This window comes from Piliocolobus tephrosceles, chromosome 3, assembly GCF_002776525.5.
Source record: "Piliocolobus tephrosceles isolate RC106 chromosome 3, ASM277652v3, whole genome shotgun sequence".
NCBI classification, from domain to species: Eukaryota; Metazoa; Chordata; class Mammalia; order Primates; family Cercopithecidae; genus Piliocolobus; species Piliocolobus tephrosceles.
Genome location: NC_045436.1, coordinates 159058488 through 159346845, shown reverse-complemented (window position 1 = coordinate 159346845; position 288358 = coordinate 159058488). Strand labels below are relative to the sequence as shown.

General features: G+C 38.7%; 2 protein-coding genes, 1 non-coding gene and 2 pseudogenes across 5 annotated transcripts; 3 read left to right on the top strand and 2 right to left on the bottom strand.

The window, feature by feature from the left end:
* Nucleotides 1–12929: 12929 nt before the first annotated feature.
* Nucleotides 12930–21790, bottom strand: CCKAR (cholecystokinin A receptor). The gene is made up of 5 exons (XM_023223066.1): nucleotides 21679–21790; nucleotides 20753–21004; nucleotides 17163–17424; nucleotides 14688–14815; nucleotides 12930–13700 (listed from the first exon to the last, which is right to left on the bottom strand). Exons 1-5 carry the CDS (start codon nucleotides 21788–21790, stop codon nucleotides 13168–13170), a joined length of 1287 nt encoding a protein of 428 aa, XP_023078834.1. The 3' UTR covers nucleotides 12930–13167.
* Nucleotides 21791–27088: 5298 nt separating this feature from the next.
* LOC111549864 lies at nucleotides 27089–27499 on the top strand (annotated as a pseudogene). The gene has a single exon (XR_002733854.2). The product of XR_002733854.2 is annotated as a 40S ribosomal protein S15a pseudogene (transcript).
* An 84867-nt stretch (nucleotides 27500–112366) lies between these two features.
* Nucleotides 112367–276740, top strand: TBC1D19 (TBC1 domain family member 19). Its single transcript, XM_023223043.2, has 21 exons — nucleotides 112367–112581; nucleotides 141846–141918; nucleotides 143091–143136; nucleotides 149231–149306; nucleotides 169765–169839; nucleotides 171328–171391; nucleotides 172707–172753; nucleotides 185322–185432; nucleotides 191980–192052; nucleotides 197713–197751; nucleotides 199355–199467; nucleotides 215800–215874; nucleotides 220718–220780; nucleotides 244585–244669; nucleotides 246739–246783; nucleotides 257696–257728; nucleotides 261529–261638; nucleotides 263841–263932; nucleotides 270086–270201; nucleotides 275483–275553; nucleotides 276533–276740. The coding sequence occupies exons 1-21, from the start codon at nucleotides 112483–112485 to the stop codon at nucleotides 276605–276607; spliced, it is 1581 nt and encodes a 526-aa protein (XP_023078811.1). The 5' UTR covers nucleotides 112367–112482; the 3' UTR covers nucleotides 276608–276740.
* LOC111549847 lies at nucleotides 157794–160902 on the bottom strand (annotated as a pseudogene). Its single transcript, XR_002733849.3, has one exon. The product of XR_002733849.3 is annotated as a non-lysosomal glucosylceramidase pseudogene (transcript).
* On the top strand, nucleotides 228831–228910 carry LOC111549878. Its single transcript, XR_002733860.1, has one exon. It is a non-coding gene; the product is annotated as a small nucleolar RNA SNORD74 (small nucleolar RNA).
* Nucleotides 276741–288358: the final 11618 nt, after the last annotated feature.

Genomic DNA, 288358 nt, shown 5'->3' with positions numbered 1-288358 from the left:
GTTATGTGTGATCTTGATCCTGCCATTATGATATTAACTGGTTATTTTGCTCATTAGTTGATGCAGTTTCTTCCTAGGCTCGATGGTCTTTACATTTTGGCATGTTTTTGCAGTGGCTGGTACCGGTTGTTCCTTTCCATGTTTAGGGCTTCCTTCAGGGTCTCTTGTAAGGCAGGCCTGGTGGTGACAAAATCTCTAAGCATTTGCTTATCTGTAAAGAATTTTATTTCTCCTTCACTGATGAAACTTAGTTTGGCTGGATATGAAATTCTGGGTTTAAAATTCTTTTCTTTAAGAACGTTGAATATTGGCCCCCACTCTCTTCTGGCTTGTAGAGTTTCTGCCGAGAGATCTGCTGTCAGTCTGATGGGCTTCCCTTTGTGGGTAACCCGACCTTTCTCTCTGGCTGCCCTTAAGATTTTTTCCTTCATTTCAACTTTGGTGAATCTGGCAATTATGTGTCTTGGAGTTGCTCTTCTGGAGGAGTATTTTTGTGGCGTTCTCTGTATTTCCTGAATTTGAATGTTGGCCTGCCCTGCTAGGTTGGGGAAGTTCTCCTGGATGATATCCTGTAGAGTGTTTTCCAATTTGGTTCCATTTTCCCCCTCACTTTCAGGCACCCCAATCAGACGTAGATTTGGTCTTTTGACATAATCCCATACTTCTTGCAGGCTTTGTTCATTTCTTTTTCTTCTTTTTTCTTTTGGTTTCTCTTCTCGCTTCATTTCATTCATTTGATCCTCAATCGCTGATACTCTTTCTTCCAGTTGATCGAGTCGGTTACTGAAGCTTGTGCATTTGTCACGTATTTCTCGTGACATGGTTTTCATCTCTGTCATTTCGTTTATGACCTTCTCTGCATTAATTAGTCTAGCTGTCAATTCTTCCACTTTTTTTTCAAGATTTTTAGTTTCTTTGCGCTGGGTACGTAATTCCTCCTTTAGCTCTGAGAGGTTTGATGGACTGAAGCCTTCTTCTCTCATCTCATCAAAATCATTCTCTGACCAGCTTTGATCCGTTGCTGGCGATGGGCTGTGCTCCTTTGCAGGAGGAGATGCGCTCTTATTTTTTGAATTTCCAGCTTTTCTGCCCTGCTTTTTCCCCATCTTTGTGGTTTTATCTGTCACTGGTCTTTGATGATGGTGACGTACTGATGGGGTTTTGATTTAGGTGTCCTTCCTGTTTGATAGGTTTCCTTCTGACTGTCAGGACCCTCAGCTATAGGTCTGTTGGAGATTGCTTGAGGTCCACTCCAGACCCTGTTTGCCTGGGTATCAGCAGCAGAGGTTGCAGAAGATAGAATATTGCTGAACAGCGAGTGCACCTGTCTGATTCTTGCTTTGGAAGCTTCCTCTCAGGGGTGTACTCCACCCTGTGAGGTGTGGGGTGTCAGACTGCCCCTAGTGGGGGATGTCTCCCAGTTAGGCTACTCAGGGGTCAGCGACTCACTTGAGCAGGCAGACTGCCCCTTCTCAGATCTCAACCTCCGTGTTGGGAGATCCCCTGCTCTCTTCAAAGCTGTCAGACAGAGTCGTTCGCGTTTCACAGGCTACTACTCCTTTAGCTGAGCCCTGTCCCCAGAGGCGCAGTCTACAGAGACAGGCAGGTTTCCTTGAGCTGCTGTGAGCTCCACCCAGTTCCAGCTTCCCAGCGGCTTTAGTTACCTACTTAAGCCTCAGCGATGGCGGGCGCCCCTCCCCCAGCCTCGCTGCTGCCTTGCGGTTAGATTGCCGCAGACTGCTGTGTTAGCAAGGAGAGAGGCTCTGTGGGCGTGGGACCCTCCCGGCCAGGTGTGGGATACAATCTCCGGTGTGCCGGTGTTACAGCGCAGTATTGGGGTGGGAGTTACCCGATTTTCCAGGTGTTGTGTGTCTCAGTTCCCCTGGCTAGGAAAAGGGACTCCCTTCCCCCTCGCGCTTCCCAGGTGAGGCGATGCCTCGCCCTGCTTCAGCTCTCGCTGGTCGGGCTGCAGCAGCTGACCAGCACCGATTGTCCGGCACTCCCGAGTGAGATGACCCCAGTACCTCAGTTGAAAGTGCAGAAATCGCCGGTCTTCTGTGTCGCTCGCGCTGGGAGTTGGAGACTGAAGCTGCTCCTATTCGGCCATCTTGCTCCGCCCTCTCCACATACAGAGTTTAAATCACGAATCTCAGTTTATACCAGGGAGACCAGGTTTCTGTAGTTCTCCAACATCACATCTCTATATAAATTCTGCTGGGCAGGGTCCAGGCATTTCCACTCTTCTGGAGAGAATTCTATGGCCACATCCCTGAATGTTAAGTGTTCCATTTCCCCACTTCAGGGGTGTCACGGAGTCTCAGCTACGAATCATCCAATAAGCGCAAGTCACAGAGCGACGGAGGCCGAGGCTGTGCCCGAATCACCGAGGCCTCCCTGACGGGTGGAAGCAGGACGGTGAGGCCCTAACCGAACTCCTGAAAAGAGTTTTAATTGGTTCACAGTTCTGCAGGCTGTACAGGCAAAATAGGAGCAAGAGAGAGAGAGCAGAAGTAGGTGCCTCACACTTTTAAATGAACAGATCTTGTGAGAATTCACTCACTATCATGAGGATAGTACCTTAATTTTCAACACACGCTTTTTGGGGAACACATTCAAAGCATAGCAACTGTCAATACCTGTACTGTACCATTATGGAGTTCATGAGCAAGCAATAAAGAGTAGGGTGGGGGGGACTGAGCTGTTGTTAGATGACAAGAAATATACAAAGATAGCATTATGAGAGCTCAGAAAAAAGAGAAATCTTTTCTGATAGAGAATTTTGGAGGTTTTATGGGGGAAGTTAACAGGTGAGCAGAGCTATGAAGAATGATAAGATTTTATCAGGAAGTGCTAAAGAAAGGAGACTGCCCCAAATTGAGGGAGGCATGCATGCAAAGAAGTGCTTGGGAACAGCAAATCATTCTGTTCTGAAAAGAAGAGGAAATTGACTGATAGGGAAGGGAGATTGACTCTTGCTTGCTGGGGACCTGGATTCCAGGCTAAGGAAATCGAACCACTAAGCACTGGGGAGCCACTGGGCAGGAAGAAAAATGATCCAAACCTTATATTGGTAAGGCCAGTCTCTTACCAGAGAGTGGGGTCAAGTGGAGGAGACAGAGAACTGGGAGGGGGAGAGGCCAATCAGTCAGCAACTGTGACATTTTGGGTTATCAGTAACAAAGTTAATTCTGATTTAGAATGCTCTCAATAAAAATAAAAAAGACCAACTGGACCAGGTTAATAACTGAAATTAGTGTCTTAGACATCACTTATAATAGCTATCACTCATTAAGCACCTACTGTTTGTCAGACACTCTTCACATGTAATTAGTTTACTGAAAAGTGTGGAGCAATCAAGAAACAGCTTTGTTTTTCTTCTACCTCTGTCTTCACTCCCTGTCTGTTAGATATTCTGCCCCGGCCATGATATCTCTGCTCAACCGATAGCTTTCCCCATATCTTTCCTGCTTATTTCATCTCTTCATTAGGACAACTTCATCTTCAGGTATTTAGTATGATACAAATCCAAAATTTCATCTCACATTCAGTTTGAAGTCTCTCTCTTTTCCTCTAAATCAGACAGGTCCCAGGCAAGACATCTGCAGTGAGAAGAAGCTGATGGTCTTTTTTTTCCTCTCTCTCTCTCTTTCTCTCTTCCATGTTCTATTTCTTCCTCTTGAGGATGGAAGGAGAGGTCAGTGGTAAAGGGACAAAAGTGGTGTCATTTGTAATTCTTCAATGGTCAAAGGACCTTTGGCAAATGCTGAGCCCTTCTCTTTTGGGGCAACTTTGTGGTTTTCCAGAGACCACTCTCCCATGCACACACATTGTGTGAGGACCTCCAGTACTGCATCATGTTCTGGTGCAAAGATACATTCTCTGGTCAGCTCCTTCTCTGGTGGAATAGCCCACATGACTTCCTTCTGCCCCAGGGTGACCAGGCCTGGCTACTTCCTGTGATGTCTCCTGGGTCCATGGAGCCATCCCTCTTTGCCTCTCTTCTGTGAACTGAATGCCTGTGTCAGCTCCCAAATTTGTATGTTGAAACCCTAATCCACAATGTCATGGTATCTGTAGGCCTTTCAAAGGTAATTGAATCATGAGGGTGGGGTCCCCATGAATGGGACCAGTGCCCTTATAGGAAGAGACACTAGAGAGATGATTCCTCTCTCCACCATGTGAAGACACAGCAAGAAGCCATGCTTTTGCAAGCCAGGAAGAGGGGCCTCGCCGGGCACTGATTTGGCTGGCAGCTTGATCTTGGATGTCCCAGTCTTCAGAACTGTGAGGAATAAATTTCTAATGTTTGAGCCCCCCAGTCTATATTTTTGTTATAGAAACCCTAACTAACTAAGACACTCTCTATCCTTGGAAACCTGGCTCCAGTCAGGCTCTTTCTTAACACTTCGCAACACCACACACCAGAAACAAACCCTGAATCCAGGAGACGCAAGTTCCCTTGGAACTGTGTTCCCAAATTGAGGTCCCATGAGAGGAAGGATCCATTTTCCCTGTGACAAAAACAGCACCCTCCGCAAATGTTTCTAGATGCAAGGTTTGAAAAGTGTGGTTTCATGGTGAGGGAAAAGGAAAATGGCGCAGAATTCCCTGGCCATTCAGTTGACCACCTTGTCAAAGAAATTCTCTCTCTTTCTCCCCTTTATATTTGTAGGGGCAGGAGAAAGGTGAAGGGTACATGTTGAAAGACAAATTTCATGATCTCTTAGCAAATCATGGACTCACATTTCATCCCACTCTTTGGAACGTTGGACAACTTGTCATTCTCTGTCTATAGTCGCAACCTGAGTCTAGAACCCCTTCAGTATCCCTTTTAAATTTAATATCATTATAATCTTTTAATATTATTTAATATCACTTAATTCTCACAAAAACCCTACAAGGAATGTTTATACACTGTCAGTGAGAATGTAAACAATTCAGCTACTGTGGAAAGCAGCTTGAAGATTTCCCAAAGAACTTAAAACAGAACTGCCATTCAACCCAGTAATCCCCTTGCTGGGTATAAATCAAAAAGAAAACAAATTGTTCTACCGAAAATACAGGTACTCATATGTTCATTGTAGCACTATTCAAAATAGCAAAGACATGGAATCAACCTAGGTGCCCATCAAAGGTAGATTGGATGAAGAAAATGTGGCACATATACATCATGGAATATTATGCATCCATAAAAAAGGATGAAATAATATCCTTTATAGCAACATAGATGCAGCTAGAGGCCATTATCCTAAGCAAATTAATGCAGGAACAGAACACCAAGTAATGCGTGTTTTCACTTATAAGTAGGAGCTAAACATTGTGTACTTGTGGACATAAAGATGGCAACACGAGTCACTGGGGACTACTGGAAGGGGGAGGGAGAGAAGGGGACGAAGGTGGAAAAACTGACCATTAGGTACTATGCTCAGTACCTGGGTGATGGGATCATTCATACCCTAAACCTCAGCAACATGCGATATACCCAGTAACAAACCTGCATGTGTATCTCCTGAATCTAAAATAAAAGTTGGAAACACAATAAAATAAAAATTTAAAAACCCTGTAAGGTGAGTACTATGGATGAAGAATCTAAGACTTGGGGGCTGAGTCATTTGCCCACTATTCCATACATAGCCGGGCCTAGGAAATGAATTCCAGTCTTTCTGACTCCAAAGATGAAGTTCTTTACCCCTTCCTGATACCACCTTTCAAAAGATGAGCTAGATTTTGAGTCTACGAACCTGGGAGGCTGGGGTACCATTAACAGTTAGAGTGAATCAGGAAGAGAAGTGATATGGGATATGACAATTAGCTCCATTTTAGATATGGTGAGTTTGAAGTTGTGGGGGACATTGAACACCCCAGCGACGCCCTGTGGGTAACAGTAACTTGCATGCTTCACTAGGGAAGGGCGGACTTGCTCAAAAGGTAACAGGTGAAGGGGAAAGCCAGAAAGCTTTTTATTGCAGGCTGATGCAATAAGCCTCAGCTTGGACTGTATTTGTCAGTTGGACTGTGTTTGTCTCCTTTCTGATGATTCTGAGAAAACAGATCTACCTTAATAATGCTGATAATTTGCTGAAAGTTCATTTACTGTTACTATCACTTGGCTTCCACGAGATGGCAAAGTATATTATCTTCCTTCTAAAGATAAACACAGGGGCCTGGGTGTGGTGGTTCATGCCTGTGATCCCAGTGCTTTGGGAGGCCAAGGCAGGAGGATCACTTGGGACCAGGAGTTCAAGATGGGCCTCAGCAGCATCATGAGACCCCGTCTCTACAAACAATTTAAAAATCAGAGGGGCATGGTGGCACACACTTGTAGTGCTACTGAGGAGGCTGAGATGGGAAGGATTGCTTGAACCCAGGAGTTCAAAGTTGTAGTGAGCCAAGATCACGCCATTGCACTCCAGCCTGGGTGATAGAGTGACACCCTGTCACACACACACACACACACACAAATTAAAAATAAGCATAGAAATGGAAGCATCCAGGACACAAGCGCAAAATTCAGCTTTCAAATCCTCCACATTCAGGGCGCTCAGAGAGAGGCCCAGATGTCCACATGGGGAGGGAAGAAAAGAGAACAAGTCTGGGGATTTCTCTTCCTTAGGGCCATTACAGCACATGGCCTCAGAACTATAAAGCCTTACAGGTAGCTAAATAGGCAGCTCTTGGTTCCTTAGCTGGTGGATGCCAGCTAATCCCACAGCAGCTTGGTGGAATGAGGACGGGGCTCACCCCTGCCTCTGTCATTCACTAGCTGTCTGACGTTGGACGTATTACCGCCCCTCAGCGCCTCAATCCCTTCACCTGTGAAATGTGGAAAATGATGCCTCACACAGGTTGTTTGGAGAATTAAATAAGAGACCACATGTAACAGACATTCATTCCTCCCTCCTCCCACTGTTCATTGTCACCTGCCGTCACTTGTGACTCTCACAGTGCCTATATAGGGCAGGCTTTAATAGATGTTGGTACCCCTGTCAATCCCAGGCCACATTTGGTTTTGGAGTGGAATTTTCTTTTTTTTTTTTTTTTTTGAGTTTCACTCTTGTTGCCCAGGCTGGAGTGAAATGGCACGATCTCGGCTCACCATAACCTCTGCCTCCCAGGTTCAAGCGATTCTCCTGCCTCAGCCTTCCTGAGTAGCTGGAATTACAGGCATGCGCCACCATGCCGGGCTAACTTTGTATTTTTAGTAGAGACAGGGTTTCTCCATGTCGGTCAGGCTGGTCTCGAACTCCCAACCTCAGATGATCTGCATGCTTTGGCCTCCCAAAGTGCTGGGATTACAGGCGTGAGCCACCGCGCCCGGCCTGGAGTGGATTTTTATGCCTACATCTTAATTGGATGAGGCTGGTGTTCCAGAGATGAGCCTCTCACTGGTGGCACTGGGAAGCTGTGACCTAGAAGGGACCGGGAGCCTGGAAACTCCTCCTGAGGCCCCTCCTCTTGATCTCTTGTCCTGGAAGCCTTGGTTCTGTGCTTGGGTGTCAAGGAGCTCCCCTGATTGCAGTCAATGGGAAGCGAATGTAATTAAGGGAGGGTGTGGAATAGTAAAAGAGTAGCACACTTTTTTTTTTTTTTTTTTTTTTTTAGGTGAGGTCTCGTTCTGTCATCCAGGCTGGAGTGCAGTGGCATGAACTTTGCTCACTGCTGCATCAACCTGCTAGGCTCAAGCAATCTTCCCACCTCGGTTTCTCAAGTAGCTGGGACTACAGGTGCATGCCACAGGCCTGGCTAATTTTTGTATTTTTTCATAGAGACAGGGTCTCGTTATGTTGCCCAGGCTGTTCTTCAACTCTTGGCCTCAGGTGAGCCTCCTACCTCGGACTCCCGAAGTGCTGAGATTACAGGCATGAGCCACTGCACCCAACCAAGGGTAGCACATTTTGACCCACTGAGTCACACAGGATCAGATCCACAACCCCTCATCCCTCATTATGTATAAGAGGAAATTGATACCCAGGGAGGCGCCTGACTTGCTTGGAGCCACACTGTAAGTTAGTGATAGATGCTGAGATTGGGATACAGACTTTAGAATTTCCAATCCAGAGTATATCCTCTTTTCTCATAGAAGTGGCTTTTATGTGAATTCAAAAGTAAAATTTACCAGACATAACATACAGCGAGGACGATTGGAAACGCAATTGCCCAATCAACTGCCTCCTTTATCATGCACTGCTGCACCCTCCACACGAAAGCCCTCTTGGTTGGGAAGGCATGCCCTTCCCGAAGACACTGGGAAAGAACCGGCATCAAGGAACAACGCCATTCAAGTGTATTAGTTGATTCACTCATCTACTCATTCCCTGAAATGTGTATTGAGCTATGTTCTGTGAACAATGCTAAGTGCTGAATAATGTATACTTGTCTGACTCCTCTTCCTAGGCGAGAAGGAGGATCTGAAATTCCACCTGGGCTGGGTTTCCAAGACCTGAGGTGCGTCTTGGAGTTGTGAAGCTGGCCCTGGGCTGTGGCATCAGGTTTAGGAAACCAGGAGGCTCTATGTTATACTTGAGGGGGGCCAGGAAGCCAGGGAAGTCAGAAACATCCAATTCAAGGAGGCAGAGGGAGGGGAGTGCCATGCTTGGAGCAGAGCCAGCCACCGGGAGTCGGCAGATGTAGCACGGGTTCAGGTGGCCCAGAAAGTCTCCCAGCGGTCCCCAGAGAGGCCCTGCGGGAGAGCAGATGGATGGGAGGGAAGGGCCAAGCGAGCCATGTGGCTTTGACAACATTTATCACTGCTAATGAGTGAACTGGATACTTTAGTATGGATTAGACATGTGTTGATGGTTTTTGACTGTTCTCCTTAAAGGGAATGAGGGCAGGAGGCTCTAAGCTGAGGGATACTAGAGACCACAGGCTCCCAGCCCTCTTCCATCGGTGTCTTCACATCATGCACAGGTGCAACACCCTCCCATTGTGACATCTTTTGAGACAGGAATAATACAGGGTGGTCTCAGGAGAACAGAAAATTCCAGGCAGCAGTTTCACATGACCAGCAAAAGGAAACTGTTGAAATAGCCACAGAGGCTATGGGCTGATAAGACCCTGAAAACCGGGGTGTGGACCAAGCTGGCTAAGACTGACTGCATCCAACATGGTGCTGGATCTGACTAGATTTCACCTAGGACCTCATTATTCACTCATTAACATACTAAACACATACCCACCAGTGCTATGACAGCTCTGAGACCACCCATATTTGGTGTAAAAATGGGTGGCATCACAGCTTTGAGAGATCTCCACCTTTTTTCCAGGAATCTTCATGAATATTCTACCCCTTGGTTAAAGAAATCCTTAGACTTGGCCAGGCACGGTGGCTCACACCTGTAATCTCAGCACTTTGGGAGGCTGAGGAGGGCGGATCACCTGAGGTCAGGAGTTCAAGACCAGCCAGGCCAACATGGTGAAACCTTGTCTCAACTAAGAATACCAAAATTAGCTAGGTGTGGCGGCGTGTACCTGTAGTTCCAGCTACTTGGGAGGCTGAGGCAGGAGAATTGCTTGAACCCAGGAGGCAGAGGTTGCAGTGAGCTGAGATAGTACCACTGCACTCCAGCCTGGACTACAAGAATGAAACTATGTCTCCAAAAAAAAAAAAAGAATAAAAGAAACCCATAGAGTAGAGGTAGCAACCCCAAATTCCATTGTGTGTCTCTCTCTTGAGTATACCCACACCCCCTTTTCTTGAGTGTGTACTTTTCCCTTTGCAATAAATCTCTATACTCTCACTATTTTCTGACTTGTCCTTGAATTCCTTCTTGTGATGGTGTCAACAGCCTGGACACAAGCTGGGGTCCAGGTCCCACTGGCATTTGGAGACCTCCTCCAGCCCAATGGCATCACTTTGATTACATTCACCCTCTCCCCACACACACATCAAGGAGGAGAGAAAAGGGGAGGCAGCAAATGCTTACACCTAGAATCTTGGATGGGGATACACCAGAGTTGGAAAAAGTCTTCTAGAAATTCTGCTGCCATGCCCCTCCACCTCCCCAAGAATGTGCCTTTCCTTGTTGGGAGTCACAACTGTGGACAGAGAGGGCGCCGGAAGCACAGGTGCACAGTGGAAGTCAGTAACAGCGTTTATTGAACACACAAAGTGCAGAGTACTGGGCAAAACACTGGAAGGAAATACAGTGGAGGTTTAACAGCTGTTGTAGGTCTCATGAAGGTTATATTTGATTTGAACCGTGGGAACACTGGTTAAGCATACACAGACGTGTGTAAACAAGCCACAGAAATACATACATGCTTTTTCACTACTACACGCTTATGATACAAGATTCCCACAGGAACTGGGGTACAAGAAGCCACTGAGACATGCAGCTTAACTGAAGAGCAAAGATACAAGTCTCCATTCCAGGGTTCAAGTTCTACCTGGCTACTCTGGGGATGAGTGGGAGCTACCAGAAGATACTAGACAATACCAGAGAATGATGATGAATGTGTTTTCTTAGCTCTATTAGCCACTGTATTTCAAACTCAAATTAGCATTCTACTTTAGCATGATATAAAGGCAGTTAACAAAGTACTAGAATATAATTATGTCAATTTTTGTAAAAAGAGTAAAATCAGACCTTCTTAAAGGACAAAGATTCTAAAAGTTAATGCCTTTTAAAATTCTTTTTAAAACAAGCTTCCATAAGTGACAGACTTTTCAATAAATTTAGTGAACAGAGGCATTTTACTACTCTATATCTGGGAAATTGTTTTTATTTTTATGTGCTTTAAAAATTTTTTAAACTTTTTTTATGTGCTTTAAAAATATTTTTAAGTAGGGTTGCCAGATAAAATATAGGATGTATTTTAGTGCATGAGACGTGGGCATCCTAAAAGCTATTCGTTGCTAATCTGAAGTTAGAATTTAGCAGCTATTTTTAGGTTAACAGGCCTTTGGAACTTCCAGAGCTTCCCAATAATGGGGGGCCTAATTCATCTTCATTTATATGCTAACACTGCCAGAAAGGAGGACTTTTTCTCTTGGCAGGAGAATTGTAGATAATGTAGGACCTACTCAAATATTGGAGAGATTTTCATTTCTTACACCCTTTATGGTCACCATTTTAGCAGTGCATGTTTGAGTCGGTTGAATTTTTACCTTGAAATCTTTGACTGAGGTGGCTAGTGACAGATAGTAAAATTAGATTTCAGTCTGAGAAAGTCTGGCTTGAGAGGTCCCCTGTACTAGTCACGCACTCAATAATTTCTTCTGTTAGCACGTGACAATTCCCTTCTCCAAAAATGTGACACTCACATCTTGTCCCATTACACATCTGTTACGCTATTCATCATCACTTCTTGTCACTCTCTTTCCTTTTCCCCTTTCCAGACTGAATTTTTTTGAGAATTGAAATCCTTGTGTGCCACACAGAGCATCAGACCTGGATCAATGGACGGCCATAACCCCATGGAAACAAGAAAAAGCAAAGCTCACTTCTCAGATGCGTAGAGGCATGAAACTATGAACGATGGTTTTTGTTGTTGTTGTTGTTGTTTATTTGTTGGTTTCCTGTTTGCTTCCCACAGTAGCAAGCAAACTTGCTTCTGTCAAATATGTTCATATTAATTTGTGTAAGTGGACAGGACAATGTTGCTCTAAAAAAAGAGTAAGAAGTGTTGGTAGACTGAACTGATACATACTATTCTAGAAATGCACTTCCTGGTATCTGAATGTACAGCTTGTACTTAAGATTTCTAAGTCAGAGGAGAGATATTTCAACACTAATTCTGCTAAGAAATGAAGTTCACATGAAACTTGGTCATGAAGGAATGTAAAATTATAATACTAGCTGAATTCTTATATCCAATAACTATTCTTTTTTTTTAAAGAACACCAGAGTATATTTATATGTAAAGGACATAATTTATGCTTGGTTTACACATATACATAAAATTAGCCAATTATTAGCAAGCATATAGATTGCATTTAAAGGCATAGACAGTTCTGACATTCAAAAGCTATTTGTTAACTGAGTCCAAGTATGCCAGATTTAATTCTGGGCCTGATTATATGTGTTTCTACCTTTGGCCAGGTACATGTAACTTACAATGCTCCTTTGTTCCTGGAGATCTTTTCTGGGAAAAAGGAAGTGTAGATGAGTATGAGAAATTGAGTGGAGGCAAAGAAGTCGTAAGGTTTAATATCACCACATAAAGGAGAAATTAAGTAATATATATCATTAAAATAGAAAAAATATTCCCATACACCTTCTGCCACTTAACATTCCTTAAAGTAAGATAGAATTCCATCCAGCTATTTGCCTTATACTCTTTTCTTTTTAAAAATACTAAATTCAAGGCTGGGCATGGTGGCTCATGCCTATAATCCCAGTAGTCCCAGCTACTATGGAGGCTGAGGTGGGAGGATCATCTGAACCCAGGAGGCAGAGTTTGCAATAAGCTGAGATGGCACAACTGCATTTCAGCCTGGGTGACAGAGCCAGACCCAGTCTCAAAAGAAATAAAAAAAAAAAAAAAAAAGAAAAGAAATAAGTTCAAAATTCCATCTTTCAGATATTGCTTATGCTATTCTGATGAAAACTGGCTTATGACTCTGAATGTTCTTGGCCAACCTCAAGATGAAGAAATCAGGTTGCTGTCATACCCAGGACAAAATGGCCAGAGAGGGTTTGCTTCATGTTCCCTTTGTGGTCACAATGTGGTGGAAGGCTACAGCGGATACATGAGAGGGTGACGGGCTCCCTGTAGGCAGAACAACCACCACAATTCTGCATGAACAGAAAAAGCAGAGCATGGAAATGTGTCACAGGAGGAGTGAGAGCCCACCTTGGATGTTCTAGAAAGTTTGAAAGCTCAGTAGGCCCCACATCTCCATTTTGAACATGTGCTTAGCAACTCCATTTGCAGTATGAGCCCTGTTGGACTCCTGTCCCTGGCCTGCTGAGGTTTTTCTGATGGTGAGTGTTACTTAACATTTCCTGCTTTGAACCGCCTAGAAACCAAGTCATGGCCCCACGGAAGCAGTGCTCTGGAATCCAGATGAAGGATGAAAAGCAGACCTTGAAGAGTTCCCACTGGAGATAGAGCCTTCCTTCTCCATCACCCCTGCTTCCTTCTCTTCCTGATCTCTTCTTCTGTTCTTCCTCCTCTGCCTCCTCCCCTCCTTCCTTCTGCAGTGGAGGGTCAGGGGACAGCTCACTGGGGTGGCGCCGAGGCACTCATATGGCTGTATGAGAACCTGGACAGAGAGGCTCCTACGGTCCTGCCTTCCTCCTCCTCCCCCACCTCTCCCCTCACCCCTGGAGGACCAGGATTGGGGCAGCAGGGGAAGGTGGCCATGAAGCCGAGGCGGAAGCGTTTGTTCATGAAGCAGTAGATGATGGGGTTGACGCAGGAGGAGGTGTAGGACAGGAGGAGGATGAAGGAAATGGGGGTCCCTGAGAGGCGGCGCTCCGCAGAGGCGGTGTCATAGGCCCGCCAGGCGTTGGCGCTGAAGATGGGCATCCAGCACAGGAAGAAAAGGACCACGATGACGATGAGCATGCGGATTACCCGCTTCTTGGCCATCAGGTTGGCCGCGGAGCTGCTGCTCCGGATGCGGTGGGCCCTGCTGCTGCCGCCGGTGGACAGCTGCCGGAGCTCCAGCTTCCTCGGGGCCCTGGACTTCTGCAGGTAACACCCATCACTGTCCTCATATTTGCCGCTGCTGGTGGTGCTGGGTTTCCTTTCTGGGTGGGCAAGAGACCACTCATTGTTGGGGATGGGTCATGCCCGGTAGAAGGCATGGAGCCCCCACTCCCCTCCATGAAGAAGGCCAAACCAAAAAGAAACTGAAAAATGGCAGACAACCTGGCCTCACACTGACATGGGCAAGCACTGATCTATACTAGTTCTTCCCTTCAATGGAAAGCTGCTTAAAATGAGTAAAATATATGATAAAAACAGTATCTTATGCATGTAGCTTACAAGAAAAAAATTATTAAAGAATGAATATTCACAGTCTTCTCCTTCCCTTCATTAGCTCCCCAGAGGGAAGCTTCGGGCTTGCTGGGTAAGATTCCAGATTGCTTTTATTATGAGGAATTTGGATAAGAAGAAAAAAACCCGTGAAAACCAAAGAAGCTAGAGAGACTCAGTTATCTATGCAGTAGAGAGCTGAGTTAGGGCATGGAGTGAGAAGGGAAAAGCTATGTCAACAAGGGTGTCGAGGTCAATTTTCACGGACAGTGGATCGTAATGAATGGAGAAGGAGTGAGGCTTTGTGGCCACTGCAGGGTGAGAATAAAAAGGAAGAGAGAGGAGGAGAAGGAGACAACAAAAAGCCGGCTGTGGGTTAGGAATCAAATCCCTTCTAGTGCCTTTGGAGAGACACAAAACAGGCTGTAACTACAAGTAGCTTTGGTTGTGGAAGGGGCATTGTTTGAATACAGCACTACAGAACTTCTGGCACAGAAGAGGCCTCGGCTTGTTATTGGGTTATGTGTGTGTTACTTTATTCCACTCAGAACGCTTTTGAAAGGAATGATTTCCCCATTCTACAGATGAGAAAATGGAGATACTGGGCCTCGTGACTGTGCTTCTTAACACAGAGTCTCATAAGAATCCTTAAAAAATTTTCCAACAAACTTTACATAAACTTGGGTATTTCTATTTTAATGATAGAAAACAAGCTTTTGTGCTCATTTGGCATAAGCACACAGCTACAAGATAGTTACCTTTAGCAGATTTCTTCTGGCTAGCCTCAAATTTTATTCCCTGGTAGAGTTCCAAAGAGATTAATCCATATGCCACCATCATCACAATTCCAGGAATAAGAAAGAGGATGAGTAACAGGAACGTGTGCCTAATGAAATCAGAAGAAATCCAATAACCAGCAACTTTAGGCCTTCAAACTCAAATGGGAAGGAATGAATAGGGTTTATGTTTATTTTTACTGGCCTGAGCAAACGCATTAATTACTAGTATTTAATATCCTTGGCAACTTCATGTCTGGCGATTCAGTCATTATACGTTGTTTACTTCTTTCCTTTTTTTAGATGAAGTCTCTGATGAAGGACTAGTTTAATTGGAAAAGTTTGGTGTAATTCTGTGCTTGAAAGAAGTCTATGTATTAAAAAGAATGTAAGCTTTAAAAAATGAGAGTATGTGAATAGCATTTCAATAAAGCTGTTTTAAAAACCTTTAAAAATTACATACATCGAGGATTTCTATGTGCTACATATAGGCGAAGCATTTTACATACATCATTACATTTAACTCTCATAGTAACCATTGAGGTAGGTGCTGTTGTCTTAATACCTATAGTAGAGAGGAGGAAACTGAGACTTAAAGAGCTTAAATAATTTGTCCAAAGTCACACAGCTGGTAGCAGAGGTAGAATTTGAACCCCCAAAATATGATTCCAGAATCTAGAAGCTATGCTTTTTAAGCATCACAGTATACCATTTGCCAAACAACAGAGTAATCAAGTGCTTAGGCAGGGACAATGGAAAACCTTCTGAGTCTTACAAAACATGCCATTCTGGCTGTTTCTGACCCGTAAGCAGCTCAAACATTTACTTGGGCGTCCATTCTCCATGACCCCGTGAGGCTGGCACAGTGGCATCGTCATTCTAGTGCCTGGCTGGGTAGAGCTATGCTTTCTCTAAACATCTTTGATTCCTGAGGAATCACAGCCTCCTTCTTTATGAGTCTGGCCCCTAAATCACTTCTGCAGTCTGGCATGTGTGAGGTTACATGATTAGGCCATAAAATTGTCAGATGCTCATGGTGGCTGGGCCATTTCTCATTTCAATTTGACATGTTTTGATAAGATTCCTTTTCAAGCCTTGGAAATATTCCTCTCATTTGCAACGTAATTCCTTTGTGTGTGTGCTACTTGGTTGAAATGAAAGGAGGAAAGCAAAAAAAAGCAGAGATGATCTCAGTTTGGGGCTGTTACTCAATGTCTAGTTCCCTGCTTCTAAAACATCCTTGGAATTGGTAAATATAATACCCTGCAATTTGTGTAGCCTTTTTTTATCATGATATTTTTATGCGCACATTCTCCTTTGTATCTTACAGCCACCCAATGAGGGAGATTTTTTAAAATATCCACATTTTAAACTCCTTATAGAGATAAGGAACCTGACGTTCAGAGAGCTTATGTAAACTTGCCCAAAGTCTCCAGTTAGTAAGCTAAGGAACCAGTACTACAATCTTGCCTTTTTATTTCTGGTAAAATGCTCTGGGTAAGTACTAGAGCTGTTGCAACTCTAAGAAAAACCATGTGGGATTTGGGACTCATTCCCCGCTCTGTCTTAATTCTTTAGAAAACCATTGCCAGGCGCAGTAGCTCATGCCTGTAATTCCAGCATTTTGGGAGGCCAAGGCGGGAGGATCACTTGAGCCTAAGAATTCAAGACCAGCCTAGGCAATATAGTGAGACCCAATCTCTATTTTAAAGTAAAAATTTTATTAAATAAAAGAAGGCTAGGCGCGGTGGCCCACGCCTGTAATCCCAGTACTTGGGAGGTCAAGGCGGGTGGATAACCCGAGGTCAGGAGTTTGAGACCAGCCTGACCAACATGGAGAAACCCTGTCTCTACTAAAAATAAAAAAAAATTAGCCGGGCATAGTGGTGCATGCCTGTAATCCCAGCTACTCTGGAGGCTGAGGCAGGAGAATTGCTTGAACCCGGGAGGCAGAGGTTGTGGTGAGCCAAGGTCACACCATTGCACTCCAGCCTGGGCAACAAGAGCATAACTCCATCTCAAAAAAAAAAAAAAAAAAAAAAAAAAAAATCACAGCTCTACAATTAATCTAGCCTAACCCTCCACTACAGCATTTAAAAGCATACTACGTAATGGTGAACACAGAGGCTCTGCCTCTTCCTTAGGTTTGTGAATTGGGAAACTTAAGCTTTCCAAGTCTCAGTTTCCTCAACTGCAAAATGGGCACAATAACAGTAATACCTATCTTAGAGTTTTTTCAAAGGATTGATTGAATTAACATACTCATGGCATTTATAACAGGGCTCCCCAGCTAAGTGTTTGCTATCGTGATTATCCTAGAACAAGGCTAGAATGACTTCCTCAAAAAGTCTCCAGGAAACTGATCCCCCAACCACTCTGGACAAGGCATCTCAGTTTTTCATCATATTGCAAAATTACATCAAGTTGTATTTTTAAAAATAAACAATGCAACCTTACCAGGACTGCTGCATAACATCATTTGGCAGTAGAAAGCGGCACATATTCGCGGTCTGGTTGTTATTTTTGGTAAAAGGCACCAAGTTGCTATAAATGGGGTACGGAGTCATGATGGTAAAGGAAAGGCACCAGGTAGCAGCAATCACCTTCAAAGCGTGGGATTTTGTTTGCCAGACCCGGGACTGTAAAGGTTTGCAAATCGCACCATATCTCTCTAGAGATATGGCTACCAGATTAAAGGTAGATACACTCACAGAGGTGCCTGGGAAAGGAACAAAGAAGCCGGTTATGTTGACTCTGAAATCCAAAGTTTATTTGCACATTAGCTTGAATATATCTGATCCGCACAGGTTTGATATCAAAGGAAAACTCTTAGAAGGTAAAGAAATATTGTGTATGTATATTTTTAAAAGACGATTTATTCTCAGCTTTGTTCCAGAAAGGGTTTAAGGCAGTTAAAGAAATGGATTTGTAAATATATCTCATTGCCAATTTTTAATAAGTTTATTGAGCTTTGATTATCACCTAACACCTGCTTAGGCTCAAGGCGCTCATTAATTAATAACCAAGGGGATGAAATTTGTTCTTGCCTCCACAGAAGAGGTTTCTCTAAAATCTGAAGAAAAGCTCTAATTTTGAGTATGGTCTGCATAGTTAAGTTGACTTTAAAAACCCAAGATTCTCAAGGGTTCTGTGACCCTGAAAGGTCACTGTGACCTGAGCTGGAGGCATGAAGGCTTTTTCTAAAAATTTTGAGTACGTACTGTTCTTAATAGTGAAACAATCTATATTTCAAAATGCAGCTCATTGAAAAAAGTAAGTAGTAAAAAGACAAGTGAAAATGCCCCATATGGTAACTAAAGGTTTCTCTGGGTGGGGGACTATAAAGTCTCCTGTCTCGTTGTTTTTGTTTTTCTGTATTTTGTAGAATGAACAAGCATCACCATTACAGTGAGAAAGATATCAAACACACCTCATTTAAAATAATGTATTTCTTTTGTGGGTGTGGTGGCTCATGCTGGTAATACCAGCACTTCAGGAGTCCGAGGCAGGCAGATCACTTGAGGTCAAGAGTTCGAGACCAGCCTGGCCAACATGGTGAAACCCTATCTCTACTACAAGTACAAAAATTAGCCAGGCATGGCTGCATGTGCCTGTAATCCCAGGTACTTGGAAGGCTGAGGCAGAAGAATCGCTGGAACCTGGGAGGCCAAGGTTGCAGTGAGCTGAGATCGCACCACGGCATCACAGCCCGGGTGACAGAGAAGCACTCTGTCTCAAAAATAAAATAAAATAAATCATGTACTTCTTGGTCTTAGATGGCCTATGGAAAAAATAAAAATTAAAATAAAAAATAAATAAAATCATGTGCTTCAGCATTGTCCAAAAAGCTGAATTTCCATTATTTTTGTATTTGTATATGCATACTTATTAAAATGTCCTATTATTCCCTTAAAATTCCCTGTAGAGTCCTTCTGCTATAAATTCTGTCAATTCTTCTGAATATCTCTTACCAAGATTTCTTAAACCTCAGAATTAATATAAATTTGGGAGCAGAGGTCCTGAAACTGGGGTCCTTAGTTTCTCATTATTCTTATGGGTATAAACTAATTCTCTGAAACTATACCCAAAAATGTCATTTTTCTGGGGAGCCTAGCTCTGGCTTTCCTTAGAGTCTTAAAGAAGTCTATGATCCCCAAACCATTAACTAAAAACTCATGTTCTGGGGATAGGATTTGCTGTGTTTTACTGGATTTTACCCTAAAGAGTTGATGACATTTAGAGTCGAGAGTATAGCCCAAAACTCTCTAAGAGTCAGTTCTGTGTAGTGGATCCTCAGTAACTATAAACTCACTGGCAGGCAAGCATTCTTTTTCTTTTTGCTACAAATTAGGAGCTAATCAATGTTAATTATTAGTATTGAGGAGACTGCAAAATTAAGAGAAGAACCTAAATTATTGGAATTAAAAATCCAACAAAATTATTATGGTATTGCAAATACTTTCAGAACGATGTTGCTTTTCTTTTGGCCAATAAAATTGTTTTTCTGCTACATAACATAAAATTAAACATTTCAAACTGAACAACTCTGTGGCACTCAGACTGTTTTGCCACCATGAAAACACTCGTTTTAAACCTCGGTTCACATTCTCTGGTTAAGGTTCCCAAACAGCATTACCATAAGATATATATGGATGGGCCTCGGACGTCTACAGCACTAGTTATTATTATTGCTTCATTATTTAACAATGATCTTTTTCCTTTGTAAGTTTCGTCCTGTTTTTTTGTTTTGTTTTTTTTCCAGAGGACTTGGACATGGATTGACACATTCTTGGTTTTTGGTGGCACGAGGGTCAGAAATTCATCATCATTTTGTCAGTGCGGAATCCCACTTCCTCAACTGGGAAAAACAAAGACTTTTAAAGCTTTCCGGTCATTGAAGACTACCCTAGCCCAACTCACTTCTGCATATTCTTCAAGGCTTGGGTCAGAACAAAAATAACTCCCTACTTATTTCCCACCTCTGCCCCTCTCCCAACTAATTCTCAGAAAGGGCAAGGGACTAGGCAATCTGGCACCCAGAGGGGACCAAGAAATGTGTTTTTGTTCAACTCCAGGAGAACCACAGCAGTTGGCAAACGGAGGTAGCATGCTCACCACTGTGTGGCTACTAATCTGGACTCAAATCTCAGCTCCGTTGCTTACCATCTGTGTGGCTTTAGGCACATTATAAACCTCTCTGTGCCTCTGTTTCTTCCTTAGTGAGACAAGGAAGAATCATTGCATTTACTTCATAGGGTGGTTGGGAGATAAGGTAAGATCATGGAAGTCAAAGCACTTAGTACCACATGGGGTGCATAAAAGCACAAAAAATTTAGCTCTTAGGATTTTCATTATCATCATTTTTGTTTGGCATAGGGAAATAGCTACATATCTCAGCCAATCAGGGTCAGCTTAGCGACCCCACAGCCCCCAGGAGCAAATTCAACTCCGCATCTAGGGGCAGAGATCTCTCTCTCTCTCTGCCAGAGATGGTCCCAGCTTTGGGGAGAACAGGCTGAGAAGTGAATCCTGGCAAGAGAATCTGGAGCTGTGATAGAACTGGTTTTCAAATAGCCCCTGTTCCCTAAGAAAACAAGAGGAACAATGGCAAAGAACCCTCCTCCATAATCCTTACCCTCCCTAGAAGCCAGGACTCAAGTTGGGTATAGCTCAGGACACAGTCAACAGCTTCCAGAAAGGGATAGAGCAGCTTAAAGTCACTTTTGACTTCAAACATAAGGAAGCAAGTCCCTCTTCCCTTCAAATAGAATCAAGCAAAATTAACTGCCCCTGTGTTTTCCTATCAATTTATTTCACTCTTAGAAACAGACCTCCAACATGGATGATGGGGACCGACTTACCGGGAACGTATAAGGATGACCGTCAAGTCAGCACCAATGTCCTTGCACACAGCCATGCACAGCCTAATGTTCTGTGATTCAGCCCTCAGCAGAGCTCTTCTGCTGTGATTGTCGGAGATTTGGGAAGGTCTGGGGCTGAGTGGGGTCTGGGGCAAGCTTCAGAAAGAGTCACCAGCAGCAACTTACCCATGAAGTAGGTGGTGGTCTTGCAGACGGCGCTCCCGAAGATGAAATCCTTGAGCAGATGAGGGATGAGGTTGAAGGGCATGCAGAAGAGGCAGAGCATGAGGTCGCTGACAGCCAGGGAGAGGAGGAAGATGTTGGTGACCGTCCGCATCCGCTTGTTCCGAATCAGCACGGTGATGACCAGCGTGTTTCCCAGCACGCTGAGCAGGAATATCAAGGAGTACAAGAGAATCTGCACCGCTGGCTGCCACTCTGCAGACAGTAACAGGAGCAAGACGGAGGGATGGAGGTGAGGAGAACAGAATGCTAAACCCGAAGCCAAGGGTGATTTCCTGCCGATTTCCCCCCTTACTGGGGTGTACATCACTGGACCCACCATTCCTGTCCCGACAACATTTTGCAGAAACAAACTGAGGAAAGCAGAGACTGAATTATTTTGTTTTTAGGAGGTTGGTTTGTTAAAGGATCACTCAGGGAACCACTTTTTCTTAAGAACAAAGCTCCTCAAGTGAATAGTGATCACTTTCTTTCCTGGCTGCTAAGCATGATTTCACTGTAACCACTTCATGCTGGATTCCCCCCAAGAAAAGAAAACGGCTGCATGGTGACAACACCTTTTCTGCTGTGCTTGTAAGTTCAGGCTGTGACACTTGTACTCCCTCTTGCTTCACTCAGCTTTTCCTCCCCTGCTTTTGTTCCCCCAAGTCCTATTCATGAATGCCCAACTCTCCCATGGGAGACAAGAAGAATATTTGACTCTATTCTGCTTTTTAATCTCTTCTGCAAACTTCTGAACATATGACTTTATCCAGCCTTGTCTCACAATGACTTGGTTATGTATATTTTTTTTTATCAGCCTTGCCTTTGCTGATTTCTCCCACCACTCAGTAGTTTCCTGGATTAAAATAACAGCTTCCGACACTTACCTTTGGAGGGACGAGGCTGATCCAAGCAGAAAAGGGTCTCATTTTCGAGCCCGAGTTCACAGGGAGGAGTGATGTTGCTTCCATTCACAAGAAGGCTGTCAACCACATCCATCCTCGCCTGCTGCTTTCCACCAAGTGCTGGAGAGCTGGTGAATTGCTTACTCCCGGCTCATTTCTCTAATGACCGAAGCGTCTCCCAAATGCAACCTGCCGTGGAGGAGCAGGGAGGGAGTGATTTCCAGGTGTGGGCTTTTTCAGCCATTCCTAAAGGCGACTTGAGTTCACCACACTCACTCCAGCTGGGCAAGCATTTGCACTCCTGTTGTGGAAAAGGCAGTGAGCACAAGCGAAGCCCGCTCCACCTTCACCCCCCCCCCACCCACCCCCGCCCCCGCCCCGGGCCCTTTCCTGGGCCAGTCTTAGGGCCCTGAGCAAAGACAGCCTGGCTGCCCATTAACCATTCTCAAAGTGTGGCTGCTTTTATACACACATGTGTACACATGCACGGACACACACACACACACACACACACACAAGCTTCCCCAGTACTCCTCTATATAGGAACCTGTCACCATCCCAGACATATGCAGAAGAAAGCCCAAACTGGCTGTATGAGACAGGAACAATTAACATGGTAACAGATCCGATAATGCAGACCATCAGGCCTAAAGAACACGGAGGGACTGTGTTCTACCTCCTTATAGAAAAGCAATTAGTGCCTTTTTAGTTTTGGAACCATGCCCGGTGGTGTGTGTCTGTGGATAGAACTGCTGGCTGGTTGTTAAGTTGCTACTAAACACAGTGTTGTTTCTCATGGTCTCTGCTCTTGTTAACTAGAAGGATTGAGGTACTTTTGAACATAGGTACCTGGGTCCTTATTACAAAAGATGTTAGTAAGATTTCCTCGTCATTCATGAAGTCTTGCGTTCAGCACATCTTCATTGAGAGTCAATCTTTTGCCAGGCACTTTTCTATCATGTCAGCAAATAATGAACAGAATTATTTCAGGTAGTAAGTACTACAAAGGAAGTAAAACAGGGAGACATGATGTATACAAACAGATTAGGGGCTGATTTTTTGGGGGGCGGGGACAGGGTCTTGCTGTGTCCCACAGGCTGCAGTGAAGTGGTGCGATCATGGCTCACTGCAGCCTTCATCTCCCTGGCTCAAGCAATCCTCCTACCTTAGCCTCCTGAGTAGCTGGGACTACGGGCACACACCACTAAGCCCAGCTGATTTTTTTAGTTTTAGAAGAGAGGAGGTCTCGCTATGTTGCCCAGGCTGGTCTCAAGTTCCTGAGCTCAAGCAATCCTCCTGCCTTGGCCTCCCAGTGTTGGGATTACAGTTGTGAGCCACTGCACCTGGCCTGGGGCTGCTAATTTAGAAGGGGTAGTCAGGAGAGGTCTCTCAAGGAGGGGACTGTGATCTGAGACCTGAACCACAAGAAGGACAAAGTCTTGTGAAGATCCAGGGACAGCTTCTCCAAGGCAAAAGGAGGAGTATTTTTAGCAGAGGTAACAGCAAGTGCAAAGGCCCTGAGGTGGGAATGAGGGTGGCCCCATTGAGGTACAAATAGATAGAAGCAGGAGTGAGATCAGGAGTGAGGGGCAAACAGCAGGACTTGAGATCAGAGTAGGGGACCAACTCAGGGGCCTGGGTGTTCCATGAAGCTCTGTGGTGCTGGAAAGCCCTTCAGCATCCATTGCACAGATTATCTCCTCAGTTCAGACCCTTTGGAAAGCAGACGACAATGGCTGTGGAACCCACGTTTCTGATGTGCTACTTCGCTGTGCTGAGACTTGGTCTGTTTGCTAGATACCCGTGGGGCTCCTTGTGTACTGACAGTGCTTCCGCTGGCTGCATGCTACATCTTGCTGAGTCTCTGCCAGACACAGAGGAACTAACGCATTTTTACTGTCAATGTGGGGCTGGAAAGACAGTGGTGCCTCTTTTCCTTGAAACCACGAAGACCACATGGTTCAGGGCATTTAGTCTCAGAAACAAGAAGGGGAAGGGACACTGGAGAAGCTGTGGATGTTATTAGGAGGACAGGCTTTGGCAGCAGACAGACTTGGGATCAAATCCTGGCTTCACTGGTTACCCGCTAGGAAATATTGGGCAAGTTTCTTTCTCTCTCTTTTCTTTTTTTTCTCTCTCTGTCTCTCCCCCCTTCCTCCCTTCCTTCCTTCCTTTCCTCCCTCCCTCTTTCTCCTCTCCTCTCCTCTCCTCTCCTCTCCTCTCCTCTCCTCTCCTCTCCTTTCCTTTCCTTTCCTTTCTTTTTGAGACAGAGTCTTGCTCTGTTGCCCAGGCTGGAGTGCAGTGGCATGATCTAGGCTCACTGCAAACTCTACCTCACAAGCAATTGTCATGCCTCAGCCTCCGAAGTAGCTGGAATTACAGGCGTGCACCACCACATACAGCTAATTTTTGCATTTTTAGTAGAGACGGGTTTCACCAAGCTAGGCCGTCTGGTCTCAAATTCCTGAACTCAAGTGATCCAACCGCCTCGGCCTCCCAAAGTGCTGGGATTACAAGTGTGAGCCACTACACCCAGCCTGGGCAAGTTTCTTAACCTAAGACTCATTTCCATCTGTCAAATGGGGATCAGAATGATTTAATAGATATTTGTTATGAAGATTGAACGATTGACTCAAGACAGTGTCTGACATACAAAAAATGTTCAATAAATCACAGGCAGCACTATTCATAGCTTCCTACAATAATGGCTATTTTCCTTTTACAAATGAGAAGGCTGGGGCTCACAGTGTCCACATGCTTTGCTGGTAAGAACCAGTGGTGGATTTCCCCTTGAGGGCCCTGCAGACCCTATCCTCACACCACTTCCCATGGCATGGAGCTTTGCATCCCCATTCTAGCATCACAGAGCCTGTTTGGAGCCAGGGCTGTTGTCTCTACTCCTCCTTACTTCCATGAGTCCTTCTGGCTGAATCCTCCCTGTCTACACATGATGGACCCTGCTCACTGGGCGATGACCCAGAGCAGCTGTGTTCTGATGTGAGAAGGGATGAGCATCTAGGGTTTCAGCGGCTGCTTCAGCTGCTCCAGCTGGGCAGATGTCACCAGCTGTTCAGCGTGCCTCCTGCTGAGGCTTGTCAGGCCCATCAGCAGCTGCTTCTAAAGCTGGGGGGGACAGTAGTTCTGTAAGTCCAAGAACCAGGAGAGCAGAGGGCTGAGCATCGATCTGCCCTAAACCAAAATGGAGCCCAATTTGGGGCAAGTTCCTCCTTTCCTTTCCCTTCCCTTCCCTTCCCCTTCTTCCTATTCCGTTTCTTCCTCCTGCTCATTGTTTGGTAGGAAGTGGGAGTGGGAGATGTGGTCGATGCTAGCGATTTTGTGAACTCACGTTGGGGGGATGGCAGCATATTTGAGTTCTATTTTGTACAAACTTTACTGCACAACTGAATTACCTGGATTAGTGGTGATTTCCAGACTTTCCTCCTGGAGATTCTGATTCCTCAGCCCTGAGCCTGGAAATCTGCATTTTTATCCAGCATCCCTGGGGATTTGGAGACCTGTGATCTCAGGATCACTTGTGGAAAAACTCCCTGGGAACTGTTAAGAGGGTGAGGGGAGCTATCAGAAGGCAGAAATTGAAGCCTGATCTTCATCCCTGGCTGGTTGGGAAGCATGAACAAAGAAATTACTTAACCTTTCTGAATCTCAGCTTGCTCGTCTGTAAAATAGAGATAAAATAATGTTACTATAAATAAAACAATACATGGAGACAACTCAGAACAATGCCTGGAACATAGTGCTGGATACTATTTGTTATTATTAATGGGTAAGATTAATTCTAGGGATGCTCTACTTATCCCATTTTCATGGCCAGATTAAGGGCTTGTATTAATATCTTCCATACCCTAGCACAATATCTGGCATATAGTATGTGCTTGGTAAATATGAATGAATAAACAGCAAAAATTAGAGGAGCCAATATTTCATTGCTTATTACACCCATTGACAATTGTATTACATTGATTCCTTTTCTGGCCATCTCTGGATTTTTTACTTTGAATTTGTGAGCCCATGTGATATGGTTTGGGTGTGTCCCCACCCAAATCTCATCTTGAATTGTAGCTCCCATAATTCCCACATGTGTTGGGAGGGACTGGATGGGAGGGAGGTAATTGAATCATGAGAATGGGTCTTTCCCTTGCTGTTCTTGTGATAGTGAATAAGTTTCATGAGAGCTGATGTTTTTATAAACGGGAGTTCCCTTGCACATGCTCTCCCTTGCCTGCCACCATGTAAGGTGTGACTTTGCTCCTCATTCGCCTTGCACCATGATTGTGAGGTCTCCCCAGCCATGTGGAACTGTGAGTCCATTAAACCTCTTTCCTTTTTAAATTACCCAGTCTTGGGTATGTCTTTATTAGCAGCATGAAAACAGACTAAAACCTCGTATTACCTAAGAGTTCAACTAACAAAAGAGAATTGCAATGAAATATTCCAATGTGCATTCAAGGGAAAAGCTGATGCATTTCCAGAGTGTCAGCCCTTGTTTCATTCCTCAGCATACATGATAGTGAGCGTCTCATAAGTGCCAGGTGCTGTATTTTGGTGCTAGGGATTTTGTGAGCCAAGTGGATGGAATTTCTGTCCTCATGAAATCGCTGTCCTCTGTGGGACACAGAAGATGAGTAACCTGGGCAAAATGAAATGCCTTTTCACCTTGGAGACCTAACCTGTGATTAGGCACAGTTCCAGGTGAATTGATACAAATGGACTAAATTGAATTGGAATGGCATACATGCCTCTCCTCTCTCTGAAACACACACAGACACACAGGGCATAAGCCCAAGTGCCTCCTGCAGTTCACAAAACCCTTTCAGTACTGGGAACTCTCTTCTCTCTCAAACCCTGCCCTGGAAGGAAAAGACATGAGCAATCTCCATAGGTTCCTGGTTGATAAAATTATTAACTGTTCTCCAAGCTATTCTCTGTGTTAAGAAACAATTCTTCTAAAATACCTAAAGGATTTATATGGATTCCCCCACCCCATTATGACATTAATCACATGCTTATTGCACATTTTTAAAAAATAAAGAAAAATAAAGGCTGGGTGCAGTGTCTCACACCTGTAATCCCAGCACTTTGGGAGGCCGAGGCGGGTGGATCACCTGAAGTCGGGAGTTGGAGACCGGCCTGACCAACATGGAGAAACCCTGTCTCTACTAAAAATACAACATTAGTCGGGTGTGGTGGTGCATGCCTGTAATCCCAGCTACTTGAGAGGCTGAGGCAGGAGAATCGTTTGCACCCGGGAGGCAGAGGTTGCGGTGAGCCAAGATGGCGCCATTGCACTCCAGTCTGGCAACAAGAGTGAAACTCCAGGAGAGCTCCAATTTCATCCATCTGCCATCGGCGCAATCCTGCAATTTAAACCACAATGGTGCGCATGAATGTCCTGGCTGATGCTCTCAAGAGCATCAACAATGCCGAAAAGAGAGGCAAACGCCAGGTGCTTGCTTATTAGGCCGTGTTCCAAAGTCATCGTCCGGTTTCTCACTGTGATGATGAAGCATGGCAGGCTAAACAAGTGTGGAGTGATCAGCCCCAGATTTGATGTGCAACTCAAAGATCTAGAAAAATGGCAGAATAACCTGCTTCCATCCCGCCAGTTTGGTTTCATTATACTGACAACCTCAGCTGGCATCATGACCCATGAAGAAGCAAGACGAAAACACACAGGAGGGAAAATCCTGGGATTCTTTTTCTAGGGATGTAATACATACATTTACAAATAAAATGCCTCATGGACTCTGGTGCTTCCAAAAAAAAAAAAAAAAAAAAAAAAAGAGTGAAACTCTGTCTCAAATAAATGAATAAATAATAAAGAAAAATAGATCGGTATAAATATAACACAAATACATTTTGGGGCCCTGCATGATTCATTCTCAATGTGGTGCCACTTTCAGAGAAACTCAGACACTGAGAGGTAGTGAACAGGCAATTTCATGTTCTGGGAGACTCAATTCATAGGGCAGCCTGACATTTCTTAAAATTCTCTTGCCTCTGCCGTTTCTCCCTACACTCTGCTGCTCAGATTGTCATTCCCTGAATTCCTCATTCCTCACTGTAGCCCCAGACTCACTCAGAGTGCCGTTTGCTAGGGTTTTTCTATTTTCCTCCCTCTAGCCTTCTCAGCCTTCTGCCACTGGCTGACCGGGACTTCTCTTCCTCATTGCACGCTGGTCGTGCTGGGCTACTGTGGGAAGAGTTCATGCCCTGAGGCTCTCGCACATCCCTGGTGCCCACAGAAGGCAGCTTGCAACCACCCTCTCAAGTTCTTCCCCCACGGCTGCCCTCCTTGGAAAAAGCACAGTGGACCTTTGCTGATGAATAGATCCCTTCTGCTTGAACAGAGGAAAGCCAGTACTGTGTCTGCTTGAAGATGTCACTTAGCAAACTGGAGTTGGGCTTTGGGCAAGCAGCTTTGCCTCTCTGAGTCTCCATTTCCTCACCTGTAAAATGGATTCGCAGCGATAATGCACACCTCAGAGGCTGTTGGGACCTTACTTGTCACAATGTGTGTAAAGCACCCAGGAGAGCACTTTGCATGTCATAGGGGCTCAATAAATGATACTAACAAGCAAAAAATATATTCGTAGGAACATTAAAACCAACCCTGATACCACTGTCTCAAGATAACCTTTGTTAATGGTTTGGTGGTTATCCATTCAGCCTTTTCCTCTAAATACATTCTTTAAAAAAGAGAGAATTGGTATAATACTCTATATACCATAATTATTCTACTTACCACTTTTTGAAAATGTAATTTTAAGATAAAATTTCTCTCAAAATGAGAAATATGGTTTTTGCAGCATAATGGAAAAACGTATTTTTAAAAAAAATTTAGATAGACAAGAAAGTAAAAACATCTATAACCCCGTTATCCGGAGAATTTTAAAAAACATTTTATATACATCCTATTTTGTATATGCCTTTTCTTCACTTAACATTATTCCATGATTATGGTTTTTTATTTGCTTTCTGGTTTTTTGTTTTTTTTTTTTTTTGAGACAGAGTCTCACCATGTCACCCAAGCTGGAGTGTAGTGGTGCCATCTTGGCTCACTGCAACTTCTGCCTCCCAGGTTCAAGCGATTCTCCTGCCTCGGCCTCCTGAGTAACTGGGACTACAGGTTCGCGCCACTACGCCCAGCTAATTTTTGTATTTTTAGTAGAGATGGGGTTTCACCATGTTGGCCAGGATGGTCTCGATCTCCTGACCTTGTGATCCATTTGCCTTGGCCTCCCAAAGTGCTGGGATTACAGGCATGAGCCACTGTGCCCGGCTGATATTTAGGTTTTATTGTTAGCTTTTTATTTTCATAAGTGAACACATGCACACATGTTTTTGTGACATTTGATGTACATTGGAAACTTCAGGGTTGCCATCAGCACAATCACAGCATTCACACTGAATGCAATGCAAATATAACCTCATAAAGTTGTCCACACAAGGTGCATGATCCCCTGGAGCTGGTCACCTGGCAGGCCTGGGCAATTGCTTTCCAAAAAAATCATACTATTTTATAAGGCTGCTATTTAATAGTACTGCTTTATTTCCTTTTTTTTTTTTTTTTTGAGACAGAGTCTCACCTTGTTACACAAGCTGGAGTGCTGGCATGCAGTGGTGTGATCTTGGCTCACTGCAACCTCCGCCTCCCAGGTTCAAGAGATTCTCCTGCCTCAGCCTCCTGAGTAGCTGGGATTACAGGCATCTACCACCATGCCCTGCTAATTTTTGTGTTTTTAGTAGAGATGGGGTTTCACCATGTTGGCCAGGCTGGTCTTGAACTCCTGACGTCAAGTGATCCACCTGCCTCGGCCTCCCAAAGTGCTGGGATTACAGGCATGAGTCACTGTGCCTGGCCCACTTTATTTCATGTTTTTAGAGATGAGGTCTCCTTCTGTTCCCCAGGCTGGAAGGCAGTAGTGCATTCATAGCTCACTGTAGCCTTAAACTTCTGGTCTCAAGTTCTCCTCCTGGCTGAGCCTCCTGAGTAGCTAGAATTACAGGCATGCACCTGGCGACTTTTATAAAATGTTTTTGGAGACAGGGTTTTGAAGACTGGTCTCAAACTCGTGGCCTCAAGTGATCCTCCTGCCTGAGCCTCCCTAATAGCTGGGATTACAGGCATGAGCCACTGTACCTGGCTAGTTTATTATACTCTTGTCAGCACTGGACATTTTAACACTTATATCCAAATTTAACATTTTCATTTTGTAATAATTGAAAAAGTTACTCATGATTGCTTTAATTTGCACAGGTCCTTTTTTTTTTTTTTTTTTTTTTTTTTGAGACAGAGTCCTGCTCTGTCACCCAGGCTGGAGTGCAGTGGCAGGATCTCGGCTCACTGCAACCTCCACCTCCCAGGTTCAAGTGATTGTCCTGCCTCAGCCTCTCGAATAGTGGGAATTATAGGCACCCACCATCACGCCTGGTTAATTTTTTGTTGTTGTTGTTGTTGTTTTTGTTTTTGAGACAGAGTCTTGCTATCACTAGGCTGGAGTGCAGTGGCGTGATCTCAGCTCACTGCAACCTCCGCCTCCCGAGTTCAAGTGATTTTCCGGCCTCAGCCTCCAGAGTAGCTGGAACTACAGGCGTGCACCACCATGCTTAGCTAATTTTTTTTTGGGTATTTTTAGTAGAGACAGGGTTTCGCCATCTTGGCCAGACTGGTCTTGAACTCCTGACCTCATGTGATCTGCCCGCCTTGACCTCCCAAAGTGCTGGGATTACAGGCGTGAGCCACCGTCAAGGCCAATGTGCAGGTCTTTTATGATCAAAGATGCTCACTATTTCCCACCTTTGTTTACTAGTTGTATTTCTTCTTTACCAAAACCTAAGATAAGCCAGAGCATCTTTTAGGAATTCTGTGCTTTGCCCATTTCTTTATACCATCAACAAATATTTATTGAACATCTGCTCTGTAGCAGGAACTGGGGCAGGTGCTGTTCACAGTGGTGAACAAAACAAATTCCCTTCCTTTACTGAGCTCTCATTCTGTGAGGCACATGCAATAAACAAATAACTGAATAGAGTTTTATGTCAGAGTGTAAAGGGCTGTGAAGGGAAACAAAGCAGGTTTGGGGATAGAGAGTGATGGGTCATTAGGAAGGCCTTTCCGAGGGAAAGAGTCTCAGGACAGTCTGGGAGAAGACCATTCCAGATAGGGCAGTTATTGTGGTCTTAACGTTTTTCTCATCACCTGATACGAGCTCTAAAAAGCTGAGAATGATGTTTAATTTGCAAATCACTGTCATAAACTGCAGTGTGTGTGTGTGGCAGAAACTCTTTCCCTTCTCTTTTTACATAGTAATAGGGTCTCCCTTTTTAATTGGGTACACAACTGCCTAGCCTGAATAATATTTTCCTGCCTGCTTTGCAGCTAGATAGGGCCATGTGACTAAGTTCTGACCACGGACAAGTAGGCAGAAATGAACGTGCAGCTTCTGGAAAGCATCTTTACAAAGAGGGAGCATGTCCTTTTCTTTCCTTTTCATCTTTCCTCTGACTGGAATGAAGATGTGACGGCTGGAGCTGGAGTTGCTGTCTCGTACCATGAGGTGGGTGCCTGTGTTGGATGTAAGGAAACAAGACACTTGGGGAGCCTGAATTCCTGACAATCTTATTTATTTATTTATTTATTGACACAGGGTCTCACTTTGTCACCCAGGCTGGAGTGCAGTGACGTGATCTTGGCTCACTGCAACCTTCACCTCCTGGGTTCAAGTGATTCTCGTGCCTTAGCCTCCCGAGTAGCTGGGATTACAGGCACATACCACCTTGCCCAGCTCATTTTTTTGTATTTTTAGTAGAGACAGTATTTCACCATGTTGGCCAGGCTAGTCTTGAACTCCTGACCTCAAGTGATCCACCTGTCTTGGCCTCTCAAAGTGCTGGGATTACGGGCGTGAGCCACCGCGCCCAGCCCTGACGATCTTAGAATTGGTATATTAGCTAGACCTGAACTGCTTATCTTTAAACTTCATTTACGTAAGAAAGAAAAATGGATTTTTATTTAAAAAAAACCAATGCTGTTATGGATTTTCTGCCACTCTCAGCCTAATTTGAACAGAAACACTGTAAATGAGAGTCTGCAAATTTTAGTTTCTAGTCTTTTTTTTCTTCACACTACTCCACAGCCATTAATATAGTCCGGATACATCACCGTAGCTTTCGCATCAACACTGGTGATATTTCCATTGGTTGGAACACTGGTGATATTTCCCCAACTCCCAATGTGCCTGTCTGATTCCTTACCACCTCATCCGAGTCTATTATTCCTTTTTAAATTTTGTTTTTGTAGAGATAAGACCTCATCATGTTGCCCAGGCTGGTCTTGGACTCCAGGCCTCAAGTGATCCTCTCACCTCGGCCTCCCAAAGTGCTGGGATTACAGATATGAGTCACTGCACTTGGCCCAGAGTCTACTATTCTTATTTTTTTGAGATGTCACCTCTCTCTGTCACCCAGGTTGGAGTGCAGTGATGCAATCTCAGCTCACTACAGCCTCCACCTCCCGGGTTCAAGTGATTCTCCTGGCCCAGCCTCCTGAGTAGCTGGGATTGCAGGCACGTGCCACCACTCCCAGCTAATTTTTGTATTTTTAGTAGAGATGGGGTTTCGTCATGTTAGCCGGGCTGGTTTCAAACCCCTGACCTCAAGTGATTCATCCGCTTTGGTCTCCCAAAGTGCTGGGGTTATAGGCGTGAGTCACTGCACCCGGCCCAGAGTCTACTATTCTTTAAGACCCAACTCCAATCTACCTCCCAGCAGCCTTCTCCAGTTTATAGCCCTCATTGCTGGGTTTTTTCTCTCAACCTCCACAGCCCTTACCACGAATTCCACTCATTGGGACTTAATCAAGTGGTCTTGTCCTTTCATGGGTTGAAGATAAATTTCTGCCTCATTTTTCCACTTTTGTCTATCTCTGCTGCTGTTGCCCTAGTGCACGTGGCCCTCACCTCTCCCAGGGGGAATTGCTGGAGCTCCCCGCTTTCCCTATGACTCCTCCAATCCCTCCTCCATGCAATAGCCTGTGTGGTGTTTTAAAAATAAAAGCCAGAATGTTACTCCCTACTTGACTTTGCAGACATTTCCGGTGAGTCCCTCAATGACCTGGATGGCCCCTGCCTCCCTCTGTGGCCTCACCTTACACCCTTCCCCATCCCATTTCCTTTCTGTGTGTGCCATAGACTTGCTTCTCCCCTGTGCCATGCTCTTAGCGCACTCCCTTCCTCTCGCCTGGAGTCGTCACACATGTTTTCTCTCTGTCTGGGCTGCCCTACCCTCATGAATTCCCACCCACCAATGCCCTTCCCCAGGGAAATCTGTCTTTGGACTTAGACTAAAACAAGTTTCCCCATTGGCTGCCCACACAGGTACCTGGTCTTTTCTTTAGCAGTACTTACTGTAGCTTGTAATATTGATTTGTGTATTTGTGTATTAGTCAGGGTTCTCTAGAGGGATAGAACTAATGGAATATATATACATATATATGTGTGTGTATATATATATACGTATATGTGTGTGTGTGTGTGTATATATATATATAGGAGTTTATTAAGTATTAACTCACATGATCACAAGGTTTCACAATAGGCCATCTGCAGGCTGAGGAGCAAGGATTGCCAGTTCAAGTTCCAAAACTGAAGAACTTGGAGTCTGGTGTTTGAGGGCAGGAAGCATCCAGCACCGGAGAAAGATGTAGGCCGGGAGGCTAGGCCAGTCTAACCTTTTCACATTTTTCTGCCTGTTTACATTCTAGCCATGCTGGCAGCTGATTAGATGGTACCTACCTAGATCAAGTGTGGGTCTCCCTTTCCCAGCCCACTGACTCAAATGTTCATCTCCTTTGGCAACACCCTCATAGACACACACAGGATCAATACTTTGTATCCTTCAATCCAGTCAAGTTGACACTCAGTATTCACCATTACAATTTGTGTGATTGTTGGCTCACCTGTCTGCACACTAGAAGCTCCATGAAGACAGGAGCTGTGCTTTGCATGTCACTACAGTAACTCCTCAATGTAAGTGTCGGTCAGTATTCCTCCCCAAGCTACTAGAAAGAAGGTATTATAATTCCTTCTCGCACTTGCGGAAAATGAGTCTCAAAGAGATGATAATAGCAGAATCAGCACTCAGACCCAAGTAGGATTGATGCCAACTCCAACAGCACAAAGTATCACCGTAATAAACTCCAGAGTCCGTTGGGAACGGAGGCCAAAAACTGGTTCCCACTCTGATCTGGTCTTCAGCACAATTGAGGAGGAGGCTTGTGAGTCTTTAAGATTCAAGGACATGAATCTCTGAATAAAATTTCACAATATATGGCAGACCCTGGAGGTTCTCTTAACTTGGGAGTCAACACAAAGCCAATATAGAATTAGCTTAGAATTTTCTCACCCTTTCTTAGGCTCTCCGGGACCACTCAGAGAAGGAAGCCAAGAGGCACTGCTACGCAGTGAGCACATGGAACTCCAGTGTGCCACTTTATTGGGCCATCTTCACTGACCTGACCTCAGCTGGGCTCTACCATTGACCTTCATCCCTTTGCATTTCCAGTTCCTCCTCCACAAAGTGCAGATCATAATATTAACCTCACAGGGTTGCATTAGGAACCCATGAGATGGTACATGTGAGGGAAAGTTCCATCTGAGTTCTAGAGAGATGAGGGAAAAAAGCACCATTTTTTGGGCACAAACACTCCATCAGATGTCTTATTTCTCACACAACAGCGTGCTGCCCCAGTATGAGGCATCCTCCACTTATCTGTGGGAGTCCTCAAGGCAGGCCTCATGTACACACCTGCAAGTCACCCTCTTAACTATTGCTACCTCATGCCACCCATGACTTTATCCCCTGCCCTGGATCCCACTGCGGAAAACTTCTACCTTGAACCACTGGAATCTCATCATGAGAACGCCATGAACCATGGGAAGGACACTGTCTCTGTATCTTTCATGTATTCTCACGAAAGGAAACTGTCCTGCAGTGGCTCATCCTCCCACACCAGTGTGCAGCAGTGGGGACTGAGCACCCAAGGAGCCCCACTGCGTTAGACCCTAGAAAGCCTCCTGGGAAAACAGTCCCATCAACTCCAGCCCTCAAATCTAGTCCAAGGCCTACCATGGCCCTCCATCTCTCTGCTATCCTGCTGCACTGCCCCATCCAAACCCTTTTTTCCCCTGGAAATTAAGAGATAAAAGCCCCCAGGAATATCAGAGGATGCAAAGAGATGGATGAGTCTTCCTGGGGTGGTGGGAGGTCTGTGTCCCAGCTCAGCCAGCCCAGTGCCCCACCATACCACTGTCATTATGTTCCCATGATGTCAGGAGGAGGCTGCTAGGCACCACCGGATCACTAAAACCCTGAGGATCACATTCCTCAGAGGCGTGGGGAACAAACTTCTTGGCTTTTACAGGAACCATTTAGAGTTGTGCCCAGTGGTATCTGATCCACCCACAAGTCTACTTGCTATTTTGGGATTGTAACAGCTACCAAATCCATTAACTGGTTTAAAAGTGAAAGCAATTGGAAACACAAGTGCCTTGAAATGCTTAAACACCATAATGCTAATCTGGCCTGATTACTGGGAAGGGAGAGCCAGAATGGAACACTTGATTTCAACCCTTTCATGAACCAGTCAGTTAAAGGAGAAATGTCAGGAAAACATTATTTCTACTCCTGTCAATAATAAAAGCTTGGATTTGAAAGTAACTTGTCTTAGACAGGCATTTACAGATCACAGAGTAGTTATAGCCCCAAGCACACAGTCTCAGAGCCTACTATGCAGTGATGTCATTGTGCCTGCAGGGTCGATCTGTCACCACGATGGACCCTGAGCTCCTTGAGAGCAGTGCCCTGTCAACCACATTTGCTGTAATTGTATCTCCATTTATTTCTGCAATAGTTAGTGCATGTAAGCACTTGCTAAATGTTTGTGGGGTAAAAGAATGAGCAAATGGGAGGACTGATGTCATTTAATGTCATGTTATCATTTTTATATATGGAAGAAAATGTAAGAGTCTGAAATTGTAGGATTTTTCAAACTGGATAGGGTTATCCCTCCATTTTACTTATGATATAACCATTGCAAGAATTCAAGTCTCTTGAATGTCATGTTCTTTCCAAGCTATTTAAAATAGCAGCAACAACAAAAGGAATAATAATAGCTAATATTTATGAACTTCTATTTTGCGTGCTTTATGTACATTGACGCACTTAATCCTCACACTGACCCCATGAGGTAAATACTATTATGATCCTCTTTTTCCAGAGAGGCTGAGTAGCTTTCCTAAGGCCACAACAGAACAGGAACATTTGCCACCAAAATTGTCCTTGACCTTTTTAGGGTCTTGGATCCTGCTATAGACTGAACATTTATGTTGTCCAGTATTCATGTTAAATCCTAACCCCCAAGGTGATGGTACTTGCTGGTGGGGCCTTTGGGAGGTGATTAAATCATAAGGCTGGAGTTCTCTTGACTGGGATTAGTTCCCTTATAAAAGAGACCCCACAGAGCTTTCTTGCCGCTTCTGCTACATGAGGACACAGCAAGATGGCAGTCATCTATGAATCAGGAAGCAGCCCTCACCAGACCCGAGTCGGCCAGCACCTTGATCTTGGACTTCCTGGTCTCCAGACCTGTGAGAAATAAACGTTTGTTGTTTATAAGCCATCCAGTCTGTGGTATTTTGTTATAGCAACCCAAGTTGACTAAGACAGATTTCCTTTGGAATCCAATATTCCAAAGGAAATCTAAGAAAAGATATTTGTACCCCAACATACATTCAATGTGTGCACAATTTTATAAGTTCATGAACTTGCTAAAATCCTAACCATAAACCATAAACCACAGGTTAAGAATCAATATAACAACATACTTAGGCTCTGGAGTCAGCCACACCTTGTTTCTTTCTCTTTTTAAAGAAGTATTGGCTGGGCGTTGTGGCTCACGCCTGTAATCTCAGCACTTTGGGAGGCTTGAGTGTGGGGGGCGCTTTGGGGTGGGGGGCGACATGGACGGGGAGGGGGCCGGGGCTGAGGGGAGTGGATTACCTAAGGTCAAGAGTTTGAAACCAGCCTGGCCAACATGATGAAACCCTGTCTCCACTAAATTAAAAAAATTAGCCAGGCTTGGTGACAGGTGCCTGCCAGTTACTTGGGAGGCTGAGGCAGGAGAATCACTTGAACCCGGGAGGTGGAGGTTGCAGTGAGCCAAGATCGTGCCACTGCCACTCCAGCCTGGGTGACAGAGTAAGACTCTGTCACAATTTAAAGAAAAAGGAAAAGTTCTTGTTGTTAGTTATAAGTAATGGAGGACTACATCTTCTCTAGTTAAAATTCAAACGTTAAATCAATGTCTAAATTTCTTTTGACCAATGATTTCCAGATGCCTTCCTAGAAGTAATCATTGTTACCACTTCATTTTATATTCTTTTTCTATACATTAAAGATCTAATTTTGTATCCACAGACATTACTTGCTGTGGTTGTGTGTTAATGAGGAGTTTACGCAAATGATATTTCATTACATCTTTTTCCCCCTGCAACTTTCATTTTTTCACTTAAGAATCATTTTAGAGGTTTTCAGCCTATATAGATCTTCCATATCCTTTTTAAGCTACTGTGTAGTATTCCATAATATAGATGCACCACACTATTATCGTTTTCTTACTAAATGACTTTAAGTTGTTTTTATCAAGTTGGTGCAAAGGCAGTTGCGGGTTTTGCCATTAGTTTTAATGGAAGTAATGGTGAAAACCACAATTGCTTTTGCATCAACCTAATAGCTTTTTGATCTCACAAACAAAGCCACAGTGAACACTTCTGTATACCCTTCTCCAGTACTTAAGCAGGTGTTTCTCCAGAAGAACCACCAAAGCACTGGAATTGCTGGGACATTGAATATGTGCATTTTAAAAAACGTAAATGTACCAAACTTTTGTTAAAAACAGTGCTGCCGACCTGTATTTTCTCTAACAATGCATAAAACTCACAATTTATGCATGTTAAACCATGACTTTTATCAATCTTTTCAACTTTTCTCCAAACCGATGGATAAAAATTGGTATCTCATTACTTTAGTTTGCATTCTTTGGTTACTAGTGAGGTTGAGCATCTTTTTGTATTTTATTGATCATTTGTATTTTTTATTTGGTGAATTACTTGCTTATTTCTTTTGCTCATTTTTTCTGAGCATTTTCTTTTCATTATTGATTTATGAGTGCACTATTTATTATATTCTGACCAAATATTTACTAGCTATGTCACAAATATTTTCTCTCCATCTATCCCTTGTCCTTGTAAGTTACACACCTAGACTGGAATTCTGGCACTAACATTGACATTCTAGATGACTTGCATAAATACCACTCTGAGACTTAGAGTCCTTTTTCACAATATGGAAGTAGTAACAGTATCTGCCTTTAGGGTTGTTGTTAGGATTAAATGAGACAATGATTATAAAGTGTTCAACCCAGTGCCTGACATATAATAAGTGTTTAAAGGTCATTATTATTCTTCATTGCTAATTTTTAGAAGATTTTTCCATGTATAAGCCAAAATAACTCCTATCTGTTGGTTATAGATCTATTTTCTACAGGGAAACAAAAATGAAAGTTCGAGAGATCTTTTAGGATAAATAGTAGAAAAAGATCACATCTGATTTTAGTTTATAACTCCTACAATAGACCTGTTTTATTTTATTTACAGCCAAATTTATAGAAACCAAATTGTTAGGACACCAGGGGAAAGCCTGAATAGAAGTAAAATTCTGTTTTCATTCAAAAAAACTTTTAAAGCAAATTTATAGAAATATTTTTCATAGGGGCTGGGCGCGGTGGCTCAAGCCTATAATCCCAGCACTTTGGGAGGCTGAGACGGGCGCATCACGAGGTCAGGAGATCGAGACCATCCTGGCTAACACAGTGAAACCCTGTCTCTACTAAAAAAATACAAAAAACTAGCCGGGCGAGGTGGGCGGACGCCTGTAGTCCCACCTACTTGGGAGGCTGAGGCAGGAGAATGGCATGAACTCGGGAGGCGGAGCTTGCAGCGAACTGAGATCGCGCCACTGCACTCCAGCCTGGGCGACACAGCGAGACTCTGTCTCAAAAAAAAAGAAATATTTTTCATAATGGCCTCAGCCTGGGGAGATGGAGAAACATTCTGTCCTCCTCTTCCCCCTGTAACATTGCCTACAAAATCATTGTTCTGAAAGATACCCATTTGTTCTGAGAGGCCAAACATCTTCTGATTTGGAATGATCATAAGCCTATGTAACCAACCATGCTCTCTAGGTCACAGACCTTCCTTATGAACTTGATTCTCCCCAAAAGCCTCCAGAATAGGTGAGGGCAAGAAAAACTATTTCCTCCAAACTTTCAATTGAGGAAACAGAGGCTCTGAGGGCAACGACATTCTTGACCTTCCCCATCTGAATGGGGTCTCCTTGTAGAAGCATCCATCCCACCATATATAAACCTCTATCAAACCATGCTCAAGTCGTGTGTATATGTCTTGGTCTCCTCTATTACATGAGTTCCTTGTGAGCAGAAGCCTTAAGTTTTGTCTTTGCATCCTTAACGCCTGCCTAGTATGAATGCATGGAGAGAAGAATGGATGGATGGAAGAAGTATGGAGGGATGGAGGGAGGGAGGGAGGGATGGATGGATGGATGGATAAATCAATGGAAGAGGGAGGGATGGATTCATGGATGCATGCGAGAAAGATGGAGGGATGGATGATGGAGGGAAGAAGGGTGGGTGGAGAGATGGATGGATGAGTGGATGGATGGGTAAACTTAGTCAAAACCATATCTGGTAAGAAATGGTATCTGGGTCTCCATAAACCATGTCAAGAACTCCTTTTTCAGATGTAGTCAAAATTTTAAAATAATGTTTCAAATCATCATACAGGAAAATAGACTTTGGGAAGTGTGTTTGTAGAGTTCTATGAATTTTAACACACACATAGATTCATGTAATCACCTCCACAATCAAGATACAGAACTGTTCCATCATCACAAAAACTTCCTAATGTTACCCTTTAGAGTCACACCCTCTCTTACCCCAACCCCTGCAACCACCTGTTTGTTCTCCATCAATATATTTTATTTATTTATTTTTGGAGACAGGACACTGTTCTGTCACCCAGGCTGGAGTGGATCACCCAGCTGTAATCACAGCTCACTGCAGCCTCGAACCTCTGGGCTCAAGCGACCCTCCTTCCTCAGCATCCCAAGTAGCTAGAACTACAGGCACACCACCATGCTCAGCTAATGTTTTTTATTTTTATTTTTATAGAGATGGGGTCTTGCTATGTTTGGGCCTGGGCTGGTCTCAAACTTCTAGCCTCAAGTAGTCCTCCTGCCTCGGCCTCCTAAAGCACTGGGATTACAAGCACGAGCCACTGTGGCCAGCCTTTCATCACTCTCTCTTTGTCTTTCAAGAATGTCTTTTATGGAACAAACAGTATGTGGACTTTTAAGAATGGCTTCTTTTACTTAGCATAATGCATTTGAGATCCACCCCCATTGTTGTGTGTGTCAACAGCTTCTTTTTTATTGCTGAGCTGTATTCCTGTGGGTGATGTACCCCGGAGCCCTTATCCATTCGCCTATAGAAGACAATTTGGGCTGTTTCCAGTTGTCAGCAAGTATGACTTAGAGCTTCTATGAACAATCTTGTACAGGTGTTTGTAAGAAGCTAAGCCTTAATTTCTCTAGGACAGTCCAAAGAGTAGAATTTCTGGGTCTCATAAGTATATGCTTAACTTTTCAAGGAGTTGTCAAACTGTTTTCCAGCAAGGCCATATGAAGCATGCTAACCTTGATACAATGGACCCTATTTAAAAAACCCTCTTCTCTTTTTTCTCTCTTGAGACAGGATCCCTTTCCCAGGCTTCCCTTCATCTAACTCCCCTCCCTGCACCCTTCAGAGTGCCAAGTGCTTCCCTGACCTCCAGAACCAAGAAGACAGCTATCAATCATGGTATGTGTCAGGGGGTACTGCAAGGCACACCCCCTCCAGGTCTTTCCCTCCTGACTTCAGAATGGCCTCTCTTCCACAGCACCAGATTCCTTCTTTCCACCGTATTAAAAAACACATTGTAGGGACTGGCCGGGCGAGGTGGCTCATGCCTGTAATCCCAGCATTTTGGGAGGCCAAGGTGGGCGGATCACCTGAGGTCGGGAGTTCAAGACCAGCCTAACCATCATGGAGAAACCCCATCTCTACTAAGAATACAAAAAGTTAGCTGGGCGCAGTGGTGCATGCCTGTAATCACAGCTACTCAGGAGGCTGAGGCAGGAGAATCACTTGAACTCAGGAGGCGGAGGTTGCAGCGAGCCAAGATTACTCTATTGCCCTCCAGCCTGGCAGCAAGAGTGAAACTCAGTCTCAAAACAAACAAACAAACAAACAGCAGATGGTAGGGACTGAGAACATATTGGGCTCTTACAGATTCTACTTAGACTAAACCACATTCAAGGCCATCCGAGTACAGACTGGGGTACAGAAAGTAGAACAACCAGTAGGGAGTTGGCCATCCAGAGGGACTTAGGGACAGAGGCCCTGAAAGAAAAAACAGAGGGCACCTAACCCTGTTTGTCTATGTCCTGGCGCCGCTTTGCTCACTTACATTCCGACTGTTAGTAATGCGCCAGCGTGATCCTCTCTCTTCCCTTCTTTCCTCCTACACTTCTACCAATGATCTTCTCATTTCACCATGATGAACATGGTACCACTGGCTCCTTTCATCCAAACTGGCATGCTGTTGTGTGTACAGAGAACCAGGCTAGACACTTTTCTTGCCCACCCCTCTGCAACTTTGGAAGAGGCACACTGCCTCTTAGAATAATCTATGTATACTATTTCAAGCCTCATGCTCTTCCTTTTATCTGTGATTTTAAACACAGCGCTGTCAATGAAATGTGGTTATGCCAGACTTTGTAGCCACAATTCGTGATGTTATTTGAGTTGCTTCATTCTTGACAAACTTCCCAAATGCAAGGGATAAGAAGAAAAGGCTCTTTTTGTCTTTCTGTCTGTGGAATCTTGACACAATGCAGATCCACGTCTTTCTAACAGGCCTTTAGCCAGCTCAGCAGTGGTGTGATCCGTCAGCAAAGCCCACCCAAGTCCTCAATCTGGGTAAAGCCGGGAGGGACCTGTGGCCTGGGGCCCTCTGGCGTTTCCTGCTGGAGGTGATATTTCAGGGAAAACCACGTCACTGATGCTCTCTGTCCCCTCCTCCCTTCTGGCTGGACTGTTCCTCCCCAACTGGCCTGCTGGAATTTTCTCATTTCAGGAAGTAAATTGCTTGCAGGCTTACAGCTCAGAGAGTCCATGTCAGTCTCTCTTGCCTTAACCGGGCGGTAGTCACACAGGAAGCTCCCTTTCTCCCAGAGCTGGGCCTCAGCACCTTTCCCCTGGGGCTTGTAGATTAGAGAGAGCAGCGAAGAAGGAGGACTACGGGTGGGATGAGAGTATTTCTAGGGTTGGTGAGTCTGATGGGGCTGCCATGTAAGCATTCTATTGTGGGAGGGTGGAGTGAGGGGAATGGAGGTCTCAGAGTTTGCAGTATGCTTTAAATCCCCAGCCGTCCTGAATGACTTCTATAAACTGAGGACCAGGGAAATGGCTCGGGCCTCTCTCTGGAGTTGTTCCTACTTCAGTGATGCCAACTGCCTGCTGTTCTTACCAATCAACATGGAATCCGGAGAATGACCCTAGCCAGGAAATAACAAAAGCATATGCACAGGTTTTCAGACCGACTGAAAAAATGTTACACTTTCCTTTAGCTTAGGAGCTTGGGGAAAGGGGTACAGGTGTTCTCTTCTTTCCTTTAATTTCCAAATTGTTTAGAGTATGCACGGGCTTCTTTTATATTAAACAGACTAGCTCTCATTCATTTACTAAACACCGTCCACGTGCCAGGACTGTGCTAAGCTGGGGATTGAATTCAAAGACAAGGCTCTCAAAAGCTAGGAAGTACCACCTCCCTTTTATTTATTTATTTTTTATTTTATTTTATTTTATTATTATTTTTTGAGATGGAATTTCGCTCTCTCGCCCAGGTTGGAGTGCAGTGGCGCGATCTTGGCTCACTGCAAGCTCTGCCTCCTGGGTTCACGCCATTCTCCTGCCTGGGACTACAGGCGCCCACCACCATACCTGGCTAATTTTTTGTATTTTTAGTAGAGACGGGGTTTCACTATGTTAGCCAAGATGGTCTCGATCTCCTGACCTCGTGATCCGCCCACCTCGGCCTCCCAAAGTGCTGGGATTACAGGTGTGAGCCACTGTGCCCGGCACCACCTCCCTTTTAAATGAGAAAAACAAAAAGAGGAGGAAATCACTGACAGAGAATGCTCTTTGTTGCTTGTAGATTACGGAGAACACCTTTTTTGTTTGTTTGCTTTTGTTTTTTTGAGACAGGGTCTTGCTGTGTTGCCCAGGCTGGAATGCAGTGGTATGATTCAGCTCACTGTAGACTAGACTTCCCAGGCTCAAGTGAACCTCCCACGTCAGCTTCCCAAGTAGCTGGGACTGAAGGTGTGAGCCACTGCACCCAGCTAATTTTTTTTTTTTTCCTGTAGAGACAGGGTCTCACTTTGTTGTCCAGGCTGGTCTTGAACTCCTGGGCTTAAGTGATTCTCCTGCCTCAGGCTCTCAGTGTTGGGATTATAGGTGTGAGCCACTGTGTCTGGCCACATGGAGAACATTTTATAGGGCACTGAATATTCTGAGCGTATCCTCAGTATTGTTGGCACCACAGGGGATGTGGGCAGCTGATCTCTGGAATATTTACCTTGCTATCCTCTTTGCTCTCCTCCAGCTCCTGTCTTATTGGCAATTTCCCTTACTTAAAGGCACCGGCTCCTCAGACTATCCCAGCCTGCTCTTGCTTCTGGCTCGACTGAGAGGAACTTATATTCGTGATTAATATTTTCCACACTGTATCTGTGCTTGGGATGGTTTTCTTCTGCTTCATTAAAACTAGTTATGCTAATACTGAACAATTTTCATAATTGTTAATATATGGAAAAGTGGCTTGTTATTAGAATTCATTCTTCCTAGGACCCAGGCTCATATGAGTCTTTAAAGGCTAGGTCAAAGGTCAGATTGTGAAAGTGACTATAGAACCCCCAGCAGGACTCAGACTTTTCCCCGATGCTAATCTAGCTACATTTGGATCATACCTGTGCACTTGACTCTAGCACGGGATATGTTTTCTCCCAGGAGAATCCTCAGTTCTTTATGCAAATAAGATCATGGTCTGATTCTCCCCATTACTCCTCTAGATGCATCTGAATCCTAAACACCAATTGATGTCCCAACAAACACACTTGCATACACAGGGTGTGCATGGTTTTGTTAAAATAGCATGGGCTTTTTGGTCAGCCAGATCTGGAACTGAAAGTGGCTTCATCATGTGCTTAGTGTGTGACCTTGGCCAAGTTATCTGACCCTTTGGAGTCTTAGGTCCTTTATCTTCATGTGACAGAGAAAGAAGAAAAGATATGAGATTAGGAATACTTGCAGTTTTCCAAACACACACACACACACACACGCACACACACTACAATAGAACGCACTTGCCACGAGCAAGGATTCTTTGCCTGCTTGATCATTTATTGGAGTTTGGCTGAGTTTCATCAGGGTGAGAGAGGTGAAGAGGAGAATTAAATAGACCAAGAGAGGCTGGATTGTACTATTTAAGAAAAATATAGAGGGAGATGATAAGGCAGACAGGAGCAAGTGGGAGCCTCCTTTCCTTGAAAAATACAAGGACATGGGATCATGAAGCTAGGCCTTAGAAGATGTGTCATTTTTGATCTTTCAAGAAGCAGATGCCAAGATGGAATTAGGAGAACAAAGATTAATTGGGGGAAGTATCTGTAGGTTAAAAGGATGAGGGAACAGGAGGAGCAGGAGGGGAGTTTGATATCTGTGAAGAAAGAGTGAGAAGGAAGGAGGACTGGACAGGAAGAGCTTCAGGCTACGGTGCAGCTCTGAGGAAGTCAGTTAGGCTGTTGGGGCGCCCAGACCAAAGGCTGCGCCCAGACCAAACGCAGCCCTGTGAACAGAAATGGTTGGGTTCTGGTAGCCCCATCACGCTGTCACTGGCTGGGAGCAGAGCAAAGAGGGAAGATATTTGACTTCCACAGGGAAAAAAAGACTTGGGAGTGGAGAGGAGAGAGAGACAGAATTTTAGGTGGCTGAGAAAGTTTGGCAATGTGAAGAGGGAGGAGAGATGAGCTGGGTGGCTCCTTATGAGCGGAATCTTGAGTCATGGAAAGAGGGTCTGGGTGGGTTCTGCGAGGTAGTTCCTTCTTTCCCATCATCTACTCAACCTTCTCATCCTGCTCCCACCCCAGTACAACCTTCCATAAAGGTTTATGTTGTGTTAAGTGCCACGAGGTCTAATTTGTGCTTCTTCCTCTTCTTCTTCTTCTTTTTTTTGAGATAGAGTCTTGCTCTTTCGCCCAGGCTGGAGTGCAGTAGCGCGATCTCAGCTTACTGCAAGCTCTACCTCCCGGGTTCCCGCCATTCTCCTGCCTCAGCCTCCCGAGTAGCTGGGACTACAGGCGCCCACCACCATGCCTGGCTAATTTTTTGTATTTTTAGTAGAGACTGGGTTTCACCATGTTAGCTGGGATGAGCTCGATCTCCTGACCTCATGATCTGCCTGCCTCGGCCTCCCAAAGTGCTGGGATTGCAGGTGTGAGCCACCACGCCCAGCTCCTTTTTTTTTTTTTAATATATATTTATTTTTTATTTACATATAATAATTTTACATTTTTATAGGGTACAGAATGATATTTTGATACATGCATACAATGCTTAATGATCAGGTCAGAGCAATTAGAATACCCATCACCTCAAACATTTATTATTTCTTTGTTTTGGGAGCATTCAAAATCTTCTCTTTTAGCTTCTTGGACATATATAATAAATCATTGTTAACTATAATCATGCTGCAGTGCTACAGAACACTAGTACTTATTCCTCCTATCTAGTCATTTTGTATCCCTTAACCAGCTTTTCCCCATCCTCCCCTCCACCTTTCCCTTTCCAGTCTCTAATAATCATAATTGTACTCTCTACTTCTAGGGGCTCACTTTGTTAGTTCCCATATATGAGTGAGAATATGCAGTACTTATCTTTCTGTACCTGACATGTTTTACTTAACACAATGTCTTCTAGTTCCATTCATGTTACCATGAACGACAGGATTTCTTTTTTATGGCTGAATAGTATTCCCTTGTTTTTGTACACATCACATTTTCTTTAATCATCTGTTGACAGGCACTTAGCTTGATTCCATTTCTTCATTGTTGTGAACAGTGCTGCCATAAATATGGGGTCCAGATGGCTTCTGTATGCTGATTTCCTTTCATCTGGGTAAATATCCAGTAGTGGGATTGTTGGATTGTGTGGTAGTTCTATTTTTAGCTTTCTGAGAAACCTCCATACTATTTTCCATGGAGGTTATTCTAATGTACTTTATCACAAACAGTGTATTAAAGTCTCCCTTTCTCTGCATCCTCACTGGTATTTGTTATTTTTTGTCTTTTTGATGGTAGCTTTTCAGACCGGGATGAGGTGATACCTGATTGTGGTTTCGATTTGCATTTCCCTGACGATTAATGATATTGAGCATTTTTTCATATTGTGATTTGTGTTTAAGGTGTCTTTCTTTTATTTGGGTTATGTGTTAAATGGCTATAACAGCTACCTTCCAGTATTGTAACAATTAAATGAAGCAATGCAACTAGAATTGCTTGACACACAGCACACTGAAGAGCTAATATGTGTCTGTCACTATTCTGTGTGGTAAGAACGAAGGAATAACTAAGAAAGGCATAGTCCTGGTTCTTATGGGTCTTAATAAAGAGTAACTTTTCTAATTTTCCTTTTCTTAATCTCAAGAAGATTTTCAGTGTAGAAAATAATGCAATAGAAAAGCCCAGTTTAGTCTCATTGCAATCCTGATTTTAGATGGGCAATTCCTCATAGTTGAAATGATATTGATTTGTTGTAGTAATAATGATCTTAGCTAATATTTTCGCTTGTACTTTGGAGTTTTCAGGTGTGAATTCATTTAATTCTCATACCACACCTATAAAGTGAATATATGCATTACCCCCATTGTATAGATGAGGAAAATGAAGCCCAGAGATGGTTTTGGAGCACTTGCCAAGGTCTTGGTGGAGGTGGGATTTAAACCAGAAGTTGGTCTTCCAAGCTGCTACTCCTAATGGAAGCTCCATACTATCACTGGAGTGAAAAAGGTTGATTGCCTCTGGAGAAATAAGTATTATCTAATGGCCCTGTCCACGCAGCCCTTAATAAGGTAAATGTTGGACAAATGTTTGCTTTTCATAAAACAAACCTTAATGCCTTTATCGTTCCAAATGTACGTAGAGCCAACCCAAGGCTATTCGGGGAGCCAGGGAACAGAGGCAGGCTGCGTAAGTCTTTATTTACAGTTGGAGAAGAGAGTTTAGCATTTTTCTTGCCTACAGAGTAACACTAACATCTGTCTTTAGAAGTCATTTTGCGTTCCTGCTGCTGTTTGCTGCTAGTGCTGTTTCCAATCTATGGCTGCCAAAACTGAGTGCTCCCCTCATTCTCACCATACTGAGACTTCCCTGGTTCCTGGTTCCAGATAGACATTTCCTATGCCAATGTCAGGAATAATTCCTCAGCAAATTGTCATTCTAACCCTTCATCTATTCCCCCATTATCAACATTCCCCCACCAAAGTGGTACATTTGTTATAATTGATTAACCTACTTCACACATCATTATTACCCAAAGTCCATAGTTCACCTTAGAGTTGACTCTTGGTATTGTATATTCTATGGGTTTAGACAAATGTGAAATGATGTTTCCACCACTGTTTTCACTGCCATGCAAACCCTCTGTGCTCCACCTATTCATCCCTCACTCCCTCTATAACCCCCGGCAACCACTGATGGTTTTACTGCCTCCATAGTTTTGCCTTTTTATCCCTTCAGTTTTAAAGCTGTGGCCCAGGTTAATTTATTTCCACTGCCATGTTCATTTCTTTTGGAATGACATAGGTTTTTTTCCAGATTCATTTCTCTGTCTTTCTATTTCTGCCTTTGTGTATTTGGATTTTGCTTCCTATCATTCAAGGTCAATAGTGATATTAATATCTTCTACTTGGGTAGTGCCTTCTGAATTACAGTGATATCATTTACATTACTGTCATCTTCTCAGTAATTCCATGAGATAGGCATTTTACTCCCATTATACAGATGAGAAAACTGAGACTCAGGTATTTTTGGGAATTTGTCCCATGGGATTGTAGAAGACACTTATTGTGTCTATTATTACACTTATTGTATATACTTGTTGTATACACTTATTGCATCCATCCCCCCTATTTCTGGTACCATCTCAATATTTATTAGTGTCAATTTCTCTACTCTCGATATGTGAGGTCCTTGTGAAGTTGAGCCAACCACTGGTTACAGAAGTGGATATTAGAGTAATACACCACCAGTGAAAATCATTCAGTGACCACTTCCCATCAGAGCTGATCACAGTACATCTTGACAAGGATCTGGAGAAGGGCTGTCTTTCTACTGGATGTGAAGCTTGAGGAGGGGCCACAGGAGAAGAGTGAAGATGGAGTTGTTGCAAAAGAATGCAGAACTTATACAAAGTTACGGTGTCAGAATCTGGATCAGGCTGGAAGTTTCAGCAGAGAAAGCCAAAACATTTCCTTTCTGGCTTTCGCCAGACAAACTGGGTTTCTACCACTGAGCCCTAATCATCCCCCACATTCTCAAAAGCAGCAGAGAGGATGTGGCCCAGCTCACCAGACTCCAGGACTGGGGTGTTTGACTCTGCTCAGAGCCACCTTCAAAAGGCCAGCAACTCCACCTGTCTGAGTGTGATAAGAAAGAAAGGGATGAAAAACTAGACATTGGGTACAATGTGCACTACTCAGGTGATGAGAACAACAAAATCTCAGAAATTACCACTAAATAACTTATTCATGTAACCAAACCCCACGTATTTCCAAACCTATTGAAAAAAAGAAAGAAAGATTAAGGGCACATCTCATTACGATATCACCCCTTCCCCTCCCCCAAGAACTTCATGTTTCTCCTAGCACTTGCATTTTTACTTGTTTAAGGATCTCTCTGATATCTTTCCAGCGATTAAAAACAGAGTAAAAAATGTCCAGCCAGTAAGAACCAAGATCACCCCCACTTTTTTTTTTTCATTTCCAGTAGAATGGTGACCTTTTCTCATTTTTTGAGTGCTTCCTTTATTCTTCCAAAGAACTGAAAAATAATAGTTAATGGCTTTGCAGTAATATCTTCTCATTCTCTGAGTACCTTAGAATAAATACCATCAAGCCTGGTTGATCAGAGTAGGTTCAGCTTTTACATACTCTCAGCCATCTTCTCTATTTGGAGAGACAGAGATGAAAGAAAAAACAGTAAAAGCTACTGACCTTAGAGATGATATTTTCTGTCTATTTCTTTTGCTTTTTGTTTTGTATTTTTTTCTATGCTTTTGCTATCATAAAATTAATACATACTTACTATAAATTATTTTGAACAATAAAGAACATAAAATTAAAAACAGAATCCTACCTCCCATTAACCCACTCTTCTCGGCCCAATTCTCCAGAAATAATCACTGTTAACAAATTACAATGGAATCTTTCTAGATAATTTCAAAAGCATTTCAAACATAATTTTTGAAAAAAATAAAACGGTATATATGTATAAAGAAAATATTTCCTCCACCCTTACTCAATTTTTCTACCTTAGGATAGTCATTGGGACTATTTTTATATTGTTCTGCAATAGTTTGTTTTTACTTAAAAGCATGTGATAAACACTTTTCAGGTCCACGTATATAGCTCTGCCTCATTCTTTCCAAAGGCTGCATAACAGTTTTATAGTCAGTTATACCATTATTTATTTATCCATTCTCCAATGATGGTTACTTAAATTGTGCCTATTTTCTAAACAATACAGCAATAAATACCCTCATACACATATCTTTACATGCTGGCATTAGTATTTCTGAAGATTCAATTTCCAAAAGTGGCATTTCTGGGTCTTAGGATACAAACACACATTTTTTTTTATTGATATTGTCAAATAATGCTCAAAAAGGCTGTATCAGTTTATACTACTGAAAGTGTAGGAAAGTGCCTGTTTCGGCCGGGTGCAGTGGCTCATGCCTGTGCTGTGGCTCATGCCTGTAATCCCATCAATTTGGGAGGCGGAGGCCTGTGGATCACCTAAGGTCAGGAGTTTGAGACCAGCTTGGCCAACATGGTGAAATCCCATCTCTACTAAAAATACAAAAAATTGGCTGGGCATGGTGGCAGACGCCTGTAATTCCAGCTACTCGGAAGGCTGAGGCAAGAGAATCACTTGAACCCAGGAGGCAGAGGTTGAAGCGAGCTGAGATTGTGCCACTGCACTCCAGCCTGGGCAACAAGAGTGAAACTTCGTCTCAAAAAAAAAAAAAAGAAAGAAAGAAAAAGTGCCTGTTTCTCAACGTTTTTGCCAACACTGGAGTTAGTCCATTTTTTAAAGATTTTTACCATACAACAGGTGGAAAAGGGAATCTTGTTGCTATTTTAAGTCCTTTCTTTTTACTATTATGAAGAGTTTGCTCCTTTTTACTACTTATCAGCCAAAAATATTTTTTCTGTGAATTGTCTTAACATAGCATTTGACCATATTTCAATCAGTTTGTTTGAATGTTTCTTACTGATTTTGTAGAAATTCTTTATATTGTTATATATACTGTGGTAATTCATTTAACTCTAATTGACCAAATAGAAGATTTCCCTCCACATTTAGGTAGTAGGGTTTGTTAGTTTTTCCTTATACAGAGATCTTCTTGATTTCACTTCATGATTAGGAAAATCTTCTCCAGGTAATAATTGAGTTTTCTCCCATACATTTTAAATACTTTTTAGTTTACTTTACTTTTCTTTTTTTTTTTGAGACAGAGTCTTGCTCTGTCACCCAGGCTGGAGTGCTGTGGCATGATCTTGGCTCACCGCAACCTTCACCTCCTGGGTTCAAGCAATTCTCCCACCTCAGCCTCCCGAGTAGCTGGGATTATAGGTGCCCACCACCACGCCCGGGGAATTTTTTGTATCTTTAGTATTTACTATGTTGGCCAGGCTGGTCTCGAACTCCTGACCTCAAATGATCCACCCACCTCGGCCTCCCAAAGTGCTGTGATTACAGGCGTGAGCCACTGCAACTAGCTACTTTTCTTTATATGATGTAAAGTAGGAACTAAATTTTAATTTTCTAACTGGTAGCTAATTACTCCCAAAAAAAAATGTATTCAATAGCAAGTTCATCCTTTTTCTTCTAAGCTGAAATACCACCTTTATCATATTTCCTAAACCTGTCTTTATTTCACTTCTGGATTCCCTGTTCTTTCCAACAATAATATATTTGTGCATCCAAACCAGCATTGCAATACATGTTTGCTCTACCTTACATATTACAGGTACCGTACAGTTGAAAGCACAAGCTCTGGAATCAGACTGCCTGGGTAAAAATAGCAGTCATAACACTTCTTAGCTGTGTGATTTTGGGCAAGTCATTAAATCTTCCTTGAGCTTTTTTCTCCCATCTGGAAAATGAAGACAACAATGGTACCAGTCTCATAATGCTGTTGTGATGGTTCAATGAAATAAGACATGCTGAGCATTTGATAGATGGCCTGGCTCATTCTAACTGGTGCATTCCTACGTAACTTCAAGTCTGTGCACTTACCATGCATCACACACTTTGCTTGTGGGTATTTTTTTTTTTTTTTGAGATGGAGTTTCACTCTTATTGACCAGGCTGGAGGGCAATGGCGCGATCTTGGCTCACTGCAACCTCTGTCTCCCAGGTTCAAGCAATTCTCCTGTCTCAACCTCCCGAGTAGCTGGGATTCCAGGCATGTGCCACCATGCCCGGATAATTTTGTATTTTTATTAGAGACAGGGTTTCTCCATGTTGGTCAGGCTGGTCTCGAACTCCCAACGTCAGGTGATCCACCCACCTTGGCCTCCCAAAGTGCTGGGATTACAAGCATGAGCCACCATGCCCAGCCATGTTTGTTTTTTAATCTCCATTTCACAAAGATAATAAATAAGATCCAGAAATATTAACTAACTTACCTGATGTGTGATGGGGTGGAACCACGCTTCTAAGTTCTATTTGACTCATTACAAGACATGTGCTCTTTTCATTATATTACTCTCTCCTTAAATAACAAGCACTAGGCAATAGTGGTAATTTGTGACTCAGTTTCTTACAGTTTCTAACCATCATATTCTTACTACCCAGAAACCATCGCTTTTGATGCTCTCTTAACTCCCTGGCTTCCATGCTGAGGAAGGATGCCTGTTTCATAGTTGGTTCTCAAAAGGAACTTCCCATGCTCTAAGAATTTGGGAAAAACAAACCCTAAAACATAGTAATATATTTTCTACTCTGGTTTTCATAGCTGTGTCATCCAAAAAGAATATACTGTGTAGGCTGTTGGTCAAAACTTGAAATTATTGTAATTCTACTGAATTTTAGAAATTAGATTCCCGGTAACAGGTTTGTTCAGTGTGACCTTGGTTTGCCCTCTGCTCCGAGTTCCCAGCTCCCCCTACGTCTGCCACCCTCTGTTCTCTCTGGCGATTTGTTGGGCATCTTCCTCACTCAGTTCCAACACTTCTGGGGTGGTTCCTTCCCAGATCCGGATTCTTCATGTTGAAAATTCACTAGCTGGTGTTCAGCAACCTAAGTTCCTCTTCCTAAACACATGTGAAGATTATATACCTTAGCTTGCTTGTGGACAGACCATGGCCTTGTGATGAGTTTTAGCCAGTGGAATGTGGTCAGAAGTAATATCTGCCAATTTCAGGACTGACAATAAAGTATACCATGTGTGATGATTAATTTTATGTGTCAACTTGGCTGTGCCGTGGCACCCAGAAAGGTGGCCAAATATTATTATGGATGTTTCCATGAGGGAGCTTTTGGATGAGATTAACCTTAAAATCAGGGGACTCAGATAGATTATTCTTCCATAATGTGGGTGGGCCTCATCCATTAAAGGCCTGGTTGAAACAAAAGACTGGCCTCCCACAAGCAAAAATTGTGCCCGCAAACAGTCTTCAGACTTGTATTGCAGCATTGACTCCTCCTTGGACTCCACCCTGCTGGCCCATCCTGCAGATTTTGGACTTGCCGGCCTCTGTAATCACATGACCCAGCTCCTTAAAATAAATCTTTCTGTTTCTCTCTACACATACATCCTATTGGTTTTGTTTCTCTGGAGAACCCTAATGCATGTTGCCATTCTCCATGCTGTTTTGTTCTCCATCTACATGGCAAAGATCTCCAAAGGTGATGGAGTCATATAATGGGAGGAGCTTGGAGCCTGAGTCACTGCTGAAAGCACACTGCCATGTAGTGTCATCTGACCAATGTCGGAGTTTTTATGTGCTAGAAATAAACTTGTTGTTGTTAAGTCATTGAGATGTGACTGACTAGAGTTACTTGTCTTAACTACATCACCATTGTCTGGAAAATCCAGTGATGGAGTAACATAGAGACCAGAGAGGCTAGCTCAGCAGATGCACCAGGGTTTAGTTCCAAGGGGGAACCACAGTAAAAATCAAGGAGGTAATGCAGAAGGGACCCGAGAATGGAGCAAACAGAGGGGGCTTTTGGACCAGAAGCTGGCCTGGTGAGTCAGAGCTTTCCCAGGCACAACAGATACCTGTTCCGCCAAACCAGTTCCAGACTCCAGCTGCTGGTGAGTGTGAGCTGACTGTCTGGTCAGCATCAACTCAGAGGCTGCATGGGAGTGAAAGACTTGGCTCCTCTGGAGCCAAAGAGGCTGGGAACTGATCCAGTTGATTCAGGAATAGTTCTCATGGAAGTGGGAGCAGAGTTGCAGGTAGCTAGCGCAGCAAACTCTCTCCTCTGCTCGAACTCTCTTGCTCCTCTGGTTACATTCATACTTCTTCAAGGATCCCTGCCCCTCTGTTGGTCTTGCAGAACTCCCAACATCTCCCTCTTGCCTTATTCCTCTGTGATGAGCTGGATTTCTTGCTCACCTGATTTAACTCTCTGGTCTGACCCATAGCTTGTTTTGTCTTCCAGGAATCCAGATGAGAATGGAGGGATGAGGCATTGACTTCAGCCAGGCTCTAGTCTTAGATTTGTCCTTGCTGATTGTAATGGATTGAATAGTGTCCCTCCAAAATTTATGTCCATTCAGAACCTCAAACTGTGACTTTATTTAGCAACAGAGTCTTTACAGATGTAATTAAGAATCTTGAGACAAGATCATCCTGGAAAATTAGGGTGCACCCTACATCCAATGACTGATGGCCTCATGAGAACTGGAGAGGACACAGAGACACAGAGAAGAAGGTGATGTGAAGATGCAGCAGAGACTGGAGTGATATGCCTGGAAGTCAGGGAATGCCAAAGATTGCTGGCCACCACTAGAAGCTAAGGAGAGAGGCATGGAATAGATTCTCCCTTGGAACCTTCAGAAGAAACCAATCCTGCCAACACCTTGCTTTCAGATTCCTAGCCTCCAGAACTGCGATAGAATACATTTCTATTGTTTCAAGCCACCCAGATGTGGTCATTTGTTACGGCAGCATCTAGGACACTAATGTACCCCTCAAGACCTTGCTATGGCTCTTGTTTCATATACAGAGCCTGCTGCCCAAGGTTGCACAGTCAGTGAGTGGTAGAACTGGGATTTGAACCTGGAAATCAACCGAGACCATTATCCCCTTTATCACAGGGTTACTGGTTAAATATACTTGTTCCTTAATTTCCGCCCTTCCTACAAGGAAGAGAGAGAGAGCTGTCTACACCACCGGTTCTATTCAATGAAATAGAAAAACTGTATTCATCACCCAAATTTTTATTTGCTAGCCTCAAATTGCTAAATAATAGAATTCTCCAACTATAATCAAGATGTTTGCTTGGCACAGGTATGGAGAGGATTAGACATCTCCACAGTTGGCTTTGTTTAAAGAAAAACATTAGAGTAATGACTCAGAATGTAAAAATCACATTACTTTAAACGATACGAATAGCAGTCAAGGCAAGAACACAATTATCTGTGGTTGGAATCAGAAAGCAGAGATTGACTGTCACAGCTCAGAACAAGGTTTGTAGTCGTCTGCCCTCCTTCCTTTTCCAGACAATTTAACTGACTGTTAATCAATCAAACACGACCAAGAGCCCAGAAACTGACCCTTGTGTGTTTAAGAGAATAAGATGGCATTTCAAGTTAGTTGTGGGAAAAATAGATTATTATTATTATTTTTCAATGAGTCATGTAAGGGCAATTGATTAGCTATTTGGAAAAACATAAGTTCTTATCTTATGTGTGCTTGAATCAGTCAGTGTTCTTAGCTTCAGACAACAGAAACCTCCCTAGCTACTGTAAGTGAAAAAGGAAATGATTAAATTATTAAAGGATAGGGTAGCCCTGAAACTCTCTGAGAAAGACAGGAATTGGATCCGAGGACTGTGCAGGCAGGAACAAAGCCCAAATTATAGAACAGGTCAGCTGTAGTGGAAATATTAAAGCTTCCCTTCTAGATACCAGCCTCCACTCACTCTTGTAGCCAGGCAAAGGGTGGTGCCACGAAACTACTGCTATGATTGTGTCTGAAATCTGGAGACCTGTGCCACCACCCTCCACAGAATGGATTTCTGGAGGCCCTTGCTTCTGCTCATCACTGGTTTCTAAATTAAAATTTCACATGGGACTATCTGATTGGTGGAGCCTTGGTCACAGGCCTGTGCTCTCTATGCAAAGGCAGCTGGGACATCCAGTTTCTGGCATCTACTGTGGAGTTAAGTACAAACCAATAAGGTGAGGACATCCTCTATGACACACACACAGGCACACACATACGCGCGCACGCGCGCACACACACACACACATACACACGAAGGATGTATCAAAGTTGTTAGCCCACCAAAAAGGTAATACATGTTCATTACAATACTTTAAAATATATTCTACCCATTGAAGAGTTAAAGAATTAGCTGTACGAAAGGGAACCCTAAACGGACTAGAACAAGATGTGGGTGAATATTGAATCAATCCTGGGATGAGGAAGGACTTTCTGAGCATAAAAGCAATAGAAGTAATCACAACAGAACAGATCCATAGATTTGACTACTTGAAAGACCAATCCTCCTTCCATCAAGCAAACCATGCACAGTGTGACTGATCACCCTCTGGTGTCGTTTGCCCCCTTTAAAATCTGCACATACAAGGCCAAAGTCAATGGAATAAAATCTGCTTGGAAGGTCATCAGGTATCACAAATTTGAGTCCAAAATGACAGGATTTCAGTCCTCACAAAATTGCCTAAAACTCAGCTCTGATCTACTCCAGAAGAGTATTTATATTTCAAAGGAAGAAGCTTTTTGTTTTTCCCAGTCTCTTAAGAATTCCTCTTACATATTTGGAAAGTTTAATTATTTTTATTGTCCAAATTACTTTCTGTCTTTTCGAGGAACTTAAGTTAATCCATGTCTAGACTTATGAGATTCTTTTAATTAGAAAGAGGAATGATTTGGGTCACAAAGTAGATTCCCACCTCCCCCCCCCCCCCCCCAGCTCCCTCAGCTCTGTTTTCAAGGTTATTGCTGAATGTTTTATTGCTAAAGTGGGTGCAGACGCAGGGCAGTTAAAAAGAATCCTCTTTATTCCTTTTCATTACAGCTACTGGAGAATGTTCGGATTTGCTTCTTATGGCTAGCTAGGGTCTGACAATTGCTCTTCACTGGCAACACAAAGTATATTGCTTTTTGATTTCCTGTCAGATTTTAAATGCATCCCTCAGCTAATAATAAGCTGAATCTGCAAAGAAAATGTAGAAAAGAAGAAGAGCAAGTCAGGGTCTTGGTACAGAGATGAGCTGATGAATATGATGCTGGGGGCACTGAGCCAGTGAGCGGTGCAGACTCCGGTGCATCCCTGCTCTGGCTCACTCCAGGGTGAGTGAAGGGAGGAGAAATAGGCCGTGGAAGGCGAGCAGATAAAGAAGCGCTGTCCAAAACACATGATCTTAATTGTTTTGGGGTTGTGATTTAGAATTTAGCCAAAGAGAGCACTTGTAAGCAGATATGAAAATTAAAGTCTATTTTTAACCTGTACTTTCCATTCTTTGCCTTCCCATTGCTGTAAACCTTTCAGTGTTCATGTTTCAACCCACAAAACAGTACAAGTCAGAAAATCTCATTATTGCATTTATGTCAAGTACTTTGATGGGTAACAGAAAAATAATTCTTTATTTATAACCCTTTTCTTTTCTTTTCTTTAGAGATGGAATCTTGCTTTAGCCTAGGCTGGTCTCGAACTCCTGGGTTTAAGCAATCCTCCTGCCTCAGCCTTCTGGGTCACTAGGATTATAGGTATGAGCCCCTTTTTCAAGATGATGGGTGTGGTGGATTGAAGATAGTGCAAATACTTTACCCCTCTTCCTCTTAAATTTAAGCTGGTCTTTGCTTTGACCAGTACAAAGTGGTGGAAATTTTTTACTGTAGAACTTTCAACCCTGGGCCTTAGGAGAGCAGCAACTTCTGTTTTCAAGGGCTTGGAATGCTTCCTCATGGAACCCAGTTGCCGTGCTATGAAAAGCCCAACCAAGTGGAGAGGCCACCTGGAGAACTAAGTTGCTCCAGTTCAGCTTGCAGCAGAGAACCAGCTCCAACTGCCAGCCGTGCGAGTCAGCCATCTCGGACATTCCAGCTTCCCAATGACTGTAACACCAGCTTACCCCATGTGCAACCGAGGAACCACCAGGCTGAACCCAGCCCACCCAAGGAACTGTGAGAAAGAAAATAAAGGTTTCTTGTTAGGTGAAGCCCTTACATTTTGTGGTGTGTTTTTTTTTTGTTGTTGTTGTTGTTGTTGTTTTAAATGGAGCAATAGTAACCAAGGTAGTGGGCTCCGATAGAATAACTGGAGGACTCTTTGTTTGCTAAGTAGTGTGTCAAATATGCATACATGAGCATAGAATTCAGAGCAGGCTTACAGCCAAAGCAATATGGTTTGATAGAGTTGCTTGGGGTGAAAAATCTTGGGGGGAGAAGGAGGAGTCTGAAAGCTGAGAGTGTGTAGAGTTGGGGGAAAGTTAAGGAAGAGAAAGAAAAAGAAATCGATTTTGAGTTTCAAGTGCCCACTCACTCCATCCCCTTCTGTAGTAAGTTAGCAGAGAAGGGGAGTTGGGGAAAGAAACACTAAGTCATTGCTGTGGCGGGGGATAGGTAAAGTTCCTTGTCATCTCCTCTACACAATCCTCAGTATAGTCTATATCACTTACAAATGCTTCTGGGCAAGTGTATTCTTTGGGGAAAACTAAAAAGTGATGACTAAGAAGTGACTAAAATATGGGTGAGTGGAGGGCAAGTGGACACAGTGGCTGCACATGGTTACACAGGGACCAAAGGACAAGAAGGCAAAACACAGGGCATAGGCATCGATGTCATGTTTCATGCTGCCAGCAACCCTCCAAGACAAGCATTGCTATGCTCATTTGACAGATGAGCAAATTGAGGTTTAGACATGTGAAGTACTGTTTCCAAAGCACGGCAGCTTAGAGGTGGCAGCACTGAGATTCACACCCAGGTCCCTCTAATGCCAGTGCTTGAATTCTTTCCACCTTGCCTTGTACCCTATGCCCCTTCTCATCCTTTACTTTTCAGATAATCAATCTTCAAGACCTAAACAAGGGTTTCACATATCTTATGTACCTGGGTTTCTCAAGCCTCTCATTCTCTATAAACGCAATGCCCAAATAATATTTAGATGCGGCCAGACATGGTGGCTCATGCCTGTAATCTCAGCACTTTGGAAGGTCGAGGCTGGTGGATCACCTGAGGTTGGGAGTTCGAGACCAGTCTGATCAACATGAAGAAACCCCGTCTCTACTAAAAATACAAAAAATTAGCCGGGCGTGGTGGTGCATGCCTGTGATTCCAGCTAATCGGGAGCTGAGGCAGGAGAATCGCTTGAACCCAGGAGGCGGAGGTTGCAGTGAGCCGAGATCGTGCCATTGCACTCCAGCCTGGGTAACAAGAGCGAAATTCCTTCTCAAAAATAAATAAATAAGAATAGATACACACACACACACACACACACGCATATACATATACATCTATATATGTATATATTTAGATGCTGTTTGAGAACCTGCTTAATGGTTGTGTGTCTGGACTCTGGAGCCAGACTACTTCGGTGCAAAGCTCTGCCCCATCACTTGCTAGCTTTGTAAGACTGGGCAAGTTCCTTGTTCCTTAAACCTTCCATGCCTCTGTTTTCTTCATCTGTTAAATGGGAATAAGGCTTTTAACCTCTTTGGTTTGCTGATAGGTTTCAATGAGTCAATGCCTAAAGTTCTTAGGGCGGTACCCAGCACACAGTAAATGCTACACAAGTATTCACTCTTGTGATTATGTTCCCTGCACTGTTTCATTCCCTGCCTGATGATGGGAAACTATTTTTTATCAGTTATCTCATTATCCCACAGTATGGTGCTGGTATTCTTGGTTTGGATTGGAAATGAGAGGCAGGGTCTCCTCTCCCTACAATGGTCAAGTTGGCTCCAACAAGTGGAGAGGGAATTCTGTCCCAGGACAGCAACTGTGCAGCCATGCAGAAATCTCCTTAAAACCTCCTTTTTCCCATTCGGATGAAAAGAAATACATTCCTCCCTAATTTAAGGAGACACATACCCCTCAGAAGAACAAATAAACAGGCTTGTTAAACAAGAACTCTCAACTAGAGATTTGTGGTTGACACTAGTTTTCTTTCATTAAAGAAAAAGAGGCAGTGACTTGGGCTGGCATACCTTGCTCATCTGTTTCTGCGAGAAGAAACCAGTATTAGATTCTCATGCCAAAGTATCAGATGCAATTTGAGGATTTGTCTCAAGAATTTCCCCATAAGAGGAAATGTATAGATAAAAATTTCCAGAAAAAAATTCATCAAAATATTGAATCAACAATCCAAAATGGATCAACAATATATGTTACATAAGTCATCTTTAAATACAAACACACATAAAGCAAGGTTATATATCAACCGATTGGTGAAATTGTTGTGACCAGAGGCCTGCAGGAACCTAACCTTATAGTTCTCCTAAAAGTAGCAGTTGTCGTCTCTGAGTGATGGGTTGACAGGCAAGCTTAACTTTTTTCTTTACACTTTTCTACCTTTTTAAAATAAAAGATAAGAACATGTGTTGTTCTTACTGTCAATAGAAATAATATAGCCATTTAAAGAAAAGTGATGTAATTGACTCAATATTAACTTGGAATTCATGGACTCCTCTAGAAATCTCAACTCCAGTAATAATCTTTGCTATACCAACAGCTCAACCAAAGAGAGACAGTCCATTCACTTATTGGAAGGCTATTTTCATGTTTCTTTCTATTTCCTTGAGGAAAATAACACCAATTTTGTTGGTCTTTTCTCCTAGAGGCGTTTCAACCCTTTCATCATGTTAACATTTCCCATTGGCAACCCCGCTATTTATGAAAAAAAAATTATTTCTCACTGACTTCCATCAAAGCAGGTTAACTACACTTTGCAATAGACATTTTGACAGTCTGAAATAAAAGCTTGCCGGATCACTTGTATCTGAGAAAGGACAGCATAAGGCATAATGACCAAACAGGACCCTGGAAGCCTGTGGCGATGCCTCCATCTTTATCCACACCTTCAGGTGTGGCTGTAACTCTTACCCAGAGGCAGCTTTAACTTCTATATCACAAGACCTGGGGCCTGGAAGCCAATGTTCCTAATCAAATTGTCCTGCCTTAGTAACAATAATAATAATAATAATTGTTCTGATTGCTATATCATTAATAATACAAAATAACTATTGTCATATTATTATTACTATTATTATAGTTGATTCTCATTATTCACCATCGTTGTGCTCTATAAAATTCCCATGAACACTGAATTAGCAAATCCTGAACTGCTATTTTTAGGAGAACTACAAGGTTAGGTTCCTGCAGGCCTCTGGTCACAACTATTTCATCAATTGATCAATATACAACCTTGTTTTACGTGTGTTTGTGTTTAAAGATGCCTTATGTGATATATATTGTTGATCCATTAACATTCAACTCACAGTCAACAGCAGTAGAACTCATGCCTGAATGAAACTCAGGTAACATATTTTTTTTCTTTTTCTTTTTTTTTTTTTTTTTGAGACGGAGTCTCGCTCTGTCGCCCAGGCTGGAGTGTAGTGGCCAGATCTCAGCTCACTGCAAGCTCCACCTCCCGGGTTTACACCATTCTCCTGCCTCAGCCTCCCGAGTAGCTGGGACTACAGGCACCCGCCACCTCACCCGGCTAGTTTTTTCATATTTTTTTTTGGTAGAGACGGGGTTTCACCATATTAGCCAGGATGGTCTCCATCTCCTGACCTCGTGATCCACCTGTCTCGGCCTCCCAAAGACATATGTTTTTTTCTCCGCAACGCATATCACAGCCTTCTTGTGCTGAGGAAGATTTCAGCACTATGAATGGGGGACAGTGTAAAGAGCAAAATTAACAACAAAAAACACGCACAAAAATGTGGAATAATGCAGTGTTAAACAGATCATGAAAAGGACTGTTGTCTACAGTATTGAGACGGGAGAGTTCCTTTGACTCTGTTGCAGGACTTGCAATAGATGTGTAGCTTGTTTATTTGGCTCCTTGTGGGAGGGGGAGCAGACGGTTGAGTGGGTGCAGGAACCAGGGTGAGCACTTTTGGGCTCTGGCCCCACAGCAGCGTTTAGGGGTGTGTTACAATTAATGCTTTTTTAGCTTTGCTGTCCGTAGACAGCTTAAAGTGTTAAACAGCTCAGTGAAGAGTCAGTGTGACAGCCTTTTGGGATTCCTGCACACAGTGCATCCTGAATTCTTGTCCGGTGTCCAGGAAGAATTAGGTCACATGAACAGTTTCAAAGATAATGAAAGTGGAGGATTTTATTAAGCAGTAGAAGTGGCTCTCAGAAGAAGGGGAGCAGGAAAGGGGATGGTGCGGGAAGAAGGTGATCTTTCCCTAAGCCAGGCTGTCTACAGCTGGGTTCCTCTCCAAAGCCGGGCCGTCTAAAATTAAGCTGTGTCTATCCATAGGCTCCGATACTCAGTTGCTTCTTCTCCTCTCAGTGTTCAACTGCTTGTCTCTCTGCCAGCTGAGGTCTGGGGTTTATATGGGCACAGGATTGGGGAGTGTGGTAGGCCAAAAAAGTAACGCTTGGGCGGGATAACAGGTATAACTGTTCTCATTTAGAGCTGTGGTTCCAGGCTTGAGAGTGGGGCCTTTACTGGGAAACCACTCTCCTTTACCCAGTATTTCCCTGTTTCCTGTTCATATCAGCATGAGAGCTGAAACTAGAAGGCAGAGCATTGCTTTTTTCCACCTCAACTGTGAATGTGCACATGGAGTGACACCAATATTTTGCCACTCTGTGTGTGTCCATGGATGACTTCAAAAGCACTGGGAGTACTATTTTGGGGTTACAAATAAATTTTAGGGAGTATGTAAATTCATAAATAAGAAATCTGCAAATAATAAAGATCCACTGCATACGATTTGTGCTAAGATTTATTTCACACTTTCTACAGGGTAAGTGCTGTGTCAAGTATTTCATGTACATTTGCTCCTTAAACCTTTACAATAACCCCATTAGAGAAGTGCTATTGTCATTGATAGGGACAGAGGGCAGGGAAATTCTAGGCAGACGAGGACGGGTCCCTGGCGAGGGCCCTATCCTCAAGCCTGGAACCACACCACAAAGTGAAAACACACGTTCCTGTTTCCCTGCTGAATGTTGCCTTTTCCAAAGCTACCTATGGCCTGCCCCACCCCATCCTGTGGCCATAAAAACCCTAGGCTCTGCCAGCAGAGAGAAGAGGAGAGGAGAAGAGCAGAGGCAGTAGGACATGGGAGACTATGGTTGGACTTCAGAGAGAAGTAGCTTGACTTCAGAGGGATAGCCTGACAGCATAGCTTCAGTGAGGAGTCCGGCTGGAGATGGACAGACTCCAGGGGAAGATTATCTTTCTACTCCATTCCCTTTTCAGCTCCTCTTCCTGCTGAGTGCCACTTTCATCAATAATAAAATCCCCCACATTTAGCATCTTCAATTTGTTCATGCAACCTCATTTCTCCTGGACACCAGACAAGAACTCAGGTGCAGGAGCAAAAGACTGTCACACTGGCCCTCCACTGAGTTGTTAACACTTAAGCTGTTCATGGACAGCAAACTAAAGGAGTGCTGACTATTACACTCTTTCTGAGGCTTCCGGGGGTTGCATGCACCCCACTAGATGCTGCCATGTGGCCACACAGAGCTTTGCTCCTGCCAGCACCCAAAAGTGCTTGCCCTGCCTCCTGTACCCACTCACCGTGCTTCCTCTCCTGCGAAGGGTGGAATGCAGTGGGACTGAGTGAGTGGAGTCCACCCCTGCCATCGCTGAAGCAGCCGGCTAGTTCTAGTGCCCATGCACTCCAGTTCCTGCCACAAAGGAGTCAGGGAATCTTTCCTGCTTCGTCATCACCATTTTATCTATGAAGATACGGAGTCTTAAGTAGGCTAAATGACATTATCAAGATGTACAGCTAACACATGGCCAAGCAGGATCCATACCCAGCTGTGGCTGACTCTGAGGACCACGGGCTTATCACTGTGAGACACAGTCCAGCATGGTGGTGTTGGGGATTGGGGTGAGAAGAGGGTTGCCAAAGATCAGTAAATGGGTAACCGCAGGCTATGACCTTCATGCTGAGTGGCAGTGGATATGGCGCAAAGTGCATCAAGGCTTGGAAACAGAGCACTTGGCTTCATATCTCGATTGTATCATTGAGTGAATGTAGCTTTGAGTAAACAGCCTCTCTTTTCATCAGTGTCTTCTTGCGGCCAGCAACAGAAGTGCAACTCAAACATCCTTAAGCAACTCCATTATCCTCCTTAAGTAAGCAGGATAATTAAGAGATAATGGCTGGTTCATATAATCCGGTGAAGAGATCAACATCTAATACTCCGGAAAGGCAGGATCCAAGGCAATTTGAGGAACGTTGTGATTCAGCCATTACCTTTGAATATTTGGGGTTCTTTTTTCTAGAGAATCACCATTAATATGACTCAGTTCCAATCACTCTTACTTGGTGTTCTGGGTTCAAAACTTTAAATAGTGTGAAGGAACTGGCAGTTGGAGACCACCTCCAGGGACACTGGTCAGTTTTCAGGGAAGGAATACGTGTTGTTTATTATAAACTGCCTGAGTTTCTTTTTCCTCACTAGCTAAATGGTAGCTAAAGAAAACTCCTTATATTGTCCCTGTAAAGTTGCTAGGAAGATCGAATGAGATTGTGTAAGTGGAAGCAGCCAGCACCAGGGTAGAAAGAGGCTCCTCTTCACCAGACAGCTCCAGGAGACTGGTAGCGGTTGCCCGAGGATTCCGGAGCTGAGACCTGTTACTAATCTTAGTCCTTGGCTGGCCTGGGAGGCAGGGGTGGATGGCTGGAGTGTCTGCTCACATACTCCACCACAGAGAAGCACGCCTCAGATTAGTAAACTGGGAACAATTAACTGTGCTTGCTCTGCTGAGCTCCTCCCACTCCTTCTGCTACGCCACACCTTCATTTTATTGGCTTTCTCCCTTAAGTGGGAAGGCAGGTGGTGGTCTCGGGACATCTAGGGCTGAGGAGGTGTATCTAATTCTGTGGTTCAGAATTAGGAAATCCACCTACCTGCAGACATGTTGCTAGTTTTTTTTATTTTTATTTTTTTTGAGACAGGGTTTTACACTGTCACCTGGGCATGATCACGGCTCATTGCAGTCCCAACTTCTCGGGTTCAGGTGATTCTCCCGCCTTAGCCTCCTGCGTAGCTGAAACTAGAGGTGTGTAACACCATGCCTGGCTAATTTTTACATTTTTTGTAGAGACAGGGGTGGTCTTGCCATGCAGCCTAGGCTGGTCTTGAACTCCTGGGCTCAGGCGATCTGACCTCCTGGGCTTCCCAAAGTGCTGGGAGTATAGGCATGAGCCACCATGCTCATCAGTTGCTAGTGTTTATCAGCAATAAAGGCTAGACTTAGGCTCAATCTGCCTGTCTCCTTTGTCTATTTTATTTTATTTTATTATTATTTTATTTTTTTATTATTTTATATTTTTTGAGACAGAGTCTCAGTCTGTCACCCAGGCTGGAGGGCAGTGGTGCTATCTCGGCTCACTGCAACCTCTGCCTCCTGGATTCAAGCGATTCTCCTGCCTCAGTCTCTGGAGTAGCTGGGATTCTGTAAAATCGCCACCATGCCCAGCTAGTTTTTGTATTTTTAGTAGAGACGGGCTTTCACAATATGGTCAGTTTGGTCTCAAACTCCTGACTTCAAGTGATCTGCCTGCCTCCACCTCCCAAAGTGTTGGGATTACGGGCGTAAACCACCGCACCTGGCCCGTTTGTCTCATTTCTCAATTGTTCAGAACTTCAGTACCCTGACATAGGACAGGAGCTGATAAAAGCCAATGGAATCTGAAACAGCTGAAATTCCCATCCCTGACATTATCTGAGCTGCCCATTTTTCAAACACATCCAGTTTCCCAGCAAAAGGACATGCTTCGTACGGAAAAGAGTGTGAAAGAAACCACTTAGTAGGTCCCAGTCATCATTCAGGCTTGGCTTAGGAATTTTGTTATATTAACTGCATATACCAGGGTTTGGCTTAGCACATCAGGACCACCCGTTTTACTGTCCTCGAGTATGCAGACTTGACAGGGCTCCCTGGTTATGTCAGGGCAAAGTATTATCTAAACAATGACACGGAAGATGATTGCCTGTTGCAAGCTGGGTATATTTTCTTTGTTTCATTTCAGAATGTATTATCAGTCTACCCAGGATACTTTATATTCAGAGAGGATCTTCCCAGAAAGCTGTAGGCAACGTTTACATTTTGGTTATGTTTATACAGGACTGGATTTGGAAGTGGCTGAAATGAAGTAAAATCTAAATCTCACTTTTGTTCCTGGCTCTTAGTTTACCTTAAATAAGCAATATGCTGCCTACACAGTAAAAGCATCCAACACAGAACATGAAAGGGAAAGATTGGGCTAGATTTCCAGCAAATTCATCCTCTTTTCAAGCTACTCTTTAAAGTCATTTGTTAATTGCAAACATAAATTTAAAACTGTTACTTTATTTAATCATTTGCAGTTTGGAAACAGGTTGAACATCTCTGTTCTAGAATAGAAATGAAGGCAGATCTTTCTTACGGAACATTTTAAACTGTCTGTGCATGGTGCTATGCCAGGTGCTTTCATAAATAATGTTTCACTGAACTCCCACAATAACTCTGTGAATTGCATAGTCTTACTTCATTTTACTGATAAAGAAACTGAGGCTCAAACTTGTTATGTAACCTGCCCACAGCTGCCCAGTTAGGAATGGGAGAACTGGAAGGAGACTCAAAGTTTCTAAGACCAGGAGTAAAGTAAGAATTTTTTTTTTTTTTTTTGAGGAGTCTCACTCTTTCACCCAGGTTGGAGTGCAGTGGTGCGATCTCAGCTCACTGCAACTTCCACCTCTTGGGTTCAAACAATTCTCTTGCCTCAGCCTCCCAGGTAGCTGGGATTACAGGCGCCTGCCACCACACCCGGCTAATTAAAAAAAAAAATTTTTTTTTGAAATGGAGTCTCACTCTGTCGCCCTGGCTGGAGTGCAATGGTGTGATCTCAGCTCACTGCAAGTTCCGCCTCCTGGGTTCATGCCATTCTCCTGCCTCAGCCTCCCAAGTAGCTGGGACTACAGGCATATGCCACCACGCCCGGATAATTTTTTGTATTTTTAGTAGAGACAGGGTTTCACCGTGTTAGCCAGGATGGTCTCGATCTCCTGACCTCGTGATCCACAGGCCTCGGCCTCCCAAAGTGCTAGGATTACAGGCGTGAGCCACTGCGCCTGGCCCACACCTGGCTAATTTTTGAATTTTTAGTAGAGACAGGGGTTTCACCACGTTGGCCAGGCTGGTCTTGAACTCTTGATCTCAAGTGATCCACCTGCCTCAACCTCCCAAAGTGCTAGGATTACAGGCATGAGCCACTGTGCCCAGCCTAAAATAAGAATTTTTTTAACCCCTTCAAAAGAATGACATATTGGACTACATTTTTAAAAGACACAAAAACTTTACAAAGCACCTTAAGTAAAACAACATGTCCAGAATCTCCACATTTCAACATGAGGTGCTAGACCATCTATGCAAGACTTACAAAGGATACTTCAAAAAACCTGTTATGTGACATCACAGTGAATGATTTGCAGAGCCGAGATTGAAGATCTTTAGAGAGAGTCACATATGGTTTGCATCCGTCTTCCTTCCATGATGATGGGGAGGAGAGGACTGCCTTCCCACCTCAAGCCAAATGTGAGAGCTTGGCATGTACCCTATGGAATAAAAGAAACACAGGGATTTATATTTGTTCCACTTCTGAAAAATTCTGCAGGCAGGTGGCTGGAGGAAGTAGCCAGATGTGGTTAAAGTAGAAAGGCCCATACTGGCAGCAAGCTGTACCTCACTGATGAGAGCCTCCTGGGAGACAAATTAGGAGAATTCAGCTTGGGGTCAGCCTGAACTCCACTTGAGTCTCTGGAAGGGTAATGGACCCCAACAGAAGGAGTGGAGGGTCAGATGCCTACAGGCTTTGGAGGAATTATAAGTAGCCAGCCAGAGTGGGGAATTCTCCACGTTAAGGAAGCTGTAATCACAAGGGGCGTATTTGGAGAATCCCCAAAAGCACCCTAACAAAAGAAAGAATCAAAAATTTTCTCCCATTCTGTAGGTTGCCTGTTCACTCTGATGGTAGTTTCTTTTGCTGTGCAGAAGCTCTTTAGTTTAATTAGATCCCATTTGTCAATTCTGGCTTTTGCTGCCGTTGCTTTTGGTGTTTTAGACATGAAGTCCTTGCCCATGCCTATGTCCTGAATGGTACTACCTAGATTTTCTTCTAGGGTTTTTATGGTATTAGGTCTAACATTTAAGTCTCTAATCCATCTTGAATTAATCTTCGTATAAGGAGTAAGGGAAGGATCCAGTTTCAGCTTTCTACTTATGGCTAGCCAATTTTCCCAGCACCATTTATTAAATAGGGAATCCTTTCCCCATTTCTTGTTTTTCTCAGGTTTGTCAAAGATCAGATGGCTGTAGATGTGTGGTATTATTTCTGAGGACTCTGTTCTGTTCCACTGGTCTATATCTCCGTTTTGGTACCAGTACCATGCTGTTTTGGTTACTGTAGCCTTGTAGTATAGTTTGAAGTCAGGTAGCATGACGCCTCCAGCTTTGTCCTTTTGACTTAGGATTGTCTTGGCAATGCGGGCTCTTTTTTGGTTCCATAGGAACTTTAAAGCAGTTTTTTCCAATTCTGTGATTGGTAAAAATCACAGATAGCTTGGTAGCTTGATGGGGATGGCATTGAATCTATAAATAACCTTGGGCAGTATGGCCATTTTCACAATATTGATTCTTCCTATCCATGAGCATGATATGTTCTTCCATTTGTTTGTGTCCTCTTTGATTTCACTGAGCAGTGGTTTGTAGTTCTCCTTGAAGAGGTCCTTTACATCCCTTGTAAGTTGGATTCCTAGGTATTTTATTCTCTTTGAAGCAATTGTGAATGGAAGTTCATTCCTGATTTGGCTCTCTGCTTGTCTGTTACTGGTGTATAAGAATGCTTGTGATTTTTGACATTAATTTTGTATCCTGAGACTTTGCTGAAGTTGCTAATCTACTCATCTGACAAAGGGCTAATATCCAGAATCTACAAGGAACTCAAACAAATATACAAGAAAAAAACAAACAACCCCATCAAAAAGTGGGCAAAGGATATGAACAGACATTTCTCAAAAGAAGACATTCATACAGCCAACAGACACATGAAAAAATGCTCATCATCACTCGCCATCAGAGAAATGCAAATCAAAACCACAATGAGATACCATCTCACACCAGTTAGAATGGCAATCATTAAAAAATCAGGAAACAACAGGTGTTGGAGAGGATGTGGAGAAATAGGAACACTTTTACACTGTTGGTGGGATTGTAAACTAGTTCAACCATTATGGAAAACAGTATGGCGATTCCTCAAGGATCTAGAACTAGATGTACCATATGACCCAGCCATCCCACTACTGGGTATATACCCAAAGGATTATAAATTATTCTACTACAAAGACACATGCACACGTATGTTTATTGCGGCACTATTCACAATAGCAAAGACTTGGAATCAACCCAAATGTCCATCTGTGACAGACTGGATTAAGAAAATGTGGCACATATACACCATGGAATACTATGCAACCATAAAAAAGGATGAGTTTGCGTCCTTTGTAGGGACACGGATGCAGCTGGAAACCATCATTCTTAGCAAACTATCACAAGAAGAGAAAACCAAACACCACATGTTCTCATTCATAGGTGGGAACTGAACAATGAGATCACTTGGACTCGGGAAGGGGAACATCACACACTGGGGCCTACCATGGGAGGGGGGAGGGGGGAGGGATTGCATTGGGGAGTTATACATGATATAAATGATGAATTGATGGGTGCTGACGAGTTGATGGGTGCAGCACACCAACATGGCACAAGTATACATATGTAACAAACCTGCACGTTATGCACATGTACCCTAGAACTTAAAGTATAATAAAAAATAATAATAATAATTAAAAAAAAGATTGTAAAAAAAGGGAAAATAAAAAAAAAAAAAAAGAAAGAATCAGCTTTGGGAATCTCCGTACAGTGGAGGCAATGCTCTGCATTCCAACTCCCAGACACAAAGTCCACATTTTCCAGCTGCCCTTGCAGTTCGGTGGGCCTACATAACTGAGTGACAGCCAGTGGGGGATGGGTGGAAGTGAGATGACAGGTGCCTTCCTACCTGGCCTGGCCTTCAAGTAGATCATTCTACAGGATCCTCCATGCCTTTTCTCTTTCCCCACCAACAGGAGAGCAGGAAGACACCACAGGCTGGGTTTTGAATGAGTGTAGCTGAGTCCTGTGTCCTCTTTCCCACTCAAAGACTGATGCATGTTGCCTGTGACAAGGGTGAGAATAAACTTTCACTGTGAAGTCACTCTAATTTGTTGTTATTGTTATTACATTAGTGTGAATCTGATTAATATACTCTGACACCTACCATTGTCAGATTCCATCTGTGACAAACAGCTAAAGCCTTTGCTGCTCCTTAGACTAGCCCTCCGATCATGGAGAAGTCAGAGGTAGACTGTGTAGGGCCTGCAGGAGAGGAACTAGCAGAGAAAAGCAGCAGCAACTAGCCATGCCCCCTCCCCCAAGGCAGATTTCCAGTGAGGTTGTGAGGAGGAGAGAGCTTAATTAAAATAAGAATATGACAATTTTAATATTACTCTGGGTTAGATATTTGGGCTAGTACAATAAGATCAATCTTGTAATTAAAATGACCAAAAGCTTTTTATTACCTTAAACGTCTGGAGAAAAAATTATGAGAGTAGCTTACAATTTTATCCAGGAAAGAAAAGAGCTGGCTCCACAATGAGAGGAAAAATAGTGTTTTTATGGCACCCTATAGAATCAAGCTCATGTAACATAAAGGTTAGAATGTTTCAATTGCTTCCAGTTTTTTGTTATAAATAATGCTTCAGTGAATAATCTTGAATATACATATTTTTATTTTTATAGGCATGTTGAGTATAACTGTATAAATTCCTGAAATTGGAACTGCTGGTTCAAATGATATGTCTTGTGTGAAATTTTGATTATCATTGCCACATCGCCCTCCATGAGGTTGCCCTCCAATTCAGCACCCTGTGGTTGTGTGTGAGAGAATTGGTTTCCCCACACTCTCATCATAGAGTTTTATATTAGTTTGCTGAGACTGCTGTAACAAGTTACCACAAATTGGTGGCCTCAAACAATAGAAAGTGATTCTTTCACAGTTCTGGAGGCCAGAAGTCCAAAACTAAGGTGTGAGCAGGGCTGCACTCACACTGGATATTCTAGGGGGAATCTTTCTCTGCCCCTTCCAGCTCCTGACAGCCGTCATCATTCCTGGGCTTCTTGGGCTTGCGGCTGTGTCACTCCAATCTCTGTCTCTGTCTTCACATGGCTGTGCTCTCTCCTGTGTAATCTCCCTCTGTGCACTCTAACGAGGACACTGGTCATTGGACTGAGGGCCCACTGCAGCCTCAGACTCCGCGGCTCAAGGGATTTTTCCACCTCAGCCACGAGGCTCGGCTAATTTTTAAAGTTTTCATAAAGACAGGATCTCGCTATGCTGCCCAGGCTGGTCTTAAAGTCCTAGTTTCAAGCAGTCCTTCTGCCTCAGCCTCCCCAAATGCTGAAATTACATGCCTGGCCTCAAGTTTCTTATAAGATAACATTCACATGTTCTGGGGATTAGGACATGGATATATCTTTGTGGGAGCCCACCATTCAACACCCTGCAAGCTTATTAAAACTTTTAAAGATCTTTACTAATCTTTTTTTTCTTTTTTCTTTTTTTTTTTTTTTTTTTTTGAGACAGAGTCTTACTCTGTCACCCAGGCTGGAGTGCTGTGGCCGGATCTCAGCTCACTGCAAGCTCCGCCTCCCGGGTTTGCGCCATTCTCCTGCCTCAGCCTCCCGGGTAGCTGGGACTACAGGCGCCGCCACCTCACCCGGCTAGTTTTTTGTATTTTTTAGTAGAGACGGGGTTTCACCGTGTTAGCCAGGATGGTCTCGATCTCCTGACCTCGTGATCCACCCGTCTCGGCCTCCCAAAGTACTGGGATTACAGGCTTGAGCCACCGCGCCCGGCCGATCTTTACTAATCTTAAAGCTCAAAGATGGTATCTCTGTATACAGTTGACCGTTGAACAATAGGTTTGAACTGCATGAGTCCACTTACACTCAAATTCTCTTCTGCCTCTGCCACCCCCGAGACAGCAGGACCAAGCTGTCCTCTTCCTCCTCCTCCCCAGCCTTCTTAACATGAAGTCTATGAGGATGAAGACCTTCACGATGATCTATTTCCACTTAATAAAGAGTAAATATATTTTCTCTTCCTTATGATTTTCTTCATAACATTTTCTTTCCTCTAGCTTACTTTATTATAAAAATACAGTATATAATACATATGCAAAATATGAGTTAATTGACTGTTTATGTTATCAGTAAGACTTCCGATCTATAGTAGGCTATTAGTAATTAATTTGGGGGGGAGTCAAAGGTTATATGAGGATTTTCTACTGTGCAGTGCGGCGGCGTCCCTAATGCCCGTATGGTTCAAGGGTCAACTCTAGTTTTATACTCACTTCTTAAAATACTCTTGTCTCTTGAGTTCTGTGACATCCCTCTCTTGGGTTTTCTCTCCTGGCTGCCCCTTCATCACATCTGCTGGTTTCTCCTTAGTCTTCATGTTCCTCCCAAGGGTTTTCTTTTCAGACCTCTTATCTCCTCTGTCCTCATGCTTTGCCTCCATCTGATCTCAACCAGGTCTTAGATACCACATTTATGTGCCCACGCTCCTGCCTTCTCTCTCCTGTTCCAACTTTTCTCCTGCGCTCCACACTCTATCCATATTCAACAATCCTGCTTGGACGCAGTGCCCTTCTGGGCTATATTGGAGCCAGAGACAAAAGAAGGCATGTGAGCTCCTATATTCCCTTATCCAAATATCCTCAGGTATTTGAAACCAGGTGGAAAAAGGCAATAAAGCTCTACATTAAAAAAAAAAGTAAAGACTATATGTAAAGCCTTGTATTGCCTAACCTATCGGCATGCCGTTGTCAATTCTCACAAAAGATTGAGGAGATCTCATGACCTCACAGCCCAGGAAGCTCAAACTGATAGAAATGATTGTTCCTGTTGTGCAATAATAGAGAGTCATAAAACGAACCAACCATAGTCTTTCTTTATTTTAAATTTTCATAGTTTGTGCAACATCAATTTTTTTACATTAACTTTGATTTTTAAAACTATTACATTCAAATATTACTTATGTCTGTTACTGAGTTTTGGGTGGCCTCTTGTATTTTGTGTCTAAGGCATGTACCTCACTGGCTTTACCCCGATCCTGGCCCTGCCTGATATGCTGAAACCAAACTCTTGATTATTCACCCTACCCTAACCCCAACCTCGAACTTGTTCCTCTTTGTCTCTGTAACCGTTAACTCATTTTTTCAGTTACTCAGGCCAAAACGATTTGAATCATTCTTGACCCCTTCCTTTCTCCATACTCCATATCTAGTCTGTCAGTAGATTTCGTCAGCTCTTCCTTCAAAATTACCCACAGTAATCCCTCCCTCTGCCATTCCCTCCACCTGTGCCGCTTTCCACATCATCTAAGCCTTCATTGCCTCTCAGCAGTATCATTGCAAAAGTCGCCTAAATGGTCTTTCTGCCATTATTCTCTAGTCGCTTCTGATCTCACTCAAAACAGGATCCAAAGCCAGTCTATGTCCTACCAGGCCCTAGACACCCAGCCACCCAGCCATCTCTCTGATTTTGTCTCCTACTCCTTCCACCCCCTGACCCCCATGATGTAGCCAAACTGGCTTCCTTACTATTTTGCAAACATGTCAAGCCTCTCCTGCCTCAGGGCTTTGCCCTTGCTGCTCCTTCTTCCTAAGAAGTGTTCTTACAGATACCTTGCACGGCCAGGTATCTCACTCCATTCAGATCTCTGTTCAAATATTGCTTCATGAAAAGGTCTTCTCAACTATTAGTTTCAAAATAATACAATCCCCCCATTCCCATGCTTACTCTATCACCTAGCTTTATTTTCTTCATAATGACCAATGACCACCTCATGTAATATATGCATTCATAGGGTTATTATATTTTTGTCTCTCACTTCCCACTAGATTGTAGACTCTATGAAGGCGGGGAGTTTCAGTTTTCAGTCATATATCCCCTGTGTTTAAGATAAGATCTGGCTTAAAATAGTATCTTGGAGCTAGTATACTCAAACTTGTCTCCCACCCTAAAGGGTGATTAAATATATTATCTTTTTTTGTTGTTGAGACAGGATCTCACTCTGTTGCCCAGGCTAAGGTGCAGTGGTGCCATTATAGCTCACTACAACCTCAAACTCCTGGGCTCAAGGGTAGCTAGGACTACAGGTGCATGCCACCATGCCCAGCTAGTTTTTAAAATTATTATTATTATTTTTTTTTGTAGAAATGGAATCTTCCTATGTTGCCTTGGCTGGTCTCAAACTCCTGGCTTCAGGCAATCCTCCTACCTTGACCTCCCAAAGTGCTAGGAGTATAGGCGTGAGCCACTGTGCCCAGTTTATATTATCCTGGAATTCAGTTTCCTTGATTGAACTCCTTTCCTGTTTTTTGATGTAATACTTTATTGGCCAGGTACTCATTTGGGTGATTTTTTTTTTTCTTGCTTTAAGACCTGTTCAAGAGTATGTATTCCCAGTGTCTCTCTGTAAGCAAGATCAGGTCTTCCAGGATCTCTCTCGGTCTCTATCTCCATCTCTGTTTATCTCTGTTTCCATCTCTCTCTTACTTAGCACTGCTTCAGGCAATTAATAAAAATCAGATAATGATTTCCTCATTAAATCAGCAAGATGAGCTACAAGTAGACTGACAGGTGGTTGAAAGTCACCCTGGAGAATCATGCTGATTGGTGCCCTATGATATAGAGGTCAAAATGATTTAATTCTTATTATGTGGATGAAAACATTTTCAAACTTGTTTGTATCGCTTGTTGATTACTCCACCGAGCCTTGTCATTAACACGTTGGGGAAAATAAATGTAATTCAAAGTCACTTTTACCAAAGAGAAAATAATCCATCAAAAGTAAAAACAAACTTCAAAAGGAAAAAATGAGATAATTTGGGGTGGGGGGCATATAAATGGCCGTGTCTCAGGCTGTAAAAAACTTCCCTGTGCCCAGGACAGATAGAGGCATGACATCCATGCTAGCATGCAACCCATGGTGGACCCAGTACCATAGAAAGAGGGAAGCTGGCAATCATTGGCCACTTACTCAACAGGCACTATGGGATCCTGTGAGAAGGTAATATTAACATCTCCATTTAACTGATAAGCAAATTGAGATTCACAGAGGTTGGTTAATTGCCCCAGACCACACAGGCTACAGGAGGCTGAGTGCACTTCTCAGTATCCCCCTGGTCTGTCTCAGTACCATCTAGCACACCCAGCCCGGCACTGAACATATCCCTAGGGGAATCACAAGCAAAGGGAGGATGCTCGTCTTATCCTGAATTAGAGCTTTGCGTTCTAGTTCATTCTGTTTTAGAAAGGATTTGATTCAACCCGTCAAGGAGTCAAGGAAAATGGTTGAAAGGGTTGAAAATGTGTGAGGAAAGCAGAAAATCCAATCTATTCATGGTAAAGGAGGGGAAGGGTTGAAACAATGTGTTTACTCAACTTCCTCCCCTAACCATGTTATCTTAGTCCATTCAAGCTGCTATAACAAAGACACCACAAACTGGGTAGCTTATACACAATAGAAATTTGTTTCTCACAGTCCTGAAGGCTCAGAAGTCCAAGATCAAGTCTGTTCCAAGGCGGAAGGATGGGTCCTACCTCCCAATACCATCACATTGGGAATTGGGTCTCAACTTATGGATATTTTGGGGTGGCACAAAAATTCATTCTATGTCAAATATGTTTCCCGAACCTTCCTGTTCTAAAATAATTTCTTACTCCATACCAAAGAAAAAGGTATGGTGACTGGTTGCTTGATTCAAAATTATAAATAGTTGTATTAAATAATATTCTCCAAAGAGACAGAACCAATACCACATATATAGTATATATACACATATATATACTATATATGTGTGTGTGTGTGTGTGTGTGTGTGTATATATATAATATACCAGATAATGATGTTTTGGTCAATGTGGCCTGCATATACAACAGTGGTTCCATAAGATTATAATAAAGCTGCTCTATACAGGTATATCATTTTTAACTCTTTTTTTTTTTTTGAGACAGAGTCTCACTCTATCGCCCAGGCTGGAGTGCAGTGGCCGGATCTCAGCTCACTGCAAGCTCCGCCTCCCGGGTTTACGCCATTCTCCTGCCTCAGCCTCCCGAGTAGCTGGGACTACAGGCGCCCGCCACCTCGCCCGGCTAGTTTTTTGTATTTTTTAGTAGAGACGGGGTTTCACGGTGTTAGCCAGGATGGTCTCGATCTCCTGACCTCGTGATCCACCCGTCTTGGCCTCCCAAAGTGCTGGGATTACAGGCTTGAGCCACCGCGCCCGGCCCATTTTTAAGTCTTTTAATATCATATTTTTACTGCACCTTTTTAATGTTGAGCTATGTTTAGATACACAAATACTTACCATTGTGTTACAGTTGCTTACAGTACAGTATTTAGTACTGTAATATTCAGTACTGTGACATGCTGTACAGGTTTGTAGCATAGGAGCAATGGCCATACCATTTCGCCTAGGAGTGTAGGAAGCTATCCCATCCAGGTTTGTGTAAGTACACTCTGTGATGCTTGCAAAACAACAGAATTGCCTAATGACACATTTTGTAGGATGTATCGCCATCATTAAGCAATGCATGACCTTATATACATGAGAGAAAATTTACTAGAGGAATTGACTCTCATGGTCACAGAGGCTGAGACATCCCATGATAGGTCATCTGCAAGACGGAGAATGAGGGAAGCTGGAAGTGTGGCTCATTCCAAGCCTGAAAGCCTCAGAACCAGGGAAACTGATGGTGTAAATCTCAGTCCAAAGCCAAAGGCCTGAGAACCCCAGGGAGCCACTGGTGCAAATACCAGAGTCCAGTCCAAAGATCAGAGAACCTGGAGTTCTAATGTGTATCAGCTCCAAAAGAGAAGGAGAGAATTCACCTCTCCTCTGCCTTTTTAATCTATCTGGGCTATCAGCCCATTGGATGATGCCCACTTCCAGCAGGTGAGGGCAGATCTTCCTTACTCAGTCCACTGATTCAAATGCCAGTCTCTTCCAGAAACACCCTCACAGACACACTCAGAAATCATGCTTTATCAGCTATTTGTGTATTCCTTCATCGAGGCAAGTTGATACCTAAAATTAATCATCACAGCGGGCATATAGTTGAACAAAAAAGATCAATTGTCAGGTTTATTCTTTTAGAGCTTCATTGCATTTTAAAATATATCTTCCACTTGCACACTTACAATAGTGAGAGGACAAACATCATTTAAATACTAGTTCTCCATAACATATAAATGACAAGATGAAATTGGAATTATAATGGCATAGATTACTGTATCCTGTATGTAATTTTGTCATTGTCCTTGTCATACTGTTTTGTAACTACTTCTTGGGTGTTCACCCTATTGATTGTGTCATAACAGCAGTACCCACTTCTTTTTTGTCTCTATAGTTCCAATGCCATATCCTTTGTTAATTTTGCTTATAATAAATCACAGACTCTCATTTGGTTATTAATTAAAGACAAGTTAGACCGCTCAAAAATTTGTTTGTGACTTGGAACCTACCCAAATGGCCATCCATGATAGGCTGGATAAAGAAAATGTGGCACATATACACCATAGAATACTATGCAGCCATAAAAAAGAATGAGTTCCTATCCTTTGCAGTGACATGGATGAAGCTGGAAACCATCACCCTCAGCAAACCAACACAGGAACAGAAAACCAAACATTGCATGTTCTCACTCATAAGTGAGAGTTGAACAATGAGAACACATGGATACAGGGAGAGGAATATCACATGCCAGGGCCTGTCAGGATGGGGAACAAGGGGAGAAAGAGCATTAGGACAAATATCTAATGCATGCAGAGCTGAAAACCTAGATGATGTGTTGATAGGTGCAGCAAATCACCATGGCACATGTATACCTGTGTAACAAACCTGCACATTCTTCACATGTATTCCAGAACCTAAAGTAAAATAAAATCAAATTTTAAATAAGTAAGAAAAAATATCTGTTTGTGAACAGGAGTTGAGCCAAGTAAATCAGGATTCTGTCAGTTGCAAAAGGTAGAATCTCAACTCACCTCAAATTGCCTGAAATTAAGAGAACTATGAATCCTATAACTGGGGTAGCTCTCAACATTAAAGCAAGTCTTGTAGGAATCACAGAAGCTCCAGAGGCATCTGGAATTGAAACTAGGCCCCAGTGCTTTAGAACTCTACTTCATCTTTATGACACATTTTCTAATCTCTCTTTGTTATTCTCACTTGTTAAAGATGAGATTTCTCTGCCAGGCATGGTGGCTCTGCCTGTAATCCCAGCACTTTGAGGGGCCTAAGCGGGTGGATCATCTGAGGTCAGGAGTTCAAGACTGGCCTGGCCAACATGGTGAAACCCCGTCTCTACTAAAACTACAAAAATTAGCTGAGTGTGGTGGCGGGCACCTGTAATCTCAGTTACTCAGGAGGTTGAGGCAGGAGAATTGCTGGAACCTAGGAGGCGGAGGTTGCGGTGAGCCAAGATCACACCATTGCACTCCAACTCAGCAAGACTCTGTCTCAAAAAAAAAAGGATGAGATTTCTCCATGTGGTAGGGAAGGGGGTGGGCCACCAGCTACTTCAGTTTCATATTTTTTTATCTCCTTGTCCCTTCAACTCCAAATGGAGAAATCCCAGAGAAAAGCTGTGCTGGGCCCCGCCTGGTCACTTCCCTATTCTGGAACCATTCTCCATGGCCCAGGGCATGGGAGACAATGGTCTTCCACAGGAAAATGGCTGAGGCATTGGGGTGAGGGGTATCATTTCATTGCAGGAGAGGATCTGTTCCTCTAGCTAGAAGAGATGTGCTAGATGGGCAAGAACAATAAATAGTCACCTCACAAATGTTTTGCTATTTGGAAAATCTTACATCAGTAGATATTTACTGAGCTTCTGAAGCTTGACGCTGAAGGTTTGGTACAACAAAAGTTCTGGACCCAATGTCTCTCTTCAAGGAGTTCAACAATCAACTGGGGAGGCCCAAAGCCATTCCACCTGCCAGTTTCACCTACTCATCCTCCAGATCCCAGCTCAAATGTCAGAGCTTCCTTAATCTTCCAAAATAGACATGTCCCTTTGAGATATGCTCTTACAGAAATCTGTCCCCCACCCTCTTTTTTTAAGGCAACCTGTGTTTGTAACAATTGCCTTTCATGAATACGTTTGTCCCCTCCCACTAGAGTATAAGCCCGTTGAGGTCAAGGCCATGTTGGGATAAACTCTCCATCTTATCCTTAGCACTGAGCACAATTCTTAGAATAAAGCGTGGATGAAATTGCTAAAGATCTCACCATGACTTTCTTATTTGAGGAAGTGTGGAGAGGAGGTAAAGTTAAGAGCCAATTGCTGAGCCTGGGGGAGGGCCCAAATGAAACTGGGCAAGAGAATAGAGATGAAGAGGGAGATCTGATTGATTGAGCATCATTCTGGCCAAGTTAGGATAAAGTTTCAATGAAATGAAGAGACGGCAATGTTTGCTGCAGTGAACCAGGAAAGAATAAAAATCTGAAAAATCATACCTCCCCAGGTTTGTTCTAGAAAAGAGAGTTGAGATTCAACCCACTACCATGATCCCAGACCCATATAGGGACTGGTCCTCTATGGGTTAGGAAAAGCTCCCCACATAGAACAAACTTAAGCACTTGGCCTTGAGCCCATCCTACAAATTTGATCTAGGGTCTTTGCAGCCTTTAAGGAAAATGAATAATGTCAAAGCTTCTACTTATTTGCTTTGTTAAAGATCATAAATTTGGATTCCCTTTTGGTGGGTGAAAGGAATGATTATGTCTTTAGCTATATAAAAGAATACAGTCTTATACTAGAACGGAAAACCTAAAACAATGAGCAGGTAAGCTGGAACTGCTTTACTCCGCTGCACATCAAACCACGTGGACAACTTTTCAAATATAAGCCACATGCTGGCCCCAATTCAGAACATGCGAATTAGGCTCTCCACAGGTGCAACTCAATCACTGGAATGTCGTAAAAGCTCCCCAGGTGACTCTAATGTGTAGTCAGGATTGAGAGCTATTGAACTAAAGTGTTTTATCTGAAGTAAAAGCATGGTCTTCTTTTTGGGGGCAGAGATTGTCTGAGACTTTTGGAAGTTGAGGTTCATTTGCATGGGGCTAAAGATGAGGCGTTGGAACTTGGGAGAATATTAGAAAGGAGTCTTTGAACTGATGGAGGAGTGGGCCCTCTGCAACATGATGGCTAGCCTAGGGCTCAGGTGGTAGACAGCCAATATCGAATTCCCCTTCTTGTCCCACTTCTATGCTTGCCCACCATGAAAGAACACAGCCAGTGAACTTTAGGGTTGTACAAGTTTGTTATATAGGTAAATTGCATGTCATGGGAGTTTGGTGTGCAGATTATTTCACCACCCAGGTAATAAGCACAGCACCCAATAGGTAGTGTTTTTTTGTTTTGTTTTGTTTTTAAAATGTAATTTAATTTTAAGTTCCAGGATACAAGTGCAGAATGTGCAGATTTGTTACATAGGTAAATGTGTGCCCCAGTGGTTTGCTGCACCTATCAACCCATCACATAGGTATTAAGCACCACATGCATTAGATGTTTATCCTGATGCTCTCCTTCCCCCCACCACACTGACAGGCCCCAGTGTATGTTGTTCCCCTCCCCGTGTCCATGTGTTCTCATTGTTCAGCTCTCACTTATAAGTGAGAATATGTGGTGTTTGGTTTTCTGTTCCTGCATTAGTTTGCTGAGGATAATGGCTTCCAGTTCCATCAATGTCCCTGCAAAGGACATGGTTTCTTTTATGATTGCATAGTATTCCATGGTGTATATGTACCATGTTTTCTTTATCCAGTCTATCATTGATTTGGGTTGATTCCACTTCTCTGCATTTGGGTTGGTTCCACTTCTTCGCTATTGTGAACAGTGCTGCAATGAACATACACGTGCATGTATCTTTATACTAGAATGATTTATAATCCTTTGAGTATATACCCAGTAATGGGATTGCTGGATCAAATGGTATTTCTGGTTCTAGATCCTTGAGGAATTGCCACACTGTTTTCCACAGTGGTTGAACTAATTTAGGGCTATAAATTTCCCTCTAAACATGGCTTTAGCTGTGTCCAAGAGATTCTGGTACATTGTGTCTTTGTTCTCATTAGTTTCAAAGAACTTATTTATTTCTGCCTTAATTTCATTATTTACCCAGTAGTCATTTGGGAGCAAGTTGTTCAGTTTCCATGCAGTTGAGTGGTTTTGAGTGAGTTTCTTCATCCTGAGTTCTAATTTGATTGCACTGTGGTCTGAGAGACTGTTGTGATTTCTGTTCTTTTGCATTGCTGAGGAGTGTTTTACTTCCAATTGTGTGGTCAATTTTAGAATAAGTGTGATGTGGTGCTGAGAATAATATATATTCTGTTGACTTGGGGTGGAGAGTTCTATAGATGTCTGTTAGGTCTGCTTGGTCCAGAGTTGAGTTCAAGTCCTGAATATCCTTGTTAATTTTCTGTCTCGTTGATCTGTCTAATATTGACAATGGGGTGTTAAAGTCTCCTATTATAATTGTGTGGGAGTCTAAATCTCTTTGCAGGTCTCTAAGTACTTGCTTTATGAATCTGGGAGCTCCTGTATTGGGTGCATATATATTTAGGATAGTTAGCTCTTCTTGTTGAATTGATCCCTTTACCATTATGTAATGGCCTTCTTTGTCTCTTTTGATCTTTGATGGTTTAAAGTCTGTTTTATCAGAGACTAGGATTGCAACCCTGCTTTTTTTTTTTTTTTTTTTTTTTTTTTTTTTTTTTTTTGCTTTGTATTTGCTTGGTAAATATTCCTCCATCCCTTTATTTTGAACCTATGTGCATGTCTTTGCACATGAGATGGGTCTCCTGAATACAGCACACCAATAGGTCTTGACTCTTTATCCAATTTGCCATTCTGTGCCCTTTAATTGGGGCATTTAGCCCATTTACACTTAAGCTTAATATTGTTATGTGTGAGTTTGATCCTGTCATTATGATACTAGCTCATTATTTGCCCGTTAGTTGAGGCAGTTTCTTCGTAGTGTTGATGATCTTTACAATTTGGTGTGTTTTTGCAGTGGCTAGTACCAGTTTTTCCTTTCCATATTTAGTGCTTCCTTCAGGAGCTCTTGTAAGGCAGGCCTGGTGGTGACAAAGTCTCTCAACATTTGCTTGTCTATAAAGGATTTTATATTTCCTTTGCTTATGAAGCTTAATTTGGCTGGATATGAAATTCTGGGTTGAAAATTCTTTTCTTTAAGAATGTTGAATATTAGCCTCCACTCTCTTCTGGCTTGTAGGGTTTCTGCAGAGAGATCTGCTGTTAGTCTGATGGGCTTCCCTTTGTGGGTAACCCAACCTTTCTCTCTGGCTGCCCTTAACATTTTTTCCTTCATTTTAACCTTGGTAAATCTGACAATTACGTGTCTTGGGGTTGCTCTTCTCAAGGAATATCTTTGCGATGTTCCCTGTATTTCCTGAATTTGAATGTTGGCCTTTCTTGCTAGGCTGGGGAAGTTCTCTGAAATAATATCCTGAAGAGTGTTTTCCAAGTTGGTTCCATTCTCCCCATCACTTTCAGGTACACCGGTCAAATGTAGGTTTGGTCTTTTCACATAGTTCCATATTTCTTGGAGGCTTTGTTCATTCCTTTTCATTCTTTTTTCTCTAATCTTGTCTTCACAATGTATTTCATTAAGTTGATCTTCAATGTCTGATATCCTTTCTTCCACTTGATTGATTCAGTTATTGATACTTGTGTATGCTTTACCAAGTTCTCATGCTGTGTTTTTCAGCTCCATCAGGTCACTTATGTTCTTCTCTAAACTGGTCATTCTAGTTAGCAATTCCTCTAAGCTTTTTTCAAGGTTCTTAGCTTCCTTGCACTGAATTAGAACATGCTCCTTTAGCTCAGAGGAGTTTGTTATTACCCACCTTCTGAAGCCTACCTCTGTGAATTTGTCAAACTCATTCTCCATCCCATTTTGTTCCTTTGCTGGTGAGGAGTTGTGATCTTTTGGAGGAGAAGAGGCATTCTGGTTTTCGGAATTTTCAGCCTTTTGTGCTGGTTTTTCCTCATCTTCATGGATTCATTTTCCTTTGGTCTTTGATGTTGGTGACCATCGCATGGGGTTTCTGTATGGACATTCTTTTTGTTGATGTTGATGCTATTCCTTTCTGTTTGTTAGTTTTCCTTCTAACAGGCAGACCCCTCTGCTGCAGGTCTGCTGGAGTTTGCTGGGCTTCCACTCCAAACCCTGTTCGCCTGGGTATCACCAGCAGAGGCTGCAGAACAGCAAAGACTGCTGCCTGTTCCTTCTTCTGAAAGCTTTGTCCCAGAGGGGAACCCACCAGATGCCAGCTGAAGCTCTCTTGTATGAGGTGTGTGTCAACCCCTGCTGGGAGGTATCTCCCAGTCAGTAGCCACGGGGGTCAGGTACCCACTTGAGGAGGCAGTCTGTCCCTTAGCAGAGCTCGAGTGCTGTGATGGGAGATCTGCTGCTCTCTTCAGAGCTGGCAGGCAGGAACATTTAATTTTGCTGAAGCTGCACCCATAGCCACCCCTTCCCCCAGATGCTCTGTCCCAGGGAGACGGGAGTTTTACCTAGAAGTCCCCTACTGGGGCTTCTGCCTTTCTTTCAGAGATGCCCTGCCCAGAGAGGAGGAATCTAGAGAGGCAGTCTGGCTATAGTGGCTTTGCCAACTTGCGGTGGGCTCTGTCCAGTTCAAACTTCCTGGTGGCTTCGTTTACACTGTGAGGGTAAAATCGCCTACTCAAACCTCAGTAATGGTGGATGCCCCTTCCCCCACCAAACTCGAGTGTCCCAGGTGGACTTCAGACTACCATGCTGGTAGCGAGAATTTCAAGCCAGTGGATCTTAGCTTGCTGGGCTCTGTGGGGGTGGGTCTGCTGAGCTAGACCACTTGGCTCCCTGGCTTCAGCCCCCTTTCCAGGGAGTAAATGGTTCTGTCTTGCTGGCACTCCAGATGCCACTGGGGTATGAAAAAAATCTCCTGAAGTTAGCTCAGTGTCTACCCAAATGGCTGCCCAGTTTTGTGCTTGAAACCCAGGGCCCTGGTGGCATAGGCACCCTAGGGAATCTCCTGGTCTACGGGTTGTGAAGACTGTGGGAAAAGCATAGTATCTGGGCTGGAAGGCACTATTCCTCATGGTAGAGTCCCTCATGGCACAGTCCCTCATGGCTTCCCTTGGTGAGGGGAGGGAGTTCCCCAACCCTTTGCACTTCCCCGGGTGAGGAGACACTCCACCCTGCTTTGGCTAACCCTCCATGGGCTGCACCCACTGTCTAACCAGTCCCAGTGAGACGAGCTGGGTACTTTGGTTGGAAATGCAGAAATCACCTGCCTTCTGCATTGATCTTCCTGGGAGCTGCAGACTGGAGCTGTTCCCATTTGGCCATCTTGCCAGCCACTCTACTTCTCTTAAAAGTAACCACTGAGGTTGCATTCCAGTGGCATTTACTTGTCATCACAGAAAAGATTAGCAAACTTGCAGTATTTATATTTTTCATAAAGGAAAAATGAAGAAGATCTTTATGTTTGACTTTGATCTTACCTTGAGATAATCACATTGTATGTGAGGTACTGTGTTAACCTATTGTTGCTGCAATGATAACAAACAGGCTCTCAGTGGTCTCTGGCATAAGCGTGATTTTTTGCTCACAGGTCTGGGGCAACTCTGCTTCCAGCTGTGAGTGATTGGGATTGATGCCAGGTGGCAGGCCTGCTGCATGTATCATATTCCAGAGATCAGGCTAATGGTTACCCAGGGAATATTCTCCTCATGACAGTTGCAGAAGTAAGCAGAGCCAAGCCAAATTGGCAATCATATTTCAAGCCTCTGCTCATGCAACAGCCTCTAATATCCCACTGGCCAAAATGAGTCCCACATTAAGCCCAAAGTCAAGGGTGGTAAGAACACTCCACTCACCATGAGTCTATGTCAAGGGTATGGAATTTTATAGCAGAAAAATAAAGAACTGAGATCAATAATTTAGTCCACCACAGGTTCCCAAGTATTTTGTCATCACACCTCATTTCAATAAAGCATATTTATACAAATTCCACTAAAGGAATTTATTTTTGTAGCCTTTCCTCAAATGTGTTCATTTATTCCCATCAAAGCTCTTGCCCTACCAGGAGTTACACTAACACAGTGTATTAGTATGTTTTCACACTGCTGATAAAGACATACCCAAGACTGGGTAATTTACAAAGAAAAAGAAGTTCAATGGACTCAGTTTTGCATGACTGAGGAGGCCTCACAATCATGGTGGAAGGTGAAAGACACATCTTCTATGGCGGCAGACAAGAGGAAATCAGAGTCAAGCAAAAGCGGAAACCACCCTCGTGATTCAATTATCTCCCACAGGTCCTTCCCACAACACGTGGGAATTATGGGAGCCACAATTAAAGATGAGATTTGTGTGGGGACACGGTCAAACCATATCACACAGGTAACACAGATGTGTTAGTGTGGCATGTTTTTTCCTCTTTTTAAATGAAAGTCATTTTCTACTGAATTCTACTATTGAATTCTTCTACTGGACACCTTTCCTTAGAGGTTCACACACACAAACGTAGTCCTTCCTATGTTCATTACTGAAACACAATGCTACAAACTGTCAGGTAAAGCATGCTGGCAATATCTGTGTTTCCCCCCAACAGAATAATAAACCTCCCAAACCAATTAGCTTGTGCCAACTCTAATTTGGTCCATTTTATAGCAGTGGGTTTTTTTTTTTTTTGTACATCTTCCAACAATATTTTATAACAGATGAATATGTATTTGTTTGTAACAGTATTATTTTCAGTGCATTGTTTTAGCAGTTTTCACCACCATAGGAAAAATGAGTGTTACTTCCAGTGCTGTGTGGCTTGCTTGGTTTCAGTTTTAAGACATCTCATATGGCCATTCTAAATATTTATCATTCAATTTTGTGAAATGTTATAAAGTACTAGATTGATATCACATGATTTTAAATACTGCTGAAAAGTGGTTGGGGTTGTTAAGGTTTTGCCTTGCTGGTTTTTTATTGTGGTACAACACATATAAAATTTATCATTTTAACCATTTTTAAGTTTATGGTTCAGCATAAGTACATTATATGGTTGTTCAACCATCACCACAGGCATCTATCTCCAGAACTCTTTTCACCTTGTAAAAATCAAACTCTATATCTATTAAACAATAACTCCCCATTCTTCCCTCCCCTAGCCTCTGGCAACTGCCATTTTACTTTCTGTCCCTATGATTTTGACGACCTTTAAATACCTCGTATAGGTGGAACCATACAGTATTTTTCTTTTTGTGATTGGCTTATTTGCTTAGCATAATGTCCTCAAGTTTCACTCGTGTTTAGCATACGTCAGGATTTCCTTCCCTTCTAAAATTAAGTAATATTTTACTGTATGTAGGTACCATATTTTATGTATGTATTCATCTGTGAATGAACACTTGAGATGCTTTCATGTTTTACCTACTGTGAATAATGCTGTCAGAAACAAGGGTTTACAAATATCTCTTTGATACTCTGCTTTCAATTATTTTGGGTATGTACCCATAAGTTGAATTGATGAATCATATGGTAATTCTATTTTAATCTTTTGAGAGACAATCACACCGTTTTTAACAACAGCTGTACCATTTTGCATTCCCACTGATAGCACACTGGGCTTCCAATTTCTGTACATTCTCGCCAACACTTATTATTTTGTGTGTGTGTGTGTGTGTGTGTGTTTGGGGGGGAGGATACTAGCTGTCCTAATGGGTGTGAGGTGGTGTCTCTTTGTAGTTTTGATTTGCATTTCTCTAATTATTAGTCACGTCAAGTATCTTTTTATGGGCTTATTGGTCATTCGTATGTCTTCTTTGGAGAAATGTTTATTTAAGTCCTTTGCCCATTTTTGAATTGCGTTTTTAAATTTCTTGTTGTTGAGTTTTAGGAGTTCTCCATACAGTCTGTATATTAATGACTTAGCAGATATATGATTTGAAAATATTTTCTCCCACTCTGTGAGTTGCCTTTTTACCTGATAATGTCTTTTGACGCATAACATTTTTAAACTTTGATGAAGTCCAATTTTCTGTTTTTTAAAAAAATTTCCTATGCCTTTAGTACCTTACCCAAGGAATCATTGCCAAATCCAATTTCATGAAGTCCTATGCTTTCTTCTAAGAGTTTTATAGTTTTAGGTATTACGTTTAGTCTTCAATTCATTTTTTGTTAATTTTTGTATATAGTGTTAGGTAAGAGTCCAACTTCACTTTTTGCAAGTAGATATCCAGATATCCCAGCATCATTTGTTGAAAAGATTGTCCTTTCTCCATTGAATGGCCTTGGTACACTTGTTTGAAAATTATTTGATCATGTACAGGAGGGTTTATTTCTGTGCTATCTCTTGTCTGTTTTTATGCCAGTGTCACACAATTTGGTTATTATAGCTTTGTAGTAAGTTTTGAAACCAGGAAGTGTGAGTTCTCCAACATTGCTCTTCCTTTTCAAGATTGTTTTAGCTATTTGTGGTCTTTGGAGATTCCATATGAATTTTAGGATGAGTTTTTCTATTTCTTCAAAAGACAGCGTTGAAATTCTGATAGGGAGTGCATTGTACTGGTAGATCACTTAGATAGTATTGACATCTTAGCAAATTAAGTCTTCCAATCTGTGGACATGATATATATTTCCATGTATTTATGTCTTTTCTAATTTCTTTTAGCAATGTTTTGTAGTTTTCTTTGTACAAATCTTTTATCTCCTTGGTTAAGTCAATTCCTATTTTATTTTTTGATGCTATTGTTAATGGAATAGTTTTCATAATTTCTTTTTTGGATTGTTCATTGTTAGTGTATAGAAATGCAACTAATTTTGTATGTTGTCTTTGTATCTAGGTACTTCGCTGGTTTTGTTTATTCTAACAATTTTTTGTGGACTCTTTAAAGTTTTCTACATATAAGATTATATTATCTGTGAATGGAGATAATTTAACTCTTCCTTTCCAATTTGGATGCTTTTTTTTGGAAATAAGTTTTTCTTTCTGCTAAATACAATAGAGAAAATCAACCAAATCAAATATTTTGTTTAATACAATGGATATACTTGGGGGACATTTTTAAAAAATTAAAAAGGAGACAGTACAAATAAATATATTAAGATTAAACAGGCAAGATAAACTAAGATAAAGCAAATATCAAAATAATAAAAAGAATCATATGGACTTTATACAAATAAATTTGAACATTTATATAAAATGAACAGTTTCCAAGGAAAATATAATTTTGCATAACTGAGTCAGGAAGAAATAGAAAACCAAAGGGACATATAATAATTAAAGATGCTGAATCTATAACTATATAAAACTCTATTCTACCACCCCTAAAAAAGAAGGATGAGGAGAAAACAGAGAAGGGGAAAGCGAAGAACTACCACGAGCTCAAAATGATTTTAATAGCTAGTTCTACCATATATTGGAACAGGCAAATCCAATCTTATACAAATGCTTCCAGACAGTTCAGACCACCCAAATTGTTCTCAAAGATGACTTAACTTTCTTATCTGAGGAAGAACAATTTTGTTTCTTCTTAATTTCTTGAATTTGGTAACTTTTACTTTCTTTTCATACAACATTCAAAGGAGGAGAACGGGCTGGAAAAACATTATTCCTTTATCTAATGGAAGAATGGCCAATATGAAATCAGAGATATACACACACACACACACACACACACACACACACACACACACACACCCTTCATTTTAAAGGAAGTGTCAATATGGATGCTTTTTATTTCTTTTTCTTGCCTAATTGCTCTGGCTAGAACTTTCAGTACTGTATTGAATAGAAGTGATAAAGGCAGATGTCCCTGATCTTAGAGGAAAAGCTTTTGGTCTTCACTTTTGAGTGTTATGTTCACTGTACATTTTTCATATGCTACTTTTATTATGTTGAGGTGATTTCCTTCTATTTCTAGTTCGTTGAGGGTTTTTGCCATGAAAGAATGTTGAATTTTGTCAAATTCTTTTTCTGCATCAATTGAGATAATCATTTGGGTTTTCTCCCCTTCATTTTAGTAATATGGTGTATTACATTTATCAATTTTCATATGTTGAACAATTTTCTCATTCCACTTGGACATGGTATATATTCTTTTAATATGTTGCTGAGTTCCATTTTCAGGTATTCTGTTGAGAATTTTTGCATCAATGTTCATAAGAAATATTGGCCTGTAGTTTTCTTGTAGTATCTTTGTCTGACTTTGATATTATTGTTGTCATAGGATGAATTAAGAAGTGTTTTCATGTCTTTAATTTTAAGAAAAAGTTTGAGAAGAATTGGTGTTAACTCTTCTTTAAATGTTTAATAGAATTCACCAGTAAAGCCATCAGGTCCTGGGCTCTCTTTGTTGGGATATTTTTAAATTACTGATTTAACCTCCTTACTAATTATAGATCTGTTCAGATTTCTATTTCTTTGTGATTAGGTCTTGGTAGGTTTGTGTTTCTAGGAATTCGTCCATTTTATGTTGGTTATTCAATTTGCTATAATACAGTTGTTCATATAATCCTTTTTAGTTCTATAGAATTATTAGTAAAGTCCCTGGTTTCATTTCTGATTTTAGTAATTTGAGTCTCCTTTTTTTTCTTAGTCAACCTAGCTAAAGGTCTGACAACTTTGTTGATCTATTCAAACAACCCATCTTTGATTTTATTGAGTTTCTCCATTGTTTTTCTATTCTCTATTTAATTTCTCTCTGCATGACTCTTATTTCCTTCCTTCTAGATTTGGGTTTAATTTTTTTTCTAGTTCCTTAAGTTGTAAAGTTAGGCTGTTGATTTGAGTTCTTCTTTTTAATATAAGTGTTTATAGCTATACATTTCCTCCTTAGCACTACTTTCTCTGTGTCCCATAGTTTTGGTATGCCATATTTTTGCTTTCATTCATCACTAAGTACTTAAAATTTTCCCTTGTGATTTCCTCTTTAATCCATAAGTTGTTTGAGTGTGTTGTTGGCCAGGGCAGTGGTTCATGCCTGTAATTCCAGCACTTTGGGAGGATTGCTTGAGGCCAGGAGCTTGAGACCAGCCTGAGCAACATAGCAAGACTCCCTCTCTACAAAAAGAAAAAAAAAATAACCAGGCATGGCGGTAGGTGCCGGTGGTCCTAAATACTCAGGAGGCTGAGGTGGCAGGATTGCTTGAGCCCAGGAGTTCAAGGCTGCAGTGAGCTATGATTAAGCCACTGCACTGTATTCCAGCTGTGTGACAGAGTGAGACCTTAACTCAAAAAAGTATGATGTTCAATTTTGAATAATATAAGTTTTCCCATTTTTCTTGTTACTAATTTCTAATTTCATTCACTTATAGTTGGAAAACATACTTTTTAGATACCTATCATTTAAAATCTATTAAAACTTAATTTCTGTCCTAATATATGGTGTATCCTGAAAAATGTCTTACGTACACTTGAGAAGAATGTGTATTCTGTGATTGCTGGTTAGTGTTCTGTATACGTCTGTTAGATCTAGTTGGTTTATTATGTGTTCAGTTCTCTATTTCTTTACTTATATTCTGTCTAGTTGTTCTGTCCATTATTGACAGTAAGCTATTAACATCCTCAACTATTATTATAAAACTGTCTATTTCTCCCTTCAGTTCTGTCCATTTTTGACAGGAAGCTATTACCATCTTCAACTATTATTGCAAAACTGTCGATTTCTCCCTTCAATTCTGTTCATTTTTGCTTCATATATTTTGATAATTTGTTATTAGGTACAGAAATGTTTATAGTTGCTTCATCTTCTTACTATATTGAACCTTTTACTAACATATAGTGCTCTTCTTTGTCTCTTATAAATTTTTTGATCTGAAGTCTATTTTGTCTTATATAAGTATAGCCACACTTACCCCCTTTTGGTTACTATTTACATGAAACACTTTTTTCTATCCTTTTATTTTCAATCTATTTCTTTCTTTGCATCTAAAGTGAGTCTCTTGTAGACAGCATATATTTGGATCTTTCAAAAATCCATTTAGCCAATCTGTCTCTTGATTGGAGAATTTAATCCATTCACATTTGAAGTAACTACTAATAAAAAGGGACTTACTTCTGTCCTTTTCCTGTTTGTTTTATATGTGCCTTATAGCTTTTCTTTTCCCTCATTTTCTGTGATACTATCTTTTTGTGTGTTTGGTTGTATTTTTTTGTAGTAAGATGTTTTACTTCCCTTCTCATTTCACTTTTTGTACATTCTATATCTGCTTTCTTTGTCATTACTTTGGGGATTATATTTAATATCTGCAAGTTATAATGCTCTAATTCAAATGTATACCATCTTAACTTCAATAACATACAAACACTCTGCTCCTTTACAACTCTTTTCCCATCTCTTTTAGTTATTGATGTCATGACGTTATCTTTTTATATTGTATGCCCTAAAACATAAACTAATATTTTTTTTACTTCATTGGCCACCTCCTAAATGATGTAGAAAACAATATGGGGAATTACAAACAAAAGTTACAATAATACTTCCTTTTATAACTGCACATGTATTTACCTTTCTTGGGATCTTTATTTCTTTATAGTGATTCAAGTTACTGTCCAGTGTCCTTTCCCTTCACCCTGTAGGATTGCTGCTGCTGAGCTAAGAGCTGAAATTGACTGTAATTTACTGTTCTAATCTTCACCTGTAATTTGCAAGCCTTCAGTAGACTCCAGAGTTCCAAAATATTTATTTTGCACAGATTCTGCCAGTGTAATTATTGTCTAGGTGGGATGATAGATTCCAGTGGTTCCTACTCTGCTGTCTCCCCATAACCTTTGTCTGCTTAGCTTTTAAGGGTCTTGCAAATTGTGATGCTTCTAGACTATCAATAACTAATATCTCACCCACAAGATACATTTACAATGAAGATTATCATTTGTAAGAGTGGACATAAACCTATATTTCAGATAGACATTAATATTTTTGAGAAATTTTGGCCAACTTCTAGTCATATATTTCTGTACAGCATTCGTTTACAAATTGTCGTGTGACTGATAAAGGGCTTGTACTAGGTAGTCACATAAAAACAGATTTGCCATTTTCTGTGCTTCCTTGCATTATTCACATGGTAGAGTTGGTCTATGATTTCTCTGCAACATCTTTTGTTGTTGTTCCACTTGAGAAGGTTGATTTAATTGAAATTTGAGCACACCTCCGTAGATCTACTTCCCCTGGCTGAAACCCATGTGCCTCAAACTGCTGAAAGTGAATTACTTGTGGCTACCACCGTCAGCTCCTCATGGGATTCTTCCACCAGTACACCTCCCATGCTGAGTGTGCAACACGGCTAGCGAATAGGTGACTGAGTGTGGACCACGCTTCTAGTAAATAACAATTATTCCTACCCAAATCTTATCTTGAATTGTAGCTCCCATAATTCCCCATAGGTCGTGGGAGGGACCTGGTGAGAGGTAACTGAATCACGGGGGTGGGTTTTTCCCATGCTGTTCTCGTGATAGTGAATAAGTCTCACAAGATCTGATGGTTTTATAAAACGGAGTTCCCTTGCTCACACTCTCTCTTGCCTGCTGCCATGTAAGATTCGACTTTGCTCCTCATTCACCTTCTGCCATGATTGTGAGGCCTCTCAGCCATGTGGAACTGTGAATCCATTCAGCCTCTTTCCTTTATAAATTACCCAGTCTTGGGTATGTCTTCATTAGCAGCATGAGAACAGACTAATACAATAATCAAACCTAATTTCATTTTTGTAAGATAAATGCATATAAATAGAACTTCTAATCCTGATCCCACAGTCCTGTTTTGGAGACTGCTAATTCAGGTCAGTAGTTACATAGTGGTTTAAAAGTTTCTTAATAGAATAGTTTAATTATGTGCTCAAGATTAGGTTCTAGACTGGGCGGGTGGCTCATGCTTATAATCCCAGCAGTTTGGGAGGCTTAGAGGGGAGAATCACTTAAGTCCAGGAATTTGAGACCAGTCTGGGCAACATAGTGAGACTCTGTATCTACAAAAACATTAGAAATCACCTAGGCATGATGGCACATGCCTATAGTCCCAGCTACTTGGGAAGCTGAGGTGGGAGGACCACTTGAGCCCAGAAGGTTGAGGCTGCAGTGAGCTGTGATCTCACCACTGCACTCCAGACTGGGTGACAGAGAGAGACCCTGTCTAAAATAAATAAATAAATAAATAAAAAATTAGATTCTATTAGCAGGGTCAAAAAGTCTACTCCAAAAGGCCAGCTTCCTACACCAAGAAGCCTGCTTCTCTTTTTCGCTCTCTGCCCACATGATAGATTTTCTTCTTGGACTGGCATCTTCCAGTAAGGTGCGATGTTTTCAGAACAATTCTCATCATTCAAAACTGCCTTTTCCTTTCTTAAGTTTATGTTGTCCTTGTGACCTAAACCATATGTAATCTTTGTAGTCCCATTAAAAAACTTCTGGAAGCTTTTATGTGTGGCTAAAACTTGTATCTTTGAAAAATGGGCTTTTACTTTTCTTTGCTGATTATGCCAGAACTATCCCCATTGGGTTACTGTCAGCTATGGCAGTGTTGAGGGAGCCATTTAAAATTAAAGTCATTTTTTTCTTCCTGAGCTTAATAGATACCTATTTATGCAAAGACAGAGAAAGGATCTTTGCCTTTCCAGGAAGTGGGGAAGATCATGAGACTGTAAATATGGTTCGAGGCAGAACTGTGACTAATAGAATTTTGTTCCATTCAGGAAATAAGAAAACAACATGAGGAAGGTAAAGAGCAAATTATGAATAGATTTCTGCTTAATAGAATGTCCAAAGAATTAGACAAGGAACATTAAGCCCCATAAGAAGAAGGAAGAATAATTTGACCTGTTGAAGTCACTGGGAAATAGGCCAGGTTTATCTTTAAGCATCCAGTCTTTTCCTGTTATTGGTAATGATCTCTAATACTTTTACAGCCCTTTGAAATTTACATAGAGCTTTTCTCGTTGGTGGTGTCCTTCTTCTTACGTTCTTCCCTGGCTCCTGTGGGCTTTCATCAGATCTGATCTCAGAAATGCATTTGCTTAACTCATTCCTAATAAGCAGCTTCAAATCCTTTTTGGAAGAAGACAGGGTCAAATAAAAAAAAAAAATCATTCAAACAAAGGAAAGAATGGATGATAATGTTGAATGTGTGACCTTTCCAGAGGCATTTGTATTTTATCAGAAGATAAGTTAAACAGATGAATCTCTAATTCTATAAGTAAGGCAGCAGGAGAGATTTTTCTGGAGGGAAAAGAAAACATAGCACTTGAAAGTGTCTTATTTTAGATCCCTGAAATAATTTCATATTTAGGGAGTCATTTTGCTTCCTGGCAAAGTATTTCTCTTTCCAGCTCTGCATAGCTGATAGCAAACACTCCTTAGACTGGTTGAATTTAATTTTGAGTCCAGATTTTCAAACCATTCAAAAATACAAAATCTCAGAATTTTAGAGATTTAGGGAATCTTACTGTTATTATGGTGAAACCCCTTATTTTATAGATAAGAAAATTGAGAACAAGAAATTCTAAATCATTCTGATTAGTCAGAGCCGCAAGATCCAAATGCTTTAATAAGAAAACTGAAAATTGGAGGACTAAACGTTTAGTTGACCAAGAAGGTCTCTTGAGATAGGTTGTTATTTAGACCCACAGGCCGAGCATAGTATAGTTTTGTTGTTGTTGCTCCGTAAAGGTAACAGAACTATGTCTGAGCCTCAGGAGATGTTACTACTCCAATGCCTATCAACTTGTTATTTTCATCTGTACAATCATTACCTTCTGTCCCTAGGTTAATCAGTATTTCATTATTACTTGCATTAATCTTTTTTTTTTTTTTTTTTTTCCTGAGACAGAGTCTTGCTCTGTTGCCCAGGCTGGAGTGCACTTGTGTGATCTTGGCTTACTGCAACCTCTGCCTCCCAGATTCAAGCAATTCTCCTGCCTCAGCCTCCTGAGTAGCTGGGATTACAGGCACGTGCCACCATGCCCAGTTAATTTTTGTATTCTTAGCAGAGACAGGGTTTAACCCTGTTGGCCAGGTTGGTCTCGAACTCTTGACCTCATGATCTACCTGCCTTGACCTCCCAAAGTTCTGGGACTCCAGGCATGAGCCACTGTGCCCAGACCTACATTAATCTTTATTATAATTATATCATATTTGTGACACTTAATAGATAGCAGAATACTAGAAAAGTCAACTGGTGCTTTTTAATAATGGATTCTTCCATCACATTAGCAAATATCTCCTTTCTTACAATACGGTATTGTTGAGCTGCTGGACTTCTTGTTAGCTTTACAGCATTGTAGAGTTTATTTTGTTTTATTTTAAGATAGGGTCTTGCTCTGTCACCCAAGCTGCAGTACAGTGGCACAATCGTGGCTCACTGCAGCCTTGACCTCCTGGGCTCAAGTGATCCTCTCACTGCAGCCTCCTGAGTAGCTGGGGCTACAGCCGTGCTACCACACTCAGCTAATTTTGTGTGTGCGTGTGTGTGTGTGTTTTGTAGAGATGTAGTTTTGCCATTGTGCCCAAGCTGGTCTCAAATTCCTGGGCTCCTGTCATCCTCCCAAAGTGCTGGGATTACAGGCGTGAGCCACTGCGTCCGGCCCGTCATAGATGTTTGATGGAAGATCTTGAAAGATCATCTTGTCTAGCCACATCATATTTTCAAATGAGACACAGACCCAAAGGGTTATACCCCTGATTTGCAGCAGAGCTGACATGAGAGCCTGATCCCCTTAATCCAAGTCCAGGTCTCTGTCTGCCATATCACAAGACACCATTCTATCAGCTCAGAAACCTTTGGTGGCTCTGGAAAGACATTTATTCCATATACTTCAAACCTAGGGAATATTGACTAGCATGATTTCTTCAGAATAAATTTCATTCTGGAAGAGGACAGGAGACTTAGCAGTTCTTTTCCCAATCTTCATGAGATCACAGGAAACAATCTTAGATGACATGTTAGTCTCTAAAAGTTTGATTTTCCTTTCAGGGCCCTTTTGTTTTGCTTGGCCTCACGAGGAAGGAAAAAACTTAGCTGAATGATAAAGCTATTAAAATCTTAATTGTCTATTTGTTTAATGTTTTTCAGAAGCTCATTTTAAGGAGCAAAGGCTACAGGCAAGATTAAGATCAAAGAATTCCTAAGAATACCGACAGAGAAACCAAGATCCTAGTCCTTAGAGTAACTATTCTTTCTGAGAAAGGCTGATGCCTCATGCTGATTGTAGAAGTTTGTAATTTGCCATGAAAATTGAGCACTTAAAATTCAAAGATTTCCTTGAGTGCATCCACCCTGAATCATCTGGAGGAAAATTGAATAAAAACAAAAACAAAACCAAAAAACCAAACCAAATAGTTAATTGTCTGGGTATTTTAGCCACATAATGACAAACATACAGCTATTTGTAAATATCATATGCCCGCCTGAATTTTTTACAACCTAGATTTCTATCACAGACCCAGTCAAATCTGTATTATCATCAAATAACTATTTATTTCTACACAGACTATAATTGAAAATTTAAGCCACAGATTTTGATGATTACTAGCTTAATAAATGAACATAGCTTAGTTGGATATGAAATAGCACAACTCATATAATCAAAAATTAGTTGAAGGGTAAATATCATGTGAAAGAAAGGGCTGAAGCAATCTAGCCGCAACTTTTAATCAGAAGCCAGCATACTGTCAGCATAATGAGACGTATTATATATGTAAATGCTCATTACGATAATCATTTTTAAAATTTCAGTATAATGGCAAGGTCTCTAGAACATTAAGCCTTGAGCTCTACTGATTACTATTAGGAGGGAATATTCACACATCACTTTTGGTTTTAAGGATTCACACTCATCTGTCTGGGAGGTTTGCAAAGAAATACCTGGTGCCCTGAAAACAGGAGAAAGAAACCTACTAAAGCAGGAGATTGTACCAAATGAGAAAGGTCTGTTTTTGTTCACATTTATTCATCGGTCTTCAGGTGCTTTACTGCTCATAGCTACTTAACCTTTCATTGCCAGCACCTGGGGCTTGGTTTCCTTTGCTTTTTATTTGCTCACACAATCAGTAACTACCTTACGTATGTATTATTTGGATGATGAAAATAATTTAAGGTAGGTTGGCCCAGGCTTGTTAAATGTCATGACCTCAGAGACAAGCCCTGACCAATCAACCCATATATTAGACACCTTTACCTAATCATCATGTTTAATTGTCTTCAAAACAACCACAGTTATCAAAACTGGTCACCTTAAAAAAAATCCGGTTATGTGTTTACAGTCCATTTCCTCCATGGGGTATAAGCACAATAAGATCAGTTTCCTTGGCCATCCCATTTGCTGCTGAATCCCCAGTGTCTAGGACAGAGTATGGCACATGAAAGACACCCAAAAAATATGTATGAAGTGAATATTTGAGTGTCTGAAGCACATGGCCTTAATTAGATCTCTTTCCTCTAGAACGAACACTAAGTTCAAAGTTGCCGTCAAGGGTTACCTGGAAAGAAAGTCCTATAAGCATAAGACAAACAGAGACATTGGAAAAAAAAATAACCAAAACCCAAGACTGGATAAAATAAGCAGAGTCAGTGCATGAAAGGATGTAAAAAATAAAATTAGCACCAAATGATTTTACAGGTAAATATTCAAAGTACAGCAAAAAGATTAAAAAGTAGAAATAAATTTGAGGGGAAAAAAGTCAGCTATTGGTACAAGGGTTTTAACTGCAGGATTGGGATGCTTCCTGCAATGATCTTTAAGAGTTAGAATCCTAGACAAGTCAGAAGGACAGAGGATAAGAATTTCTGGCACAATAAATAAGAGTCATTGGAAATAGATGGCCCTGATTCAAATCCAAGTTCTCCCATTTTCTTCCATGTGATCCATGGTAAGCCATTTAGTTTCCTCAGCTGTTGGCTTACTCAGTGCAAACTGCTATAACAAAAATACATTAGACTAGGTATTTTATAAACAACAGAAATTTATTTTTCACGGTTCTGGAGGCTGTGAGATCAAGGTGCCAGCAGATTTGGTTCCTGGCGACAGCCCACTTTCTGATTCATAGATGGGCACTCCCAGCTGCATCCTCAAATGATATAAGGACAATGTCTCTCTGGAGCCTCTTTTATAATAGTATTAATCCTATTCTTGAAGGCAGAGCCTTCATAACCTAATCATCTCCTAAAGGCTCCATCTTTTATTTATTTATTTATTTTTTGAGACAGAGTCTCACTGTCTCCCAGGCTGGGGTGCAGTGGCATGATCTCGGCTCATTGCAAGCTCCGCCTCCTGGGTTCACGCCATTCTCCTGCCTCAGCCTCCTGAGTAACTGGGACTACAGGCACCTGCCACCTTGCCCGGCTACATTTTTTGTATTTTTAATAGAGACGGGGTTTCACCGTGTTAGCCAGGATGGGCCCCATCTTTGAATACCATTACCTTGGGGGTTAGATTTCAATATATGAATTTTAACAAGATGCAAACAATCAGACCATAGTAGCTGTAAAGTCTAGATAATTCTGAGATAAGGCCTAAAGGAGATATGAATGTAAGTATATTTCTCATTGAATGTTCAACACCGTTACCTTTTATTATGTATTTTTCAATTAATAAACAGAGTGCTGGGTTACGTGTGAAGTCAAAGGAGTGGAATTTTGTGTAGAATTTCAGCAGCCACCTACAGGTACGTCTTGTGCCATCTCTTTTCCTCACTATTAAACACTTGAGTTTGTATTAGAACCCTACATCTATAATGGAAAAGAAGAATTAATAAAGGTAAGGAGTTCTACTTATAAGCTCTGTACAGAAAAATACAATTCATCACCAAAGGTTCACCTACATCTTGTGCTGTTTTCAGCATAATGTCTGGATACTTCATTTTTGACATTTAGCACCTGCAACTGTATCCATTTGCTCCTGGGGCAAATTCTTCCAGTGCAGAGGTCTGTCTTACTCATTGTTATGGACTGAATTCTGTCCTCCAAAGATTCATATGTTGAAACCCCAACCCCCAATATGACTATTTGGAAACAGGGCCTCTAAAGAAGTAATTAAAGTTAAATGAGTTCATAAAAGTGGGACCCTAATCCAATAGGAATGGTGTCCTTGTAAGAAGAGCTATCTGGAGTATGCATGCCCACAGGAAAAAGATCATGTGAGGATACATAAAGAAGGCAGCTGTCTGTAGGCAAGGAGAGAGGATTGAGGAGGAACCAAGCCTGATAGCATCACGATCGTAGACTTCCAGCCTTCGGAACTATGAGAAATAAATTTCCATTGCTGAAACCACTCAGGCTGTGATACTTTGTTATGGCAGCCCTTCAGACTAATACAATCATCTATGGTGAATATGTTAGACTGACACTCAGAATCCCTTCCAACCTCCTTCCTGTGCCTGGTTCTGTACTGCCAGAGAGCTTACAATGTTCCCTGTTAGATATGTGCACTCCCATATTTACTGCATGACTATTCACAACAGCCAAGAAATGGAATCAACCTAATTGTCTGTCAGTAGATGAATGAATAAAAAATTTGGTATATGTACACACAACAGAATATTCTTCAGCTATAAAAACGAATGAAATCCTGTCACCTGTGGCAACATGGATGTACCTGGAGGACATAATGTTAAGGGGAATAAGCCAGGCGCAGAAAGACAAATACCACATGATTTGATGCAAAGGTGGAATCTAAAAAAAGTTGACCTTGCAGAATTAGAGAGTAGAATAGTGGTTACCAGAGTCCAAGCTGGGGAGGGGGTTAAGAGGATGGGGAAAGTTTACAGATAGATAGGAAGAAAGAGTTCTGGATTTCTATTGCAGAGTAAGGTGACTATAGCAAATAACAATGCACTGTATATTTCTTTTCTTTCTTTCTTTTTTTTTTTTTTTTTTTTTTGAGACGGAGTCTCGCTCTGTCGCCCAGGCTGGAGTGCAGTGGCCGGATCTCAGCTCACTGCAAGCTCCGCCTCCTGGGTTTACGCCATTCTCCTGCCTCAGCCTCCCGAGTAGCTGGGACTACAGGCACCCGCCACCTCGCCCGGCTAGTTTTTTGTATTTTTTTAGTAGAGACGGGGTTTCACCATGTTAGCCAGGATGGTCTTGATCTCCTGACCTCATGATCCGCCCATCTCGGCCTCCCAAAGTGCTGGGATTACAGGCTTGAGCCACCGCGCCCAGCCTCTTTTTTTTTTTAATTTTATTTCCATAGTTTTTTGGGGAACAGGTGGTATTTGGTTGCATAAGTAAATTCTTTAGTGGTAATTTGTGACATTTTGGGGCACCCATCTCCTGAGCAGCATACACTGAACCCAATTTGTAGTCTTTTATCCCTTACCCCCTTTCCACCCTTTCTCCCTGAGTCCCCAAAGTCCATGGTATCATTTTTACACCTTTGCATCCTCACAGCTTAGCTCCCACTTATGAGTGAGAACACACAATGCTTGTTTTTCCATTTTTAGTTACTTCACTTTGAATAGTAGTCTCCAATCCCATAGAGTTTGCTGCAAATGCCATTAATTCATTCCTTTTTATGGCTGAGTAGTATTCCATCATACATATATATATCATAGTTTCTTTTTTTTAAATTTTTTTTATTATACTTTAAGTTCTAGGGTACATGTGCATAACGTGCAGGTTTGTTACATATGTATACTTGTGCCATGTTGGTGTGCTGCACCCATCAACTCGTCAGCACCCATCAATTCGTCATTTATATCAGGTATAGCTCCCAATGCAATCCCTACTCCCTCCCCACTCCCCATGATAGGCCCCGATGTGTGATGTTCCCCTTCCCGAGTCCAAGTGATGTCATTGTTCAGTTCCCACCTATGAGTGAGAACATGCGGTGTTTGGTTTTCTGTTCTTGTGATAGTTTGCTAAGAATGATGGTTTCCAGCTGCATCCATGTCCCTACAAAGGACGCAAATATATATACCATAGTTTCTTTATCCACTTGTTGATTAATGGGCATTTGCATTGTATATTTCAAAACAGCTAAAAAAGAAGATCTTGAAAGTTATCACCACAAAAAATGGTAAAACTTTGAGGTGATGAACGTGCTAGCTACCTTGGTTGTATCACTTTGTTATGCATACATGTATTGAAACATCACACTGTACCCCACAAATATGTATAATTATTATGTGCAAATAATAAATATTAAAAATCTATAAAATTTAAAAAATTGTTTTCGTCTAGTCTCCAAATATAAATTAAATCTCCCAATTAGATGACCTCATGTAAGATTTCAAAGGTGGAAGAGAGGCAGGGGCCATCGTCTGCTGCTGCAGATGTTGCTGGAACAAGCACAGTCGTGGAGGTGCTGTGTTTTTCTGCAGCAGCATGGCAATGTCCAGTTCCCAGTTCAGAGGGTATTGAGAAAGTTGCGGTGGTTGAGGTAGCCTCTTGATCAGTAGATGGCAGCTAAGGCAGTGTATCCTCAAACTCAGCAGTTCTTGATGGCTGTCTTCTGACTCCTCCTCCCCCCGATCATGGTGAAGATAGCAGCTGTCTTGGAGGGCCACCTTGGCAGTGTGATTCTGAGAGTTATTTTTGGAAAGCAAGTCTAGAACTAGCTCCCAAGACTTTCCAACTATCTTGTGTTTAGTGGTCTGGATCAAATTTCTTTCTGTTTAAGAAAGCTAGGGTGGTTTTTGTTTTTTGTAACTGAGCCCTAACTGATACATTCTTCTTTGTGTCCTTGGCATTCAACAAAATGCCTGGAATATTTAAAAGAGGAACAAGTGTTTATTGTTGCTGTTTAAACCAGCAGTTCTCAATCTTTGATATGTATCAGTATCACGTAGATATTTGTTTTTTCTGGGAACAATTTATTTTGTCACCTGGAAGCAAGGCAGAGAAGACTCTACTCATTGGTATATGTACACACAATGGAATATTCTTCAGCTATAAAAACGAATGAAATCCTGTCACTTGTGGAAACATGGATGTACCTGGAGGACATAATGTTAAGGGGAATAAGCCAGGCACAGAAAGACAAATACCACATGATTTCATGCAAAGATGGAATCTAAAAAAGTTGACAAAGCAAAAGAGATACCAGGGAGCCAGCCACAGTGCCGCATCTGTAGTCTCAGGCTTGATTTCAAGTAGGTGAGGGTAAGATTGTCCATGGTAATCCTATCATCTGGTGCAGGACAAGGAGTGACCTCATCTAAGAGCGGCTGTTTTATTTTGTATTGAACACTTGATCAGCAGCATCTGATTATATGGCATCTCTCTGCAATACTGAGTATCACCTAGATATTGACACTGTATCCACTTAGAAATCTAACAGAGTCCAAAGTCTCAAGCTCATTGAAATAGACTAGGCCCCTAGTCTTCATATTTTTATCAAGTTCTCTAGATGATTCTAATACTCATCAAAGTTTGAGAAGCACTGGTTTAAACATTCACTGAGGCCTACCAAGGACCAGGCATGCTTCTAAGCACTTGACTCTCAGTGTTTTATTTAATTCTGATAATAACCTTATAAGGCAGGAAGCATTATTATCCACATCTTATATAAGAGAAAACTGAGGTGTAAAGAGCCTTAGAAAAATACCCAGGATCACACAAAATGTAAGATCCTGGGTCTCTGCCTCTGTCTATTTTGCATTTCTATAAAAGAATAGCTGAGACTGGGTAATTTATTAAAAAAAAAAAAAGGTTAGGCCAGGCGCAATGGCTCACACCTATAATCCCAGCACTTTGGGAGGCCAAGGCAGGTGGATCACCTGAAGTCAGGAGTTCGAGACCAGCCTGGCCAACATGGTGAAACTCTGTCTCTACAAAAATACAAAAATTAGCTGGGCATGATGGTGGGTTCCTGTAATCCCAGCTACTTAGGAGGCTGAGTGGGGAGAATCACGTGAACCTGGGAGGCAGAGGTTGTAGTGAGCCGAGATCATACCATTGCACTACAGCCTGGGCGACATAATGAAACTCCACCTAAAAACAATAAAAAATAAAAAAATAAAAATAAGTTTTATTTGACTCACAATTTTGATGGCTAGAAAGTCCAAGATTGGGCATCTGCATTTGGTGAAGACCTCATAAAGGGGAGCTGGTATGTGCAGAGATCACATGGCAACAGAAGAAGCAACAACCAACTTTCATGAGAACCAATAAAGAGAGAACTCACTCACCCCCAAGGGAGGGTATTAATCTCCTCATGAAGGATCAGAGCCAAGACCCAGACACCTCCCCATTTAGGCTCCACCTCTTTAACACTGGGGATCAAATTTCAACATGAGGTTTGGAGGGGATAAGCATCTATATCCTAGCAGCATCTAACCTGTGTCTACCTGTCCATAAGCTCCAAGCTCATGATCGCTATACCCTTCTGCTTGAATCATCTCCACTCTTTGCAGAGCCTAGAAATGTATCCCGTTTACATCTAAATCAGATTCCTCCAAATAATTTTTTTAACCATAACAATATCCCAGTCTCTCTGACAAGGTCATTTAGTTACTAAAGAAAAAAGTTGGACTCATAACTGTCCTTCCAAGGAAACAATAGTCTCTTGGATAAATGCAAAGGTACTTCAAAGTCTAATAAGACCTATTTAAATCAAGAAATAGCTTGAAGAAATAATTGCTCTCCGATATAAAACTAACAATTCTCTGAATTTTATTATTATCTTTGAAGTGAGAAATAGCAAAACTGACCCTTAGGTCTATCCATTTATTAGAGAAAATATTATATTTTTTCAAAAAGAATAGCTCAAAATAGTATTATCAAGCTGCAAAGTCCCACATTCTTTTCTCCTTATTAATCATGTTTCTGACGTTTTTAAGATTGCATCTCTAAGATGTAATGAAATCTTCTTCTTCTTCTAATATCTAGAAATTAATAATGTAGAGGAAGATATTAGATGTCCAGAGGAAGTTTTTACAGAGATATGCAGAATGCACAATGGAAAAAGGGAAATATTCTCCTTTTTTATACTTTATAAGCTTTTCAGTCAATAGAAGTTATCAAATTTAAATATTGTCATTGTTAGAAAGGAGGAGTTCTGAAAACTTTGGAATTGTCAATCTAATCGCCAGTTGGGCTTATTGGAGAAAAGTAAAACCTGAACATTTGTGAGGCAAAAATTACTCTATTTGTCCCAGAGAAGAAATGTGAACAAGTGACATTCAAATCCCAGCTGTTATTCTGGACTTTATTGTGACTTTTGACAAGTTATCTACCTTTGAGGTGTCCATTTTCTAGTCTGTAAAAATCAGAGAAAATAAGCACTACCTTGTGAGGTGTTACAAGTGTTAAATGAGATACATTAGTTTCTTTCTGTGGATGTGTGCAGGGAAGGGAGTGTGGGGGGTGAGGAGGGGGAAGAAATTAAGAAAAGAAAAGACACAGTAACAAGTCACCCACACCAAGATAGTAGAAAATCAACAAACTGTCAGAAAATTTGTCTTTGAACTTGGAACTCTGCCTCCATCTTGTTGTGTGACTCAAAGCAATTCTCTTAATTTTAGCCTTGGAAAGAACACATTTCACTGTTGTCAAAAGGACGTGAAATTTTTGACTTCCCAGTTTGTTTTAATTTTGATGGTTCTTGTTTCGGGAAAGTAAAAATAATTCTTAAGATTTATTAAAAATGTTACATGTTTACTCACCCTGAAAACCAAAAAATGTACTTTTTAAGCATCCACATTTCCTGTCCTCTTTCTTTATTTGTATTGTCAAGTGAAGTTGTTCCAGCGAATGAGTCAGTTGAGATGGAAACATTTATTTATCTGATGTAATGTGTCAGTGGTGTGCTTTTAAAGTGTTTCTAGTATGCTTTGACAGTAAGTAACGTCATTAAAAAATGCTCTGACAAAAATGCTAGTGGTAAATCACCGCTGCCCTTCCCCTTCTCCCCAGGCGCTGCAGTTTCATTTTGCCACCTTTCCTTTTCCTTAACAAAAGTGCTATCTGACATATATTTTATGTGTAGTTCCGTGAACTGAACTTCATTTTGTTTGGAGAATCTGGAAAGAATCTCACACTTTGTTTGAGGCTCTACACAACAAACCACTGGATTGAAATTCCTGCGGGGGGCATTCTGGAAGGGACTTTGGACCCTGCTCAAGAAGTCAATCCCCAAGAGTGGAGTCCAATTCAGCAGAGAAGTCACCGACAGAAGAACAACACAGCAGGGCAGAGAGCCACAGAGCCCCATCAAACCGAAAATCAAAATGGAAGTGTTGTAGAGAGAGTCCAGATATGTGGGAGATGAAGAGAGGGGCCACAGTAAAATAAGACTCTGGGATGAAGGTATGACCAGGACAAGGGCCAGGTGTGACCAGGTAGAGGGCTATGTCATGAACCTGTTGTATCTGTTGGGATGGTTAATATTGTGTGTCAACTTGGCTAGGCTATGGCGCCCAGTTGTTTGGTCAAACAGTAATCTAGGTGTTGCTATAAAGGTATTTTTGTAGATGTGAAAAACATTTATAGTCAGTTGACTTCAAGTGAAACAAATGACCCTCCATAATGTGGGTGGGCCTCATCCAATCAGTTGAGGGCCTTAACAGCAAAAACTGAAGTTTTCTAGAGAAGAAGGAATTCTTCCTCAAAGCTGGAACATAGAAATTCTGCCTGAGTTTTCAGCCTGCTGGTCTGTCCTGTGGATTTCAGATTCAAGACTGCAATATCAACTTTTTTTTACTGAACGTTCAGCTTGCTGATCTGCTCTGTAGACTTTGGACTTGCTAGCCTCCCCAGTCACATGAGCCAAATCCTTAAAATTTCTCTCCTCTCTCTTCTCTCTCTCTCGTTCTCTCTCTCTCTCTGTGTGGTGTGTGTGTGTGTGTGCATTCTCCTATTTGTTCGACTCCTCTTGGGAATTTTGAGTGATACACCTCTCTTGTCATTTTTCGTTTCCAGGGCAAGGCTTGGAAGACTCTGCTGGTCTGGAAAGTCATGTTTAAAGTTGCAAGAACCCAGCCAAACAGTCCCCTCCTGGCGAAAACTGGAAATGGGTTTTCTTTTCTTCAACCAGCACATCTTCAGTACTTGTTACCTTCCAGGCAACATATTAGGTACTAGGTTGGGTTCCCCCAGAAGCAGATGATAAAATAAGAATTTGACCACAAAGAGTATATTAGGTAGGGGTAATTCTAGGAAACACTGGTAAGGGAGTGGGGAAATGAGACAGGGAAGGGAAGGAAGACACAACAGGGCATTTTAACAAGAAGGGTCTGGCTGTGGGCCACTGGATTCAGTGTCACTAGGACTTGTGAGAGACTGCGTGGGAGCCTACAACTGTATGCCTGGAGTGTACTGAAAACCAAGGATGAAAATGGTGCATTCATTTTCCAGATGTTGCATTGTTAAAACCTTTTTATATTATAATAACCACAGGCATATTTTGGAATACGTATATAGTCTCATAAATGTTTTAGATAAAGCATGAGAATACAAGGAAATTTTGAGATGAGAACTATTGTCTTAGTGCAGTCTTTGTCTTTTTTCTTCTCTCTTCTCCTTTGTATCAAACACTTAAGTCAGTGTCCTGTTTAAAAGGATTCTCCTTGCTAAGACATCCCCTTTGTTCCAGGGTCCATGGTCTTGCTCTGTCCACTACGTGGAGTTTGTTTTAGGATTAAGTCTTGGTAACAGGCTTTTGGTCCCTGCCCTATTCCCATTTCTTGTTCATGGCATCTACAGTGGGCCTGTCAGTTATGCAGTAGAGCTTCTTGCTGTGCCTGCGTGTTGGCTCTGCTCCCAAATTACTGGGCCTCTTACATTTCCAGGCCTATAACTTGATCCCGATTCCCATCTGTGTCCATATGGACAACTGGCTAACTTCCATAATGGATGGAGACAATCTTCAATTTGATCTCAAGGACCAATATTGCAGCCGTCCTACTCTTATTACATATGCTTGTCTTGTACATATTGCTAGGCCTTCAAGAAAACTGGAAGAACAAAAAAGATAAAAAAAGATGGCAAAAGGCATGTAAGTTTCGTAGGTGGCAATGGAGGAAAGCCCAAAATAAGAAAGAACCATGAAAAAGAAAACATTCTGGAGTAGAAATGTAAGAGAGAGAGAGAGAGAGCGTGCATGTGCAATTATGTATGTGTTAGGTGTAGTTTGGAGGAGCTGAGAAGAGAGCAGTGATCAGAGAATTGAGGAGAAAATAGGCCAAGTGAATCCTGCTCTACTGTTAGCTGAAACCTAGAGGAAGTGCCTAGAGAAACTAGAACATCACTTTTTATCTGTAATCCTCTGTTGCCCCAAGTTGTACAGATTGTATTAGAGAATAGACTATTTCTGATGTTCATTTCTTTTGTACAACTCAACAGAGGAGATAATCTCAAATTCCAATAGAGTGACTCACAGATATAGGGAGGCCTTAGTTGAAAGCAATTTATGAGCAAGCTGCTTTCTTCACAAGTCAACAATTTTTGTCTTTTTTTACAATGACATTTGCAAATGTTCTGCTCCTGTCATGTAATCTGCCACTCACAGGCCTTATTTTGCAATGGGTCAACCTTATTTATGTTTACCTTTTAAAATGTCACCATGATACTAAGCAAATGCCACCTAGATAAGTACTATAATTTAGATTCTTGGTCTAAACTGCACACAACCAACTCCGTGAATGGTAAGTAATCTGGATATTGTCTAACTCTTAAGCAGTGTATCTGTGGCCCAAATATCATTCACAGGGGCTCATATCCCAGCACCACTCTCACATGGAAGTCATTTTGGACATTATGGCAGAAGCAACCAGTCACTCTTCTACTCCTTCATCTCTCTCCCAGGATTGAGGATGAAACACCAGATCAACCCTCGCCCGACTCTCTTGTAACTAGGAGTGATCAGGCAGTAAGATATATGGGGAAGTCTTCCTGGGAGCTTCTTGGAAAAATATTCTTTACTCAAACAGAAATGTATACATAGTCATTGAGAACTTTTAAAATTTTTCTCCCTTCTTTCTTGCCTTTCTTTTATTTTTAATTTTACTTTAAGCTCCAGGATACCTGTGCAGAATGTGCAGGTTTGTTACATAGGTATACATGTGCCATGGTGGTTTGCTGCACCTATCAACCCATCATCTAGGTTTTAAGTCCTGCATGCATTAGGTATTTGTCCTAATGCTCTCCCTTCTCTAACCCTCACCCCACAAAGGCCCCAATATGTGTTGTTCCCCTCACTGTGTCCATGTGTTCTCATTGTTCAACTCCCGGTTATGAGCAAGAACTTGTGGTGTTTGGTTTTCTGTTCCCGTGTTAGTTTGCTGAGAATGATGGCTTCCAACTTCATCTTCTTTCCTGCCTTTCAAGACAGAGGTAGGACAGATATTTGAAACTGCAGCAGCTCTCTGGAGACTGTGGCTATAAACCAGGGAGGGAAAGTCAATACACTAAGGGTGGTAAAATGGAAAAGATGGAAAATGCTTAGAAACTTGACATTTCTGAGACCCTGAACCAACCTTGGGACTCTCCTCCAGACTTGTTGGTAATAATAAAGACCTTATTATTTAAACCACAGTTAGGTTTTCTCCTGTAAGTTTTCCCTTTTGCATAGGGTCAACATGGTCCCTGAGATTACTCATGGAGCCAGTAGCCCAGTCCTCTCCATTCACATAAAATTGTCTGGGACCACAGGAATGGAAGATGGTAAAGTGGAGGAGGATCGCATAGTCTGATACACAGTCTAGACTCAGAAACGAGGTATGACTGCCTTGGTAATGAGAGGTGGCAATCAGAAGCAGAAGGGGCTTTTTTTTTCAGCCCATGAAGGTCTTCGTGAACCTTGGGGTTTAAACACCTTTGGTGCTTTGTTAGCACCCAGAAAAGCACCCTGGACAGTGGCTTGAGGGCATCAGACATCACCAAGGCATGCAGAGCAGAAGATCATGAGCCAATTTTTTTTAAGCACACATGTGTTACTTCCTGAGGACTCCTGGAAATAATGTGAAGAGACTCTGAAGAGGGGCCTGGGGTCCTGTGCCAGCACATGGGGCTAACTATCCAGTGACAGGTAATTGACATCAATATGACCTCATTTGTTGCCAGAGACAGTGAGGCCTGTGACATGTGTGATGCACACAACATGCATCATGATTTTTATTTATTCTAAGTTCCTGACAACATACAGTTGAATTTATTCTGCAGACATGGCATGTTAAAAGCAGTCTCTTTCTAAAACAACAGTGGAAAGTATTTTTCACTGTAGATGGTACAGTTTATACAAGCCACCCTCATGTGAATAAAGTAAATATATGTTTCAGTATACCCTTGAGGGGTGCTTCAATTTTGAGTTAGGCTGGCAGGTTGTTTTCGACATGTTCCACAACCTTGCCATGTGATACCACTAGTTAGTGGTTTTCAAATGCATCCTCTGCCCTTCCCCAGTAAAATCTGACGCAGCATTATATGAAGAATAGGTCAAACCAAGCAGGTGTGAGAAAGGCAGGGTTGGGACCAGAGCCCTACACATATTGGCCCAGAAGTACCTCTGTCCTAAATTTGAGAGAATTTTGAGATTTCCCTCTGCATCTATTTTAGTTTTGTCTCTGTTTATATAGTTTTAAGTACTCAGATAAAATTTCACTCCCTCTTGCTATTCATCTGTTAGTCACTCTGAAATGTCAGAAATAGAGGGTTTTCCCATTCTCTGCCCACCTTGGGTACAGTAAGGATTTTCTGTTTTTAAAAATTTATTTATTATACTTCAAGTTCTGGGATATATGTGCAGAACATGGTAGGTTTGTTACATAGGTATACATGTACCATGGTGGTTTGCTGCATCCATCAACCTGTCATCTAGGTTTTAAGCCCCGCATGCATTAGGTATTTGTCCTAATCCTCTCCCTCCCCTTGCCCCTGCACCCCCTAACAGACCCTGGTGTGTGATGTTCCCTTCCCTGTGTCCATGTGTTCTCATGGTTCGACTCCCATTTATGAGTGAGAACATGCAGTGTTTGGTTTTCTGTTCCTGTGTTAGTTTGCTGAGAATGATATGATAGTTTCCAGCTTCATCCATGTCCCTGCAAAGGCCATGAACTCATTCTTTTTTATGGCTGCATAGTATTCCATGGTGTATACGTGCCACCAGATTTTCAAGGCCAAGTTCTGCCTTGTGGGATGGAGATGGTAATCTGTACCTTCAGTTTCTTGTGAGACAATGACTTTAAAGTAATAAAATTTCCAGACACACAGGCGGGAGATTGAAGTAGTCTATCTACCATTATAACTCTTTGTATAGCAGTCACATCATTCCTTTGGGACTGAAATTCCTTGCGAGAAAGGACCATTTCTTACTCATCTTTGTATTCCTTGTCGTTTCTTGCCTAGAGCAGGTGTTCTGAAAAGTTTTGCTAAATCAAATTGGAAATAGAGAACAGAGGGCATTCTGTAATTAAATTATACTCTGACACATCTGCTTCTATGTATGTAAAAAACAATTTAAAAATATTAGGATTAAGGGTTTTTTTTTTTTTTTTTTTTGCTTGGACATGCTTTCAGAATCAAATCCAAACTTTGTAATTGTTGCTTTAAGCTTATAATTGTTCTTTTCTTTAACAAAATTATTTAAGTCTCCATCTGTGCAAGGAATTGTTCTGGGCACTTTCACATATGTTGCAATGTTTATTTAGTTACTTTCCATTCCCTTGTCAATTGTACTGGGCATTAGTTTTATTTAATTATCACTGTTTCAATATTTAATTTATTAATATATATTAAGAGTCTAATACTTGTAACATTTGTTCCTCATACTATCGCCTTAGTTGGGTATTTTATACTCTTGATACAGAGAAGACAATGAAACTCTGACTGGGAAAGAGACTCATGCAATTCCCAGGGTACATACTAGGAAGGAAGCCAGAATGTTTTATGACTCTAGGCACTATTTACGCCTTTTCTTCTGCTCCGGAGCTTCATCTTTCCCTTCAACGCTCTACTAATCTTTTCAGTTGAAGCATCTTTATCTCTTTGGCAACTAATCACTCCACTTCTTTCAATCTCAAAGGAACTGTTATGGTAGTGCCCTCTCTCCTCTCTCTGTCTCTCTCTCTCTCTCTCTGTTCAAAGTGAGATTTGTGGTGGGAATTCATGGATGGGTGGAGTGTTGAGATGGAAGGACTATAAAGAGTTGACAATATCTATTTATCTGCAGCTTTGAGAAATTCTGAGCAATGCTTTGTAGAGAAACTGCATTTTAGAGAGTCTGTTATTAATTGCCTTTAAGTGCTTTGTTTCTTTCCTGCCTGCCATTTTCTAAACTTGGTTTGATAAACCAACTTTACCAAGTGAGTTATTTAGAATTTGTACTTATCATCCCAGTATTTCTGGATGGTGGTGTTGTAATTGTCAGAGTGTTGTGCATAGAGGCTCAGGTCCAGTCCCTTTGAATTCGTATTATTTCCTGCTTTAGTCCTTTGCTATTCAGAATGCAGTCTTTGGACCATCGGTATCACAATCTCTTGGAACTTGTCAGAAATGCAGTTTACCAGTTTTCACCAGAGACCTATTGAATTAGAACCTGCATTTAATTGAATGAGATCGCTTTTGTTTCTAGTTAGTCTAGAGTAGCTTTTGCAGCAATCTCGGTCTGTTTTCTTAAAATTCTAATTTTGCTTTGCTTACAATATGCATATACACATTAGAACTTAATTCTGATTATTTTTGTGAGGTTATTCTAATGTGTGTATTATCCACTAGGCCTTTTTTGCGGGGAGGGGAGGTGCAGTTGGCCTTTGGGGATGTCATTCAATACTTTAAATCAGTTACTTTTAGTTCTGCTAAAAATCTTTTGTGCATTTCCTTGAAGGCAAGAACCATATTTTATTAAACCTTTGTGCCCACACAGTCCCTTTTATGTAAACGTTCTATAAGTTGAAAGCTGAATGAATTATGAAAAATGCTTGAATGAATGAATATATGGAAGAGGATGAACCTAGATGGTAAATTCCCTGAAGACTGGGACAATGTCTTATCCATCCTTGAATTCCTAATGCTTTGCAGAAAACCTACCAATAATGCCTGTTGATTAATTTGTAGTTGTTAGATGAGACTAGATTGTCTACTTATTCCTGGTATAAGACTCTAGAGAATACAAACGAGAGAAAATGAAGTAAAATGGAGTGCTATGTACAGTGCTAGGCACCTTCACGATTTTTACCTCAGCTAATCACAACATCCTGCAAACTGGGTGTTACTTTACAGAGGCGGAAACTGTAACACGTTCACGCAGCTCGTGTCAGAGCCTAACAATTCCTGGTTGTAATTCGCAGTATCATTGCGTGCCACAGTCCTGTTTGTGCAGAAATTGAGAGGTGGAAGAGAATGATCCTTTATACAGTAAAATGCCCATGTGCATCAGTGTCCCCCATGTGCATCAGAGGCGCTGTGGCTCCGAAGGAATGAGCTTTCCTGCCTTTCAACATAGACAAGGCAGGAACAATGGTGTGAAAAACGTCCTCCCCGCCCGGGTCTTTTTCCGCAGGCGGAACGCAGATGCTGGGGCCTTCAGGCGCTGAGGGGACCAGAGAGGGACGGACACACGGCTCGGCAGTTGCCTGGTAACGCCCGCTGGAGGAGTCCCAGTGTAATAAGGTCCCGGAGAAGTGTCACTGGCCTTGAGTGGGACCCGGTAGCCCGTTCGCTCCGCGCCGGCGGCCTGTGCCCGCGGCTTGGCGGGCTAGGGCAGGGGAAATGTTGCAGGAGGAGTCGGACCTCTCTCTCATTATTGCCCAGATAGTCCAAAAGCTCAAGGGCTCCAATTTGTACTCTCAACTGGAACGGCAGGCCTGGGTAAGTGAGGCCGAGTGGGAAGGGATGGAGACGGGCGGGGCCGCGGCGATGTCTCTTCTTCACCCTCCTCACCCAGGCCAGAGCTCGCCTCTGACCTCTCCAGCTCCGCTCTGGTGCTCAAAAAACAAACAGACAAAAAAACAAAAACAAAACAAAACAAACAAAAAACCCCCCACCTCCCTGTCCGGTGCAAGCTCTGCTGCCTCAGCCCCAGGCATGGTTAATAGATTTATAAAGGAGGGTGGGGCGCATCACACCTTTTTTCAGACCAGAGAAACGCTTGGTTTACCAACTCATTTATCTATTCTTGTAGTCATTTAGAGGGTCTGTAAGCTGCTGGACTCACTGAAGGTAGCTTGGACCACGCCTTCCCTCACTTTTTTCCGTCCTTTGGGTGGACTTGGGTCCCCAGGTACCTTTCTGCTTTGTGGTCAGTGTATCACTTTCTTGCACTTTACCCTCCCTGCAATGATTCCTCGTCTATCCGTCCACCACCTAGCATTTTTTGGATATTTTATAACACGCTAGGCACTGAGGATGCACAGATTGATCGAGAGCTTTGCCTTTTTTGTGACTCACATGAATGAAATCATACAGTTTGTACATTTTGTGTCTGCTTTCTGGCATTTAACACATTGCTTTTGAGATTCATCCCTTTTGTTGGTATTTCAGTAGTTCTGTTCCTTTTTATTGCTGAGTAATATTTCAGTGAATGTACAATGGTTTGTTTATCCATCATTGTGTGAAGGGCATTTGGATTGCGTTCTGGTTTTAGAGATCATAAGTGAAGCTGATGTATACATTCTAGTGTACGATTTTGCTTGGATATTTGTTTCTTTTTTTCTTGGATAAATACCTAGGGTTGGAATTGCTGAGTTGTATGGTAAGTGTAATGTTTAATTCTATGAGAAACGGTCACACTTTTCCAAAGTGGCTGTATCATTTTCCATTCCCACTAGCAGTTCTGAGAGTTCCAGTTGTTTTGCGTCCTTGATAGCACTTGATGTTGCCAGTCTTTTATTTATTTTTATTAATTATACTTCTCTAGAAGTGTAATAGTATCTTGTTGTAGCTTTTATTGCATTTCCCTGATGACTAATTATGTTAAGCATTTTCTCATGTGCTTATGTATTTTTTGGTGAGGTACTCTGTTCAAATCTTCTGCCCATTAAAAAAAAATCACGTTGTTTGTCTTCTTATTGTTGAGTTGTAAGGATTCTTTCTTTATGATGTAAGTCTTTATTAGATATGCGTCTTGCAAATATTTCCTCCCAGTCTGTGGATTTTTTTTTTTTTTTTTTTTGGAGACGGAGTCTCCCTCTGTCACCCAGGCTGGAGTGGTATTTCTTGGCTCACTGCAACCTCTGCCTCCCAGGTTCAAGTGATCCTCCCGCCTCTGCCTCCTGAATAGCTGGGGTTACAGGCATCCACCACCACGCCCAGCTAATTTTTTGTATTTTCAGTAGAGACGGGGTTTCACCATGTTGGCCAGGCTGGTCTCGAACTCCTGATCTCAAGTGATCTGCCTGACTCTGGCTCCCAAAGTGCCGGGATTACAGACGTCAGCCACTGCGCCCTGCCCAGTCTGTGGATTATCTTTTCATTTTCTTAACTGGGTCTTTGAAAGGGAAAAATGCTTAATTTTGGTGACATAAATTTTTATCAGTTGTTTTATGATTTGTCCTTTTTGTTCCCTACCTAAAAATGTTTGCCTAACTCAAGGTCTTAAAAAAGTTTCTACTGTTTGTTTGTTCTAGAAGTTTTATAGTTTTAGCTTCTACATTTAGGTCTGTAATTCATTTTGAGTTAGTTATTGTATATGGTGCAAGGTAAGCCTTTTTTTTTTTTTTGCATGTGGATATCCAGTATTTCCATTACTGATGTGTTGAAAAACCTATCCTAAGCATACACAGGTAGAAAGTGCTGGAGTCAGAATTGCACAGTGAGGAGTAGTACCTCAATCAATGAGGGCAAATCAAATGAAACAAGAGGACCAATTAATGAATTGCTTGGGAGGGAGGGATCAAGGCTATCAGGAAGATCTTTCTGGGAAGATTATTGTTTAAAGTTGTGAAGGAGCAGGGCAGGGACAGGACCTGAGGTAGAGGAGAACATTGCCTACAGCCCTTGTCCTGCGCCCAGAGGCTGAAGGGGTGGCGATCAATTTGGAGGGATTAGAGCAGTGCTTGTAGGGTACAGAGGAGGAATGAAGACTGAACAGTTAAGTGGTTATTATCCAAAAGGGACAGGTCTGCTAATTTCCTTGGCACCTTTGTCGAAAATCAATTACACACACACACACACACACACACACACACACACACACACAATTTCTGGCTCTCTATTTTGTTCCATAGATCTATTTGTTCATCATACAATACCACACTATCTTGCTTTTTGTAACTTTATAGTAAGCTTTGAGATCAAAGTCCTCCAAATTTGTTCCTTTTTTTCCCAAAATTGTTTTGGCTATTCTAGGTCCTTTGCTTTGCTATATAAATTTTAGAATCTGCTTACAAATTACTACAAAAATTGTTGAAAATTGGATTGGGATTATGTTGAATCTGTAGATCAATTTGGGGAGAATCGAGATTTTAGCAATATTAAATTTCCTGGCCCATGGACATGGTTTGTCTTTTCATTTATTAATATTGTTTTTATTTTCTCTTGTCAGTGTTTTGTAGTTTCAGCACAGAAATATTGCACACTCTTTGTTAAGATTTTTCCCTTAAATATTTCATGGTTTTTGCTGCTATTATAAATGGTGACTTAAGGTTTAATTGTTTATTATTAATATACAGAAATGCAATTGATATTGATCTATTTACCATGTAGCCTGAGAACTTGCTAAACTTATGTTTGGTTATAGTACCCTTTCTTAGATTACTTAAGATTTGCCAGGTACATGTATCATAATGAACTAAAGACAATTTTACTTTTTCCTTTCCAATCTGTGTGCCTTTTATTTCTTTTTCTTGACTTACTGTACTGGATAATGCCTCCAGTGCAATGTTTTGCAGATGCTTTTTTTTTTTTTCAGGTTGAGGAAACTCTATTCTATCTCTAGTTTTCTGAGAGTTTTATCATGAATGGATGTTGAACTTTGTTAAATACTTTTTTTATATCTGTCGATATGTTCATATTATTTTTCCTGCTCACGTTGATAGGATGAGTAATACTGATTGGCTTTGAATGTTGCACCAATTTTGTATTCCTGAGATACATTCCACTTGGTTATGATGCATTATCCTTTTTATATATTTCTTGACTCAATTTGGTAACATTTTGCTGAAGATTTTGTAACTGTATTTGTGAAAGATACTGGTTTGTGGCTGGGCATGGTGGCTCATGCCTGTAATCCCAGCACTTTGGAAGGCCAAGGTGGGCAGATGCTTGAGCTCACAAGTTTGAGGCCAGCCTGGGCAACATAGCAAAACCCTATCTCTAAAAAAATATAAAAATTAGCCAGCGTGGCAATGCACGCCTGTAGTCCCAGCTACTTGAGAGGTTGAGTTGGGAGGATGGCTTGAACCTGGGTGGCAGAGGTTGCAGTGAGCAGATTGCACCACTGCACTCCAGCCTGGGTGATAGAGCCAGACTTTGTCTCAGAAAAAAAACAAAACAAAAGATATTTCTTTGTAGTTTTTTTTTTTTTTCTCTTGTAACACTTTGTCTGCTTGTCTGCTTTTGATACCAGATAATGATGATCTTATAAAATGAGTTGGGAAGTGTTCCTTATTTTCTGAAAGAATTTGTACAGAATTACTATTATTTTCTCCTTAAATATGTGGTAGAGTTCCCAGCAAAGGCACTGGTGCCTAGAATTTTCTTTATGGACACATTTTTAATTAAAAAAATTCAATTAAAAGTATATGCAGGCCATTCAGGGTATCTATTTCTTCTTCTGTAAGCTTTTGTAGTTTTTATGTTTCAAGAAGTTGCTGCACTTAATCTATTTTAACAAATTTACTGGTATAAAATTGTTTCTGTGATCCCCTTATATTCCTTTTAGTGTCTGTAGGATTTGTAGTGATAACCCCTCTTTCATTCCTTATATTGTAATATGTGTTCTTTTTTTTTTTTTTTGAGATGGAATCTCACTCTGTCGCCCAGGGTGGAGTGCAGTGGTGTGAGATTGACTCACTGCAAGCTCCACCTCCTGGGTTCACGCCATTCTCCTGCCTGAGCCTCCTGAGTAGGTGGGACTACAGGCACCTGCCACCACGCCCAGCTAATTTTTTGTATTTTTAGTAGAGACAGGGTTTCACTGTGTTAGCTAGGATGGTCTTGATCTCCTGACCTCCTTGATCTGCCCGCCTTGGCCTCCCAAAGTGCTGGGATTACAGGCATGAGCCACCACGCCTGGCCATGTGTTCTTTTTTCCCTAATTAATCTGGCTAGAGATTTATCAATTATGTTAATACTTTCAAAGAAGCAGCTCTTGGTTTGTTTTTCTGTTTTCAGTTGCTCTGATTTTTTTCCTTTATTATTTTTTTCTGCTTGCTTTCGATTTAATTTGCATGTTTTAAGCTATTTAGATGAAATTTAGATTTTTGATTTGAGATCGTTATTCTCTTCTAATTAATGCTGTAAATTTCTTTCTGTGTACTGGTTTATCTGTGTCTGTAAATTAGGATATAGTCTATTGCCATTTTCACCCAATTAAAAATTTTAAAAAATTCTCTTGTGATTTTATGGGTTCTAATAACCCATGGGTTTTTTATAAAAGATACTGGGTTGTTTACCAGTATCTTTCTTTGATTTCTAGTTTAATTCTGTTATGGTCAAGAATAAAGTATATATGATTTTAGCTCTTTTAAACTTACTTACTTTTATGATCCAGAATATGTTTTATCTTATTTGTTTCGTATGTATTTGAAAAGCATGCTTATTCTGCTGTTTCTGTTCCGTAATTTTCAATTAGGTCTAGTAGAAAATTTTGTTTCGGTATTCTATATCCTTACTGAGTGTAGGCGCTTCAGTCAATATAGACAAGGATCAAGCTGGGTTTGGGTTTTGTTATTCTTGTCATTACCTTCACTGTATCACAGGCTTCAGATTCCTTTAAAACTAGTGGTAGTTAGGAGGCTGAAGCGGGCAAATCACTTAAGGTCAGGAGTTTGAGACCAGCCTGGCCAACATGATGAAACCCTGTCTCTACTAAAAATACAAAAATTAGTCAGGGATGGTGGTGCATGCCTGTAATCCCAGCTACTTGGGGAGCTGAGGCAGAAGAATTGCTTGAACCCGGGAGGTGGAGCTGAGATCGTTCCACTGCCCTCTAGCCCAGGGGACAGAGTGAGACTCCATCTCAAAAAAACAAACAACAACAACAGCAACAACAAGAAAACCCAATAGTAGACTGCTGTTACTTTGTGCTTGGCATAGGTCTTAGGGTACTACAGAGTTTTTCTCATTGTTTCTGCTACATCCTTGACTTTCTTCAGTCTCTCCTTGCCTGTTCCTCAGGGGGAGATCTCTCTCTGTGCTCTTGTCCCCAGCAGAAGTCTGTTGTTTGTTATTCAGTCCTGGGCTCACAGCAGGTGCAGGAGTCATCTGTTCTTCTGACTCAGTCCATGTGCTTTATCCTTGGATATGGAGCTTTCCCAGCTTTGGCATGCTCCATCCCCTTATCCCTTTGGCAGCCCAGTTCTGCCTTGTATCTGTGGTAAGTATTGAGTGAAAGACCCATACCTGCTCTGCCCTAGTGCTAGTTTACCTCTGCTTTGAATTGTTGTAGGATCCTAGGCCCAAGAGTTTTCTTATTTTCCTATGAGGTTGAGGGTTTTTTTTATCTATCCCACCCCCAGAAGCAATGAATTACTGCCTTGTCTTCAGAATGGGAGGGTTACTGAACCTTCTTCCGTGTTTTTAGTCCTTTGCTTCAGATGAGAGGAGAGTTTGGCCAAGGTAGCAGAGTTTTATGCTTGTCCTGCAGTGGCAGCCTATCTCTTTTTGCACACCTGTGCCACAGAAGAGTGCTCTTTGTAGCCTTCTGCTCTCAATCTTTTGTATGGGCACCTGGCATAGACCCATGGAAAAGAGTATGCAAATATGTGTTAATTCCCCTTGCATTTTGGGTTCCCAGTTATTCCAAACTGACACACTAGCCCACATCTTGTCTATAATAGTTAACACTAGCCGGGCGCGGTGGCTCAAGCCTGTAATCCCAGCACTTTGGGAGGCCGAGACGGGCGGATCACGAGGTCGGGAGATCGAGACCATCCTGGCTAACATGGTGAAACCCCGTCTCTACTAAAAAATACAAAAAAATTAGCCGGGCGCGGTGGCGGGCGCCTGTAGTCCCAGCTACTCAGGAGGCTGAGGCAGGAGAATGGCGTAAACCCGGGAGGCGGAGCTTGCAGTGAGCTGAGATCCGGCCACTGCACTCCAGTCTGGGCGACAGAGCGAGACTCGGTCTCAGAAAAAAAAAAAAAAAAAAAAAAAAAAAAAAAAGTTAACACTTTAGTTCATTTACTCTTACTCTCTTGTATGGTAGCTTCCTTTTCCTTCTGTGCTCTACCAAAGGTGAAGTAGTTTGGAATCCCATTTGTTCTTGAAGGACCTTGTTACTCCTTGGAATTTAATTCACTTGGTTGTCTTATAGCTTCAGTTTCCTGATGGGTTCAAAATGTATGATTTTTGAATATGGTACTTTTTTCTTATTATTAGGCTGGGGGTGACACTCTTTTGTAGTAGCTTTCTACAGTGGAGCTAACAGAACTCCAAGAAATAGTGTATAAAGAATGATATACTGTCATGAGAACGATTGGTATGTAATTTTCCTTTCTTGTAACCATCTTTGTCAAGTTTTATGTCAAGGTTATGCTGGCCTCATAAAATAAGTAGGGAAGTGTTGCCTCCCTTTTAAAATTTCTACTTGCCGTAAGAGTGTTATGAGATTTGTTATTTTTTAAATGTTTGGAAGAATTCTTCAACGAAGCCTATGTCTGGAGTTTTCTATTTGAGAATGTTTTTAAATTAATAGACTTTACATTTACAGAAAAATTGAGCAGAAAATACAGTTTCCATTTATCCCTCTCATTTGCACAGTTCTTATCTATTATTAACAAATCTTGCATTAGTGTGATACATTTGTTTCAGTTGAACTAATATTGATACATTATTATTAACTAAAGTTCATGGTTTACATTAAGGTTCATGGTTCACTCTTTGTCTTGCAGGTCTTTTTTTTTTTTTTTTGTGAGATGGTGTCTTGCTATGTTTGTCTCACTAGGCTGGTCTCAAGCTCCTGAGCTCAAGGGATCCTTCTAACTCAGTCTCCTAAGTAGCTGGAATTCCAGGTGTTCACCACTGTACATGGTTACTATGGGTTTTGACAAATACATGATGTCCTGTATTTATATATTCACAATTCCAGTATCATACAGAATAGTTTCACTGTTCTAAAAATCCCCTGTGGCTTACCTGGTCATTACTCCCTTCCCCCTGAGACTCTGGCAACCACTTTTTACTGTCTCTATAGTTTGTCTTTTAAGAATGTCATATAGTTGGAATTCTATGGTATGTAGTTATTTTACTGGCATCTTTCACTTAGCAATGTTCATTTAGTGTTCCTCTCTGTCTTTTTGTGGCTTGATAGCTGATTTTTTTTTTCTCTTTAGTAATATTTTATTGTATGGATGTACCACAGTTTGTTTATGCATTCACCTATTGGTAGACATCTTGGTTGCATACAAATTTTAGCACTTATGAATAAAAAACTGCTATAGTGAGCTGAGATCACGCCACTGTGGAACAGGAATTAAAAGAAATTAAAGAATGTGTAAGTAGAAACTCAGTTATATGTAAGAAAACCCAATTCCCCCTGAGAAAGACAAAGAGCTGGAGTCCTTTAAAAATTAACCGCCCATTTTTCTGTGACTAGTGAGCCTTATCTCTCCTTTTCTTGGGCGTTGTAAAGACCCTGTTTCTCTGCAAGGTCACTAGACAGATAAACTCAAGCTGTAAAATATGTTTTTCCTTGAAAAGTAAGAAATGATGTAGTGCATGACTGTCTTTGTTTCTTGGTTCTGTTATATGCTTCCACCTGCACAGATCTTCCCCTACCCCATGAAATGCTTAAAAGGTAACTTAACTCTTTGTTCAGGGCTCAGTCCTTTGGCTGTTAATCCGACTGGGCCGGTGCACCTAAATAATAAATATCCTCCTCAACCCCTCGGTCTCTCTGATTCCCTAAAAAATCCTGCTACAACTGCACTCCAGCCTGGCGAAAGAGCAAGACTCCATCTCAAAACAAAACAAAACAAAACAACAACAACAAAGAAAACCTGGTATAAACCTTCATGTGTAGGTTTTTGTGTAGACATAAATTTTCAGCTATTTTAGGTAAATACCAAAGAGTGAAACCGATAGATTGTGTGGTAAGAGAGTAGTTAACCATCGGAAACTGACAACCTGTCTTCCAATGAGGCTGTGCCATTTTGCATTCCCATCAGCAAGAAGTGAGAGTGCTGGTTGCTCCACATCCTCCCCAGCATTTGGTGCTATCACTGTTTTGGATTTTAGCCATCTTAATGTTTGTTGTGATATCTTATTATTTTAATTTGCAATTCCCTAATGACATATGATATTAAGGATCCTTTTATGTTTATTTGCTGTCTATGTGTCTTCTTTGGTTAGGTGTCTATTCAGATCTTTTGCCCATTTTTTAATTGGCTTGTTTTGTTATCATTGAGTTTTAAGAAATTTTTTTATGTTTGGGTATAATTGTTTGCAAATATTTTCTTCCAATCTGTGGCTAGTCTTTTTATTTTCTTCAATATCTTTTTAAGAGCAGAAATTTTAAATGTTAATAAAGTCAATTGTTTTGATCAATTGTTTTCTTTTATGGATTGTGCATTTGGTATTGTGTCTAGAAATTAATAGCTAAACCCTAAAGTCATCTAGATTTTTTCCTATGTTATCTTCTAGACATCTTATATTTCTATGTGTTATATTTAGGTCTATGCTTCATTTGGAGTTAATTTTTGTGAAAGGTCTAAGTCTGTTTCTAGATTCCATTTCTTGTCCCCCACTCCCACCACCCACCCTCTCTTTCTCTTCCGCCCTTCTCCTTTGCATGTGGATGTTCCAATACCATTTCCTGAAAAGACTGTCTTTCATCCTTGAATTGCCTTTATTCCTTTGTCAAAAATGAGTTGGTGATGTTTATGTGGACCTATTTTTAGGTCTCTATTCTGTTCTATTGATCTTTGTGTCTGTTTTTTCACCAATACCACACTGGCTTGATTGCATACCTTTATAAGTCTGGAAGTTGGTGGTGTGAATTCTCCAACTTTGTTATACTTCAGTATTGTATTAGCAAGATTTTTAATACAGATTTATTTATTTTTAATTTTTAAAATTTTTTTTGAGAGAGAGTCTCACTTTGTTGCCCAAGCTGGAGTGCAGTGGTATGATCTCAGTTCACTGCAATCTCCCTCTCCTGGGTTCAAGCGATTCTCCTGCCTCAGTCTCCTGAGTAGCTGGGATTACAGGCGCGTGCTACCACGCCTGGCTAATTTTTGTATTTTTAGTAGATACGGGGTTGCCATGTTGGCCAGGCTGGTCTCAAACTCCTGGCCTCATATGACCCATCTGCCTTGGCCTCCCATAGTGCTGGGATTACAGGCATGAGCCACCATGCCCGGCTCATACAGATTTCACTTTGATAGATACAGAAGTATTTGGATTTTCTATGCTTCTATCGTTTGTTCTGATAGGTTGCATTTTTCAAGGAATTCGTTTTTATTTGAATTGTATAAATTATTGGCCTAAAGTTGTTTATAGTAAACCTCTATTTCTTTTTAATATCTGAAAAAAATGTTACCATTTCTGATAATGGTAACTCATGTGTGTGTATGTGTGTGTGTGTTTGAACAATTTTGCTAGAGGTTTATTAATTTTATTAGTCTCATCAATGAACCGGTTTTTGGGTTTACTAATTTTCTCTTAATTTCAGATCAGTTCTTTATTATTAATTTCCTCCTGTTTCTTTTTGAGATTGATTTGCTGTTCTTTTTCTAGTTTCTTAAAATGGAAGCTTGTGCCATACATGAAGTCTTTCCTTTTTTATAAAACATGCATGCAAGGTAATAATTTTTCTTCTGAGCACTGCTTTGATGGCATTCTACAGTCCTAATGAGTCATATTTTTATTATTCTTTTGTTTAAAATGTTTTCTAATATCTTCTAAAATTTTTCTAATATTTAACTCAAGGGCTGTTTTGAAGTATATTACTTAATTTCCAAGCAATTGAGAGACTTTAAAAAATATTTTTGTTATTGATTTCTAGGCAGAAGCTTGCTTTGCTAATTTGCTTGATTTACTAAGGCTTGCTTTATAGCCCAGAATTTAGTCAGTTTTGCTGAATGTTCCATGTGACCTCATAAAGAATGTTTATATTGCCATTATTGGGTTAGATTACCTATGTATGTCACCGAGGCCCAGTTGGAAATTATGCTGTTCAGCTCTTCTATAATCTTATTGAATTTTTTTGTTTGTTCCATCAGCTACTAAAATAAATATGTTAAAATCTCCCACCATGATTGTGTATTAGTCTGTTTCTCCTTTTAATTCTTTCAGATTTTTGCTTATGTATTTAAAGGCTATTTTTAGTGTTTATATGTGGACTGATTTTATGATATTTTCCTGTTGGTTTAACCTCTGAATCGTTATGAAGTATCTTTCTTTATCTCTGGTGAGGCTCTTGCCTTAAAGTCTGTTTTGTATGGTGTTATTATAGCTGTATCAGGTTTCTTTTGGTTAGCAGTTGCATGGTATGACTTTTTCTATCCTTTTATTTTCACCTTCTTTGTGACTGTATTTAACGTATATCTTGTAAAGACATCATATAGTTTTCTTAAAAATCCAGACTTTGGGCGGGGGCGGAGCAAGATGGCTGAATAGGAACAGCTCCAGTCTCTAGCTCCCAGCAGCGAGTAACACAGAAGACAGGTGATTTCTGCATTTTCAACTGAGGTACTGACAATCGGTGCTGGTCAGCTGCTGCAGCCCGACCAGCGAGAGCTGAAGCAGGGCGAGGCATCGCCTCACCTGGGAAGCGCAAGGGGGAATGGAATCCCTTTTCCTAGCCAGGGGAACTGAGACACACAACACCTGGAAAATCGGGTAACTCCCACCCCAATACTGCGCTTTACCAGGGGTCTTAGCAAACAGGCACACCAGGAGATTATATCCCACACCTGGCCGGGAGGGTCCCACGCCCACAGAGCCTCCCTCATTGCTAGCACAGCAGTCTGCGATCTAAGGGCAAGGCAGCAGCCAGGCTGGGGGAGGGGCACCCGCCATTGCTGAGGCTTAGGTAGGTAAACAAAGCCACTGGGAAGCTCGAACTGGGTGGAGCTCACAGCAACTCAAGGAGGCCTGCCTGTCTCTGTAGACTCCACCTCTGGGGACAGGGCAAAGCTAAACAACAACAACAACAACACAAAGCAGCAGAAACCTCTGCAGATGCAAACGATTCTGTCTGACAGCTTTGAAGAGAGCAGTGGATCTCCCAACAAGGAGGTTGAGATCTGAGAACGGACAGACTGCCTACTCAAGTGGGTCCCTGACCCCTGAGTAGCCTAACTGGGAGACATCCCCCACGAGGGGCAGACTGACACCCCACACCTCACACGGTGGAGTACACCCCGAGGGGAAGCTTCTAAAGCAAGAATCAGACAGGTACACTCGCTGTTCAGCAATATTCTATCTTCTGCAGCCTCTGCTGCTGATACCCAGGCAAACAGGGTCTGGAGTGGACCTCAAGCAATCTCTAAAAGACCTACAGCTGAGGGTCCTGACTGTTAGAAGGAAAACTAACAAACAGGAAGGACACCCACACCAAAACCCCATCAGTACGTCACCATCATCAAAGACCAGAGGCAGATAAAACCACAAAGACGGGGAAAAAGCAGGGCAGAAAAGCTGGAAATTCAAAAAATAAGAGTGCATCTCACCCTGCAAAGGAACACAGCTCATCGCCAGCAATGGATCAAAGCTGGACGGAGAATGACTTTGAGGAGATGAGAGAAGAAGGCTTCAGTCCATCAAACTTCTCAGAGCTAAAGGAGGAATTACGTACCCAGCACAAAGAAACTAAAAATCTTGAAAAAAGAGTGGAAAAATTGATTACTAGAATAATTAATGCAGAGAAGGCCATAAACGAACTGACAGAGATGAAAACCATGACACGAAAAAAATGTGACAAATGCACAAGCTTCAGTAACCGACTCGATCAACTAGAAGAAAGAGTATCAGCAATTGAGGATCAAATTAATGAAATGAAGCGAGAAGAGAAATCTAAAGAAAAAAGAGGAAAAAAAAAAAAGAACAAAGGCTGCAAGAAGTATGGGATTATGTAAAAAGACCAAGTCTATGTCTGATTGGGGTGCCTGAAAGTGAGGGGGAAAATGGAACCAAGTTGGAAAACACTCTTCAGGATATCATCCAGGAGAACTTCTCCAACCTAGTAGGGCAGGCCAACATTCAAATTCAGGAAATACAGAGAACGCTACAAAGATACTCCTTGAGAAGAGCAACTCCAAGACACATAATTGCTAGAATCACCAAAGTTGAAATGAAGGAAAAAATCTTAAGGGCAGCCAGAGAGAAAGGTCGGGTTACCCACAAAGGGAAGCCCATCAGACTAACAGCAGATCTCTTGGCAGAAACTCTACAAGCCAGAAGAGAGTGGGGGCCAATATTCAACATTCTTAAAGAAAAGAATTTTAAACCCAGAATTTCATATCCAGCCAAACTAAGTTTCATAAGTGAAGGAGAAAAAGAATCCTTTACAGATAAGCAAATGCTTAGAGATTTTGTCACCACCAGGCCTGCCTTACAGGAGACCCTGAAGGAAGCACTAAACATGGAAAGGAACAACCAGTACCAGCCATTGCAAAAACATGCCAAAATGTAAAGACCATCGAGGCTAGGAAGAAACTGCATCAACTAACGAGCAAAATAACCAGTTAATATCATAATGGCAGGATCAAGTTCACACATAACAATATTAACCTTAAATGTAAATGGACTAAATGGTCCAATTAAAAGACACAGACTGGCAAACTGGATAAAGAGTCAAGACCCATCAGTCTGCTGTCTTCAGGAGACCCATCTCACACGCAGAGACATACATAGGCTCAAAATAAAGGGATGGAGGAAGATCTACCAAGCAAATGGAGAACAAAAAAAAGCAGGGGTTGCAATCCTAGTCTCTGATAAAACAGACTTTAAACCATCAAAGATCAAAAGAGACAAAGAAGGCCATTACATAATGGTAAAGGGATCAATTCAACAGGAAGAGCTAACTATCCTAAATATATATGCATCCAATACACCCAGATTCATAAAGCAAGTCCTTAGAGACTTACAAAGAGACTTAGACTCCCATACAATAATAATGGGAGACTTTAACACCCCACTGTCAACATTAGACAGATCAACAAGGCAGAAAGTTAACAAGGATATCCAGGAATTGAACTCATCTCTGCAACAAGCAGACCTAATAGACATCTGCAGAACTCTGCACCCCAAATCAACAGAATATACATTCTTCTCAGCACCACATCACACTTATTCCAAAATTGACCACATAATTGGAAGTAAAGCACTCCTCAGCAAATGTACAAGAACAGAAATTATAACAAACTGTCTCTCAGACCACAGTGCAATCAAACTAGAACTCAGGACTAAGAAACTCAATCAAAACCGCTCAACTACATAGAAACTGAATAACCTGCTCCTGAATGACTACTGGGTACATAACGAAATGAAGGCAGAAATAAAGATGTTATTTGAAACCAATGAGAACAAAGATACAACATACCAGAATCTCTGGGACACATTTAAAGCAGTGTGTAGAGGGAAATTTATAGCACTAAATGCCCACAAGAGAAAGCAGGAAAGATCTAAAATTGACACTCTAACATCACAATTAAAAGAACTAGAGAAGCAAGAGCAAACACATTCAAAAGCTAGCAGAAGGCAAGAAATAAGTAAGATCAGAGCAGAACTGAAGGAGATAGAGACACAAAAAACCCTCCAAAAAATCAGTGAATCCAGGAGTTGGTTTTTTGACAAAATCAACAAAATTGATAGACCACTAGCAAGACTAATAAAGAAGAAAAGAGAGAAGAATCAAATAGACGCAATAAAAAATGATAAAGGGGATATCACCACCGACCCCACAGAAATACAAACTACCACCAGAGAATACTATAAACACCTCTATGCAAATAAACTAGAAAATCTAGAAGAAATGGATAATTTCCTGGACACTTACACTCTCCCAAGACGAAACCAGGAAGAAGCTGAATCCCTAAATAGACCAATAGCAGGCTCTGAAATTGAGGCAATAATTAACAGCCTACCCAACCAAAAAAAGTCCAGGACCAGATGGATTCACAGCTGAATTCTACCAGAGGTACAAGGAGGAACTGGTACCATTCCTTCTGAAACTATTCCAATCAATAGAAAAAGAGGGAATCCTCCCTAACTCATTTTATGAGGCCAACATCATCTTGATACCAAAGCCTGGCAGAGACACAACAAAAAAAGAGAATTTTAGACCAATATCCCTGATGAACATCGATGCAAAAATCCTCAATAAAATACTGGCAAACCGGATCCATCAGCACATCAAAAAGCTTATCCACCACGATCAAGTGGGCTTCATCCCTGGGATGCAAGGCTGGTTCAATGTACGCAATTCAATAAACGTAATCCAGCATACAAACAGAACCAAAAACAAAAACCACATGATTATCTCAATAGATGCAGAAAAGGCCTTTGACAAAATTCAACAGCCCTTCTTGCTAAAAATGCTCAATAAATTCAGTATTGATGAAACGTATCTCGAAATTATAAGAGCTATTTATGACAAACCCACAGCCAATATCATACTGAATGGGCAAAAACTGGAAAAATTCCCTTTGAAAACTGGCACAAGACAGGGATGCCCTCTCTCACGACTCCTATTCAACATAGTGTTGGAAGTTCTGGCTAGGGCAATCAGGCAAGAGAAAGAAATCAAGGGTATTCAGTTAGGAAAAGAAGAAGTCAAATTGCCCCTGTTGGCAGATGCCATGATTATATATTTAGAAAACCCCATTGTCTCAGCCCAAAATCTCCTTAAGCTGGTAAGAAACTTCATCAAAGTCTCAGGATACAAAATTAATGTGCAAAAACCACAAGCATTCTTATACACCAGTAACAGACAAACAGAGAGCCAAATCATGAATGAACTTCCATTCACAATTGCTTCAAAGAGAATAAAATACCTAGGAATCCAACTTACAAGGGATGTAAAGGACCTCTTCAAGGAGAACTACAAACCACTGCTCAGTGAAATCAAAGAGGACACAAACAAATGGAAGAACATACCATGCTCATGGATAGGAAGAATCGATATCATGAAAATGGCCATACTGCCCAAGGTAATTTATAGATTCAATGCCATCCCCATCAAGCTACCAATGAATTTCTTCACAGAATTGGAAAAAACTGTTTCAAAGTTCATATGGAACCAAAAAAGAGCCCGCCTTGCCAAGACAATCCTAAGTCAAAAGAACAAAGCTGGAGGTGTCACGCTACCTGACTTCAAACTATACTATAAGGCTACAGTAACCAAAACAGCATGGTACTGGTACCAAAACCGAGATATGGACCAATGGAACAGAACAGAGTCGTTAGAAATAATACCACACATCTACAGCCATCTGATCTTTGACAAACCTGAGAAAAACAAGAAATGAGGAAAGGATTCCCTATTTAATAAATGGTGCTGGGAAAATTGGCTAGCCATAAGTAGAAAGCTGAAACTGGATCCTTTCCTTACTCCTTATACAAAAATTAATTCAAGATGGATTAGAGACTTAAATGTTAGACCGAATACCATAAAAACCCTAGAAGAAAACCTAGATAATACCATTCAGGACATAGGCATGTGCAAAGACTTCATGTCTAAAACACCAAAAGCAACAGCAACAAAAGCCAAAATTGACAAATGGAATCTAATTAAACTAAAGAACTTCTGCACAGCAAAAGAAACTACCATCAGAGTGAACAGGCAACCTACAGAATGGGAGAAAATTTTTGCAATCTGCTCCTCTGACAAAGGGCTAATATCCAGAACCTACAAAGAACTCAAACAAATTTACAAGAAAAAAACTAACAACCCCATCAAAAAGTGGGGAAAGGATATGAACAGACATTTCTCAAAAGAAGACATTCATACAGCCAACAGACACATGAAAAAATGCTCATCATCACTGGCCATCAGAGAAATGCAAATCAAAACCACAATGAGAAACCATCTCACACCAGTTAGAATGGCAATCATTAAAAAGTCAGGAAACAACAGGTGCTGAAGAGGATGTGGAGAAATAGGAACACTTTCACACTGTTGGTGGGATTGTAAGCTAGTTCAACCATTATGGAAAACAGTATGGCAATTCCTCCAGGATCTAGAACTAGAAGTACCATATGACCCAGCCATCCCATTACTGGGTATATATCCAAAGGATTCTATATCATGCTGCTATAAAGACACATGCACACATGTGTTTATGGCGGCACTATTCATAATAGCAATGACTTGGAATCAACCCAAATGTCCATCAGTGACGGACTGGATTAAGAAAATGTGGCACATATACATCATGGAATACTATGCAGCCATAGAAAAGGATGAGTTTGTATCCTTTGTAGGGTCATGGATGCAGCTGGAAACCATCATTCACAGCAAACCATCGCAAAAACAGAAAACCAAACACCGAATGTTCTCACTCATAGGTGGGAACGGAACAATGAGATCACTTGGACTTGGGAAGGGGAACATCACACAGTGGGGCCTATCATGGGGAGGGGGAAGGGGGGAAGGATTGTATTGGGAGTTATACCTGATGTAAATGACGAGTTGATGGGTGCTGACGAGTTGATGGGTACAGCACACTAACATGGCACAAGTATACATATGTAACAAACCTGCACGATATGCATGTGTACCCTAGAACCTAAAGTATAATAATTCAAAACAAAACAAAAAATCCAGACTGACAGCTAGAGTCTTTTTTTGTTTTTTTGTTTTTTTTTTTTTTTTTAGTACCTACGGGGTTTCACCATGTTGGCCAGTCAGTCTGGAACTCCTAACCTCAGGTGATCCTCCTGCCTCAGCCTCCCAAAGTGCTGGGATTGCAGGCGTTTGCCACTGCGCCTGGCCTTTGTATTTTTTTAATAGTCTTTTAATTTTATTATTTAGTCTATTTACATTTAATGAATTTACTGATCTATATGCTTTTATAACTCACATTAATATTTGTTTCTTATTTGATCTACTTCATATTGTTTTCTCTCATTTCTGCATTCTTTTGGATTATTCAAATCCTTTATTACATTTTCCTCTTCGTTAACTTGTACTGTTCTTTAGGTAGCTACACTAGAGTTACAGCACTTATTCCTGATTAATTATAGTTTTACATAAATTATTACTTTTACTATTTTCCTGTAATATAATGCTAGAACTTAGAACAATGTACTCACCCCTTTCTTTGTGTATTATTTTGCCATGCATTTTAAATCTGTATATACTTTACATTTCATAAGAGATTGCTATTTATTATATTGTAGCATTATTATGTAGTTGATATTAATCATTCTTAATCATATTTTAATCTTTTTTGCCCTCATGAAGAGGTGATAGTATTACAGATAAGTATATACAGTCCATACATTCCCTTGTGGAAAATCTAAGGACCAGATATTAAGGAATTCATATTATTTTTTAAATTATAGAAAGGTAATTCATGCATATTTTATGTTATTTAATATCCCTATCAGGATCTGGCAGTACCTTGTAATTGTATACACTCACATTTCTGCAGCAAAATGCATGAATTTTTACACTATGTATGATAAATGACTAAATATTCTTCTTTTTTGAGACAGAGTCTTGCTTTGTTGTCCAGGCTGGAATGCAGTGGCGCCATCTTGGCTCACTGCAAGCTCCACCTCCCGGGTTCATGTCATTCTCCTAAGTAGCTGGGACTACAGGCACCTCCCCAAGTAGCTGGGACTACAGGCACCCACCACCACGCCTGGCTAAGTTTTTGTTATTTTTAGTAGAGACGGGGTTTCACCATGTTAGCCAGGATGGTCTCGATCTCCTGACCTCATGATCCGCCCACCTCGGCGGCTTCCCAAAGTGCTGGGATTACAGGCGTGAGCCACTGCGGCCAGCCCTAAATATTCTTCTGCCAATTTTGTACCACATGAGTTCAAGTCAGGACAGATTTTGCCACTAATTCAGTTTTGAAAAGATTTGGTTTGCAAAGCTTTTCAGGCTTCAGGATTTCAAAAAAGGATTATGGATCTGTACATATAACATCAGGAGGTTAATCCTTGAAGTAATAGAAAGTTGGGCAAGGATAGAAAGAATAGAAAGAAAAAATAGAAAATTAGAAAGTTAGAAAATAGACAAAATAGAAAGTTGGGCAAGAATAGAAAGAAGGATAAAGCGGGAGTCAGGAGATGATTACACAAGAAACTCAAAAAGGTATTTGGCTGGTTCTTAAGATAAAATAAGATCTATATTTTATATGTATATGCCTATTTGTAAAATCAATGTAGACTTATTAGACAGATCTATAATATTATAGATTCATACTTTAAAAGAATGTATTTATAGATCTTTTAAAATAATGTTATCTTGGACTTGTAAGAGAATCTGTGATACCAACTTTGCCTTAGTTTATATCCATTAGCACTGACATTTAGTAGAAATAACTCTTTAAAGGCAACTTTACAATCAGCTTTAATAATATATTTTTAAACAACTGGTGGTTTTTTACAAGCCTTTTAAAATTTAATCAAGAGGGCATTTTCATGCCACTAGCATCTTCTGTACTGGCTTTGTTTTATCTGTTTGGGTATATCCAGAAAGTGCTTGAGCAGTGTTGGCCCAACTTAGTTGGAAATATAAAATCACACAGAATATTTCAAAGCCAAATATAAGTGATTTTTAGATTTCCTCACCCTACACCATTAGCTCTTCTCTTAAACGTTGACTGTATTTTAATGTATCCCTTTATATGTTGAAATTTGTTAAAGAGAGTGTGGAATTTTGTGTTCTCTAGAAAAAGGCTATGTTTTTTTGTTTTCTGAGGTACTTTATGAAGTCAACCTGCATCTTAAAATTGAATTTGCTGGCCAAGTGTGGTGGCTCATGCCTGTAATCCTAGCACTTTGGGAGGCCGAGGTGGGCGGGTTGCCTGAGCTCAGGAGTTGGAGGCCAGCCTGGGCAACACAGTGAAACAATGTCTCTACTAAAGTACAAAAGAAATTAGCTGGGTGTGGCTGCATGTGTCTGTAGTCCCAGCTACTCAGGAGGCTGAGACAGGAGAATTGCTTGAACCCTTGATTTGTTCAAGGCAGAGGTTGCAGTGAACTGAGATTGCACCACTGCACTCCAGCCTGGTTGACAGAGCAAGACTGTCTCTACAAAAATAACAAAATAAATAAATTAATTAATTAAAAAAAAAAAGAATTTGCTCACTCATCTTCTAGACAATGGGGTGATTAGCACCAGATCAGCCATGTTATTTTATGTTATTATGCATTATTTGTATTTAAAATGGATGTTGTGTAATACCCCAAATGTTATTTTCATTCCATTAAGTGTTTACTATGTTTTGTTGCTCACATTGTCGTTATAAATAATAGAATTGCAAAAGGAAGGAACCTGAAAGAAAACAGGCTTTGAAGAGAGAAGGAATAATGCAACTAATAGGTTGTTGTCGTAAGTCAAGAACCCTGATTACATTTGGTGTGAACCAGGGAGTGCTGTCATACTTACCCATATCTACTTTTGCTGCTGTTTGTCCTTTAATCCTGAAAAGTTAAAACAGTAAAGAAATAAATAATGGTATACAGGATTATAAAATAAGAAAGTTCTTGTCTCCATAGAAAATACATATGTAAGGGATAAGAGAAATACTAAAATGTGGGTTTGCTTTGTTTAAGTACATCTCTTCATGTTTTATTTCAGCTTTTAGAGGAAACTGAGTTGTTTATAGAAGGTCATGTAGGGTTGAATTAGGTAAGACCAAGTTGAAATGAAAGATAGAAAATCGGTTACTAAATGTGAAGTGAAGACTTTCAGGCATAAAGTATACCATGAAAGGAGGCTAAGAATAAAGATGTGGATGAATAGGGACAAGACAGCCAGTGCTGGAAGAGAAGGGGGTCAGCTTGGAGATGTCAGCAGAAGAAAAGCAGTGAGGGATCCATCCTCAGGTGAGAGAAACCAGAGCAGGGCTGGAATTACACAGTGTAGATTGTGTATGTCTTTCTCTCTCTATATGTGTATATATAGGCATATATAAGCAATAACTCTTCTTCTCGCCCCCTCCCACCAAGCTGTAGTAACCACGTTCTACGGTCTGTCTTATGAATTTAACTACTCTAGGTACCTCATACAAATGGAAACATACAGTATCTGTCTTTTTAAAAATTTATTTCACTTAGTTTGATGGCTTCAAAGTTCATTCATGTTGTAGCATGTGTCGGAATTTTCTTTCCTTTTAAGGGCTGAATAATATTCCATTGTATTTATTGAACATTTCGTATGTGCCAGTTGCATATTTGTGGTGATAGTAATGAACATTACTTTTTATTAAATGATATGTTTTCACTTTATAACTTAGTTAACCAATATATTTGAAAAGACCAGTGTATAATGTTACAAAATTATGTATGATATGTAAAAAATTAAGTCACAGTGCAAGACTGATCAATGCATTTTTATGTTATAAAGTAGGAAAGTTTATTGATGGTCAGATTCTACATCAAAACTAATCTTTAGGAAACTACTGCTTGTAAATTTTGGTATACTATCAAAGGAGAATATCCCCATTTATCTGAAAAAGAATATTAAAATACTCTTCCTTTTTCCATGGACAACAACCAAAACAACACAGTACCACAGACTGAAAACTATGGCAGAATAAAAAATCTAGCTGTCTTCTTTTAAGACAGACATCAAAAGAGATTTGCAAAAATGTAAAACAGTGCCTGTTTTCTCACTGTTTTATTTTTGAAAATACAATTACTTTAAATAAAAATAAGTTAGTATACAATGAGTTTATTACAGTTATATTAAAATGAATTGAACAGATTTTTTTGTGGTAAGATATACATAACATAAAAATGACCATTTTAATCATTAAGTATACAGTTCATTGTCATTAACTGTTGTGCAGCCATCCTCACCATCCATCTCTAAAACTTTTTCGTCATTCCAAACTGAAACTCTGTACCCATAAATAATAACTCGACATTCTCCCCCTCTTCAACCTGTAGTAACCACCATTCTGTGGTCTGTCTCTATGAACTTAACCACTCTAGGTACCTTATATAAGTGGAATCATACAGTATCTGTTTTTTTTTTTTTTGGCAGATTTATTTTACTTAGCTTGGTATCGTGAAGGTTCATCCGTGTTGTAACGTGTCAGACTTTTCTTTTTCTTTTCTTTTTTTTTTTTTTTTTGAGACGGAGTCTCGCTCTGTCACCCAGGCTGGAGTGCAGTGGCACGATCTCGGCTCACTGCCACCTCCGCCTCCCGGGTTCACGCCATTCTCCTGCCTCAGCCTCCCGAGTAGCTGGGACTACAGGGGCCCGCCACCACGCCAGGCTAATTTTTTGTATTTTTAGTAGAGATGGGGTTTCACTATGTTATCCAGGATGGTCTCAATCTCTTGACCTCGTGATCTGCCCACCTTGGCCTCCCAAAGTGCTGGGATTACAGGGGTGAGCCACTGCACCAGGCCAGAATTTTTTTTTTAAGAGCTGAATAATATTCCATTGTACTAATATATATGTACATATGATTTTTGTTTATCCATTTATCCATCTATCCATCTATAGACATTTGGGTTGTTTCCACCTTTGGCTATTGTTAATAATGCTACTATGGGCCTGGTGTGGTGGCTCATGCCTGTAATCCCAGCACTTTGGGAGACCAAGGTGGGCGGATCACGAGGTCGGGAGATCAAGACCATCCTGGCTAACATGGTGAAATCCTGTCTCTACTAAAAAAAAAAAAAAAAAAAAAATAGCTGGGCGTGGTGGTGGGCGCCTGTAATCCCAGCTACTTGGGAGGCTGGCTAAGGCAAGAGAATGGCGTGAACCCTGGAGGCGGAGCTTGCAGTGAGCAGAAATCATCACGCCACTGCACTCCAGCCTGGGTGACAGAGGGAGACTCCATCTCAAAAAACAAAAAAAAAAGAGATGCTACTATGAACATTGGTGTACAAGTATCTGTTTGAGTAACTGTTTTCATTTCTTTGGATGTATACTCAAAAGTGGAATAATTACCGAATCATATGAACTCTATGTTAAATGTTTTGAAGAACTACCATTCTAATAAACAAATATTTTAATTGTTTTTGTTTTAATTTCCAGTGCAAATATCAATAGATGTCATCCACATAAACAAAGCATTCTTGGGTTCTCAATAATGTTTTTGAGATGCAGTCTCACTGTGTTGCCCAGGTTGGTCTCAAAGTCCTGGGTTCCAGTGACCCTCTAGCCTCAGCTTCCCCAGTAGCTGGGATCACAGGTGTATGCCACTATACCTGGCTCTTCATCAGTAATTTTTAAGAGTGAGGGTCCTAAGACTGAAAAGTTTGAATATCAGTGCTCTAGTGGAATGAGTAAAATAGAGAGGCCAGTTAAGAAACTACAACAATGGAGAACAAGTTGACTGGACCTTGCTCAGAGAGGAATGGCCAGGGTGGTAAGAAGGCTCTGTTGTATGAAGAGAACTTAAAGAACCTAGGAATATATTGTGGCCTTAAAAGGAGAAGCCTTCAGGGAAGACACAATAGCTATCTTCAAATTGGAAGCTTTCTCACAGAAGAGACACTAAGCTTATTTCTGTGACCCCAGGATGGAGTGGTGGAGGGGAAGGGGTAGTGATGGTAAATCTTAAGGAGAATTAATCTCATAATAAGTAAGAATTTTCCAGTAGAATAGTTCAGAGATGGAATTGACTAAAGTAGGGATGTAGACAGTTTCTAAGTTAGAAAGGTACAGTTTTAAAGTTAGAGTTTTGAAGCCAGAAAATCATTTGGAGCAGATAATCAAGCATTAAATGGTTAGTCAACATAGAAGAATTCTGTAATCACTTCTAACCCTACAATTCCATGGGGCACAGAATGATGAAGTTCAGGATTAGCATGATAGCATAGTGAAAAGCGGGGAGGATGAGGTCTCTTTAAAGGGAATTAAAGGATCCTTGGAACCCTTTTGGTATAACTTCCTATGCCCTCATTTGTACTTAATGGAGAGTTAGCCTCAGCTTACTTCACAGCTTCTTTGGCCCAGCTGCTATTTTAGCTGCTTTGCTTCTCCAGTTCCCTTTGTTCACCAAGATTAGAAATTTAAGATTGCTAGTGGCCAGTACTTTGGATTAAGACTATTCTAGTAGGAATTGAAAGAAACTAGGTTTGTGTATGTGTGTGAGGGGGAGAGGTTTGGTCATGTGTTTCTAGGAGTGCAGAAGGGTGGAGGATGTCAGAATCAGCATAACTAAATGGATGAAGGATGTATGCAGGACCATAACTACAAATGTACTGTACCCTCTCTCACTAGATTATATTTTTGAGCATATTCTTCACTAGCTCTTAAAGTGACTGAGAGGCATTTTGTTTAAAGAAGATTTAACTTTTGTCATAGATATTTGAAAAGCCTCTACTTCCAGCCCCCTTCACCCACCTCACTGACAGTTTTACAGATATTTAGTCCATTGCCATCTGGGACATCTTATATTTTATAGCACAGCAACTTTAATTTATATTGGACTATACAGCCTAAAAATAACTGAGCATTTTTCTATTTGAGACTCATAATAAGTTAAGGTATTATTTTTCCTATTAAATAAAGAAGAAAAGCCATACAGAGAGGTTAAATGACTTGAACAAGCTAGTAAATTAGGCTGAGAGGTGATTCCAGATCTTTTGATGCCAAACCCCACTCTCATTTAGTCCCAAGTGGTTTTCAAACTGTGTTCTATTATACCTAAGGATTCTGAAAAGCTATATTCACTTAAAAATGTTTAATTAAAAAATTATACTAAGAAACAACACTTTCAGATCCACTAAATATCAAGTGCTTAGCACATAATCCACTACTGTGTTTCCAGTTTAACTTGTTTCTGGGTGATCCCAGAATAGAACCTGTTTCTCTTATCTTTTGTCATGTGTTTGGGACACTTCTTACCAATGCATGCTTGATTATAAAGATATAATTCTACACCGGTCCTTTAAAATATCTGGGCTTGCACATGTGTGCTTATGGAATGTTGTTCAAGTGATGAACCTTAATGCAGTAGGTATACTGTGTTTGGGGTTGGTTGGCCAGGCAAAGCACAAGTGCTTCTGTTTAACACAGGCCCCTAGTGATGGTATACTACTGAGATGTAAGGCAAGTGAGCTTGTCATACCCCATCATGTAGTAGTAAAACCATGTTATGCGTAATTTTAGCAGTATTGGAAGCTCTTTGTCTGATTTTTGTATTTGTGGTAAATTTTAGGATTTATCTCAAAATAAAAATTTCCAACTCTGCTTCTTTCAGTTTCCTACATCAGTTTAATTTGGGAGTGTGCTGAGATGACCAGGAAGTCTATTAAAAATGCAAACATGTCTTTGATCGGGACTTTTCTCTATGCTGAACCACCAAAACAAAATACAGAAATTGGATATTCAGGCTATATCAGAATAAAGCTGTACCTTTTAAATGTTAATCATAACATTAGCAAACAAGAAAAGGCTCATTGTTCTTATTGTTTGGTAATATCATTTTCAATGTGTTTTATATAGGATTCCTAATAGGTTTTCGATGTCATTTGCAAAATAGGTTCTGTTGCTAAATCATGTTTGAGAACCACTGTGCCTTACCATGTTATCACTGTCCTGCTTTTGATCCTCAAATACTTGAAGATGTTTATAATTAGTTTGGGTGCAAAGTATATCTAGGAGGTCTAGCAACCTTAAAATACTGAAAGTGTTTAGAAAAAACAACCAGTTTTTAAAAAATTCTTTAAATTGTTTTCTCTCCGAATCATTTTCAAGTGCAGGCTAGTATAAGATAGCTTATTTACTTTCGATTTAGTGCATTTGAATAATTAGCAGGGTTTTTCTGATTTTAAAAGTCTTTTCTAGGAGTAACGTATTGGAAAACAGTCTCTTCACTTAAACGTAATTTTTATCAAGTTCCTTGTTTTGCGGGGGAGGAAATTGGGTAAAAAATAGAATGTGGTTTGGTCAATATAATTTTGTCAAACAATAATTAATGCCAGGGTGATACTTGGGATGCAAAAATAAAGACCCATTCCTTGCCTTCGAACTTATAGTCTAGTCAGAAAGATAAATAGGTGAGCTGAAAATTACATTGTAATCTGATAATTGTTGAAACAGAGGAACGTAATGTTTTATCCTTGCTGCCTGGCCTAGGGAAAGGAGGTGATATTTGAAGGATGTCTTGGAAGCTAGCAGGTGTTTGCCAAGGTAGTGAGAGAGCACTTCCATCTGAGGAAATATGAACAGTCCTTAAAGGACTGAGAGTTGGGAAATCAGTAATATAGTTTACTGTGGCTAAGGTGTGTGTGGGGAGGAGGTGTGAGAAGAGGATGTTGATAACTTGGTGGAGCAACAGCAGGAGATGAATTTGTAGAGGTAAGTTGGGTCTACATTGTGAAGGACCAAGTATGCCATGTTAAAAAATGTAGATTTCTTATGTAAGCTGTGAAGAGCCACAGCTGGGAGAGACTTAGGTTTTAGAAAGAAATGCTGGAAGATAGATTGGCAAAGGGAGAAATTGGTTCATTCATTCAATAAACATTTATTGAGCACCTACTGTGTGAAAACAACTTAGGTTCTAGGCACTTGGGATACAGACAGTAAAAAAAGGCAGAAATGTCTGCCCTAGTGGAGCTTACCACTTCCAATGTAATGAGATAGATGATATACCAATAAACATAGAAAATAAATTAATCGTGCAGTATAATAGAAGGTGACAAATGCGAAGAAAGAAGAAAAAACAAAGTAAGGGAGTTTTGAGAATGCCAGGTGGAAGATGTCACAATTTAAGTAAGGTGATAAGAAGCCCAATTTAGAGGTTGTTGCAGTAATTCAAATGAGAAAGAAGACTTGTCTTAGACTAAATGTGGGACTTCAAAATGGAGAGAAAGTATAGATTGGGAGGACCTTTTATCCTGTATTTTTTGAACCTTTCTAGCCCATAAGTATATAAATTTATATTTATATTATAGATACAAATCTATAGTGTATTGTTATGGAGTGAAGGACTTTGTAATGACCACCCTATAAGTGAAACTTTGCCAGCTACACTGGAAACCTCTCCATTTGTCCCATCCCAATCACAAACCCCTCCATTTCTGGTAACATGAGATTTATGGTAATCACTTTTCTGCATTTCTTTTTTTTTTTTTTTAGTTCTGTTAGATATTTTATTATTCTTAACTTTTAGTTTAAGGGGCACATGTGCAGGTTTGTTATATAGGTTAATTGTTTATCATGGGGGTTTGGTGTACAGATTATTTCATCACCCAGATAGTATGTATAATACCCAGTAGGTAGTTCCATTCCTCATCCTCCTCCCACCCTCTACCCTCAAGTAGGCCCTGGTGTCTATTGTTCCCTTCTTTGTGTTCACGTATACTCAATGTTCAGTTTCCACTTACAAGTGGGAACATGTGGGTTTTGTTTTTCTGTCCCTGCTCTTAGTTCACTTAGGATAATGGCCTCCAGCTTCATCCATGTTGCTAGACATGATCTCATTGTTTTTTATGGCTGTATAATACTCCATGTTGTATATGTACCACATTTTCTTTATCCAATCTACTGTTGATGGGCATTTAGGTTGATTCCATTTCTTTGCTATCGTGAATAGTGCTGCAATGAACATAGGCATGCATGTGTCTTTATAGTAGAATGATTTATATTCCTTTGCATATATACCAGTAATTGGGATTGCTGGGTCAAATGGTAGTTCTGTTTTAAGTTCTTTGAGAAATCTCTAGACTGCTTTCCACAATGACTGAACTAATTTACATTCCCACCAGCAGTGTGTAAACCTTCCCTTTTCTCTGCAGCCTCCCTGACATGTTATTTTTTGACTTTTTAATTGTAGCCATTCTGACTGGTGTGAAATGGTATCTCATTGCAGTTTTGATTTGCATTTCTTTAGTGATTAGTGACATTGAGGATTTTTTATATTTTCTGCATTCCTTGATAATTTTATTAATCAAATATGTATCTCTAGACACTATAGTTTAGTCCTGCCTATTTTTAAAATGTCTTTGTCTTTTTTTTTTTTTTTTTTTTAAGCTATAGGTTTTCTCTCCTTCTTTTGTTTTTCCTTACAATTTATCAGCTGAAGAACTAGGCTGTTTGACCTTAGAATTTCCCATAGCCTGGAGATTTTTCTTATTGCAAATTCATGGTATAACTCAACATGTTCCTCTGTCCTTTGTGTGTCTTGTAAGTTGACAGGTGGACCCAGAGGCTTCATCATAGTCAGGTGTTATCCCTTTGGCCGGACAATAGCAGTAGAGTGTTCTTTCATTGAAAACCACATAATGTCTGATTATCTCTTTTGCAATGTTGGTAGCTATTTTTGCTCAATGCCTAGAATTAGTAATTCATTGGGGATTGCAAAGTTGTGATGTTCTAATTATATCATATCTGTTTTAGTTATTAGCTAGAATACTTTTGCAAAGAGTCATTTTCCCTCATTTACTGTGTGGATATCCAGTGGTATAGTGCCAATAGGAAAGGCAGCATAAATGCCTTTTTCATTATTTACCACTGTTTAAGGTAATGAGTTAGCTCCCTAGCATTCTCCTTTTTTATTACTCTATCAACATTTCCAGACTTTGGAAAGGGAGCCTTGATTTGTCAGTTTTAAGAATTTATAGGTACTAGATTGCTCCGGTCTCTTCAGGTATCACCTGGCTATATTTGGATTAGGCAAAACCCCTCCCTGTTTTAACTTCTGCTCTAAAGTTGGCTCATCATGTGTTCAAGTGTATGTTTGTTGACTATTTTGGGGTTCTTTTGTTTTCACTACATCAGATGGCCAATTGTTTCTTCTGCTTCTTCCTGTACAGATGTTGATACCTTACAGGTCTTGTGGCAGTTGGTTTATCCTCAGCTGCTTGTATTTCTGGGGGATAGCTTATCATCTAGTTTTGTTGTGAATATTTTCCAAGGGATTTGGCTTTGCTATCTAGTTGCTTGGTCTGTTTTTATGTGGAAATCGAGGAGGTTTTTACAAAAAATCTCACTGCCACCAGTGCCATCTCCCAGAAAGGCACTGAATCATGGAAGAGTTAGTGTGGAATTGAGAATAAATTTGAAATTTCTAACTTGGAAGATTTGGTAAATGGTAATTTTATTGATGAAGATTTGAAAAATGTAAGAGAAAGAACAAGACAGAGAGTGGAGGATAAGACCAAGTTTTGATTTCTTAGGTTTGAAATACTCTATTTGAGATCCTCTAGTAGAAATTCCTTCTGAAGAAGTTTGCTGCTAGAATTTGACAGAGCTAGGTGATGGAACATCAACCTTTGAGAGTAATCAAAGCCATTACAAGTAGGAAAAATTTTATTTTTTAGTAAAAATTACAGTGTGAAAAACCAGTAGAATAGGAAAAATGCACTTGAAGATAAAACACTAATAATACACATTTATGAACTAGTAGTTTTATGTATTTTCTACAAATATACACAATGCATTTACATTGAAAAGCAATCCAAAGAGGAAGACACTATGCAAAGATCCATTTACATGGATGCAACTGTTTTTTCAGTCATTAGGTACAGGTGCCATATATATTTAATATAGTATCAAGGCAATGAACTTATAAAATCTGAGTATTTTTCCAACTTGAGACCCTAGATAAAGATGATAAGGACTCATAATCTCCAAGTTTTTATAATTTTAGTAGACTTTAGTATACTATCACAGATCCTTTAAGAGTTAGTGAGAAAGTCTTCTTTCTTATAAGCTATTCTAGATAGTTCTAAGCTCTATCTTCAAAGAGGATTTTTCAAATAGTATACATTTTTGGACACTCCTTTTTAAACATTTCATTTGTTCTAAATATCAACTCAAATGATTTACTTTGGATGTCTTTTCCTTCCTTATCTTTCTTTATTATTATTATTATTATTAGGCCAGTCTTCAGAGACCTGAGATTAAACTTGAATCACTGAAAGAAGATATTAAGGAATTCTTTAAAATATCAGGTTCGTAATTTTTTCCTAATAACTTAAGGCAAAATAAGAAAATGTTTTATTTATTCCTAATTCTTTAAGCCCTCAAGCTTGTACAACCACCTTACTTTGTTGTCGTCATTCTGTTTTGTTTTGTTTTAGGCTTTTAACAGGCTGAAGCCATGGTTTTTGGTTTCTGTCTCTAGTGATAAGCAGAGAAGAGGAAAGAGGAAAGAGCTTTACTGGCCCAATCAGAAACAGAAACTAAGAACCCATGACTGTATTCTGTGCCTTGGATACCCTTGCAAGGCAAAATAAATAATATTTTATCCCCAGCCTTCCAGTTTCTCATTCAAAATTGTGAAAACTATGGCCAAATAGGTTTCTATTTAGGGAGAATTAGAACTATTAGACATTTTAACAAAATGGTGCAAAAATTCAAGAACTCTGTGAGAAAGACTCCTTTGCATTAGTTCGTTTTAAATACTGTTTGCCTTACTGGTAATATCCTGATGGATAAATACATCCTTAAGGTATTAAGTATCTCCTTAGTTAAATAATTTTTCATTTTACTTTTCAGTTGTGACTTTTTTCCTTTTATGCTTTCACAGAAAATAAAAAGAAAATTCTAACTTTTCAAAGAGCGCGAGGAGAGAGAGGTTCCCTAGTCCAACATCTGCATATGGGAACTGAGATGTTAAGTGGTTGTCCCAGATAGTTAGAAGCTGAGCTAACTGGTCTGACTATTGGTAACTCACAATAATCTGCCTCTGTCGTCCAGGACTTTGCTGACAAGTTAATTATAACTAGATACTTGTCATCTATCTTCATCAGGTGCCTGTTTTTTGCTGTTCCCTTGGCACATTCCTTACAGCTTTAGTAGTACAACATCCGAAGATTTTGACATTCATTGAGCACTTTGATAGTGAAAAAGGAAATGTTCCTCCCAACTTGATAAAATGGTGCAATAATGATATTATTTTAAAATATCATGTTGGTGACTTTGCTGGTCAGTGTTAGCCAAGGGATATAGTAAGTATATAGGAAATAATCTTTAATAACACTTTACATAGGGATTGGCAGTTGACAAAGTTCTTTCACAAATAAATATGATGCCAAAGTTTTGTTGAGATAAATTTAATTATGATGTATGTTTATTTAAAAACTAGTATGTTCATATATTTTATTCTTTTTTTAAAAAACAGGTTGGGAGAAGAAACTTCAGAATGCTGTTTATAGTGAACTGAGTGTGTGAGTTTTCCTACCTATTTTGCAATAGTGTTTTGTTTAGCTATATTTACTTTGTGAGTAATAAAACCAGTATTGTTATATATACTTGTTGTATTATTATTTCTCATTAATATTTATACAACATTTCAAGTAAGTTAATACAATTAAAAATTACTACCATCTTGCCTGACAAACAATAAGAAATAGGTGTTTGTTTTTTTTTTTAACCACCCACTATTTTATTTTTTTAATTTTCTTTTTGAGATGGAGTCTCACTGTGTTGCCCAGGCTGAAGTGCAGTGCAATGATCTTGGCTTAACCGCAACCTCCACCTCCTGGGTTCCAGTGATTCTTGTGCCTCAGCCTCCCAAGTTGCCGGGATTAAAGACCCCTGCTACAACACCTGGCTAATTTTTGTATTTTTAGTAGAGATGGGGTTTCACCGTGTTGGCCAGTCTAGTCTCGAACTCCTGACCTCAAGTGATCTACCTGCATCGGCCTCCCAAAGTGCTGGGATTACAGGTGTGAGATACTGCGTTCGGCCCCACCCATTATTTTATATTAACAATTCATGGCCAGGCGCGGTGGCTCAAGCCTGTAATCCCAGCACTTTGGGAGGCCGAGACGGGCGGATCACGAGGTCAGGAGATTGAGACCATCCTGGCTAACACGGTGAAACCCCGTCTCTACTAAAAAATACAAAAAAAAACTAGCCGGGTGAGGTGGCGGGCGCCTGTAGTCCCAGCTACTCGGGAGGCTGTGGCGTGAACCCGGGAGGCGGAGCTTGCAGTGAGCTGAGATCCGGCCACAGTACTCCAGCGCGGGCGACAGAGCGAGACTCCGCCTCAAAAAAAAAAAAAATTCATTTATCCAGTGGAATTAGGGAATAAGATGTCTCTCTAAAGTTAATATTTCAGATAACCGAAGCTTACTAACGTTCTTTTTTTGTGTCTTTATAAACTGTCCATTCTAAACATGATTATCTTTTTGGTTCTTTGGTAAGATTGGTGTCATTATTAAGAACATCTATGTTTTTGTTTATTTAGATTTAACATCAGGGTCTATTAAGGTGTATAGAACTGTTTGCCATTTTAAAATGTAAATCCAGAATGTTAGCTTTTGTAATTTCTTCAGTGTTCTGTTACTTGTCAGTTATTTATTGAATACCTACCATGTGGCAGCACCATACTAAGCACTGAGCATATAGTGTAGAACAATAAACACAATTTCTGCCCTCATAGAGCTCATAGTCTAATAGAGTTCCCAAGTCTAATAGAGTTTCCATGTCTGCTTTTTTTTTCCTTTACTGCTATCACTGTATTTCTGTCTGTAGCCTTCTCTAGTGTTTAACACTCCCATTTTCAACTTGACTTTTCCAGTTCATTTAACTGGGAAATGACATAATGCAGCTTACCAGAATTGTTTCTAAAATGAAGAGACTCAGATGAACACCTGTGCACGTGTGCTTTAGATACAATTTTTTAAAAAATTAGTATTTGCTTCTTTGCTTTGCTCAAATCCATCTTCCCAGTTGGATTTGAATTCTTAAATAATGTTAGATATAAGTGCTATCTAATAATTGAAGTTGACTGCGACCGTACCTTTAGTAGTACTGTGACAGTACCTTTGGCAGTCACCAAAGGAGTAGACATTTATCATGACAAGTAAGGTTTTAAATTTACAATATGTACTAAAGGTGCCTGTTGTATGTAGTTCCAAACACTGGATTCTCGATCTGAGGTGATATTACTAATATTACTGAAAATTGTTCTGTGTGACAGACTGCCCTCGTACTTGATAGAAGGGACTGTGTTTTATTCATTATCATATTGTTGACATTTTATAGAATAGAACTTTAAGTATATATTTTCTGAATAACTCGTTGGGATTTTTTTAAGGAGTCTAGTGATATTACTTTTATTCCTCGCTTGGGTTCTGAACAAATTAAGAAACAAGATAAAACAAAAAAACAGATGGGATATCAAAATTACACTTTTATTACTGATAAAGACTAGGTAGGAGGACATAGCTTAATATGAGAGCAAAATTAGTCTTTCAACTAATCTCAAGAATTAAATAGATTTACCTTCCAGTCAAATAGCATTGGATCAGGGGCAGTATGTTCAGTTTATGCTTTTCAAATTAAAAAGTTGAATAAGGCATTAAACCTCTTCTGTGGTGTATTGAGTTAAGCCTTAGAGAGAGTCCAAGAATGTTATAGTAATGGAACTCTTTTCACATGGAAGTGCACATCAGGGGTGGGAAGGAAACATTTCCCGTAACATAAGTCAAAGGAATAAAGAAGACTTAGCGTATTCTGTTGCATTTTTCATTGGCAGCAACCATTAGATGGATGAATAAGGAAAGCAAAAAGGAAAATATGAGTATTCATTAGGTAATATTAAACAATGGGAGATAAAAAATACACATCCTCATGCCTAATAGAGGTATAGAACATCCGAGCTATACAGACTATACCTGAAAACAGTATGCTTCATTTTATTTGTTTTAGTAACCATTACAAAGATTTTAGTCAGTTTCTTATTTGACAAATATACTAGAAAATTTTCTGTATTTTGTTATTTATATGAAATTTTAAACTAGTCTAGGTTAGCACTCTCCATTTCAGATTGCATACTTTAATTATCTTTTCCATTCATTTAAAACAGTTATGTATTTGTGATTGTGTTAATAACTATTTAGTATTATATGAATGATAATTTACAGTGATTGAATGCTTATTTTGTGCCAACACTTTATATGCATTGGCTTATTCATTATAATCTTCAGTACAACACTATGAAGTAAAATTTATTATGATCACCATTTTGCAGAAGAGAAAACTGAGGCTTAAACCATGTTTTAGTCTGTCTCGTGATACTATAACAGAATACCTGAGATTGGGTAATTTATAATGAATAGAAATTTATTGGCTCACAGTTCTGGAGGCTGGGAAGTCTAATATCAAGGTGCTGGCATCTGGTGAGAGCCTTCTTGCTGCATCATCCCATGGCAGAAGGTGAGAGGGCAAGAGGGGTTTTAACCCACCCTTTTATAATGGCACCAGTCCCACCCATGTCAGTGAAGCTCTTATGGCCTGATCACCTCTGAAAGATCCCACCTCTGAATACTATTACAATCACAAATTTTAACATGAGTTTTGGAAAGGACAAACATTCAAACCGTGGCAGACCACTTAACTTGTTGAACATCATATAGCTAACAAATAGAAGTGCTAGGGCTTAACCTCCAACTATATGATTCCAAAGCCCGTGCATTTTACTACGTCTCACATAGGTCTATGTCTTATCTCTTGACTGGATTTAAAATGTTCCGAAACAAAAATTGTGTCTTACATTTCTTTCATATTTCCTATAGTATCAAATACATGACATTGAGTCAGCAAATAGTTACTGAGCCACCTACCAATGCTAATACATGACAAATATTTGTTGAATTGAGGAAACAGTGCAATTATTAGTTTTAGCCTTACTATATTTAAGACAATCTTTACATGCAAAATGAAAATAGATCAATTTATTTCTGTGTTTTAGTCTTCATTGTACTTTGTACAGAGCAGTTTATAAGAAATTAGATGACCTATTCTTTTTCCCTTAAAGAACATTAAGAAGTAAATAAACCTTAAAAATCTTATTCTATATGTGCATGTTATAAAAACATATCATATAGTTTGCTGTTATAGTAGATATATGCAAAAGTCTACCATACCTTACAGAGTTACTGTCAAACAGTAGTGGGCCTAAAATGGAAGGATGTTAGATAAGGGAGACCTTACACTAGACCACAAATTTGGATGAGTCTTCGTACACACTCATGGATTTCACTGGGAGAGTGCTCAAGTAGTAGACCTGGGTACCTCTGAAATGTCCTAAACATACAGTTCTTCTTTACCCTCTTAGTTTGAAATGCTACTGTATGTTTGCTATTGTGCACAGAGCCAGGTGCTGTTGATAATAAACAGGCTAGACAGTCTTTGACTCCTGGAACTTATATCTCAGTTGGGCATAAAGACTTTAAAGAGGCATTTACAGTGCAGTAAAATAAGTGCAATGATTGGGGAAATACAAGGAACACATAAGGCTGGCATTTAACTTAGATTTGGGGTTGCCGTGGTGGCTTGCCAAAGGAAGCAATATCCACGCTGAGATCAGAAAGCGAAGCTAGAGTTTGTCAGGGGAAAGAGTAGAGAAGAAAAGCACTTCAGGTAGAAGGGAATAGCAGGCTCAGAGATTTAGAAGTGGAAAAGAGTGTGGTGCAAATGTTCAAAAGTTTGTATGGTTGGGTGGTAGTAGATGAAGGGAGCATGACTAAGGACAAGTCTAGATTTATAAAACGGATTGTGCCTCTTCAGACTTTGTAGACTGGATGCTAAAAGCATTTGGGTGCCATTTAAAATTGTAAGTAAAGTAGTAATATGATCAAATTTGCATTTTATCCATTCAACAATATATTGGTTATCTACTATATACCAGGCATTATGCTAGATGCTGGAATTACAATTACTGGTGAATAAGGAAGACATCACTTCTGGCCAACATCCAGGCAAACTGGTGAATAGATTGAAAATAGTCTGGAAGCACTTAGGAACCTGCTGGATAAATGTAGGCGAGGAATAATGGTTGCCTAAAATAGTTTACTGTCAGTGAGTAGAACATCTAAGTATTTAGGGAGACTTGGGGGACAAGAAAAAATAGAGTCAAGTGTGCTGTATAAGTTTCTGTGCATTTTTCCTATCTGGCAACCCTTATCTCTGCATATTACTAAATGTAAGCTCCAGGAGGGCAGATGTTTTAGCCAGTTTTGTCCACTTCTGTCTCTTTTTTACATTGACTAGGTTGTCATTAAATATTTCTGAAAAAATAAATATCTAACTTGATTTTGGTCTTAATATGAATGACTTTCAAGTTGTCTCCTCTTGTTATCTGTATTTTGGATACATTTCTTTGATCATTAAATAACTATTAAGATCATCAGTAAATTCTCTCAAATTTTAATCCTAAATTTCTAAGCTTTATTAAATTTAGACATAATTACCATTAAAAGTGGAAGCAAATGGTGTATTGGACAATGTGAGATAGTTTTTAAACTATCTTACATATAACACAAGAAATATCAAGGTATCTAGAGACTTAACTTTTTTTTTCATTTGTGAATGGGAAGGTACATGAAATGTAGATTTTATTGGAAAAATAATTTGCCAGAAACAATCAATTTGTGAAACTGCCTTATAGATTAGGTGGGATAGGTTGCCTTTCTCTATTCCAGCAATGTTTCTACAGACAGTTTAGCCTTTTACATGTAGGCTCCAGGACAGATGCAAGTGGTTTCGAATATTATTAAACTTTTACATGCTTTTGTCCCACTTTGGACCAGGAATTTCTTGAGAATTCAGCTCTGTGGTTCTTGATTATTGGAACATGACTGTTTTGTACAAATCTGATGACTAATTTCAAGAGGAATTATATATCATTGTGAAATGGATTGGAATCTCCAAATAAACATTGAACCATCATGTCTTCTTACTGCCTTTTCTATCTGTGATTTCATACCACTCTGCACTTCAGTCATTATGTTCCAGTGATCCTGACTTTTTCTGATCCTTAAACATTTCATGCATTACCTCCTTAGAATTCTTGTGCCTGCCATCCCTCTGCTTGGAATATTCTTCCCCCAGATCTTTGCATGGTTGGCTCCTTCACACTCATGTCTTGGTTTAAATATAAAATCCCCTAAGGGGATGTCACTGACCTCCAAATTTATTGTATCTTATTACCCTGCTTTCATTTTCTCATGGCACTTACTACAATCTGATATTATTTTATTTGTATATGTTTGTAATTATTGGCTTTCTTCATGAGAATGTTACGTCCATGAGAACAGAGAATATTATCTCAATCACTACCGTATACTTAGTACCTAGAGCGGCCCAAGTATTTGTTGACTAAATTAACCTGTTTTCTTAATAAAAACAATACATTTTGAATATAAAATGAAATGTTACTGGAAAAACAGTTTATAACACGGACTACAGAGGTAAGTAATATCTAACCAAGAGAGTAATGTGTGATATTTAGCTGCCTCTTTTTGCTCCTAGGTTTCCTTTACCTAGTCATCCTGCTGCACCTCCTGAACATCTTAAAGAACCTTTGGTATACATGAGGAAAGCACAGGTTGGTTTTTCATGCCAAGTTATGTAATACAGAGCAAAAGATCATTCTTGATGTCAGGAGTATGTATTATTAGTTTTGAAATACTGAGTAAGAACCACTAAATTGATGTTAATAGTATTTGTATATTCTTCCATTTTATATTCAGTAACCAAGGATCATACCTATTTAACTATGGCAACCCTGGAAAAAATGGTGTAGAAGGGGAAAAATAATCTACCATACTGGCCTGCAATTTAAAATATGATACAAGTGTAATGTGGCAATCTATTTTTCATGGCCTGTGATATTAAAGGAATGAAATGTGAATGAACTGACACCCTCTTTCCTTAAAATTTTAGTCTTTGAAGCCAGTGTTATTGATAGTGTATTTAAAATATATTTGTTCTCACAGTAGGCTGTCACCTATTAATTGTATGCTGTTATAGAACTCTGATAAACCTGCTATCAAAATGGGTTGGCAAAAAACTAGGAATAAAATAACTAAATAAGCATAAAAACTATGAATAGTTGTTAAAATGGAAACTCAAGAGGTTCTAGCACATGCCCCTAGCTTTTTTAACTGTCCTTCATCTCAGCACAGCCTCACTCACCTCCCCTCAACCCAGTCCTGTCCGTAAGCCTTCCTCACAGTGCTGTTTGAGTAGGACTCTGTGACTGCCACTGCTGAGGCACGTAATGAGCACCACAGTCAGTTGGCCTTCATTCTCCAGCATAGCCTCAGAGATGGATTTTTAAAACCTTTTTTGGTATGAAATATTTCAAAGGTACCTTAAAGAACTCCCACGAACCCATCACTCAACTTCCACAGTTATCATCATGATTCTTCTGCTCTTGAAAATTTTCTGCAGAGTCATCACATTCCACAACAGTGGAAATTAGGCAGATTTTTATTTTTCAACTTTTATTTTTATTTTAAAAAATCATCAAAATTAGATGGTGAAAAGAAGCAATAGAAATAAAAACCTTGGAGATAGTTGAGGAAGTATATATTTCTGTCTCTAGGTGGTATCTTTTACGGCTGGAAATCAGTTAATGTTTATCAATTTGTCATAAAGCATAATAAGTCATACATATGTGAAAGAATTCTGTGTTTTTTTGTTATAAAGATTTAAACTCAAGAAAATAAAACTAAGAAGATTGGGCCTGAATATTTTTTAGTGAAATTGAAAATTTCTAAACAGTAACGAGAAAGTATCAGTTTTAACATACTAGGTGTAAGAAACAAAACATAAAGGTTTTTTTTTTTTTTTTTTTTTTTAATCATGGCTGAAAAGAAGAGATAGAGAGGTAAATAATAAGTCCACTCTCAGAGCTTCCTGCTAGTTGTTAAGAATATATGTGAGTGATAGGTACATGTATGATACTCCTCTGTTTTCTTTCTGGACTTTCCCACTTATATCAGGGATCTGCAAACTACAGCCCCTGGGCCAAATCCAACCTGCTACCTATTTTTATAGGGCTGGCAAACTAGGAATTTTATTTTTACTTTTTACATTTTTAAGTGGTTGAAAAATCAAAATAAAGATAATCTTGTGACACATGAAAACTATATGAATCCCTAAGATATGTTTTATTGGAAAATAGTCATGTTCATTCATTTGCATATTGGTTGTTGCTGCTTAGTTGCAACAGAGACCCATGGACTGCAAAGCCTAAAATATTGACTGTCTTCCCTTTCATACAAGGTTTGCCAATCCCTGCACTAAATTATTCATTCTTCAAGAGCAGGGATTGTACTTTTTATCCTCAGCATCTAGCATAGTACCCAGCCCACAGAACACTTTTGATGAGGTTTGCTGAGCTAATTGATTCTTTAACTATGGCCATACTGATTACCTCCCCTATCAGTAAGTGTCTACTTGTCTTTCTATATTTGTTCTTTTTGAGACATTTAGTTGTTTAGTCCCCTATTTTGGGGAGCAATTCTCTCTTCTTTCCATGAAAGCTGCCTAGTCTGGATCACATGTCATGTATTGCATCATGTTTTTCCTTGCATTTCATAATCTCTTCCCCATCAGACTTCTGTTCTGTCTGCCATTCTACTCCTTAGTCTAAGGCCACTTTTACTGTTTACTTTCTCTTTTCTCCCAAACTTTTGACCACTTCAAGAGAAAATCATGTAATTTCTGTGTTAACCATTATCTAGTCTCAATTCATTTATTTAACTTCCAGTGGATTCTTTTTGCTGTCTGCTAAGATTATATTTGTTATTCATTGTCTGTCTTCTATTTAGGTTGTTCTAAAACTTTTCCATGCTTGTGTGGCCCCTAATTCAACCTCTCTCTCACTCATTTTAAGCATTTCTCACTTATACTTTATAAAGAATATTCAGGTTATCTCATTCAAGCTTCCACAGCTTTCTTCTTTTTTGTTGCCACATCTCTTTTTGCTCCAGTCCTCTAAGATCAACTGTCTGCTGCACGTTTTTTTTCTGTGAGATCAAACTTAGCATGTTTAAAAGGTTTACGTTCTTTTTAAAATGACCATCTCTTCCTCAGCTTCCTATTTTTGTTACTAGTGATCAAGTGCTAAGTATTATTTCTTCCCATAGTCGTACAATCTCCTCTTTCTGTTCATTACCAAGGCTGTTACCATAGTAGTCACAATAATGATGATGATGGTGATAATGCTGATAATGTTGCCTTTTATTGTTTACTTGATTTTAGACATTGTGCTTTAATTCACATCCTTATCTTATTTTTATACCTCCCAACTTTCAATCGATCTCTCCCAATCTCCTTATGTATTCTCAATACTATTAAATTTAATTATAAGCAGACGAACCCTTATAGCTCACTGCCTTTTAACAAACCTTCAGTGATTATTCCCAGTTGCCCAAAAAATGAAGTTCCTATTCCAGAGCCCAGCATTTAAGAATTTTTACTATCTGTCCCCAGCCTTCCCCTTCCACTTTGTCAGTCTCTGCTGTCCTATGTGCCTTTCCAAGTGAATCATTTTGCCTTTCCCTCTTGCATCATTAACACTTTTTTGTATTTTGTTTTCCTGTCCTGGAAAGCCCTTTCTGCCTGTTTTGTGTTATGAAAATCCTATCTATTTTGTGAGGGTCAGCTCAGATGACATCTCTTCTCTGATGTTATTATTGATTACTCCTGTTGAAAGGGATCGCTCTCTTGAACTCTGTTGAATAGCTCCCTGTTGTTTTATAGCCCTTAGCACAAATTACAATTTATTATAGTAATTGCTTTTTTTTTATTTTTTGAGACTGAGTCTTGCTTTATCGCTCAGGCTGGAGTGCAGTGGTATGATCTCGGCTCACTGCAACCTCTGCCTCCCAGGTTCAAGCAATTCTCATGCCTCAGCCCCCCGAGTAGCTGGGATTACAGGCACCCACCACCACGCCCAGCTAATTTTTATATCTTTATGTATTTATTTATATTTTTACTATTATACTTTAGGTTCTAGGGTACATGTGCATAACATGCAGGTTTGTTACATATTTGTACTTGTGCCATGTTGGTGTGCTGCACCCATCAACTCGTCAGCACCTATCAACTCGTCATTTACTTCAGGCATAACTCCCAATGCAATCCCTCCCCGCCCCCCGCTGCCAATAATAGGCCCCGATGTGTGATGTTCCCCTTCCCAAGTCCAAGTGATCTCATTGTTCAGTTCCCACTTATGACTGAGAACATGCGGTGTTTGGTTTTCTGTTCTTGTGATAGTTTGCTGAGAATGATGGTTTCCAGCTGCATCCATGTCCCTACAAAGGACACAAACTGATCCTTTTTAATGGCTGCATAGTATTCCATGGTGTAAATGTGCCACATTTTCTTAATCCAGTCTGTCACTGATGGACATTTGGGTTGATTCCAAGTCTTTGCTATTGTGAATAGTGCCGCAATGAACATATGTGTGCATGTGTCTTTATAGCAGCATGATTTATAATCCTTTGGGTATATACCCAGTAATGGGATGGCTGGGTCATATGGTACTTCTAGTTCTAGATCCTTGAGGAATCGTCATACTGTTTTCCATAATGGTTGAACTAGTTTACAGTCCCACCAACAGTGTAAAAGTGTTCCTATTTCTCCACATCCTCTTCAGCACCTGTTGTTTCCTGACTTTTTAATGATTGCCATTGTAACTGGTGTGAGATGGTATCTCATTGTGGTTTTGATTTGCATTTCTCTGGTAGCTAGTGATGTCGAGCATTTTTTCATGTGTCTGTTGGCTGTATGGATGTCTTCTTTTGCGAAATGTCTGTTCATATCCTTTGCCCACTTTTTGATGGGGTTGTTTGTTTTTTTCTTGTAAATTTGTTTGAGTTCTTTGTAGGTTCTGGATATTAGCCCTTTTTCAGAGGAGTAGATTGCAAAAATTTTCTCCCATTCTGTAGGTTGCCTGTTCACTCTGATGGTAGTTTCTTTTGCTGTGCAGAAGCTCTTTAGTTTAATTAGATCCCATTTGTCAATTTTGGCTTTTGTTGCCATTGCTTTTGGTGTTTTAGACATGAAGTCCTTGCCCATGCCTATGTCCTGAATGGTATTACCTAGGTTTTCTTCTAGGGTTTTTATAGTTTTAGGTCTAACATTTAAGTCTCTAATCCATCTTGAATTAATTTTCATATAAGGAGTAAGGAAAGGATCCAGTTTCAGCTTTCTACTTATGGCTAGCCAATTTTCCCAGCACCATTTATTAAATAGGGAATCCTTTCCCCATTTCTTGTTTCTCTCAGGTTTGTCAAAGATCAGATGGCTGTAGATGTGTGGTATTATTTCTGAGGGCTCTGTTCTGTTCCACTGGTCTGTATCTCTGTTTTGGTACCAGTACCATGCTGTTTTGGTTACTGTAGCCTTGTAGTATAGTTTGAAGTCAGGTAGCATGATGCCTCCAGCTTTGTTCTTTTGACTTAGGATTGTCTTGGTAATGCGGGCTCTTTTTTAGTTCCATATGAACTTTAAAACAGTTTTTTCCAATTCTGTGAAGAAACTCATTGGTAGCTTGATGGGGATGGCATTGAATCTATAAATTACCTTGGGCAGTATGGCCATTTTCACGATATTGATTCTTCCTATCCCTGAGCATGGTATGTTCTTCCATTTGTTTGTGTCCTCTTTGATTTCACTGAGCAGTGGTTTGTAGTTCTCCTTGAAGAGGTCCTTTACATCTCTTGTAAGTTGGATTCCTATGTATTTTATTCTCTTTGAAGCAATTGTGAATGGAAGTTCACTCATGATTTGGCTCTCTGTTTGTCTGTTAGTGGTGTATAAGAATGCTAGCAGGCTCTGAAATTGAGGCAATAATTAATAGCCTACCAACCAAAAAAGGTCCGGGACCAGATGGATTCACAGCTGAATTCTACCAGAGGTACAAGGAGGAGCTGGTACCATTCCTTCTGAAACTATTCCAATCAACAGAAAAAGAGGGAATCCTCCCTAACTCATTTTATGAGGCCAACATCATCCTGATACCAAAGCCTGGCAGAGACACAACAAAAAAAGAGAATTTTAGACCAATATCCCTGATGAACATTGATGCAAAAATCCTCAATAAAATGCTGGCAAATTGAATCCAACATCACATCAAAAAGCTTATCCACCATGATCAAGTGGGCTTCATCCCTGGGATGCAAGGCTGGTTCAACATACTCAAATCAAGAAACGTAATCCAGCATATAAACAGAACCAAAGACAAAAACCACATGATTATCTCAATAGATGCAGAAAAGGCCTTTGACAAAATTCAACAGCCCTTCATGCTAAAAACGCTCAATAAATTTGGTATTGATGGAACGTATCTCAAAATAATAAGAACTATTTATGACAAACCCACAGCCAATATCATACTGAATGGGCAAAAACTGGAAGCATTCCCTTTGAAAACTGGCACAAGACAGGGATGCCCTCTCTCACCACTCCTATTCAACATAGTGTTGGAAGTTCTGGCTAGGGCAATCAGGCAAGAGAAAGAAATCAAGGGTATTCAGTTAGGAAAAGAAGAAGTCAAATTGTCCCTGTTTGCAGATGACATGATTGTATATTTAGAAAACCCCATCATCTCAGCCGAAAATCTCCTTAATCTGATAAGCAACTTCATCAAAGTCTCAGGATACAAAATTAATGTGCAAAAATTTTTATATCTTTAGTAGAGATGGGTCTCATCATGTTGGCCAGGCTGGTCTCAAACTCCTGACCTCAAGTGATCCACCTGCCTCAGCCTCCCAAAGTGCTGGGATTACAGGCGTGAGCCACTGGGCTGGACCTGTTATAGTAATTTCTGTATACATCTTTCTGACGTTTTATTATATGCCTCTTGGAAGAAGTAACAGTTTAAAAATATTTTTACATAACTGCTGCATCTAGTACAATGGCCTTTATGTAGCAGCAGCTTAGTAACTTTATGTTGGATTGATAGTAAAAGATTTAGCCATCTCTTTTCCCAGTTATTATAATAGTTTAAAGATATTTACTGAATACCTACTCAGTAGAAGATTCTGTGCTGCTGAAATTCAGAAATAAGTTAGATACAGATTCTGCCTTCAGGTAATTGCAAGGTTTAGTAATTGAAATAAGACTTGGACACTAGATGTAATACAAAGTAAGAAGTGCTGTGTGACTAGCGGAAAGTGACTAAGAAGTTTCTTACTAGGTTCTTCTTTGCCCCTTTTAACAAAAATGAAGCTTTAAAAATCCAGTTAGTGTTTCTTTTCACTTTGTATTCAGTAAAACATGGGCAGAAAATATTTTGAATTGAATTGAACTGGAAAAATTCAATTCATTTTTTTTTGATTAAAATTTTATGAATTACTTTAACTTCACTTAGCTCTTGATCGTGTCTTCAGAGTTGGGTTATAAATCAGCTTCCTGCAGTTTCTGGCAAGCTACTCTAGTACTTAATTTTCTGGGCTCATGAGGTTATGAAGCTTCTTATTCTGCATCAGCATTTCCAAGAATGTTTTCTGCTAAATACTAACCTTGAGATATGCTCCACAAAAAAGAGTTCCTTGGACAAGTAAGTCTGCAAATTGAGGAACACTACTTTCCTCTTGATGAATCATAATTTGTTTTACTATTTTTACTGGACTTTATGTTTTAGAAGAGTTTTGAGAAGTTAGCACAGAGAGTTCTCATAGATCTCATACCCAGTTTCCCTTATTATTAACATCTTAACATTAGTATGGTACATTTGTTATAATTAGTGAGCCATATTGGTTGATACATTATTATGAACTAAAGTCCATATTTTATTTAGACTTCCTTAGTTGCAACCTGATGTCCTTGTTCTGACCCAGGATCCCATCCAGGACACCACATTACATTTGGTTGTCATGTCTCCTTAGGCTCTTCTTGGCTATGACAGTTTCTCAGACTTTCCTTGTTTTTGATGACTTTGGCAGTTTTGAGAAGTACTGTTCAGGTATTTTGTAGAATATCCCTCTCTTGGAATTTATCTGATGTTGTCTCATAATTAGACTGGGATTGTGGGTTTTTTGGAGGAAGATCACAGATGTAAAATACCATTTGCATTTATCACATCATATCGGGGTACATACTATTAGCATGATTTATCGCTGTTGGTGTTGACCTTCATCATCTGACTGAGGTAGTATTTGTGAGGCTTCTTCACTGTAATGTTACTCTTTTTCCCTCTTTCCATACTGTACTCTTTGGAAGTAAGTCGCTACATATAGCCCATACTTAAGGAGTAGAGAATTATGTTCCATTTCCTTAAGGAGGGGTATCTACCTAAATTATTTGGAATTCTTCTGCATGAAAGAGTTTTCTCTTCTTCCCCATTTATTTATATATTCAGTTATTTATTTATATCAGTATGGACTCATGGATATTAATTTTCTACTTTGAGTTTTAATATTTTTTAATTTTGTTGCTCACAATTTATTTTGGCATGTTAAAGGTTTGGAGAAGTTCTGCAGGAAAGAAACCTGTTTAATTTTATTTAATCCAGTGTTGTTCAAGCTTGCGTGATCATGAAACCCTATTTCCATGTAAAATACCTTGGGAACTACTTTGCTACACCCTTCAGTGAAAGCCGTATTTGAAGATACACAGTGTGATAAATATAAGTGCATGAGTTTTCTTGTGAAACAATAGTAATAAGCATATAGTTCCCTAATTATATCCTAGTTACCATTCTAGTGCTGTACATGTACTCACTCATGTAATAATATTCACGATAACCCTATGAGGTGAGTTACTAATGTGGTCTTAGGTCTCACTTTACAAAATGAGAAAGTGGTAGAGCTGAGATTTGAAACTGGACACCCTGGCTCCAGAATTCACATTACCTGATATTCAGTCTGTTTATCTAGCTCAGAAATGCTTAGGCAAACTCAAGATGTGCTATGTGGTTGAATTTATTCTGTTCTCTATCAATCCAGTAACCTTGGCAAATATGATAATTTTGCATTACTTCAGTTCTCGCCCCCTTCCTAATGGTCTTTTTGCCTTCCATACTGTCACTCCAGTTCCTAAAATTTCCAATACCTTGAGGATAGAGCTCAAATTCTTTTTTTTTTGGCTTTCTGGGTCTTTTATTTGTACCCATGTGTCTGTCACCCCATGAATGTACCTGGGGAAATCAACTGACCTCCCTGAACATTTCATGCAGTGAGGGAATGGGTGAGGAAAGAAAGAAATAAGTGATTCTAATGCTGCCTAGGTCACCCTCAACCCCCATTTACTGGCACAGCTGGGTGGGGAGAAGGGAAGGGGTATGATTGTCCTGATGGCTCAGGGTTGCAGGAGGTTCAGAGGGGAAGGAGGAAAGGCCAGGCTGGAGGCTGGGCTGTTAGCGCTTTCCTACCACAGTTCAGACGGTTCACTCTGGGCTCACGTTTGCCATGGCTTCCTTTGGTCCAAACATAGGCCCTGTCCTTAGTCCTGTGCCCTGTTCGACTTTTGGCCTAGAGGCCTTTTTGTGCTGCTGCTGTTGCAGGGCTAGCTGCATGGCCCAGATGCTCAGTGGCCGCATGTAGGCCAGTGAGCGGAACACCCGCTGCTGGCAGTATGCCTCTGGGGTCTGGAAGGCCAGACCCAGGCGCTCCCACACGGTATGGTAGCAGCCTTCAGCTGTCTGGAAGCCCTCCCAAGTCAGGCCCTCTTGGATCATGGTAGCTGCCAATCCGTAGACCACATCCACCCAGACTTCATCAGACTGCACACTGGATTTATCAGGGACACCATGGGGCTGCATCCCATTCACAGCCCCCATGGCCCCTCCTGCAAAGGCCTGGACGTTCAGCTCAAAGATAGTTTGGAGAGCACGGACCACATGAGGGGTAGGAAACACCTCAGTCTCCCCTTCTCCTAGGCCACAGGCCTTCAGGAACCACTGTCCAGCACACTGGTCAGACATAACACTACGAGACTGAGGCTGAGAGATGCTGTCATAGTTGTAATAGCAGCCATTCCACAGCAGTCTCTCATAGGCTTCTTGGCCCCAGTGGAGGATGGGAGAAAACTTATCCTGAATGCCCTGTGCCCCACACAGAGCAGCCATCTGGACCATCACAGCCACAGCTGCCAGCCACAGCCCTCCACAGTAAGCACTGGGGCCTGTGGTCACCCATCCATCATAGGTCTGGTCTGCGTAGCCTCCATTTTCAATGAGTCCATCATGGTCCTTGTCAAACTTCATTTCAGACTTCATCACAGCTAGACACACAGGCCACATGTCCTTCAGGAAGTTTTGATCACCCGTCAGGTAATAGTCCCGATAAACCTGCAGCACAAACTTCAGGTTCAGGTCCTTCCAGTCAGCAGTATCGTGGATCAAATATGCATTGACTCGGAGCCATGGTTCATCATCTGGGTCCCCAATATCATGGGGGATGACGTTCCTCCTTTTCACGGGTGCCATCACCCCACTCATCAGGTACCGTCGCCGTGTCAGGTCCTCCCTGAGAATGGCCAGAGCCATGTCATACTGTAGGCTGAGCTCAAGTTTGGGCCAGAGCATGATGAGAGCAAAGGAGGCATAAAAGTGGACATCATATGTGTTATACATGCGGTACTCCTGGCCCTCAAGGTAGCCAAATCGACCGTAGTCCCGTAGGGTGGGGCAGAGGTGACACATGTTTCTGCCCAGCTCCTCTGGTAGGGAGTCCTCACGAACTTCCAGCCATACTGTGCCTCCATCAGCCAGGAAGTATAGTTCATTGAACAGCGCGGATTTGTACCAGGCAGGCAGTGATCTGTCATCCAATACTGGGCTCTGCCAAGCTGAGATCCTTTCTTCCCACTCTGCGTATCGGCACAGTGCATAGTGGCTGAGGGCAGGTGCTGCATCTCCATCCTGGCCAAAGAACCTTGTATACCGCCTGTAGTGGACTTGGCCTTTAGCTCCAAACAGGATCCTGGTCATGTCCCAGGCCAGTGAAAACTCCAGGCGGCACTGGCCTCGAGGTTCCAACTTGCTGGAAACACACACAGCTCCAGCAATGCCTACTCCTTTCTGCGTAGGGGTGCTTTGGCCAGCGGGAGAGTCCAGCTGTCCATCCTGAAGTAGATCCTGCCACACCTGCTGCCCCGTGCTGTCAGGGTCAAAGGCTGTGATGTGGGTTACCGTGGTATCTGCCGTGACTCGTGCAGCCACAGCCATTGTGTAGGGGTTTGGAAGGGTTGGATGATGCAGCAGCAGCCCCTGGACAGTTTCCCCGCCATGCTCCAGACAGAAGGGCTCATTCCACAAACCCCCTGGGGCATCGTCTCCACCCCCCAGTCCATTCTGCATGGAGAACATGATGGACACATCTAGAGCTTCGTCCCCTTCATTTTCCACATCCCACACAAAGACTCCTACAGGCAGGCTGCTGTCCTGGTAGTCATGGGGCAAGATGGGTGTGATCTGACGGCAGGTGAGGGTGACATTCTGGCCAGGAAGCTGATAGACAGTCCAGGCTCGGGGATAGAGGGCATGGTAGAAAGCAGAGTACCCACACAGGCCCCAGTTCCAGCTGCGGAGGACACTTGGGCGCTCCAGGGACAGGACTTGCTGGTACACAGTCTGCCCTTCCCAACGTAGGCACACTGAATTGGTCAGCGATGACTGTCCAGTGCTGATACATTCCAGGGTTAAGCTGCCAACGACAGAACTGGCCTCTCCAGCCACGGGTAATAGTGCCTCCCCCGATGCCACCCAAGGGACAACCATAAATCTGTCTTAGGGGTACAGAATTGATCATGTCGATGAAAGGTGTCTTCTTTTCCACCTGGGTCTTCCGGTACCACCACTGCAGGTACCTCAAGCCCATGCCTATATGCTTTATCATGTTCCTTAGGGAGACATTGTTAGCTTGAAAGGGTTTCCTCTTCTCTGTAAACTCATGAGCCAGACAGATGCGCCAGCCAAAGGGAGGCACCTGGTAGCCCATAGCTTTACCCTCATAGGGAGCCATCAGCTGCCCAGAGTCCTCCGGATTGCAGCAGCCCGTCTCTTTTTGGGGTCGGTTGTCTTCGGGACTCTTGCAGTCTGTAACCTGCACATCCTTGGTGCCTCCAGTCTCTTCAGGACAATAAACCTGTGGATCCTCTTTGGCACAGCTTATCTGCTCCGAGGCTGGGACGCCAGTTCCCATGTTTCCTGGATCCTGGGTCCCCATGACCTCGATGGCCCCAAGTTCCGAGCCCTCGGATACTAAGTATCTCGCCAGCCTATTCCAGATGTGGGCGCCAGTGGTTGTTAGGTATCGTCCCGGAGGGCCGGGCGTTGGGGAAAGCTTAGATGAGCTGGTGTTTCAGTGGAGCCGGGGAGCTCTTGCTTCAGTGGCGGTGGCGACAGCAATGAAGCCGCCTTGGGCTCTCCTTCGGTTGTCTCTGTAGGTCCTGGACGGGAAGGGTCGGGCCTCGTTGTCATTGAGCCGCGATGATTAGCTCGCCCGGCCAAAGGGCGACTGGGCTCGCAGAGAGGGGAGGAGCTGCGGGGCCAGCCCACCAGGCACCGCTCAGGGACGGGCCCGCAAGGCACCGCCCCCGGGACCTCGGCCCGGCCCCTGGGCCACGGCACCGGGTCCCCCAGGATTGGGCGCCAGGTCCCGCAGGCCGGCTCTGGGGCAGCGCCCGCGCCCAGGTGCCAGCCCGTGGGAATGTGACCCTGGGCGCCGGGACAACCGGAGCCCTTTCCGGTCTGGCCGGCCCGGCTAGAGCTCAAATTCTTTATTATGGCTTACAAAGGTAGAAATGATCTTGACCTCTTTAGTTCCAATCTCATCTCTTGCCTTCTCACACCGTTCTTCCCCAGCCTGCCATGCACATACTTTCTCTCTCTCTAATCATACTTGACCTCCTCCACTTGGTGCAATAGGAGAACTTTTGCTTACGCCACTGCGTCTGCTTGAAACTGCCTCCTCTCATCCCATATATTTCTGGCTATAGTTGAAACTGTCTCCTCTCATCCCGTATGTTTCTGGGTATACTTGAAACTGCCTCTTCTCATCCCATATATTTCTTGCTAGCTTCTGCACATCATTTATGTTATCAAGTGAGATGACAGATTGTTTAGGAAGGCTCTCTGATTCCCAGATCTCAGATACTCAGGTACTTTTCCTGTCTTGTCCATCCTCCACACGGCAGGCCCCCTATACTTCTCTACTATAATACTTGGGTTGTTTGTATCATCACTTAGATTCTTTAGTCTCTGTGAAGTAGGACCTGAGTCTCTCTTTTCACCACTGTATCTCTAACATCTGGAACAGTCCCCAGTCCATGGTAGACAATCGATTTTTTAAAAAATTATGAATGAATAGCATAAAGAAAAAACAGAGAATATTCCTAGAAAATACTCAGACCCTTTGATCTAGTAATTCCACTTCTAGAACCTTGTATAAAGGAAAGAATCAGAAACACAGAAACTTACGTTCATAATAATAGTAAAAAATTTAAAAGAATCAAAATGGATAACAGTAGAGCTTGCTTAAATATGACATGCTGTTTGCAAAAGAAACAATGCTATATAGGCATCAAAAATGTCATTTTTGAAGAATTGTAATGAATACAAAAAGGCATACATTATAATCTTATATGGAGAATGCAAAATATAAAACAATATAATTTCACTTTAATCCAAAATATATGTTTATATGTCTCAATTACACACATACATATGCATAGAAAAATGAAAGACAAAATATTAATATTGGTTGTTTGATATATTATTTTTATAATCAGAGAATAATTACTAAAATATTTTTCTATTAGATACCTGGGTTATAATTATTTTAGTTTTATTTTTTGTCAGGGTGAAGAAAATAGTTTTCTGATTTTATAATTTCTTAAGTTTTTTTACATGCTATTTGTTTAATATATGGTTTAAAAGACATTTTATTTACCTTCATTGTTATTAAAAGGTAGTAATGCTATACTAATTTTAAAAAATAGTATAATCATGAATCTTTTATAAATTTTTTGCTTCTCATACTTAGAAATTGCTTTATTTATGAAATTCCTGAAATCCTTTGAGTCAATGCCATAGATTCCAGTTATTAGGGAAATTTACTTGAAGGCAACAATAACTTCATTTAGAGAGGGTACAGGTTTGGATAAAAGGTAAATATCTTCCTATCTGAACATTTTAAATGTAAAAAACCATTCACTTTCCTTGTGGATAACATGAACGCTTTGAATTTATTTTGTAAGTCTTTTGGGTGAAAACCATCTATTTATTTATTTTGGGGTGCTAAATGTACATTGAAATTATTTAAATAATAGCACAGGCATAATAATGATTTTTTTTGTTTTGGCATTTCTTCTAAGACTTAGGGACTAATTATCCACCTTCACGAATAGGACCTGAGAAAAATTGTTGTCTATAAAACTGGAGCTAGAGTGGACCTCAAGTTTATCCAATCCAAACTCTGGCAAGTGTTCACTTCTCATCTCCTTTTGCTCCAGGACTTCTGGAAACGAGCTCATAATTTCACTGAGTTAAGTTATATTTGAGGTAAATATTTCTAATTGTTGCAAAGTGTCTTTTTCATATTACATAGTCATCTGCTCCTTACTACATTTACTCACTGATCCTCATTTTGTGCTTGGCACATAGACAGCTTTCAGTATATTAATATATTAGTCAGTGAGTCAGCGAGTGAACAAAAGAATGAATGGATACCACTTAATTAAGATTAGAGTTCTTGAGGGAACCTAAAGGATGGCCAAGCTTGAAAGCAGCCGCTTGCTTCTTCATCTTGGATTTCCCCTCATTGTCAGGAAATTCTGTTCCTGTTACTGATAACTATGGAACTGACTCCTTTGACCATCCAAGATTTCAATGGAAATGACTTCACTGACCATCTGACTGAAGTTCTTGCAAGAGATACCTTGGAAAAGACCTCTCCACCTTGACATACTGTTATAGATATGGGACAGAGGATAGACGTGGCCAACAACTGGGGTCACTTTTCTTTCATTATTTGTAGGATTTTCAAGGAAGTAGTATATGTTCAATTGACAATGTTCAAGTTTAGCCATATCTAGCTTTCCTGTTTCTTTGTTCATTCTTTCATGTTTTTTTCTGTAGTTTATGACATATGGACTGATAGAGATCTTATGAACTTTTTGCAAACTATCTCTGTCCTGTATTATTTGTGTATCTCTCTTACCCTCCTGACTTCCACTACAAAAGTGATGTGTTTCTTAGTGACAGGAATGCTGTTTTATTCATCTTTAGTGGCATGTATTTAATAGGTGGCTAATAAATATTTGCTAAATCAATGTATTTTCATCATTTAAAAACTCAGATAATATACCTCATTTCCCCCTGTTCTAGTTATTGAAAATCCCCACTTTTCTGAATTGGATATACCCTTTTTTTCTTTCCTCAGTGCTTAGTCATAGTATTTCTCTGTTCCGGGTCATTTCTAGGTTCCTGCTTTAATTGTATAGCTCAGAAAAAAATGATAATCAAATAAGTTTTAATCAGCACTTCTTACATTCTTAACAGTCTTTCTCATTATGCTTTTATGTATTATTTTTTAAGTTTCCTCATTTGTAAAATGACAGTAATGATACACATCTTGTAGGTTAGTAAAATAACGTGTAAACACATGTAATCACATAGTTGTGTTTCATCAAATAAAATAACATATGTAAACACATGTAAATTGCATAGTTGTGTTTCATCAATTCTTTCTATTCAGAATACTTTCTTATGATGTCTAATTTGTTTTCTGTGTAACTTTTTCTCTTGACTTCTTTCTCTATATATTATATCTAATGTTAAATTTAGAGTTGGTAAATTGAAATTCTTGGTACAAAGTGATATCTATTTGGACAACTGTGATTCATCGCTTTACAGAAAATATCTGAATGAGTTGTTTTTGCCAAAATAATTATTTAAAGGATAAGTTAACAAATATTCAACATCTTGTCTAAGTGTCATTCCAAAAGTTGTCTTTCTATTTTGAATGGTCTTCATGTTTGAATTTTTAGTGAGTTTTATGCTGTTTTAAAATTGTGTTGCAGTCTTGAAAATTTGTATAGAACAGCTGACCCTTAAACAATGTGGCGTTTAGGGGTGCTGACCCTTCATGCAGTCAAAAATTCACATATAACTTTTGACTCCCCCAAAACTTAACTACTAATAGCCTACTGTTGACCAGAAACCTCACTGATAATATTAAGTGGATTAACACATATTTTATATGTTATATATATTATATACTATATTCTTACAATAAAGAATGCTAGAGAAAGGAAAATGTTATGAAGAAAATCATAAATAAGAAAAATTATTAAGTGGGAGTGGATCATCATAAATATCTTCATCATAAATTATCATAAATCATCTTCACGTTGAGTAGGCTGAGGATGAGGAAGAAGAGGAAAGGCTGGTCTTGCTGTCTTGCCTGGCAGAGGCAAAAGAGGTAGAGGAGGTGGAAGGGATACAGGAGAGGCAGGCACACTTGGTGTAATTTTACAGAAATACATTGGAACTCCCATTTGACATTTTTACTTTTTCATTTTTCTAAAAATATTTCTATATGGTTCCAGTCCTCTTTCACTGTTTGCTTTAGTTTTAAGGGTCCATGTTGCAAAATGGACCTTTCCATGATATGGACACTGAAGTCAAAAGCAGTCTTGAATAATCAGAACTCTTCTGCCAGATTGTCTGATGTCAATTTGCTTTTTGGCACTGCTTCTTCTATGTGTTCTTCCTCATTTTCTGACAGTGATCTGGAAGCACTCATCTCCATCAAGTTGTTTTTAATTAATTCCTCTGGTGTAGTGTCTATTAGCTGTTGAATTTCTCTAAAATTCGTATCTTGAAACCCTTCACTCCCAACCTTTTTTGGTCATATCTACAATCTCTTATTTCCTTGATTGACTCTCTTGTAAATCCTGTGAAGTCTTTACAACATCTGGAAACAGTTTTCTCCATTTACTGCTTTGGGCTTGATGGCTTTCATAGCTTTTTCCATAACAACAATGGCGTCTTCAATGGTATGTGTCTTCCAGACTGTCATGATGATCTCAGTATTGGGTTTTCTTCCATAGCATTGGCAAATCTTTTCCATAGGGTGCTGTATATAATGAGCCTTAGAGGCCCCTATGACCCAGACCTAGAGGCTGAATTAGAGACATTGTGTTTGAGGGTAAGTAGACCAATTTGATATCTTCTGTGTTGAACTCATGGTGTTCTGTGAGGTGAAGGGCATTGTCCGATATCAAAAGAGCTTTAAAAGCAATCCATTACTGACAAGGTACTTCCTGACATCAGGGACAAAGCATAAATTGAACCAATCCAGAAAAAGTGTTCTTGTTGTCCAGGCTTTCTTGTTGTAAAACCAAAAGCCTGGCAATTGATGTTTATCTTTTCCCTTCAAGGCTCAGGGGTTAGCAGCTTTACAGATAAGGGCAGTCCTGGTCCTAAACCTAATTGCATTTACACAAAATGGTAGAATTAGCCTATTTCTTCTTGCCTTAAATCCTGGTACTTGCTCCTCTTACTTACTAATAAAAGTCCTATGTGGCATTTTCCCCCCCTAGAATAAGGCACTCTCTTCTGCATTAAAAACCTGTTCAGTCAGATATTCTTTTTCCTCAATGATTTTAATGGCATCTGGGAACTCATTTTCTGCCTGTTGGTCAGCAGAAGCTGCTTCTCTTGTTATCTTGATATTTTTAAGCCGAACTGATTTTGAAAATTATCAAACCATCCTTGGCTAGGATTAAATACTCTAGCTTTAGATCCTTTACCTTTCTTTTGCTTTAAATTGTCATATAATGACTTCACTTTTTCTCAAATCATATTTGGAGTCTATAGGTATGCCTGTTAGTAACCCTGCACCCACATAAAAGTTGTATTTTCAATACTAGATAAAAGAGTGTTTTGCAAAAAAAAAAAGCGAGGTTTTCACCACTGGTGGTGTAGCTACAGCAATGACTTCATGAGTTTCCTTTTCTTATTTTACAATGGTCCTTATGCTGGATTCATTTCTCTTGAAGTGATGGGCAACTGCAGCTGCAGACTTCAATCTTCCATACATATCAAGCAATTCAACATTTTCTTGCAATGTCATGACTTTTCTTCTTGGGAGCATTTCTAGCATCACTAGTGGCTTTTTGTATGGGTCCCATGCTATTATTCAGGGACAATATTGTGCTCAATACAATAAAAAAAGTGAGACAGCGAGAGATCACTTTTTACTGCAGTACACAATTTACAGGCCTGTGGAACTGCTCATATGGAGATGATTAGCATCACCCAGGGTTTCAAGCAGATACTCACAGCACTTGAATTCACTGCAATAGCAAGAGGAGGTAGCTACAAAATTTTTACAGTAATATAGTATGTCCTACAGTTAATTTTATGCAGTTGTGATTTAATACTGCATCTTTATGTTTGTTTATATTTCTCTCAATTTCAAATGGTACCATGTATAATCTGAAAGTATATATATGTTTTTAATAAATCTTAATTTTTTATAATAGTTTTGTGTATATTTTATGGTAGGAAATTATAAGATAGGCTACTAGTATCTACATATATTTTATGCATTCAGAACAAATTCAACTTTTTCTTAAAATTTTCAGTATGTCTAGGCTATGTGGTTTGTCTGTGAGGTTTTTTGAAATTGTTGCTCATATTAGAAAAAATTTAAATATAAGTACAACCACACAGTTCAAGCCTGTGTTGTTCAAGGGTCAACTCTGTATATTATGAGCTACACATCGATGTCTATTGTATTTAATAACTTTAGTTTTGTTTTTATGTCTGAGAGTTAATGCCTTTGTATCAATTCTAGAGCTGTTTGCATGAGTGATTGAAAATGAGAACATTTGTAGCCATAATTTAATAGCTAGCAGTTTGGTTCCTTATGATAGGATAAATAAAAATCCAGGGATTGGATTTTTAATATGTATGCAAATTTTATTTTATTGCGATCATTTAATTAGAAGTATTTTTTAATAAGCTTTTTCTTACCTGTTTCCTCCACCATTGGGGGTGGGAGGCAGCAGGTAAAAGAAGGCTCGTTAGAGGAAATGATACTTAATCTGACATCAGAAAGGTGAATGAGATTTATCTGAATAAGGTGGGTGTAAAGATATTGAATGTGGAAGGTAGGTTGTATCATTATAATAAATGTTTACTCATTAACAATGTACCCAAATAAGAGGTACCAAATAAGTTTTGGATCTAAGAGAATTATTTATAGTTAAGGAGAGAATTAAAATAGGCCAATAAATAGAGTTAATTTGGGGGCTATTTCATGTAATGTATTGAGTATGCTTTTATTCTTGAAAATCTGTTTCTATAAATGTAGTAAACTGAACTTTATACATTTCACAAAGCTCGATATCTATCCTTCAGATGATTTTTTTCTGTTCATTCACTGCTTGGGCCATTGCATTAAAATTTTTTAAAATACTTCAACATTACTTAGAGTAGAAATCTGTTTAATTAGTGAGCACTATTATGTGCTAGACACAGTGTGATTTGTACCATGATAGGTGAAGGACAGGGTGCTATGAGAGCCCATAAGCAAAGTCACCTAATGCTATCTTGGTTGGGTACCCGGTGAGAAAAGTCTTAATGGAGGAAGAGATTTTTAAGCTGATACCTAAAAGGTGAATAAGATTTATTTAGACAAGAATAACAATGTTTGAGGTGGGAGTTGAGCTTGCAGAGCAAATTTCAGATAAAGAGTAATGTATTTGAATGTGTGTGTTGAAGAAGCTATGAATAATGATAGCTGTAGTAAAAGCCATCACTTACTGAATGATAATTATCATATTATACCACTGTTTGAGACAGTTTACATGTATTAACATCTTTAATCTTTGTAACAACCATGTAAGAGAACTGTTATTATTATTCCACTTTCATAAATTGATTATTACTGTTCTTTATGAGTAATATACAGTTTTCTCTTTGTTTCCTTATTAGGTCTGAATTTTGGGACTTTGGTATTATTTTATTTTGGTTTCAGTGACCCAGAAGTGGTCTGTAGGCACATTTAGTAAAAAGACAAAAAACATTATTATGGCATTTTCGCTTGTCATTGAAAAGAACAGTATATTAAAATATGGTATTTATGGATGATCAAACCTAGGACTATTAAAATTTAATTTCCATTTTATAACAAATGGAAGGGATAATGAAGAAGGTAATCAATACTGTGAAAAATAGTCAGACAAATCCAGATTGTGGCACAGTCTAAAAGATACCTGGCCTGGACCTTTCAAAAAAGTCAGTATCATAAAAAAGAAAAGAATAGAGAGATTCTGGATTAAACTGCTCTGAAAGGGAGAGACATAACAACCAATGAAATGTAATGCATGAATTTTGAATGGATCTCAGATTTTAAGAAACTCTACAAGATATATGGAGATAGCTGGAAAATTTGAACATGTATCGACTAAGTATGACATCATGAAATATTAATTTTCTTAGATATAATAATGATATTGTGATATGTTGGAAAAAGTCCTTATTCTAAGAATGTGCATGCTGAAGTATTTAGGGGTGAAATTTCATTTTTGGGAAAATTACAATATAATAAAACAATTTCTGTACATTTTTACCTTTTACTAGGTCATTAATGGGATTCCTAAGTATTAAACATTTATGAAATGCTTAAATTTAACTTATCTTTTTATCTAATAGAAAAATGTTAGATAGAAAATATCAGATAAAAAGATAAGTTAAATTTAAGCATTTCATAAATGTTTTCTATATAATGTTTATTACCATATGACTTGTTGACATTTAAACAAAATCTATGCTTATTCCCATCCTGAACTAAAATGTCAGTTATTTGAGGACTGAGGCTTTCTGTTATTCACTGCTTAATTCATAGCACAAAGGATAGTATCTGGCATATAGTAGGCAATAGTCAGTATTTGTTGAGTGAGCTAATAAATAGGGATAACCAATCTCAACCAACCTTACCATTTCTATGTAATTCGTAATATCTTTAATATTTTTTATTAGTTTTAGTATAGTTACTGGAAAAGATAATTGATTGTTTTTTATGTTTCAGGGAAGTTGGGAAAAAAGAATTTTGAAGAGTTTAAATAGTATGTGCACTGAACTGAGTATCCCACTGGCACGAAAGGTACTTTTAAACATTTTTCTGTTTAAGTATTTCATTGTGAATCAAATACTAGAAAGTATCATGAAGTTATATAACTGTTAGGCGCATTTATTTATTTATTTATTTAGAGACAGAGTCTTGCTCTGTCACCCAGGCTGGAGTGCAGTGGCGTGATCTTGGCTCACTGCAACCTCTGCCTCCTGGGTTCAAGCAATTCTCCTGCCTCAGCCTCCCAAGTAACTAGGACTACAGGCACGTGCCACGACGCCCGACTAATTTTTTTGTATTTTTGGTAGAGACGGGGTTTCACAGTGTTAGTCAGGAGGGTCTCGATCTCCTGACCTCATGATCTGCCCACCTTGGCCTCCCAAAGTCCTGGGATTACAGATGTGAGCCACTGCGCCTGGCCTATTTATTTATTTTTACTAGTATATCAACTTGGTTTGAAACAAAAATCTGTAAAAGGCCAATTATGTGGGTACATTCTATATAGATTTCTATTTCGTGTGCTATAATTATTATTGTAACAAACCTGTGTCTTTGCAAATAAATATAAATATAAATCTGTAGTATAGATGAGTTAGGATTTGGCTGTAAAGATTAGCAATATGCTTTAAATATTTTAATTACCTTTAGTCTCCTTACTTTTTGGCTAATTAGCACAATAGCCATATTTCTTGAATCACAGATAGAGTTCAGGCATACTGTGATCTTGTAACAGGCAATACGGTACCATCTTTTGGTATTAACATAGGAAACAAAAAGGATAATTTGTCTTCTCTCTGTAGAACTGGAATTCTATTTAGATCTAATATTCAACACTTACGTTACTCTGAGCATTGAGGAGAAAAGATGAGAAAGAAAAGAAAAAACACTTGAGGGATGTTTTGTATTCTTTGTAGCTGCTCACAAGTAGGAGAGACCCAGTTTCCCTTTACTTCATTCTCCCTACCTGCTATTTATTCCCTGTTGTTGGACAGGATGTAGTGGGTATACTTTGAATAATATCCAAGGAAAAATTACTGAAGGCACCAGAAGGATGGTATTTAAAAAGGATACATTTATATTAAAAACTGTCTAAATATGTAGTATTGTATAATATACTGCCTTTCATATAGGAAGATAATGCTACTAACTCTTAGTCACACTCTCTTGGCCAGTCCCCCTTATGATGCTTTTCTGAGTCTGCTGGATGGGGGTAAGAGATGTAGTATGCGGCTGGGGAGCAGTTTTTCTTTGTGAAATGTACTGGCCAGTACAGATCACTTACCTTCTTTTATTGGACTCATTAGCACCATGTTCTAACTAGGCCATTGAGACTAGATATAACATAATAGTTAAATAATAATTTAAATGCAGTTACCCCCCAAATTCAACATGTTTAATGAAATTATATATCCTGTTATTGTAGTTTATGTAAGCTTTTAAATAAGTTATTGATTCTTATTTTTAGTTGTATTGCTAGACTTCAAAAATGAAATGAAACCAGTTTTAAATTACCTTTTCCAGAGGCCAGTTGGAGAACAGAAAGAACTTCTTAATAAATGGAATGAAATGGGAACTGATGAACCAGGTATGTGAACAATTTTTTCTGAATGTAGTAGTGGAAAAAGATTGCCTTCTTAACTGTGGATGCAAAATAACATAATTAACGATTCTTTTGTGAAGATGTTAATTTTCCTTCTCATTAATTTTCTGTCTTCTGGAAAACCAGAGTTAGACTGGCTTACTCAAACTCCCAGACACCACATGCAACTAATTAATACAGACATCAGGAGCAGCTTTTTGCTTGTTTGTTTGTGTTTTTAGAGACAGGGTCTTACTCTGTTACCTCTGCTGGAGTGCAGTAGCCTGATCACAGCTCCCTTTAACCTGAAACTCCTGGGCTCAGAGGGTCCTTTCACCTCAGCCTCCTGAGTAGCAAAGACTACAGGCACGCACCACCATGCCTGGCTAATTTTTTAATTTTTTTGTAGAGATGGGGTTTTGCTATGTTGCCCTGGCTCTCTCTGTTGAATTCCTGGCTTCAAGTAATCCTCTAATCCTCCCACCAGAGCCTCCCAAAGTGCTGGGATTACAGGTGTGAGCTACTGTGCCTGTCCTTATTTATCCTTTTTTAAAGCAGTGTTTAAAAACATTTTTATAAAATAATAAATTATCCAGTGGATTTTTGAGCTTCTTGTCTTTTAATTAAGGTAAATGTTGTGCAAGCTTAATTATATTGGGTTGTTAAAAATAGGATAAATAGTGAAAAATACATTTGAAGACTTTAAAATGTTTTAAAGAATTTATTTTTGTTCATTTTAATATTTAAAATGTAGTCAGTTTTGTAAATGTAAAATGAATAACAACTATACTTCATTTACTATGATAGATGCTTGTAATTGTATAGACAGACATGTACATAACCCCTCCTCCCCCTCCTTTACCACTGCTAAAATACATGTAGGGGACTAGGTAAGATATAAATACCACGATAGAGTTATTATGTATAGTTATTTGAGTTCAAAAGGGGAAATAGTTTAATACAACTACAGGAATTCACTAAGAATGCATTGTTTGTATTTTAAGTACATTGAAAATTCTCATATAGAACCTTTATGTTACATTGACCTTGTTTGGCCAATTCAGTTATAAATAATTACGATCTGTGAATAGGATGCTCTTAATTTCTTCCAGAATATGTCATCTAGGATGGGAAGGGCAGAAATTGTCTTTTCATTTTAGTGTTCTCTGTACTTAATGCAGTGTATGACAAATAATTGATTCTCAAGAAATGTTTGAATTAATCTATCTGTATGATAACATATGAAAGAATGATTACATTTATTTAATAAGACTTCATATATTATTAGCTGAAATTTTGTTTATAATCTATTTTATTCTAGATTTAAGCCTTTTCAGACCTGTTTATGCACCTAAGGATTTTCTTGAGGTAGGTTCTATTGGATAAATACACATATATTAATGAACAAATAATGTGAATAAATGATGATGTAAAAATATATCAAGGCAGAGGGATTAGGATGTAAAAAGCCCCAGAGTCATTGAAACAGTGGAATGACATGATCAGATCTGTGTTTGAAAATTACTGTTAGAAAATATATTGGAATATGGAAAGATTAGCATGGGGTAAATCAGTTAGGATAATTTTGATTAAAAAATAGTGACTGTAGGAAGTGGGTTCCAAGATGACCGAATATGAACAGCTCCAGTCTGTAGCTCCCAGCATAATCAACACAGAAGATGGGTGATTTCTGCATTTCCAACTGAGGTACCTGGTTCATCTCACTGGGACTGGTTGGCAAGGATGCAGCCCATGGAGGGTGAGCCAAAGCTGGGGGGGCATCGCCTCACCTGGGAAGCACAAGGAGTTGGGGGATTTCCTTTTCTGAGCCAAGGGAAAAAAGAATTTCCTTTTCTGAGCCATGACAGACTGTACCGGGAAAATCGGGACACCGCCAACTAAACACTGCGCTTTTCCAACAGTCTTAGCAAACGGCACACCAGGAGATCATATCCTGTGCTTGGCTCAGCAGGTCCCACGCCCATGGACCCTTGCTCACTACTAGTCTGAGATCGAACTACGAAGTGGCAAGCCTGGCTAGGGGAGGGGCATCTGCCATTGCTGAGGCTTGAGCAGGTAAACAAAGTGGCAGGTGGCTCGAATTGGGTGGAGCCCACCACAGCTCAACGAGGACTGCCTGCCTCTGTAGACTCCACCTGTCGGGGCAGGGCATAGCTGAATAAAAGGCAGCAGAAACTTCTGCAGACTTAAACATCCCTGTGTGACAGCTCTGAAGAGAGCAGTGATTCTCTCAGCACAGTGTTTGAGCTCTGAGAACAGACAGACTGCCTCCTCAAGTGGGTCCCTGACCCCTGTGTAGCCTAACTTGGAGACATCTCCCAGTAGGGGCTGACTGACACCTCACACAGCCTGGTACCCCTCTGAGACAAAGCTTCCAGAGGAAGGATCAGGCAGCAATATTTGCTGTTCTGCACTATTTGCTGTTCAACAGCCTCTGCTGGTGAAACCCAGGCAAACAGGGTCTGGAGTGGACCTCCAGCAAACTCCAACAAACCTGCAGCTGAGGGACCTGACTGTTAGAAGGAAAATTAACAAACAGAAAGGAATAGCATCAACATCAACAAAAAAGACATCCACACCAAAACCCCATCTGTAGTTCACCATCATCAGAGACCAAAGGTAGATAAAACCACAAACATGGGGAGAAACCAGAGCAGAAAAGCTGAAAATTCTAAAAACCAGAGTGCCCCTTCTCCTCCAAAGGGTCACAGCTCCTTGCCAGCAATGGAACAAAGCAGGATGGAGAATGACTTTGACAAGTTGACAGAAGTAGGCTTCAGAAAGTCGATAATAACAAACTTCTCCAAGCTAAAGGAGGATGTCCGGACCCATCACAAGGAAGCTTAAAACCAGATTAGACGAATGGCTAACTAGAATGAACAGTGTAGAGAAGATCTTAAATGACCTGATGGAGCTGAAAACCATGGCACGAGAACTACATGATGCATGCATAAGCTTCAGTAGCTGATCTGGTCAAGTGGAAGAAAGGGTATGAGTGATTGAAGATCAAATGAATGAAATGAAGTGAGAAGTTTAGAGAAAAAAGAGTAAAAAGAAATGAACAAAGCCTCCAAGAAATATGGGACTATGTGAAAAGACCAAATCTACGTTTCATTGGTGTACCTGAAAGTGACAGGGAGAATGGAACCAAGCTGGAAAACACTCTTCAGGATATTATCCAGGAGAACTTACCACACTAGCAAGGCAGGCCAACATTCAAATTCAGGAAATACAGAGAACACCACAAAGATACTCCTCGAGAGGAGCAACCCCAAGACATGTAATTGTCGATTAACAAAGGTTGAAATGAAAGAAAAAATGCTAAAGGCAGCCAGAGAGAAAGGTCAGGTTACCCACAAAGGGAAACCCATCAGACTAACAGTGATCTCTCAGCAGAAACCCTACAAGCCAGAAGAGAGTGGGGACCAATATTCAACATTCTTAAGGAAAAGGATTTTCACCCAGAATTTCATGTCCAGCCAAACTAAGCTTCATAAGTGAAGGAGAAATAAAATCCTTTGTAGACAAGCAAATGCTGAGAGATTTTGTCACCACCAGGCCTGCCTTACAAGAGCTCCTGAAGGAAGCACTAAATATGGAAAGGAACAACCGGTACCAGCCACTGCAAAAACATGCCAAATTGTAAAGACCATTGATGCTAGGAAGAAACTGCATCAACTAACAGGCAAAATAACCAGCTGACGTCATAATGACAGGATCAAATTCACACATAACAGTATTAACTTTAAATGTAAATGGGCTAAATGCACCAATTAAAAGACACGGACTGGCAAATTGGATAAAGAGTCAAGACCCATCAATGTGCTGTAATTCAGGAGACCCGTCTCACATGCAGAGAAGCACATAGGCTCAAAGTAAAGGAATGGAGGAAGATCTACCAAGCAAATGAAAAGCAAAAAAAAAAAAAAAAAAAAAGCAAGCAGGGGTTGCAATCCTAGTCACTGATAAAACAGACTTTAAGCAAACAAAGACCAAAAGAGACAAGGCTATTACATAATGGTAAAGGGTTTAATTCAACAAGAAGAGCTAAGTATCCTAAATATATATGCACCCAATACAGGAGCACCCAGATTCAAAAAGCAAGTCCTGAGAGACCTAAAAAGAGACTTAGACTCCCACACAATAATAATAGGAGGCTTTACCACCCCACTGTCAATATTGGACAGATCAACGAGACAGAAGGTTAACAAGAATATCCAGGACCTGAACTCAGCTCTGCACCAAGCAGACCTAATGGACATCTACAGAACCCTCCACTCCAAATCAACAGAATACATTCTTCTCAGCACCACATGGCACTTATTTCAAAATTGACCACATAGTTGGAGTAAAGCACTCCTCAGCAAATGTAAAAGAACAGGAGTCACAACAAACTGTCTCTCAGAACACAGTGCAATCAAATTAAAACTCAGGATTAAGAAACTCACTCAAAACCACACAACTACATGGAAACTGAACAACTGGCTTGTGAATGACTACTGGGTAAATAGCGAAATGAAGGCAGCTATAAAGATGTTCTTTGAAACCAATGAGAACAAAGACACAATGTACCAGAATCTCTGGGACACATTTAAAGCAGTGTGTAGAGGGAAATTTATAGCACTAAATGCCCACAAGAGAAAGCAGGAAAGATCTAAAATCGACATCCTAACAGCATAATTAAAAGAACTAGAGAAGCAAGAGCAAACACATTCAAAAGCTAGCAGAAGGCAAGAAATAACTAAGATCAGAGCAGAACTGAAGGAGATAGAGACACAAAAAACCCTTCAAAAAATCAATGAATGCAGGAGTTGATTTTTCGAAAAGATCAACAAAATTGATAGACCACTAGCAAGACTAATAAAGAAGAAAAGAGAAGAATCAAATAGATGCAATAAAAAAAGATAAAGGGGATATCACTACCGTTCCCACAGAAATACAAACTACCATCAGAGAATACTGTAAACACCTCTATACAAACTAGAAAATCTAAAAGAAATGGATAAATTCCTGGACACATACGCCCTCCCAAGACTAAACCAGGAAGAAGTTGAATCGCTGAATAGACCAATAAGAGGCTCTGAAATTGAGGCAATAATTAATAGCCTACCAACCAATAAGAAGTTCAGGACCAGACGGATTCACAGCCGAATTCTACCAGAGGTACAAAGAGGAGCTGGTACCATTCCTTCAGAAACTATTCCAGTCAATAGAAAAAGAAGGAATCCTCCCTAGCTCATTTTATGAGGCCAGCATCATCCTGATACCAAAGCCTGGCAGAGACACAACAAAAAAAGAGAATTTTAGACCAATATCCCTGAAGAACATCGATGCAAAAATCCTCAATAAAATACTGGCAAAGCAAATCCAGGAGCACATCAAAAAGCTTATCGACCAACATTAATTTGGTTTCATCCCTGGAATGCAAGACTGGTTCAACATATGCAAATCAATATACATAATCCATCACATAAACAGAACCAAAGACAAAAACCACATGATTATCTCAATAGATGCAGAAAAGGCCTTCAACAAAATTCAACAGCCCTTCATGCTAAAAACTCTCAGTAAACTAGGTATTGATGGAAGATATCTCAAAATAATAAGAGCTATTTATGACAAACCCACAGTCAATATCATACTGAATGGGCAAAAACTGGAAACACTCCGTTTGAAAACTGGCACAAGAGAGGGATGCCTTCTCTCATCACTGCTATTCAACATAGTGTTGGAAGTTCTGGCCTGGGCAATCAGGCAAGAGAAAGAAATAAAGGATATTCAGTTAGGAAAAGAGGAAGTGAAACTGTCCCTGTTTGCAGATGACCCAATTGTATATTTAGAAAACCCCATTGTCTCAGCCCAAAATCTCCTTAATCTGATAAGCAACTTCAGCAAAGTCTCAGGATACAAAATCAATGTGCAAAAATCACAAGCATTCTTATACACCAATAACAGACAAACAGAGCCAAATCATGAATGAACTCCCATTCACAATTGCTTCAAAGAGAATAAAATACCTAGTAACACAACTTACGAGGGATGTGAAAGACCTCTTCAAGGAGAACTACAAACCACTGCTCAGTGAAATCAAAGAGGACACAAACAAATGGAAGAACATATCGTGCTCATGGATAGGAAGAATCAATATCGTGAACATCGCCATACTCTGCAAGGTAATTTATAGATTCAGTGCCGTCCCCATCAAGCTACTAATGACTTTCTTCACAGAATTGGAAAAAACGACTTTAATGTTCATATGGAACTAAAAAAGAGCCCGCATTGCCAAGACAACCCTAAGTCAAAAGAACAAAGCTGGAGACATCATGCTTCTTAACTTCAAACTATACTACAAGACTGCAGTAATCAAAACAGCATGGTATTGGTGCCAAAACAGAGATATAGACCAATGGAACAGAACAGAGACCTCAGAAATAACACCACACATCTATAACCATCTGATCTTTGACAAGCCTGACAAAAACAAGAAATGGGGAAAGGATTCCCTATTTAATAAATGGTGCTGGGAAAACTGGCTGGCCATATGTAGAAAGCTGAAACTGGATCCCTTCCTTACACCTTCTGCAAAAATTAATTCAAGATGGATTAAAGACTTAAATGTTAGACCTAAAACTATAACAACTGTAGAAGAAAACCTGGGTAATACCATTCAGGACATAAGCATGGGCAAGGACTTCATGACTAAAACACCAAAGGCAATGGCAAAAAAAGCCAAAATTGACAAATGGGACCTAATTAAACTAAACAGCTTCTGCCTAGCAAAAGAAACTACCATCAGAGTGAACAGGCAACCAACAGAATGGGAGAAAATTTTTGCAATCTGCTTATCTGACAAAGGGCTAATATCCAGAACCTACAAAGAACTCAAACAAATTTACAAGAAAAAAACAAATAACCCCATCAAAAAGTAGGCAAAAGATACAAACAGACACTTCTCAAAAGAAGACATTTATACAACCAACAGACACATGAAAAAATGCTCATCATCACTCGCCATCAGAGAAATGCAGATCAAAACCACAATGAGATACCATCTCACACCAGTTAGAGTGGTGATCATTAAAAAGTCAGGAAGCAACAGGTGCTGGAGAGGATGTGGAGAAATAGGAACACTTTTACACTGTTGGTGGGAGTATAAACTAAACCATTGTGGAAGACAGTGTGGCGATTCCTCAAGGATCTAGAACTAGAAATACAATTTGCCCCAGTGATCCCATTACTGGGTATATACCCAAAGGATTGTAAATCATGCCACTATAAAGACACATGCACACATATGTTTATTGTGGCACTATTCACAATAGCAAAGACTTGGAACCAACCCAAATGTCCATCAATGATAGACTGGATTAAGAAAATGTGGCACATATACACCATGGAATACTATGCAGCCATAGAAAAGGATGAGATCTTGTCCTTTGCAGGGGCATGGATGAAGCTGGAAACCATCATTCTGAGCAAACTATCACAAGAACAGAAAACCAAACACCGCATGTTCTCACTCATAGGTGGGAACTGAACAATGAGAACACTTGGACACAGGGTGGGGATCATCACACACTGGGGCCTGTCATGGGGTGGGGAGACGGGGGAGGGATAGCATTAGGAGAAATACCTAATGTAAATGACGCATTAATGGGTGCAGCAAACCAACACAGCACATGTATACATATGTAACAAACCTGCACATTGTGCACATGTACCCTAGAACTTAAAGTATAATTAAAAAAAAAACAATAAAAGTAAAATAATGAAAAAAAAAGTAGTGACTGTACATCACATAGCCTGCTGCCTTGCACATATACATACTTAGGAAATCTTTTTCTTTTTTATTCCCCTCCCTGTTCTAGTAGTCCAGAAGACATCATGAGTGTCTGAATTAAGAGAACAACACTGGAAATGGAAAGAATTTGACAGATTTGAAGGAAATTTTAAGGATGATTTGAGAACTGATCAGATATGGGGTCTATGAGAAAAAGAAAAGATAATGATCACCTTCAAGTATCTAGGTTGCGTAATTGGCTAGACGTTACTTGAGGTGAGATAGAGTTACTTGAGGAGGCGGAACAGGGCTGTTAGTGAACGTGATAAGCTTAGTTAAGTTTCAGAGGCATATCAAATATTCAAGTGGAACCCTTCAGTAGATGCTTGGAACTCATTATTTTAATTCACACATGTTTGATTTCACTCTTTCTCTTGGACTTTACACGTAATCCTATTAGGTTTACCTTTGAAATATATCTAGAATACATCCAGTTTTTGTCACCACCACTGCTACATCCAAGCTTCCCAACTGGTCTTCCTACTTCTACCTTTGCCCACCTAGAATCTTTTCTTAGCACAGCTTCTGGAGGAAGGCCTTTAAATGCAATTCAGAATAAGCCACTCTTCTGCTATCCAGTGGCTTCCCATCTCATTCTACTTATTAAATAAAAGCCAAAGTCATGACAGTGACCTAAAATACCCCATTTGATTTGATATCCCATTACCTGTCTGAGTTCATCTCCGGTTACTGTCCTGATTGGTCTTACTCTAGCTACTTTAGCCTCCTTGCTTACCCCTGGCTTCCTCCCAGCTGAGTGTCTTTGCTCTTTGTTTTATCTGCTGGGAAAGATTTTTCCCTAAATGTCTACCTGCATGCTCCCTCACTACTCATGTCTTTGCTTAAATATCACCTTCTCAGTAGAAGTTTCACTAGCTCTTCTGCTTAGAACTCCTTATACCCTTTCCAGCTTTGTTTTTCTCCACAGCATCTATCATGATGTGTATAACATACTATTGATTTATTTTGCTTATTGCTTGCCCTTTTCCATTACAAAGGAAGCTCCACAGGGGCAAGATCTTTTCATTCTGCTTTGTTCCCTGCTTCAACAGTCACACAGGGTCAAATAATTGACAACACTCACAAGGCTTCTCAGGGTACACCCACATGTGGCTTTCTTTCAGCAAGAGAAAGAATGAACCTGCAAACACAAAGAGATCCACATTTCCAACTGAGCTCTCAGGGCCCTTTCTCAGTTACACAGGATGTGTTTAGATTTTCAGTTATAAACCATCAGGATACATGTGAGACACCTTGGTCTAGAGAGCCAAGACAGAAGTTTTTTGAGGGGTTGTTTCTGCAACTGGTTATATCAGATGCAATTTGCTAATCTACGTTTTCAGTAAACCATGTAAATGAACACATGTGGAATGCCTCCAGGTTAGTTTTGGTCATTAAATAGTATATTACAACTGACTAGTTAGTGCATGTCACTGCATCTTGGCCAAGGGTCACTACCAGAATTCCAGGTATTCCTGGAGAGTAGCATAACACTACCACAAGTCAGCTGTAAGTTAATCCTGTCCTTGACTGCACTGTCCCCAAGTAGAACAGTGCTTAAAACAATCTGCTCAATAAATATTTACTGAATGAATAAATAAATGAATCAATGAATGAATGTTTCGCATTTTATCTCTTTATGTTTGCTATTTATTTTTATCTCTTTACATCTACTAAAGTAAAACTTGGTTAGAAATTATTTTAGAACTTTTGGAATTATAAACAGTTTACTTTTAATGTTAGACAGTTTAGTAAAAAAACTGCCTTTATGATGATGGCTTTATTTCTCTTAGCCTACTAAAAGTTTCTCCCAAACACTTCCCTTTTCTAGCACTTAAAAGCTGAAACTTTATGTAATTTTTATATGGTTATTCTTAACTATGTTTTCTCCTTAATAGCTCATAACATTCTGTTTTTTTGAGGACAGTTCCTTAATTGATCCTTTTATTACTCATGCTGAGATCTTTTTGAAATTCACAAATATTATAAGTAATTATTTCCTTAATTACAGTTTCTACATGTCTAATATTTTTATTTTTCTGTTATTCATGTATTTACAATATCTTCTCCATTTTCTATCTTTTATGTTTGTCAGTTTCCCTTGTAGTATGATTCCTTATTTATGTAATTAGGCTAAAATTGTGCTGTTAGGTAATTAGGCTAAAATTATAGATTCTTTGTTACTTTTTTTTTATTTTTTAAAACAAATACTATTGATATTTTTAGTTTCAATACAGTGTTTGCAATTTTAGGAAACTTTTTTGGTATTATAGCACATATTTTATCAGCTGTTAGCTATCAGTTCATTAATGTCTTCCTCAAATATGATAACGTTTCTGTCATCATAATCTCCTCCACTAGATTCTTAATGGTTTTTTTCTCTCTCAAGCATTTTACTTAAAAACATTTTTTAAAATTATTATGATTGTTTCTTGAAAAATGCATGTTGTTAGAAAAATAAGAAAGCATATGTAACTATACATAAGAATAAAATTTGAAATAAAATAACATACAATGTTATTGCATAGCAATAACTACTATACTTTTAAAATAATATTGTGAACATTTTTCATGTCATTACCCATATTAATTGAGGCATATTATACTGTATTTTATTGTATGAATTAAACATACTTTATTTAAATAATTCCTTCTGATGGGTTATTTGTTTCATATTTTTCCAATCTAAGCACTACTTCACTAACATTATTTCTGTACGATCCTAGCAAACATATTTATTTTCCTTAGAATCATATTCTGTATTTATACTTATAGAAGTAAGATTCCTACTTTAAATGATATGTCAGTATCTAAGTTGGGTTTTATCTGCTTTTTTTTTTTTTTTTTTTTGAGATGGAGTCTTGCTCTGTTGTCCAGGCTGGAGTGCAGTGGCACGATCTTGGTTCACTGCAACCTTCCCCTCCCGGGTTCAAGCAATTCTGCTGCCTCAGCCTCCCGAGTAGCTGGAACTACAGGTGCACACTGCCACGCCCGGCTAATTTTTTGTATTTTAGTAGAGATGGGGTCTCACCATTGTTGCCCAGGCTGGTTGTGAGCTCCTGAGCTCAGGCAGTCTGCCCGCCTTGGCCTCCCACAGTGCTGGGAGTACAGGCATGAGCCACTGTGCCTGGCCACTTATTTTGGGAAATTCTATAAATGACCTTTTTTTTTTTTTTTTTTTTTTTTGAGATGGTGTCTCGCTCTGTTGCCCAGGCTGGAGTGCAGTGGCTGGATCTCAGCTCACTGCAAGCTCCGCCTCCTGAGTTTACGCCATTCTCCTGCCTCAGCCTCCTGAGTAGCTGGGTCTACAGGCGCCCGCCACCTCGCCCGGCTAGTTTTTTGTATTTTTAGTAGAGACAGGGTTTCACCGTGTTAGCCAAGATGGTCTCGATCTCCTGACCTCATTATCCGCCCGTCTCGGCCTCCCAAAGTGCTGGGATTACGGGCTTGAGCCACCACGCCCGGCCTATAAATGACCTTTTTTTAAGCTCTGCTTTTCAATTTTTTTTCCTTGTGAGTTTGGTTTAGAGGAGATGCCCTGCAATCTTTGTTACTATTATTATTTATTTATTTTTATTTTACTTTAAGTTCTGAAGTACATGTGTAGAATGTGCAGTTTTGTTACATAGATATACACGTGCCATAGTGGTTTGCTGCACCCATCAACCCGTCACCTGCATTAGGTGTTTGTCCTAATGTTGTCCCTCCCCTTGCCTCTGACCCACTGATGGGCCCTGGTGTGTGATGTTTTCCTCCCTGTGTCCATGTGTTCTCATTGTTCAACTCTCACTTACGAGTGAGAACATGCAGTATTTGGTTTTCTGTTCTTGTTACAGTTTGCTGAGAATAATGGTTTCCAGCTTTATCCATGTCCCTGCAAAGGATGTGAACTCATCCTTTTTTATGGCTATGTAGTATTCCATGGCATATGTGTGCCACGTTTTCTTCATCCAGTCTATCATTGATGAACATTTGGGTTGGTTCCAAGTCTTTGCTATTGTGAATAGTGCCTCAGTAAACATACATGTGCATGTGTCTTTATAGTAGAATGATTTATAATCCTTTGGATATATACTCAGTAATGGAATGGCTGGGTCAAAGGGTATTTCTAGTTCTAGATCCTTGAGGAATTGCCACAATGTCTTCCACAATGGTTAAACTAGTTTACACTCCCACCAACAGTGTAAAAGCATTCTGTTTCTCCACATCCTCTCCAGCATCTGTTGTTTCCTGACTTTTTAATGATCACCATTCTAACTGCTATGAGATGGTATCTCATTGTGGTTTTGATTTGTATTTCTCTAATGACCAGTGATCATGAGCATTTTTTCATATGTTTGTTGACTGCATAAATGTCTTCTTCTGAGAAGTGTCTGTTCATATCCTTTGCCCACTTTTTGATGGGGTTATTTGTTTTTTTCTTGTAAACATGTTTAAGTTCTTTGTAGATTCTGGATATTAGTCCTTTGTCAGATGCATAGATTGCAAAATTTTCTCCCATTCTGTAAGTTGTCTGTTCACTCTGACGATAGTTTCTTTTGCTGTGCAAAAGCTCTTTAGTTTAATTAGGTCCCATTTGTCAATTTTGGCTTTTTTTGCCATTGCTTTTTTTGCTTTTGGTGTTTTAGACATGAAGTCTTTGCCCATGCCTATGTCCTGAATGGTATTGCCCAGGTTTTCTTCTAGGATTCTTATAGTTTTAGGTCTAACGTTTAAGTCTTTAATCTGTCTTGAGTTTATTTTTGTATAAGGTGTAAGGAAGAGGTCCGGTTTAGGTTTTGTGCATATGGCTAGCCAGTTTTCCCAGCACCATTTATTAAATAGGGAATCTTGTCCCCATTGCTTGTTTGTATCAAGTTAGTCAAAGATCAGATGGTTGTAGATGTGTGGTGTTTTTTCTGTGGCCTCTGTTCTGTTCCATTGGTCTATATATCTGTTTTGGTACCAGTACCATGCTGTTTTGGTTACTGTAGTCTTGTAGTATAGTTTGAAGTTAGGAAGCATGACACCTCCAGCTTTGTTATTTTTCCTTAGGATTGTCTTGATTATGCAGGCTCTTTTTTGGTTCCATATGAAGTTTAAAGTAGTTTTTTTCTGATTCCATGAAGAAAGTCAGTGGTAGCTTTGGGGATAGCATTGAATCTATAAATTACTTTGGGCAGTATGGCCATTTTCATGATATTGATTCTTCCTATCCATGAGCATGAATGTTTTTCCATTTGTTGTGTCCTCTCTTATTTCCTTGAGCAGTGGTTTGTAGTTCTCCTTAAAGAGGTCCTTCACATCCCTTGTAAGTTGGATTCCTAGGTATTTTATTCTCTTAGTAGCAATTGTGAATGGGAGTTCAATGATTTGGCTCTCTGTCTGTTACTGGTGTAAGGAATGCTTGTGATTTTTGCACATTGATTTTATATCCTCAGACTTTGCTAAAGTTGCTCATCAGCTTAAGGAGATTTTGGGCTGAGACAATGGGGTTTTCTAAATATACAATCATGTCATCTGCAAACAGACAATTTGACTTCCACTCTTCCTACTTGAATACCCTTCATTTCTTTCTCTTGCCTGATTGCCCTAGCCAGAACTTCCAATATTATGTTGAATAGGAGTGGTGAGAGAGATGCCCTGCAATCTTACTTCATCATCTTTCTACAAATATTGTCAATATCTGTTTTTAAATGTGTTAGAATTGATTCTAAAATTTTTCCTGATAAATATTACAATCAAGCAAGATTTCTTTCTTGTCACCTTCTCTGGTAAAGTGTTATAATCAAGCAATTTTTATTTTTTCTAACCACCAAAAAGTTTTTATTTTTAACTAAATTCTTAACTTCGTAGAGTTTTATATTGTAGATCATTTATTGGAATATTAAAACTATCCTAATTAAAGTATATTTATGGCATTATATTTTAACATTTCAATATGCTTTTATACTATTTTAGAATGTAATTAAAGTATGTGCATCACCCAAATAGTAATTAATTTTGTGGTGATACACAAAGAATATCCCTGCTAATTTTATAAGTGTAAACATCCTATAAAGAAACTAACCAATTTTGTTGGATTTGTTTTTAAAGGTATTAATTAATCTTCGCAACCCAAATTATGAAAACGGTGATTCTCTTAGTTTCAGGACTCATTTGGGTTTAATTCAAGTTCCACTGAAAGTAAAAGACATCCCTGAATTGGTAAGTATAGAAACTTAAAAATAAATTAACATCATTTAGAAGATAATTAGAAAAATGTTTTTATACAGCATGTATGTAAAGCAATAGGGTAATCTACTCATTAAACAAATTAATAAAGTGACATTTATTCTTTTATTGCAAATATGTATATAGAGAGAGCAAGCTGCGTTGCTAATAGGACTAAAAATGAGTTTGTATTGACCTATAAATGCTTTTGCTTATTTTGTATTTTAATAAGTAGCATAGATTTATGAGACAGCTTGTTGGGATTCAGTTGCCCGGTGGATGGTTATAAAACTAATTGAGATAAATTGTGAGTTTTATAAAATTGTTTTTAAGAAAGTACACTTTATTTAATTTCACAAACTTTTGTGGAGCTTATAACAAGATGAGGCACTTAGGGAGATGGAGAACATAAGAATTAATTAGAGAGTGGCTTTGCTCTGGAGACCATAATATTCTTGTGAGGAAGCTCATTTTAAAATGAAAAGTAGGGAGATTTCCTGATGGTGGAATTAAGAAATTGGCATAGAAATATAAATATTGTCTTTGGTGAAACTAGAAAGCCACTTATAACTTTGGTCATTAATGTATTAAGATAGAGCACTGATGATAAATGACTTAAACAGGGGAGAAGAATATCAAACCTAAATGTCCCTAGAAGATAGAAAGTATGAATGAGATTAAAGTATATTTATGGCATTATAGTTTTTGCCAATCATCAGTTTATTATCTTTCAGCTCCAAATTCTCCTTTTTGCTCTGCTTTGTCATGCTGGAGCTGGACCCTATAAACATTTCCCCTTTGCCAGCAGGCCTGATGTTAGGCTTTGTCAATAGAAGGTTCTAGAAGGACACTGCAAGGCCATAGAAGGAGGAAGGGGCTTCCATTTCTAGCTCCTGTGTGTAGGAGTCAGCAGATTGGGATGCAGGAGGCTCAATAACACTCACCTTAGTAGTCCTCAATAGTCCAGCTCTAACCTGCCCCTTGACAAGTTTTTCTACCACCCCTAGTCTGCATTTGTGTGACAGCTACACTACCTCTCTACAGAGGTATGAATCTCAGCCTTCAGCGCCAGGAGACCCTTGTCTAAGTTCTTAGTTTCTTTTTTGTTTACTTTCCTTTAACCTAGAAGTCATAGTTGCTTTCTGCATTTGCTTCTTCTGTTTTTCCCTGTTCACATTTGTGGTATGACCCTTTCCTGACTAGATACTGACTGATGCAAGAAGCAAGATGATTTTCTCCATAGAACCTTAGAAATATTCAAGAATTGGAGGTACCACATGTCACAGAAAACCATGGTGAGCCACAGGGCTGAAAATGGAGATTGTGTGAAAGTCTGGATCAGGAGAAGTTAGTCCCCCAGATTTCCATCACCATGCATACTCAGATGACTCCTCCTCCCCCACAGAAGACCAGAGGTGTATTCACTAGAGATCCACATGCAGAAAGACTGTGCACTCGGAGACCTCAGACATAGAGCAGGACAGGAATGAGCTATTGAAAACAGCGATTAAGTGCAAGTCTGCTGAATGGTGAGACTAATACTCTCATTCTTACCACCACTACCCTACCTTCCCCACCCTCCACCTTCTTTTTCCTCACCCTCAACCAACTCTAGAATGCCAGAGAAAAGACTAACAGGGATTCAGAGAACCCTTACAAAAAAGAGGTTGGCTAGATATTAAATTGCCTCACAATGAAGCCTACTGCATTCTGTGCCTGACCCTTGACGACAGAGCTTCCAATCAGTTTATTACCTCGTTTCTAAATAGGAATGACCAACCTAGAAACCCCAGACTTTTGAATTCTTCCAGTATGAGAGACAGGACGAAACTAAAGCAAAACCAAACAGCAACAACAATAACAAAACCCAAATAGCCAAATTAGGGAATGACTACTAATAGGCATTTCAGGTTCTGATTTACATTCATACTCACAGGATATAATAGACAATAACCTGGTACCAGGTTCACTTAAATTTGTGAGTGAAACAGGACAGAAAACAGCATGACAGTATACTAGCATGCCATTAGCAGGTTCATCATCACGGAGAGTCCTTACAGCCATCCAAATGCTACTTCCCAACCCTCACAATGAAGGTATGCAACTGGAAATGACAAGTCACATAGGCACAACATAGGGAAGTCTCATACACCATAGGAATCATTTCTTGTAATGCACATAAGCATAGCTTCTAAGTCCTCCCAAGAGACACCACACAGGTGGCTAAGGCCTGGGTTTTCCAGTCAGTTTTTGTACTCTACTCACAGTTTTCCATTTCAGTTGTGGTTTACCAGTCAAAGATCATGTTTTCAGTAAATAACATTGCTTAGCAATATAGTGGGGGCGTTTCTCTTAGAATTTTTTGTGTGTGTGATTCAGTACATTTTCAGGGCAACAGTGATGGGAGAAGGTAAACACAATGTCATCTTCAAATGGACATGTTAACCATTCCCAAAAGGAGACTTTAATGAAACCGTTAATATTCTCAGTAAGATAAGATATTACTTGAAACAAGAACAGAATTTCATTAATGCAAGAAAACACTTGAGAATGAAAAGGAGGTTTTTGGATTGAGAATATAGTATGCCAAAAAATACATATCGATAGATGAGTTGAAAACAAAGCTGAGGAAATCTTTATCAGAAGATGAAGCAAAAAACCAAAGAAATGAAAAATAGGAGCGAAAAGGTTTCTTAAATTACAAGATCAATCTACAAAGATTAACATCTGACCAAAAGGAGTTCCAGAAAAGGGAAACAGAGGGAACATAATTAAGTTTATAAGAATTTAAGAAAGATGTGAATCTCCAGTGAAAAGGCTTACCAAGTACCCAGTGGCATGAATGAAAGAAGATCCACACCAAGACACTTGAAAACGAGAAAACTGAAATTTTTTTATAAAAGAAAAGCAGAGTATATACAGTGTCAGGAATCAGAGTGGCATCTTACTCTCAGCCAGAAGACTTTGAAGTAATGTCTTTAAAAACCTGAGTGATTTCAAGCCTGGAATTCTACATGTAACCAACAGTCAATCAAATGTTAAGATGGAGTAAACATTTTCTGATGTACTGATCTAAAATATTTACTGTTATTTAGGGAGCTCTTGGTAGAAGTACTTCAAACAAGGTCATAAACAAGAAGCAAAATATGGGACCCAGAAAACAGGATCCCAACCAAAGAGAAGGAGAATTTCCAGAAATGATAGTGAAGAGAAGTTCCAGGACAAAGGCTGTACAACTGGACTGAAACACAACAATCCTAGGTTGGAGCAGGAGGTTGGAAGGTTCCAGGAGGGATGCCTGCAAGAAAAACACCAAAAGTGCAGATGATCTCACAGGCTTGACTACATGCGAAATTATATTAAGGAGGGTCTTTTCAGAGTTGTTATGGGTTTAGGAAAAAGAGGTAAATGATTAGAGAAAATTGTATAAGTGAAAAATCAGTTTATGAACAGTGTGGAAAAAAGTATAAGAATGAAAACATTGATAAGTACAACATGCCTCACCAGTGAAATATTTACATAGTAACAATAATGCAAAACTCTCAATATGGATTTAATTAAGAATTAATGATGACTGAAGGGTGGAAATAGAATGTACATGAGCTAAAATCCTCATTTTCCATATAAAATCAATAGATGATATCTGAAACTGCCACATGTAGAGGCAGTTTCATGTGAAGATTAGGTGATGACACTCTGAAGCCAGACAACTTGAAGGAGTTTGCTAGGTAAAAAAGTAGGGAAAGGATAATTTAGACAAGATTTCAGCTTATGTGTGAATGAGACTACTGTGTATTCTATCTGAAGAGACCCTAAACTGATGCGAATGCATTCTTAGCTATTGGAGAACCAAAAGCTTGTGGCTAATTTTCAAGAAATTGTGGCTATATGATTAAGAGTGTAGTTAGTCCTTTTATTCCGCAGTCATTATGGATAGTTGTCCCTGCCTTGCCTATATCATGTAGCCTGGCAATATAATGATTCTGACTCCAGGATGCATGGTTTATCTGTGACCCTAGTCTGCCTGTACAAGTATTGAACTTGGTGAGGCTCAGTGAGTCCTGTGATCCTATAATGGATAGCCCTTAAACCTAATTACAATGTTATGTAGACACATACATATTAAACAGAAATTCCTTATAACTGAGATTTATTAATTTTAAAGTGTAGTTGTGACAAATTCCTATTTACTAATTTGATTATGTGGAGGCAGCTGGTTAGGACTAGAGCTAAGTAGTATGGTTCAATATTTATTGAACCCCTTTGCTATGTCAGGCCCTGTGCCAGGTAGTGAAGCAGAGTGCAAATGTGTATAAGAGACAGTGCTTGTCTTCCAAGTGCTGCAGGCTAGTGGAGAGGTGGGCAGTAAAAATACAATTTTAATATGATGTGATTATGTGCTTGGTTGATAAAGGTTAATATATATGCATAGAAAGTTGCTTATATCAGCCTGGAATATCAAGGGAGGCTTCTCTGAAGATAAGATACCTGGGGTGAGTTTTGAAGGAAATCTGAGATTAGGGTCCATGTCTGCTGACACTGAGTTAAAAATAGTCCAGGGCAGTGAAGTAGGAAATGGATGTTCAGAGTTCTGTTTATGCTTTTTAACATGTCCTAGCCTAAGTAAAACTCTCCATTTTAATTACAGAACCTAATATTAAAGCATTTATTGGGTATAAGTCCCTTTTGTAGTATGAAGATTAAAGTTATTAAAAAAAAGAAATACAAATGATTTCAGTTACAGAAGAGTACCTTAAAATAAATGGAAAACAATGGTTGAAAATGGAAGAATAACAAATTTTTACCTCTTCAGTCATTACAAATTGTTAACATAAGATGCAGTACTTTTTTTTTTTTTTTTTTTTTGCAGTTGCAAGATTTAATAGAGTGAAAGCAGAGCTGTCATACAATGGGAGGGGACCCAAAAGGGGTTGCCCACTCCCAGCTCGAATGCCTGGGTTTATCCCCCGATCATTTTCCCTCCCCCTGTGCTTTCATGTGATATATGACTTGACAATACTTTACCTCCTGCTTTTAGCCTAAGTTGTATTTTAGTGAGCCCTCTTTACTACCTGATTGGTCGGGTGTGAGCTGGGTTACAAGCCCTGTGTTTAAAGGTGGGTGCATTCACCTTCTCAGCTGGGCTTAGGAATTCTTAGTCGGCCTAGGAAATCCAGCTAGTCTTGTCTCTCAGTCCCCCCTCTCAACAGGAAAACCCGAGTGCTATTGGGGAGGTTGACCGATGACCGCTCTAACTGCTTCCTGCTGAATTGGGGCATAGTGGGGTCATGCAGTTGCGATTTCCTCGGGAGCGGTGCCTTCGATGTCATTAATGTCAGAGCATGGGCTAGCAGGCTGGTCCTGGGGTCCGCGGTAGATCTTAGTCATGGACAAGATGCAGTACTTTTTAAAGTGTAGATAAAGTTTAAAAATCGAAATATAGTAGTAGTTATTTAAAATCTATACAAAAATGAAATGTGTATATGTGTATGTTAGGCTGAATAACTGTCTTGTAAAGGACATTAATAAATCACTAACTTAAGTAATAATAGATAATTAGTAAGGATTAAAACTAATTCCATTTTTTAAAGGACAAGGAAGTATGGGTTTAGCAATTAGAATAGTAACAAAATACTGAGGCAAATATTAATAGAAATATTTAATTACTTAGAGCATTAAAATGTGAATAATGTGAGGTTTTTATGTATTTAAAAAATACCAGACAAACATTATTTTCCCTAGACATTACTAGATAAGTAGAGGAAGTCTGGAGAATAAATCTGATTTATCCTTATTTTAGCAGAGCACTTGATGGTCCAATTGTACTTAAAAATTAATTTAAGTTGTTTTGGATATTTGCAGTGTTTAGTTGATTAAGATCTGAGTGAGGTACAGTACCATAGAAAGCACAAATACCGGATCATAGTGGTAATTTTAGACAATGATTTTAGAAGATAAAATTGGTAAGTGATACGCATACTGAGTGTGTGTGTGTGTGTTTCAGGAAAGGTTTAAAGTTAGTTTTTTACTGAAAGGATAATTATCATTCCTTATCTTACTGAGTAGTCTGTTACCTAAAAAGGCAAAATCAAGAACCGTTTTTGGAAAACAGTTATTTTAAACAATGGCAGCACTCGTTGGTCAAAAGGCAAGAAGTAAAACTTTTATTAGGTAGGAAAAATTAGGAGAAAGAAAAATGTTGCTAATGGCTCTCCATTTGGATAAATATTATATGTTTGTGTCTTTCCCATTGTATATTTGTATTTCCTAAATGCTTATATCTTTTCTATTCGTGATTATTTCATATGAAAATAATAAACATTATATAGTAATCACTGGTTATTCTGTTCCTTAATTTTGGACTAATGCATTATTGTTTAGATGCTTAATATGTCCTTTTCTTTTTTAGGTATTTGAATAAAGGAAAGCCTCTTTTCACATTGTGATTTTTATTTAAGCTAATGTTTAGGCAAAGGTGATCTTTTAACAATGTGCAGTAAAGTCTGAGATCTATGTCAATTCTACATATGTTATTTTTCAGAAAGAATGCTTTGTGGAACTTGGCTTAAATATAGGACAACTGGGTATAGATGATTCTACACAAGTGCCTCCTGGTTGGTATTTTTCCAGTTAATTCAATTAATGATAAATGAGAGTGAGCCTAAGGTTTATATTGCTATTTCCAAGTTAATTTAGCAGTTTTTTTTTTTTTTATATATATCTGAAAACTAAGCGTGCTTTTGCCTCTCCTTGGCTACTGTTATATATTGAATAGAATCCTGTATGTTGTAAGTATTAAGAGTTCAACTAAATTTTGTCTTTTTATTTGATCTTTAAAATGATTTTGAAAAGTCATATATAAGTTATTTTTGTTGTCAGAATTTTATTTGATCTTTAAAATGATTTTGAAAAGACATATATAAGTTATTTTTGTTGTCAGAATCTTTAGTGGCAACATCATTTCCTGGCCAACAGTATCTGTTTTTACTTTTGTATCACCAAGTTAAGTGAACACTGACGTCTACCTTGAGTCATCTTAGGCTTTAAAAATAGTATCTTTTAAACCTTAATAATCCAAGCAGTTTTCCTAACTTTTCCCTTTTTGTGCATAAATTCAGTGTATATTTTATTAAATATTACATTGGTATTTAGCTATAATAAAAGCAAAGTAAAAATTTACTTAAAGTATGGGAGCCTTGTATTGTAGTGGAAATAATACTAGATAGGGGTTAGGAGACTATTCTGGTCTTTCCTCTGCCACTGGCTAACTGTGTAACTTGCACAAGTCACTATACATCTTTGGACTTGTTTCTTCCTCTATAAAATAAGTTGGCTCTTACTACTATTATAATAGCAATATTACATAACTATTACTATTATTATTACTATATAATCAGAAATAACCATTGAGCACATACTATATGTTGTATCTCTATTGTCTCATTTTAACCTCTCAGCAACTCCATAAGGTATCTATTTTCATTTTAAATACTTTATTAATGTATAATGCACATAGAGGAATACATATATAATAAGAGGACAGCTTAATGAATTTTTACAAATTGAATACACCTATTAAAATACCCAGAACACTAAACAGAAGCCCTCCTCCTACCCTCTTTCAATCTTTAATCCCCATTACAAAGATAACTACTATTCTGATTTCTGGCAGCACAGATTAGTTTTTCAAATTCTTGAACTTCATACGAATAAAAGCATACAGTATGTCTCTGTGATGTTTGACTTCTTTTGTTCAAATTATATTTGTGACATTTGGCCATATTGTTACATGTGTTTATAGATCATTTGCTTCCCAGTGTTCCACTGGATGCATATACCACACATTTATTTATCTACTCTACAGTTGGTAAATATTTGGGAAGTTTCAAGTTTGGAGATAGTACAAATAAGGCTACAATTATCATTCTAGTATGTGTTTTTTGGTGAACTTATCTATATTCTGCTGTGGAGTATATACTGGGAGTGTATTTGCTAGGTCCTAGAAATATTCATTCATTCATTCATGCATATTGATATTTGTATATGTTTATTTTTAGTAAATAACTGCCAGTGAGTTTTCAAAAGTGTTAGTACCAGTTTACACTTCCACCAACAATGTATGAGAGTCGTAGTTTTGCTGTATGTCCTCACTGATGCTTGGTGTATTTCATCTTTGTCTTAGTCAGTCTGGCAGTGTATAGTGGTATTGCAATATGGTTTTAATTTTCTTATATAATGTGATGTAGGATTATTATCTTCATTTTAAAGTTGAAGATGTGGAGATGTTAAGTAACTTGCTCCAGGTCACAAAACTAGTAAGTGGTAGAGCCAGGATTCAAAACTAAGTGGTCTGTCTCCAAAGTCTGCTACACTGTGCTGCTTCCCTCCTGCCACCTTTGGCAGCCTTTTCTTATTTTATAAGAAGATGTAAAATATCTTATAAAATAAAATACCTTATACTTTTATTCATGGCAAATGATAGTCATATAAGAAAAGGAAAGGAAGTAGTAACACAGCCTTGAATTATATTTTTATTTTTTACTTTTGAATAATCTTTAAGAGTTATTTAAAATTATTCTAAATCTCATAGTATCTGTGCTTTAGAAGACTTAACATACCGTATTTTTAAACTTACAGTGCAGATTTTCCTTCTTTGATTCATTCATAATATAACAAATGTGTTTGGGACCCTGCTGAGGGCCAGGGGTTGGTAAATACAGAGTTTTACATAGAATACATAGACATAAGACATAATCTCTGCTTTTAGGGGAAAAAATAGTGGTAAGTGACAGATAAGATACAGTGTGGTATTTGCTGTTATTACCTTTAAAGGGCGATTGGAGCATAGAACATCTAAGCCTGCTTGAAGCTGACGACCTCTTATTTTATATTTTAGTCTATGTCTTTCGCTTTAAGTTGGAAATGTAATCCTAATGTTGGAAAATGTTGCTATACTTGTGTTTGGCTAGAGGCAAGTTTTTTATATTCAGGATTAAATTTAAGTGTGGTTTAAGGGAATTGTGTTCTTACACATCTTTAAAACCTCTGTTACCTCTGTTTTATCATTACTGTTATTCAATTATTATATTTGAAATGCATTTCTTACTTACGAGCTTTTATATATAAGTCGGGAGAAAAAGTCCTTACAATTATACTATAGAATCCTTATTTGACAATAATAATAATAATAAAAAGTCATAGCCATTATTTCTACAAACTCATGAAAACGCATTGCATTTATTTTTAATACACACACATTTACTATGGAAACCATTTATAAGACTGATATTAACAGAGTGAGCAAGATCAGCATTCTCTCATAAGCCTTTATGATAAAGGAGGTCCTATGTTGATATTATAGTCTGAGTGTACGTAATAATGAATCTTATTAGACGAGGGTTCTACTAAATAGACAATTTCTTTCTAAAAGAAAAAACCATACTCAGTTAGTGCAGTATTTCCTGAAGCATTATACTAAGGAGCACTCATAAGATGCCCTGTGAAAAGGAGAATCTTGTTGTCAAATAAGGTTTGAGAAAGGCTGAACTGTATACCTTCTTAAGATGTACAGTGTATGTTACTATCTTAAAGACTATGAGAAGTCTTCACTAAACTATTAGCTTAGCATCTTCCAAGATCGTTTTAACAGAAGTATTTTTCCTGAGCAAGATCTATTAATATAGATTCATCTGTTAACATAATGGTCCTCAGGGCACTCTGAAAAACACAGAATTAGAGTATAAGTTGGAGATTCTGGTTCTGACTTTTTAGGTTTCTTATTCTTAGGACAGAAAATAGCATTTAAAAAGCAGAATTATTGTATTTCACATAATTGAATAGTTAAATTTTTTAAGAAGTCTGATTATTGTTATTTCATACTACTTTGGGTAATAAAGCACTATTACCATCTAGTAATATCATCTGCTTTTATTAGAAAATGAGAATTGGCTGGCAACTTATTTTTACTTGATTATTCAACTGTTCTTCATTCATTCAGTGAAAATTACGAATATAAAACATTTCTTGGCACATTATAAGAAGAAAATCTTGAACTGTATAAACTACATTGATTGAAATGAACATAAAGAATTATAATTTGAATCTTAAGAGACATTTTAACTTAATCCTTAGTCAAGGAGGATGAAAAAAATCAAGTTGTTACGGGCCAGTTTTGTGATGTGCTTATCAAGATAACTGAGAAGAACCAGTTATGGGGTTCTCTGTGAAAACTATCTCCAGTGCCTGTAATATACTGTTTGTTATTTTTTGAAAGTTTACTGAGCTAAGCCCCACTATAGTATGCTGCAGTATTACATCTGCCGTTTCATGCTATTACAGTGTTCACTGAAGCATTGTCTTCTTTGGCCACTAAGTCTCAGAAATCATAGCTGATTAAAATGAAACTGTATTGTTACTATATACATATATACATATGTTACTATATACATATATATATGAATATGTTAGGGATCCCAGACACTTTCCTTAGTCACTGTATAATCTGTTCAACTAATTACTTCTTAATTACTTCAGAAGTACTAGGACTACAATAAACTAAAAGAATAAGGCATTCCGGCTCAAATACTCTAGTGAAAAAACAGCTTTATGGATTATTTTTTAAAACTAAAAAATTATGTAATACTGAAACTGTACCACACTTACATTAATCTTTCTTTGATTAAGAGAATTCTTCTGATTTTTCCTTAGTGTTGCAATTTTATATTTCAAAACTAGAGTTTTCAAGTACTGCAGGTAATAGAAAAATGACTGCTAATTTTTAAATAACTTTTATAGAAGTACAACATACATACTGGATAGCACAGAAATCACGTCTATACAGATCAGTGAATTTTTACAAAGTGAACACACTTGCGTAACCTCCAGCTAGAACAAGAAACAGAGTATTACCAGCACCTCAGAAGCCCCCTTAGGCACACATCCAGATTCTGTCATGCTCATGAGTAAAAACTATTCTGCCTTCTGGCATCACAGATTAGTTTTGCTTATTTTTGTATTTTATAGAAATGAAATCATATATACTCTTTTGTGTTTGGCTTCTTTTGCCTTTCCTTATAATATTCAAGGTGTTGTAGAGAATTATAAATCATTCATTCTCATTGCTGTATTATAATCTATTGTATGAATATGCCACTATCTAGTATACTGCTGATGGTAATTTGAATTCTTTACATTTTCAGTTATTATCAATGGTGGTGCTGTGAATATTCTTATACACATCTCTTGGTGCACATATATATGCATTAGGGTTTATAACTGAGAGTGGATTGCTAATTATTGTGGGATATGCACATCTGTTTAGTGTTAGTAGATATTGCTGGACAGTTTTCCACAGTGTTTCTGCCAAGTTCTACTCGCACTAGCTTTGTATGAGAAATTGATTTGCTCCACATCTTTTACATTTAGAATTGTCAGTCTTTTTCATTTTAGCTATTGTGGCGGTTGTGTGTTTCATAGTGGTTTTAATTGCATTTCCCTGAAGACCAGTGTGGTTGAGCAACTTTTCATGTGTTTATTGGTCCTTCAGGTCACTTCTTTTGTGAAGAGCCTCTATTTAGGTCTTTTGTCTGTTTGTGTCTGAGAGTCATCTATCTTTGTCTACCAGGAGTTCTTTATATATTCTGAATAGGAGCCTTTGCCAGATATAAGTACAGCAAATATATTCTTCCACTTTGTTACTTACATTTTCTCTCTCTTAACAGTGTTTTTTGATGAACAGAAGTTTTTTTTTTTTTTTTTTTTAATGTAATATGGTCTAGTTCATGAATCTTTTTCCATTATGATTGGTACTTAAAAAAAATCTCATCATAGAATCTTTTGAAATGACATTTGTAGAGTGAGATTTTTCCTATATAGTAGTAAGGCTTTTATTAGATATACTTTTATTAGATAGCCAGTGGTAGATTGGAGTGGAAGTAGGATTTTGTAAATGAAGCTGTCATTAAGTTTTGTTTTTCTTTTAGAAAAAACTAAAAGATGAATGAATAGGAACATTTTTGTATTGTGAGGAGATGTTTTAACAAAGGGAAAATTCATCAATTTTTTGTTTGATTAAATGCTCATAAGTCTGTTTTAATTTTAAACAATTTAGAAAAAAACATTTTTACATATAAGATATTCTTGTAGTTTTCTATAGAGCCATCCAGCTTTAAAAATCATGAAACGTATCAATACCAGAAAGATGTATCTAATGTTGTTCCAAATGTGGTTGATCGTACTCGTGTCTAATAATTTTATTTTCTTTTAACATTTTTAGAACTTTTTGAAAATGAGCATGTACGTATTGGGCAAAAAGGTAAGCTTTTAATTATAAAAGTTATTATTTCTGAAAAGTGAGACAGTCCCAGGTAAATGTCTGCCTCAAATAACCTCCAACGGAAATTTAATCTCTGAAAAGCAAAAAACCTAAAGAGGGGTAATAGTTAACCGTGTAGATTTTATAATGAGAATCTTTATAAGTAGGGAAAATGCATCATTTTGGCTTTATCAATAAATGTCAGAGAAAGAAGTACACAGCTGGTTCACTAAAAAGGAAATGCAGACACATATTCCTCAGGGATGTTAGCTTAATCCATTCGGCAGTAGAATTTCATTTTAAAATCAAAGAGGCAGGTTCTGTCTTTGATGCACCCACACACCTCTCATTAGAGTTAATGGGAATATGCTTCCGCATTAGGAGAAAATATAACTGTAATGGTTCCCAGTGACCATTCACAGTGGTATGGCTTAATAACCAAAGTGGCTGTTAGTATTCTGGGGAATAATTTTTCCCTGTCTTTTGAAGATTCTTTTCCTTGTTTTTATAAATCCTTTTTTGTCTTTGAAATAAGAAGTACAGATTGGTCTTTGTGTCAGAATGAACCTTCTATGGCAACTATATTGTCATGTACCAAATCCCTAGTTCAATTTTAAAAAATTGTATTTATTTAGAATGTATTTGTATGATTTGACACTTTTATTAAGAGCAATTGCAAATTAAAGTGTTTCATCTCTTTTTTTATTTCATGATTCCTTTGTTTCTTCTGCTCATGTCATTTTCATTTAATATAAGATTATTTTTTCCATATCCTTTTAAGAAGAAAATATAAGATAACAATACTGGTTAGATAAACATTAGCAGTTGCTTTGATATGTCTTTCTTTGGTTTTGCTTCATTTTGGTTTTTTTGGACCTTTATTTCCAGACTGAATAGCTGACATTTTTATTAAAGAAAATAAAAATTAAAATGAAAGCAAAAGATAACATATAGATTGTGTGAACTTGGCTGCTTAAGAGTAATTTGATCCTTCTTACACGGTTATGAGATCTTTGTTTCTACGTCTTTTAAAATTCCTGTTTTCTGTTGATTTTCACAAATAACTAAGAAGTCATTTAATAGACTAGATAGCTATCATTCTTATATACTGTAATTCTTAGCCATGAAACTTCCTGTACCATACTATTTCCAAATATTAGAACATTCATGAGGTAGTAGAATATACATAAGAAATTTGGGGTTTCTGTAGCTATGAATTTACTTGATAATGGAATCTAAAAATTATTTCATATATGTATATACATGCAGACACACACACACACACACAATACTAGTTTCAGATCCATAGAGCTATAGTTAAATCAAAGTGATCTCAAAGTCCTTATTAAGTCCCTCCTTATCCAGACTGGGTAAGAGATGAAAGAGCTTAAGGCTTGCAACTGGGGCGGAGGTGGGGGGATGGGGGCTGCAAATAGGGCTGTATTGAAATCCAGAGAATAAGTTTTAAAAGGTAAAGATACGGTGTAATTATGTTAGATAGAAAGACTGAATGTCAGCTTCCCAAAAGATTTATAGTTGAAGATTTCAGTGATGTTTCTTACATTCTGAGTTTTCTAAGGAGATTTTCATATACTTTTGATAGTTCTAGCAGAACAAGATAGTGCGGCTGCTCAACAGTACATCAGACAAGGAAGTCCCACGGCACTGAGAGCTGAATTGTGGGCTCTCATTTTGAATATTTCCAGCCAACCTGAGGTAAGAAGAAAAAAAGGGTGGGTCAGATTTTAGCTTTGGGATATTTATTTTTCAAAGACCAGTTATTCAAATTAGAAAAAAAAACTTTTGTTTCTTAATCTATTATTAACCCCCTTTTGAAATTTTCAAAATCACTATAGTTTGAGGTTCTAAAATAAGATTTAACATATAATTTAATCATTGTCTCCTTAATATACAAGTTTTTGTTATTAATAATTAATGAAATGGTGTGATCTTACATATACAACAAAACAGTAAGTAAAATTTTGAGGAGTGGAGGCTGACAATTTAGATCCATGATGTGTGGTAGAATAAGGATGTTAGATTACAGAGAAATAAAGGCAACTCAAGTTAAGTAAATGAATTCTTTGTCCCTATAGTTACCTTTGAAATATGCACTATTTTTATGGTTCTAGAAATTGACAGATTAAGTGGGAATGTTATTTTTTTATATGTAAGAACATTTTATTTTAGGAAATATGAATATGAAAAGATGGGTAATAGATTAAATAAAGCAAAATTATATAAGACATTGATTCTTGAAATATTCTTAGTGGGGATTTTTTGTTTGTTTTTTGCTTAAGCCCATTAATCATAGAAGTTATCCATTTAAAAGATTTTAATGAATAGCACACTAATGGTTTTCTAGCTTGGTGGTTAAAAAGATGCGTCTTGGAATCATACAGACCTGGTTTCAACTTCTAGCTCCCCCAGCTTACTAGAAATATATCATTGAGCAAGTTCTTATATTTCCTCAAATCTCAGTTAACTCACACTTAAATATAGGTAATAATATTTATATCACATAATTGTTGTCAGAATTAAATGAAATAATGTACATGTACTTTTAACATAGTGCCTGGAACATAAATGGTCACTATTAATAAAAGTAATCATAAGAGTTACATATTACATATAATTATGTTATAAATTAATTATAATTAATAATGATGTTTTTAAAGAAAATCAAATGTTATTAATACTATTATAAAAACTACACCTCTAACTCTTGCAAACTATGTGTATGTGCATGTGTGTATACTGTGTTTTAAATCTCCCTCTGAACAGCTCTGTCAAAAATCACTTGCTTCCTTTTTGTAACAATAAAGCTTGTAATTTATTTCAGAGCAGTTTTAGATAAATGATATTGCTAACCTTTTATAGTGACACCTTAGAGAAAATAGGGTATAAAATAGATTTGAGTATATATTGGGCTTTTTTTTGTGAGTGTATCAATTCTTGTAGAAGAAGATACAACTCTTGTCCTGATCTAACTTTGTAGATGCGCTGCCAACTTAACTGTATAGAAATTGGATTAACAAATTCTGTCTCTTTGCAGAGGAATCACTGCCATTTCTAAAACAAATTTAGAATATTTCCAGAAGTATCATCCTAATAACCCCACATAATAATAAAATAATAATCCCAGGTAATCATTATTTTTTACAGTGTTCAAAGGTCATTTTTACTACTTGTAGATGTTTTCTTGTAAAAAGAAAAAAAATTTTTAAGGTGATTTTTACCCTTGAATTTTGGAGCTAATAGCCATCTGAATTTTCTAATTGCAAAGTGACAAGTCTATTCAATATCTGTAAATAGAAATTAATATTTTCAGAAAAGCAACCCTGAGTTTTTGATTAAAGCATCTTTTATCACTTACAGTTAATTTCAGCTATAAAAGTGTGACCCCAGTGAACTATAGTAGTTCCAAAATAATTGTTGTAGGTGAGACAGAAAGAGAGAAGGAAAAAGAATACTACTTCTTGTTAAGAATACCTTATTGAAATTTTTTGTTGAATCACTTTTCAATCAAATAAAATAAGCTGCACATTTAATTGTAGTCATAGTTGAGGAGTTAGACATAAGTGGAAGATTTTACATTTCACAAACATAAAGCTATTCTTTAAAATCTATTTCAATACAAAGACTTTGAATATAATACCTGTGGTTCCTAGTAAATTCTTTTCATACTTTGAATGGAATATTATCTAACTTTCATTTTTTTAAGAAAATCTGTGTTAGGTTTAAAAAGATTGCTTTTGTATGTTTCCTTTTCTACACATTTCTAGGTATGTGTCAAAATATCTATATTTAATAAACATTGTTCATATTTTTAAAATTTTAAAATTTCAGTTTGCTAATTAAAGACAGAAAATGTTCCTCTACTTTTGCTCTAGGTACTTGCTTACTGATAAAATAGCCAAGACTAATATTAACAAATAAGATTTTCTTTTTTTTTTTTTTGTTATACTTTAAGTTCTAGGGTACATGAGCATAGCGTGCAGGTTTGTTACATATGTATACTTGTGCCATGTTGGTGTGCTGCACCCATCAACTCGTCAGCACCCATCAATTCATCATTTATATCAGGTATAACTCCCAATGCAATCCCTCTCCCCTCCCCCCTCCCCATGATAGGCCCCGGTGTGTGATGTTCCCCTTCCCAAGTCCAAGTGAGCTCATTGTTCAGTTCCCACCTATGAGTGAGAACATGCGGTGTTTGGTTTTCTGTTCTTGTGATAGTTTACTAAGAATGATGGTTTCCAGCTGCATCCATGTCCCTACAAAGGACGCAAACTCATCCTTTTTTATGGCTGCATAGTATTCCATGGTGTAAATGTGCCACATTTTCTTAATCCAGTCTGTCACTGATGGACATTTGGGTTGATTCCAAGTCTTTGCTATTGTGAATAGTGCCGCAATGAACATACGTGTGCATGTGTCTTTATAGCAGCATGATTTATAATCCTTTGGGTATATACCCAGTAATGGGATGGCTGGGTCATATGGTACTTCTAGTTCTAGATCCTTGAGGAATCATCATACTGTTTTCCATAATGGTTGAACTAGTTTACAGTCCCATCAACAGTGTAAAAGTGTTCCTATTTCTCCATATCCTCTCCAGCACCTGTTGTTTCCTGACTTTTTAATGATTGCCATTGTAACTGGTGTGAGATGGTATCTCATTGTGGTTTTGATTTGCATTTCTCTGATGGCGAGTGATGATGAGCATTTTTTCATGTATCTGTTGGCTGTATGAATGTCTTCTTTTGAGAAATGTCTGTTCATATCCTTTCCCCACTTTTTGATGGGGTTGTTTGTTTTTTTCTTGTATATTTCTTTGAGTTCTTTGTAGATTCTGGATATTAGCCCTTTGTCAGATGAGTAGATTGCAAAAATTTTCTCCCATTCTGTAGGTTGCCTGTTCACTCTGATGGTAGTTTCTTTTGCTAGGCAGAAGCTCTTTAGTTTAATTAGATCCCATTTGTTGATTTTGGCTTTTGCTGCCATTGCTTTTGGTGTTTTAGACATGAAGTCCTTGCTCATGCCTATGTCCTGAATGGTACTACCTAGGTTTTCTTCTAGGGTTTTTATGGTATTAGGTCTAACATTTAAGTCTCTATTCCATCTTGACTTAATCTTCGTATAAGGAGTAAGGAAAGGATCCAGTTTCAGCTTTCTACTTATGGCTAGCCAATTTTCCCAGCACCATTTATTAAATAGGGAATCCTTTCCCCATTTCTTGTTTCTCTCAGGTTTGTCAAAGATCAGATGGCTGTAGATGTGTGGTATTATTTCTGAGGACTCTGTTCTGTTCCATTGGTCTATATCTCTGTTTTGGTACCAGTACCATGCTGTTTTGGTTACTGTAGCCTTGTAGTATAGTTTGAAGTCAGGTAGCGTGACACCTCCAGCTTTGTCCTTTTGACTTAGGATTGTCTTGCCAGTGTGGGCTGTTTTTTGGTTCCATATGAACTTTAAAGCAGTTTTTTCCAATTCTGTGAAGAAACCCATTGGTAGCTTGATGGGGTTGGCATTGAATCTATAAATAACCTTGGGCAGTATGGCCATTGTCACGATATTGATTCTTCCTATCCATGAGCATGGTATGTTCTTCCATTTTTTTGTGTCCTCTTTTATTTCACTGAGCAGTGGTTTGTAATTCTCCTTGAAGAGGTCCTTTACATCCCTTGTAAGTTGAATTCCTAGGTATTTTATTCTCTTTGAAGCAATTGTGAATGGAAGTTCATTCATGATTTGGCTCTCTGTTTGTCTGTTACCGGTGTATAAGAATGCTTGTGATTTTTGCACATTAATTTTGTATCCTGAGACTTTGCTGAAGTTGTTTATCAGCTTAAGGAGATTTTGGGCTGAGACAATGGGGTTTTCTATATATACAATCATGTCATCTGCAAACAGGGACAATTTGACTTCTTCTTTTCCTAACTGAATACCCTTGATTTCTTTCTCTTGCCTGATCGCCCTAGCCAGAACTTCCAACACCATGTTGAATAGGAGTGGTGAGAGAGGGCATCCCTGTCTTGTGCCAGTTTTCAAAGGGAATTTTTCCAGTTTTTGCCCATTCAGTATGATATTAGCTGTGGGTTTGTCATAAATAGCTCTTATTATTTTGAGGTACGTTCCATCAATACCAAATATTGAGCGTTTTTAGCACAAATAAGATTTTCTTTGGTGATTTCTTAGGAAAGTTCTTACAACCTTACCTTGGCCCATAATGATGCCTGACCTGCCTGGATTTTTGTGGTCAGCTCACTTAGTCTTCACAGTGTCTGTTTCTGACCTCTACTCTCTTCAGTCCCTTCTCTTCAGTCTTAGCAAAATACTTCACCTCCTGACACTTAGAGAAAACAGAAGTCATCATTAGAAATTCGTTCAAATTCTTCCTGCCAAACTTGTAAACTTAATTGCATCAGCACCTGGTCCTTTCCTCATCTACTTTTATTTAAGTGGAAGAAATGTCAAGCTGGGCATAGTGACTCAGGCCTGTAATCCCAGCATTTGGGAAGGTCGAGGCAGGTGAATCACCTGATTTTGTGAGTTTGAGGCCAACCTGGCCAACATGGAGAAACCTTGACTCTACTAAAAATACAAAAAATTAGCCAGGCATGGTAGTGCATGCCTATAATCCCAACTACGTGGAAGGCTGAGGCACGAGAATCACATGAACCCAGGAGGTGGAGGTTGCAGTGAGTGAGATCATGCCACTGCACTCCAGCCTGGGCAACAGAGCAAGACTCTGTCTCCAAAGAAACAAAAGAAAAGAAAAGAAATGTCTACCTCTTATACCTGTGGTCAGTATTTAACCTCATTGACTACTCCTTTATTGAAATATTCCTTTGCTTTTGTGACACAGTGCTCTTTCTGGCATTCTTCATTGGTGGAGGGTCGTCTTTGTCTTATCAGTTAGGATTCTTGAGGGTCGTTCTCTTCTTCATACATTCCTTAGCAAATACTACAAACTCCCAAAGCCTCAGTTACCAATTACCTCAAATCTATATACTTTCTTCTCAGATCTCTCTTTTCTAAACCTCAAATGCAGCTGCTTAGTGCACCTAAGCACTTGTATATCTCACAAGCACCTCCAATTCAAGATGTCAACACTCTTCCTAAATTCCTTTTTCAGTACCATTGTCCATCAAGGAACCATAGCCAGAAACCTGTCATCCCTAACTCCTGAATATCATATTGTATTACTCAATAATTATATTACTCAATAATTCCTTCTTCATTTAACTCCTAAACATGTTTCACTACCACTCTCATTTCAAAATACCATCATTTCTTGCCTGAAGTAAAAAAAAAAAAACTTTCTACCTTATCTTTCTGACTTCAGCCTTGTTCCCTATGAAATCCTTTTCTTTATTATTATTATTAATTTATTTATTTATTTTGAGACAGAGTCTTACTCTGTCGTCCAGGCTGGAGTGCAATGGCGTGATCTCGGCTCACTGCAAGCTCCGCCTCCTGGGTTCACGCCATTCTCCTGCCTCAGCCTCCCCAGTAGCTGGGACTACAGGCGCCCACCACCATGCCCTGCTAATTTTTTTTGTATTTTTCAGTAGAGATGGGGTTTCACCGTGTTAGCCAGGATAGTCTCGATCTCCTGACCTCGTGATCCGCCTGTCTCAGCCTCCCAATACCCTACTCTTTAAAAAACTGAAATCTGGTGATATGGTTTGGCTGTGTCCCCACCCAAATCTTACCTTGAATTGTACTTCTCATAATTCCCACATGTCATGGGAGGGACTAGGTGGAGATAATTAAGTCATGGGAGCAATTTCTCCCATCCTGTTCTCATGATAGTGAGTGAGTTCTCATGAGATCTGATGGTTTGGTTTTGTAAGGTGTTTCCCCCTTCACTAGGTACTCATTCTCTCCCCTGCTGCCCTGTGAAGAGGTACTTTCTGCCATGATTGTAAATTTCCTGAGGCCTCTTCAGCTATGTGGAACTGTGAGTCAATTAAACCTCTTTCCTTTATAAATTATCTGGTCTTGGGTAGTTCTTCATAACAGCATGAGAATGGACTCATATAGTAAATTGGTACTGCAGAGAGTAGGGTGCTGCTATAGATACCTGAAAATGTGGAAGTGACTTTGGATCTGGTTAATAGGCAGAAGTGGGAATAGTTTGGAGGGCTCAGAAGAAGACAGGAAAATGTGGGAAAGTTTGGAACTTCGTAGAGACTTGTTGAATGGTGTTGACCAAAATGTTGGTAGTGATATGGACAATGAAGTCCAGGCTGAGATGGCCTCAGATGGAGATGAGGAACTTTTTGGGAACTGGAATAAAGGGGACTCTTGTTATGCTTTAGCAAAGAGACTGGCAGCATTTTGTCCCTGCCCTAGAGATCTGTGTAACTTTTGTCAATTGAGAAAAATGACAAGTCACAATTAGGAGGTTTGTTTGCCAAAGTTAAGTATGTGCATCCTGGAAACAGGTCTGTGCCTTCTCCAAAGATGATTTTGAGGGCTCCAAATTTAAAGGGGAAAGAGTGAGATATTGAGAAGTACACAACTTTCATGTAAGAGGTGGGCGGGAAAAATAGTTATTCATGCCTTTGCCTGGCTCAGTGAATCTGCATTTTTTTTTAACCTAAGATGACACAGACAAATGGAGCGAGGAAAAATGTGGGGAATCTGCATTTTTGCATAAGATAACCTAGAAAAAAATGGTGCAGGGAAGCAATCAGATATGCATTTGCCTGGTGGGCAGGGAGGTGACTGCACCTGTAAAAATAAGCTATCAATTTACGTTGCCATAGTGAAATTTTAACAGAAACACCTTAGGGTAAAGATCTTCAAGCTCACTAGGAATTTCCTTGTGAGTAAAATATGGGGGAGGTGTGTAGATTTTCATCTTATAATTGTCTTTTTTAAGAAACAAAAGGGGAGGCAGTTTTGCATGACTCAATTCCCAGCTTGACTTTGCCCTTTAGCTTAGTGATTTGGGGACCCCAATATTTATTTTCCTTTCACACTTTGCACTTGAGAGAGATGATTTAGGGTGAGTATCTGGTGGAAGAAATTTCTAAGTGGCAAAGCATTGAAGAGGTGACAGAGCATGAAAGTTTGGAAGATTTGCAGCCTGACAATGTGGTAGAAAAGAAAAACCCATTTTCTGGGTAGAAATTCAATCTGGCTGCAGAAATTTGCATATGTAATGAGGAGCCAAATGCCAATTGCCAAGACAATGGGGAAAATGCCTCCAGGGCATGTCAGAGACCTTCACAGCAGCCCCTCCCATCACAGGCTTGGAGGCTTAGGAGGGGAAAATGGTTTCCTGAGCCAGGCCCAGGGTCCCCCTGCTCTGTGCAGCCTCAGGACATGGTGCACTGTGTCCCATGCTTCAGCTTCAGCCATGACTAAAAGGGATCATGGTACAGGTCAGGCCATTGCTTCAGAGGGTGCAAGCTCCAAGACTTGGCAGCTTCCATGTACACAGAAGTCAAGAATTGAGGCTTGGGAACCTCCACCTAGATTTCAAAGAATATGTAATGGATATCCAGGCAAAAGTCTCCTGCAGGGGTAGAGCTCTCATGGAGAACCTTTGCTAGGGCAGTACAGAAGGGAAATGTGGATTGAAGCCCCCACACAGAGTCCCCACCGGAGCTGTAAGAAGAGAGTCACCATCCTCCAAACCCCAGAAGCTTGCACTGTGTGCCTGAAAAAGCTGCAGACACTCAATGCCAGCCTATGAAAATATCCCTGAGCAGGGCTGTACTCTGTAAAGCCACAGGGGCAGAGCTGGCCAAGGCCATGGGAGCCTACCTCTTGCATCAGCATAGTTAATGCCGGAATGAGTTGAGACTTTGGAGGACTGTTGGAAGGTCATGACTGTTTTGAATTGTGAGGACATGAGATTTGGGAGGGCCAGGGTGGAATGATATCGGTTGGCCATGTCCCCATCCAAATCTCATCTTGAATTATGGTTCCCGTAATCCCTACATGTCATGGATGGGACCAGGTGGACATAATTGAATCATGGGTGTGGTGTCCTCCATTTTGTTCCTATGATAGTGAGTTAGTTCTCATGAGATCTCATGGTTTTATAAGGGGCTTCCCCCTTTGCTGGGCATTCATTCTGTCCCCTGTGGCCCTGTGAAGAGGCACCTTCTACCATCATTGTAAGTTTTCTGAGGCTTCCATAGCCATGTGGAACTGTGAATCAATTAAACCTCTTTCCTTTATAAATTACCCAGTCTCAGGTATTTCTTCATAGCAGCATGATAATGGACTATTACATCTGATATCTCAGCTCTTCTGGTTAAAGACTTTTTAAAATCCTGTATTTGAAACACCTTAACATACTTTCTCTTTTCCCTATGTTTGTACATGTTCCATCTACTTTAAAACAAATCTTTTGTTCTGCCTTTTCCTTCCTCTCTACTCACTCCTTCCCATAGCATTATACATTCTCAAGTCTTTTCTATGTTAGGAATAAAAGTAAATCTTAAACCTCATGTCTTTCCTAGCCATCTCCCTCTCCCTTTCCTTCCTTTCACAGCTACACCTGTGAAACAAAATTCTGTGCTAGACTTAATTTCATTAATTACTTGATTGTATTAATATGAGTTAAGTAATGCTGAGTTAATCACTTGATCTCATTAATTACTCAGTCAATTGTAGTCTGACATACACCCACCCCCACTACATGACTACAACTATCCTAATTAAAGTCACCAAGGAACAGTGGACATATTTTAGTTCTTATACCTACAGTATTGATATCAGTGCCTACTTGATCCTTGAAATATTCTTGGTCTTTACTTTAGTTTACCCTGTTTTCTTAGCTCTTCGTTCTCTTGTTTTTCTTTGTTTAGTCTCCATTTGGATTTCTCTGCTGGACCTTAAGTGCATGTATTTCTCAGAATTCCATTTTGATCTTATTCTATACATTTTCCCTGAACTGCCTCATCCACAAGTCACCTATTCCCTAATGGCTTCAACTGTCTTTTCAATCCAAGCTTTTGTTTAAGCCTAAAATCTTTCATTTCTAGTTGCCTAGAGTAGCAGTCTTCAGCCTTTTTGGGACCAGGGACCAGTTTCATGAAAGACTTTTTTCCATGGATAGGGGGTGTAGATGGGAATGGTTTCATAATGAAACTGTTCCACCTCAAATCAGGCATTAGTTAGATTCTTATAAAGACCACACAACCTACATCCCTCTCATGTGCAGTTCACAATAGGATTCACACTCCTATGAGAATCTAATGCCACTGCTGATCTGACAGGCAGCAATGCTTCCTGGCCCACCGTTCACCATCTGGCCCAGTTCCTATAAGGCCATGGACTAGACTGGTACCAGTCTGCACGCTGGGGATTGGGAACCCTGGCTAGAGAACTCCATTATATGTTTCATATGTATCAGATTCAAAAATATATGTCTAAAAGAAAAATATATCAGATGTCTAAAAGAAAAGGCATAATCTATACCTCAATATTTTCTACAAGACACGTTGAATTGTCTTTGCACCGTGTTGTTCTCTCCCTGAAATGCCTTCTCTGCCTTTTGTCTACTCATCTTACAATTAGCTATAAACTGTTAGGAATTCTTTGGGTTTTTTCATTTCCCAAAAGTATATTTGTTTTTCTTAAGTTAAGACAGTGTAAATCTGTGTAAAATACCAAAAAAGTACTGAAATTAAAATATTCTCCGATGCTAAAAATTGGGCTACTTTGTTTTTCAAAGATTGCTTTTTATAATCATGATGTATTACTCTTACATATGTATACATTACCAGAGCTTATACTAAATAGTATTTTAAAATATTCTGTTTATATTGGTAATCATTAAATTTTATAGATCCTTATGTATTTTATCAGATAAATTAAAATATTAACATAAAAATTTGTCTCATTGATTGTAAGCATATGGTGTAATTCTGACTTTCCTACCAATGTTTTTCTCTCGTGTTACATGGATAAATTACACTAAAAACTATTGAAACCAATAGCATAGACTGAGGATTATGGAAACTATTTCAGTCACCAGCTATGACAGTTAACTTGGCCAGATCTCATTTTTTAAATGTGAAAATTCAGAACAGAAACTAGATATTTCCAAAGTCTCTTTTAGGTCTCAGATTCTCCGATATGTTTTTTTACCTCTAGAATTTAGAATACATTTTTGTCTAAGCACTGTTACCTGTTTAAAGTCATAGATACTAATTTATTCATAGCATTTAAATTGTGTCTAATCTTTTAGGAAACCATCTTTAGTTATTCAAATTGGTGAGTGGGGATCCTTGTATGAGTACAAATTATTAACTGCATACTCTCCTGCTATTCAGGCAGCAACCAGCCCTATAACTAGTTTAGATGCTTTTAGATCTTTAAGCACTATAATTAATTGGGTGGGAAAATAATGTGTTTTCCTTAGTTCAGTTTACTATTTGCATCCATTTGTGAGAAAACTCACAATTTGAAATCCACATAAAAATTTTGTTTTGAAAAAATAAAGGGATCATGAGGTATATGATTTTGTCCATGTGTCAATAAAATATACTGCTCAGTGGTTGATAAAGAACAGCTGAACTCTTAAGAACTCTGTCCAAACTTATGCCTAAGTCACCAGATAACAAAGGTCTTGATTTAGTCTAAAGCTCTCTGAGGTTAGGTTACTTGTCTATCTGGATTACTGCTATACTTCTATCTTCTAGCCGGAAATATTAAACATCCAATAAAATTTTCAATAAAATGTACTAAAAGTTGAGTTAATGTCCTGTACAGGGACATGGATGAAGCTGGGAACCATCCTTCTCAGCAAACTATCACAAGAACAGGAAAACAAACACTGCATCTTCTCACTTATAAGTGGGAATCGAACAATGAAGACACATGGACACAGGGAGGGGAACATCACACACTGGGGCCTGTCGGAGGGTAGGGGATTAGAGGAGGGATGACGTTAGGAGAAACACCTAATGTAGGTGACGGGTTGATGGGTTCAGCAAACCACCATGGCACGTGTATACCTATGTAACAAAACTGCATGTTCTGCACATGTACTCCAGAACTTAAAGTATAATAAAATATATATATATATATATATATATACACACACACACACTAAAGGTTTAATATTGTTAAGCTATATGATATGTTATTCAAGAGAACAAGGAAAAGTATACAAAATAATTATTTATTATGTATATAGTATCTTTGTTAGATGCAAATATCAGTAAGTTTTTAAATTTTACTTTATATTTTAATAGACATTAAAAGGGTTATATTGGGGAAAGCCAATATATTTTAAGTAGTTATAATTATGTCATAGTTGTCAAATGACATTAATAAAACTTAGCAGCCATTTGTAATCAAATCTTTAAATGAATTACTGAAAAATAATACAACTATTTCCCCAAGCCAATAATAAATTTAAACAGAAATGTTGAAGCTCTTTTCATTAGAATTGGGAGTAAGGCAGTGATTATTCACCAGTATTATTTGTCATAGATTTTGAGGTCCTAGCTGAAGATGTGGAAATGAGTTGGTTTATGTTTGGGGAAAGAAGAGATACAGCCATCTTCTTTGCAGATGATCATGACTGTATACCCAGAAAACCCAACAGATTTTTTAAAAATTATAAACAGAGGGGTATGAAATAGATATACAAAATCAAGCCTTTTCTCTATTATCAGTAATGAATTAGAAATATAATAGTGAAAGAATACCTCATTTTCAATAGTAGAAACATTAAAATATCTATAAGATAAATTTAGCAGGACAGGATCCATATGAGGAAAATTATAATACTCTATAGAGAGCAATAACATTTAACTCTTACATAGCACTTACCCTGTGCCAGATACTATTCAGAGCATATTACATGTATTAATTCATTTATTTCTCACATCAACCTACAGAAAAGTTGCTGTTATTTTCATCATTTTACTGAGGCTCAGAAAAGCTTGTTAATTTACCTAGGGTCACACAGCTGAGATCTGAATCATTCTTGGGTGGAGAGCCTTAATGTCATTCATAAAAACAAGAAAGTCTTAATATTATAAAATTTGTCAGTTTTTCCAAAACAAATTTATTAGAGAATTAATTTTATTTTTAACTGGATGAAATTATCTTAAAGTTCTCATGGAGATTAAATGTTTAAGAATAGTCTGATAAATTATGAAAAATAATGAATGGTGCGTCCATAAATAGATCCAGGTCTAGTATTTTATTTCAATTGCAAATGCATGGTTTATTTAATAAATGATGCTGATAATTGACCATCCTTCTGAAAGAAAACAGACCTTTTGATAACTAGGTACAAGAATAAATTCCAGGTGGATTATAAAGATTAAAAAAAAATTTAATTGACAATTTTAGAAATAAAATTAGGAAAATATTTGTATAAACATGTGGTGGGGAAGCCTTGCCCAAATCTAGTAAGAAAACCCAAGCCGTGGAGTACTTTTAAAAATGGTCAATGTATGTTGGCAAGGATGTGGAGAAAAGGGAGCCCTGCTTCACTGTGGGTGGGAATGTAAGTTAGCAGAACCACTGTGGAGAACAATGTGGAGGTTCTTCAAAATACTGAAAATAGAGCTACCATCTCATCCAGCAATCCCACTCCTACATATATCCCCAAAAGAAAGGAAATAAGTATATCAAAGAGATATCTGCGCTCTCATGTTTATTGCAGCACTATTCACAATAGCTAATATTTGGAAGTAACCCAAATTTTTATCATCAGAGGAATGCATAAAGAATATGTGGTACAAATATACAACGGAATAATGGAATACTCTTCAGCCATGAAAAATAGTAAGATCCTGTCACTTGCAACAACATGGATGGAACTGGAGGTCATTATGTTAAGTGAAATAAGCCAGTCATAGAAAGACAAACTTTACAGGATCTCACTTACTCATGGGAGCTAAAAAGTGAAACAATTGAACTCATGGAGATAGAGGATAAAAGGGTGGTTACCAGAGGCTGGTAAGGGTAGTGCAGGTGCAGGGGAAGTGGGGAAGGTTAATAGTTACAAAAAATAGAACAAGTGAATAAGACCTAGTATTTGCTAGCACAACGGAGTGACTATAATAGAAATAACTGTACTTTTAAAAATAACTAAAAGACTATAATTGAATTGTTTGTAACACAAAAGATAAATGCTTGAGGCATTTACCCTGATGTGATTATTACTCACTGCATTCCTATATCAAAATATCTCATGTAACTCATAAGTATATATATCTACTATATGCCCACAAAAACTAAACAGAAAAATAAATTGTCAATCTATACCATAAACCAAAATCAAGTAACACATTTTTGCATTACAAATGACAGTTAATCTTCCTTATAAACAACAAATCTAACAAATTATTAAGAGAAAGATAATCTAATAGAAAAATAGGTATATGTTATGAATGACAAATCATTGAAATGGAAATTCAAATGGCCGATAAATATATGAAAGGTTCTTCAACTGTATTATGAGTTAGGAAAGTGCAAATCAATACATCGAGATGTTTCTCAAGCATGAAAATGTTTAAAAGAGGTGAGTACATAGATAAAATGTGCTCTTATGTTGCTGGTGGGAATTCGAATTGATTTTTTTTTTCTGCGATTAGTCAGGCAATTTGTAGCCCAGTTTAAGATACATACAGCCTTGGCCAGGCACGTTGGCTCACGCCTGTAATCCCAGCACTTAGGGAGGCCGAGGTGGGCGGATCATGAGGTTCAGGAGGTGGAGACCATCCTGGCTAACACGGTGAAACCCCGTCTTTACTAGAAATACAAAAAATTAACCAGGCGTGGTGGCGGGCGCCTGTAGTCCCAGCTATTTGGGAGGCTGAGGCAGGAGAATGGCGTGAACCCAGGAGGCGGAGCTTGCAGTGAGCCGAGATCGTGCCACTGCACTCCAGCCTGGGCAACAGAGTGAGACTCCATCTCAAAAAAGAAAAAAAAGAAAAAGAAAGATACATATAGACTTCAGCCTATAATCCTGCCTTTGCCAATTTATTCTGTAGATATAAAAACATAGTGCCTAAGGATATTTATTACAACATTATTTGTAGGGTCAAACAACCTGAGTATCCATCTATAGGGATATGATTAAACAAATTGTGTCAAATCTATACCACAGCTTTAAAAATATTAAAATATATGTAACTATTAAAAAGAATGAGTTAAATGTGTATTGTTTAACAAGAAGGAAAACCATGATATAGCATTAGGTTAGAGAAGCTGAATAATGAGTATGGTATGATTCCATTTCATATTGAAAAACGACAACACAAACGCCCAACTATGATTACATAGTCATATAAGCATGGAGATAGGTATAAGCATGGAAGAATACAAATTACAAATAACACCACAAATACAATACCAAATACAAATAATATTAGTTATCTTGGGACAGTTGAATGGAAGGATACTTAACTTTTTCTTTATTTTACTTTAGATTGTTTCACTTATTTAATAGTCATATATTAGTTTGTAACTTTAAACTTATTTTTAAAAAGAGGCAAACCCCTAAATGTAGCTTTTGCATTACTTTACTTATGCTCACTGGCAGGAATTGATATTTGAATTAGGTGCTGTTTCCACCATTAAGGAGCCTGCATTCTAGCCAGAGAGATGAATTCAGTAGATACAATGTAAGATAAATAAAATAGTAAAATAATTTTACTTTAGTTAAAAAATGAAAACATCAATGATAACCAGTTAAGGCTTTTTAATTAAAATTTAAATGACTAAAAATAGCCAGTAAAGGCCCAGATCATCGTTAGGCAAAGAGCACTTTGACTCACGCCAAAGAACTACGTATTAAACATCTTTCGCGATGTAGAAATCATATTTCAGGAAACATAGGGTCAGATTTTATCCTGGCAAGGCAGCTACATGCAGTAAATATTCCTCCTTATCCCAGATGACCCTATCCCACAACTCTTCTGTGAGGTCAGGAGTCATACAGATCCGCGTGTGCTAAATTTTGCCTTTGGGTTTGAGAGGAGGCTAGGGCTAACGTGCCTGAGAGGTGAAAGGAGGGATTTGGAGGAATACATGGGTCAGTTAAAGCAATGAGATAGTATTTCCATCTCTCGTTAGCATAACTATTACCCATTTGATCCCTACCTTCATCCTTAATGCTCCGACCAACTGTGAACCTGGTGCTTAACTTGATTACTGTCTCTAGTCCCTCCTCCCACTTTCTTTCCTCCCTTATTCTCTCCACTTTCCGTTTTCCCTCTCTTCCACTTCTTATTCTCTATTACATTAAACACTAGCCTAATCTCATAATTGTGCAGTTAATAAGATTTTATAATATTATGAGGCCATAGTTTTGTATTTATTTATTTATTTTAGAGATTGGGTCTCATTCTGTCTCCCAGGCTGGAGAGCAGTGACTCAATCATAACTCACTGTAACCTCAAACTCCTGAGCTCAAGCACATGGGACCATATTCTAATATTAAAAGCTGACTTACTTTATATGCTATATGATTGCTTTTACTACCAGGAGTGCTTTGTTATGCTTAAACTTGTTATTTTGTAATAATTTAGGTACTAGAAAGGCAGTATAAAGTAATCCTTCTGAGTTTTTTGTATAGGTTGTGGGGCCAGGTTTCCTGAGGTTAAATCTTACTAGCTTTATGGTCTTGGATAGCAAGTTACTTTTCTCTCTTGGCTTCAGTTTCTCAAGCATAAATGGGAATAATAATCACTGACCTAATTCATTTTGTTGGTTTGGGATTAAATGAGTTAACTCTTGTAAAGTGGGTAAAATAGTTCCTGGTGCCTATAAATACTCAATAAATGCTGTATTTGCTATTAAAGCTAATTTATAGTTAACTTAGCAAATATTGACTGAATGCTCACTAGGTGCCAGACGTTATCCTAAGTGATAGGAGTAAGTATATTTATTGAATATCTACTGTTAGGCATGAGGGTTATAGTAGTGAATAAAACTGAGTTCCTGCCCTTCTTAGTGTTTAGAATACTATTGATTATTATTTGAATTTGAGGCTGACTTTATAAATGTGATTGACCTTTAATTTTTTTGTTTTACTTTTAAATTTAGGATGTCTTATATTATGAGCAGCTTAAGACCAATGTGATACAACATGACCTTTTGGTGGACAGTCTAATCTATAAAGTAAGTAAAAGTCAACTTAGTTTTTTCCTTTTCATTAATATCATTAAAAATTGAGATTCTTTATTATGCAGAGCCTGTACTATGTATAATGATATATATTAACCTTGAAAAATAATTTTAAGTGATTAGATGTATACATATAAAGTTGATGTTCAAAATTTGCAGTTTCCATTCTGTGTTATCTTCTTTCCCTTTGAAGCTGTCTTCATGATTCTGTCCTAGTCCTCCTACTTTTTGATGAAGATAATAAGCATTTCTTATATCTCTAAATTCAGGCTTTCTACACAAACAAAGTAAAAAGACAACTGAAAAGCAAAATGGTATTATAATATTTTTATCATATGATTCTTTAGGGCCTACTTGTATATTCTCTTTATATTGAAGTCATTTTTAATTTTTAATTTCTTTTAGTTTCTAGACATATGGCTAAGTATATCTCAAGTTTTAAGGTAGAGATACATTGAGTTTTTGCCTCCAAGCATCTGATAATCAAGTTGAGAGCTGAGTTAATGCTTTCATTACTGAGCCAAACAGGGTCCGTTTTCCAGTACACAATAGAAAGCCAAGCACCAAATCACTGGGTTTTTGTAGCTAGAAAGGTTTGATCAGATTGGATCCTGCCATGGGGTGATGCCAGGGCTTGATCTGACTGAATTCTGGATACTGCCGTGTGGGTGTCCACTTCTTAATTCAGATCCCACTCCTTAGTCCTATCACATAGGTTCCACCTGTGGTTGCATGCTTGGTTCATCTGGGCATGCTCAGGTTACATGACCTTCAACCTGGGGGTCCATGGCAACTAAAAAACAGCTCATAACTGTGTTACATAAAAGTTGAACCAGATTGGTCTGGTGTAGCTAACACTTTATGTGTAATATAGGATATGAATGTTTGAATTAATATTAAGCAGCTTAAAAGTCTTAGATTTTAAATTTAGATTTGAAATATAAGGGAGAAAGCCATGTTATTACAGGTCTCAGAAATGGGGAAAAGAAGATTACATATTGAGGACCTGAAAATTTGTCTGAATAGAACATGGCCAGGGGTAATAATAACTATTACTAACAAATGACTGCTTATTGTACCATATAGTATTCCAAACCCTTTACATAGATTACTATTTAATGCCTACAACTACCTAAGAGTAGCAGATACCAACATTTAGGCTGTGAATTATAAATGCGTTGTTTTTCTGGGGAAAAAAACTTGCATTCTGTAAAACCACACATTAAAAATAACAGAGCTTATGGACAAAACAGGGTTGGGGTAGATCCACTCACAATTTTTGCAACTTTGTAATCATAGTACTAACAAAAGCAATCATTGGTAGCCTGGGAGAAGAATCATCTCAGGCAGGCTGGTCTGGTAGGAGCTATTAAAAATGTGTAAAAATAATAATACAGAAGTGCTAAAATAATGCAAGTAGAAGTGGTGCTCTGGGCCACTGGAGCTACTGTTAAGGTGAGCACAAGAGAACCGCAGGGGAGAAATGTTCTGGGCTGGGAGTGTGCCTCTCTGGAGAGGGAGCCCCAGTGCCAATGTCCGTTTTTAATGTTATTAAAATGCAACTATAAAGTCTCATGCCTGTGCAGCAGCAGCTGAGCTGAAGACAATTTTTTTTTTCCTGCTGATGGTTATAATTCTCCTCCCTCTGCTCCAACTCCTCTTGCTTAATAAAAATTGCATCTGAACCAATACAATTTCCATGTTATACTAACATCATTTCCTTACCAGCAGCCAGCAACATAGTGACACGTGTGTTGTAACAAAGTAGAAAGTAGTTATTTTCTTATTTTACAAATGAGGAAATTGAGATAAAGAAAGAAATTTGTTTAAATTAACATATTAAGTAGTGAAGCCAAGATTTAGAGCTAGCCAATCTGACTTTCAGAACTGTATTCTTTTTTTTTTTTTTTTTTTTTTTTTTTTGAGACGGAGGAGTCTCGCTCTGTCGCCCAGGCTGGAGTGCAGTGGCGCGATCTCGGCTCACTGCAAGCTCCGCCTCCCGGGTTTACGCCATTCTCCTGCCTCAGCCTCCCGAGTAGCTGGGACTACAGGCGCCCGCCATCTCGCCCGGCTAGTTTTTTGTATTTTATAGTAGAGACGGGGTTTCACCGTGTAGACCAGGATGGTCTCGATCTCCTGACCTCGTGATCCACCCGTCTTGGCCTCCCAAAGTGCTGGGATTACAGGCTTGAGCCACTGCGCCCGGCAGAACTGTATTGTTAACTACTAAGCTCTACAGTAAGTGGAAATGAGAGTTTAGAGAACACAGTCCTTTGACGGAAAGTCTTGAATCTTACAGAGGTTTCTCACTAGATTTGGATCACAGGTACTATTATTAACTTTGAGGTCAAATTATTATGCTCAGTGGATTATTTTATCAAAAATGTAAGAGATCTTTTGGGCTATAAGACGGTTAGCCTCTTTTCTAATCAAATGAAAGGAAACTCACACGTGAAAAAGCTCAAAAAAGTAAGAAGTGCTAGGATGAGAGTTCTCTTTGTCTCCAACATGAATTTCATCTGTTCCGAGAAGGAAGTAATTTGTGCCTGAGGAATTGAATAAAACTGTTGATGGCATCTGTCCTGTGCACAACATGAATGTTTTTAGGAAGATATCTGTCTCTTAGTTGGGCTCTACCGATCACTCCAAACATTATTAAAGTCAGCCGTTAAGGGAATGATCACTTAAAAAAAAATTCTGTTTCATTACAGTTCCCTATAGCAAAGACTTATTTTAAATTTAACTGAAAACAAGGTGGAATTCTTTTAAAGGTTAAAGGAATGAATGGAACAAGGCAATGTTACAAAATCCATGATCAAATAGCTCAAACAATCTACAAAATTCAACCAGGCTGTTGAGCAAAGTAGCAATCAGGGGAGGATGGGAAGTCATAGATGTTCTGAGCCAATGATGTTGTGAGTATGGAACATCATCGAACCCTCCCTAGGCTAATTTATTAAATGGTTCTTCTTTTTTTTTTTTTTTAACAAACTTGCCTTGTATCCATGTATTCTATAGTTTTCAACCATTACTAGTGTTTTTCAACCTTTCTTCATTATCACGCTCCTGGAGAGAAAGATTAATTAACTTATCTCTAATAAGAAAAAGTAAATAACAAAAAGTAAGATTTGGGTGGGTAGGGATGAGCTCTGGTCGGCCACATATCATTGTAGTATGTAAAATTTGTTGACCTCCAAGAACCAGTTTTCATGCCCCTAAAGGCGATACTATCCCCCTGTTGAGAATGCATGATCTCTACCTTTGTCTAGGTTGTCTTCTGACATAGAAAGCTGGACCATTTCTTTCTCCTTAATCTGTGTCATTATGGTTTTTTCAGACTTAGCACACATTTGCTACCCCCAGAGTCATCTATGACTCTTTCCATGCTCCCGATTGCTACTTGGCTCAACAGCCTGGTTGAATTTTGTAGACCGTTTGAACTATTTGACCATGGATTTATGTAACATTTCTTTGTGATTTTCCCATGTTTTTACTATCTCGCCAGTGAGATTGTAGACTTATTGATGATAAACACTTTTTTGTTTGTCTTCTTTTTTGTTTGTTTGTTGGTTTTGATTTTCGTATCCTTTATCCCAGCCAATCAGTACCTGTTGAATTGATTATATATTGGGTCTAAAAGCATGATGTAGTTTACAACTGGAGTTTTTGGATACATGTAAGGTTTGAGATGTATATTTACTTATAAATAGATAAACACTATTATAAGTAAAAGGAATTTTGGTGAATTTTTTTAAAAAAGTTTTCTGGATATCTACTCTTTATCTGATACTGTGCTAGGCATTTACCTATCCTTTCTGAAGTAGGCGGTGGTATCCTCATTTATGTGTATGGAGATTAGGCTCAGAGTTACTGACCAAAGTTATACAGCTAAAAGTAGTGGAACTGGATTTCAAATCTTAGTTAAATCTGTTGGAATTTCATGTTCTTTACACCAAAGCACACAAGCAGCAAGTTCCAACTCTGGACATGATATTCAGAAACAATCCTGGGGGAATGTTTTAGTTTATTTTTCTAGACTTTTGTTCATTTGTTTGCTTGTTATTAGAGAGGGGTACCTATATACTGATGAATTATTAATAGAAATTAATTATATTTTCCTGTAATATAATTTTATCATTTTTATTTTTACCCATCAAACATTATTGGGTATTTAGGTGCTAAGCACTGTGGTGGTACTACATATAGAAAAAACATTTAAGACATTTGAGCTCCAAGTGGCTAAAGTCTCATAGGGAGATTCATAGAAATCATTAAGGTAAACTCAAGTCAGAAAGTGAGAATAGGAATATATTTAAAGAAGGAAACTAATATGCTATCCAGGGGAAGTCAATGAACTGGCCCTTAAACTCATAATGCAGAAAATCAATGATCCTGCTCTCTCACTAACAAGTGGTGACTTGCAAGTGAATAATCACAAAGGCATGGAAGATATTTGGTCTTTTGTGGGAATGGCAAGAATGTGGACTTCAACAGTGATATTGGAACAGTAATTTGGGGCCAGATTGTTATGATTGCTTCTGGATGTTATGCTTGCATCCGCTTTGCTTTTCTAGCTTTAAGCCATCTAAATATTAGATTAAAAGGAGATAAAATTGAAATAAATATTAAAGAATTACTAATGGGACCTTAAATGAGGAATTCGATGTCAAATAATGTGTCACATTTATTAGTTCAGTAAATATAGTAATGGTAAAATCTAATCACAATAAAGGTAATAAATTTATTGTGGTAATGCTTCTAAATACTGATTGTATGCTTTAGTACTACAGACAGATCCATTTGGGTTCTTTTCAGTACTGTCTACTTTTAATTATAGGATGTGAAGTTGACAGCAAGCAATGATGATTATTATTTTGTATTTGAAGATTATTTATATCAGGTAAGTTTAAAAATTAAAATATATAGTGTTCTTGTTTCAGTTTCTCTAAATCATGATACTTTAGGAGATATCTCTGTTGTTGACTAAATCCTTTTGTAATCCATGGCATGCTTGTCAGATGAAATGTTCTAAGTTTGGGATAAGATTACCTTTTGTTGGCCGGGCGCGGTGGCTCAAGCCTGTAATCCCAGCACTTTGGGAGGCCGAGACGGGCGGATCATGAGGTCAGGAGATCGAGACCATCCTGGCTAACACGGTGAAACCCCGTCTCTACTAAAAATACAAAAAACTAGCCGGGCGAGGTGGCGGGCGCCTGTAGACCCAGCTACTCAGGAGGCTGAGGCAGGAGAATGGCGTAAAACCCGAGAGGCGGAGCTTGCAGTGAGCTGAGATCCGGCCACTGCACTCCAGCCCAGGAGACACAGCAAGACTCCGTCTCAAAAAAAAAAAAAAAAAAAAGATTACCTTTTACTGTGAAATTAGATAGGAGAATAACAGTTCCCAATTGTTTCTTTTTGTCATATGTGGTACAACAAGGAGGTATTGGCAGGTAAGTTTTCTATCTTTGTTATTGGCACAGATGCTTAAATCAGATGTCAAATTCATATTTAAGCCATTCCAAGATGTTTGGAGAAAGCATTTTGCATTATACTTTTAAAATTAAAGATATTGAATAAATAATGTTTCAAAATAAATTTAGAGTGTCCTGATTATCCTTTGATCATTTCATTTGCTGATATTGTGGATGCTTGGATTTTTACTTTTTCACATCTACTAGGATAAAATAATTTATCATAAATAGAAAATATGTAATTTATATAGAATTGCCTATATGATGTTCTTTTTTAAAAGATTATACGTACATATTAATAATTTGATTTTGAATGAATGTCAATACAAATGTCATAGAGGAAATACATATATTCTACACAGCATTTCTGCTCGATTAAATGTAAGTTGGTCCCCGCTGTTTGTATGAGCAGGTTTTCGTTTGATAATGGTGTTGTGGTGTATATATGTTTAAGAGAGAAGATAAAGTTAAATAAGCATCTGTCAAGAAGATTTATCATGTGTTCCAAGAGCTAAAGTATAAAGACTTTATAAGATTTATTTATAAAGTTAAAATTTTAAATAACCCCAGAAACAATTTTAAGAGATTCCTGTGATTTCAAATGCATAATTAAAATTTTTTTTAAATAGTAGACTTACAATTCCATTTTAATATGAAGTTAGTTAGTAATTAAAAGTTAGAGAATACAAAAATCTTCTTCTAAAAGTTTGTTTAGGTAGCTAAGATGTAACCCTGTATCTTATTCTTAGTACTCAGTAAATTTTTGAATATACAGGTATATCTCACTTTATTGTGCTTTATTGTGTTTCACAGATATTATTATTTTTACAAATTGAAGGTTTGTGGCAGCCCTGCATTGAGCAAGTCTAGCAGCACCATTTTTTTCAACAGCAGGAGCTTTTTTCATATTTCTGTGTCACATTTTGGTAATTCTTTACAATATTTCAAACTTTATTATTATATCTGATTTAGTAATCTGTGACTAGTGATCTTTGATGTTACTACTGTAATTATTTTGGAATGCCACAAACTACACCCTTAAGATGGCAAACTTAATTGATAAATGTATGTGTTCTGATTGTTCTGCCAACTGGCCATTACCCATTTATCTCCCTTTCCTCAAGCCTTTTTAGACCCTGAGACACAACAATATTGAAATTAGGCCAATAATAACCCTACGGTGGCCTTGAAATGTTGAAGTAAAAGGAAGTTACATGTCTCTGACTTTAAATCAAAAGCGAGAGATGATTATGCTTAGTGAGGACGGCATGCCCAAAGCCAAGATAAGCCAAAAGCTAGGCCTCTTGCACCAAACAGCCAAGTTGTAAATGCAAAGGAAAAGTTTTTGAAGGAAATTAAAAGTGTTACTCTAGTGAACACATGAGTAGTAAGAAAGGAAAACAGCCTTGTTGCTGACATGGAGAAAATTTTAGTAGTCTGAATAGAAGATCAAACTAGTCATGACATCCCCCTAAACCAAAGCCAAATCCAGAGGAAGACCCTAACTCTCTTCACCTTTATCAAGGCTGAGAGAGGAGAGGAAGCTGGAGAAGAATAATTAAAAGCTAGCAAAGGTTGGTTTATGTGATTTAAGGAAAAATGCCATCTCCATAACTTAAAAAGTGCAAGGTGAAGCAGCAAGTGTTGATGTAGCAGCTACAGCAAATTATCCCTGTCTAGCAAAGATCATTGATAAAGGTGGCTGCACTAAACAACAGATTTTTCAGTGTAGGTGAAACAGCTTTCCATTGGAAGAAAATGCCGTCTAGAACTTTCATAGCTAGAGAGGAGAAGTCAGTGTTTGACTTCAAAGCTTCAAAGGATATGCTGACTCTGTTGTTAGGGGCTAATGCAGCTGGTACCTTTAGGTTGAAGCCAGTGCTTATTTACCATTTCAAAAATCCTTGGGCCCTTAAGAAATATGCTTAATCTACTCTGTCTGTGCTCTATAAATGGAACAAGAAAGCCTAGATGACAGCACATCTGTTAACAGCATGGTCTACCTAATATTGTAAACATATTGTTGAAGACTACTACTCAGAAAAACATTCCTTTCAAAATATTACTGCTCATTGACAATGCACATAGTCACCCAAAAGCTCCGATCCAGATGTACAAGGAGATAAATGTTGGTTTCATGCCTGCTAACACGACATCCATTCTGCAGCCCATGGGTAAGGGAGTCATTTTGACTTTTAAGTCTTATTTAAGAAATACATTTTGTAAGGCTATATAGTGTCATAGATAGTGATTCCTCTGATGGATCTGGAAAAAGTAAATTGAAAGCTTCTGGAAAGGATTCACCAAATCTAAATGCCATTAAGAACATTTGGGATTCATGAGAGGAGGTCAAAATATCAACATGAAAAGGAGTTTGGAAGAAGTTGGTTCTAACCTTCATGGATAACCTTGAGGGGTTCAAGACTTCAGTGGAGGAAGTAATGGTCACTGTGGTGGAAAAAGCAAGATAATTGGAATTAGAAGTAGAGCCTCAATATGTGACTGAATTGCTTCAATCTCATCATAAAACTTAAATGAATGAAGAGTTGCCTCTTGAGGATAAACAAATAAAGTAATTTCTTGAGATAGACTCTACTCTTGGTGAAGCTACTGGACACATTGTTGAAATGACAACAAAGTGTTTACATTATTACTTAGTAAAACAACAGCAGGATTCAAGAGAATTGACTCCAATTTTGAAAGTTCTACTATGGGTAAAGTGCCAACAAACAGAGAAATATTTTGCAAAAGGAAGAGTCTATCAATTCAGCAAATTTTATTGTTGTCTTATTTTAAGAAACTGCCACAGCTGCCCCAATGTTCAGCAGCCACCACCCTGGATCAGTCAGCAGCCATACACATTGAGGCAAGACCCTCTACCAACAGCAAGATTACAGCCTGCTGAAGATTCAGATGGTCATTAGCACTTTTTTCAGCAATAAATTATTTTTAAATTATGGCATGTATATTTTTGGGCATATGCTGTTGTACTTAGTAGACTATAGTGTAGTGTAAACATAGCTTTTATACATGCTGAGAAACCAGAACATTTGTGTGATTTGCTTTATTACGATACTCACTTTATTGTGGTGATCTGGAACTGAACCTGCAATATTTCCAAGGTATGCCTATATAAATAAAATTAATTCTTCACTTATACAATAATACTAGTTTGCCAGTAACCTCTGTACTTCAGAAATACAGAGTGGGAATTATCAGTTCCTAAATGGTGGTCTGAGAGAAGCTCCACAGAACCATCCTCAGCAGGAAACCGTAATTAGTGAAAACTATTTTTTTTTAAAGTATTTAAAGTCTCTGGTAATTATCCTAAGGTTACATGAAAAGTCAGCAAACAAGAAAACATTTATTTGAGAAAAGCTACTAAATCTCAGTAAAAATAATTTGTGGCCCTTGAGTCATGACCTGCTTTTTGCCTCCCCGCACCCCCAGATTAGCATAACAGAAGCTTCAGTTCAGCCATGTGTGGCCAGGAAGATGGGGCTCTGTTTCCCTCCAGCTTCTAGTCAAGGGCTACAGTATCTCCATAGGAGGGGCAGATGGCCAGTATTTCTTATATCGCTCAGCTCCATGTTGCAGATGCTAAATTCTAGAGAGTACCATCAAGAAGTTGTCAGATTCCTTCCCATAGGGCAGTGATCTGGTCCAAAAGCTCTCACTCCACTCAGCAGGCCAAAAATACTAGGGCCTCAACTGCTTTCACCTCATTTTGTTTATAGAGGGGAGAGAGGTTCCACATCAGAAAGACAAGCTGAGAAGACCAGAGGCTACCACCCTCACCAGTGTCTTTCTCACAAAGCAAAAGTTTCACTCCAAGAGAAGTAGGCCACTATCCCCAACCTGGCTCCAGGGCAATGACTCAGATTTTGGCCAGAATGGGAGACAGACTTAGCAACAGTAGCTCTGAAGCGCTCCTCAAAGAACTAACTTTATATGGAGTACAGGAAAGTTCCAACGTAATGGGGCTCTGAACAATGAAGATTTTAATGGCAAACACTTAAGAATTAAGAGTAACAAGCTAAAAGCATAGCAGCTGGTTTACCAGAGAAAGCCAGAGACAGAGATAGCTAGGAGGAGTCCTGATGGGATAGGACAAACCTCAAAGGCTGGCCTCAAAAGTGACCTCACAAAGGACCCTACGTTTAATTGAATCAGACTGTGGTACAATTTATGCATGAGGACATTGTCAAAAACAGTAGAATAATCAGCTGGCAATTAGAGGAAACTAATATCTGGCTATAATATCAAGAAAGACAGAAAGCTTAACACAGAGACCAGGGGAAGAGACGAAGAGCCCTGCTAAGTTAGCTGGGCTTGGTGATGCGTGCCTGTAGTCCCAGATACTCAGGAAGCTGAGGCTGGAGAATTGCTTGAACCCAGGAGGTAGAGGTTGCAGTGAGCCAAGATCGCACCACTACACTCCAGCCTGGGTGACAGAGCAAGATTGTCTCAAAAAAAAAAAAAAACGAAGAACCCTGCTAAACCCAGTGTCACTGAAGGATGATTGTATGTATGCTCAAGGCTGCATACTCTGAGGTACATCAGAAGCTTCATACTTTGGGAGAAACAGACTTAAATGAAATATTTCAACCAAGTCACTAAACAAATAAGCAAATAATAATCGTGAGTTCCAGCTGCTTGTAAGATGGCCTAGATGTTGTACTTAACCAACCAAAACTTCAAAGCAGCCATTATAAATATATTCAAAGAACTAAAGGAAGCTATACTTAAAGAAGTAAAGTAAGGCCAGATGCTGTGGCTCACACCTGTAATCAGCATTTTGGGAAGCTGAGGCAGGACAATCACTTGAGCCCAGGAATTTGGGACCAGCCTAGGCAACATGGCAAAACCCTGTCTCTACAAAATAGAAAAAAAGTTAGCTGGGTGTAGTGGCGTGTGCCTGTTGTCCCAGCTACTCAGGAGGCTGAGATGTGAGGATCACTTTTGCCCAGGAGGTCAAGGCTGCAGTGAGCTGTGTTTATGCCACTACACTCCAGCCTAGATGACAGGTGAGACCTGGTCTAAAAAAAGAAAAAAAAAAAAAAAAAGGTAAAGTAAGGTGTGATGACAATGTCTCCTCTAATACAGAAGGTTTTAAAGAGATAGAAATTACGTTTTTAAAGTACCAAACCGAAATTCTGGAGTTGAAAAGTACAATAATTGAAATGAAAATTTTATTGGAAGGACTCAAAAGTATATTTGAAAAAGCAGAGAAGAATCAGTGAACATCAAGAGAAATTATGTCATTCAAACAACAAAGAAAATAACAAACAGAGCCTCAGAGAAGTATAGGACAACATGCTCACCAACAAATTTATAACAGGAGTATCAAAAGGAGAGGAGAGAGAGAAAGGAGCAGATGTATTTGAAGAAAGAATGGCTGAAAATGTCTCAAATTTGATGAAAAACATTAATCTACACATCTAAGGAACTCAACAAACTCAAAATAGGATAACCACAGATATCCATACCCAGACATATCATAGTCAAACTGTCAAAAGCCAAAGGCAATGAAAGAATCTCAAAAGTGCTGAAATAAATATATTTTTTCTTTTATTTAACTCATGTTTCAGTAGTTCTGTCCTCAAATATGTTTGCGGCCTTAGGCAGTTCACCAGAACTCCATGGGCCTTCATATTCTTATCATTTAGCTGAGAGTTTAGACTAAACTGTCTTTATGCAGATCTCAGAGGCACAAAAAAAGTTTATGTGATTTGCCATAAAAGAAATGATTAAATTTTTCCATAAAAGTATTGATTACAGATTGTTTATTCTTTTTAAATGTGGATTTTAAAATTCTTTTATCTCAAGAGTTATTAGTTACTGGAATGTTATCTGTTGAAAGTTTTATAATTTGTTATGCAGGAAAATTCTATTGGTTTTGTCCTAAAGAAAGAATAGCTTTATTGTCTTTAATCTGTGGGTATTTTATTACGTTTCTTTACTATTACTAAAAACTAAATCAACCTTCCTATTTATCTCTCTTGCTGAATGCTGGCCACCCCACCTTTAATCCATGTTCTACAGTAAAGTCAGAGTGGTCTTTTAAAAACACCAATCAATTCATGTCACTTGTTTGATTAAAACCAAAAGACCCAGATTTTTCACAAGAGTCTACATGACCCTGCGTTACCTGGCCCACCTCTCCAGATGGATTGTTCACTTCTCTGCCTGACACTCTGGCATTCTGTATTCCAACCATCCTGATCTTTAACTTCTTAAGTTCACTATACTCCTTTCTACCTCAGGGCCATAAGACCTACAGTTCCTTTTATAAGCAAGACTGTTATCCTCCCCTCTTCACCCAGTAAACTCCTATTTTTACTTCATTTCTCAATTTTAGACTTAACAGACAAAAACTTCAAAGCAGTCATTATAAATATATTCAGAGAGCCAAAGGAAACCATGCTTAAAGAAATAATCATTTACTCAGATACACCTTCCCTGACTAACCCCTCACTCACCTGCACAAACACACACAAAGTCATGGCTATCTAATATGTGCTTTTAAATTACTATGTAGTACTTTCCATACTTTTTGTTTATAGTACTTATCATAGTTTATATGATTATTTTATAATTGTCTCTCCCAGGTAAATTCTTAAGTGTTTTGGTCCTTAGTGTTAATTCCAATGCCTAGTATACTGTAGATACTAAGTAAAAATTTTCCTTAACATCATGTACTTGTTTTCATTGATGGGGTTATCTTTTTCATTATTGAGAAGGAAGCTTTCTTCTTTTATCTTAAAGCTTAATATGAGTAATTTATAGGCTAATGGATATTTTACCATCATTTTATGGGGCTCTAGATTTCTTTAGATTTTAGTATAGTTGTAATGAATCCTTTTTTATGAACTGACTCATAAACAGATTAGTTAATGTCACACAAAGATATAAAACAAATAAAACCACATAAACTAAATATCTACCACTTGGCAAAAAGTTAACCAATTCGCTAAAAGTTTTTGGTCCTTCTTATGCCATTTTGATCCAGAACATGAAACTGTTGTGACACCAAACATATGAACACATAAATTATAATATCAGCCAAAGACCAATAATGGCATGACTCTTAGTAATCTGTGACTATTCTACTTCAGTGTGTGGGTAGAGAGTGTACATTTGACAAGTTTGTCCCATTTGGTCACCAGAGATAAGAGGATTGCCATTTTTAAGTTACAACTACAAAGCCTCTTTGGTGGTGGTAAAAAGGGGCTTGACAGGTAACAAATCTGCCTCATTTGGTAAACAGAATCAGTGAGGGTATCTGTTTCAAATGAGAGCAGTAACAAGTTCTCCAAATAATGCCAGAACTAACCCTTAAGGGAGCATTCATTTTTATCTTTTCCACATGTAAGTGACTTATATGTGAGAAAACTTCTAAGAAAACTTGTAAGTAACTGAACTAATAAGTGGATGCATATTTTGAGAAAAAGCAGAATGAGCATCAGTAAATATTTATTGATCCACCTCTGATGAAACCTGTGTTGGTGGGGACATCTGAGAGTGTTGATGAATCCTAGTGACTCTGATAGAAAAAAAATATTGATCCTTATACTGTGTGTAAATGATACCACCTTTGACGGGCTTACATTCTAGTTAAGGGGGCAGGACATGAACATACAAAATATTCTGAAGTTGTTTTAAAGTGTTTATGTAAAGCATTAGGTCCTAAATCAGTATCACAAACAGTAAGTACTATAAGAGTATGCTTTAACCTTTATTTTCCATTTCTATTAATATTTTAGTCCAAATTGTATTGTTTTTAGATTTTACATAATTTTTTTAGTCATAGCTCTCATGACTTCTCCTGCTTTTAGTACTTTGGAAATGATTAAATAAGCCTCTTTTAAATGCTATAATAAGAACACTTATCACAAGGTCTATCCTCTTAATACCTTTTTAAGTGTACAGTATAGTATTAACTATAGGCACAGTGCTGTACAGCAGATCTTTAGAATTCAGTCATCTCCCATGACAGAAACATTATACTGATTGAATAGCAGCTCCATATTCCCCCGGCCCCCTAGGCCCAGCAGCCACCATTCAATTGCTGCTATATGTTTGACTGTTTTAGATACCTCATATAGTAGAGTCATGTAGTATTTGTTCTTCTGTGACTGCCTTATTTCATTTAATATAATGTTCTCCAGGATCATGTTGCCTCATGTAACTCATTTTCTTCTTTATATTGACTGAATAATATTTCATAGTATTGTGTGTACTACATTTTCTTTATCCATTCATCTGTCTAAATAAGCTTTAATGTGGATCTCTGTCCCCATAACATAAATAGATGGATGATTACAACATCTAAGCATCTCTCTTTGGGAATTATGTAAAAATAAATTTTCCTTATATGGATAATTACTAAGAAAACACTTTCATGGTGATACTTTTTAATTTTTCATTTTACAATTAGTCTGAATTATTAGAAATTTATTTTAATTAATAAAATCGTATGTAATTTTATGCATTGTAAATATTCTGTTTTCAGAAATTGAGTTCTGTTTTTTCCTCTCAGAAAAAATTGTGTGTGTATCTGTGTGTGTGTGTGTGTATGTGTGTGTAATAAGAGAAGAAAGCCTGTTCTTATAATTAATTACAGGCATTCCTTTAGCAGAGCTGCCTAGCAACTCTTGCTGTATAGGAAAATCGCCAGTGTATAGCAAATTTAGTGTTCCTGGCCATGTTCTTGGTCCTAGCCCATTTATTGGATTTTGTGATTACACTGCAAAATTAGATATCATGTGGCGTTGCTGTGTTTACATACAGATGAGAAAATATCCAGTAATCCTTCTTTAAAGAAAATCTGGGCCTATGTTACAAGAATATGCAGGCACTTGTTCCCAAGTACCTCATGTTAATGTTACCTAAATTTTTTTTTTTTTTTTTTTTTTTTTGAGACGGAGTCTCGCTTTGTGCCCAGGCTGGAGTGCAGTGGCACGATCTCGGCTCACTGCAAGCTCTACCTCCCGGGTTCATGCCATTCTCCTGCCTCAGCCTCCCGAGTGGCTGGGACTACAGGCGCCCGCCACCACGCCTGGCTAATTTTTTGTACTTTTAGTAGAGATGGGGTTTCACAGTGTTAGCCAGGATGGTCTCGATCTCCTGACCTCGTGATCCGCCCGTCTAGGCTTCCCAAAGTACTGGGATTACAGGCATGAGCCACCGCACCGGCCTGTTACCTAAATTTTATAGGCAACAATGCTGAATATTATAGAAATAATGTTTTTAGTAATAAGCCAACCCTTTAGTATTCCAGTGTTAAGTTAGTTTTTATTTTGCATGAAATTCTTAAAGTACCCACTTTTAAGTGTTGTAAGTTTTAAATTATGTCAGAGTTTCAAAATGTATTCAAACAGAAGACAATTCTTATTTAATGGAAGTAAAGTGAATAGTTTGACAATACCATTTTCAGACTCCAATACTGAATGGAATTTTCACAAACTACGTGAGTTAACATATTGTCCAAAGTATATAAAATATTCATAGGAAGGAATTCATGTGTAGTAAAAGGGAAGACATGAAGATTTACTCTTTCTGTTATATGACAAATCTTCCATCATGTGCTTAGTTTATCTGGCATATACTTAGTAGTAGTCCTGAGATACTGAAGTGTGACATAGTTATAAATATTGTAACGCTATTGAATGGAATTAAAAAGGTCCAGATGCATCAGATATTCTTTGTTCATGTATCTAGTTAGATTATTTAGTGTATGTTCTGATATAGGCACTGTGTTAAGTGCTAGCAAAAGAAGATATTTATTAAGCTCACAACTTAGTGAAAAATGAAGAGAAAGACAAATTCATAGTTATAATTTGATAAATCCACCAATAGAAATATATATAAATTCTATGCAAATATAGATAAAGGGAAAATAAATTCTGGGAGTGGTGCAGGACTCAGTGATGGCTTCAGAATAGAAATATAATATTATAAGAAATGAATTTTATTTCAAGTTTTTGAGGAACTACCATACTGTTTTCCATAGTGACTATACCATTTTATATTCCAGCAATAGTGTACAAAGGTTCTAGTTACTCCACATCATCGCCAACATGTTACTTTCTCTTTTTTTGATAGTAGCCATCCTGATGGGCATGAAATTATGTTATCTTATTATAGTTTTCATTTGCATTTCCCTAATGATTAATGATATTGAGCATCTTTTCTTGTGCTCATTAGCCATTTTATGTCTACTCAGGAAAAAAATGTCTATTCAAGTCCTTTGCCCATTTTTGGATCAACTTAGTTTTTGTTGTTGTTGTTATTGTTGAGTCTTAAGAGATCTGTAAATATTCTGATTGTTAATTTCTTATTGAAAATGTGATTTGTAAATATTTTCTCCCATTTGTGAGTTGACTTTTTACTCTATTGATAGTGTCTTTTGATGCACAAAATTTTAAAATTTTCATGAAGTCTAGTTTGCCTATTTTTGTTGTTATCACCTGTGCCTTTTGTATCATATCCAAGAGATCACCAAATCCAATGTTGTGAAGATTTTGCACTATGTTTTCTTCTATGAGTTTTATAGTTTTAGAACTTGCATTTAGGTCTTTAATCCATTTTGACTTAATTTTTGGATATGGTGTTAGATAAAGGTCCAACTTCATTCTTTTGCATATAGATATCCAGTTTTCCTAGCATCATTTGTTGGAAGACTGCACTTTCTCTCATTCAATGGTAATGGGAGAAAAGACTAGCACAAACCCTTGTTGTAAATCATTTGACCATATATTCAAGGTTTTATTTCTAGTTCTGTTCTATTTGGTTTGTACATCTGTCTTTATGCCAGTAGCACACTGTTTTGATTATTAAAACTTTCTAGTAAGTTTTTAAATCTGGAAGAAGTAGGAATCTTTCAGATATGTTCTTCTTTTTTCAAGGTTGTTTTGGCTATTTGGGGTTTCTTGAGATTTCATCTACATTTTAGGATGGGTTTTTCTATTTTTGCAAAACATATCACTGGGATTTTGATAGGGATTGCATTGAGCTTGTAGATCACTTTAGGTAGTATTGCCTTAACAGTGTTAAGTCTTCCAATTCTTGAAGATGAAATACCTCTTCATTTATGTCTTTCTTAGTTTCTTTCAGCATTGTTTTGTAGTTTTTATTATACAAGTCCTCCATGGTGAAGTTAATTCCTAAGTAGTTTATTCTTTTTTTTTTTTTTTTGAGATGGAGTCTTGCTCTGTTGCCCAGGCTGGAGTTCAGTGGCACGATCTCAGCTCACTGCAAGCTCCATCTCCAGGGTTCACGCCATTCTCCTGCCTCAGCCTTCTGAGTAGCTGGGACTACAGGCACCCACCACCATGTCCAGCTAATTTTTTGTACTTTTAGTAAAGACGAGGTTTTGCTGTGTTAGCCAGGATAGTCTTGATCTCCTGACATCATGATCCGCCTACCTCAGCCTCCCAAAGTGCTAGGATTACAGGCGTAAGCCACCGCGCCCGGCCCAGTAGTTTATTCTTTTTAATGTTATTGTATGTGAAATTATTTTTTCAGATTTTCATTGTTAGTGTATAGAAATGCAACTGATTTTTTTGTGTTGACTTTGTACCTTGCTACTTCATGGAATTTATTTATTAGTTCCAGCAGTCTTTTGTGGGAGTTTTAGGATTTTCTACATATAGGATCATATCACCTGTGAACAGAGATAATTGTACTTCTTCCTTTGTAACTTGGATTTCTTTTATTTTTTTCTTGCCTAATTACTTTGGCTAGAATTTCTGGTATGTTGGATAAAAGTAGCAAAAGCAGGCATCCTTACCTTGTTTCTGATTTTAGATGAAAAACTTTCAGTCATCCACCATGGAGTATGATGTTCACTGTAGCATTATCATATACAGCTTTTATTATGTTGAGGAATGTTGAATATTTTTATCATGAAAGGGTTTAGAATTTTGTCAAATGCTTTTTTTATGTCAATTGAGATGATCATGTGACTTTTTTCACTTCATTCTGTTAGTATAGTGTATTACAGTGATCCATTGTTATATTTTGAACCATTCCAAGAATAAATCACACTAAGTCATTGTGTATAATTCTCTTAATATTCTGCTGAATTTGGTTTGCTAGTATTTTGTCAATTATTTTCCCATTGACTTTTCTAAGGGATATTGGTCTGTGGTTTTATTTTCTTGTAGTGTCTTTGGTGTTGGTATCAAGGTAATGCTGGCCTCATAGAATGAATTAATAAGTGTTTTCTACTTTTTAATTGTGCAGGAGAGTTTTTGTTTTGTTTTGTTTTGTTTGTTTGTTTGAAAGACAAGATCTCCCTATATTGCCCAGGCTGGAGTGCAGTGACTATTCACAGGCTTGATCATAGTGTGTGCACTGTACCCGTGGACTCCTGGCCTCAAGCAATTCTCCTGCCTCAACTCTCTGAGTAACTGGGACTATAGTTGCACATCACCATGCCCAGCTCAATTTTTTGAAAAGTTTGAGAAACACTGGTGTTAGTTCTTCTTTAAATGTTTGGTAGCATTCACCAGTGAAGCCATCAGGACCAAGGCTTTTCTTTGTCAGAGTTTTGATTATTGATTAATATTTTTACTAGTTACAGGTCTGTTCAGATTTTCTATTTTTTTGTGATTTTGTCTTGGTTGATTTTGTGTTTCTAGAAATATGTTCATTTTATCTAGGTTATGCAATTTGTTGGTGTACAATTGGTCATTGTACTCTTATAATCCTTTTTGTTTCGTACAGTCAGTAGTAATGTTTGCAGTTTCATTTCTTATTGTAATAATTTGAATATTCTCTTTTCTTAGTCCATCTAGCTCAAGGTTTTTTAATTTTGTTGATCTTTTTGAAAAGCCAACTTTTGGTTTCAGTTATTATCTCTATTGTTTTCCTATTCTCTATTTCATTTATCTCCGCTCTACTTTTTATTATTTATTTTCTTTCTTCTGCTAGCTTCCAGCCTAGTTTGCCCATTTTTTCCTGTTCCTGAAGTTGCAGAGTTAGCTGTTGATTTGAAACCTTTCTTGTTTTTTTAATCTAAGCCTCTGTAGCTATAAATTTTCCACTTAACATCACTCTTACTGAGTCCCGTAAGTTTTGATATGTCATGGTTTTGTCATTTGTCTCTAAGTATTTCTAATTTCTCTTATAATTTCTTCTTTAATCCATTGGCTGTTTAAGACTGTGTTGTTTAGTTTCCATAAATTTGTGAATTTTCCAGTTTTCCTTCTGTTACTGATTTCTACCTCCATCTCTGTGGTCAGAGAAGCTACTTTGTATCATCTCTATTTTTAAAAAATCTATTCAAACTTAATTTGTGACCTAATATGTGATCTATCTGGAAAATGTCCCATGTGCATTTGCGTAGAATGTGTATACTGTAGTTCTTGGGTAAAGTGTTCAGTATATTGTTAGATCTAGTTGGTTTATCATGTAAATCCTTTTGTTTCCTTATTTCCTGTCTAGTGGTTCTATCCATCATTGAGAATAGGGTATTGAAGTCTACTGTTATTCTAGAATTGTCTATATCTCCCTTCATTTTTTGTCAGTTTTTGCTTCATACATTTTCAAGTCTGTTATAGATACGTAAATGTTTATAGCTGTTATATCTTCTTGCTGTATTGAAACTTTTATTAATATATAATGCTTTTTGTCTCCCATAACCTTTTTTACTTAAAGTCTATTTTGTGTGATATAAGTATAGTCACCTTGCTCTCTTTTGGTTACTATTTGCATGGAGTATCTTTTTCCATCCTTTAATTTTTAATATATTTATGTCTTTAGATCTAAGAAGAATCTCTTATAGATCACGTGTAGTTTTTATCTTTCTAAATTTATTCTGCCAACCTGTCTTTTGATTGGAGAATTTATTACATTTACATTTAAAGTAATTACTGATGAGATATTTCTCTCATTTTTCTATTTGTTTTCTATATGTCTTATAGCTTTTATGCCTCTCATTTTCTGTATTACTGTCTTCTTTTGGGTTTAGTTGGGTTTGTGTGTGTGTGTGTGTGTGTGTGTGTGTGTAGTGAAATGTTTACATTTCTTTCTCATTTTCTCTTCTGTTTTGTATATACTCCATAGCTATTTTCTTTGTGGTTCCCATGGAGATTATATTTAACAACGTAAAATTATAACACTCTAGTTTAAATTAGTACTAATTTAACTTCAGTAACATACAAATTTTGTATTACTTTACAGCTCTATCCTCATGCCTTTCGGTTGATGACATCACAATGTTACATCTGTGTACAGTGCCCACACAAACCCGGAAATCAGAAATTCTTTTAAATGCACTGATTTCTTAAATTATGTAGAAAACAAAATGTGGAGTTGCAATCCAAAGTTATAATAATACTGATTTTTAAACAGTGACTTTTCAAATGTATGAGTTTCTTAAATCATATAGAAAACAAAAAGTGGAGTTACAAACTTTTGTTACAATAGTATTATCTTTATAATTGCCCATGTGTTTTTTTTAAGATCTTTATTTCTTCACTCAGATTCTAGTTACTTCTTATATCCTTTCATTTTACTCTGCAGGACTCCTGTGAACATTTCTTGAAGGTCAGGTCTCAGCTTTCATTTATGTGAGAGAGTCTGAATATCTCTCTCACTTTTGAAGGACAGTTTGCTGGATATGGGATTCTTGATTAATGGCGTTTTTCTTTTACCACACTGAATATGTCAGCCCATTGTGTGTGGTCCTCAAGTTTCTGATGAGAAATCTTCTAATAATTGTATAGAGGATCCCTTATATTTAATGAGTTACTACTCTCTTGCACCTTTCAAAGTTCTCTCTTTGCCTTTGACTTTCAACAGTTTGATTATAATGTGTCGCTTCTTGGATGTTTATATTCATGTCTTTCATCAAATTTGGGAAGTTTTCAGCCATTATTTGTTCAAATATTCTCTCTACCCCTTCCTCAATTTCTCTTATCTTTCTGAGACTCCTACCATGCATATCAGTTGGCTTGGTGGTGTCCCATATGTTCCTATGGCTCTGTTAACTTCAATTTTTTTTTTCTTTCTGTTTCACAGACTCAATTATTTTCATTTCCCTGTCTTCAAGTTTGCTGATTCTTTCTTCTGCCTGCTCAAATCTGTCTTTGAATCCCTCTACTGAATTTTTATTTTACTATTATACCTTCCAGCTCCATAATGTCCTTTTGGTTTCTTTTTTGGTTTGCTATTTCTTTATTGATGTTTCCATTTTGCTGATACATTTTTCCTTGATTTTCTCCACATTTATTTAGTTTTTTGAGAATCTATGGACAGTTGTTTTAAAGTCTTTCTATAGTAGATCTGCCATCAGGTCTTTTTCAAGGACAGTTGTCAATTTTTTTTTTTTTTTTTTTTTGGCCCTTTAAATGGGCCGTACGTTTCAAGTTCTTTGTATTATTTGTGATTTTGTTGTTGTTGTTGAAAATGGGACATATAAATCTAATAATGTGGAATATCTGGAAATCAGATTGTTTTTCTTCCCTGAGTTTTTGTTGTTGTTTTTATTGTTTTAGTTTTAGTTTTAGTTTTTTTGAATGTTGTTTGTTCTCCTTCTGCCCAGGGTCAGCCTGAGGTATAAATCTAACATCTTCTTGGGTCTTTTCTAGCCTTCACTTTTCCTTGAGCATATGTGGTCACTTTCTAATTTCCCCCATATACACAGTTGTTTTTGAATAACCTGGTGTTTAACATCTGGCTCCCAAAGGGAATAAAAGAGAAAATAAAGAGGAGGGAGAGCATTGTTCCTTTAAATCTTCTGAAAATTACTTCAATCAGAGGGAAAGGGGCTTGCAACAATCAAGGGAGGTTCAAAAACAGTGTTTCCTTCTTTTGATCTTCACCCTCACTTCTTTGTTTACACCTCTCTGTTCAGAGGAAGCAATCAGAGTACAGATACCAAATATTTGGAGGATGGGGTGCTTTTCTTCCTTTCTGGGTCCTTCAAGCTGCTTATAAGCTGCTCCTGGGACTCATGCATTCCTGCCTGTCAAGGGGATTGGGGTGGGGGATGCATATATGTGGCTATGCTAGAAGCTGACGTTGATCAAAATTAACTGCAATTTACCACCCAAGCTATCTCCTAAAAGTTGCAAGACTTCAGTAGACTCCAGAGTTCTAAAATAATTACTTCAGACAGTTGCTGCCAGTGCAATTGTTGCCTAGATGGGGAGACAGATTCTTGGTGCTTCCTACTACACCATCTTCCCGGAATCCACTTTATAGATGATTCTTACAACAATCCTGGGAGGTAGTTTTACTCCCCTTTTATAGATGAAGAAGCAGAGGCTTAGATCCCAAGTCCATCCAGCTATCAGGACTCCAAGCCAGGGGTGTCCATTTTCAAAGCTAGTAAGCCACATTGCCCTTTATTTTTTGAAAATTTGTATCAGGGCAGAGTGTTTTAAAAAGTGATTCTTGAAAATCTATCATTTGAAAATTTCCAAATTTGATTGGATAAAAATGTAAGAACATCACAAATGAAAAAGTTGTATAATAGTTTTACATTAAAGTGATTGCCCAATTCATATGTCATTTCTTATGTGCTTTTTATTATAAAAATAATTTATTTCTCAGAAACATTTACCATAAATATATTTTCCAGAAATAAAACAAAGCTTTAGGACAAAGTAAATCTTTTATGGCTATCTGTAGACATTTTAGGTATAACTTTGCCATATTAGCATAGTTCAGACTTACACATTCAGTTTCTTATAACTCTTCTAAATGAAGTAAATTACTATCGTGTGTAGCTTCATCCTCATAAAGTTTTAATTTTTACTTAATTAGTAATTAATCCAGGTTAGATTTTCTAGTTAATTTGATTGAAATTGTCATCTTCATATAATCATACCATTTTCTAGCAGATTTATAACTGAATGGTCATTTCCATACAGATACAAAAATTAGAATCTCAGAAGTTAAAGCAACTCAGATTAGAATAAGAGTTGACAGCTCTTTGCTTGTATCCCAGGGTTGCACACCAGTACGTACTGTCTAACATACCACTTCTGGCATTATCACCTTACAGTTGCCAATATTTTCTTTAGAACAGTCTCAGATATCTTGTCTTCTCTAGGGCAGCAGGGACTCTAGGGAGATATATTAATCATACAGCTTCTTCTAAAATTACTGTGCTTCTATGAGTCTACTAAACTAAGGGAAAGTTAATACAAATGTTTCTTTCGGAATTGTTTTTCCTCTAGGCAATAGTAGAAAGTTGTTTGTAAGTATATTTTCTTGTTGTATTATTTTACCCTAATAATATATGTTTATTGTAGTATTTGTTGATTGGTTCTATTAGTTTATTATTGCTGCCATAAATTTAGTTGAATTTGAAATGGGTTTCACTGGGCTTGAATCAAGGCATTGGCAGGGCTCTGTTGCTTGTGGATGCTCCAGAGGAGAATCTGGGTTTCTCATGCCCTTTCTAGAACCTAGAGTGCACCTGTATTCCTTGACTTGTGGCCCCTTCCTCTGTCTTCAAGGCCAGCAGAGAGCATCATCACATCTCTTTCTGATTTTGCCCTTGCTGCTTCTCTCTTTCATGTATAAGAATCCTTGGTAACATGGGGCCCAACCAGACAATCCTAAATAATCTCCCCATTTAAAGATCTTCTATTTAATCGCATCTGCATAATCCCATTTGTCACATAAGTCACATTTTGTGTGACTGTACCAGAATACCTGAGGCTAGGTAATTTATAAAGAAAAGAGGCTTATTTGGCTCATGATTCTGGTGGCTGGAAAGTCTTAAGATTGGACAGCCTATCTAGTGAAAGTCTTATGCTGTTTGTACTCATGGCACAAAATGGAAGGGTAAGCAGGTATATACAAAGAGACCAAACATGAGAAAGAGCAACCTGCTTTCACAGCAACTAGTCCTGTCCCACAGAGATACTTTAAGCTATTCATAAAGGATCTGCTGACATGACCCAGACACCTCCCACCAGGCCCATCTCCCAGCACTACCACATTGGGAATCAAATTTTAACAGGAGTTTTCACAGGGACAAACCATATCCAAACTGGTAGCACACAAATTTCAGGGATTAGGATGTGTACATCTTTGGGGGCCATTATGCTACCTACCACAGTGGTATGTGAAAGTTTGGCAGGAAAAGAGATTAATATTTATAAATTTAGAATTTTTAGAGCCCAATGGTTTTTCTTAATTATTGGAAAATATTTATTATATTAATAGGTCAAAAAATAATATTCACGTTTATCTTAATAGATTTCAAAAATTTATATGAGACCGTGTTTGATAATATCAATTTAAAAAAATTTAATTGTAGTAAAACAAATCACAACATAAAATTGTCGACAACCATTTCTAAGGGTACAGTTTAGCACTATTGGGTATATTCACATTGTTATGCAACTTAATATTCTTTTCTTTTTTTTTTTTTTTTTTTTGAGACGGAGTCTACCTCTGTCGCCCAGGCTAGAGTGCAGTGGCTGGATCTCAGCTCACTGCAAGCTCCGCCTCCCGGGTTCACGCCATTCTCCTGTCTCAGGCTCCCGAGCAGCTGGGACCACAGGCACCCGCCACTTCGCCCAGCTAGTTTTTTGTGTGTGTTTTTTTTTTTTTTTAAGTAGAGACAGGGTTTCACCGTGTTAGCCAGGATGGTCTCGATCTCCTGACCTGGGGTTTCACCATGTTAGCCAGGATGGTCTCGATCTCCTGACCTCGTGATCCGCCCGTCTCGGCCTCCCAAGGTGCTGGGATTACAGGCTTGAGCCGCCGCGCCTGGCCTAATATTCATTTTTATACTAACTTTTTATACACTAGAAATCAAGTATTAATATATTTTCTTGACATAATAGTGTTTATTTGAAACCAACATTGGTGATATTAATGTAAGTTAATGTTACTCATTAGTGAAATACTAGAGATGTTCCCACTAAAGGAAGGAAAGAACATATCGTTTTGGAATTTCTCAACAATGGAATAAGAAAAATAAAGTAATAAATAACAGAAAGAACACAACATTATTGTTAACTATAGATATTTAAAAATTCAAGGGATTGTACTGAAAGCCTGTAGAACTAATAAGATGATTCAGTTAACTGCCTCTTTACCAAATAAAATATTAAAATCCTTTACTCTTTTAAATACGAGTAACAATCATTTAGACTATGTAATAGAAAATAGAGTTAGGCAACATAAGGGATTGAACTTACACAGCCCCCTTTTAGACTGTAAACATATAGAAATGCTGGAAAAAGAAAACAAGGGATATGAATATACAGCCAAATAGCCATCACATTTTTCAATGCGTATACTCTGTGACCAGGCAATTCTATTCCTATGTATTTGTTCTACAGAGACACTCATGTGTAAAATGATACAGTAAAAGGCTAATTTTGGTATTGTCAGAAACAGCATAAGGTTGAAAATGAATGTTCATATATTGGGGAGTAACCCATTAAATAAATCATGGAATACATATTCAGTGAAACATGATACAGCCCTTTAAAAATGAATGCAGTGGATCAAATTCAGTGGCTCACGCCTGTAATCCCAGCACTTTGGAAGGCTGAGGCAGGAGGATTACTTGAGCCCGAGAGTTCAAGACCAGCCTGGGCAACATAAATAGACCCTGTCTCTACCAAAAAAAAAAAAAAAGAAAGAAAAAAATGAGGCAGCTCTGTGTATACTGATATGAAAAGATCTCTTTAATGCATTAAGTTTGTTTTAAAAAGCAGGTACCAAACATTGTGTATGGTGCTCCTACCACTTGAGCTGAAACTACTCTTATCAAGGTCATCAAGAACTAAATCCAGTGACCAATTATCCACCCTCCTTTTAGCTAATCTCTCAACAGCATATGATTCATTTGTGCTGTTTATTCACTTGGGTTTCAAGACACCACATTCTTTTTAGTTTTCCTCTTATTTTTCTAGTCACCAGTGGCAAATTCAGCATTTTGCGGACCTAAAGCTTATACAATTTGGAGGGCCTTCTTTAAGACAGAGAGTATCATATTATAAATACAAAACCAGATAAGAACATGTATTTTTGTTTTGAACGAGGAAAAATGTGTAACAAATTATTAGAACTATAGAGATTCAGGTCTTTTTCTTCTGAGATCTTATTAAGCAGTTTACTAGAAACACATACATAGAAATGCTTTCTGATTACACACTGACTTTCCTTGCCTGGGACACTCTGTGTCTCCCAGCAACTTGCAGCACTCACAGAGCATCATGGTAAATCCACCTTTGATGGTTACTCACTACTCTGTTGTCTAGGCTGGTTCCTTCTCTTTTCTCTGATATCCTAGAATGCCTCAGGTCTCAGTTCTTGGTCTCCTTTTCTCTAGTTACACTCACTCACTTGATGATTTCACCAAGCTCACCTATTTTGTGGCTTTCAGTACCATCTATATGTTGATAACTCTCAAATTTATATCTTCAGTTTAAACTTTTCTTCTATATTCCATACAAATGTCTCCAATTACCTCTTCAATTTTTCCATTTAGGTGTCTTGCAGACATCTCAAACTTAGCATGTTGAGAAATGAACCCATGATCTCGCTCCCCAAACTGTTCTGCCTGCCAACTTTCCCTGTTAAAGGCGTTCCACTTGCTGAGATCAAGCATCCTTCTACTTTCAACTTCCACATGTTACTCTCCTTGACTCCTGTCTTTCTGCAAAATATCATCTCAATCTATTAGTAACTCCTGTTAGCCCTGCCTTCACAATGTATTTAGAATCTGACCACTTTTTCCCACTTTCACTGTGTTGTAAGATGGGTTCCCAGGGAAGCCAATTTAGATGGAGACCAGCATGCCAAAGGTTTATTAGGGAGTGCTCTTGGAATCAACACGTGTAGAAGTCCAGTGAATGAAGCAGGATTGAGTGTAAGGACAAGTCTAGCTGCAATACGGTTTAAATGAAACCCTCAGCCAATGCTGCAGAGAGTTCTAAAGATGGGATAAACTGTCAGACCCATCCTGAGCTGGGGACAAGAATTTCAGACCTTTTTCCCTTGCATCCTCTTCCTCAGATGTAGGCCATTTCAGGAAACGGGCGTGACCTTGATATTTGAGCAAAATAGCTCTCTTCAGCAGAGGTAGTCCATGAAAAGAGCTGGCTGCTGAGAGCTATTTGCTACAGCACTACCAGCTGCTATAGTCAGTCCTTCATTCCTAGAGGAGGTTCTCTGGGTGGTGTGTCATACATCTGCCACACACTGCTGCCATCTTAGTGAAAGCTACTGTCAACAGTCTCATAACGTCTCCTGCAATGCTCTTGCACATATATCCACATGCTAAGTTTCTCAACTCCTTTCAATATTTGATTAGATATCACCTTCTCGAGGAAACCTCCCCTGAACAGCCTCTTTAAAGTGTCAGCCACTCTTTCTCTGTTCCCCTTTATCTTGTTTCCATAGCACTTGCTACCTAATATACTATATAATGTAATTATCTATCATATTTGCTATTTATCACACACATTCTGCTCCATCATAATTAAACTCCATAAAAGAGGTGTTTTGTTTGTTTCCTTTTATATATTCCAAACACAAGGAACAGTGCCTGGTGCATAGTAGGGGCAGAAGAAGAGAATTAGTGAACTGACAAAAAAATAATCTGAGGAAGTCATCCAGAATGGAACAGGGGGGATAAAAGTAAGTAAAAGGCATGGCAGGTTGAATACGTGTAGGTAAATCTTACAGCTCCTAGGAGTCAGGCAGAGGTAAATAGAGAAAATGTGGGAGAGGCATGGTTCAATTAAAAATGCCCAAAGCAATTGACCAGAAAGGTGGTCCAGTTTTTGGAATTTAAATAACTAAAGGTGTACATATTTAGCCATAAGTAAATTCACTCTAGTGTTGTTTGTCATTGGGGAAAAGTGGAAATAATTAAATGTTCAACAACAATACAGGTTAAATAAATTATTGTTCTTTCATACAGTGGAATATTCTACAACATAAAAATGTGTAGGAAATATTTATCTTACAATAGTGAAAGGAAACTATGTATAATCCTGTTTGGTTTGAAAAAATTATATGTATGAGTATGTTAAAAAACAGTCTGAAAGGATATACCTCAAATTATTAAGGCTGATGGGATTATGGCTGTTTCCCCTTTTGTTGATCATCTATATTTCTTTATTTTTAAAATTAATTTAATTTTCTTTTTAAATAGAGATGAGGTTTCACCATGTTGATCAGGCCGGTCTTGAATTCCTGGGCTCAAGTGATCCTCCTGCCTTGGCCTCCCAAAGTGCTGGGATCATAGGCGTGAGCTACTGTGCCCAGCCAATACTCTATATTTCTAAATTTATCATTAATATGTCCCACTTATGTAGTCATTTAAAATATAATGAAAACAATGCAGTGGCAGTGGTTGATACGCATTCCACCATTGAACCTGACTGATGCCCAATCTCCATTACGTATCCTTTTTTCCAAAGCCGTATCCCCTTTCTTGTGTCTTGGACACAAGGATTTTTCCTCTGCCTTAACTCTTGCTGCTAGTTCAGCCCTGACTCTGTGCCCCTGTTCTGCCTTTTCAGTCATCTTGAATTCTTATCTTGGTAATATTTTTAGAATCCCAGGTCTTCTAATATCAGGACTCAGATTTCCTGTCACTAATGGCCTTACTGGGTCTTGGACTCCTGCTCCCAAATTCCAGCCTGGTGTCCTCAATCTAGTACCTCCTAATGGACATCCTGGATCCTGACTTTCTACTTTGCCTATTTTCATCTCCACATAGGGTTGACATACTCTACCCTATTTAGCTTCTACCCTTTATTAGGCAACCACTTGTTCTACTGCTGCTGCTATCCTTTCTAAGTACCACGAGTTGCCTTCCCTCCCACCCTGACATGCCTAACTGCCTGATGCATCCCAGCATGAGTCAAGTTCATTTCCTGCACTTCCCAAATTGCTCTATGTCACAATAGTTACTCAGGGTCGTCTCCATACATTTTTCATCTGTTAAATTTCTCCCAGGTGTTTCTCTTGTCCAGATAGAAAACACAAGAGAAGAATCAACTGTTAGTTAGCATTTCTGTTCTTCAAAGTTGAGGTAGCAAATGGTGAGAGCTCTTTGGAAGAACTTGGCATCCCACTGTAATGCTTACCAAAGGTATACCGATAAAGGGCATTCTTCCCACCGCAAGGCATGGTACTTGAACTTGAAGGATGCCTCCTGATTAGGAAATAATGAATTACCTAGTTTTATAATAGTGCTTAATTGCTTTTTTTTTTTTTCCAATGTTATATTCAGGTATTACTTTGTTTTTCCCGGGATACATCTGTGTTGAGTCATTTTGCATACAACAGTGCCTCGCCACCAAAATCATACATAAGAGGTAAATTTTTAATAATTTTAAGGAAGTATTAAGACTTACATAATCTTGCCAAGAATATTTTTTTTTTTTGGAGATAGTGGTGTTGCCAAATTATTTAACTATAAATTACTTAAGATTTCTCTCAGATGACCATAATCAGCCTTTCATACCTCAAATCAGTGCCCAAGTAATTTATCACAAATCATGGGAAAGTGGTTCCCAGAAGCAGCATTTCAAGTTACTTTCTCTGTCTTCCCTGTGTACTCTACCCTTTATTGTTGTTTTTATGTCTTATCTGTTGACTTTTCTTTTTCTTTCCATGAGTTTATAACACAGATTTGTTTCTTCTACTTTTTAAAAAATCTATATTTCTTCTCTCAAAATGCTCCACCACACTTAAAACTTTGATATAATTTATATGCTTTTAGCTCTGCAATTTCTAGTTTAGTTATTTTTCTCCTCTTTATCACCAGCTGCTTATAAAATATCAATATCCTGACATCATCTGAAGATATAAATAACTTCAGCTGAATGCCCTTCCCAACTTTTCCTTTTTATTAAATAGTGAACACCTAACACTGAAAGCTCAGACTTCATTGTGTATGGTCATTCTGCCATTTCCACGAAAAAAGAAACTGTTTCTCCTGTATCTCTTATGTCTGAACTATCTGCCTGATTGCTCCACCTCCTACCCTAGGAGAGGCCACATAATCTTGTGCTGGATTTGGGCTACCCCTAACTTAAGGTTTTCTTAGGTCCATTGCTTCTAAATTCAATTTATGGAAACCTTTGATTTGTTTCTTTAAGTTATCTGCTGAAAAACTGATTGTAAACTTAATTATCTACTGAGCTCACCTCTAAATTCAGCCAGGATTTTAAGGCCGTTTACCAGTTGATACTGTCTTAACCTAACTAACTTTGCTTCCCTGATTATTCCACAACACCCCATATTCATTCTAGCCTCCCTATAGTCCCTGCATATGGAAGGCTTCCCACTCTCCAATCTTAAAAATCAGATTTCCTTGAAGAACTAGCCTGTACCTCACCATGTCCACCAACCCATCATCCATTTCTCTCTCCTTTGAACTTCTAAACACTTAAAGTCTATGCTAGAAAAGTTAGCAAATATACCCTAATGTTTCATGGTTTAGTCTGGACTACAAACCACATGGTTGAGGGAACATATATATGTTTGCCTCTCAGCACCTAGTCCAGTAATCAATTTTATCTACCTACCTACCTACCTATTCATTATTCCATTCTCTTCTTGCTCACAAGATCAATCCTTTTTGTCTCCACCCTAACCCGAACTGCTCACATTTCTTATTCTTCATTTCATCTCTGTCACCACCCCTAACAAAAATAAAAATAACTTTTTTTTTCACTAAAAATATTACTCTTAGCCCAGTACAAAAATACAAGTAACTTTTCAATAAACTCAGAAGTGTTAGAAAAACAATCAAGGTAAAAGCTATTTAAAGATATTCAGTGGAAGGTGGAAAAAACTGAGAACTTTTCAGAGTTTGAAGGAAAGATACTTTTTAAAACTCTGTTAAATATTTGATTATTGTGAATATACTTTACTTCTCTGGGACAATTCTGACTTCAAATATTCAGCTCCATTCTGAAATCATGTTAACTGTTCTGGTATTCAGAAAATATAACCATACAGCTAGTCATTTAATTTTTAACTTTCAGCACATTCCATAAAGATGTAAACACAGTATTGCAAAGCTTAAGACTTGCTTTAATGAATAGATTAGACTTATTTATAATTAGCAAAAAAATTTATGCATAATAAATAGATATTTCTCTTCTTAAGTGCCTAAGGAACTTGAAAGTGTTTGTTCTTTTGGTTGTTTTGTGTTGCTTCTGTTGCACTTAGGTTCGTATTACTTTAATTGATGAAAGAATTTGCTAATACCAAAAGATTGGCTGGTAAATTTTTAACTTAATTCCATATCATGAAATGACATATCAGTTTATAGTAGTTTTTAAAATTCCATTGTTAGTACATTCACAAAATAAGTTGATTTTTAAAGATTTATTTACTTAATCATATTGAAATCCTCTATCATTTTCTCTTATAGGAAAACTAGGACTGGAAGAATATGCTGTCTTTTACCCACCAAATGGTAAGAGTAATGCTATTGCTTCCTCTAGTGGGAAGTGAAAAAATTACAACTTTTATAATCGAAATGTGACTTTCTTATTCTCTCTTTAATGGATAATCATTTATTATCTAAAATAAACCTTCCGTAGAATGTATAATTTAGTGAAGTCTTCCACATTTATGGTAGGTTTGTGCTAAATTATGCATACTCTCTCTGACTCTCCCTGGGACCAACAGTAAACCTGTGAGAGAGCTGAGGATGCTTAGATCTAAGTCCAAGGCACTTCGTTTTCCTGTGAAGAACACTAGCTAGTCCAATGAGGACCTTCCTTTTGGGTTTATTGGAGCTGGGCTTTACTCAATTGAGTAGATTGTCTTGTATTGTACCTTATTGTTCTCATAATTTGACCAGTGTAGTATTTATGAAATAAAAAGATTATTAAAAGGTATCACTGAAATCACCTATTTTGATGTTATAAAGTGATCAAATATATAATGACCTCATTAGACATTAAATGTTATTTTGAGATTACTAGACAGGTTTCAAGATAGGCTTCTTGGAAAAGCAATATATAGCAGTCCTTATGATAATATTAAGTTGCATCCTCAAGAAGTTATTTTACTCCAGCAGAGTTAAGAACATGGGTTTTGTAATCCAGCAGACCTGGGTTCAGATCCCAGTTCTGCCAGTTTACCCTATGACCTCAGGTAAGTTACATGACTTCTCTGAACTTCAGGTTCATCATCTGTACCATGTGGATAATACATTAAATGAGATATGGTATATAAAACCACAAAGAGCCTGACATATAGTGAGTGCTCAGAAAATGTAGCAGTTATGAGTGTGCTTAACTTTACTGACCACTATATCTAAAACTCATAGTTGGCTTTAGCTTTCATGGTGCTGTTCCCTCCCTGTTTCTCTCAATATGGAGTCTCAGTTTCTTTCATGGGCCATCTACCTCTGTCCCTCTTTTGATATCTCACTGTTGTTCTGCTGCTCTTCTCTTTTCTTACTTTTATCTAGGGGCTGCCATTTGCTTTCATGATTCTATCTATTGTTAATTACTCTAAAATATCTCCAGTTCGTACTTCTCCCATAACTACCTCAGGCTTAATATGTCCCAGCCTGAACTCACTATTTTATCTTCCTATGCCCACCCCTCAAAAAGAAAAAAAAGAAACTAAATTAAAAAACAAAAAACAAAAACCCACCTATTTCTCTCTCAGTTGAATTATCATCTTCCTAGTAACTCGAGGCCATCCTAGATTTCTCTCCACCTTGTCCCCAACTCGTCTAATAAGTCACCAGGACCTTCCAATTTTATCTTCCGAATACATCTGGGACCCTCTCTTCCACGCCATCCCTGCTGCCTTGTCTCCTTTCAGTTCTTACTATCTCTAGCTTGTTAATTGCAACAACCATGTAACTGGTCCCTCTTCCCACAGTCTTTTCTAGTTTTGCTGTCTTTTACACTGCTCACTGAATTATACATCTAAAGTAAAAATCTGCAAATTGCCATTTTTCTCCAAGTGTTCTTAATGGCTTCCCATCTCTTAACAAGTAATATTCAAGCTTCTCAGCATGACATATGAGGACCTCTTGAATCTGTTCCCTATAATCTACCTCCTACCTTCATTTCCCACCATTTCCCATCTTATTTTTTATCATTTATACCCACAGCTACATACTCTCACGAAAGCACTATGCTGCTTCCTGTCTCATCACTTCTCATGTCTCCATGCTTAGAATAGCCCATCTAACCTTTCTTCACCTGGCTGTCATCAAGCTCAGTTTAGGCATGATCCTCTTTCAGGAAGCTTTCCCTGAATCCCCAGGTTAGGCTAAGGGCCCTTCCTCTAGACTCCTGTAATACCTAGTCTAAAATCTTCAGTATCTCTAGCTATGTTATCTTGATATTGTTTGTTTATACTTTATCTCCTCTTCTAAATTGCAAGCTTCTCGTAGTTCAGAACCGTATCATTCATTTTTGTTGTATCTAGCATGTAATAGGACTGTAATGAGTATTTATTTGAACTCAATTAGAGGTTTGTTAATTTTAACTTTATGTATTACCATTGTTACATCTATTATCCCAGAAACTTACTTTTATAGTAACTTTTTATATTTATCTAAGAAGCAAGAAACAATAACAAATAAAATACCTCTGAATAGTCAAAAGAGTTGTCCATGGACTCATGTTCTTCTCTCCATCCATAGAAGAGTTTTTTCAACTTAGTTTAGAATATATTAGCTTTTACTTAACACACATGTCTAACAAATTGGTTAACTCTTTTTTATGCCTTCTGCAAAAATGGAAGCATGGAAAAGGCTGATATAGATACGAAAAATTAGCAACAACAGTGAGAAGTAAAAAGGGGACTTCACAAAGGAAAACACAAGAGCTGTAAAACAGCATATTAGACCACTCCAGCAAATCAGTCTGGGGCCATTCTATGTAAAAGCCAATAATGCCGTGCCCTTTAAGAAGGTATCACTAGGTTGCAGCATATTATAATTTAGCATCTTTATAATGAGCTCAAGACACCAAAAAAAATCTTGCTATAGTAATAATTGTAACAGTATAGTTATAGCAGCAGCAGCAAACATTTTCCAAGCAGTACTATATCCCAGGCAATGTGTTAAGTATATGACATATATTAATTCATTTAGTCCTTACAAGAACCTATGAGGAAGGTACTAATATTATCCCTATTTACAGATAAAGAAACTGAGGCATAGCGTGTTAACCTGCCCAACAGGTGAGTGACAAAGCCAAGCTTTGAATCCAGGCTGTCTGGCTTCAGAAGCAACATGCTTATCAGGATGCCCTACTGCCTGGGAAGATGTTGCTGAGCTCATTATAGTGAATTTGGGAAGGAAGGGAAGTAGTTAATGTAATGAAAAGGTAGAGGATGTATATAATAGGTTCTAAAAAGATTTTCATCCAAAATGCAAACTGTTTAATCCTTAATGAGATAAGCCCATAGCTGTTCATAAATTTAGTTCTACAGAATCATTTCTCCTCTCAGGTTGTTTTAGAACTTGCCAGGATCAAGAAGGACTCTTTTCTCTGGGCAATGATTCTGAAGTTTCAGAACAAGAAGAGACAAAGACCAGTCAATCTGCTGTCCCCACTTTTATTTTAAGCTCAAGGCAATATGTAGCAGCATTTTTATATTACCCACCCTGTTTTGAACCTCTGCCAAAGATAGTACTACTTCAAAATCTTGACACCTCTGTCACTGCTACCACCAAAACTGTTCTGGCTTTCTTGGTCTCAGGGGACCACACATAGAGGTTAGCCTGCAGCTAACTGACACATACTCATTCCCTGACCAAGCTAGTGCTCACAGGGAGGCAGAGGTTTTCTCACCACTACCCCAAAAGTGCCTATGATTACCTTCCCTGGGAAGGAAATGACAGGCCATGGTGGCATCAGACATTTTGTTCTCTCACTTCATTTGAAGCATCACCAATGGACAGATTTCCTCTAGTAGATTCACCAAACAGCTAGTGAGCAAAATTTCTGAACTGAGGGAGACTTCTCAGAAGAATTTTATAAGCTTTTTATATTTTTTATTGTTATTCAACACATATAAATCATCTTTGTTCATTTGATAAGTATTTATTTAGCCTAGCTCACTGTTATACGAGGGTGATCCACAGTAAATGATACAAATAAAGCACCTGCTGCCAAGGAGCTTACCTTCTAGTAAGGGGAACATAAAATCAATCAATCATAAATCAGTCAACAAAGGATGAATGAATGAAAGTAATTTCAAAGAGTGATGAACTTAACAATGAAAGGGAGCAAAAATTGTAGGAAGTTGGGATGGGCGTAGCCATTTTAGATTAAGTAGTCAGGAAAGGTGCCTCTGAGGAGGTGGAATATGAACAGAGACAGACTGTATGGAGTGAACTATGCAACAAAATGGGAGAATGTTCCAGAAGAGAGTACACAGCATGTCTGAAGGCAGGAATAAGCTTGATGGTCTGAAGCTCACCAAGATGGCCAGTGTGACTGGCAATAATGAGCAAAGCATTGACTGATACAAGGTGAGGTAGAAGAGGTAGATGGAGCTAGGTCAGTTAGCGAGATAGTTGATTTAAAGTCTTGTCTGGTAAGTCCAATGTCTGGGCTTCCTCAGGGAGTTTTTAATTAATTTTTTCCTATGAATGGGTTATACTTTTTTATTTTTCACATGCCTAGTAATTTTTTTTATTGTTGAAAATGGAATATTTTGAATATAATGCTGTGGTATCACTAGAAATGGGAGTCTCTCTGTCCCCCTCCCCAAGAATTCATTGTTGTTGCTTGTTGTGGGTTCTAGGTGTTTGTTTAGTGACTTTCTAAATTATTTTTATAAAGATTTTTATAAAGATATTTTATACAGATATTTTTATAAAGATATTTTTCATCTTGTATGCTCACTGAAGTCTTTATTTTACTAGAGTAACAGTCAGCTAGTGATTTGACAGAGATTTTCTTAAATATCTAGAACCAAAAATAAAAAACACTCTCTCAGTCTTTGCAGATTGGCTGGGTATTGGGGCACTCCTTCAAGGCTTAGCCAGGCCATTTACAACTCTACCTTAGCCTTCACTTCCTGCTTGCACAGAGCCTAAAAGGTAGTCAGAGATGGAGCCTAAGGTCTTCTCGGGTATTTTTTAGATTCCCCTGTATACACAGATGCTTTTCAAAGCCCCCATGCCCCAAGTAGCTCCTTCCCCAGCCTCTTTCTTCCCAGGCTTTTCAATCTGTATACCACCGCTCCCATCTTTTATTCCTTCCCGTAGGTGGCTGCAGCTAGTATATATTTTCCTTTAAATGCTTTTGACAAATGCCTCTTGGCAGGCCATGTCAGTCCTGAAAAAGCTCAAGGATGAGGCAAATAAAATGAAGGCAATCTCCTGAGCCAGTCCCTCAGGTAGCTACTATATAGGTCAAAATAGACAACCACAATGTTTTGTTACAGGATCCCCCTGGTACCAGCAAGCTGCATCAGGAATGTGAGCCATGGTCTTCATGGCTGCTACCAAGTTGGGGAGTAGGGTATGATAGGTGGGCAAATTAAAATGCCATATGCTCTCTTACTAAAATTCTTTCTTCACTAAACATTCCCCTGGTTGTTGTAAATTTTTATTAAATTCCAGAGTTTGATTCTAACAGCTCCTGCCAGTTTAACCATTGCTTTAACGGAGGAATGGGGAGATTGGGAGTTCCCTACTTCACTCTTCTCAGTGACATCTCTCCTCCAATTCCTGACTAATGCTTTTTCTTTTTCTTTTTTTTTTTTCTCCCCCCAAGACAAAGTCTTGTTCTGTCACCCAGGCTGGAATGCAGTGGCCTGATCATGAACTATTGCAGCCTCGACCTCCTGGGCTTAAGTGATCCTCCCACCTCAGCCTCCCAAGTAGCTGGAACTTCAGGCACACACCACCATGCTTGACTGATTTTTTTGTGTTTTTCGTATAGACAGGATTTTACCATGTTGCCGGGCGGGTCTTGAACACCTGGGCTCAAGCAATCTGCCCACCTCAACCTCCTAAATTTCTGGGATTATAAGTGTGAACCACCATGCCCAACCCTGATTAATACTTCTAAATGATCATCCTGTCTACTGTGTAGAATAAAAGTGTCACTAGAATGTAAGCTCCAAGAGAACAAGGACCTTAATAGTTTTGGTGACCAGCATATTTAGCGCCTAGAATCATGCATGGCATAAAGTCTGTGCTCAGGAAACATTATTGAATAAGTGAGGGAATGAATAAGAGAATGAACACAGAATACAGAGGGATAAGAATAGAAGCAAGGAAACCAGACTTGTAGGAAAAATACACATATATCTGACTGACTTAGTTACAAATGATAAACAACCATCATAAATTTGTTAATACCATTTGTTTCCCACATGACAGAAGAAAACAGTTGTCAGTGAATATTGGGTAGGGGAGTTTCAGGACTCTAGAGCAGTAATTCTCAACCAGGGGCAATTCTCCCAATACACACACACACACACACACACACACACACACACACACACACACTTATTCGGAAACATTTGGCAATGTCTGAAGACATTTTTGGTTGTCAGCCAGGGGAGAGGGATGCTGATAAATATCCTATGGTACACTGGACAGCCCCTTACAACAAAGATTAGATAAGGCTCTTAGAAGAAAAATAATCAAAGTACATCATTTTAAATCTTCTTGCAAGTGTCAGATTAATAAATAGTGTAGTTTGTCATCCATATTAATTAAATACATTTAAAATATCTCATATTCTAAAATTCATTTGCGGTATAACTTTAGACTTCAATGAAAACCTCATTAAAATTTTAAAATAAGATTTTCAGATTGATATTTAAATATCGTTATGTTCCGATGTTTTGTGAAATTTTAACTACTGAAATAACAAAACCATAATGTGACATTCTAATTCAGAAAGATAATGAAAATAACTATAAAACAATTTAATCATTGTCCCAATCTCTATTCTTACTGACCTGTAGGCTACATGTGGAATGAGAATAAACAAAGGAAACGATTACTTCAACAAACGAATTAAATAAACTGTACTAAGTAATAATATGCTTTCAACTGGGGTGAAGTTGAAGTGAATCAGATGGGCGAGTCATGGTACAACAATAAATGCTAAGTATTAATGAGGAAATGAAGAGAAAATATTTAATAAGTGCAAAGCATGTTAATATTTGGGGGGTATTTTCTGAGTCATATTTACTATTTATATCTCATCTAGTTCAAGATTTATTTTAGTTGACAATGTTTGCCATTCTGAACTTTGTCAAAGGCCCATAAATCATCACTTTATAAAGTTATTCACATTGAGTGGAATAGGCAGTTAATGTTTTAGACTTTCTTCAGATGCATAAGGAAAGGCTAGAATCTGAAAATAATTACTCATAGAAGACTTGTAGAACTCTGAGGCCAAATATGAGATGTGCCCCAAGCATCCTGACGCCTGTTGGAAACATGCTCTTGGGTGGTAGCCAGGTGAATGAAACTTGACCCTTGAAAGGCTGAAGTGATGAGAGGCAAAGGGAAGGATTTTGAAAAACTAGCCAAGAACGTGACAACCCCTAAGATCAAAGAAATGTTCTAGGTGGTATGCACCCTACAGTGTTAATGGATTCTTCACTGCTTCTTATGCCTCCGGATTTTGTTTGCCAGAATCTGACTCGTCCTTCAACAAAGCAGACTGTGTAGCCTTTTTATGGAGCCTTAAGCCCAGGCTAATCTTGGCTTAGCTGAAGTGTACCTTTATCTGATACTGACAAAAAAAGATTTTCTTAGGTTTAAGCTGATATGTAAATGTGGCACTTCCCCTTCTGGGAACATAAAATAGCTATGGGTTATTGAGCATCTGCTGTGGACTAAACACTGGCACACTTTAAATAAATTAACTCCGTTGTGCTTTGTAGTGCAACCCAATGAAATTGATCTTGTTTATCTCCATTTTCAGAAATGAAAATACGGTTTCAGCAAGGGTTCGTAACTTGCCCAGTCACACAGGATTCAAATTCATGTCTGTATAACTTCATTGGTCATTTATTCTTTCAACATTGAGTTATCAAGAGCCTTCTGTCCTACATCTTAATTACTTATTTATAAATTTTATATTTTAGTATTTTATTTGTAAAACTTGATTATATCTATAAATGCTCAAATTTCCATCATTAACAACATTTACTGAGCATCTTCCTTCTTCTTTCCTTCCTATTTTTTCTTCTTCTTTCTTATTTCTTCTTATTATTACGTATAAGAATATTTGTAACATCCCTGGCTGAAAGGATGCAGTGAAATAGGAAAGACTAAGGATATGATTACTTTGATAAGATACACCCACCCCTTGCCTCTACTCTGCTTCGTTAGAGTAGTAAAGAGCAGATCCCACCACTATCCAGTTGAAGATCAGCTGTCCTCAGTAAAGGTAACCCTGTTTATGACAAACATCACATGAAGCTACCGCTTCCAGGTCACCCTTATCAGGTGATTCTCACCTCCATAGCTTCAGGCCTCTTTTATCAGTAAGTCCTCCTCCTCCCTAGCCTGGCCTTGTCCTCCTCCTCTCCATTATTTTTCTTCATAGCACTTATTACTATCTGACATGTATTCACTTATTTTTATTATGGTTGTTTTGTCCCTGATAAAATGGCAGCTACAGTTCTTAGAACAGTGTCTGGCACATCGCAGGGACACAGCACGTGCGTGTGGAGTGATGCACGTGCAGCAAGGAGGAAGGGATGGTTGATGGGGCAGGAGTCCAAAGCAGGGTTTGGCAGACTTTTCCTTTAACCACTCAGATGGTAAATATTTCACGTTTTGCTGGCCACAAGCAGTCCGTGTCCCATATTATTCTTTGTTGTTTTTGAAATAATCCTTTAAAATATGTAAAAGCCATTCTTAGCTGACAGGCCACACATAAACAAGTTGCAAACCTGACCGCTGCTTGCCAGTCACTGTGAAAGTCAAGGAAACAAGATTTAGAGCACAGATGAAGATGTTGGGTGAAAAAGAAAAAGTATACATCCTCCTCTGGACTGTAAGTGAGAAAACAGATGAAATATGAAGAACAGACAAAGGAAGGAGTCCATGTCAGTGGCATCAGCCTCCTAGTGAGGAGAAAGTGAAGTCTACAATTAAGTGTTAAACACTTGAAAAGGGAGGAAATTTTGAAAGAATGGGATGGCTAATCATATAGAGAGGAATAAGAAAACTGATACACAGCATAAGATTCAGCAGAAGTTGGAGAACGTGAATCTGTGTGCTAGAAGACTAGAGAAAATGTCGATCCTGAGAATTTTAACTTGTGAGCTTAAAGCAGTGCTGCACAAAATTCTGCAGATGGTTGGCCTGGCGTACCAGTTCAGAATAATTTGGCGCGCTTCTCGTACTATTTTTGATAAAATTGCTTCTAGAAACAACAAAGAAGTATGAACTAACTTGTAAATGATAACATCAACATTTAACATTTGTTTATTAATAAATAATAGCCTAAGCGATTTAAATAAATAGTGTAGGCCCTAAGCTATTTATTAATGGCTAAGCTACAACTGTTATCTCATTAATCATATTATGTGAGTTCTAGTGTTATCTCTGATTTACAGATGAGGAAACTAAAGCTTAGAGAAGTTAAGACTTACGCAAAGACACACACACACATACACACACACACAAACACTCTTAAGTGACAGAACCAGATGAACACAACCGAGTCTGTCTGACATCCAGTCCATGCCCTTATTGCAATAGGGTGCTGATAATGCATTGATATCAATATGAAAGGAGTTTCTGCTGATAGTTCTAGTCTTCACCCTGTCATGTTCAGCATTTTTATATTGCTTTTGATGAGGACATGTATACTTATCAAATTTTTCAGTTTTGTAGAATCAGGAAAACTAGAGAATGTATTAGATAACCGAATAAGAATTCAGGATTATTATCTCTAACTGGAGTGGTTCACCAAAGAAGAAATATAATAGAGATAAAAATATAACCCTTTACTGAGGTCCAGGAACAACTGTCCAAGTACACTGTCTTAGCTGTTGGGTGTATAGGGAGGAAAAATGATTAGAGATTTTAGTCACCTCACTTTAAGGATTGCAGTGAACTGTAACTTGTTCAGAAGAAAATACAATAGGGAAGCTGTTCAAGACCACCTCATCTAAGGAAAAATTAAGAAACTCATAAAGTCTTGGAGCAAGAAATCGTGATGGTGATGGGGCAGGAGACAGAGTAGTGTCTTCAAATATTTCTGAATGTTTTCACATAGAAGATAAATTAGATTTCTTCCATGTGACCTTTGTGATCAGAACTAAGAATAATAAGTAGAAATTTCAGGGAGCCAGAGTTTGGCTCACTATGAGAAAATAGCTCCTTCCAAATTAAACCCATTCAAAATTGTAATGAGTTGCATTGGTAATTAATGCTTCGGCTATTGTTGGACATGTTTTAAACTGCGACTGAACTATCATTTATTATAACTCACTCTGTATGACCTCTAAAGCCCCTGCCAGTGCAAACTTTTTGCCTATGAACATGTCAGATGAATAAAGCATTTCTATATTATTTTTCAAAAATGTAACTTAGCAGCTTTCTTCTGTGCTGTGTTTGCAACCTGATTTAGTAGTGTTAGCTATATGGTGGTATATATTACAAAACTTCTGTTTTGAACTAAGCTATACAAATTCAAATTTTTTACTTGGAATGTGAGAAGATGTTTAGCACACCAAGTTAGGCTTCGAGTATTTTTTGAAAAGGATGTGTACTTTACTTCTGTATAATTATTGCCAAAGATTATACTGAATTTGTATCATATTTCTGCCAATATTTCTTCTAAAGCCATATCCCATGATTGATTTTCAGTTAGTTTGCTTAACACCCATAGTGTTTTCTGTGAAGCAAATGTTTCCAAGAAGTGCCTTGAAAAGCTCACTTGTTTTAGCATATTTGATTCTAATATATACAGTGAAGTTGTTTCAGGAGGGACATAATCTATTGACTTTCTGAGACCATTATAATTAGTTCTGAAACTTAATTCTGTGATCTGTCTTGTTATGTTTTTGCCCTGTTGTTTTGTGTGTGTGTATATGTATATGTATGTGTATGTGTATATATACACACATACATATACACATATATATACACATATATATATTCAGTTTTGATTTCTCAATATTATCAATAGAATATTAACTGGATATATGTTTTAAAGCCTCTAGTTTACTTTTCCGAAGCTATCAAAAATATTTTTTTATTGTTTACTATCACGAAGTCTTTCTGACATTTATGGACAAAGTCGAAGCAAAAAATAGAAAACCTTTTTGTTTCAGTTTTAATCCTTTAAAGCTTACCTAATAATCAGTAGGCCTACTACTTATTGAAAAAGAAATACTTTTTTTTTTTTTAGGTGTTATCCCTTTTCATGGATTTTCAATGTATGGTAAGTTGGGCTTTAAAAACATCATAATGTACCCCATAAAAACATACAGTGTTATCTGTCAATTTAAAAAATAGTGACTGACAGATATAATTATTTTACTATAGTAAGACTAAAAAGGAAAGAATAAAGTGAAATGCATGCTGGTTTCCCATAGGGGCTTAATTTTTAAAAATTATTGTTTCTATTACAAGTTAAGGAAATCACCCACAAGTTATTATGAACATTTTAAAATGTTGAGTTTAGTAGGTCAGGTGTGTTGGCTCATGCTTGTAATCCCAGCATTTTGGGAGGCTGAGATGAGAGGATCACTTGAGGCCAGGAGTTCAAGACCAGCCTGGTCAACATAGCAAGACCCTATCTAAAAAATGAAATAAAATGTTGAGTTTAGTATTTTTATATGTCCAGTTTAAAAATATTAAAAATAAGAGGTCACCGTAATTGGTTAGGTGGTGATTGCTTGACAGATTAGAATTAGAGTATACTGTGAAAATAGTTCTGTGGTTTACCATTTTTTAGTCCAATGGAAACTAGAGATACACATTAATATTTAGCTCTAGTAGGTGTAAAATCAGATTGCTTAAATTCCTAAAGTAATTCTCTTAAGAGTTTTTTAAAAATAATAGGTCAGAAAGAATGCTAAGGAAGGGACAACACTGAGTTTCAGCTCATGATTTCTCCAGGCTACTGATATGCACAGCAACAATTACATCAGAGCATTCAGTCACCTGAGGTGCATGTAGGAGATGCATGTGCAGGCTTGAGAGCTCTGAGTGCCTACGAGGCCTCATGTGTCATTAAATGAGGAATGCAAGAAGCTTATGAAGGTTAGCAAAAGCAAGAACTCTCTACACCTTAATGCCACTTAATTTTTAAGTTTTCAAGTGTTAAAACTTTTCAAGTTTTAAATATAAACTTATTAAAGATTGTTGTCCCCTTTATTTCTACCCCTACCTTTAGAATGAACAGAAATACATTAATGTTTCGCCTTTGTACCAAGAATCTTCAGTAAACACTTTTCTTTGTAAACATCAGTGTTCAACATCAGATGGTCATGGTGAATGACATAACACTATCATTCAATGAAAAAGAGTCAAAGTACCTAGGGACTTTATGCTATACTTGGTGTTAGTGACAGGCTTGAATTATAGGGTACTCAGCTTTATTCTCTTGGGCAACCACAATTTCATAACATAATACATAATGTTATAGTGACCTCACAGCGTATTTCTCTTATAAATGTGAGGAATTTAAAATAGAAAACCAAAAAAGATTAATAATATAAACTTTTACATCTAATAATAAAAATGTTCACCTTTTAATCTTTCTACTTTAGTAGTTCCAACTGCAAAAATTTTTCAAGTAAATCATTTTTGGAAGTTGTACTTGAATGATTTGGAGGATACTTGATGTCATGAAAGTTTAAATCTTTTAGAAAGATCTTCTGGTGTTTAAAATATATCATTGACTCAGCCTCTGCCTATTCACATTTATGGTCATTTAAATAGGCTACAGTTTATACACCCAAGGGGAAAGCATTTGCTGACAATGATGCAAAATGTTTGATATAGAATTTATTTATACTATTTTAGAAAACTATTTTCAGCATCCACAAAAACTTTACCAGCCACCACTTATTTAGAACTAGTATACAAAAATAATCACAAATCCTCCCCAAGGAACTCTAGTTAGTACTTTGCCATTTCAGTTTTAGTTACTATATTTCTTTAAAATTATAATACTTATCTCTTTTAAACATTGATACAGATCTTTAATGATAGGCTGTCATTAAAAAAGGAAACCAAAAGGAGTAATTTATTTAAAAATTTACTCAGAATTCTTCTGTAATTTTAAATACTTTCTGCTCTTCTATTTATGCAGATTAATGAAGTTTTATTGTAGTTGTATAGTATATTATGGTGTCATAAATTCCTACAGTATAGTCTTTAATTGGTTTAAAAGATAATTAGCTAAATTTATTTTTATGGAAGAACCAAAATAGGGAAAGATGCTTAAAATTAAAAATTAAGTCATGGAGAATCTTTTTTACATATAATCTATAATGGACTAAAGCTTTTCCATTTCATAGCTACATAAAGGAATTCAACATAAACAACTGCGGCATCTTGAATAAAAACTAATTGTAAATTTCTTTTATATTGTGTATATTCATAGAAAACTGCTTATTTTAAGATTCTCTTTTCATTCCTTCACTGGAAATTTTTATTAATAATTACTGAATCCATAACATCTTCAGACTCAGGTTACAGGTTTTCACATATCAATATCTAAAAATTGGAGGAAAAAATTTGCATCATTTTTTTTAAAATAAAGAAGTTCCAAACCTTCATCTTAGATTTATAATAATAGCATATATATTTGTACCACACTGTTGTTTCTTAGGTTGTTATTGCAATTAGAGGATGAGTTACTATTTGTAAATACATGAAATATCCTAATTTGGGCTATTTTTGTAAGTAGCAATTTATTTAATAATAAAATAAGTTTTAAAATTTGTCTTGAAATAGACATACCTGTCTTTTTTAAGTTTTTATATATAATACATATTGTATATACATTTTTCTATATATATACAAGTATTTATTTTTATATGAATTTAGGTATTTACCCCCAAAAGTGATTTCTCTTTTGCCTTCAGAAAAAATAAAAATTCTCACTTGCAATGCTAATTTTTAATGACTTATTTATTAGTAATACTGTGCATTGCCCTTTATCCCAGAAAATTGAACTTTTGTGTTTGAAAGAATTTAAAATATTTTACTATTTTTCCTTTTACTTTGTCAAAAAGAAGACAGCTCAACTGGCCCACTGATTTCCTTGCTTACTTAGTGCTTACTGCCCTCAGAGCATTACCAACAGGTTATAGAGCCCCAGAAATTCTTACTTGTCCAATACATATTGTTTGAAATTACCTTGTAAGGCATTTTTTATTAAAATTAATATTTAGGTAACGCAGTTGTATCTATCTGCATTATAAATTTGTTTCTATGCTGCCTAAAATACTTGAGGCTTGAAAAGATGGAAAGCATGACCACCTTTGTCAGTGTAGAATAATCACATGCTCAGGTGGGTCTCCAATCAAAGATCAGGACTTTCTGACATTCAGCTGTGGGAATGTCTGGTTGAGTTGACCCAGCTGTGCTTAATTGCTACAGACTGGGGGCAATCAATTCAACATTCATTAGAGAAATAAATCCTTTCTGCCTACAGATTGTTTTCAGTTGATGAATATATATGGGGATGTAGTGATAAAGACCAGTAGTATACAGCTATTACTCAAAATCTTTATTTTCAAATTGAATTAATTGAAGACCATGATTCTAAAAGTCATAAATCATCTATTTTACTTACCTGACTTCCAAAATTAAAAATTTTGAAATGTGACCTGAATCCTTTGTGAGAGAAAGTGAAAATAAGCTGCCTGGTTGTTATTTTCTTATTACTTCAATTTAAAAAAGGAGAGATTTGATTTATGTAGTTTTTATAAGTTACGTGGAATTTTTCATATTTCTGTATAATTCCATAATGTCATTCTTAGCCATCTGTTAAATTGGGATTATAATAGTTTGTAATATACTCCTTTCTTTATAATATTTAATGGCTGTTTGAACTTTACATGTGCATATATTCCCCTCTCAAAATGAAAAAAGGTAGTATGATTTTAAACTTGTCTAAGAGTGTATATGATTACTATAAAATAGTGATTTATAATGTCATATTTTATAAATTTATCTTAAAATTTTAGTAGTTCTGCAGTATTATAAATTATTTTTTTCTTTCAGTTGCACCACTTTGTTTTCTATACCATGAACCTTCCAAATTGTATCAGATATTCCGTGAGATGTATGTGCGTTTTTTCTTCAGACTTCATTCCATCTCTTCTCATCCTTCTGTAAGTTCATAAGAAAAACTGGATCAAGTTAGGTTGGACCGTAATCCGTTCTTTCTTTCCGTTAAGAAAAAGTCATCTACTCAAATTCTAATGCAACAAATTTTAATTTATGATGTCAAGCAATGTGTTTCTATTGCAAAAATGACAAGATGAAATTGATATTTAAATATTTTGGTAATAATTTAAATGGAAAAAGTCTCTTGTCAACTACATTTAAATGATTTTTTTTACATATTACAAGATTTAGAATGTCTATATTATTATTCTTAACAAAGATGCCTACCTTCTTTTCTGATCTCTTATCTATGAGATGAAATAAATAATATATTATCTCTAGTGCTGTAGAAAAGTCTACAAAGCACTCAGTGTAGTTAGTGCTTGGCTCCTAGCAGGTGTTCTGTAAATAAATGGCTGTTGTTGTTATAATTATTATCATCATTCTTCTTTGTTAATGAAAATCAAACATTGAATTGTCACTTGTTTGCCAATTTCATATTTGGCTAATTATCAGTTATAAAAGTACATATTTTCTTTGTATTCAATAAAATGATCCTTTGGCCTACAATATAAGAATCAAGGAAAAGCATATATATAGGAGTTGAACATTTTAATCTGTTTTATTATGGCTGTTCCTTTATCATATCTTTTTTTTTCCTTTCCCATAAACCTGACTAAGAGCAGTATTTATTTTATTTCAGTTATGCTTTTTTTCCCCCTTTGGACCTTCTGTGGGTAACATGACTGCTACTCCAGGTGAAACATTCAATTGGAATATATGTCAGGGCTACTAAATTTCCCCAAAGAGGCAACTGTATTATTGCTATTAAATTAAATAGCTGTTCTTTATCCCCCCATTCTAAGGCTATGTTTTCCTATTTCACCTTCCTCCATCTCCAGTCTTGCTCTCATACATTGCTAGTGAAAGTTGGCAAATCACAGAATTCCAGGATGTCACAGATAAACAAATGAAGCAACACCAGTTATCTTGGGTTTCTTATCTCTAAGAGAACTTGATTTTGTTCTTATCTTACCTTAATATTTAATCTGGAATAATCAGAAATATGACCACTAATTAAGATCAGTAATTCTTTTCTAATGCTCATTCTAAGTATCATATTTTTAGTCTCATATTCTATGCCATTTTATGCTTCAGAGTTTAAAAAAACTGGCTGCATAGTACATACCCATGGTGTTCTCCCTGTGCAGAGCACTGAAGCCTGGCACTGGGCAACTCTGGGTATTTCTTCTCTATCTCTGTGCTGGTGGCCCTGGGTATCCTTTTTCAGTGAATTGATTGAGTCAGCCCTGCCCTGTCCTTTTTTTTTTGATTCAGTGGAGTAAAAACTTACAGGCAGTCACCTCCTTTTTTGGCTTGCAGCCAGACTGAATTATTTGGAACCATGACAGTCTTTTTTTCTTTAGAAATGCAAAAAGAGGATTAAAAATTCCTTACAAAGATCAACTCTGAGGAATGCTAAGCTGCAAGAAAGACTTTATTCAGAGTTGTCAAATAATAAATGCACTTGAAAAACCATCTGCTTAAATTGATTAAGTTTTGTACTTCACAAATAATGCCCTTTTAAAAACGATAGATTTTAGTTTTAAAAAATATGTGTATACTAAGTAATCAAACATTCTTGTTCAATAATTTCCTGATGCAAATTTCAAGCAGCTAGCTGCTAGTCTTTTCCTGAGGGTAGATTTCAAAGAAAGAGTGAGAAAAGCAGGCGATGTTTTCCCTAGTGAGTGAGGCTGGAGGGGAACGGACATAGGGAGGGAGAATGAAGGTGGCTATATAGCACTAGGGAAATAACTGGAAACTGGAATGCGTTCAGATAAAAACTAATTTTGCTGAGGTTAAGTAATAATACATGGCTTGCAAAGTGACAAGTTTTCTGTAAGGTGATGTTTTCCTTGGACTCTCCACATATTACATACTGGTTTACGTGGGGATCATATTGTGTGAAAAGGTAGGCTCCTTAGCATATCTGTATGTGTGAGTATAAATAAAGAGAAATAAAGTTTATGTTTAAACACAATGTTAGAGATCCATTAATACATTTTCTGTTTTTGACTCTTAAACAGTATAAAGAATATTTATGTTGATAGTCTTTCTCATTTTCCATTTGAATAATTTGTTGGCATAGTTAATTTTTAAATATTAAAATGTCTATTTCTCTTATAATTCATTGTTGTATCCAGGGTATTGTGTCACTCTGTCTGCTGTTTGAAACTCTTCTTCAAACTTACCTTCCCCAACTCTTTTATCATCTACGAGAAATTGGGGCTCAACCGTGAGTACTTTTCTCTCCTAATTGAAGAATAGATAGTTTCACAGAAAGCTCTTTTTTCCTCATTGTAGAGCACTTGCAAAGATGTAATTTTTCAGAGAAATTAAGCTAACAATTTTCCTAATAAAACTATAATTATCAAGTAGTAAATTGTAATGACATTGTGCCAAAAATTCTTGAAAGAATTACCAAAATCCTAATAAAGTCTTCTTTACTAGGATTTTTGTGTCTGGTACAAGAGTCACCAAAATAAACCAATTTCTATTCATAATGAAAGGTGTCAGCCAAAACTGAAGCAAACATTTGTGGAAACAAATAATACCTGAAAAATGTGATCATACCAAACTTAAGTCAGTATAGGCCACAGTTATCAGAGAATTACCTATGAAAACTATATAAGTTAAAGTTGGCTGTCTTTTGTTAAAGGAAAGCAAATCAGGTACCTATCAATGGTTGTACACTGTGATTTCTCCTTCCTAAAATTTGAATTTTGTTCATTGGTCTCAGTATGAGTTATAAGTGAATATGTATAGTATCTCTGGACTTCAAGATTATAGGTTTTCTCTCTCTCTCTTTTAAAATAACAGTGTCTAAAGCAAGAGCAATTTCCAAATGATTTAGCAATGTTTTCTTCCTGTCTTATCTGTGCAGCTATTTTCTCCTATTAAAGAGGGTATATTTGAAAAAAGTATTAACTCCTTGAGGCCACAAAAGAAGTTAGTGGGAAATAGAATAGTATAGTATTTGTCTTCTCCGCTCTTGAAACCATAGCAAATAGATAGCTGAGTGGTGGAAATTTAATCCAGATTCAAATTCCCTTTCTGTTAAGCTTTGTAATCCTGGTGAAGTTTTTTAATTTATCAAAGCCTCAATTTCTTTACATTAACATAATTCAGTTTATTTATCTTAAAAATCAAGAGAATTAGTACCTTGCAGAGTTGTTTAAAGATTGAATGATTATAAAGATGGAGATAGCAATCAAGATGGAGATAGAGATAGATAGGTGTATAATCTCCTTTTTATAAAGTACCATTGAATTTCAGCCATCTTAGAGATGGCCTTTATAAAATAATACCTCATATCATCCATTGATAATACTGAGCAGATACCCTTTCCTTTGTAGCCATTAAAAAATAAAATTCTATTCATGATTCAGAAATATTTTATATTGAACATAAGACTTTTATTCTTAAACTTGTAGTAAATTGACTTCTTTTTGCTATTGTGAAATGAACATTGGAGTATAAGTAGGGTTTTCTTTACTAGGATGAAGACATTTAGTTCATTACTAGAAACTAAAATGATATTTTATTTTTTCCAACCTATTTATATACTTTACTCATTAAAAGAAATAAATTTATTTCAATGACATGATAAACATTAAAATTCCTATATAGGAAAATTGTAAAAATTCTAACTGTCAAGGTAGAAATCAATTTTTTTTTTTTTTGAGACAGAGTCTTGCCCTGTCACCCAGGCTGGAGTGCAGTGGCCGGATCTCAGCTCACTGCAAGCTCCGCCTCCCGGGTTCACGCCATTCTCCTGCCTCAGCCTCCTGGGTACCTGGGACTACAGGTGCCCGCCACCATGCCCGGCTAGTTTTTTGTATTTTTTTTTAGTAGAGACGGGGTGTCACCGTGTTAGCCAGGATGGTCTCGATCTCCTGACCTCATGATTCGCCCGTCTCGGCCTCCCAAAGTGCTGGGATTACAGGCTTGAGCCACCGCGCCCGGCCAGAAATCAATTTTTTAAAAACTGAAGCTTTTGGAAGCTTTTTAACTTTGAATTTAATTTCTTTAATGGATACAGGACTACTTGGGTTATCTATTTCTTTTTGAATAAGCTTCAGTAGTTTATGTCTTTTACTAGGTTATCATATTTATAAACAAAGTTATTCATACTATTCTCTATGCTTAGCCTTTTTAATATTTCTAGGGTTAGTAGTGACATCATTTTTGTCATTCCTGATATTAGTAATTGTATATTCTCCCATGTTTTCTTGATTATTCTGGCTACAGGTTTATCAATTTTATTCGTCTGAAAGAATCAGTTTTTTGTTCCATTGATTCTTTTTCTCTGTTGTTTTTCTGCTTCGATTTATTTCTACTCATATTTATTATTTTCTTCTTTTTGCTTGCATTAGATTTATTTTGCTCTTGTCTTTCTGCTTGTTTGAGGTGGAAGTTAGATCACTGATTTGAGGACCTTTCTTTTTTTCTAATATAAGCATTAATGTTACAGATTTCCCTCAAATTACCTCTTTATCTCCACCCAACAAATTTTGACATGTTATATTTTCATTTTTATTTAATTAGAAATGTTTTGTAATTTCTCCTGTGGTTTCCTCTTTGAATATGGGTTATGTAAAAGTAGGTTGTTTAATTTCTAAATATTTGGAAAGATATCTTTCTTTCATTTATTTCTGTTTTAATTCTGTTGCAGTTAGACAACATGCTTCATATGATTTCAGTTGTTTTAAATGTGTTGAAGTTTGTTTTTGGATCCAGAACATGATCTGTCTTGGTCCATGTGCACCTGAATAAACTTTGTATTCTGCAAGTATTGGGCAGAATGTCATATAAATATCAAGGAAATCAAGTTTGTTAATAATGATGTTCAAACCTTGTATACACTTACTAATTTTCTGCCTACTTTTTCTATTGATTATTGAAAGAGGAATGTGAAAGGCTCTAATTATAATTGTGGATTTTGTCTATGTCTTCCTTTAGTGCTGTATTTGTTTTTTTTTTTTTTTTTTCATGTATTTTGATGCTTTGTTTTTAGGAGAATTGATCACTTTATTATTATATAGTGTCCTGTTTTATTCCTAGTAATAAATCTACTATGTCTGATATTAATATAGCCATTCCAGCTTTTTAAAAATTATAATTGCATGATACATTCTGTTCTGTTCTTTTACTTAACATATTATCAATATCTTTTTTTAAGTGGGTTTCTTGTTGAAAGTATAGTTGGGTCTTCCTATGTGGCAGTCTGTTTCTTAATTGGTGTGTTTATACCATTTATATTTAATATAATTGATATTATTGAATTGAAATCAACTATCTTGCTAAATGTTTTTAGTTGTTCCATGTTCTCTTTATTCTTTTTTTCTCATTCTCTGCCTACTTTTGAATTGAACATTTTTTTATTCCATTTTATCTCCACTATTAGATTTTTATACTTTTTAAAGTATGTTTTTGATGGGTGCCATGAGGTTTACAATATACTTCTTCTTTTTCTTTTTTTTTCTTGAGATGGAGTCTTGCCCTGTCGCCCAGGCTGGAGTGCAGTGACGCGATCTTGGCTCACTGCAACCTCACCTCCCTGGTTCAAGCAATTACCCTGCCTCAGCCTCCCAAGTAGCTGGGATTATAGGTGCATGCCACCATGTATGGCTGATTTTTTTTTGTACTTCTAGTAGAGATGGGGTTTCACCATGTTGGCCAGACTGGTCTTGGACTCCTGCCCTCAGGCAATCTGCCTGCCTTGGCCTCCCAAAGTGCTGGGATTATAGGCATGAGCCACTGCACCCAGCCAATATACTTCTTTAATCACATTCTACCTTCAAATAAACTTCAGGCCTAGATGGCTTCACTGACAAAATCTGCCAAGCACTTCAGGAAGAAATGATATCAATCCTTATTTTTCTCTGGCTACTATCAAGATTTTTGTTTTCAGTTGTCACCACTTTGATTATTATATATCTAGGCATAGATTTCTTTGGATTTATCCTGTTGGGAGTTTGCTAAGCTTGAATTTATAAGTTTATGTCTTTTGACAAATTTGGAAGTTTTGACCCATTATTCCTTTAAATATTTTTTTCTGCACCATACTCATTCTTCTTTTCTTCTGAGATTCCAGTGACACAAATGTTGAAACTTTTGATATAAAAGAAAAAAAGAAGATGAAAAATAAAGTTTATTATTTTCTCACAAGTCCTTGCAGGTCTATTTTTTTTTTTTTTTTTTTTTTTTTTTTTTTTTCCATAGAGACAGGTTCTTGTTTTGTTGCTCAGGCTGGTCTCAAACTCCTGGCTTCAAGTATTCCTCCTGCCTCAGTCTCCCAAAGCACTGGGATTACAGCCATCACCACACATAGCCCTTCACTTTTTCTTAATCCTTTTTCTGTATGGTGTAGATTGAACATTTTCTACTGATCTATAGTCAAATTCTCTGTCTCTTTCCTCCATCATTCTCGTTTTACTATCGGATCCCATCTAGTGAGATGTTTTTGTGTGGTTTTTCGGTTATTGTATTTTTCAGTTCTACAATTTTCATCTGGTTCTTCTTCATACAAAACATATTGAACTGTACACTAATAAGGGTAATTTCTACTATACTGTAGTTTCCCCTTATCTGTGGGAGATATATTTCAAGACCCCCAGTGGATGCCTGAAACTGTGGATAGTACTGAGCCCTATATATACACCATGCTGTTTTTCCCTATATATACTTAACTATGATAAAGTTCAGTTTATAATTAGGCACAGCAAGAGATTTACAATAACTAATAATAAAATAGAACAATTATAACAATATACAAGCATCACTACTCTTACTCTTTGGGGCCATTATTAAGTAAAAAATAATAGTAATAAGGGTTACTTGAACACAGGGGCTGTGATACCAGGACAGTCAACCTGATAACCAATGTGGCTTCTAAGTGACTAACGTGTGGGTAGCATGTGCAGCATGGATACACTGGACAAAGTGATGATTCATGTCTGGAGTGGGACCGTGCGAGCTTTCACCAGAGAACAGCACACAATTTAAAATTTATGGATTATTTTTGGAATTTTTCATTTAGTATTTTTGGACTGTTGGTGACCACAGTTGGCTATGGATAACTGAAACCACAGAAAGTGAAACCATGGGGGGACGACTATACATAAATTATAGCACAATAAACTTTATTTCTAAAAAGCTATGCTATGTTATTTCTATATTGGTGGGTGGGGATGTGTGGCACTATTCCTCAAATATGACACTATGAGAATTTGAGTAAAATGAAGCTAGCTGAAGTTAGTAATTTTGACTTTAAATTCAAATGTATTTTGTAAGTTATTAAAATTCCAGTGGCCCAAAGTTTCTTTTGTATATATAAAGAGATATTCTAAGACCACCCAAAAAGCTTAATTAGTCAATACTAGTGCCTACATGTACTTTGTTATATTAGAACAATAGTTAGACAGTATTGAGGGATTTCTGAAACTTGAGAATCTTTTTCAGTCTTAAGATAATTAATACAGTGACACCAACCAAGGCAACCTCTGGGTCCTTTTCTGTCTTTTAAGAGAATAGCACAGATGTTTGTTGACACAATAGGATAATTCCAGCAAACAGTTTGGCTACCACCTGTCAGGGACAGTCAAATGATATTAGATGCTAATAGATAATACAGAAATGTGAGGAACTAGTTGATCTCTTAAAGCACCAGGGCCAAAGAGTTCATTTCCTGATTTCAGAGATAAATTGTTATTGTAACATAACCTACTTGTAAGTAGTGAGATCTCATACATCTTAGAATTTTTTTAGTGAAATAGAATTTAATTGAATTTTCTGGCTGATCCTTCAGAGTTCTATAACCTCCTAACTAAAATGAAGAGTTTGAAATCAGAAATCTGTTTCTAATGTCTCATAGCTTTAAAACTATTTTTGTCCTTATACTTGTTATTTTATTCATCCTATATAGCCATTTGACTGAAATGTAGAAAATAATTTATTAAATTGAGAAAATATGAAGGCATTGAACAATCTTTCAAGTATTTTGAATAAAAATTCAAATTATTTTGGATTGCCTGGAATTGTTAAGACTATCAGAAGGTCAGCTCATTGATTGCTAAGTAGTATACACTCTAAAAAACAGAATGTAGAAGTGGGTTTTATAAAGGCTGACCTCTAGAATAAAGGAGGACCCAGCATGTGTAATTCTTCCTCTTAATACTTTGAGACCACTAATTTGAGGACTTGTGGTTTCTCATCACTGAACTTTTGCAGCTTTCAAGAAAGTACTTAAGTTTTAAATGCCCAGGTTATTTCTAAGACTCTTGAACGAGTTACCTTAACAATAGAATTGGTTGGGTTCTTCTGATATTGCATTTTCATAAGAAAAAATTTCAGTGGTAAATTAATTTTTATTTTTCCTTGCTTATAGACTTCGTATATCATTTAAGTGGATGGTTCGAGCTTTCTCTGGATACTTAGCTACAGATCAGCTCTTGCTTTTATGGGATAGAATCCTAGGATACAACTCTCTGGAAATTCTTGCTGGTAAGAATAAATGCTTGTTTGTAAAACACATGCTGTTTCTATAATAAGGTCCCTTTTCTTCCTAACATTCACCATCTGTAACTGGAATTTATTTGTCATTTCTAATGCATGAACAATTAATAGATATATATCGGGCTTTGAAGATAAGTACCAACAAAAACTGCAGTCTTGATATATTTATGTTACTACACAATACCAGCCTACTTCTCTTCCTTCCCAGCTCCCAGGAAAGTTCATTTTCCCTTCCCTTTCCATCTCCCCTTTTAGTCCAGCTAGGTCTCACTATCTCCCAGCACCTATGAGATCTGTGCAGCAGAATGTAGATATACTTCCCTTCTACTCTGGACTCCCCTGCTACCTTAGCAGTCTGTTCTATGCCCCATCTCAACACCTAAGATCCAAACTGAGGCTAAGCCTCCCTGCATGGCTGAAACCTCAGCTCTTCTGTGTCTGTTTATAAATGAAGTTAAAACCTTTTCCTTTTTGCTAACAGTCTCTGACTTCTTCCCTGGTGGCTGAGTTTCCCCTTTTATTCTCTCAGGCCAAAAACTATTTCATCTTTTTTTCAGGAAGTCACAAATTTATCTTTTATTTAATAATTAAGCAGTTTTTACAACAGATATATGCCCAAGGCAATTATATGATTACAAAGAGAGCATATATTTCTAATTAATTCTATTATGTTGCTTCCCTTGTACACAATAGACTCAATTATTTTATTATTGAGATTATCAGGATATTCAAATAATAATTACAATGTTTTCACAATAGATAGGAATCAGAAAAGTTGGCAGAATGTTTCCATACTTTAAATTGATAGCATTATAAAATCACCTCTCTGGGCTGCTGTGGAAATAAAGCTTAGTTGAAGAAGAATATGATAGGAAGATTCTCTAGTTACCATATTAACATATTCGGGTTTTTTTTTTTTTTTTTGAGACACTCTCACTCTGTCGCCCAAGCTAGGGTACAGTGGCATAATCTTGGCTCACTGCAACCTCTACCTCCTGGGTTAAAGTGAGTCTCCTTCCTCAACCTCCTGAATAGCTGAGATTACAAGTGCCTGCCACCACGCTCAGGTAATTTTTGTATTTTTAGTAGAGACGGGGTTTTACCATGTTGGCCAGGTTGGTCTGAAACTCCTGACCTCAAGTGATCCACCCGCCTCAGCCTCCCAGATTGCTGGGATTACAGGTGTGAGCCCCCACGCCCAGCCTTCACATATTCTTGAATGCTGAGAGGTCTAGAGTTACAGATACTGGGTAGCATATGTCCCTGGGTGGTAGTTCCCCTGGTATAATGAGAGATATCACTGATTAATATTTTTAGCAACTTCTAGTTTTCTTCTCTCTCAATTTTTTAAAAAACCTGTACAAATATGAGTTAGGAAATAATGGTCTGCCCTCATTTCTTTTGGCTGAATGGCAGTAACATATATAATCTAGCAAGAGAAGGAATCCTCAAGATTGTTGAGTATAACTTTTTCTAAACATTGTTTATGAGCTGTTCTTATCCTCTGTTGGGACACTTCAGTATTGGGCAATCCCTGCCTTACCTGGTGGCCCATTTCATTTCTGGATAATATGGCTCATTAAAATGTACTCCTGTTAAACCAAGGTAATTATCATGTTTTCTCTACTCTCACATTTTTGCCTGTCCCCAAAGTCTTCTATTTTCCAAGCTAAGTAGCCTTGTTTTCTCCTGTCATTTCTCAAGTGAAAGAATTGAAGACTTTTAACCAAATGTCTGTCCTCTGAGTGTACCAGAAAATTTGAAGAGTACTGTGTATAGCACTCAGTATCATTTTAAAGAGACATTAAAGCATGTTTAAAAGGAGGGCTCAGTATAAGAAAATACTTTTTAATAATTAGGACTTTCAAAAAGTAGAATAGGTTCTTTAACTGTGATGTGAAGGGTCAAGAGGTTTCATACCTTGAAAGAAATGTTGAATTAGAAAACCTTCAAGCCCTCTTTCAATTTAAATTCTCTCATTCTGTGCCTTATCACCCCTTAGCAAACTGAAGGAACAGAGAAATAAATGTATGTTGAATACTGTATTTGCTCTAAGCCAGGCACTCTTCTGTGAGCTCAATAATTAATGAAAAGGTTACTGAAGAATAGGTAGAAATGTAGTCTGCATTATTGCTTCCACCCATTTTCCCTGAGTGCTTTAAGAAATCTACAGGGAAGAATTCTGGAACATCTAGAAATGGAACTAGACTGAAGGAAGCTCCCCTACCATGGAATTCAGATAAAGAACCACAGGGTAAATAATTTCATGTAAATGTATATAAATTAGTTTTGATTATTTCATATACCTTTGGTATGAGTATTTTGGAACCACCTTTTTCTGATCAAGTGGGTTACTATGCAGTCTTGAGAAATATTTTCATAAATGTCACTGGCTTTAATTGTGAATTAATTAGAGCCTTTTGAAGAACAGTTTAAAGCAAAGTTATCTTAATGTTCTTGATAGAATTGCTTAGAATTAAAGTAATAAGACCAAAAGAAAATATTAGAGCCTCTATATTTCATATGAGGCATAATTTCAGTTGAAAATATCCCAAAGTGTAGACCTTTCCTCCCTTGGCAAACAAGCCTGTCCTGTGGAAGGGCTGGGCAAACCAAACATGAAGCAGATGGAAAGGAACTTCTGTGATGTGACACCAAGATAAATAAAGGTTATGAGCACATAAGCATTTTGGATGCTGAGGTCAATTAGTGAACTGCTCTTTTTCCCCTTCTTATCTACCTTTGGAGAAACAGTTTTCCACTATGTAAAACTCTTTCCTGCTGGAGCAGAAAATTTGGCCAACCTGTCAAGCTTTCAGCAACTATGTTCAATTATACACAAAAAAGGAAGTAGTAATCATATTCTTTAACTGCTAAAATGCCTGCACTATACAAAATATTATTCCAGGTATTAGGAAGCTGTAAAAAATTGCTGGTCTACAGAAGTAGTTTTCTTTGATATTCATGTAAACATGAAACTCAGTGACTTTAAAGTATTCATGTTTTCTCCATTTCAGTTAAGGAGTAAATCCTTTGTTGCAGATCTCTTGTATCTCCTGTTACATATTCACTAACTGCAGCTGACTTGACTTTTTACCATTTTACCATTACCATCTTTTTCTCCAGAATTTTTCTCTCTAAGGAGTTCTAATGCTTTTTTGCCTGACTGTCCAAAATCTCTTGTCCCTTAGAAAAGTGCCTGTGCTTCCCAGTCACTGGTTGCACTTGGCCTTTATCTGGGGAAATTAAGAGGCCTTGCTGCTGACTTCTGTTCCTCAGGCACAATGACCAGGACCACTGTAACAGCATCCTTCATGCCATCTCTGGAAAGTCAATTCTGATAGACAGCAGAGCCAATGATTCTTAGGAAAGCGCACAGATTATCATGTCAGAGAAGGGTGGTTGCTGCTTACTTTCAGCCTCAATAGTGTCTTCACATAGTGGTTAGATGCACAACTCCAGAGCCAAGGTTGAGTATTGGCTTTATACTATTTTCCACGTGTCACCCCACTCACTATTAGGCCTCACTCTCTATATTAGTAAAATGGGCTATTAATAGTATTTAACTCACAGAATTAGTATCAGAATTACTTATTCTCTTTGTAAAAATGTATTTTAAAAAATATATGTGTTTGCATTAGGTATGCAGTATACCTAGGAACCAGTCTTCCAAATAATTTTGAATATTTCTTTTTCATTTTTTTGGGGTTTTTTTGTTTGTTTTTTTTGAGACAAGGTCTCACTCTGTTACCCAGGCTAGAGCGCAGTGGCACAAGCATAGCTCACTACAGCCTAGAACTCCGGGGTCAAGCATTCCTCTGCCTCAGTCTCCCAATTAGCTGGGACTACAGGCATGCACCACCATGCCTGGCTTATTTTTTAAATTTTTTGTAGACACCAGGGTCTTGCTTTGTTTTCCAGTCTGGTCTTCAACTCCTAGGCTCACACAATCCTCCTGTCTCAGCCTCCCAGAGCACTGGGATTGCAGACATGAGTCACTGTGCCCAGTATTTTGAATATTTCTTACCATTAATTTCCTAAACTTCAAAGACTTGTTGGGTAGAGAATCCACTACCATCACTGGTGATGGAGAGAAAAGGAGGTAAGTCAAGAGTTAGCTCCAAGCAGTACCATCTCCTTGTCAGGGTCACCTGCCTTTTAAATGGGTCCTTCTATTGTTTATGACTCACTCCCTCACATGGAGTTTTACAGTAGGTTATATAAGTTTTGCATGTTAGCATTGCTCTTTTTCCATGTGCATATGTTTAATGGAAACAATAATCCAAATGTTGTTTTTAATTTTTTTTTAAGAGACAGGTTTTTGCCATGATGCCCAGGCTATCAAACTCCTGAGCTCAAGACACTTCTCCTGCCTCAGCTTCCCAGTTAGCTGGTACTACAGGTGTGCACCACCATGCCTGGCCTCCAATGTTGTTTTCTACTTAATGTATATTATTGATCTTTAAGTTGTCTTGTAATGTTTGGATTTTTTTGAAGTTTCACATCTTTTTTCCTGTAGCCAACATTAAATTAAATGTCAGTATCAATCCTACAGCAGCCCTCCATACAGATATATCCATTTGTGAAACTCTAAGAAAGTCAGTGCTGTTTATAAAAATATAACGAGTAATTATAAAAATATTTTTTAAGAAAAGGCTTTAAAGCCACGTTTCTATCAGGACACCTCCTTGGTACATATGAAACATCTATTTAAAAATTCAGCCTCCATATAACATTTCAGAAGCCTCTCTACAACATTAGGAAGAAATACCTGCAATAAATAAACCTTAATCAGTAAGACAGTCATTAGGCCAGGCATAGTGGCTCACCCCTGTAATCCCAGCACTTTGGGAGGGTGAGGCAGGACGATCACTTGAGCCCAGGAATTCAAGACCAACCTAGGCAACATAGTAAGACCCCATCTCTATAAAAAAAAAAAAAAAGACTCATTAGATCTTCATGCCATTTTAAAATGGTTTCAGTTGTAGGTTTGAAAGAAATAACTTATAAAATGGCCTTTTTAAAGAACACTGAATTTTTCTTTTTCTCAAAACCATGGTGTTCAGTTTGTCTGGCCATCAGTCACTGTTCTCTAGAGCAGACAATTTCTGTTCATCATAAGACCTTAACTCAGAATGCAGGGATGTGGTCGGTCGTGTAAAGCACTAGTTCTGAATTTCCGTGCAGTGGGTTTTGGGCTTAGCATAGCAGTAACCGTGCCGGGCTGATGAGTAGGCGAACAGTTGAAATAGTGTGCATTCTTTTCTAGTGCTGGCAGCTGCCGTGTTTGCTTTCCGAGCAGTGAACCTGATGGAGGTGACATCACTGGCTGCAGCTGAAGTAAGGATAAGTTTCACTCAGATGGGATGGAAATAGTTTCTGAGGGATTGCCAGGCTGTCATTTTAGTGTCTGATGCATAGGACACGCATTACTTGTAGCCAGATTTTTTAACTCGGGTAAAACCTGTTAAGTTATGAGCTAATAATACTTAAGGATTCAGATTTCTTTAATTACTTGAGAAAAATCTTCTTATGAAAGAGTAATAAACAAGATTATTATAGGAAACCATTATAACCATATGGGAAACCAGATACCTAGTAATTTTAGTAGAAACAATTGGGGTTTATGTTGCATCTTTTATTGTTCATGTCGATGCATTATTTTTACAGAAGGAAAATTACTTGAGGGAGTTAAAGAGCATGTATTTGGGTGATATAGTGAAGATACATGGGCTTTTTTGGTTATTTAAAATTGTGAGTTAATTATTTAAAGCTGCTTTCTTTTCAGTGATATAATTTATACCTGAAATATGGTTCAATTAAATAGTGCTTACTGTATTATTCTATTTGTTATCTTTCACAGAAATATAAATTTTTCCTTAAAATAGCTGCCTGCATTTTTGTTTAAAGGGAAGAGGATGTTTATGCATCTTACAACTGAATAAACATTAGTTCCATCTCAAAATGACTTCCTGCAGTCAGTCAGTCCTTACACTAGAATAACAGGACTAGGAATCATAATGTACGCTTATTTATAGAAGCAAGTTGAAATGTTAAACCTGTTATAAACTCTTGCTACCTTGTATATTTGAAGAAGACTGAGGCTAACATCCAGGTTATTTTCTACAGCATGTTTTAGCATTTGCACATGTACTACCATTAAGATATTCTGAAAAGAGAAGGAAAGTTGTAGCTTTGGTACTAAGATTTAGGACAAATCCAAAGAAGAGCTTAGTGTCAAAATTACATAGTAATTATGTTTACTTTATTTCATAGACTTCGCTTTGCTATTAATAATTCTTTTTATGTTTTGTTTCAGGCAGTTCTTGCTGACCTTTCTACTTTAAAAGTAATGCCTCTTCTTCAAATTTTTCTGTTTGCTACTGTCACCTGATCTTCTTCACAGTCACTGACAACACATCTAGTTTTTCATTAGAAACAAATCATGAACTATGCAAACTCTGCATAAAACCAAAATGAAACTTTGCATATAAGCCAATAAAGATCATGTTCCCTCTTCAGTTAAACCTAAGTAGTTTCTCACTTTTTGAAACAATAACTCTGCACCAAATATTGCATCGCATGCTGCTGATTTTCAAGAGAGAAGCAATAAACACAACTTCTGCTAAATTTAGCATTATATATATATATATAATATTATAATATATATAATCCTGACTTGTAAATGGCATGTAATAATATATGCAATAAGAACTAAAGATACTGTAATAAACTTCAAGAGGTAATGTAGCTTCTTGGATAATTCTTTTATGTCAGTTTATAAATTTATCTCTAGATAATGTATTGTTTTGTCTCATAAATTGCTCTTCACTCAGAGCCAGGGGTGGAGTAGGGTGTGAGAACACTTGAAAAAGATAATGTTTTTAAGTAGGAATTCAAAAATTGCTTAAATGATGTTTTTAAGCAACTTTTTACACCCCAGGGATTTTCTACATTTCTCTCTATTTTATTTCTCTCTTTAAACATGTCTACTGGGGAAGGTCGAATACAATTGTCTCCATCTGGCAATATTTTATGCTTGACTCTCTGAAAGTCAGAAAATTATAGTTGATCCCTTTTCACCTCTCACCTTTCATTCTCTTGCTTAGAAGACTTGACATTGCCAAGGCCTGTTGCCAGCTTCTGTTACTTTGTAACTATACAAGGAAGACACCCAAGAGAATGAGGAGTCAAAACCACATTCACTTTTGCTGAAGCTTGATTTCACAAGATATACTCTGGGGCAGAGCCCCTGAGAGAGATTAAAAGTAGGTAGTAGGCATTCATTCTAAACTGCAGACATTATGCAAGGCATCAGCCTTAATTTGGGCTTTATTATAAGTGAAGGGTCTTATTTTGTATTACTTCCTAAAGACCTACCATTTCTGTAATATGGAGGAAAAAGTCTGAAAACTATTGTCCTTTGATTTTAGTTTCAAATTTAAGATGCTGATCACTTCACTAAAACTGTAAATCAGTAGATTGATACTCTTATTGATTGCCTAGAATTTTATTTTTACCCAAATGTATTTTATGAGTCTTTTATTTTGGCAGTATATATTAGGAAAAATGCTTGTTGATTTCCTAAGAGCTGAATAATAATTTATTCCATGATTGATTCTTAATAAACCCCATTTTATTGCTTTTGAAGGTGATACAGTTATAATCCTATGCTTTTCCATTCTTTGTTTCTGAATGTACATTAATTGACAGGACAAGCACACACCCATGACTATTATCTACTCAGAAAATGGCTAAATATTAGGAAGAGAGTGAGTTTTAAATGATCTGGTTCACGTGCATACAGACATGCCCATCTTTGACTTTTTTCTTTAGGAGAATATGCATTAGCTTTTTTTAAAGAGGCAATGTAATAGTCTAGTACACTAGACTGGAGAATCAGATGGGGGAATTTTGGTCCTCCTGTAAATCCCTAGATAATTTAAGCTCTCTTATCTGTAATTGGGGTTGAGGGACTGGTAACAAATGGTAGAAAATTATTGTATCTGCTCCGTTTACCTTACAGGTAGGTAAGGACCTGTAGGACCAAATAAGAAAATACTATATTTGAAAGTAATTTTTAAAACTGCAAAGCACCAAGCAAATGAAGGATATTGTTGGTACTTAGTTTGTATATGACGTTTTAAGGACAAGTAGTAGAAGATGATAGATGAAGACTGCACAATTTCATTAGCATTTCTATCATTTAACCTGATAATTTAAGACTCTGTCTGTAAAAATGAATGGACCACGCCATAGCAGATCCTTTCATTTGAAACAGGTGGCTCTAGGCAGTAGATCTGAATCTGAATCCCAAAGCCAGACCTGGTTGACAACCACCCACTTTGCTGCTTCCCCAGACCCCTCTCTGCCAAGCTTGGCTGCTTGTTAAAACACTGAACTGAGGGTCATTGGGCTGCCTTACCCACGCTATTTTTTGTTTTGTTTTGTTTTGTTTTTTTGATGCAGTCTGGCTCTGTCACCCAGGCTGGAGTGCAGTGATGCGATCTCGGCTCGCTGCAACCTGCACCTCCTGGGTTCAAGTGACTCTCCTGCCTCAGCCTCCCAAGTAGCTGGGACTACAGGCATGTGCCATAACACCTGGCTGATTTTTTGTATTTTTAGTAGAGACGGGTTTTCACCATGTCAGCCAGCCAGGTCTTGAACTCCTGACCTCAAGTGATCCACCCACCTCAGCCTCCCAAAGTGCTGGGATTACAGGCTTGAGTGACCACGCCAGACCTGTCCACTCCATCTTTAACCACACCTCCTTAGGCTCCCTCATTTGACTTCCTTTCTCTTGCGTCCTCCTGTGCCATCTCTTCCCAACCCCTGACACCCCCTTCACAACTGCTCTGCCAGTGATTACAAAGATTGGAGTGACTAGTGATACATTGGCATTGGTGTAGCCTAATAGGCAGTTCTTCAGGTTGTCAGTTCACCCACTAATGTGATATGTTATGACTTTATAGTATGGAAGAGTTTATTGAATAATGGTTTTCAATTATTTTGTTGAGAATGCTTTGGTAATGCAGTGTTCTGGCTAATTGAAATTTCCAGCTTGTCTTAACTTCGCAACACCCCACACTCAGTATGTGCTCTCTCCTCCTATTTTGCAGGGAAAACAGAGACCATTAAGCTTGAGTTGTCTCAGCCTTCTACTTCAGAATTTAGCTTTATCTCTCCCCCCAGATTTATCTCCTTCCTTCTTGCATTAAGAAGTGTCTAATCTAGTTTAGTCCTATAGTTCTCTGAATGCAGATTTGATTGTGCCACTTCTATGCTTGAAAAACTCAACAGCTTCTCATTGCTTAAAGGATAAAGGCTAGGCTCTGTAGCATAACAGGAAAAAGTCTTCACTGCTTGACCTTTTCATTCTTATGTTCCCACAGTGATCCATTATCCTGTACTTCAGCCTCACTAGGTTCCATGCTGATTCTCAACCAGATATGGCTCTTCATTTTGTTTCTGCCAAAATCTTCTCCATTTCTCAAGGCCTCCCTCAAAAATTTTTCTCTGTTGTGAAGATAACATGGAACCTGTAAATTAAATTAATTATGCCCTTCTCCTTGTTCTTATAAAACTGTTCATCCACTCATGTGATGCTTATAGTATTAACTGATACCTTTTTGGATATGTGTTCTGATTTTGTCACTTTATTCTGAAGGCAGTTTTCATTGACTTGTCTGTCCTAAATGTGGAAGATGCAAGCAGAAATTTGTCCATATATGTCTGTATCCCTTGACCTACTCAGAAATTGTTGGGATCTGTTTTCTATAAAACATAATTTCTCCTTTGTATCTAGTCTTCCTTCTTCCACAAATGTTCTGATTTTTCTTTAGCGATCTACCCCTTCCCCATGTGCATCAGGTGAGGCTGACTTGCATCCCCAGGACCATTGGGTCCTAGCCAAGTAGTCACCATGTATTGTCCTCTGGCCAAGGGGATTGCTTCAGGACCAACGCAAAATCTGAGACCAGTGGGAGTTAGTGAAACTTAATTAGGAAGCTTTGGTTTAATCTTTCAGGGAAGCTAGATATGAAAAAGAAAGAATGTAGGGTGTGTAGCTGCTGCAGTCTAGGAATGGAGAGAAGGAAAAGCTGCTCTTTTGGCCTTGTTGATCCCCAGATCTTGCTGCACCAGTCTACCTCTGAACTGTTTTATTTACAAGACCCAAAGGATTTTCTTTGCAACAAAAAGGATGCTAATTGATGGCAGTTATTTTCCTTTTAGGTGATGCACAATAATAGGGGTATCATTATTTGGTATAGAACTCCTGTCTACACACTGCTCAAACTAGAGTAGTATATATTTTAACTTCTTCTAATAAAGACACAACCATGACCTTACAAGGAAAAATTGTATATTTCAGACCTACTGAACTACTCGAAGTACCTAATACAAGGTACATATTTTGCCTTTGGCCCTTTGCCCTTACGGCTTCCTCTGCTTAGAATGCCTTCTCTTCCCTCTTTACCTAACTCAAGTTACTTGTACATCAAAACCCATCTCAGGTGTTGCATCATCAGGGAAGACTGCTTCTCTTATGAATCCTCAACCCCTACATATACATGAGATGTATTATAATCAAGTTAGCTTGTCCTCACTGCCACTGTACTGTGACTCCTTGAGGACAAAATTGGATTCTTTTTCAGCCATATATCTCTAGAATCTAGCATTGTGTTTGCCCCGTAATAGGCTTTAGTAAATGTTTATTGAATGAACAAATGAAGTCATCTATTCTAATTCACTAATTTTATCGATAAAGGAATTTGCCTATCCAGTGTCACACAGCTATTTTACCCACCAAGTTGACTTGTGGAGTTGCCTTTGGAAGTCCAAAAGGAAAGAATATTTTCAGATGGAAAAATGAAATGATTCAGTCACTCTTTTTTTTCATTTAAGTTAACTTTATTAAGGTATAATTTAATGTACAATAAAATTATATGTATATTTTATGTAAAATAAAATGCATTTTAAGTGTACAGTTCTATAAGGCTTAACAAATATATATACCCATGTCACCACCACCGCATCAAGGTATAGAACATTTCCATCACCCAAAGTAGTTCCTTTTGTGCCCCTCCCCATCCAATCCCCCATATACACATTCACTCCAACCACTCATCTGCTTCTGTCCCTAAAGATTAGATTCATCTTTTCTAGAGTTTCATGTAAATGGAATCATCCATATGTACTTTTTTGTGTCTGCCTTCTTTTGCTCAGCATGTTTTGAGATTCATCCATATTATGTGATCAGTAGTTCATTCCTTTTTATTACTGCCTAGGATTTCATTGTATGAGTATTTCACAATTTGTTTATTTACCATTGTTAATGTACATTCATGTTGTTTTCAGTTTGGGTGTATTATGGATACAGCTACTATAAACATTTGTGCACAAGCCTTCATGTGGACATATATCTTCATTTATCTGGGGTAAATACCTTAGGAGTAGGATTTCTGGGTTATGTGTGAGCACGTGTTTAACTTAGAAGGAGGCCTCCACACTCTTCTGAAGTGGTTCTACTGTTTTACATTGCCACCAACAGTATATGAGTTCGTATTTCCCAATCCTTACTACCAACACTTGGTGTTGTCATATTAGTCATTCTAATAAGTGGTTTTAATTTGTATTTTCCTAATGATATTGAGCATATTTTCATACTTATTTGCCATTTATACATATTCTTTTGTAAAGTATCTGTTCAAATCTTTTGTCCATTTTAAATCAATGATCTTACTAAGTTATAGGCTGGGTGTGGTGGCTCACACCTATAATCCCAGCACTTTGGAAGGCCAAGGCAGGCAGATGGCTTGAGCCCAGGAGTTCAAGACCAGCTTGGGCAACATGATAAAACCATGTCCCTACAAAAAAATTAACCAGTCATGGTGGCACACACCTGTCATTTCAGCTACTGGGGGTGGGGGTGGGATGCTGAAGTGGAAGGATAGCTTGAGGCTAGAAGTTAAGGCTGCAGTGAGCTGTGATCCCGCCACTGCATTCCAGTCTGGCATGTCAGAGTGAGACCTTGTCTCAAAACAAAGTTGTAAGGAGTCTTTATTCTGGATGCAGCATATGATTTGCAAAATTTTCTCCCAGCCTATAGGAGAGTTAATTTTCTTAACTATGAGATAGTTAATATTCTTAACTGTCTTTTAAAGAGAAAAAGTTTTAATTTTGTTCAGGTTCAGTTTATCTGTTTTTTTCTTTTATGGTTTATATTTTTTGCTTCCTCTCCAAGAAATCTTTGCTTAAGTCAAAGTCACAAAGATTTGTTTGCCCTCTGTTTTCTTCTAGAAACTTTAAAGATTAACTCATACATTTAGGTTTATGATCCCTTTTTTTCCAAGTTAATTTTTGTGTATGGTGCAAGTTAAGGGTTGAGGTTTTGTTTTTGCATATGAATATAAGCCATTTGTGAAGAGACTGTCTTTTCCCTTTTACATCACTACCTTTGTATAAAATTAACTGATTATGTATATGGGCTTGATTCTGGACCCTCTATTCTGTTCATGAATTTTTTTCTAACCTAATTTCAATATTGCACTCTCTTGATTTTTGTAGTTTTATAGTAAATCTTGAAATCAGGTAGTGTAAGTCCTCTAACTTTATTCACGTATGTTAAAATTATTTGGCCATTCTAGCTTCTTCGTATTTCTAGAGAACATTTTAATCTGCACCAAAAGAAGTAAAAAGTCCGCTTTGATTTTTATTGAGATAGCACTGGCTTAATAGATCAGTCTGGAAATAATTGATATCTTTAACAATGTTGAGTCCTCCAATCCATAAACATGGTGTATCTCTCTATTTATTTAGAACTGCTTTAATTTTGCGAAAGATTACTACAAAAGTAATCTTTTGTAGTTTTCAGTGTACAATTCTTTCACATATTTTGTTAAAATTATCCCTACTTCTTTCACATTTTTTGATGCTATTGTATTTAAATAATGATATTTTTATTTTAATTTCCAATCTTTTGTTATTACGATGTAAAATACAATTGATATTTTATATTGACCTCGCATCCTGAGACCTTGCGAAGCTTACTACTTCTACTATCCTTTTTTGTAGCCTCCCTGGAATTTTCCATATATACAGTATGTCATCCATAAATAAATAAAATTTGGTTTCTTTCAAATACGTATACTCTTTTTCTTTCCTTATTCACTGACTAGAACTTGCAATTGAATACAGAAGTGTTGCAGCTCACCTAAGTTTAAAGGAAATGTACTTATTTCTTGAAAAAGTGTAACAAATATTTTTCAATATTTATAAACAATAGTTTGGCCAATTTAGGTATAAAACAATGGGGGAGGATGGGCACAGTGGCTCACGCCTGTAATCTCAGCACTTTGGGAGGCCAAGGTGGGCAGATCACTTGAGATCAGGAGCTCGAGACCAGTCTGGCCAACATGGTGAAACCTTGTCTCTACTAAAAATACAAAAAAAAAAATTAGCTGGGTATGGTGGCACATGCCTGTAATCCCAGCTACTCGGGAGGCTGAGGCAGGAGAATCACTTGAACCTGGGAGATGAAGGTTACAGTGAGCTGAGGTTGTGCCACCACACTTCGACCTGAGGGACAGAGTGAGACTCTGTCTCAAAATAAATAAATAAATAAAACAGTAGGAGAAAGTGAGACGGATTCAGAAGGAAGTGGGGAGCAATATTGAAATACAGAGAAGATAGGTTAAGTTTTATGTTGCTGATCTTTCACATGGCTTCTTAAAATTATCCTTTTAACTTAAACAGTTGGCTTCAGGTATTATCAATGCCTTTTTCATATTAATTAGAAAATGGTTTTTAATTACTTATTCAACTATTCTTTATCCTTAAAACTTTTTTTCTTAGATATATGGTGTACATATACTTACTCAACAAACATTGAATACTTTGAGCAAGGTACTGTGCTGGGCCTTCAATGTATACAGGTATTCATGTGATTGCTTTTTCAGTATCAAATGTGGTAAGAGACAGTACCCCCTATGACAATAGAATCTTAGCACTTCTTTCTTAAAGTAATGGCGCCATCCTTCCTGTGATAGGAAAAATAATGATTCCTCAAAGATATTCAGTTCTAATTCCCGAAAACGCTGTATGTGTTTCCTTACCAGCAAAAGGGACTTGTTGATGTTATTAACAATTTTGAGATGGGGAGATTATCCTGGATTATCAGGCGGGCCCAATGTAATGACAAGTGTTCTTATAATTGAAAGTGCAACAGAGAAACAGGAGGGTATGAGTCACAGAGGGATTTGAAGGTGTCACACAGCTGGCTTTAAAAATGGAGGGAGGGTCCATGAACCAAGGAATACAGGCAGCCTCTAGGAGCTGGAAGGAAATGGAGTCTCCCCGTGACCCTCCAGAAGGCATGTATCCCTACTGACATCTTGATTGTAGGACTTTTGACCTCCAGAACTGTAAGACAATAATGCTGTATTGTTTTAAGCTCCTATGTGGGTCATAGTTGGTGACAGCAATAAGAGACAATCCATCTCCTCTCAGCTAAATGAAGTTTACTGTATTAACCGTAACATATGAAAATAATAAGTTCACATTGTTTTAATAACCCTTTTTATAAAGTAGGTGATTCTACCTGTCTAATTTCTCTTGTGTGGTTTTGCTAATGATCGAATGTAAGCCAAAAATAAAATTCTAAGACCTCCCAACCATCTAAATGGACTTCCTCTTCAGCCAGGGCTCTTAAAATTTAACCTGAAAGACTGGTTCAGGCCATAAAGGGAAGTGGGGGTCGGACATGCCTCACTATACCTCTCCAGCATTAAAATCAACACAGACTTTAAGTCTGATGAGAAACATTTTACAGCCTGTTCTCCCTGAAGCCCACTAGCTAAAAGCTTCATCTGCATGACAAAACTTTGGTCTCCAAACATTCCTTTCTATTGATTCCAGGTTTTTTAGACAAACTCAACCAATTGTCAACCAGGAAATGTTTAAATTTACCTATAGCCTTGAAACCTCCCCGCCTGAGTTGTCCTGCCTTTCTGGACCAAACCAATGTCTTTCTTTCTTTTTTTTTTTTTTTTTTTTGAGACAGAGTCTCGCTCTGCCACCCAGGCTGGAGTGCGGTGGTGCAGTCTTGGCTCACTGCAAGCTCTGCCTCCAGGGTTCACGCCATTCTCATGCCTCGGCCTTCAAGTAGCTGGGACTACAGGTGCCCCCCCCCACCACACCCGGCTAAATTTTTTGTATTTTTAATAGAGACAGGGTTTCACCATGTTAGCCAGGATGTTCTCAATCGCCTGACCTCGTGATCTGCCCGCCTCGGCCTCCCAAAGTGCTGGGATTACAGATGTGAGCCACCATGCCCGGCCCAATGCCTTTCTTAAATATACTTGATTGATGAAGCATGCCTCCCTAAAATGTATAAAACCAAGCTGCATCCCAACAACCTTGGGCACATGTCGTCAGGACTTCCTGAGGCTGTGTCAAGGGCACGCATCCTTAACCTTGACAAAATAAACTTTCTAAATTAACTGAGATCTGTCTCAGATTTTCTGGGTCTACACAAGTAAGATAAAATACGTAAAAGTATCTTGAATACTAACTTCTACTGTTCTGGTGCTGACAGGGAAAAGACCACAGAAAGTTGGGCAAGTGTGATGGAGGAAGAGGGGTGTTCAGGGTAGTATATCACCAAGTCCTAATGTTTTCTTCTGTGTGGAAGGAGCTCGCTGGTGTAATTGACCTTGTGTCCTAAGACTTTGCTGAACTTACTACTCCTACTATCCTTTTTTGCAGCATCCCTAGGTGATGTACAGTATGTTATCTATAAATAGGCAATTTTGCTTCTTTCAAATATGTATGCCTGTTGTCTGTCATTTCTTATTTGCTGACTAGAACTTGTAATCAAATATAAAAGTGTTACAGCTCACCTAATTTTAAATGAAATGTATTTCTTTTTTGAATAAGTTTAAGAAGTATTTTAAGATATTTATCAATGTAATATTTTGGCTGATAGCTGGCCCTCACTCCCTCCTCCCCTGGAGAAGGATGAATTATATTATTGATGAGGTTGGGATATGACAGTGGGCATTTAAAGCCAACCTCCTCTCATCTTTTTCACGGAATCCAGCTGCCCACAGTGAACTGTTCTGCACTGCTCCTCTATTCCCTGAGCTTTACAGAGTCTACATCTCATGGTACGGAATTGGAGGTGGGGGAGGAGATGGCTGTAGCATTCAGAAGTCTGTGTCTAACTCAGTTTTTAAAAGCCAAGGAGCCCATGACTAACTCAGTTTTTAGAAGTCCTTGCTGTAAAACTAAGTCACATTCCTTGGGATTAACTTTAGCAGTAAGAAAGATGATATATCATCTTCATCTGCTTTCATCAGCCTAGATTTTAATTTTCTCTCTCAAGTACTGCTGAACTCAGGCAGGAAGAAGAGTGCTGTTTATTGGACTCCAAATCTCATTCAACAGAACAAAGAAGTTGAAGTTTGCAAGGAAGAACCTATAATGATGGGTCATGGAATATAAACTAGAAAAGAAGAGAAATAAAAGGTAAGGAGGGGTTGGTGAGGGGTATGGATAAAGAGGGGTGGATGGATTAAAGGTTACAACAAAAAAAATAAAAGCACTTCTGAGAGAAGGGTAATTTTGAAAGCACATAACCTGGAAGATTAATATGGGTAGTCAGAATGTGATATTTGCATTTGAAATGTTGGAGATGGTGCCATTTTTATTGATGCAAAAATGTAAGGCATATGGATAGCTGAAATAGGGCAGAAGAAAATATCATTGACAATATGAGGTAGTAAAAAATGGTGTTAAATGAATCATTAGCATACATGCTGAAGCCACAAAGGACAACAGGAGTAGGGTAGGGATAAAGAAGAAAACTGAGTTGCGAGCTCACTTCCTTGAGAATGAGGAGGAAAGACCCAGTGACTACTAGTAGGTGACAGAAGCATGGAGGGGGAAGAGTAGTAGAACCAGATGGTATGAGCCTCAAAGGAGCAGAAGGGGTTTGCAAGAAGGAAGGAGGAATCACACTCTAAAATTGGCATTGAGGAGTAAGGTTGGTGCTGAAGCACTTTGGGGGAGGAGAGAAAAAAAGTTTGAAAGGGCTTCAGAGAAACCACGTCCCCAGGATATAGCCTGCTTTTAGTTGAGACTGTGAATAGATCTCCAGAAAAGATACTGAAAACCCCAGGATTTTATTGAACTCATATTGGGGGTTAGGAATTCCAAAGAGGTAGGGGGAATGGTTTATTAAGAAGGGGAATTTGGGGATGAGGGAGGTGGGGAGCAAATTAGGTCAGATTAAGGGAAGAAAATTTTTAGGTAACTGATGCCTGGAGAGTAAGTTCTGATAAGGAGTAGAATAAACGGGGATGTGTAGATGAACTGTCTCCTCAGAGGTGACTGAGCAATAAACTCTACTGCTGTGGTCTAGATCATTTGTCTCTGGGGAGGGGCACCTACCGCCTCAGGAAGCCTGATATGGTCTAATCAAAGTCAGTTGCTTCTTAGACAGCAGGAGTTGTGGTAGTCTCTGCTCTATCGCTACACTAGTTTGGTTACTCACCTATTTTTTCTCATCTAGTGAATTTGATTCTCCTCTCTTCTCTTCTGACTTCTGCCTGTTTGTTGTTTCTGCTTACTCCTGGCATGGGGAGGGATTATCTTCAGACAAAATAATTCCTCCTTTATAAATGGAATCACTCCAAAGTTTTCTTGAAATATAAAGCAACAAATTATTTTCTATATACAACTTAATTTGCACCCATAACACACACATGATACTCTGCCAAGTCTTGGGTGACGGACTGACCCATGGTGGGGAGGTGGGGAGAGTGTATGTGAAAGACACAGATACGGAGAGAGAGGCATATAATTTTTTATGTTGATGGACTTCCTCCCCTAGTGTAGGAGAAAAGTAGATGAATGAGTATTTCATGCGTGAGAGCCTAAAGAAAATGGGAAGAACTGAATACATGTCTGGAAAGAAAGATTTGAGTCTGAAGATGGCAAATAGAACTTCACCCTGAGAGAGCTTCCCAACTCTGTCAGAGGTCTAAATGATGCCAGGCTGGTGGCCAAATACAGAAATGTTGTAATGGAGCACTGTATGGGGAATAGGACCTACACTCTCCTCAACAGAAGGCCAACGCAGCGT

Coding starts and splice junctions, on each gene's coding strand:
- CCKAR (XM_023223066.1), bottom strand. CDS start 21,790: ATGGATGTGGTTGACAGCCTTCTTGTGAATGGAAGCAACATCACTCCT. Junction 17,425..20,752: donor GACCACCACCTACTTCATGG/GTAAGTTGCTGC, acceptor TTCCTTTCCCAG/GCACCTCTGTGAGTGTATCT. Junction 14,816..17,162: donor GATGTTATGCAGCAGTCCTG/GTAAGGTTGCAT, acceptor TGATTTCATTAG/GCACACGTTCCTGTTACTCA.
- TBC1D19 (XM_023223043.2), top strand. CDS start 112,483: ATGTTGCAGGAGGAGTCGGACCTCTCTCTCATTATTGCCCAGATAGTC. Junction 171,392..172,706: donor AATGGGAACTGATGAACCAG/GTATGTGAACAA, acceptor ATTTTATTCTAG/ATTTAAGCCTTTTCAGACCT. Junction 244,670..246,738: donor ACCAAAATCATACATAAGAG/GTAAATTTTTAA, acceptor TTTCTCTTATAG/GAAAACTAGGACTGGAAGAA.